The following is a 288358-nucleotide window of genomic DNA, read 5'->3' on the forward strand; positions in this document are numbered from 1 at the left end:
GTCTATCCAGCATTTTGTCAGTGATATTTATCCTGGCACTTATGAGTAGTTATAGTTTATTTATTCTCACTGCTCTATAGTATTTCACTGTAAGAATATGCAGTGATATAGTTACCCTTTTACTATTGATGGATACCTGGGCCATTCCCAGTTTGGAACTCTTACAAATAGTGCTGCTATTGTACATTCTTGTACATGTCTTTTGATGCACATGTCTTTTGACCTGTCTCCTTCTTGCTATAATTAGAAGAAAAATTATGAAGTAAGGTGAAAGTACTTACCTAAAAAAGGATAAGACCATGACGCCACTATTATTTGGAACTTGCTATGTGACTAATTGTATTTTGAACACAAACAGTTCCCTCTACCACAGTGCTTTCCCTCAGGAACCCAAACTCATTGAGTAACTTAGCAAAATGGCCCCAAGATACTTCTGTTCTCATTTGAAAATCAATGAGATTTCAGTTAGGGATGAAAGCAAAATTTAGGATAAAAATATGCAAGCTTAAAGCCATATAGAACAGCACAGCCAAAGCACTCATTAAAATTACTCATGGACAAAAGAGATTTGCACTAATTAAAATGCCTAGTCACTGTAGTGTGGGTTAAGAGGGAAGATTGACTTAATACCAAATGGCTTTATTTTATGGCTTTACATCAAACTTTTGAAATATTTTCAGTTAAGGAAATGAAAGGAAAATGAAAAAAAAAAACCTCATAGGGCAGCAGATAAAATACCACAGACCTAAGGAGATCCATTATAATCATTATGGCAGCATTTTCTATCACATTTATGAATTTGGGCAATTTTTATTGCACTTGTTGTTAAGGGACGATTGAGCAGGTGCCATTTTATGAGCTACTAATTCTTCAGTGATTCCCAAGTGGAGGATCCACACACAAGGGTCAATTATTATGAGTCTAATAGAAATGCTGTGATTGGGAAAAATGCAAAGTAACATTAATCTCCCCATTGCTCCCTTGAGCAGAGTTCAGCTGTCAGTTTTAGTCCTGAGGAGCTCAGAGACCACCAACATGGCCAGAAGGGTTTTGGATGTGTTACATCAAGGGCACAGTGAACTGAATATTTTTAATATGACTTTATAAAAACAAATTCTGACTTTTAACATTACAGGAATATTTAAAGGAAAAGAAGACTAAATATGAGTCCTATAATTAAAATATAGACTGTGTGTTTCAGTATATTATCCTGAGATTTTAGCCTTAGATTTCAAAATCAGTCCTAGTTAGACCGAAAGTCCCGATTCTTCTCTGGCTTTTATTTCAGTCTTAACATGACTAAGCATGGAAGATTTTATTCAGGTGACAGAGAATTTATATTTTTATTTCCCATGAAAATTAGAGCAATCACAAATCCTTCTACAACTTGAAACAATCATTGTGGAATACTTAGCACCATCATTACACTTTTGGCACCCAGTAAGGTTAGGCTCCTTCTTGCATATGTTTGTATGATATTGACACATAACTGTCATTTACCACATATGGATAGGGCCATAGAAATAAGAAGAAAAAGAAGGAAGGGTGAAAGGAGATTAATATTTGTTGATAACTTTTTATGTGCAAGGCAACAAGCTCACTATTTTATATGTGGTAGCTGATTTCACCCTTTTGATAATGCTGCAGCTATGACTTATTAGATTAGAAAGTTAAGATTCAGCTAAGTTAAATATCTAAGTATCCCTCCCTAGTGAATGGTGGACTCAGGAATTGGAGCCACACCTACTTGCCCACAACACTATTCACTATACTATGTGGCCTTCTCATTCTAAGAACTGATTCTCAGTAGTTAAGATCCTTAATGTCCTATGGAAGAGTTCAAAGGGAAAATGTCGGTTCACCTGCCAGTGCACCAAAAGGTTCTTCAAGTTCAAAATTATTGGGTCTCAATCAGTTTTGACCTCGGCAGCATTTTTTGAGAAATCTCAAGGGATGCCTACCACTTTCCAGTAATGGGTCCCAGGACAACAAGGAATGTTCAGCTAACAGCTAAAGGCCTCAACAGGGCCATGTTCATGAGGGGACAAGACTGCTACAATTCCTTGTCTCCAGGCTGACCCTGCCTCTCAATTTAGAATGGTCTCTATCTTCCTTTCCTCATTCCTTGTACTCAGTTTTCTGTCTTCCCTGTATCCATTCTCCTCTAACTCCAAACCATTCTCTAAGCTGCTGACAAAGATCTTGAGGCTTATAAAGTGCAAATCGGACCACATCACTCTCCTCCAAAAAAATTATTTCATTCCAATAGCCTTATGATTAGATTAGCAGTGAGGAATTGGGCCTTTCTTCCTTCTCTGCCTGTGTCTCTCCCCTTCTCTCCCTTCACCCTCATTTTTTTTTTTTACCATTCTGAAATACTTAGGGTATTTCAAAATATCCATCAATGTGACAAGCTGCTTCATATCTCCAAGTCTTCGTTCATGCAGTTTTATTGACTTAGAACTTCCTTTCTTCCCTTTCCTTCTAAGAAAATTTGTCTTTCATATTTCAGCTCCAATTTTAATTCATTTAGACCTCCCTGTCCAATTTCCCTGTCCCATTAAGTACTCAAATATGATAGAATTATATTGCTGAATTACAATATTTCACTTGACTGTTTTTCACATTACATGGTAAGCTGCTTGAGGACAGGGCTATGTTCAGGCATGTTATTCTCTATACACAGCATGAGAACCTAGGCTCTGTGTCTTGCCTCTTGAATTAAAATCTAAGCTCTGCCACTTACTGACTGATTCATCACTTTTTAGCCTCACTTTTCTCATCTATGAAACTACCTACTTTGTAGGGCTATTGTTAGGATTAAGTCAGATTAACTTATGTCAAGAAATTACAATGTCTGCCTATGTTAAGTAAGCAATCAATGTTAGCCATTACTATGACGAGAAGAATGGCAACCACTTATTTATGAATAATTACTCTCAGTGTATAATAAAAATCATGAATTCAGTAAATCTTTTAATAGAGTTTTGAAGGACTTCTACCTTTGTCATGCCTATCAGAGGGATTGTTAACAAAAGCTAAAATTTTTGGTGTCTAATAGCGAAAAGGAACTAAGATACCTCCTAATATCCTTGTTACATTTTACAGATGAACTCATTGAGGCTGTGTAACATCAACTGTATCACTTAGGGTTTGATAACAGAAGTAGAGCCATTCTGAATGACATAGAATAAGGCCTTTATTAAATGGATTAGATCATGGGCAGCTTCCCAGATGTCTTGGTGGTAAAATCTGCCTGCCAATTAAAGAGATGCAAGAAACACAGGTTCGATCCCTGGCAGGGAAGATTCCCTGGAGGAGGAAATGGCAACCCACTCCAGTATTCTTGCCTGGGAAATCCCATGGACAGAGGAGCCTGGTGGGTTACAGTCCATGGGGTTGCAAAGAGTTGGACACAACAGTGCATGCATGCACAAGATCACGGACAATTTTGATAGGTGGTAGAGGAGTCTATATAAAGCTTTTGCTTTCATGTCTGATGGTGAGTCTGAAGTCACAGTAGGTCAGCAGAACCAGCAGTCAGAGAGCAAAGCTTGACCTGAGGTAAAGGAGCATGAGGACAAACTGGAACCTTCAAAAACAAACTGTGACAGACTGGAACCCATGTTTGTCTCACCACCTGCAACCTTGATGATACAGGTAACCTGAAAAAGGAGACATGTGCCCTTGAGCTGCACATATTCTGGCCTAAAACCTGGAAAAACTGAAGGGCAAGATGTCGCAGGAGCCAAAGGAGCTGGGAGCTAGTGGCTATTGGTGCCAACCGGGTGTGTATGCACTGCAAGAGAGCTCGGGCCCTGCGTTCACCTCCAGAGCACCCTGCCTGCTGCCTCTCTTTCACCTCCTACATCTCATGCAAATTTCTCTTGTGGCCAACTGTAACCTGAAGAAACAAATGACTGGAAATGCAATTCCAGCTCAGATAAACTGGCACAGTTTAAAGCTACTACATTGAGTAACAAGTCTAGAAATAGGCAATTGTAGAACTGCTCCCCCACTAGAAGCCAATGTTCTTTTCATTAGATTACTCTCCCACCTGTAACAAATAGCATCAGTTGCAAGCTTAAGAACATACATTTTACTTTCGAAGGAATAAGTGTTAAATTTTTAAAAATAGACCTCAAGTCACTGGATTTTCATCTAAAGCAATGTCCATCTTTCCAGTGATTCTCAGAAAATTTGCCTTTGTAATATCAGATGGTTTGTAAAGTCATTTAGGTCCAACTCTGTCACTCAATATGATGTCCACAGTAGAAATTAGTTGGCTTAACACCAGTACACACAGTGTTTCATTTCTTGACAATATAGGGAAGATTTATGGAGTTCTGGTCCTGGTCAGGAAATTCTGAATTGTTTGGTTTTGGTTAAAATCACACAAACTTATTTATCCATGGAGACTTTTGGTCTCCCAGAGATGGCCTAATCTAAGACCACAAAACCAGAAGCAGCCAACTGCTATTTTTTGTCTGATTTTGTGAAAACCTAATACTCCAAACTCTCCTACCTAGGAGAGAGGGAAATTCTACCTGTAAGAAAATATGAATTTCTATGAAAGTTTGGTTTAAGTAGCTTCGTCCAACTAATTACGTATGGCTTACAAAGTTATGTGAAAAATAGAATGAGCAGAATACTCAACCGACAGCTGAAAGACTTTTGAAAAACCACCTCTAGGTGGCGTTAGAGCTCTGTTTCTGCTCTGACATCTTTGGGTTCCTATTTAAACAGTCTCCGCTAACGATTTGTGATAATTATTAACCCGATGACTATCCGTATTCCCTTACCTCTCGCAGTTCCACTTACCTTAATGATAATTTCTTTATAGTGCTCTGTTTAGAAAACACATTTCTTCGAGTCTTCCCACAGATCTTGTTTTGCATTTCTTGTCAGTGACTTGGCTCAAAAATATGAAGCAGTAGAGTCTCATAATATCCTATACTGTATATACTGTATAAGGCATCTTTAAAATATACTGTTTTTTTTAAACTGTCATTTGCTTTGAGAAGGACAGTAAGAGCCCTTTAAGTGTGCCTGGAAGCGAGTTTTTCCCCATGATAAGCGGCAGATTCCAAGAATTTTATTTCTTTTCTGTGGCTGAACTTTCACTTCAAAGTCTTTGCTTATGCAACCTAGGTTCTCCATGGTAAAAGCAGGGTTGACCCACAGGGCATGTTCACTTTGTTGAAATAGCTCAGTCTCCATGGGTGAACTGAGATGTCAGAAAATGCAGTATGAGAATAGGAACTGGCTTCAGAGTCCAGTTTTAGGGCAATGGCTTTTTTGAACTGAGTAATCAGAGTTCAGCATCTTCAGAGGACCTCCTGGATGGAAGCCAGTGTCAGGAACGTCTCTATACAAAACTCAACTCACCTCCTCCCTTGTACCCATTTTTTTTCCCCTTCTACGTCCAATGCTGCCCACCATTCTTGTTAATCCTTTTCATTCTATTAAGTGAAACAAGGATATTTACTGATAATAGTCTAATACAAGCAAAGATGTTTTCATCTAACAAGATATTCTTTACTATTGGGATAAAGCAGTGGTTAAGACCTTGGAATTTAGAGTAAGAGATGTAGGCAGACTTTAGCTTTGCCACTTACTAGCTATGCGGCCATGGGAAAATCAATTCATGTCTCCAAGCTTGGTTTCCTGAACAGTACAGTAAAAACAAGACCTCAGCGCCTCACTGTGAGGATCAAATGAAATGTCAGTGGGTATAGTGATTAGCACTGACAGAGCATGTCATAAGTGGCAGCTCTTACTATTTTTAATATTATGTATACAGAAGTGAAACTATAATGGCACCTGATAGGAGTGATCTTAAAGCATGGACTTGGATAATAGTTTATAGAGAATTTTACCATTTTCTTTATGCTTTCTGGTGCTTTCAAGATTTTGTATTAACTACATAATTGGGAATTTTTAAATATGATATTTTTAAGATAAAAAAGTCAATATATATTTATTGCAGTGATTAGTAAACTCATTTGCCAAGACAACTGTGGTGGGCAAAGTAATGCCCCTCCCTCCAAAGTTGTCCATGTTCTGATGCCCAGAAAATAAATGTGTTACCTTAAATGGTGAAAAGGGACTTTGAAGATGTGGTTAAGGGTTTGCTAAAGACCTTGTGATGAAAAGATTTTTACTGGATTCTCCAGTGGACTCAATCTAATCAAACGAGCCCTTCAAAACAGAAAACTTTCGTGGGCTGTGGTCAGAGAGAAATGTAATGACAGAAAGATGCAAGAGATGTGATGTGAGGAGAATTCAGTCTGCCTTTGCTGACTTCAAAGGTGAAGGCAGAGAGCCACAAGACTAGAACTGCCAGCAGTCTCTAAAGCTAGAAAAGACAAGTTAACAAATTCTTCCCTAGAGAGAAGTACAGTTCCTGCCAACACCTCACGCTTAACCCATTGAAATCTGTGTTAAATGTCCAAACTACAGAACTGGAAGATAATACATTTGTGATGTTTTCAACCACTAAGTTGATAGTACTTTGTTACAGCAGCAATATGAAACTAATAACAAAAAAAGCTAAATATTTACCAGTGTTTAAGTTTTTTGCTCATATATAGACCCTCTGCCATGATCAGCAACCACATTGCTGCCCTTGGGGACAGTGTCATTAAAATCATAAATGCTAATAGTGGGAACAACTTCAGCAATCATCTAATTCAAGTCTTATATTTTATGCATGAAGAAACTATAAGGCCTGGAGAGGTATGTGACTTAGCTTGGAAACATTATAATGCTTCAAATGGCCAATAACAGAAAAGCTTCAATCACCCTGATTTTTAAAAATATGTTTTTTATCTTTTGGCCATGCCATATGCAGGGTCCTAATTTCCCAATCAGGAATGCCCCCTGTATTGACAGCACAGAGTCTTAACCACTGGGTCGCCAGGGAAGTCCCTCACTCACCCTGATTTATACAATAAGGAATTTCATCATCTCATGTAAGAAGAAAAAAGGCAGGCTTCCCCACAGCATATCAGGACTGACTGTTGGAATCTTCCTTGGCTCTGGGTATCAGCAAGATGACTGCACCAACACTAAGCCTCACATCCACATGTGACAATATCCAGAAAAAGAGTGGGAGTGTCTCATCCTGTATCTCCCTCCTAACCATGAAGAATAGTTTCCCTTCCACCCCTCAGTTATATGGGCTGTGAGTCTGAGCATGAAATCTACATCCAGACTGGCTGTGTTCACATAACAATGCTGCTACTTAGCAGCTTCATAACCTGATTTGGGCAAATTATTTAATGCCTTTTTGTCTCGTTGTCCTCACCTGTAAAATGGAATGAATATATTTTGCTTGCCTCACTGAGTTTGGGGAGGACTGAAGCAGTTATTGTGTTGTATGACTTAGAACATTTTCTGGCACGTGGTGAGTATGTACTCATGTGTGCTCAGTCACATCTGACTCTTTGCGACCCTATGGATTATAGCCCGCCAGGCTCCTCAGTCAATGGGATTCTCCAGGCAAGGATACTAGAGTGGGTTGCCATTTCATTTTCCAGAGGATCTTCCCAATCCATGCATTGAGCCCACATCATGTGTCTCCTGCATTGCAGGTGGATTCTTTAGCACTGAGCCCCCATTGAAACCCCCATAGTGAATATAGTAGCTACCAATTTGTTCAAGGGTGTCCCAGGTGATTCTGGGATAAAGAATCTGTGCACCAATGCAGGGGATTCAGGTGACATAGGTTCAATCCCTGGGTCAGGAAGGTCCCCTGGGGAAGGGAGTGGCAACCCACTGCAATATTCTTGCCTGGAAAATCCCATGGACTGGTGGGCTACAGTCCATGGGGTCGCAAAAAGTCAGACATGACCGAGGGACTAAGCACCACTTCGTACAAGCCTCCTTGGATCCAAAACCTTACAGTAGTCTCCTTCCACAGTGACTCTGGGCCCAGCCACATGACTTGCTCTGACTGTTCAAATGATCCTGGGCATGACACTGGCAGAAACTTGAAAGGCACTTGTTGCTCTTGAACACCGCTCTCAGATGAAGCTGCCTAGATAGGGTAGCCCGCTGGAGAAAAGAAATACATTGCTTCTGTAGCCCTGGCCAACAGGTAGATAGATGAGTGAGGCCATCCTAGGTCAATGAGTCACCAATCATCTCCCAGGCTGATCACAGACAACTGTGCAAGCCCACATGAGTTAAGTTGCAGATTAAAGTCACTGAGTTGTAGGGTGGTTTGTTATGTAGCAAAGGCTAACTGATACAGTAAGCACTCAAAAGGAATTAGTTATCATCTGCTATCAATTCTCATTGACCCATCACCAACAATGGAGTGATGTAAATAATCATGACAACAGTTCGCTCAGACCAGAGGCCCTCCTCCTTGCCTGTGTGTCATTAATCGTATGTGAAGTATTAGCAAGTGGCAGAGGTGATTGTGCCATGCAACGAGGGTTGGGAGGAATCATTTGATCAGGAGTAATCACTGAGAAGGAATGGATGTTGGAATGTCAGTCATCAAAATCATTACATGCATGATCACACAGCTGGTCAGTAGCAGCACAGTGAGATTATCTGGCTCTCCTGAGCCCCTGCCTGCTGGTTTTTCTATCGCTGCATGCTGTGGAAGACGGTGATATCCTCAGGCGCTCACAATAAGTTAATTATTGGACATATTGTCCAACAGCAGAGGGAAACTTGTTCACACTGTTTTTCTTTGAGCTGCACATATTCTCAGGCAAAATAGAAAACTTCACATACCATTACTGAGACTTCTTTTCTTTTTTTCCTGCATGTCCAGCAGCTGCTGAGTGTTCAGCATTAGATATGAGAAAGTAAGCCAAATATACTGGAGGAAAACCTATAGAAAGCAAGCTCAGCTTTAAAAAAAAATGCTAAGTTTGCTGACTCAAGAGCCCAGGACAACTTAATAAAATTGAACAGAGAAAAACCAATTAAACACTTTAAACTGCTATTCTGGGGCTCACCAAAACAACACATATCAAAAGAGGAAATATTCAATTATTAATAGCAGCTGGATTTTCCTGAAAGTTTTTTGTTTTGTTTTGTTTTTTAGTTAAGCCAAGTCCCCTCTCTTGCTGCTGCTTCCAGGAGGGCTAAGAGATTTTTCAATCTCTAGAAAGTACTCCACTGTGGATTTGCCCATAGAGGTATTCAAAGAAATCCTAATGGTCTAATGCACATCTCTGAGTGGCCCACTCTCTTCAAAAACTTTCAGGGGCTCCCCATGGCTTGTCAATATCCTTGACCTGGAAGACAAAGCATTTTGCTGTATGATCCCCTGCCCTTAGCTTTCTCTATTACTCTACCTACTTGTGGCCTGAATTCTTAACATATTATGGGGCTTCCCTGGTGGCTTGGGTGGTAAAGAATCCACCTGCAACGTGGTAGACCTGGGTTTGATCCCTGGGTTGGGAAGATCCCCTGAGGAGGGCATGGCAACTCACTCCATTATTTTTGCCTAGAGAATCTCAAGGACAGATGAGCCTGGTGGGCTACAGCCCAAGGGGTTGCAAAGAGTCAGACAGGATTGAGCAACCAAACACAGCATACTATCACTTAATGAATCCTGTCCTCTACTCTCATTGTCTGTGTCTGTGCCCCACTCCATTCCCAGTTCTTCCATATATCCTCATTGACTAGCACATATTTAAACAACCTCAAATGCAAACTTCATGAAGCCTTTCCTTATCTTTAGTTGCAACTCACCAGCCATGGACCACCTGCCATACTTAACTTGTTGTAGCTCAGAAGAGCACATACCAGGAGAGCCAGGAGGAATCTGCCTTGTGCTGGGTGATTCTAAGGAGGTTTCAGAGAGGCGAGGCCATTTCTGGACCGGATGCCGTCAGAAAGTGGGAATGCTTGGTAACTTGGTATTATGGTAACTTTTATCTAAGAGGCAGGAAAATTAAAGCCATGCTAGAGCTCTTGGTGCAGAAGCACATATTAAACAGAAGAGCGGATTGTTTTGTGACTTTACTGTTGCAGAGTGTCCTTCCCTCTATGGCTCTGTTTGATCATTGTTTATGTACACTGCATGTATATATTCTGTTTATAAACGCTGTATGTTATGTTTAGTTGGGACATCTCAGCTGTCAGGACTGTTCCTCCTTTTCTTCTGTGCGATTGGTTTGATTCATCTTCTCAGGATCTCCATAGCACAGAGATGAGGGAAATGCCCCACAGATACATCAACAGGGGCCCTCATAGATTGTTCTTTTGTTTCTAGTTGACACTTAAATCTGTCATATATCCCATTAAAAGCACAACTGGTTCATGTCAATGTATGGCAAAACCACTACAATATTGTAAAGTAATTAGCCTTCAATTAAAATAAATAAATTTAAATTAAAAAAAAACTTGTTTTTAAAATGTAACATGTTTTGTGAAAGAGGAAAATTTGGCATGACTTGTAAGTCTGCATGGAAGAAGCTGAATAGCAAGTATCACTTTTGGATAGACGGACGTGCTCCCTCCAGTTGCCCATAGCCCCAGCTTCTCACACTGTGTAGGCTTGTCCATTTACACTAGACTCATATTCCTTACCAGCTTCCCTAGGGCTATCTGAGACTATGGTCTCATTTCATCCATGCTTCAGAGTTAAATAAGGGACTGTATAGAACAGTAAGAAGGATGGAATCGTGCTTGTAAAGGACCAGATACTAAACATTTTAGGCTTTGTGGGCCAGGCAGTCTCTACAACAGCTATTCAACTGTGGCATTAGAGCGAGACAATACATAAACCAATGACATGGGACCAAAGAAACTATTGCCAAAAACAAGTGGTAGACAGGCTTTAACCCACAGGACTAGTGCTAACTTTGAGGCCCATTTCTGCCATTTGATCACAAGCCAATGACCATGTCTGAGTTTCACATCATCATCTGTAAAATGGTGATACTACTATTTGCCTTACATGTGAGAATCCAGATGGGATATTGTGATGTGAAAAATCTTTTTAAAATATGAAGCACTGTATATTTAAAAGATACTCTCAGCTTGTATAGCCATCTATTTAGGGAACAGAACTGTTCATCTTTCTGCAGCAAGATTGTGGTAGGCCTGGAAATGTGCCACGTAAATCTCCCTTCAATAAGAGACTGTGAAGAGTGTACTCAGATGCCGAGGGCAACCTCACCCAAAGCAGACATCACTGTGAGTAAGCAAGATGGGAATATGAAGTCTCTGCCACTTTGGCCTCAGTTCTCATAGGCAGTATTCATTGCAGAGCATTGCTGGATTGGCCAAGGCTTTGTGGAATCTGCACAATGTCAGTCCAACTGTTCCTTCTGCTCAATCATGCTTCCCCCACCCTTTCCTTCACGAGTGGATCATTAGTAAATATCTTGTACCCTGACCTCTGCCTGGGGTATGCTTCTGGAGAGAACAACCTGTAACAATGATAATTTACTGAGCTCCTACTATGTGTGTTGTTCTTTTGGCATATTTCCTTTTCTTCATTCCAAGAACATACCCAGACCTTGCCTTGGGACCATTTGTGTTCTTTGAAGATAATCCTCCCTTTGGGCCAAAGTCTCTGATGCAAATATACTTGAGCTTGAAGGGTTTGGATGGAGGGATGGCCTGACAGGGAAGTAAACAACCCTGGGGGAATGGGATTAGTCTGAACCAGGAAGGGATCAGTGGTTTGAGCTCTGTCTTCTGTAAGCATCAAGACCTGCCTACCATATATGTACAGCACCCCAGCAGAATTACATAACTCAGAGTCTCGAACTGAGAAATTAGGGTACTGATACTAGCAAAACTTCTGGATCCAGAGGACCTCTTCAGGTCAGGCTTGGACCATAGATCAGCAGCCAGATGGGAGCTGATAATCAAATTTATTTTATTTTATTTATTTTAGTTGGAGGCTAATTACATTATAGTGGTTTTTGCCATACATTGATACGAATCAGCCATGGGTTTACATGTGTTCCGCATCCTGAGCCCCCCCTCCAACCTCCCTCCCCATCCCATCCCTCAGGGTCATCCCAGTGCACTAGCCCTGAGCACCCTGTCTCATGCATCCAACCTGGACTGGCGATCTGTTTCATATATGATAATATACATGTTTCAATGCTATTCTCTCAGATCTTCCCACCCTTGCCTTCTCCCACAGAGTCCAGAAGACTGTTCTATACATCTGTGTCTCTTTTGCTGTCTTGCATATAAGGTTATTGTTACCATCTTTCTAAATTCCATATATATGTGTTAGTATACTGTATTGGTGTTTTTCTTTCTGACTTACTTCACTCTGTATAATAGGCTCCAGTTTCATCCACCTCATTAGAACTGATTCAAATGAATTCTTTTTAATGGCTGAGTAATATTCCATGGTGTATATGTACCACTGCTTTCTTATCCATTCGTCTGCTGATGGGCATCTAGGTTGCTTCCATGTCCTGGCTATTATAAACAGTGCTGCGATGAACATTGGGGTGCACGTGTCTCTTTCAATTCTGGTTTCCTCGGTGTGTATGCCCAGAAGTGGGATTGCTGGGTCATATGGCAGTTCTACTTCTATTTTTTTTAAGGAATCTCCACACTGTTTTCCACAGTGGCAGTACTAGTTTGCATTCCCACCAACAGTGTATCAAATTTATTTTAAATTTTGCAAAGAAAAGTAATGTGATACATTTTGCATAGTGTAGTTATTAAACAAAATCCAGCCAGCTGCAGTTATATCCCTTCAAGAAACATTTTCTGAACAAATATGCTCAATTATTTTCGAGAAAATCTACAACAAATGTTCAGTTACTCATTGGATTCATGGAGGTATATGAAGTACCTACTGTACCCCTGGCCTTCTGCCAGGCACCTAGTGATAAACAAGATAGATGTGATCAGTAAAGAGGTTGCAGCTACCCTTTCTTCTGCTACTGCCGGCAGTGTGTCAGGGTCAGGCAGCTGGAATTATAGGAAGCTGACAGGGCCTTCTTATCTTGAAGGGGTCGATGCAGCCTCCTGCCACTTCCTGGGAGATTCTGATTCACTTCAGTGTGGACAGAGTACCTCAGAGGATGCCAGGATCTTTGACTCTCTTCTTGAGTGCTTTCTCTGATTGCATAAACAAGACAGGCCTGAAGTGCGTGGGCAGGGGGAGAGGAGGGTGTGGATTTTATGTCTTTGGGAACAGCCTTTAACCACTGAAGACAGGAGCTGGACGATAAATACCCCTGCTCGCTTGCCCCTGGGGTGGGAGAACCTGCAGATGTGCTCTGCAGCATCTCCGGAGGTCCCCAGTGGGATTCAGCCATGCTTGCCCACAGCAGTAATATGCTCACTAACACAACCTGTCTTGGCTTCCTTCCTTCCCTTCCCTGTCTCATTTTCCCAGTCCTGTTCCAGGATCACCTAGCAGACTACAAGCACTTATATCCTCATCTTGTCATCATTTCCTGGGGAACCTAAACTAAGATCCTACCACCTTCAGGCATGCATCAGTCTAGGGCAAAGGGACGCGGTGACCACTCCCATGTCTACTCCAGTACTATGTATGCATGAAAGCTTCATCTCTGGGTCCATGTTGATAAAAGTGCACTTACAGAGTGTTGTTCAGTGACCAAATCATGTCCAACTCTTCACAACCCCATGGACTGCACCACACCAGGCTTCCCTGTCCTTCACCACCTCCTCGAGTTTGCCCAAGTTCATGTCCATTGAATCGGTGATGCCGTCCAACCATCTCATCCTCTGTTGCTCTCTTCTTCTGCCTTCAATTTTTCCCAGCATCACAGTCTTTTCCAATGAGTCGGCTGTTCCTCTCAGGTGGCCACAGTATTGAAACCTCAGCATCAGTCCTTCCAATGAGTATTCAGGGTTGATTTCCTTTAAAATTGACTGATCTGACCTCCTTGCTGCCCAAAGGACTCTCAAAAGTCTTCTCCAACACCACAGTTCAAAAGCATCAATTCTTCAGCACTCGGCCTTCTTTACGGTCCAGTTCTCACGACTACTGGAAAGACCATAGACTTGACTACATGGACCTTTGTTGGGAAAGTGACGTCTTTGCTTTTTAACACACTTTCTAGGTTTGTCATAGCTTTCCTGCCAAGAAGCAATCATCTTCTAATTTCATGGCTGTGGTCACCATTAGCAGTGATTTTAGAGTCCAAGAAGAGAAAAATCCATCACTGCTTCTACCATTTTCCCTTCTATTTGCCATGAAGTGATGAGACCGGATACCGTGATCTTAGTTTTACTGATATTGAATTTTAAGCCGACTTTTTCACTCTCCTCCTCCACCCTCATCAAGAGACTCTTTAGCTCTTCTTCACTTTCTGCCATTACAGAAGTATCATCCACACATCTGAGGTTGTTAACATGCTTACAGAGTAGCATATCTCTAAGCACTCTGATTGTCATAGGCTGAAAACTGTAGGCAAACAATTTGTTCTGCATTCCTAATGAACAGAAAATGCACTGGGGGCAGATTTGGGTTACTCCTGCTTCCCTCTACACTAAGCATGATGTTAGGGACAAAGTAAGTGCTCATGATGGAACTGAGTTTCTTCACCAGGGAGTTGACCTCTGCTAGTAGCTAAGCAGACGTTTAAGGAGTCAAGTAGTTCCCTTAATCCATATTTCTAGTTACTCTTTGGAGTCTGAAGGAATGATCTTGTGGCTTCTTGAGCGAAAGAATTGAATGCCTCTGCATTTCTGTGGAGTCTTTGAGCATTTATATGCAAAGTAAACAGACATGATTAAAAGCAGATATCAACAAACATGATCTAAAAAGGGCCATATACTAAACATTTTAGGCTTTGTAGTTGGTCTCCATCACAACTACCCAATTGTGCCATTCTAGCACAAAAGGAGCCAGAGGTAATGTGTAAATGAATGTTTAAAAAAAAAAAAAAACCTTTATTTACAAAAGCAGGTGGCAGACTAGATTTAGCCCATGAGACTTAGTTTTCTTACCTTTGGTCTAAGGCAGCATTGTCAAACAGAACTCCCTGCAAGATAAAAATATTCTGTAATCTGAGATATCCAGTATGGTAACTAAAATGTGGCTACTGCTACTGAGATTTACATAGGCACATGTGGCTAGTGACTACCATACTGGACACCACATGGTGGTGGTGGGCCAATCTTGGCAAACCCCTGACCACTTAATCATGTTTTTGTCAACATTTCTGCCCCAACTGCTTATTCACTGGGAAACAGTGCTGGAAATAATGAAAGTGAGAATGACATGTTCTTTCTTTCCAGTGAACCTGACAGCCTCCCTTTTGCTTTCTGTTTGGTTGGCTGAACATCAAACATATGGAGGAGACAAGCCATGATTTCTCCATGGGCATGCTAAGGCATGGGTAAAGCTCTTAGGTGTGTAGTTCATGAGCTTCAGTGTCTCTGCCAATAATTCAGACATCTTCAGGTGGTCTGAGGTATGAGTACAGGCCTCATCAAGATTGGGGCTTAAGTTTTTCTTCTCAATAGGCTTCTTTACTTTACTAGTACTGTCAGCTCCAAAATTCTGACCTATGAGCTGTTGATGACTCAATTTTGGCAAGCTCAGTTTCCATGCCACCCCCCTCTCCTTTTTAAAGTGTGCTTTTCAAAACCAGTCTAACAGGGATCATTTCAGTGCACGATGGAGTGGGCACTTATTGAGCAATAAACTTGTGAATTTATGCTTATGGGTTTCCAGAAGCAACTTTGCCACAATCCTGTGAAATCTTACTCACAGTTCATTGAGCTCTGACTGGATCTTGAATTATAGTTGATGCTCCAAACAGAAAGTAATATTTGTCACATTCTATAACTATATGTTCTACAGCTTTAGAAAACTATGAATTGCTTTGACAAATTCACTCTGCTTGAGCTGAAGTAACTCTTTACACCCTGGACCACACACTTCTAGGTGCTACTGTGTTTTACAAATAATTTTTATGTGGGAAAGTATACATACTGAAATTTGATGCATTTTCACAAGCTCAACACAGACATGGAACCAGCATGTGGAATTGACATCTTTACTTGTAACTGTATAGCTCAGGTTTTTTTTTCTGTTATTTATTTAGTTAGTTTTTATTTTTTTAATTTCACATAAACTGAATCAATCATGTATGCACTATATCTGGATTCTTTTACATGTGAGATTCATCTATTCCATTTTGCTATATACAGTTATAGATTGTTCATTTTCATGTACTATGATATTCCATTGTATGAATGTTCCACAATTCATTTATCCACTCAACTCTAGATTAATATTTCTGATTTCTAAACAATTCTAAACAAAAGTTTATAATAAACAGAGTTGTTATGAACATGCTGGTACATGTCTTTGGTGCACATATGCAGAATTTCTGGACCACTGGGTACGCGTATACTCACTTTAGGAGATCTTGCTAAGCAGTTTTGTAAAATGGTTGAATGATTTCACACTCCCACCTATAATGTGTGAGAATTCCACTTGAAATCCTTACCAACACTTTATTTTTCTTATTTTCTATAATTTATTTTATTGAAGTATAGTTGATTCACGATGTTGTTAATTTCTTCTGTACAGCAAAGTGATTCAGTTATATTTTTTCCATTAAGGTTTGTTATAGAATATCAAATATATTAATATTTGCCTGTGCTATCCAGGAGAACCTTGTTATTTATTCATCCTATATTTAATAGTTTGCATCTGCTACTCCCAAACTCCCAATCCATCCCTCTCCTACTCCACCTACCCTCTGGCAACCACAAGTCTGTTTCCCATGCCTGTGAGTCTGTTTCTTTTTTCTTGGAAGTTCATTTGTGTCATTTTGTACATTCCACATAAAAGTGATACTATATGGCATTTGTCTTTTTCTGACTTACTTCACTTAGTATAATAATCTCTAGGTCCTTCCATGTTGCTGCAAATTACATCATTTATTCTTTTTTATGATTGAGCAATATTCCATTTTGTGTGTGTTAGTGTGTGTGTGTGTGTGTATCACATCTTCTTCATTCATCTGTCTATAGACATTTAGATGATTTCCATGTCTTGGCTACTGAAAATAGTGCTGCTATGAACACAGGGGTGCCTGTATCTTTCTGATTTATAGTTTTGTCCAGATACATGCCCAGGAGTGGGATTGCTGAATCATATGGCACCTCTGTTTTTAGTTTTATAAGCTACCTCCATACTGTGTTCCATAGTGGCTGCACCAATTTACATTCCCACTAACAGTGTAGGAGGGTTCTACACACCCTTTTCTCCACACCCTCTCTACCATTTGTTATCTGTAGACTTTTTAATGACGGCCATTCTGACCAGTGTGAGGTAGAACCTCATTGTAGTTTTGATTTACTTTTCTCTAATAATTAGCAATGGTGAGCATTTTTTTTATGCCTATTAGCCATCTGGGTGTCTTCTTTGAAGAAATGTCTATTTAGGTCTTCTGCCCATTTTTTGATTAGGTTGTTTATCTTTTGATACTGAGTCGTATGAGCTATTTTTATATTTTAGAAATTAATCCCTTGTTGGTCACATCATTTGCAAATATTTTCTCTCAGTGAGTAGGTTGTCTTTTTATTTTGTTTATGGTTTTCTTATCAGCAGAAGGTGATAAGTCTAAGTCCTATTTGTTTGTTTTTGCTTTTATTTCTGTAGCCTTGGGAGACTGACCTAAGAAAACATTGCTATAATTTATATCAGAAAATGTTTTGCCTATGTTCTCTTATGGTATCATATCTTCTACATAAATCTTTTAAGCCATTTTGAGTTTATTTTTGTGTACGATGCCAGGGTATGTTCTAATTTTATTGATATACATGTGACTGTGCAGCTTTCCCAATCACCACTTGCTGAAGAAACTGTCCTTCCTCCATTGTATATTCTTGCCTCCTTTATCAAAGATTAATTGACTGTGGATGTGTGGCTTTATTTCTGGACTCTATGTGGTTTCATTGATCCATGTGTCTGTTTTTGTGCCAGTGTCATGCAATTTGATTACTGTAGCTTTGTAGTACTGTCTGAAATTTAGGAGAATTATGCCTCCTGCTTTGTGCTTTTTTCCTTAGGATTACTTTGGCAATTCTGGGCCTTTTATGATTCCATATAAATTTTAGGATTATTTCTCCTAGTTCTTTGAAAAATGTCAGGGATAATTTGATAGGGATCACATTAAATCTGTAGATTGCTTTAGGTAGTATGGCCATTTTAACAATATTAATTCTTCCAATCCAAGAGCATGGGATACCTTTCCATTTCTTTGAATCATCTTCAGTTTCCTATATTAGTGTTTTATAGTTCTCAGCATATAAATGTCTAACTTCCTTGATCAGTTTTATTTCTAAGTATTTTCTGATGTGATTTTAAAAGGGATTGTTTTTTACATACTCTTTCTTATATTTCATTGTCAGTGTAAAGAAAACAATTGATTTCTGTTTATAAATCTTATATTCTGCTCCCTTACTGCATTTGTTTATTCTAATATTTTTTGTGTGTGGAGTCTATAAGATTTTCAATATAGAGTATCACATCTGCATATAATGACAATTTTACCTCTTCACTTTGGATAGATTTTATTTCTTTCTCTTATCTAACTGTTGTCACTAGAACTTCCAATACTATGTTGAATAGAAGTGGTGAGAGTGGGTATCCTTGTCTTCTTCCAGATTTTAGTGGGAAATCTTTCAGTTTTTCACTATTAAATACTATATTGGCTGTGGGTTTATCCCATAATTTTTATTATGTTGAGATATGTTCCCTCTATACCCACTTTTGTAAGAGCTTTTTTTTTTTAATCATAAATTAATGTGCTGTTTTTGCACCTATGGAGAAGACCGTGTGGTTTTTGTCTTTTGTTGATTTGGTATATCACATTGATTTGCATAGTTGAGCCATTCTTGTGACCCTTGGTTGAATCACATTTGGTTGTGGTGTGTGGTCTTTTTTATGTGTTGTTGGATTCAGTACCCTAATATTTTGTTGAGAATTTTTGCATCTATATTCATCAAAGACATTGGCCTGTAATTTTGTTGGTGGTAGTGTTGTCCAGTTTTGGTATCAGGGTGATGATGGCTTCATAGAATATCTTTGGGAGTATCCCCTCCTCTTCAATTTTTAGAAGAATTTGAGAAGAATTGGTATAAGTTCTTTTTTGTATGTTTGGTAGAATTCCCCTCTGATGCCATCTGGTCCTGGGCTTTTGTTTGTAGGGAATTTTTTATTCTATTTCACATCTACTGATCCAACTCTTTGTGACCCCATGGACTGTAGTCCGTGGAATTCTCCAGGCTAGAATACTGGAGTGGGTAGCCTTTCCCTTCTCCAGGGGATCTTCCCAATGCAGGGATCAAACTCAGGTCTGCTGCATTGCAGGCGGATTCTTTACCAGCTGAGCCACAAGGGAAGACCCACCTACTGATCAGTTTATTCAAATTATCAACTTCTTGATTCAGTTTTAGTGGGCTGTATGTTTCTAGAAATTTGTCTATTTCTTCTAAGTTGTATGATTTGTTGGCATATAATTATTGCTAGTATTCTATTACAAATTTTTTTTGTATTTCTGAATTATCAGTTGTTATTTTTCCTTTTTAATTTCTTATTTTGTTTTTTTGGGTCCTCTCTCTTCTTCTTGGTGAGCCTGGCCAGAAGTTTGTCAATTTCATTTACCCTTTCAAAAAACCAGCTCTTGATTTTATTGATTTTTTTCTCTTTTAAAAGACATTTCTATTTGAATTATTTCTTCTGTGATCTTTACTATTTTCTTCCTCCTGCTTATACCTGACTTTGTTCTTATTTTTCTAATTCTTTTAAGTGGTAGGTTAGGTTATTTGAGATTTTTCATGTTTTTGAAGAGGATCAACTGCTTTTCTTTGTTTAGTTTTTTAATTTAGTTTTTGATATATATAATACAGTTACAAGTTCAAAAACAAATATTTTTGAAAGTATACCAATTATATCCTTTCCACTGTTGTGTTAAGTTCAGCCAGGTCCCACTGTTCCTCTCTTCATGAAGAACCTATTTTTATTACTTTTATTTAGGTTTAGTATTTTATTATTTTCCTATGACTTCAGGGCTTCTTTATGCAGTGTGCTCCAATTTAAATGTGCAACAACTCTTCCATGGAAAGTAGCAGAAAATCAAGACAATGGCCCCACTTTGAATAATGCAGGAGGTGGGCTTTTAAAGTAATTATTAATTAATTTTTATTTACCCCAGGACTTTTTTTCGTGCTGTCAACACTATATCAACAACAGTTGAGATGATAGCCATTATGTTCAATCATAGGGCAAGAAACAGAAGCCTAATTTGCAAATTATTCCACATCTGAAAGACGAGATTTGTACATGCTATCTAGTGCAGCTATTTTGTCAGGACTACAGAAATGCGTATTTTAAGAATAAATCTTGAAAAGCAAATAACTAAGACGTAAGTCATTCTGTTCATCCTCTAAGCTGTGAATTCTCTGAACAAAAGGACTCATAGGCATTACAGGAGTTACATAAGCAAGCATGTATGATTTGCTGCAGATATGCTGACTTGATTGGGCTGGCTGATATTGGGCTCTTTAATCCCCCAGTTCTGAGCACCTCGCTAGTAGTTAAGTTGGACCCTTCAGAAGGTGTATTAGCTCTTTGGATCCACCTGGGCAACATTATCACAAAAAAAAAATTTGCATAAAGAGGATTGCTTTCTCTGTAAATGTTCCTTTTTGCAAGCTTGCTGAGGTGCTTAAGTTCCACTTTGAAGAAGAATCAAATAACATATTCATGAAACTTTGGACTTCTCTGTGTACCCTGTGCCACAGTGATCACATGTTAGACTTCAGGAGGAAAGTCCCATGTACTCTGCAAGTTATTTACCAAAGGTGAAATGCTGTCAAAAGTAGCAGAGAGATAAACACTTACGATCACAAGTGGTCACAAGTGTATGTTTCATGCAATTAGAAAACTGTCTTTTAGCACAAAATGATCCTGATTTTCCCTCAGTGATAGTAGACATGTGGGAAAGCCTTTGAAATTTCCTGAGGGTTGTATCTGAGAGAACTCCATGTATGGCTGTGCACAGGTGGGGAATATTGGTTGGACTCTGGGAATTGAGCTTCTACCTTGGAGTATTTTAGGGTCATATTTTCCCAGGAAGGGCCTCCATACACCTTTTATCTCTCCCAAAGAGAAAAAAAAATCCACCTATAGCAACTGCTTAGTCAGAGAAGCAACTGAATATAGGTACAGTCATGCGGGACCAATGCCAACAAATATAATGCATAAACAGGAGAACAGTTCAGCTAATGCCAGGTACCATATAACTGAAGGAAAATCTCTTGGTAGTTTTTTGGGCAAAAGAACTAGGCACCAAGGTGGTTGAAGTATTTCTGATGGAATTTTAAATAAACATTGTTATTAATTTTAAGGAAAGATTAAGTGTGCTAACCATCACAGTTATTTTGATTTATAAAGAGTTATGTATTATATATTGACACATTTATGTAATAAGTACATTAAATACTTTGCAGCAACTAGAAAGACTTCTAAGTTCTATATAAAATTATATAATAAATATAAGTACAATACCTTTAGAACATTCCACAGTTTCAAATTGTAAATCAATCCACCAAGTTACTTTAACTCCCTTTATTAAATAAGGCAATCTGATAGGCTAAGCCATATCTAAAGTTTGTGGGTTCCAGAGAAAGCTGTAAATTAAGCTAGCAGAAAAATAATGTATGTTCTGTCCTCATAGCTTGTACAGTAAAGAAACGACTAGTCTCCATCCCAACCCCCTTTCGCTCTTCTCACCTTGGCTCTGTTCCAAAAGGGGTCACATACGTAGTCACGTGAACACTCAACCCACATGTCCAATCTCCATCCACCGACCTCCTCTGCAAACAGCCACTTCTTAGCCAATTCTCAGACCCAGGGGTGCACACACCAGCAGCATTTCCACCCTAAAATGCGTATAACCAATTAAAAAAAAAACCCATATACACCTTGGATGGAGAAGGAAATGGCAACTCACTCCAGTATTCTTGCCTGGAAAATCCCATGGATAGGGGAGCCTGGTGGGCAACAGTCCACAAGTTAAAAGAGTTGGACACGACTGAGCAACCAACACACAGACCTTGGGAGCTGAAAGCGTGGTCTAGAATGAGTTGAGAAAGACTTGAGCTCCAACTGGACTGCTCACCCTTGGCAGGGTCATAGTCAGAAGAGGACTAAAGCAGGCCCTGAAAGGTATAGGAGACAAGGCAGGAGCTCTTCTTAGCCCTTTCTAACAGTGGTCCTTCTGCCCAAGTGGTTGCTTGGGCCAGTGGAAAATAACAACAGTAACAAGGATTCCAGCTGTCACACAGCTTGCAATTTAATTGATGGAATAAATTTCTTCTTATAAGAATGAGTACATTCTTACTCTTATAAGAATGAGTACAACTCTCAGATCTTACCAGGAACTTAAAAGGAGTTCTTAAGGCAACCTCTTTCAATACACAATAACAGTGCTTCCTTTTAGGAAATGCTGGGAGGAAGAAACTTCCCTGTTGCTCACATCCCTTCATTAACATCTCCAATAACAAACTCTTGAAAGGTATTCTTATCACCTACATCAGGAGTCATTACTTTTGTCTGTAAAGGACTACATGGTAAATACTTCTGGTTTTACAGGCCATATCTTATTGCATCTGCTGCAAACATTCAGCTGTGTCTCTGGAGTGCAAAAGCACATCTAGATAATACATAAACACATCAGGAATGGCCAGGCTCCAATAAAACCTTATTCACAAAAGCAGGCAGTGGACTGGATTAGGCCCCTAGGCCATAGTTTACATGATTTATATTATGACCAAATAAGGAAGAAAGATAGGAGTTAGAGGTAGGAAAAAAGAAGAAAAACTCTGGGAAATAGAGCCAAATATACATACTCAAAGAAAGATATTTTTAAAAAGACACGAAAGAAGCTGTGTCATAAAATCATATACTCAAGGGATGATTTCAGGTGTGTGTGCATACACGCACATGGGACATACACAGAGAACAGCAATAGAAAGCGTGATAGATAGAAGTACACAAATGCCAACATCTGATCCTATTCTTTGTGTTTACATATTTAAATATGAATTTATGGAAGAATATTGCAGTAAGTTATTTTAAATATTAAGCCAATTTCTAACATTTACTAACTGAACCTTTTCAAATCCTCTCTGCCTCATCTTAACTCCAATTTCATATTCTTAAAAAAAGATGTTATATTTTATTGCATAGAAAAGTAGCTACATTTTAAAATAGCACCTATTTATCACCTGTGAGATATCTGTTATCAAAAACTTGCATTGCCTTTTTTAAACTTCAAAATGTGGTTCTGGTAGAAATTATCTTGGGCACTTGGTCTAATTTAATGGAAGGCCAGTTTGAGCCTGAGGAGCATAACATTCTCACCAGTGACCTGAACATCAAGGAAAATTTTATTTCCTCTCTTGATTCAGGGGAAGAATTACTGGAAAAACACATAATTTGATTGAGGAAAACTTTACTGAAACTGGAATGATTTAAGTTTAGGATGCTTTCAATAATATTATGAACTTCAGCCATTGTTTGCTTTGCATTGGTTGCCTCTCTGCAGTCAGCCACAGCCAAGGCTTTCAAGGACATCTGGATTGTGGAAAACTTTAGCACATTTATCCTTGACATTTCAGTTGGGGTGGGGGGATGATATTTGCTAATGTGAGAGCTTATTACATATTACATTTTACCTTGAGAGAGTGTTGATTCTTTGTGATATGCGGATAGTCTTGAAAGTTACATTTGATAATAAAAGTTATATTTTAAGTTTGCCTGTTACTGGAAAAATGTACTTTTCTGTAACTGGGGGAAGAGTGTATTGCCTTTCTACACTGCTTCCCTAAAGAACTGATAGGATTTTGCGGATTGTCTCCACCAAGTGTTTGTATGGTTGCTTTCCCTTGGCCACACTCCTTCAATATTTGAGAATTACACATCAGAGCATTTTGCTATTCCCAGTGTAAAATATCAACTTCATTTGCTACAGGTTGGACGGATGGAATGTTTGGGTCCTAAGACAGGAGAAAATACTGCTGTAGGAAAGAAAAGCTTAAAAAATAAATAGAAAAATCTAAGCCTAAGCCCAGGGTCCATCTTAATATCCAGTGATGTTAAACCCATTGTTAGGATTCCAGATTGTCAAAGTTGAAAGGAACTTTAAAAATCATCTCATCCAAATGCTTCTTTTAACAGAGAAAAAAGGGAGGTGACTTATAAAAGGTCCTATGACTAATAATTTATAGAAGAAGACAAACAAATGTTACCACCCCAGGATCCTTTCTACTTTGCTGTTAACACTGCCTCCATTTTCCATAGTCTTTTCACAGTTCAATCTGTTCATTCCTTTAAAAAAACATTTAGTGTGGTGAAACATCACCTCATGTTTATTAGGATGACTCTTACGAAAAAAACATGTAAGTGTTGGTGAAGATGTGGAGAAAAGAGAAACTTATACACTGTTGATTGGAATGTAAATTGGTACAGCCACTACAAAAAAACAGTATAGAGGTCAAAAAATTATGAAAAATAGGTCTACTGTATTATCCAGCAATCCCACTTCTAGGTATATATCCCAAGAAATTGAAGTTAGGATCTTGATGAGGGACTTGCACTCACATGTTCATGGAAACATTAGTCCTGACAGCCAAGACATGGAAGCAACCTAAGTATCTGTCAGTGGACAAATGGGTAAAAACAGTGTGGTATATACATGCAATGGAATATTATTTAATAGTCTTTCAAAAGAAGGAAATCCTGCCACTTGTGACACCATGAATTAATCTGGAGGACATTATACTAAATAAAGAAGGCAGACACAGGAGGACAAATACTACATTAATACATTAACAACTACACTAATATGAGAAATTTAAAATAGTCAAATTCATAGAATCAGAGAGTCGAATGATGGTTTCCAGGGTCTAGGGGGAGGAATTAATAAGGATTTATTAGTCATGGGGTGCAAAGTTTCAGTTATGCAAGATGAGTAAGTCCTAGACATCTACTGTATAGCATAGAGCTTATAGTTAACAGTACTGCATCATCTAGTTAAAAATTTACTGAGAGAGTAGATCTTATGTTAACTGTTCTTATCACTAATAAAAAATAATAATAAATTAAGCGAGTGGAAGGAAGGTTTGGCAGGTGATATGTTTATGGGATGGGCTTCCTGATAGCTCAGTAGGTAAAGAATCTGCCTGCAGTGCAGGAGACCCCAGTTCAATTCCTGGAATGGTAAGATCCACTGGAGAAGATATAGGCTACCCACTCCAATATTCTTGGGCTTCCCTTGTGGCTCAGCTGGTAAAGAATCCACCTGCAATGTGGGAGAGCTGGGTTCAATCCCTGGGTTGGGAAGATCCCCTAGAGAAGGGAAAGGCTACCCACTCCAGTATTCTGGCCTGGAGAATCCCATAGACTGTATGTCCATGGAGCCGCAAAAAGTCAGACACAACTGAGCAACTTTCACTTCACGTGTTTATGGCATAGATTATGGAGATGGTTTTAAGTATGTATGCATGCACGTGTGCTAAGTCGCTCCAGTCGTGTCTGACTCTTTGTGACTCTATGGACTGTAGCTCATCAGGCTCCTCGGTCCATGGGATTCTCCTGGGTAGAGTTATCTCCAAACTCATCTACATTGAATAGGTACAGCTTTTTGTCTGTAAATCTTAGCTCAGTAAAGTAGTTTCAAAACAGAAGTATTTACTGAATACCTATAATAGGGAAAATGTCCCTAGACACTACAGATATGAGGACATATAAGATAGGTAAGAAGTCACAGACTCAAGAAAGACAGTCATAAAAACTAATATGGTGATTTTTATAAAGCAGAATGGACTGGATGTTCTGGGAACATAAATGAAGGGATAACCCATTTTTCCAGGATTCAAGGTGATACATTTCCTCAAACTGACTCAATTTAGCCACAAAGGATCAGCTTCATTAGTTTACTTGGTGTCAGAATGATGAGTATGCAGTCCCTGTTCTTTGTAATATTCATACATTCAACCTATATTTATTATGTACAATTTATACACAAAGTGATGGAGTTCAAGCCACAGACTTTGCATAGCCTTCACACTTAGGCAGCTTACAACTAAAAAGAAGATAGATTTTAATGGACCTTAACACAGTCTGTAACAAACATAATCAAATAAAGTAGAGTGTGGAGGGGAAGAGAATGCTTCATGAAAAAAAAAATGAATAATGAATATAGTAGAAATTCCCTGAAATGAGAAATATAATATAAATAATATTTAAAGAAAATTTGATATAGACATAATTGAATGAAAGAGAACGTTTAAAAAACCCCATAGCCCTACTAGCTAGAGATAAATGGTAACATTTTGGCATCCAGTTGTTTTCATAGATTTTTCTTAGGTACACAAAATGCAATTTTTTTCTCAAATTTGGTTTATATTGTAGGTATTATTTTATAATCCAAAAATTATACTTGATAATATAGTTAGGCATGTTTCACTCTAGTTAATACTCTTCTAAAATGTGGTTTTTATACTAGTGTATATCATAGAAATAATTTATTGATGTTTTAGGTTTATTCCCTATGTTAATCATTTAAAGTTATTTCCAATTTTTTCCTTTTTTTTGCTCTTATAAGTAGCACCATAATGAACACACTTGTCCATAAATCTTGATTTGATTCTTCGATTCTTTCAGATTCCTAGAACTTGAATCATTAGGTCCCACTTTAAGCTTTTAACACACACAGACCAGTTACTTCCCAGAAAAGTATAGCCATTTTAATCCCATAAATGATTCACCCCAGATAATAGAGTTACCAATTAAAAAAAAAACCTTTCAGAGGCACAAATTAGGTATCATTTTTACAACTTGTGTTCCTTTGATTTAATAATGTATTATCATGACCTACTTGTATTCTTTTTCCACTGTGAGTTGTTTACGGATATCCAAAGACCGGTAGACCAGTAACCAATTTTTATAAGCAGTGTGTTTTTCTTTTCTTCCCCCACCTCCAAAAAATCAAACCTGTGTACCTTAAGGTAGTTAAAAGTATTGCAAAATTTTTTAGCTTTCTTTTCCTGTTAAATTTGTTTATGGTGCTTCCTGATGTAGGATATAGAATTCTTTTTTATCTTCTCCCCCTAAATTTTAACCAGTGTCTCAGAATAATTTAGAAATAGCAGTCCATTCCTTCACTGAATATTTTTACTGGAAATTTTACATGTTTCACATACTAATTTTATATTGAGTTTGTTGCTGAGCTCTTTATCTTATTTCAATTAACTGATTGCATTTGAATTCATTTCTCTGGTAAATTACTATGAATTTTAAATGTTACATTTGTAGCATTAATTTCACCATCTATCAGCACAAGTGTCTTTTTTTTCAGAGTTATCTTGGCCATTCATTCATTCATTCTAAAACACTCATTCAGCTCTACCTATTTGCTATGCTGTGTTTCAGGCTCTTGCTGCTGACTTGGTTTTTTTTGTAACATTATAATAACATATTATTTTATCATAAACTGTTTTCACTAGAGACATTTTAGAAAATTTGAACATATGAAAATTATGAAATAAAAATACCTGCAATCTAATCACCAGCCTTATTACTTTGGACTGTAAGTTTAGTTCAGTTCAGTCGCTCAGTCGTGTCTGACTCTTTGCGACCCCATGAATCGCAGCATGCCAGGCCTCCCTGTCCATCACCAACTCCCGGAGTTTACTCAAACCCAGGTTCATTGAGGCAGTGATGCCATCCAATCATCTCATCCTCTGTCGTCCCCTTCTCCTCCTGCCCCCAATCCCTCCCAGCATCGGGATCTTTTCCAATGAGTCAACACTTCGCATGAGGTGGCCAAAGTGATCACCATTGTGATCATCTGGGTCATGAAGATCTTTTTTGTACAGTTCTGTGTATTCTTGCCACCTCTTCTTAATATCTTCTGCTTCTGTTAGGTCCATACCATTTCTGTCCTTTATCGAACCCATCTTTGTGTGAAGTGTTCACTTGATATCTCTAATTTTCCTGAAGAGATCTCTAGTCTTTCCCATTCTGTTGTTTTCCTCTATTTCTTTGCATTGATTGCCGAGGAAGGCTTTCTTTTCTTTTTTTTTTTTTTTTTTTAACTCTTTACTTTGTATTGGGATATAGCCAATTAACAGACAATGTCGTGACAGTTTCAGGTGAACAACAAAGGGACTCAGCCATATAGATACATGTATCCATTCTCCCTTAAACTCCCCTCCCATCCAGGCTACCACATAGCATTGAACAGAGTTCCATGTGCTATACAGTAGGTGTTGGTTATCCACTTAAAATATAGCAATGTGTACATGTCCATCCCAGACTCCCTAACTATCTGCTCTCCCCATTTCCCCCACTGGGAACCATAAATTCTCTAAGTCTGTTTGTTTCTGTTTGCCACTAAGTTCATTTGTATAATTTAGTTTTAGACTCTACATATAAGGAATCTCATATGATATTTCTTCTCTGATTTACTTCACTCAGTATGACAATCTCTAGGTCCATCTATGTTGCTGTAAATGACATTATTTAATTCTTTCTAATAGCTGAGTAATATTCCATTGTATGTATGTACCACATCTTCTTAATCCATTCCTTTGTCAATGGACATATGGTTTGCTTTCATGTCTTGAGTGTTGTAAAGAGTGCTGCAGTCAACACTGGGGTGCATGTATCCATTCAGATCATATTATTCTCTTAGATATAAACCCAGGAGTGGGATGGAAGGGTCATATGGTAGCTCTGTTTTTAGTTCAGGAGCCTCCATACTATTCTCCATAGTGGCTGTACCAGCTTACATTCCCACCAACTGTGTAGGCAGATTCCCTTTCCTCCATATCCTTTCCAGCATTTCTTGTTTGTGGTTGTTGTTTTTTTTTCACATTTATTTTTATTAGTTGGAGGCTAATTACTTTACAAGATTGTAGTGGTTTTTGCCATACATTGACATGAATAAGCCATGGATTTACATGTATTCCCCATCCCGATCCCCCCTCCCACCTTCCTCTCCAGCACAGTGCTGATGCACAATGGAAAAAAAGACAACCTCTTTAACAAGTGGTGCTGGGAAACCTGGTCAACCACCTGTAAAAGAATGAAACTAGAACACTCTCTAACACCATACACAAAAATAAACTCAAAATGGATTAAATATCTAAATGTAAGACCAGAAACTATAAAACTCCTAGAGGAGAACATAGGCAAAACACTCTCCGACATAAATCACAGCAGGATCCTCTATGACCCACATCCCAGAATATTAGAAACAAAAGCAAAAATAAACAAATGGGACCTAATGAAACTTAAAAGCTTTTGCACAACAAAGGAAACTATAAGCAAGGTGAAAAGACTGCCCTCAGACTGGGAGAAAATAATAGCAAACGAAGCAACAGACAAAGGATTAATCTCAAAAATATACAAGCAACTCCTCCAGCTCAACTCCAGAAAAATAAATGACCCAATCCAAAAATGGGCCAAAGAACTAAACAGACATTTCTCCAAGGAAGACATACAGATGGCTAACAAACACATGAAAAGATGCTCAACATCACTCATTATCAGAGAAATGCAAATCAAAACCACAATGAGGTACCATTACATGCCAGTCAGGATGGCTGCTATCCAAAAGTCTACAAGCAATAAATGCTGGAGAGGGTGTGAAGAAAAGGGAACCCTCTTATACTGTTGGTGGGAATGCCAACTAGTACAGCCGCTATGGAGAACAGTGTGGAGATTCCTTAAAAAACTGGAAATAGAACTGCCATGTGACCCAGCAATCCCACTTCTGGGCATACACACCGAGGAAACCAGATCTGAAAGAGACACGTGCACTCCAATGTTCATCGAAGCACTGTTTATAATAGCCAGGACATGGAAGGCTTTCTTATCGCTCCTGGCTATTCTTTGGAACTCTGCATTCAAATGGGAATATCTTTCCTTTTCTCCTTTGCTTTTTGCTTCTCTTTTCACAGCTATTTGTAAGGCCTCCTCAGACAACCATTTTGTCTTTTTGCATTTCTTTTCCATGGGGATACTTGAGTGATAAATATTCCCAATAAATGGATAGTTTTTTAATGTGTACTTTGTATATAAACCTCTTTAATTTTAATTTTAAATATGTTATTAAAATTTTCCAATGTAACCGAATATTTTTTATAGCATTGTAATATCTTAGTTATGTCCCTTAATATGGATATACCATAATCTATTTGCACATTTAGATATTTTCAGATTTTACTATTATAAAGTATGTCATGATTAATATCCCCATGCATCTGTCTTGTATCTGAGTGTTTCTTTAATATATATTCCTGGGAGTAGCTCATCTATTAGAACTTTTCAGAGGAAATTGAAAACAGTTTTGTCTCATTTCTAAATATCCCATTGATATTTTGATTAAAATTGCATTTTAAAGTCATAAATTAATTTCTGTCCAGTTGACATCTTTGAATATTGAACTTTCTCTGCTTTGATATATAATTCTCCATTTGTTCAATTATTCTTGAATATAAAGTATGGTCATTTTCTTTAAATAGATCTTTTATTGGTAGACATTTTACTTGGTGTTTAATATTTTGTGTTGCTATTGCAAGTGGTCTCTATGTTTGGCAATATCAGGTTGTAAGACATGGTTCTACAGTCAGAATACCTTCTGTTTTTAGTTCTATTTACATATATTCCCAGCTTTTCCAATCAGGCCTTCTAGAAACAGGCTACTGACCAAATAGAATGGCAAGGCAGCTCTACCAGTGTACTATATAAGTGACCCAGCTCCTCCAATTCACCTTCTCTGCTTGAGTCTTCATTTCTGCTTTTCCTCTCCCTTTCTGCCTTTTGGCATATACAAATTTCCTTCTTTCTGTTGTGTGTCTCAGCTCCTGAGATGTTCTAGTGACTGTATCCCTACGTATATTCACATTAATAGAGAGAATCTAGTTGGTTCAGAGATTACAAATAAAGATCACCTCATTTCGGCAGGCCAAGGCTTTGGATGCTTGCTTAAGAAGGTGGTTGTGGATACAGTGGGTAGGTACTCAGACCATATTGTTAATAAAGGAACTTGTTTATTATATTTTAAATAATTTTTATTGTTTTCTAGAAATTGTATTAATTTTATGCCATTATTTTGTAGTCAGATGCTTTGTTGAGATTTATTGTTATTCTAAGAGTTTGAGAAGTTTCTTCTCTTAAATTTCTACACAGATATTTTCTTCAAATAGTAATTCTGTCCCCACCTTTCTAGTACTTATACCTCATTTTTTTCTTTTAATGTATTAACAGTGGATAAATATTCTGGAAGAAAATTACAATACAGTGGAGACAGAAGACATCCTTAATCTTGTTTCTGACTTTAGTGGGATTGGGGCTGTGTTCAATATTTAATATGTTGTTAGCTCTTGGTTTGAGACATATAAACTTTATCATGCTGTGGTGGGATCTTTCTAGTCTTAATTTACTAATAGTCATTATCAAAAACAGATGTTGAATTTAGTACATGTTTTTTGAACATCTAATGAGTTGATCATTTATCTTTGGTCCCCACTGCCTAATTGGTATGATAAAATATGTTCTGTTTTATGTGATTCTATAGAATTTTTTTGCCAACATTTGCACAACAGAGGTTTACTAGTCCCTGTAATCCTTCTGACTTTGTTTTTCCCTTGTCATTCTATAGAAAATACATAGTTGCGTTTTTCATCCAAAGTATTATTTTTCAGTAGAGGAGAGTTTGATTTTAGGATTCTTTACCGCCTGCAATGCAGGAGGCCTGGGTTCCATCCCTGGGTTGGGAAGATCCCCTGGAGAAGGGAAAGGCTACCCACTCCAATATTCTATCCTGGAGAATTCCATGGATTGTATAGTCCATGGGGTTGCAAAGAGTCGGACACGCCTGAGCGACTTTCACTTTCACTTTTCTTCTTGTTTCATTATGCAAGCCTTCAATCATTCTTGCATTTATTTTTGCCAAATGTTATGGATTTACCAATTTTCTCTCCCTGTCTATTAGAGGAATATACATCCCTGCCCATTCCCATGAGGTTTTCAGAAATGTCCCATGAGAAAGGTATATGTCCTTTCCCCATGGATGTAAGGTTTAGTCACATACCTTGATTTGCCCATTTGACATTATATTAATGTCAATGAACTGGTTATACATTACAAGTAGAAGCAGAAAGAAAACTTTTGTGTGTTTCAGTCCTTTCTCTTCCTCTCTGAAATGAGAAATACATGTTCTATATAGATGCTGAGCCTTCAGAAGGGATCCTAGGATGAAGAAGACACATGGAGCAGAGTCTCTGCACCACAGCCCAAGTGTAACGTAAGTGAAAAGCAAACATTAGACATAAGACACTGAGAATTAGGGGATGATTTTTACCACAATGTAACCAAATGAAAGCTGAAAAGATCAAGAACCTGTCTTTTGAAAAAAAAAATCTGTGTACTTAGACAGTTTTCCCAAATGACTCCTAATTTAACCAGAGTAATGAAGCTAAGTATTTTATACTGTTTTCTGACCTCTTCACAGACTAGCCTAATTGAGCAGAACACTTAAACAATGATCCAAGGCCTCTTTGTTTGAAATAGAGGACAAAGAAGAAAGTTACCCACATGGCTAATTCCCTCTAATTGTGTTACTGAGCAAATCTTTTTAATATCTTGATGTTCTTCCATTAGATACATATAGTACCCAAGGGATGCATATTATGTTAGTTATGCATCTCAAGCCACTATTTATTTGCTGTTGCCAGCTTCTCAGTTGGTTGATGGATTAACAAGAATGACTTCATTGTCAAGTTCTGGATTAAAGCCTCATCCAAAATATATGAGCTGAACTACAATAGTAAAAGGCTTTTACAACCAAAAGAAGGACTTTTTTGTTTCATTAACTTATTCATAAATCATGCCAAGATAAGCAAGATTACAATTGTTGTTGCCCCTTTCATTTTAGTTTATGCAGGGAATCAAAGTTTATACTTAAAAATGAAGACATTTTTATCATTAGGTGTTACCAACCAATGAATGTTTGCTTTGGCTCCAATTCATACATAACAATACATACTAGATCAAAACATAATAGCTAAAATGAAATGCAGTCAATATTATTTTATTTCTTTTCCAAGTTGTGACAATCATATATTTTAGGAAATTTTCCAAGCATTTATATTGTTCTCATTTTTATCTAAAACTCCAAGTCTTTGTTTTGATAGGAAAAGTTTTCTCTTATTACATCTTTTGTTTCTGATTCTGTTCCATTTCTTCTGATATGCTCTTCAAAAATATGATTATCTTCATTGCTCAATCTCTTCTCTCTGGCCTCCACATTTATAATTTCTCATAATTTTTTTTATCTCTTTACATTTCCTCTCTACTTAATAGAAAATACTCAAGTTTTCTTCCACCTTAATGATTTTTCAGTCAAGTTTCCTTGTTACTGTTTCCAGTAAAGGTTTTTAATACACTAAATAATTTCATTTCTCTGCTAAGCTTTATATCTAACATTCTTTTGATTTCCACTTCCTTTCTTTCTTACCATATCTTGTGTCCTGGCTCTTACTTCGGGTAGTCATGTTTTCTTAAACAGTACTCTGAACAAATATCACATGCTTTCTCTTTGCTTCTGTTTTTCTGTAACTAATGCTCCCAAAATTTTGTTCTCCCATTGCATCTTTTCATGTGCCGTCTCTTTTCCTTCATTCAGTGTTAGAGTTTTATTGATACCTCTCCATGCAATTCCAATTGGTTCTCCCTAGCCAGGTGGGCGGATCCCTCCTACATCACCTCTTTGACCCGTGGAGACCAGTAGATTGCAATGAGTTGCCATGAGAAGCCAAGTAGCATGTTAGGGGAAGGGTAGATAACAGACATTTCAATGCTTTGACAGCCAGAGAGAAGAAGAAAATAAGAGTTGTGAGGAATGTTGTCCCTAAATAGATTCTTCTGTGTGTGTGATGATTTATGAGAGCCCTCCACTTTTTGTAGCAAATATCCCTGCCCCTATGCCAAATAACTGATGCAGTCACACCTACCCCTGGCCCTCATGCTTTTTTCAGGCGATGACTTCCAGGATTTGACTAGGAACATTTTGATTGCTATTGAACTCAGCAGCAAAACTCATTCCCAGAGCTCCCCCTCACCTTTAGAACTTACCCTTCATTATTAAGGAGGTGTTTTTGAATTTCTGCCAGATCTCATCTACTTAACTTCTGGCAGTGCTCAACTGCCTTCCTAGGAAAATTCATTTCTGCAAACATTTTGTAACTTCTGTTGGGCTGGCCAAAATGTTCACTCAGGTTTTTCTCTAAGATGTTATGGAAAAACCCAAATGAACATTTTGGCCAACTTAATATTTGTGTGGTTCCAGACCACTGAATCCATGTAAATATTTTAATGTTTGGCATGTGTGTGCCATTCTTCCCTGGATGGTGGCCTCATTATAGCAGAGAAAGAAAATTCTTATCATATTTTCCTTTACCCCAGTGTTTCTCCTAAAATCCACTTAGAATTTTCAAAAGAATGGAGAGAGAGATGGTTTTCTGCATGATACGACAAGGATTTTCCTTGATGAAGAATTTACTTTCACCTTTGGAGTCAGAAACACATTGGCCAGGAATTTTTGTTTTCTTTTTTTTTTTTTTTGAATAATTTTATTTATGTATTTATTTTTGGTTGCACTGTGTCTTCGTTGCTGCAAGCAGGCTTTTCTCTAGTTGCAGCAAGCAGGGTCTACTCTCTAGTTTTGGTGTGCGGGTTTCTAACTTCAGTGGCTTCTCTTGTTGCAGAGCACAGGCTCTAGTGCACAAGGGCTTCAGTAGTTGCAGCACATAGGTTCAATAGTTGCAACTTCCAGGCTCTAGAGCACAGGCTCAGTAGTTGCAGCTCATGAGCTTAGTTGCTCAGTGGCATGTGGGATCTTCCCAGATCAGAAATCTAATCTGTGTCTCCTGCATTGGCAGGCGGATTCTTTACCAATGAGCCAACATAGAAGCCTTGGCCAGGAATTTTCCAAAGTTTGTCCATCCTTATTTTCAAATGTAATTTCCAACTTTTTATACTTTACTAAACTTACCACCTCACTGTGATCGTCTTCAATGTCAGGAGTTAAATTTACCTCTCTCTTCATGTCAAACCCAAGAATTTTGGAATAGGGACACCTTCCTGTCTCAAAACCTACAAATTTACCACTATCCTCACCATTCTTTGTCCTTTTTCCTTGAAATGGAAATGGTGTCTGTTTCCCTGCACTACCGTTTGTCTCCAAAACTGTCTAGAATCCAGCTAATCTACCCCCACGCAAATAATTCAATGATATTTTATGCCAAGAGCTACTTTTTCAGTCTTCCTCATTCCTCTTATCTAATCCAACACTTTGTCCTCTCAACCTTCTGCCATCAGCCTACATGAAACAATCATCATCTATAGGCTGGATCACTGTGGTTGCCTCTCAGAGATCTGCCCAGATCCATTATTACATCCTCCAGTTTTCACTATATTATAGCCAGAGTGATCTTCCACGTCTATTAGAAATGCATATCTGATCACTTCCCTCTGCCAAATTTCAGTGCTTCCTACAGAAGAAAGCAAAATCCTTCACATGTTTCTACCAACCTTTCCGGCCTAAATCTATGACACTTGCTCCTCATGATGCAAAGTGATTCTGCATGCATTCCCTGTGCATAAAATGTTCTTTGCTTTTCTCATTGCCTGATCAATTCCTTTTTACTCTTTCGTGCTTGTATTAAGTCGCGTCCAACTCTTTGCAACCCCACAGACTGTAGCCTGCCAGGCTCCTCTGTCCATGGAATTTTCTAGGCAAGAATACTTGAGTGGGTTGCCACTTACTACTTCAGGGGATCTTCCTGACCCAGGGATCAAACCCTCATTTCCTGTGTCTCCTGCATTGACTTGCAAATTCTTTACCACTGTGCCACCTGGGTAGCCCTTTAGATTTCAGTTAAATTATCATTCTCTTAGAGAAGTGTTCCCTGACTTCTTGACTCATTGGGCCTTTCCCTGTTAGAATGTAAATTCCAGGAGAGTAGAGACAACATATGTTTTAATTACAATTTTATTCCAGCACCTAGTATAATACAAAGAACAGAGTATGGCTCAATAAATATCTGTCAAATTAATGAGGACCAGACACAGAAAAAGGGATCTACAGTGGAAGCTGAGAAAAAATAAGCATGAAAGTTAGAAGAAACTGAGCTTTACGAGCCTTGGCTTCACAAGCTAGGGGCAGGGGTGGGTGGAGAGCATTTTACAAAGAAAGGGAGCCATAAACCCATCAAATGCTCCTGGGAAGTCAAACGGGCCCATTGTTGTTGTTGTTCAGTCACTCAGTCCTGTCCGACTCTTTGCAACCCCATGGACTGCATCACGCCAGGCTTCCCTGTCCTTCACCATCTCCCAGAGCTTGCTCAAGCTCATTTCCATTAAGTCAGTGATACCATCCAACCATCTCATCCTCTGTCATCCCCTTCTCCTCTTGCCTTCAATCTTGTCCAGCATCAGGATCTTTTCTAATGAGTCGGCTCTTTGCATCAGGTGGCCCAAGTATTAGAGCTTCAGCTTCAGTATCAGTCCTTCCAGTGATGTACTTAACTAATATGTGGGTAATTTTTAGTACTTTCAGTAGAGTGATGAGGGCTGAATTGGAACTATAGTGGACTGAGGCGTATAACAGAGAAGCAGAGATAAGTGCGTATAGACACATCTTTAAACATGCTTGTCTCTGGAGAAAAGGAAAGTAGAGTGGTATATGTAATAACATGTAGGTTAAAATGAGTCTTTTATTTTAAATTATGGGGAGAAGATTGTTGTTGTTATTGTTTATTCACTAGGTCATGTCCGACTCGTTTCAACCCCATGGACTGTAGCCCACCAGGCTCCTCTGTCCATGGGATTTCCCAGGCAAGAATACTGGAGTGGGTTGTCCTGCCCTCCTCCAGGGGATCTTCCCGACCTAGGACTGAATCTGCACCTCTGCATTGGCAAGTGGATTCTCTACCACTAAGGCCATGGGAAGAAGATGCTTAGGTTTAAGTACTGCTAGAAAAGAAGCAGTTGAGAGAAAGATTGAAGATACAGAAATTAAAATATCTGTGGAATAAAATGGATATTATTTTTGTTAAGAGAAAAGAAGCAGATTCCCTTGAAAAGAGTTTTACTTCCAGCCACCCAGGATAGACCTATAAAATCAAGAAAAGTAATTCATATTTTAATATGAAGCATGAGAGTGAAAATAAGGTAATCACAAAAATGATTTAGGTTTAATCTCTAAAGGGTATGATCTGTACCCCCTCATTACCCTCCCACCTGGGATGTCACCATAGATTTAGGAAACATTGGAAATGTATGTCTTGAGAGCTTTGAAAGTGAAATGAAAGCTGAATGCTTATATCCCCGACTTCAAAATTGATTTTAATAGGTTTAGTTCTTAAATCATGCTAATTTTTTCCTATTGGAAATTTCTGAAGCATATTCCTAGTTGTTGTTGTTGTTTCTTTCTAGTTTACAAATTGATTACTCTTGAGTAGCATGATAATGATAAAAGAGAAAAGAGGACAGGGGATCAGAAGGACTCAGTGACGGCTCTAGTTCTGTTGCTAATGAGCCATGGGACCTTGCCTTGCTGTTTAATCTTTCCTGCCTTACTTTCCCCATCGACAAAATAAGGATAATAAGGTCTATCATACTTTTCTCACAGGGCATATATCATGAGGATCAAACATGTTCATGAGTATGAAAGCCTTTGTACTCATATAAAACACTGTACAAAGCAGCTAGATAAGAAGATACGAAACCTCAGTGCAAAATGTTCCATCACTCTCCAGGCATGTGACTTTGGGCAGACTCCTTAACACTTCTGTTCCTCATTCTCCTCTCCCAGGAAATGGGGGTAATATTCCCTAGCCCTGGAAGTTTTTACTACAATTAAATGAGTTGTAAATGAAAGGTGAGAGCATATTTGTTAAATGTGCCTTGGTTTGGGACTTATTCAGCCTATGATTTTGTTTTTTAATTTTCAGTATAAGGAGGGCAGATGCTATACTGAATGGTTTGACATTAGATAGGATTCAGACTCTGGGACTTTTCCTGGTGGCTCAGTGATAAAGAATCTGCCTCCAGTGTGGGAGACCCAGGTTTGATCCCTGGATTGGGAAGATCCTCTGGAGAAGGGAATGGCAACCCACTCCAGTATTCTTGCTGGAAAATCCCATGGACAGAGGAGCCTGGTGGGGTTACAGTCCTTGGGGCCACAAAGAGTCAGACACAACTGAGTGGCTAACACATACACCGGATTCAGACTCTAATGGGTTGAAGTCCTTTATAGCTTTGCTATTTGAAAGGCAATCCCAGGGAAGCAGCAGCACTTGGGCACTTACTAGGAATGCAGAATCTCAGGCCCCACTCCAGTCTCATAGCATCAGAATGTACATTTTACCAGCACCTCCAGATGATGTGTGCACAGTTAATTTTGGAAATCAGTTTAAGAAGCCATCCACTTGCAAGAAGTGCATTCAAAGAGAGCAGTGTACACACTGTTACCTATGATGCCATTGCCTCCCATTCATTTTTCCTTTTGTCTTCAGTCCCCCAACTCTCTAAACTGTGAAAATAAAATGAACCATGGAAGAGAAAAATGGAGCAAGAAGCTGAACAGTCTTCTAACATATTCGTTCAGTGGTTTTATACTAGGGCAAGAAATAGCTCCAGAGCTGCCATGTACCTTTCTATTGTCACTCCTTAGATGTCTCTGTCTGGAAAAACACTGTCAAAGTGGGGACCTTCTTCTCCTCCTTACTGATGGATTCTATAATTCACCACCACCATCAAAAGCACTATCAAATGTGCTGTTCTAAGAAGAGTGTCCAAGTTGCTGCTCATTAACAACCAAGACAACTATGGAGCTACAGATTTTCCTGGTAGCTTCTCGAAGGTGAAGGTGAAATATAGAAAAATATTTAAGCAATAAGTTTGTAACTTTTTAATAGGCATTATAGGTAGGCCACTTTTTTAAAAAGTAGGCAGAAAATAAAATCGAGTCTGTTGCAGTAAATTTCAGTAGTAATCATACCACAAAGTCTGAGTCTATCATAGACAAAAGTTTGGTTGTTTCTTTTTTTTTTTTTTTACTTTGTTAAATGATCAGTTTGAAGATGAGTAAAGCTTGTTATGGTAGACAGTGATGATATTTCAGCAATGAAGTAAGTTTGCACATTGCTGATAAAGGTAAAGTAAGTCCACCCCAGTTCAATCCCTGATCTATTGCCTTTTGCTAATTATCAAGAAAGTCATCTTGCTAGTGCTCCAAAGGAAAGAGATTTACAAAGTATCCCTAATAGGTTAGCATATCCTAGGCTGAAAAGATATGCCATAAGAATAAACATTAGGATGTTATCAGGGGAGTGTTTCCGCATGAAGCCCACAATTTTTAAAATCACCCTATTTCCTTCATTAAGGTTTTCCTTTTAAAAGGCAAATGGTCCTTTAAACATAGTGTCTAAGGTTTTGATTTATAGAAAACCAGATGTTAGTGCAGTTTGATTTAAGTGTCTTTGGGGATGGCTGTGACTTTTGAAGCAGCATATATTGTATTTATGTGGCGGCCTCTCACACAACATTTAAAGATTTGTGTGTCCCTTGGAGATACAGGTGAGGGAATTGTTGCTTTTTACTTCATGCTAACAGGCTCAAATTTTCCATTTGTAATTAAATAGCCCATAGTCATCTTGAGGGGCTGTTAGAACTGGTGCTATTTAAGCAAACCTCGAGGAAGTTATGGCAAGTAAAGGCTCAGAAGATGGTCACCTGAGAAATCACAATGATTAAAAGAGACCCACCAGGGCTCTTAGAATGCAGTTAGCAGTGATTGTGAGCCTTTGAAAGAAACACGGATCCAGTCATTGCTAAATACAGTCAAGAGTGAATAATGGATTCTGCTCTTGTGATCTGGCTGCAAAATGCATTTATTTTTTTTAATTATTTGTTTATTTATTTTTCTATGACTGCGCTGTCTTCATTGCTGCTCTGGCCTTCTCTAGTTGAAGAGAGCAGGGGCTTCTCTCTAGTTGCAGTGTGAGGGCTTCTCATTGCAGTGACTTCTCTTGTTGCAGAACTTGGGCTCCAGGGCATGAGGGTTTCAGTAGCTGTGACTCCCAGGCTCTAGACCACTGGCTCGGTAGTTGTGACGCAAGGGCTTAGTTGCTCTGAGGCATGTGAGATCTTCCCCAATCAGGGGCTGGACCCATGTCTCCTGCATTGGCAAATGGATTCTTTACTACTGAGCCACCAGGGAAACTCCTAGTTGCAAAATCTAGAAGGAAAATATATGAATGTATATTTGCAAAATGTCTGAAAGGCAGGGAAAAAATAGAATTTCAACCAAGGAAGCAATTTTGCTGTAAATGCAAATTAGCTTGGATATTATCTGATTCATTTCCCATGTTAGGTTTGGTCTTGTTCTAGGTATAACTATGGACTTTTCACAGGTGTTCAGGTTCAAGGGAAAATAGACCTGCTGATAATTTTTTTAAGTTCTCAGTTTGCTCACCTTTCCACTTCTAGCTGTTGGGAGAACAAAACCCCAGTGAATGAGACTCTTGTGCTTTACATTTTTTCAGAAACAACAAGAAAATGTAAAAGAAACAAGAAGGTGTTAGATAGTTTTTTTCTTTTAAAAAGGAAGGAAAGAAGGAAGGAACATGGGTGGGAAGGCAGGAAAGCAGGGAGGCAGGCAACCTGTGTAATCTGATATGGTTCGCTACAAATTCATACCTTCCAGAGTATCATGTCCAGTTAAGGGCAGTTTATGATTAGGTACTGTTCATAGGGTTCTCAAGGCAAGAATACTGAAGTGGTTTGCCATTCCCTTCTCCAGTGGACCACATTTTGTCCAAAATCACTGCAGATGGTGACTGTAGCCATGAAATTAAAAGACACCTTCTTCTTGGAAGAAAAGTTATAACCAACTTAGCATATTAAAAAGCAGAGACATTACTTTGCCTACAAAGGTCCGTCTAGTCAAAGCTATGGTTTTTCCAGTACTCATGTGTGGATTTGAGAGATGGACCATAAAGAAAGCTGAGTGCCGAAGAACTGATGCTTTTGAACTGTGGTGTTGGAGAAGACTCTTGAGAGTCCCTTGGACTGCAAAGAGAACCAATCAGTCCATCCTAAAGGAAATCAGTCCTGAATATTCATTGGAAGGACTGATGCTGAAGCTGAAACTCCACTACTTTGACCACCTGATGCGAAGAACTGACTCCTTTGATGCGAAGAACTGACTCCTTTGAAAAGACCCTGATGCTGGGAAAAATTGAAGGCGGAAGAAGGGGACAACAGGGGATGAGATGGTTGGATGGCATCACTGACTCAGTGGACATGAGTTTGAGTAAACTCCAGGAGTTGGTGATGGACAGGGAGGCCTGGCATGCTGCAGTCCATGGGGTCGCAAAGATTCAGACATGACTCCGTGACTGAACTGAACTGATGATTAGATACTGTGAGCAGCTATCTTGTTAATCTGATTTGATTGGAACTGCAAATTGATATCCTTGCATCAAAGCAGCTTCCTCTGGTCATATTTTTGGGAAATTACCTTTCAAGTTATGGTTTTAAAAGGCAATAACATAACATTGTATTATTACTATAAAAGCAGTGCACCATTCTTGCAGAATTTTTTAAGATATAGTCAAACAAAGCAAAAAAATATCGTTTTGACTTCACCACCTAAAGAGAGTACTATTTACATTTGCCCATAAAGTTTTGTTTTTCAGTATATACACACACTTTATAAAAAATAATGTTATATAACATTATATGGGAAACGTCTTCTTCATCACTGCATATTCTCTGTAAATTATTTTTTAAAGACTGAATAGTCTGCCATTTTGTGAATTTGTAATAATTTGTTAATCCATTTCTGTTGGGGAATGTTTATATTATTTTTAATTTTTAGAAACAGTGCTGAAATCAACATTATTATAGTTTGGTGGTTCTCAGCTAGGGGTGGTTTTGTCCCTTGTGGACACCCAACAATATCTGGGAACATTTTTTGTTGTCATAATGGAGAGGAAGTGGGAGATGGCATTGCCATGTACTGAACAGAAAAATACATTTCACAAAGTTGTTGAAACCCAAATGAGATCATTGGTTGTGCTTGTGAAATCAAAATATTAGTTTCCACTTATTGACCATAATACTGTTTTAAATTCTATCTACCATTTAGTCATAGTTTCTGCTGAAAAATTTTAAAGCATGGAGATATGAATATTTTTATAGGTAACTTAATTGTAAGCAACCCCCCACATGTATCAAAGGGAATATTTTCCAAATATTCATTATCAAAATAATCTCTCCATACCATATTTTTTTTCTCAAAAAAATAGTTGTTTTCTTACATATTGTTAATACTTTGCCTTTATCTTGAAGGGATAATGTGTGATTTGGATAGATATTTTTGCCTGATCTCTTGTTTCCTTGGTCAAGCTTTCCAGAGCTTTGTCAGTTTAAGAACCAAACTTTAATTTCACTGATACTGTGTTTTGTGTGTGTTTTCTGTTTTATAATTTTATTTTCTTTTCCTCTTTTTTCATGTTTTCTTTGAGTTCATTTTGCTGTTCTCTAAATTCTTTGTATATATGTCTCATTCATTAATAATCTTTTATAATACATTTAAAATTGTATCTTTCCCATCTTCAGTTCATCTTGCCTGGTTTGGTTTAAACTGTTAATTATTGTTACCTCAAAATATTTTCTAAATTTTCTTCTTGGAATAGTGGATTTAGAACATATGGCAATATTTTGGTTTTGTTGCGGTAACTGTTATTAAAGATCTCTTGTTTAATTGCATGCCTTGTGTGGTGTCAAACCTTTAAAACTGATGAAAAAAATTAGGGAACAAAATGGTCAGTCTTTCAAAAATGTTTTTTATTTGTGCTTGAAAAGAATGAATGTTCTGCAGCTATTGAATATAAGTGCTATATATTTCCATTAGTTCAAATTTGTTATTCATAATTGTCTATGTTCTTGGTGTTTTTCTCTTTATGATTTTTTGACAAATACATTTTAAAATTTTTCACTGTGATTGTGTTCTTGCTTATTTTCTCTCGCCTGTTGATTTTTGCTTTATATGTTTTGAATCTATATTATTAAGTATATACAAATTATTTTTATAATTTTGTCATGAATACTTCTTTTAATATAAAGATGTGACCCTTAATGGAATATGACTTTACTTTAAAAATCTTTCATGCAATATTAATGCAGATAATAGGGTTTCTTGAATTTGGTATTCACATGCTAATTTATTTTTTATTATTTTATTTTCAACCTTTCAAAAACTTGTTTAGATGAATTATTTTAAGAAACATATAATTGAGTTCAGTTACTTTTTCTTGTCTGATAATCTTTGTCTTTTTAAGTAGTGCAGCTAGTATATCTAATTCAATGTAAATTTTGGTAGATAGGATTGGATATATCTATCTTTTTTGTACCTTATATCTTTCCCACCTATTTTTCATTTATTTCTCTCTCATTATCTTTTGGGGATGTGTGTTGATATCTTTATTTTTTCCTTCCTTTTCATTAACTCACTTGAGAATTATGCAGTGTGCTTCTGTTCTGTTGTTTGTTACCCTAGAAATGACAGTGATATGCCAATTGCATCAAACTGTGAAACAGATCATTGCTTTTTACCTTCCTTCTAGAAAATTTATGTAGTATAAAACAACTTAGTTACACTAATACCCTTCCTAACATGTTATTTGCCTGTATTTTAGTTCTAATTTGTATTTATATGAGACACAGACATAGTTATTTATTATGACTTTATTTAGTCACCATTTATTATTTAACCACACATTTACCACATTTTGCAGTTTTCATTATTTTTATATCTTAAAATTTATCTCTATGGTTACATTTCTATCCTTTGAAGTAATTTTCTTAGAATCTATCTAGGAAATTAGGATCTGCTGTTGATAAACTCTCCCATGTGTATTTATTTATTTGTTTTATTGTTTTAGTTTGAAAATGCCTTTATTTAACCCTCATTCTTAAAAGTTATTTTCTCTGGATATAATTCTCTTAATACTGAAAATATTTTCTTGTCTCTGTTTTCTCTATAGAAATCATTCTTTTGGGCCATTTGATGGTCCTTTTAATATGTTGGGGCGTCGCTGTGGCTTCAGCTGGTAAAGAATTCACCTGCAACACAGGAGACCTGGGTTCAATCCTGGGTTGGGAAGATCCCTTGGAGAAGGGAAAGGCTACTCAGTCCAGTATTCTGGCCTGGAGAATTCCATGGACCTCGGACACAACTGAGTAACTTTCACTTTTAATATGTTGCTCTTAATATTTCCCCTTTGTCTTTATAGTTCTGCATTTCTACTCTGATGTGTCTAATTATGAATTTCAGTATTTATCCCTTGAGAAATTCATCTGTCTTAAGTCTGTGGAATGATGTCTTCATTCTGTTCTGGAATTTTTTTGTCTTTAAATTTTCATGTAATGCCTATGCCACATTCTTTTCCTTCTCCTTGTCATTGTGATTAAATAGATGTTAAACTTACACACACAACCTTCCATGCCCTTCTTTTTTCATATTTTACACATAAATAGAAACTCTGTCCTGCAAATGGATCCTGCGTCTATAATTTCTTCTGAATTACTAACAGTTTGCTAATTTTCTCTTTGGTCGTGTGTGCTGGGAACTTGTTCATGCACTTCTTAAACTTGGTTATACTATTTTTCTTTACTAGGACGCATACTTGATTATTATCTGTTACCTGTTAGGTTTTTTCTTTTTTAATAGGTTATCTGTTCCTTGTTGATATTTTAAAAATTATGAGTTTTAAGAAAATATAATAAGTATATTTAAGCTTATGCTTATGGGCAATTTACCCTCCCTACTTCAACATCTAAATTACTGAACAAATATGTCAAACAACAGTTTTCAGACATTGTGGTACGGAAAGCTCAGCAAGGCAATCTCTGAGGGAAGGGAAATAAATGAGATAGTCCAAACTCACTGCCTCGAGAAAGTTTCAAGGACTCAGTGTGGAGAGGTGCAACCCAAACAGAGCCTCTGTTCTTTATTAGTTGAGAAGACAATGTTTTTGTTTTTGTTTTTTTAATTTTTTAAAAAATGAATTTATTTATTTTAATTGGATGTTAATTACTTTACAGTATTGTGGTGGTTTTTGCCATACATCGACATGAATCAGCCATGGGTACACATGTGTCCCCCAATCCTGAAACCCCCTCCTACCTTCCTCCCCACCCCATCCCTCTGGGTTGTCCCAGAGCACCAGCTTTGAGTGCCCTGCAAATGTAGGGAGGTCAAGGTGTTTAGAGTTTGCAGGGTTGAGTAATAGGAGATAACTGCTGAAAAGAGCTCCAGAGACCTACAGAGGGTCAGACATACAGACGACCTCTAGTCATCACCTGAACACAGGTGCACATATATGTGTGTGAGAAAATACCTAAGGCCAGGGAAAGGGCCATCAGGGCCCAGAATAGTTCATGTGCCACCAGAACAGTGGAAAAACCTTACTTCTAAGAGGCATCAGGTAGAGTGTTCAAGATTAATTAGTACCTTTTTAGGGGAGGAAAATTAGCCCCAGAATTAACAGTTGTCTGGTTTTACCTAACAAAGTTTTGAAATAAAATTTAATAAAACCCTTTTGATGTAATTTAACTATGCCCCAGAAAAAAACAATCCTCAAGAATATTTACCTTCTTCCAGCTCACAAAAAGGTAAAATTACACTGTCTGTATCCAATAAAAAAAAATTATTAGACTTGCAAAAAATCAAAAAAAAAGTATCTCATAATGAGAAAAATCAACCATTGGAAACAGAAAACAGAAATTACAATGATGACAGAATTGTTAGACAAGGACATTTAAAATGATGATAACTATATTGCATATGTTAAGGTAGAGCAGAACTTTAGCATGTTAAGGAGAGAAATGGAATATATTTTAAAAACTCTAAAATTGAACATCTAGAGATGAAAAAATGATTTTTAGGTGAAAAATACATTAGATGGAATTAATAGCAGATTAAGCACTTGATGCAGGAGAATAGATCAGTAATCTTGAAGATTTAGCAGTAGACACTATCCAAAATTAAACACATAGAGGAAAAGAGCTGAAAAGAAATACACAGAGCATCAGTGAGCTATGAACAACTACAAGTGGCCAAATATGTGTGTAACTGGAGTCCACAAAGATGAGGGAAATGTATGGGAGAAACATTTTAAAAAGCAACACACAAAATTCTTCCAAATTTGAGCTGTGGTACATACACACCATGGAATATTACTCAGCTGTTAAAAAGAATTCATTTGAATCAGTTCTAATGAGATGGATGAAACTGGAGCCCATTATACAGAGTGAAGTAAGCCAGAAAGATAAAGACCATTACAGTACACTAACACATATATATAGAATTTAGAAAGATGGTAACGATAACCCTATATGCAAAACAGAAAAAGAGACACAGATGTACAGAACAGATTTTTGGACTCTGTTGGAGAAGGCAAGGGTGGGATGTTTCGAAAGAACAGCATGTATATTATCTATAGTGAAACAGATCACCAGCCCAGGTGGGATGCATGAGACAAGTGCTCGGGCCTGGTGCACTGGGAAGACCCAGAGGAATCGGGTGGAGAGGGAGGTGGGATGGGGGATCGGGATGGGAAATGCATGTAACTCCATGGCTGATTCATGTCAATGTATGACAAAACCCACTGCAATGTTGTGAAGTAATTAGCCTCCAACTAATAAGAATAAATGAAAAAAAAAATTCTTCCAAATTTGATTAACAGCAGAAAAGCTATAAACCACAGATCGAAGGATCTCAATGAACCTCAAGGATGAGAAATATTAAACACCAGTGTACTTCATAGTGAAATTATTCAAAATTAGAAATCATGATAAGATCTTGAAAGCAGCCAGAGAAAAAGTACAGGTGAACAAATATATAAATGACAGCTGACTGCTCATAAAAAAGCACAAGCCAGAAGATAGTGAAATCATGTCCTTAAAATTCTGAAGTGAGGGGTGGGGGAGTCAACAGTTGTGGGACTGGCATGAGGGAAGCAGATTTACTCTTACCCTGAGTAAAATGGTCCCAGTTCAATATAGAAAGATTGTTCACTGTAATTCCCAGCAAAGATGGGCACCAGAATTTGTGGTTTCTACCCCATTTTCCCTATTGAGTCATTTAAAGAAAACTCAAGTTAGCTGGTACTGATAAATGCCTTGAATAAAAGAAAATTCAGTGTTGTGTCTGTCATTCTGGATTCCTGTGTACCCTTAGATTTTTGTTTAGTAATTTTGTATTCTCTTAACAACACTTTGACATCTTTAGTTTGTTTTCATTCAGAGGATGGTCCGAACAACCTGTACTGTGCTTAGTCACTCAGTCCTGTCCAACTCTTTGCCACCCCCGTGGGCTGTAGCCTGCCAGGCTCCTTTGTTGTTGGGGATTCTCTAGGCAAGAATACTGGAGTGGACTGCCATGCCCTCCTCCAAGGGATTTTCCCAGGGGATTTTCTATCAGGGATAGAACCCAGGTCTCATGCATTGCTTGTGGATTCTTTACGGTCTGAGACACCAGGGAAGCCCCTAAATATTCCTGAAAATGTCACTAGTAAATTTCATGGTCATTTTCCACCTCACTACAAAAGTATTGTAAATGTTTTGTTATTTAAAGACAATAGTTTAGGTAATTAATCACATTGGTAATATACAATAACATGAAAAGTTGAATACATCACTGAAAGGCACAAGGTGTAGAAAGGAAACAAAGTAATGTAATTGCCTCTCTCCACTTTTCTACAATGTAGAACTACAACTCATCCCTCAGGGACCTCACTTTCTGGGCAGGACACTCTGACTTGCAAGAAGGTCATGTTATCAATAAAAAAATAAAAACTTCATAAAGCCGAATTCACTCATTTTAAGTTATGAAGACCTACAAGACCTTTTAGAACTGACACCCAAAAAAAGATGTCCTTTTCATTATAGGGGACTGGAATGCAAAAGTAGGAAGTCAAGAAACACCTGAAGTAACAGGCAAATTTGGCCTTGGAGTACAGAATGAAGCAGGGCAAAGGCTAATAGAGTTTTGCCAAGAGAACTCACTGGTCATAGCAAACACCCTCTTCCAACAACACAAGAGAAGACTCTACACATGGACATCACCAGATGGTCAACACCGAAATCAGATTGATTATATTCTTTGCAGACAAAGATGGGGAAGCTCTATACAGTCAGCAAAAACAAGACCAAGGAGCTGACTGTGGCTCAGATCATGAACTCCTTATTGCCAAATTCAGACTTAAACTGAAGAAAGTAGGGTAAACCACTAGACCATTCAGGTATGACCTAAATCAAATTCCTTATGACTGTACAGTGGAAGTGAGAAATAGACTTAAGGTACTAGATCTGATAGACAGAGAGCCTGATGAACTATGGACGGAGGTTCGTGACATTGTACAGGAGACAAGGATCGAGACCATCCCTTTGGAAAAGAAATGCAAAAAGGCAAAATGATTGTCTGAGGAGGCCTTACAAATAGCTGTGAAAAGAAGAGAAGTGAAAAGCAAAGGAGAAAAGGAAAGATATTCCCATTTGAATGCAGAGTTCCAAAGAATAGCCAGGAGAGATAAGAAAGCCTTCCTCAGCGATCAATGCAAAGAAATAGAGGAAAACAACAGAATGGGAAAGACTAGAGATCTCTTCAAAAAAATTAGGGATACCAAGGGAACATTTCAGGCAAAGATGGGTTCGATAAAGGACAGAAATGGTATGGACCTAACAGAAGCAGAAGATATTAAGAAGAGGTGGCAAGAATACACAAGAAGAACTGTACAAAACAGATCTTCACGACCCAGATAATCACAATGGTGTGATCACTGACCTAGAGCCAGATATTCTGGAATGTGAAGTCAAGTGGGCCTTAGAAAGCATCACTACGAACAAAGCTAGTGGATGTGATGGAATTCCAGTTGAGCTATTTCAAATCCTGAAAGATGATGCTGTGAAAGTGCCAGCAAATATGCCAGCAAATTTGGAAAACTCAGCAGTGGCCACAGGACTGGAAAGGGTCAATTTTCATTCCAATCCCTAAGAAAGGCAATCCCAAAGAACGCTCAAACTATCACACAATTGCACTCATCTCACACGCTAGTAAAGTAATGCTCAAAATTCTCCAAGCCAGGCTTCAGCAATATGTGAACCGAGAACTTCCAGATGTTCAGGCTGGTTTTAGAAAAGGCAGAGGAACCAGAGATCAAATTGCCAATATCCGCTGGATCATCAAAAACGCAAGAGAGTTCCAGAAAAACATCTATTTCTGCTTTATTGACTATGCCAAAGCCTTTGACTGTGTGGATCACAAGAAACTGTGGAAAATTCTGAAAAGAGATGGGAATACCAGACCACATGACCTGCCTCTTGAGAAACCTATATGCAGGTCAGGAAGCAACAGTTAGAACTGGACATGGAACAACAGACTGGTTCCAAATAGGGAAAGGAGTACCTCAAGGCTGTATATTGTCACCCTGCTTATTTAACTTATATGCAGAGTACATCATGAGAAACACTGGGCTGGAAGAAGCACAGGCTGGAATCAAGATTGCTGGGAGAAATATCAATAATCTCAGATATGCAGATGACACCATCCTTATGGCAGAGAGTGAAGAAGAACTGAAGAGCCTCTTGATGAAAGCGAAAGAGGAGAGTGAAAAAGTTGGCTTAAAGCTTAGCATTCAGAAAACTGAGATCATGGCATCTGGTCCCATCACCTCATGGGAAATAGATAGGGAAACAGTGCAAACAGTGTCAGACTTTATTTTTTGGGGCTCCAAAATCACTGCGGATGGTGACTGCAGCCATGAAATTAAAAGGCGCTTACTCCTTGGAAGGAAAGTTATGACCAACCTAGACAGCATATTAAAAAGCAGAGACATTACTTTGGCAACAAAGGTCCGTCTGGTCAAGGCTATGGTTTTTCCAGTGGTCAGGTGTGGATGTGAGCTGAGCGCTGAAAAATTGATGCTTTTGAACTGTGGTATTGGAGAAGACTCTTGAGAGTTCCTTGGACTGCAAGGAGATCCAACCAGTCCATCCTAAAGGAGATCAGTCCTGGGTGTTCATTGGAAGGACTGATGCTGAAGCTGAAACTCCAATACTTTGACCACCTCATGTGAAGTTTTGACTCATTGGAAAAGACCCTGATGCTGGGAGGGATTGGGGGCAGGAGGAGAAGGGGATGACAGAGGATGAGATGGCTGGATGGCATCACCGACTTGATGGGCATGAGTTTGAGTGAACTCCGGGAGTTGGTGATGGACAGGGAGGCCTGGCGTGCTGCGATTCATGGGGTCACAAAGAGTTGGACCCCACTGAGCGACTAAACTGAACTGAACTGAAGTTAGAAGTGGACATTAATAGGATTTCTAATATTGTGTCTCTGCTGGTCTCCATGGATCATGTTGTTGAAAGCAGAACCATATGAACTTGTGGTTTTGAAGTAAAAATTAACAAATATTGGTGTCTTCTTATGGTTTAACTCACCCAATTTCAGAAACTACTGATATAAGCAAAATGGCACAGAACTGGGAGACAGAACTTTGATTCGACCATTTGGCTATCCCAGAGCTCTTGAGATGTTACTTTGCATCTCTGAACCTCTGGAATATTGTGAGGCTTAAACAACATAACTTTCTTAAAATGTTTACCAAATTCTGGCACAGCGGGGAATCAATTTAGCGTAATAGTTGAGATGGTGATCCAGGTATCAGTCAACTGTGAAATAAAACTAGTTCTGTCATCTACTAGATGAGTCACCTTGGTAAAACTCCATAAACTTTCTATACCTCAGTTTCCTTGTCCATAAAACAGGGATAAAAATAATGCTCATACCACAGTGTTGCAATTAAGATTAAATACCTATGTTTATAATATATTTAGAAAACTGCCTGGCACATAGTAAGCAAATAGATATTCTTTTTATTATAGTAGAATATCATTAAAATTGACAGCTTCCTTCCACCCTCTTCAAGTGTCACAATCAAGAAATACAAACATAAGAAAACTAATGCAAATAAGCATCATTACTCATATAGAAACTAACAACATTATTGAAAATAAGAGATATCTGTAATTCCAGTCATGATGAACAGAAGGTTCATGCTTATCAGAAGGCAAAAAACTAGAAATGCAATCATTATTTCTTAGTGTAGGAAATGGTCATGCAGACTCTCTCCTCTCTCTCTTCTTGTATCAGATGGGAAGACGAACAGCTGCTTTGGTTATTTGCAGTTTTTCAGTAATGCGCTTCACTTTGCCAATGTAGAAAATCAGTGCATTGAATTGTTGACATCCTCTATATTCCTTCTCCACATGGCTTCTGCTCCAAGGAAAATGTGACATAAGGGGCTCACAGCTAGAGTTACTATCAAAAGCTAGGCAAGCAGAGAAATATTCATGCCCCTATAGGATGCTGCAATTATGGAATACAATAGCAACTTTAGGCCAAATGTTGAATCCCACAAGGATCAGTTTGAAATGTTCACCCTAACTTTGTCTTATACCACACATATTTTGCAGTTTTGTAGCCTTTTTAAAATTTTCCGTTGGTTTTTATTTTGTGCAAGGCATTTCTATAAAAGTCCAAAAGAGTCTGAAGTGAGTTATATTTATCTCCAGAAATGGGTACACTCATTGCTCTCACTTCCTTATTAGAAAGTTGAAAGCCTTTGTAAAGAGAGGTTCCTAACTTTTCTTGGCTCATGGCACCCTTAGTTTCTCAGTAATTTTTCATGGCTCCCTAGCCCTCCCACCCCCAAAAACTTAATTCCATTTACTAAGCAGTTGGTTCAAAGAACTTAATAAGTATTAATATCCTAACAACTTAGTAGCTGTTTGGAATAATATTTATACTTTATAATACAAATTTAAAAAATAACTTCAAATAATCACAATTATTTACCAATGGGATATATGTATTTGTTGGTCACTGTACAACTTCTCAAACCTTGGAATCCAGTCAGACACTACAATGGGCATCTCCTGTTTCACCTTGATTTTTGCACAGCCCTTGCTTTTTATCACAGTTACCAGAATGCCAGCTTTGCAAAGATATAACATTGTCAAAATGAATGTAGTCTGCCTGGTAGTCCACAGGTGTTACTGAGTTTACCTTGAAATTTTAAACTATACTGTGGCATACCTGTAAGTTTACTGTGTTGCCCTGTGACACCTTGACACACAATTTGGGAACCACAGGTCTATGCCATTTCATATACATTTGAAATTATTTCAAATAGGTATCCATTATGGAAACATTGCTTTATGGAGCTAAATATCACTTTCTACTTTTCAGAGTATTTTTATTGAGAAGGAAGCTGGATGGCGGTATTTGAATAAGTAAACATAAGGAGTTACATCATCATAAAATATTTATTGAGACTTTATTGAACATAAAGGGTGGTGGGGAAGGCAAACAGAATTTATGTCCCTTAAGAAGTTTAGTGTATTTGACTAAATAGTTTATATGTATGAGACCTGATTATTTCATTTTCTCAGTGAACTTTGTTAATACCTCCCCTATGTCTCTGCTATATAGTTCTTCAAAATTTGATTTACCTTTTTTTCTGCTCATCCCCTCCCTCTCTCTTTCTACTATCATATCTCTCCCTCTGCTTCCCAGCAACCCACACTCAAATATTATTATCTCATCATCACCCTAATAAGCTCTATGATTCCCAACTTTGTGTTTTTATCAATGGTATTTCCTGTCTGATAGAATCAATTTCTCCCTAGTTTTCACTTAACAAACTCCCATTCATTCTTCTACTGCTGCTGCTGCTAAGTCACTTCAGTCGTGTCTGACTCTGTGCGACCCCATAGATGGCAGCCCACCAGGCTCCGCCATCCCTGGGATTCTCCAGACAAGAACACTGGAGTGGGTTGCTATTTCCTTCTCCAATGCATGAAGGTGAAAAGTGAAAGTGAAGTCGCTCAGTCACGTCTGACTCTTCATGACCCCATGGACTGCACTTAGCCCACCTCAAATATTTTTCTTAATGAAATCTTCCCATTCCCTTACCCTGACTATTCTTCCCTTTTCAGGAAAAATTACTCATTCACCTCTGTTTCTTCTTATACTTCTCAGTATATATGCCTGTGTTTCTATCAGTGTTTAATAAGATCAGAAACCCCAGAAGGGAGAGCAGAGAAAAACAGAAAGGTGGGAATAGTCAGATGACAAGGGATTTCACAAAGAGATTCTGCTTTCCATGATTTTAGTGGGGAGCAGATTAAACAGTCTGTGTATTTTTCTGTCTGGAGCTTGAAGTCTGCAGAGAAGTCAGTCAAAAGTGAAGATATTGGAGAAGCAAGGAGAAAGTGGAATCTGCAAAACTGAGCTTGAGCTAATGAGAACTTACTAGAACCTAAGGTGATTTCTCACTGCCTCAAGATTCCAACTTTGAAAATGGGGCTGCCCTGCAGGAGAAGCTGCTACTCACCATCAAGCAGCTAAACATTCCTCTGGCCTAAGAGTCAGAGAAGTTGAAGGAGAAGCTGGAAGAACTCTTGCCCCATACCCATCCTTGGAGCTCACGGAGAAGCTGAACTGAGCTGTAGCAGAGCCTCCTGTCCTACATGAACCTTTCAAGGAAAAATGAAGATGCCGGCTCCTTTAATTCTGCCTTCTAAATTTCAAACAATATGTATCTCTTTTTTGGCCTATGTTATTTTATTTGAGCTTCATAACAGCTCTCTAGAGAGCATGTAATATTTTTTAACTGAAGTATAGTTAATCATTGACTCTATGCGACCCCATAGACACTAGCCCACCAGGCTCCCCCATCCCGGGGATTCTCCAGGCAAGAACACTGGAGTGGGTTGCCATTTCCTTCTCCGAGAGAACACACTAGTCATAGCAAATACCCTCTTCCAACAAAACAAGAGAAGACACTACACATGCACATTACCAGATGGTCAATATCGAAATCAGATTGATTATATTCTTTCCAGCCAAAGATAGAGAAGCTCTATACAGGCAGCAAAAACAAGACTGGGAGCTGCCTGTGGCTCAGATTATGAACTCCTTACTGCAAAATTCAGACTTAAATTGAAGAAAGTAGGGAAAACCACTAGACAATTCAGGTATGACCTAAATCAGATCCCTTATGGTTATACAGTGGAAGTGAGAAATAGATTTAAGGGATTAGATCTGATAGAGTGCCTGATGAGCTATGGGCAGAGGTTCATAACACTGTACAGGAGAAAGGGTTCAAGACTATCCCCAAGAAAAAGAAATGCAAAAGAGCAAAATGGCTGTCTGAGGAGGCCTTAGAAATAGCTTTGAAAGGAAGAGAAGGAAAAAGCAAAGGACAAAAGGAAAGATATGCCTATTTGAATGCAGAGTTCCAAAGAATAGCAAGGAGAGATAAGAAAGCCTTCCTTAGTGACCAGTGCAAAGAAATAGAGGAAAACAATAAAATGGGAAAGACTAGAAATCTCTTCAAGAAAATTAGAGATACCAAGGGAACATTTCCTGAGAAGATGGGCACAATAAAGGACAGAAATGGTATGGACCTAACAGAAGCTGAAGATACTAAGAAGAGGTGGCAAGACTACACAGAACTATACAAAAGAGATCTTCATGACCCAGATAATCACGATGGTGTGATCACTTACCTAGAGCCAGACATTCTGGAATGTGAAGTCAAGTGGGCCTTAGGAAGCATCACTATGAACAAAGCTAGTGGAGGTGATGGAATTCCAGTTGAGCTATTTCAAATCCTAAAAGATGATGCTGTGAAAGTGCTACACTCAATATGTCAGCAAATTTGGAAAACTCAGCAGTGGCCACAGGACTGGAAAAGGTCAGTTTTCATTCCAACCCCAAAGAAAGGCAATGCCAAAGAATGTTCAAACTACCACACAATTGCACTCATCTCACACACTAGCAAATTAATGCTCAAAATTCTCCAAGCCAGGCCTCAACAGTACCTGAACCATGAACTTCCAAATGTTCAAGCTGGATTTAGAAAAGGCAGAGGAACCAGAGATCAAATTGTCAACATCTGTTGAATCATAGAAAACACAAGAGAGTTCCAGAAAAACATCTATTTCTGCTTTATTGACTATGCTAAAGCCTTTGACTGTGTGGATCACAATAAACTGTTCAAAATTCTTCAAGAGATGACAATACCAGACTGCCTGACCTGCCTCTTGAGAAACCTGTATGCAGGAAGCAAAGCAACAGTTAGAACTGAACATGGAACAACAGACTTGTTCCAAATAGGGAAAGGAGTACATCAAGGCTGTATATTGTCACCCTGCTTATTTAACTTATATGCAGAGTACATTCATGAGAAATGCTGGGCTGGGTGAAGCACAAGCTGGAATCAAGATTGCTGGGAGAAATATCAATAACCTCAGATATTCAGATGACACCACCCTTATGGCAGAAAGCAAAGAAGAGCTGAAGAGCCTCTTGATGAAAGTGAAAGAGGAGAGTGAAAAAGTGAAAATGTTGGCTTAAAGCTCAACATTCAGAAAATGAAGATCATGGCATCTTGTCCCATCACTTCATGGAAAATAGATGGGGAAACAGTGGAAACAGTGATAGACTTTATTTTTGGGGGCTCGAAAATCACTGCAGATGGTGACTGCAGCCTTGAAATTACACTTACTCCTTGGAAGAAAAGTTATGACCAACCAAGTCAACATCTTAAAAAGCAGAGACATTACTTTGCCAACAAAGATCCATCTGGTCAAGACTATGGTTTTTCCAGTGGTCATGTATGGATGTGAGAGTTGAACTATAAGGAAAGCTGAGCGCCGAAGAATTGATGCTTTTGAACTGTGGTGTTGGAGAAGACTCTTGAGAGTCCCTTGGACTGCAAGGAGTTCCAACCAGTCCATCCTAAAAGAAATCAGTCCTGAATATCCATTGGAAGGGCTGAAGTTGAAGCTGAAACTCCAATACTTTGGCTACCTGATGCAAAGAACTGACTCATTTGATAAGACCCTGATGCTGGGAAAGATTGAAGATGGGAGGAAAAGGGAATGACAGAGGATGAGATGGTTGGCTGGCATCACTGACTCAATGGACATGAGTTTGAGTAAACTCTGGGAGTTGGTGATGGACAGGGAGGCCTAGCATGCTACAGTCCATGGGGTCACAAAGAGTCAGACATAACTGAGCAACTGAACTGAACTTAGGTGTCCAGCAATGTTATTCAGTCATATATATATTCTTTTTCAGATTCTTTTCCATTATAGGTTATCATAAGTTATCGGATATAGTTCCCTGTGCTATACAGTAGGTCCTTCTTGATTATCTATTTTATATATAGTACTGTGTATCTGTTAATTACAAGGTCCCAATTTATCCTTCCCCCCTTCTCTATACCCTTTTGTAAACATAAGTTTCTTTTCTATGTCTCTGAGTCTTTCTGTTTTTTAAATAAGTTCGTGTCATTTTTACAATTAGATTGTACATATGAGCGATATCATATGGTATTTGTCTTTCTCTGTCTGACTTACTTCACTTAGTGTGCTCTCTAGGTCCATCCATGTTGCTGCAAATGGCAATATTTCATTCTTTTTATTGCTAATAGTCCAGTGAGTATGTGTGTATGTGTGTGTGTGTGTGTGTGTGTGTGTGTGTGTAGTAAATAGTGCTTCAATAAACATTTGGGTGCATGTATCTTTTCTAATTGGAGATTTCATCTTTTCCATATATATACTCAGGAGTGGGATTGCTGGATCATATGGTAGCTCTGTTTTTAGTTTTTTAAGGAACCTTCATACTGTTCTCCAAAATGGCTACACCAACTTACATTCCCGCCAACACAACAGTGTAGGAGGATTCCCTTTTCTTTACACCCTCTCTGACATTTGTTACTTGTAGAGTTTCTTTTATATATATAAACTTTTTATTTTATATTAGAATGTAGCTGATTAACAATGTTGTGATAGTTTCAGGTGAACAGCAAATGGGGACTCAGTCACACATATACATGTATCCATTCTCCCCCAAACTCATCTCTCATCCAGGCTGTCAGGTAACATTGAGCAAAGTTCCCTGGGCTATACAATAGGTCCCTGTGGCTGTCCGTTTTAAATATAGCAGTGTGTACATGTCTATCCCAAATTCCCTAACTATCCTTTCCCCTCATCCTTCCCCTGGCAACCATAAGTTTGTTCTCTAAGTCTGTGAGTCTCTTTCTGTTTTGTAAGCAAGCTCATTTGTATCTTCACATTCCACATATAAGGGATGTCATACAATATTTCTCTTTCTCTGTCTGACCTACTTCACTTGGTATGACAATATCTAGATCCATTATTAGTATTTCATTCTTTTTAATGGCTGAGTAATATTCCATTGTCTATATGTACCATATCTTCTTTATCCATTCCTCTGTCAATGGACACTAAGGTTGCTTCCATGTCGTATCTATTGTAAACAGTGCTTCAGTGAACATTGGGGTGCATGTATCCTTTTGGATCATGTTTTTCTCCAGATATATGCCAAGGAGTGGGATTGCAGGATGATATGATAGCTCTGTGCTAGTTTTTAATGAACCTCCATATTGTTCTCCATAGTGGCTGTACCAATTTACATTCCCACCAACAGTGTAGGAGGGTTCGCTTCTCTCCATACCCTCTCCAGCATTTATTGTTTGTGGATTTTTTGATGATAGCCATTCTGATTGGTGTGAGGTGATACCTAATTGTAGTTTTCATTTGCATTTATCTAATAAAGATGTTGAACATCCTTTCATGTGTCTCTTGACCATCTGTATGTCTTCTTTGGAGAAATGTCTGTTTGGGTTTTCTGCCCATTTTTTGACTGGGTTTTTTTTTTAATATATATTAGCTGTATCAGCTGTTTGTATATTCTGGAAATTAATCCTTTGTTGGTCGCATCATTTGCAAGTATTTTCTCCCTGTCTGTAGGTTGTCTTTTCATTTTGTTTATGGTTTCCTACAATATGTACTTTGTAGTCCACACTAGTCTGGACCTCTGAAGAGAAGGAAATTCCGAGAAACATAGTTTTGACTTGGCTAAGTTGACATAGTGCAAATACACCACAGCCTTTAAGTGCACTTGCTCAGGTGTCTGCCTCTGCCCCTAGAAGGTGGCTACTGGAGAGCAGGGACCATGTCTGACATAATGTATCTCCAGTTCTTCATGCAAAACCTGACACATAATAGGCACTCACAGATTTTTGTTGAGTGATGAATGAATGAAGAGACAAATGAATGAATAGGAAAAGATGTTGAACATCATGAGCCATTATACAGGTAGTAAATATCTGGTCATATAGCAAGAGAATTGACTTGTTACCAAAAGCAAATACTTAACATAGCTTACCCAGTCTAATCCCTTTAGGATGAGATGAATATATTTAAGCCTATCAAAATTTTATCATGTATATAGAACTTCCAAATTTATAGATTATGTTTATAGAGGCTCACTTGGTAACTTATTATTTAGTTAAATATAACTGAATCACCACTTTTCTGGACATATATGACAACAAAAATATTCTTTAAGACAAGCCACAATTAAGTTATAAAAATAAGAATAAATGTTGACTTACTAGTTAAATACCAATTTTTATTTAATTTCTTTTCATTTATATACCTCATATTTCAGAATCCACTAGCACGAAAATCACTGAAGATAAATATTGCCAACCTATCTCTGTCTGCATTTCTATTTATCACAACTTCTCCTGGCATCAATTCAATCCCAAGTCCTATTTTTCAGAGTGTTTTGGCCTGTTTTAAGCTCCAGAGCATCACTACCATGATCATTCCTTAATTTTCGATCTTCAAAGGCATCATCATATATAGCCTATACTCATCTGTAATCACGTGATTAATAGGCTACAGCAAGACAGAATGCCAGCTCTACATAGAACTGTATCCTTCATAGAAAGGCTTTAAGAAGAAGCATAGAAGTTAAACTTACTCTGATCCTTATGGAAGCAAAATCCAAACCTTGCCTTGCTGTCATTATGGGTAGGATGCACAAACATGTCTCACTAATACTCCCCAGAATATAAGTAATCTTTCACTTTTGCTATTGGCTCATTACAAAATAATAAAAATTTATATGGAATTTAGAAAGATGGTAACGATAACCCTATATGCAAAAAAAAAAGAAAAAGAGACTCAGATGTATAGAACAGACTTGTGGACTCTGTGGGAGAAGGCGAGGGTGGGATGTTTCAGAGAACATCATCGAAACATGTATATCTAGGGTGAAACAGATCACCAGCCCAGGTTGGATGCATGAGACAAGTGCTCAGGCCTGGTGCACTGGGAAGACCCAGAGGGATGGGGTGGAGAGGGAGGTGGGAGGGGGGACCGGGATGGGGAATACATGTAAATCCATGGCTAATTCATTTCAATGTATGACAAAAACCACTGCAATGCTGTAAAGTAATTAGCCTCCAACTAATAAAAATAAATGGAAAAGAAAAAAAAAACAATAAAAAAATCTTCTAATCGCTTTAAAAAAATAATAAAATAAAATAATAATAAAACTTGTTAAAATAAAATAAAAACTTGATCCTTGACTTTTGTTTATATCTTAAGGTATGTGAAAACTTTTACAGATATGACAAACATATAAGAAATTCTATTTTACTAACAACAGCCTAACTCTAATCTTGGTTATGATGGAATCCTCTTTTTTTTTTCATTTCTCTAAAAGCCTATTGTATTTTTAATTTAATGAATCAGTTGTTCTAACCCCTGGACAACTTTTCAAAATCCTTAGCAAGTAAACTTCTTTCCTAAAAGTTTGTCTCTGCATCTTCAAATAGCAAGAGGGAATAAAATTTATGAGTGACAATTCTGTGCTATAAATAGGTTATGAGGCAGTCATTCTTACTCTCATTTACAAGTGAGAACATTTATGATTAGAAATGTTAAAAATTTCCTTAAAAGTAAACAGGTAATAAATTTCAATTTCAGGATTTTAACTTAGGATTTTAACCAGTTGAAGAGGACAAAGCTTTAATTCCCTCCATTATGTCATAATGCTTCCCTACCCACCATTACTATACAGTGATTTCCAGAATTGAGAGTTTTAAGGAAGCATAGCATTTCCTTTACTAATGTTTCACATTATCCTTGGGCACAGTCATTATTCATTAATTCTTTGATTCAACAAATATTCATTGAGTACCTTATATATACCAGTCACTTCTCAACATGCTAGAGACATGTTGATGAACAAGACAAAATCCCCCGTCTTAATTGAGTTTCTGTTCTAGTGAGGAATACACATATAACCACAGAAATAAATATAGTGTCAAGTAACTAAAGAAAAACATCACAGGGTTAAGGGATGAAAGATGATAGAAGTTAGGGTGACAAAATGGGCTTTATAAATAAGGGGCAATGGGGTGCCTATAAATATCAACACAAGTATAATAATGTAGCTTCTCCAGTTATACAGAAATAAGATGAAAAGGTTATTCCAAATAAGATTTTCATCTATGCTTAATTGCTTTAAAAATAGGGATTAATTATTGTTACCATGAAATAATCAAGCTAGACTAGAAAAGTATGAGATTTCAGAGTAATAATAATGAAAAGTCTTTCAAGACTTTTATTGACCTGTCAGTATTCTGCCTCCAGTATCATCTTAGATCATATTTAAGTGTAAGAACTCTGGCCTTCCAAGTTCAGATATCCTCACTCTCCAACTTTTACAGCCATCTTCCCCATTGATCCTGTCCTGAAATATGATTCCCTTTAAAAAATTTAAGGACACTTTCTTTCTACTTCTGTTACAAATGACAGATCCCTAAAAGTCAGACACATTTTTTATTTTCCTTTTTTCTTTCCATAACATTCTAAATATTAGCACAGAGAACCACATATGAATTAAACATTATTTTCATCATGACTTGGCTTAAAAGAGATCAGGAATAAAAAGAAAAATGTAACCTGACACTGTAGAGGAAAGAAGATTGAAAACAATTCTTATTTTAATGTTGTTTACCAAGAAGGCAATAGAGCAAAGTGATCAAAAGTCAAGTGAGTCCTAAACAGATTGCTGCTGCTGCTGCTGCTAAGTCGCTTCAGTCGTGTCCGACTCTGTGTGACCCCATAGACGGCAGCCCACCAGGCTCCCCCGTCCCTGGGATTGTCCAGGCAAGAGCACTGGAGTGGGTTGCCATTTCCTTCTCCAATGCAGGAAAGTGAAAGCGAAGTCACTCAGTTGTGCCCGACTCATAGCAACCCCATGGACCACAGCCTACCAGCCTCCTCCATCCATGGGATTTTCCAGGCAAGAGTACTGGAGTGGGGTGTCATTGCTTTTTACCTGTGTTCAAATCCAAGGTCTGGAGTTGACTTCTTAAATAATTTGAACAAATTACTACACCTTTTAGATTTCTCATTTCTCATCACAATTATGTATAGGCTCCATATGTTCATTGTAATGAATGAGTAAGGCAAAAATGTAATATTTTTTTTAAAAAACATATTCAGTATAATATTTATTTTCTTTTAATTTTTACTCACTTTTGTTAAACTGGGGTATACTTACTTTAAAGCATTGTGTTGATTTCTGCTGTACAACAAAGACAATCACTATACGTTCACATAAAGATGTAATATTCCTACTGCAGTACTAGGAACTTAATACCACACTACAAACAGATATTGTGCTGTGCTTAGTTGCTCAGTTGTGTCCAACTCTTTGTGACCCCATGGACCGTAGCCCACAAGGCTCCTCTGTCCATGGGATTCTCCAGGCAAGAACAATAGCGTGGGTTGCCATGCCCTCCTCCAGGGGATCTTCCCAACCCAGGGATCGAACCTAGGTCTCCCACATTGCAGGCAGATTCTTTACCATCTGAGCCACCACAGAAGCCCACAAATATAATAGTTAATAGTATTTTCACCATTGATAAATGGATGGATTTAAAGACAAAATATATCTTTCCCCTCTCATCTGGAAAACTCCTTTGTACATTTCAAAACTGTTTTTAACATCACCTTCCCTATCAAGTCCTCTGGGGTTCCCCAGGAAGACTTCGGTGTCCTTTTCTTGTGCTCCCATCATATTTTATTCCTAATTCTATGTTCGAATTCTAAAGAGATAAAGGTCCGTCGAGTTAAGGCTATGGTTTTTCCACTGGTCATGTGTGGATGTGAGAGTTGAACTATAAAGAAAGCTGAGCACAGAAGAATTGATGCTTTTGAACTGTGGTGTTGGAGGAGACTCTTGAGAGTCCCTTGGACTGCAAGGAGATCCAACTAGTCCATCCTAAAGGAAATCTACCCTGAATATTCATTGGAAGAACTGATGCTGAAGCTGAAACTCCAATACTTTGGCCACCTGATGGGAAGAGCTGACTCGTTTGAAAAGACCCTGATGCTGGGAAAGATTGAGGGCAGGAGGAGAAGGGGACGACAGAGGATGAGATGCTTGGATGGCATCATCTACTCAGTGGACATGAGTTTGGGTAAACTCTGGGAGTTGGCGATGGACAGGGAGGCCTGGAGTGCTGCGGTTCACGGGGTCGCAAAGAGTCGGACATGACTGAGCGACTAAACTGAACTGAACTGAACAGGAAACTCTCTTTCCAGTGGCTATAAAATCAATTTTGTGAAGTTTCCTAAATGTAAACCCTAAGATAAAGATTTCAGTGCAGCTGGTTTATTTAGGGAGTGGTCCTGAGAGAAACTCAAAAAGGGCATGGAGAGATCAGAAGAGTTGAAGCCAAACAAAGGTGTGATTTCAGGTGATGTGTCCCACTCAGTCTGATCCCATAGCAAGCTCTGGAGCTTGCATCATAACTCAAGAGTTCAACATCCCGTAACATGAGAAAGCTGGGCTTTCATGCCACCCTATCAGTCCGTCATTGGCTCAGGGGTTGGTATGGGTCATAAGCTCAAAGGTACTTCTGGCTTTCTGCGAATGTCTCAGGTGAGAACCATCAAAAACAAAGCACACAGCAATGGGACATAGAGGCACACAAGTTAAGGAGGGAAGGAGTCTGGGTGTAGGACCAGTAGTATCCTGACTCACAGTCCTTTCTTAATGAACTCCCACTATTTTCATGACTTAGCTCCCCTATACCACCATATTATTTTTGGTTCCTGTCTCAGTGCCAAGAGGGATTGGCTTTAGCAGCCCCTTTGTATAATAAATAGCATTCTGACTTAGGGTAGTAACAAGAATGCCTGTGTCCTCAGCCTTACAATAAAGCTGACACATCACACAGGAGTCTCTGATGGCTGGCTTCACTGGTGCTGTTGATACTGAGCAGCAGCTGTGGCCTGATATTATTGCCCAAGTGTCACAATCCTTAGACAGGCTCCACCTCCTTTCCAACCTCTATATCTGAGTCTATGGCAACCACTGCCTCTTTTAATCTACAGTAGCTTACACAAGTTTTAAAGTCTTATTTCCTTCCAACTTTACTAACCACATACACCGAGAGAGCCACTTAACCTCATCTTTGTTTGAAGACTTGCTGCCCAGTACTTCTTCCTAAATCAGTCTATCCATTTCACTTTAGCAGTTCCACTGGGGAAAGAGAAATTGCCTTTGTCCCTTCCAATTAAAAATTTAAAAGCTCTGTCTCCTTTTCTGATGTTCTTGCCATTCCACATGGGGTTGCGTCATCAATTTCTCAGGGTACCAAACTCTGTCACCCATGTCTTCCATGTCACAGTTGGAATCTTTCTTATAAATAGAATATTCTTATAGTTAGACAATGTTTTAAGATTGAAAATTTGTGTTCATAATTCCACAGTACTGTTTTCATATATATATATATATTATATCCATATTCAAATGTTTTTGTCAATACTATTCAAGATTCAATGACATTTTCCCACTATGTCATGATTCTTTATTATAAAATTAGAGGCTCTCCTTAATAGTTTGTAAGAAAGAAGAGCTGTTAAATGACAGAAATTTAGTGTATAATTTTAAAATACCAAAAGGAGAAATCTTATGTGATACTTCTGCTTGAATTCAGATTCTCTAGTCAGACATAGGTAACTTCCATAGTGGCTCAGACAGTAAAGAATCCGGCTGCAATGCGGGAGACCCGGGTTCAGTCACTGGGTTGAGAAGATCCCCTGGAGGAGGGCACGGCAACACACTCCGGTATTCTTACCTGGAGAATCCCCGTGGACAGAGGAGCCTGACAGGCTATAGTCCATGGAGTCGCAGAGTCAGACACGACTAATCAACTAAGCACAGCACAGGTAGAAGGGTAGATTAGATAGATTGATGATTTACAGGCTAGATTATGATAATTTCTTTCTACTTTGTTGTTCATTTGTTCTTTAATATTTATTGATTTCCTACTACAATGATAGGCCCTGGGAATAAAAGATGATAAAGAAACCATAACTGCCCTTAAGACATCTAGTGGGAAAAACAGACATGAAAAGAAATAATTATCTTACAGTGCTAATGAAAACAAAAAAAAAGCAAAGACAAGAGGTAGGAATGCCAAACATTTTCCAAAACACCTTTGTCTTGAATTTGTACCATACTCTGTTCAGTTACTGAACTAATGATTGATTCTGAATCAGATCAACCCACCCCAGCCAAGTTAGATTCTCCCTCTTTGTGACTCCCTTAGAATTCATCACATAATGCTCTATTTTTTGCTTGTCTACCTCCTTAACTAGACTCTGAGCATCTTTTTTTTTTTTCATATGGATGAACTTAAATTTATTTATATGGAGATTTTGGTAATTTCTTTTTTTTAAAATTTTTTTTCCATTTATTTTTATTAGTTGGAGGCTAATTACTTTACATCATTGCAGTGGTTTTTGTCATACATTGAAATTATCTTTGTATTCAAAGCATCGGTTATATTTTTGGCACATGGTTGCTCCTCAATAAATGCTTGTAAATGGAATGAATGAATGAATGGATAAACTAAACAAAAGATAGGGAGGGAAGAATTTCTTTGAAGTCTTTGTATATAAATTGATATTTAAACTAATAAGGATCTCATATTGTGCAGCTAAAATTCTGAAACTGCAGGTGAGTTTGAGAGGATTATCTAATGTCATGTGCCAGTCTCAATTTTGTTTTATTGTCTGAAACTCCAGACTTCGCAAATAAGATAGTTGTCTTCATCCACCACGCTGAAGCTCTATAGGGACAAAAAACAGCTGCACATTCCAGAGCAGCTTGTGAAATGTACTGAAAAGAGCTGAATATTTTTTATATCAAGAACATGGGCTTTTAAATACTTATTGGATCTAATTCAGTAATGTTTGTTGTTGTTTTTTTCTTTAAATCTTCTAGATGGTTATTATTTGCTGTCTCTGTAGTGCCATTACATGGCTGCTGCCTCAGCCTTTTGCAAGCAATTATGGTGAGTTTTAAAATCAAGTAGCAGTGCAGAGGTACAGTTCTCCTGGTTCTCTAATGTAGTTCAACTTCATGTCTTAGTATTTTTTAAACCCATTGTTATGTGATCCTTTTTTGGCTTTTGAAATAATGTCTAGGAATAAGAGTCTTCTGCTGTTGACTTTCAACATTTGAATATTTACCCCCATTTTTTGAAATGCCATCTAAAAATTCAGACTCCTCATTAGAATTAACTCTATTAACTTCAATATTCCCTTTGCAGATGCTTATACAGATAAGCATCTGGTCCCACTAGTTCCATAAACTATATTTGCCCCGGATGCCTCTTTAGAAGGTTCTAGAAAAGTGTTACTTTGAAAGATAGACACCTTCCTGAAATTTTTTCTTAATGACTCTAAAGGGGAAATTAAGTTTGAGAACAACCAGATAACTCTTCTTTCCTTTTCCTCCAAGATAATCAGGATGTGGATTCCAAAAACCTGGAGGTTTAGTACTCTCAACTAGAGACAAAGCTGCCTCGCGTTCTTTCTGGGGCAGCCGCTTCTGGGAAACCCACATGTGCAGTATCAAATGGAGCAGAACTCCAGCTAGCTTGTCCTCGACTCATTCTCCTGTCACTTCTGGGTGCTTCATCTCCTCTCTTTCTCTGTACTCTTGAGCACCTTCATTTGAACCTACCACTCTCCTGCTACTAAGCTCTACCTTTCTGTGAAGAAGTCAGTTTGACTTCTTTCAATTCTTGTTTGGCAGAAGAACTTCCAAATGTTCAAAAGAAACAATGGTCTAACTTTCCTAAGAAGTTCAATTGGATCATTCCCCTGGTGCAAGTGACCTGCTGTTATTGTATTCCAAGTTGCTAGGTTTTCTCCTTGTTTTATAAAAAATAAAAATGAGTAGAAAACAAGGTAAGACCTAAAAGTTAAACACAGACTAAAATGTTATTTAGGAACAGCTGGTGTTCACATGGGGATTATAACGCAATTAGCACCTGTCTTCTAAATGTTTGGTAAGCATAAATTGAAATATGTATCTCATAATCTGTAAAATGGTCCATTGCTTTTTGTGAGAAGAAACTTAAGGATAAAATTAGGAATACAAATAGAAAAGAATTACTTCAGTGATAATGTTCTTTATTGGCATTTTAAGTAGAAATATAACATGTAACAGGTTTAACTAAAAGGGACCTAAAAGATAATTTAGACTCATGCCTTTAAGGAAGGTCATAGTATTTTTTCATGATAACATAGTCGAGCTGAGAGAAGTGAAACTAGGACTCAGGACTCCTCATCCTATTATGCTCTTCTCAATTTAAGTGTCAGGTCAAGGAATTCACAGGCTGTTTGCTACATTAGGGCTTCTTACACTGGGCTCTTTGGAAGGGATTTGTAGATCTTCCCTAATTTCATGTAAGTTTCATTGTCAATGTGCACTTTCCTCTGGGTGGCTGGCGGTTGGGGAGCATAGCTTTCAAAAGACTTAGAACAGCCCATACTATACTCGCCCTGAAAAAAAAAATGAGGTATAAAAACCTTTGAACTAAATAAATATTTGTCTTCTCAGTGTAAAAATCATGAATAAATGTTTTAGTGCTATATCTTCCTTCTCTTAGTTCTCCACATATGAAGTTAGTATAGTTTCAGTTCTGGTTCAGTCGTCCATGGAGAAGGCAAAGGACCGTGGAGTGGAAAAAAAAAAATGAATCTTATACCTAGACCTTACATAATCCATCTATTCAGAGATCTTTCATTTACACACTCTGTCTATATATGTGGTTTCCATTTCCTCACCACTTATCCCACTAACCTCCCCCCCCCCAACTCCTTCCTGGGGAAACTATCAAAATATCTAACTTACAAATGTAATATATAACAGTAAGGCAGCTCTCTTAGGCAACCTAAGACCTGTTGGAAAAAAATAGTAAAGGGGTTTGTTTGCCACTTTTAAGTTACCCATCTAGATTCGTCATTATATGTTGTTTATCAGTGTAGTAGTATGGTTTCCTTTTTGACAATTTTCTTTTCTCAGCTAATATAACACTATTTTCTCTTTGGCTGACTCAGATTCCACCTTCTTCTCCCATCTGCTGACTCCAGATATCCTAAAAATCTTTAGTTTTTGATCTTCATATACATAATATGTTATACACATTTCCTCAGGGGACTCATTCATTCTGAAGATTTAAATCTGTTCTCTCTACCTAGGAATCCCCAATCTGCATCTCCAGCTCTTTTCCTAACATCTTATGTTTCGAACCAGTTAGTTTTTTTTTAATTTATTTATTTTAATTAGAGGCTAATTACTTTACAATATTGTAGTGATTTTTGCCATACATTGACATGAATCCACCACGGGTGTACATGTGTTCCCCATCCTGAAGCCCCCTCACACCTCCCTCCCCATCCTATCCATCTGGATCATCCCAGTGCACCAGCCCTGAGTGCCCTGTCTCATCCATTGAACCTGGACTGGCAATCTATTTCACATATGGTAATATAGATGTTTCAATGCTATTCTCTCAATCATCCCACCCTTGCCTTCTCCCAAAGAGTCCAAAAGTCTGTTCTTTACGTGTGTGTCTCTTCTTCTGTCTCGCATATCGGGTCATCATTACCATCTTCCTAAATTCCATATACATGCATTAATATACTGTGTTGTTGTTTTTCTTTCTGACTTACTTTACTCTGTATAATAGGCTCCAGTTTCATCCACCTCATTAGAACTGATTCAAATGTATCCTTTTTAAAGCTGAGTAATATTCCATTGTGTATATGTACCACAGCTTTCTTATCCATTCATCTCATCCATCCATCAACATCTAGGTTGCTTCCATGTCCTGGCTATTGTAAACAGTGCTGCGATGAACATTGGTGTACACATGTCTCTTTCAATTCTGGTTTCCTCGGTGTGTATGCCCAGCAGCAGGATTACTGGGTCGTATGGCAGTTCTATTGTCAGTTTTTTAAGGAATCTCCACACTGCTCTCCATAGCAGCTGTACTAGTTTGCATTCCCACCAACAGTGTAAGAGGGTTCCCTTTTCTCCACACCCTCTCCAGCATTTATTGCTTGTAGACTTTTTGATAGCAGCCATTCTGACTGGCATGAGATGGTACCTCATTGTGGTTTTGATTTGCATTTCTCTGATAACGAGTGATGTTGAGCATCTTTTCATGTGTTTGTTAGACATCTGTATGTCTTCTTTGGAGAAATGTCTATTTAGTTCTTTGGCCCATTTTTTTATTGGGTCGTTTATTTTTCTGGAGTTGAGCTGGAGGAGTTGCTTGTATATTTTTGAGATTAATCCTTTGCCTGTTGCTTCATTTGCTATTATTTTCTCCCATTCTGCAGGCTGCTCTTTTCACCTGGCTTATAGTTTCCTTCATTGTGCAAAAGCTTTTAAGTTTAGTTAGGTCCAATTTATTTATTTTTGCTTTTATTTCCATTACTCTGGGAGGTGGGTCATAGAGGATCCTGCTGTGATTTATGTCAGAGAGTGTTTTGCCTATGTTTTCCTCTAGGAGTTTTATAGTGTCTGGTCTTATGTTTAGATCTTTAATCCATTTTGAGTTTATTTTTGTGTATGGTGTTAGAAAGTGTTCTAGTCGAACCAGTTAGATTTAAGCCCAGTTTATTTATATTCCTCCTTCAAATGTGGACCATCCCCATATATTCTCAAAGGAGTTGAATCTCTCATACACAAATTGAATCTCCTTTCTGCATTCCAAGCATCTGACAAAAGCACCAACTTTTTCATAAACTCTAAATTGAGACATTTAAACTAGTTTTTTACATCCATTTGACATTCTTTTTTTATTGACAGCATCCAAGAACTACCTACATTCTATTTGTTTTTTTCCACTGGATGGCGTTCACTTTCAGTTTATTTAATAAATAAATGGTTTTTGAGAATCCACTAGGTGCTAGATGAATTGCTACAGTGCTATGGGGGAGCCAAGATGAGTGAGATTCTGTTTTAGTCTCTAAGGAGTTGCTAACAAGGAGTACAAAGCATATTTACAAATAGCTTCAATGCAAGGCCTTTATAGCACTGGCAGTGGCTACCCTTGATTCTAATCATACTGTGCTGTTATTGACTTTTGTCTGAATCCATACCCATCTATAGGATTTATTTCAGACTTTTCCATTCTACACACCCGACTTCATTTTTACTCTCTTACTTTTCCACCCATGGTCATTCCAACTACATGACTTTTGATTTTTTTTCTCTCTTCTGGGCCTATGTGTAGAAGAATATGACTCCATAATCCTCCTGTTGATCCAGTGAAAATTTGGGGGGCTGTGCCCTTTGGCTCTCGGCATCAACCAGAGGATAACCTAGACATTCACATTCCTACCTGAAAAGCTGATTTTAATTAACTGGAGCTCCCTTTCTCCAAGTCTCATTGCCTTTGGAAAGCTGAGATCATTTGCTGCTTCAGTTCCAGCCACATTTCTCTCACTGCAGGAGACCTGCCTTTTGTAGTTATGCTAAGGATGACCTTCTAGGCCTTGTAAGACACCTAAATCACTTCCGAGTATCCTTCTTTTCCCACGTGAACACTTTGATATGCTACAAGCTATGATAGAGTGATCCCTAGGCCCAAATTAATGAAAGGGGACACGACCGCCCAATAAACAAAATACTGGGCCCAGCATTTGGATGCCCAGGGTGAAAACTACCAAAGTCTTAACACCCATGCCCATTCATTTCCTGATCTTTAGATATTCATATTCTACTTCAGGTAATGTAACTGAGCACTCGCTCCCCTGAAATTCCTATACTGCTCTCATGAATGTTTTATACAGCTTCCCAGCCTGGATGCTAACTGCTGTGTCACACAGTTGTGTGCAAAGAGGACAACAAATCACTCATGCCTAGTTTTTGAGCTTTGGCCAGTTCCAGTTTTCAGGCAAAAGCTGCCAAAGCAAAAATACCTATTCTTAAAACTAGGCATCTTTTAAAAAGAAATATTTCTTGTGTCATTAATTAATCCACAAAAGCATCATTTTCACATTCTTTAAAAAAAAACAAGAAATCCATTTTATTCAACTCCTCTAAGATCTGATGAGAGAACAGTTGTAGAAACATGATTTTGTTTATTTTTAGGCTAAGATTTTATAGCTCATTTGTAAATAGCGAAGAAAAGAGAAGTAATAGTCACATTCCTGCTTTGATCTTGTTTCTAACCTGAAAGGTTATTCAAGTGATTAATGAAACATAGGTGGTAAATATAATTTTCTACCGTTGAAAGCACTCTTTTTGGTGTATGCGTGTGTGTGCATGTATGTGTACATTTGTCTGTCTGTCTGCTGTCTGTCTGTTTCTCTGAGATTGCTTGATTTGCAATTTTGTGTTTTACATTCCAAGAAACCTCACCTTTCAATGCTCTGTTTAGAAAACAGAAATTCAACATCTCTTCAAATATTCATTCCTGTAACTCTGAGGTGGGGGATATGGAGGAGGAATAGGTCACTGCACTGAGAAGAATTATGAGGACATAGTGACATCTACAGGTGGCATGGATGTTGTTAACTAGCATGTGTTCACCGTCTGCTGAAGAAAGGACTGTTCTAACAAGCCTCTCTTTGCCTGAAGTTTGTCCAAACATGCCTTGCCCAAGGTGATCAGCAGGAAAGGTTAGAACAATTAATCTGGAATAGCTGATGTAAGGGGATTTTGCTAAAATTAAAATCTCTGTACTAAAGGGGCCTTATTTTACCTACTTTCTTAAACCTAGTTTATCTTCATTTTTGGCTCTCAATGACAAAAAAGCCAAAATAAAACCTTTCTGTTCCAGTAGTAACAACTCAGGTTAACATGATGTCAGAAATTATTCTTACATTTTCTTAAGAAAGGAGCGAGAAGAACAGTAACAGTAGGGGTGTGGCTAATAATAAATTATCATTGAATTAGGCTCATTAGTATCAATTGTTTTACTATCTGTGGAAAAACAGAACAAATCAGGAAAAGGGAAAGATAAAATTTAAGCTCCTTGTAGGGTGACATTATGTTACAATTTTGTTTTTCTCATGGTGGTTAGACATACACCGTGAACAGCTGCTCAACTGAGAAAAAAATAAAAAGATGTAAAATTGTTAGTTTCTCAGTCATGTCTGACTCTTTGGACTCCATGGACCATAGCCCACCAGGCTCCTCTGTCCATGGGATTTCCCAGACAAGAATACTGGAGTGGGTTACCATTTCCTTCTCTAGAGAATCTTCCTGACCGAGGGATCAAACCCTTGTCTCCTGCTTTGCAGACGGATTCCTTACCACTGAGCCACCAGGGATGCCCCCAAAAGATGTAATGCTTCTTTCAAAGCTCTTTATTCTAATGTCTATTAATTGGAATTTAGCAGTCATGTTGCTAAAACATCTTTTCACTATCCACTCTGTGCAAAGTGCTACACAAACCTGCTTAAAGGTTTAAAACCCCAACTGCTTAATAAGTTCCTTGTCACTCCTTCATGCTTTCTTTTTATTTCTGTATCTTTCTATTTCCAGTATTTACTTTAACGTGAAAGTGGGATATGCTATATATATAGAAAGAGAGATAGATATAGATAGATAGAGATATAGATTTAAGTTATATATATATAATCTATGTATCTCTTTCCCCCAACAATTTCAAATGTTTTTTTCCATTTCAGTGCTTTTCTTTGTATGTTTTTGTTTTATAATCTAAAATATCTTTTCTTTTTTTGAATATACAACTCCTACCCAGTTCAAATGTCCTGTTGTCTAAGTCTTTCCTGGATAAATCAAAATAGAGTTATTTATTCCTTTTTGAATTTTCTTAACACTCTCTTCACCTCTCCTACCATCTTGCGGGGGCAATTCCTTTGCCATTGGACATGGGGTATCTTTTTTTGGTGGTATCCAACATTCTTCTGTCGATGCTTGTTCAGTAGCTAGTTCCAATTTTGGAGTTCTTGCAGAGAAGATGAGCACATGTCCTTCTATTCCACCATCTTAATCACAGCAAAAACAGTCAGCAAAAACAAGACAAGGAGCGGACTGTGGCTCAGATCATGAACTCCTTATTGCAAACTTCAGACTTAAATTGAAGAAAGTAGGGAAAATCACTAGATTATTCAGGTATGACCTAAATCAAATCCCTTATGATTATACAGTGTAAGTGGCAAATAGATTCAAGGGTTTAGATCTGATAGACAGAGTGCCAGAAAAACTATGGTCAGAAGTTTTTGACATTGTACAGTAGGCAGTGATCAAGACCATCCCCAAGAAAAAGAAATGCAAAAAGGCAAAATGGTTGTCTGAGGAGGACTTACAAATAGCTGAGAAAAGAAGAGAAGTGAAAGGCAAAGGAGAAAAGGAAAGGTATACCCATTTGAATGCAGAGTTCCAAAGAATAGCAAGGAGAGATAAGAAAGGTTTCCTCAGTGATCAGTGCAAAGAAATAGAGGAAAACAATAGAATGGGAAAGACTAGAGATCTCTTCAAGAAAATTAGAGATACAAAGGGAACATTTCATGCAAAGATGGGCACAGTAAAGGACAGAAACGGTATGGACCTAGAGAAACAGAAGATATTATGAAGAGGTGGCAAGAATACACAGAAGAACTATCCAGAAAAGATCTTCATGACCCAGATAACCACGATGGTGTGATCAATCACCTAGAGCCAGACATCCTGGAATGCGAAGTCAAGTGGGCCTTAGGAAACATCACTATGAACAAAGCCAGTGGAGGTGATGGAATTCCAGTTGAGCTGTTTCAAATCCTAAAAGCTGATACTGTGAAAGTGCTGCACTCAATATGCTAGCAAATTTGAAAAAGTCAGCAGTGGCCTCAGGACTGGAAAAGGTCAGTTTTCATTCCAATCCCAAAGAAAGGCAATGCCAAAGGATGTTCAAACACAATTGCACTCATCTCACACACTAGCAAAGTAATGCTCAAAATTCTCCAAGCCAGGCTTCAACAGTACATGAACCGTGAACTTTCAGATGTTCAAGCTGGATTTAGAAAAGTCAGAGGAACCAGAGATCAAATTGCCAACATGCATTGGATCATCAAAAAAGCAAGAGAATTCCAGAAAAACATCTACTCTGCTTTATTGATTACACCAAAGTCTTTGACTGTGTAGATCACAACAAACTGAAAAATTCTGCAAGAGATGGTGATACCAGACCACATGACCTGCCCCCTGAGAAATCTGTATGCAGGACAAGAAGCAACAGTTAGAACTGAGCATGTAACAACAGACTGGTTACAAATTGGAAGAGGAGTACATCAAGGCTGTATATTGTTGCCCTGCTTATTTAACTTATATGCAGAGTACATCATGGAAAATGCCAGGCTGGATGAAGCACAATTGGAATCAAGATTGCCGGGTGAAATATCAATAACCTTAGATATGCAGATGACACAACCCTTATGGCAGAAAGCAAAGAAGAACTAAAGAGCCTCTTGGTGAAAGTGAAAGAGGAGAGTGAAAAAACTGACTTAAAACTCAACATGCAAAAAATGAACATCATGGCATCTGGTCCCATCACTTCATGGCAAATAGATGGGGAAACAATGAAAACACTGAGAGACTTTATTTTTGGGGACTCCAAAATCACTGCAGATGGTGACTATAGTCATGGAGTTAAAAGACGCTTGCTCCTTGGAGGAAAAGTTATGACCAACCTAGACAGCATATTAAAAAGCAGAGACATTACTTTGCCAACAAAGGTCCATCTAGTCAAAGCTATGGTTTTTCCAGTAGTCATGTATGGATGTGAGAGTTGGACTATAAAGAAGGCTGAGCGCCAAATAATTGATGGTTTTGAACTGTGGTGTTGGAGAAGACTCTTAAGAGTCCCTTGGACTGCAAGGAGTTCCAACCAGTCCATCCTAAAGGAAATGTACCCTGAATATTCATTGGAAGGACTGATGCTGAAGCTGAAACTCCAATACTTTGGCCACCTGATGCAAAGAGCTGATTCATTTGAAAAGACCCTGTTGCTGGGAAAGATTGAAGGCAGGAGGAGAAGGGGATGACAGAGAATGAGATGGTTGGATGGCATCACCGAACTCAATGGACATGAGTTTGAGTGAACTCCAGAAGTTGGTGATGGACAGGGAGGCCTGGAGTGCTGCGGTTCATGGGGTCGCAAAGTCGAACACGACTGAGCGACTCAACTGAACTGAACTGAACTGAACAGGAATCTCTCTTTCCAGTGGCTATAAAATCAATTTTCTGAACTGAATATTCTCTTCACCTATCATCTTTTCCCTTGAGATTAAAAGTATTTATATATCTGTTTTAGCTCTCCTTAGATACATTTTTAAAAATAATTTAACTTATTTATTTTTGACTGTGTTAGGTTTTTGTTGCTGTGTGAGCTTTTCTCTAGTTGTGACAAGCAGGGGCTACTCTTCATTGTGGTGCACAGGCTTCTCATTGCAGTGGCTTCCCTTACTGCAGAGCATAGTCTTTAGGCATATGGGCTTGGTAGTTGTGGCTCCCAGCATCTACAGCACAGGCCTCATAGTTGTGGCCCACAGACTTAGCTGCTCAGTGGCATGTGAGATCCTCCGGGACTGGGGAATGAACCTGTGTCTCCTGCATTGGCAGGCAGATTCTTCACCACTGAGCTACCAGGGAAGCCCCTCCTTAGATATCTTGAAAGTAGGAACAGTCTTGGACATTTTTATTTATGTGCCTTGCGCACCTTGGGTGCTCAGAAAATATTTATTGAATGAAGCAAAAGATTTATCCTGTGGGTGTTGAATAATGATTTAAGAGTTAGAGGATAAGGTAATATTAACAAAAATGAGTCCTCTAGGTCATTAATTGGTCTCCATTTTAAGGAGTCTTCATTATTCCTAAAGATTTCTTTGAGTATAGATTAAAATCTTAAACATAGTGTCGAGTTTCATTTGTGTGCTTATGTTAGAAGGAAGAAGAGGGTTAAACACAGATGGATGGCTGAAGAGAGGGAGGCAATTGAGTGGCCTGAATCCCCTCCTTTTGGCATGGGGAAATGTAGGAATTTCCAGTGGTCATGGCCAGGATTACCTGGCTAAAGCAATTTTGCTAATAGCCCAATCAAGGAGGCTGGCTGTCAGATGAGGCACCTTAGCAACAAGAGGCGACAGGATGTTCTGCTACATGGGGGCCTCTTTTGTCAGAGAGCAGCAGAGGAATAAGGCTTCTTGGAGACTCATGAAGAACCTCAATGTATGTCCAACAAACAGATCAGTACTTAGGCATTGTCACACAGAGGGCATCTTCAGCCTGTCAACATGAGAGAAACTGGAATAGCCACAGTGAGGACTAAGCTTTAAAGACAGAAGAAGGGGACTTCCCTAGTGGTCCAGTGGTTAAGATCCCATGGTTTCAATGCAGGGGATCCAGGTTTGATCCCTGGTCAAGGAACTAAGATCCCACATGTGGCGTGGTGTGGCCAAAAATAATTATTTTTTTAAAAAAGGAAGGAGGTGTCTCAGAGCCAGACCCTGCCAACACCTTTCATCTCAAACCCCATAGTCAGGACCACCACTCAAGCCTCACCTGAAGATAAGAAAAGATGATGAGATTTTTTTTTTTAAACTTGGAAGTTAATGCTTTAATTCAAACCAAATTTTAACACTCCAACATGGCCACAAAACTAGGGAATCTTCATGAGATCATATTGCTGTACTGGAAAGGGAGATTCAACAATCCCCTAGAGAAGACAGTACAGTAACTGGCAACACTGCAGCCACTTTATTTTCAGATTCCACCAAGCTGAAACTTCTCAGTAAAGCCAGTTACATTAGTCAACAAAGGACTGTCTTGGTCTTCTAGGGCCATATACTGGGTGACTTAAATAACAGATATTTATTTTCTCACAGTTTTTGGAGGCTGGGAAGTCCATGATCAAAGTTCTGGCAGGTTCGGTGTCTAGTGAGGGCTCTTTCTGTCTTGCAGAAGGCCACCTTCTTGCTGGTGGGGTGGGTGGGGGTATGGGATGAGATGAGATGAGGTGAATCTCTAGAATTTTTTCCTTTTTTTTTTAAGTCACCAGTTCTATCAGATTAGAGCTCCAACCTGATGACCTCATTTGACCTTTCTCACCTCTTTAAAGGCCTTATCTCCAATGCAGGCTCATGGTGGGTTGTAGTGCTTCAACATATGACTTTAGGGGTACACAATTCATTCCACAGCAAAGACCTCTTACCATGAGGCAGAAACTATTTACCAAGACAACAGAACAGAGCAAACCAGGCTAAAAAATGATTTCCCATTCTATCCCAAATGCCTGTGTGCTAAGTTGCTCCAGTCGTGTCTGACTCTCTGCAACCCCATGGACTGTAGCCCACCACACTCCTCTGTCCATGGGATTTCCCAGGCAAGAATACTGGAGTGGGTTGCCATTTCCTCCTCCAGGGGATCTTCCCGATTCAGGGATTGAACCTATATCTCCTTTGTCTCCTGCATTGCAGGTGGATTCTTTACCTGCTGACCTATCTGGGAAGCCCCAAATATCCAAATGCCTGGATATTGCAATTTCAAATGGAAGCAAGAGCTTTCAGACCTTCATTAAATAAATCTTGGATATATGGTCATGATTAAGACCAAAGGAACTAAAAAGCTGATTGGAAATTCAGAGGCTCAGTCATTTGTCTCCAATGCCAAGGTAGTTGATGCTGCCAAATACTGGGGGACTTAAGGGAGTGAATTTTCAGAATAATTTATCATGGCTTAAAAGTCAAAATATGTTCTTCAAAAATTAACATGTGCCATTGGCAATCTAGAACTCAACAGCAGCAAGCCAAAACCTACAATCAGCAATACACTGGAGAATACAGATAGTAGGAGTTAAATTGAAAATTTAAGGCAAAGTGCCCTCCCACCTAAAAAGGTTGCAACTGAAATCCACTTGTTAAGTCAGAATAGAAAGTCTGCTCTTAAGAGATGTTTCTGACTTCCAGTTTTAGGTCTGACATGTAAAGAGCTTAGAAGTACTCACAACAAGAAAACAACTGTTCTCAAGGAAAAAATCAACAATTTTTGTATTCATCAGAGAATGGAGCTCCTTAGCAAACTCCTGCCCTCCAAACTGGAGAGACAGAGAAAAAGCCATAACACTAGGGGAAATTTTAGCCTCTGACATCACAAATACAGCAAAAAGTGTACACAGCCTACCCCTTCCTAGTCAGATAAATTTAAACCTCACACTCCCTCGTATCCTTTTACCCAATACATCATGTTTGGCTTTCAATTTTTAAAAATCACAAGTCATACAAAAAGACAAAAAGCACAATCTGAATGAACAAAGGAAGCATCAGAACCAGTCTCAGATATAGCAGAGAGTTTGGAATTATCAGACTGAGAATTTAAAATAACTACGATTAATATGCTAAGCATTCTCAAGGGAACAGTAGACAAATGCAAGAAAAGATAGGGAAGGTAAGAGACATGGAACTTTAAGAAAGAATCAAAAGAAAATGCTAGAAATCAAAAACATTGTAACAGAAATGATGAGTGTGTTTGATGGATTCATAAAGAAAAGACTCAGTTAACTTAAGGCTATATCAATAGAAACTTTCAAAACTGAGAAACAAACAGAAAAGAATGAAAAAAAACTGAGCAGAATGTTCAAGGACTGTGGGACAGTTACAAAAAGGTACATATATGTAATATCAATACTGAAAGCAGAAAGAGAGAAAGGAACAGAAGAAATATTTGAAGTTTTAAAGGCTGAGAATTTTCCAAAAATAAAGACAGACACTAATCCACAGATCCAGGAAGCTCAGAGCACAACAAACAGGATAAATAACCCCCAAAATCGATATGTAAGCATATCATATTCAAACTGCAAAAAATCAAAGGTAAAAAGAAAATCATGAAAGAAGTCAGAGAAAATAATGCTTGCCTATAGAGGAATAAGAACAATTCAACTGGACTTACCTTCAGAAACCATCCAAACAAAAAGAGAATAAGGTAAAATGTTTAAAGCATTGCTGACTGTGAGGATGGTGGGGAGGGGAAAGCTAATGGCAGTAATGGGAGATGAGGGCACCATGACTGGCTTCCTGCTGGGTGGCATAGGGGTGCTTAACAAGAACTGCCACCCAAATTTCCTAGTGATGGACTTCCTTGGTGGCTCAGACGGTAAAAGCATCTGTCTACAATGCGGGAGACCCAGGTTCAGTCCCTGGGTCGGGAAGATCTCCTGGAGAAGGAAATGACAACCCACTCCAGTGTTCTTGTCTGGAAAATTCCATAGATGGAGGAGCCTGGTAGGCTACAGTGCACTGGGGTTGCAGAGAATTGGACACGACTGAGCAACTTCACTAGTGAAATTGAAGACACAGATACTTTCCAGCAGTTTCTAAACTGGGATGACATCAGCATTATCCTTGTCAACCAGTACATTGCAAAGATGGTGCAGGCACGCACTTGATGCCCTCTGGCACTGCATTCCAGCCATACTGGAGATCCCATCCAAGGAGCACCTCTGTGATGCTGCCAATGTCTCCATCCTGCACAGGGCCAGGGGCATGTTCATGGCTGAAAACCTGCACTAAGGGACTCTCTGCAGCCATGTAGCCTCTCCCTAGGCTTGCCCTTGTCTAAGATGTGAGCCTCTGAGTTCCAATTCCCTGCCCTTTCCCACTCCACTGAGAGGCTAGGTGAGGTACTTCCAGGTACCAGGGCTCTGCCATTAAAATCAAGGCTGGTTAGGGTAAAAATAAATAAATAAATGAAAATAAAGAGGGGAGACACAAATTACTGGTGTCAGAAATGAAAGAAAAACCAGCACTACTGATTCCATGGACAGTAAAATGATAATTAAAAAATACAGTTGACTCTTGAATGACACTGGTTTGAACCATGAAAATTTTTTTCCAAAAAGTACAACAGCACTACATGATTCACAGTTGATTGAATCTTGGATGCAGAACCATGAATGTGGAGGGCCTACTATAAAGTTGTGCATGAATTTCTTACTGCACAATGAATCAGTGTCCCTAACCCCCATGTTGCTCAACGGTCAACTATGTTTTGAACAACTCTACAACCACTAATTTGCTAGAAGATGAAATGGACCAATACTTTGAAAGACAAAATCTGCCAAAACTCATACAAGGGGAAATAGATAGTCTGAGTATATTTATAACCGTTAAAGAAATTGAAATCAGTAATTAATAACCTTCCAAAACAGAAAACACCAGGCCCAAATGGTTTCACCATTTTTTTTAATAAAAAAATTTTAACATCAAAAACATTTTGTATTGGGGTATAGCCAATTAACAATGTTGTGATAGTTTCAGGTGAACAGTGAAGGGACTCAGCCATGCATATACATTGTATCCATCCTCCCCTCTCCCATCCAGACTGGCATTTAACATTGGGCAGAGTTCCATGTGCTATACAATAGTTCCTTGTTGGTTATCCATTTTAAATATACCAGTGTGTACATGACCTTCCCAAAATCCTTCATTATCCCTCCCCCCCTGCCACTATGAGTTTGTTTTCAAAAGTCTGTGAGTCTCTTTCTGTTTTTTAAGTAAGTTCATTTGTATCATTTCTTTTTAGATTCCACATATGAGGGATGTCATATGATGTTTCTCCTTCTCTAACTTACTTCGCTTGGTCTGACACTCTCTAGGTCCATCCATGTTGCTGCAAATGGCCTTATTTCATTCCTTTTAATGGCTGAGTAATATTCCATTGTATATATGTACCACATCATCTTTATCCATTCCTCTGTCCATGAACATTTAGATTGTTTCCATGTCTTGGCCATTGTAAACAGTGCTGCAATGAGCATTGGGGGTACATGTATATTTGGGGGCCATGTTTTTCTCTGTATATATGCCCAGGAGTGGGATTGCAGGGTCATATAGTAGTTCTAACTGTAGTGTTTTAAGGAACCTCCATATTGTTCTGTGGCTGTACCAATTTACATTCCCACCAACAGTGCAGGTAGGTTCCCTTTTCTCCACACCCTCTCCAGCATTCGTTATTTGTGGATTTTTTGATGATAGCCATTCTGACTGGTGTGAGGTGATATCTCATTGTGGTTTTGATTTGCATTGTTCTAATAGCAATTTTGAACATCTTTTCATGTGCCTATTGGCCATGAAATGGCCATGTATGTCCTCTTTAGAGAAATGTATATTCAGATGTCTGCCCATTTTTTGAGTGGGTTGTTTGATGCTATTAAATGTCATAAGCTGTTCATAAATTTTGGAGGCTAATCCCTTATCAGTTACATCATTTGCAAATATTTTTGCCCAATCTGTGGGTTATCTTTTTGTTTTGTTTATTGTTTCCTTTGCTGTGCAAAAACTTTTGAGTTTAAGTAGGTCCCATTTGTATTTTTGCTTTTATTTCCATTATTCGGGGAGCTGGATTAAAAAAGATGCTGCTGTGATTTATATCAGAGAGTGTTCTGCCTATGTTTTCCTCCAAGAGTTTTACAGTATCCGGACTAACATTTAGGTCTTTAATCTATTTTGAGCCCATTTCTGTGTATGGAGTTAAGGAATGATCTAATTTCATTCTTCTACATGTGACTGTCCAGTTTTCCCAGCACCATCCATCAAAGAGACTGTCTTTCCAACATTGTGTAGCCCTGACTCCTTTGTCAAAAATTAAGTGACCATAGATGCATGGGCTTATTTCTGGGTTTTCTATCCTGTTCCATTGATCTATATCTCTATTCTTGTGCGAGTATCATACTGTTTTGATGATTGTGGCTTTGTAGCATAGTCTGAAGTCAGGGAACCTGATTCCTCTAGCTCTGTTTTTCTTTTTCAAGATTGCTTTGGTTATTTGGGTTCTTTTGTGTCTCCATACCAAATGGTTTCACTATTGAATTTCATCAAACATCTAAGAAACAAATGATATCAATTCTCTACAGTCTGTTCCAAAAGATAGATGCAGAGTGAACACTTCCTAACGCATTTTATGAGAGTCAGCATTATCTAATACCAAAACCAGGCACAGACACTACAAGAAAGGAAAACCACCAATCAATATCTCTCATGGAAATAGATTCAAAAATCCTCAGCAAAATATTAGGAAATCAAATCCAACAATGTATAAAAAGGATATGACCCCACAACTCAGTGTGTATTCTAGATATTCAAGGGAAGTTCAAAATTTTAAAGTCAATTAATGTAATCCATTACATTAATAGGTAAAGAAAAATCACATGATCACAGTAATAGATGCAATAAAAGCATTCAGCAAGATACTACACCCTTTCATAGTAAACTCTAAGTCAACTAGAAAGAGAGGAAATTTCTTCAACTTGATAAAAGAAATCTGCAAAATGACTACAATTAACATAATTCTTAATGATGAGAAATTATAAATAGATACTTTCCCCCATAAGATGGACAACAAAGCAGGTATGTGCCCTCTCACTGCTCTTTATCCAAATTATACTGTAAGTCCTATCTAATGTAATAAAGATAAAAAGAGTAAGGAAATGTGTACAGATTGACAAGAAGGGAATAAACTCTCTTTGTTTGTAGGTGATATTATTGTCCATATACAAAATGTCAAAAAAACTAACAAAAAAACCCTTTCTGGAACTAACAAGCAATTGTTGCAAGGGCGCAAAGTCCAAGGTTAATATATGAGAGTCTGTTACTTTCCTATATGTCAGCAGTATACATTTGGAATTTAACAATAAAAAGCATAATATCATTTATGTTAGCAGCAAAAAATTAAAATCAGTCAGTCAGTTAATACTTAGGTATAAATCTAATAAAATTTTATAAGGTCTACATAAGGAAAACTGATGAGAGAAATCAAAGGTCTAAATAAATGGAGAGATATTCCATGTTCTTGTACAGGATGACTTGATACTGTTAAGGTGTTAGTTATCCCTAATGTAATCTATAGATTCAACCCAATCCCAGTAAAAATCCCAGAAATTTACTTTGTGGATATCAACAAACTGGTTGTAAAGTTTATATGGAAAGTCAAAAGATCCAGAACAACCAATTCAACACTCTAAAGAACACAATTGGGGGACTGAAAATCCTCTAATTCAAGACTTACTCTAAAGCCACAGTAATCATGACAGTGTGGTATTGTTAAAAGAATAGACAAATCAATTTAATGGACCAAAGAGCCCAGAAATAGACCCATACAAATATAAGCAACTAATTGTTGACAAAGGAGCAAAGGCAATCCAGTAGAAAAGAATAGTCTTTTCAACAAATGGGGCTTAACAGCTGCAGATTCACATTCAGGAAAATGAATCTAGACACTGACCTTGAATCTTTTGTGAAAATTGACTCAAAATTAACCATAGACCAAAATGTAAAATGCAAAAATATAAAACTTCTAGGAGATGATAGAAGAGAAAATCTAGGTGACCCTGAGTTTGGCAATGAGTCTTTAGATACAATGCTAATTCTTTCTATGAAAGAAAAAATAGCTAGGTTGGATATCATTAAAGTGAAAAACTTTTGCTCTGCAAAAGATACTCTCTTAAGATAATGCAAAGACAAGCCATACCCAGGGAGAAACTATTTTCAAAAGCACATCTGATAAAGGACCTGTATCCACAACATATAAAGAACCCTTAAACCTCAACAACAACAACAAATGGACAACCCAATTTAAAAGCTGGTGGACAGTTTATCAAAGTAAATATACAGATGGCAAATATGGCACATATGAAAAGATGCTCCACATCATCTGTTATTAGAGAGTTATAAATTAAAATATTAGTGATATACTACTACATACCTACTAGCATGGCCAACATCCAAACCTCTAACGACATCTAATCCTGGTGAGGATATGAAGCAACAAGAATTCTCCTTCATTGCTGGTGGAAATGTAAAATGGTATAGCCACTTTGGAAGACAGTTTGGAAATTTCTTACAAAGCTAAACATAGTCCTGCCATATTTTAGCGTTCATGCTCTTTGGGACTTATCCAAATGCATTGTTAATTATGTTCACATAAAAACCTGCACAGGAGTATTTATGGAAGATTTACTTATAAATGTCAAAATTGGAGGCAACCAAGATGTTTTTCAGTAGGTGAATGGAAAAACAAATTGTTATGCAGTCATGAAATAGAATATTATTCTGTGATAACAAGAAATGAGGTATGAAGCCATGAAAAAAACATGGTGGAACCTTACAAGCATAGTGTCACCTGAAAGAAGCCAATCTGAGAGAATTCCCCAGTGATCCAGTGGTTAAGACTGTACTTCCACTGCATGTGGTCTGGCTTTGATCCCTGGTCAGGGAACTAAGATCCCACATGCTGTGTGGTGGGGCCAAAAAAATTATTTTTAATTAAAAAAGAAGAAACCAATCTGAAAAGGCTATATACTATGTAATTACAACTATATGACATTTTGGAAAAGACAAAACTATGGAAACAATAGAAAGATCAGTGGTTGCCTAGTGTTGAAGAAAGGGGAAAGGATGAATAGTTGGAGCATAGGGAATTTTTTAGAGCAATGAAATGCTTCTGTATCAGAGACAGAGGAACAAGAGGGAGGGAGGAAGGAAGTGGGGAGGGGAAAGGGGAAACAATTCATGCAGATCAACATTTTCTACATAAATGGACATGTTCTATATCTGTGCTGTCCAATATGAGAGCCCTATATAACTACTGCCCCTGGAGAAGGGATAGGCTGCCCACTCCAGTATTCTTGGGCTTCCCTTTTGGCTTAGCTGGTAAAGAATCCACTTGTAATGTGGGAGATCTGGGTTTGATCCCTGGGTTGGGAAGATCCCCTGGAGAAGGGAAAGGCTACCCACTCCAGTATTCTGGCCTGAAGAATTCCATGGAATCTATAGTCCATGGGTTTGCAAAGAGTCAGACATGACTGAGTGACTTTCACTTGTAACTACTGAATACTTCAAACGTGGATAGCTAAAGAACTGAATTTAAACTTTTATTTAATTTTCATTCATTTAAATTTAAATAGTCCCATGTGACTAATGGTTAGTATATTGAATAGTACATGTATATATGCTTTTCTCAACTGAGAATATTCAGTGTTTAAAAAAACTCATTGGGTAAGTCATTTTGAGAGTGTACTACACTTAAAATATTAACTTTAAATATTTTGGATATTAAAAAAAAGTAGATTTATGTTCCATCTCCTGGAAATTTATTTGAGGGAAAAATGCATGAACAATGAAATTACAACTGAAATGCAACCTATGAAATGTATCCTATACACATAAACTACAGACACTACTTTCAGCTCTGTGAGGATATAAAGACAATTATAAAGATAAAAGTAAAAAGAGGTTAATGAATATTTTTGTTGTTGTTCACTTGCTAAGTTGTGCCCACCTTTTGTGACCCCAAGGACTGCAGCACACCAGGCCTCCCTGTCCTTCACTATCTCCCAGAGTTTGCTCAAACTCATGTCCATTGAGGGTTGCATATGTAAATATATGGAGAAGTCTTAAAAAGGAATGGAAAAAGAATATTTTATGTGACCTAAAACCTGTTTTTATTCTTACCTACAAAAAATTCTAAATATTAATAGTGCCCTAGGAAGGTTTCAAGTAACATTTTGAGCCATTCTCATTTTATTCATCCTGTCACAATTTGGACAGTTTGAGGCTTGTATTTTAATAAATGTCCATAGCTAGCTAGAAAATATTCATTACTGAAGGAAAACTCAGCAGTTGAAAATGATCACCAAAAATGTTCATAGAAGTTCCAGGATAGCTATGGACTTCCAATTATTATATTTGAATTTAAGTGAAAAACACCTTATCTTCTGGGAAAGCCTTATCCTCTAAAAGTTTAACACTTCACTGAAACATGTATATTATCATATGTGAAAGAGATCACCAATCCAGGTTTGATGCATGAGGCAGGGTGCTTGGGCCTGCTGCACTGGGATGACCCTGAGGGATGGGATGGGGAGGGAGGTGGGACATGTACACCTACAGCTGATTCACGTGAGTGTATGGCAAAAACCATCACAATATTGTAAAGTAATTAGCCTCCAATTAAAAATAAATAAACAAAATAAAAAAATAAATGAAGTGCTAACAAGACATCAATGTGGGGAACAGTGTGGCTTCTCCTCAGAATCACTTGAGACTTATTTTAAAATCAAGATTCCAAGGTTGCTCTTGATTCAGTGGTTATAGTGGGCCTGGAAATGTGTATTCTGAATCAACTTCCCAAGTGATTTTGATTAAGGCAGAAATGGAACCCATTCTTTTTAAGAACTCGCAATTTCTGTTGCCCACTGCTTATCCTCAACTAATGCTGAGAGACTGGGAAGAACCCACCACTGCCCCAGTGTCTGGTCATTTTGTTTACTTCCAATGTTCTCACTTCCCATCCTACTCGCTCCAGCACACAAACTGCTTTCCCTACATGATTTGTGTGAGTCTCTGCAGCATGACTGTGCATTCTAGACATGTGAACAGACTGAATTCAACAAAATTCTCCTTTAATTTAAACAGAGCCCTAATTAAAACAGTGCTGCTTTAATTTCAACACCTATTTATGTATATTGGTGGCTCAACAGTATAGAATCCACCTGCCAATGCAGGAGACGCAAGGGACGTGGGTTTGATCTCTGGGTAGGGAAGATCCCCTGGAGGAGGAAACGGCAACCCACCCCAGTATTCTTGCCTGGAGAATCCCATGGACAGAGGAGCCCGGAAGGGTTATTTTCCATAGTCCATGATGTCACAAAAGAATTGGACACAACTGAGTGACTAAAACAGCAATATCTTTGTATCCTTCATTGATCATTGGATATTGTTCTAAATGTTGACTACTTAGTGTTTTTTGTCATTACTCTTCATGTGGACTCCATTTTGTTCTTTAAATAGCTTACCTGTGTGTTCTTCTTCAGCAAAGAGCTGAAAGCCAGGGAAGTCTCAGTTCTATCAATTTGGACTTGAATGCACATTTGATAAAATCTAGAACTTAAGGCCCTACCTCTTTGGATCACAGACACTTGATCTAGATCTCTTGCTTTCAGTCACAAATGTCACATTCAATCCAACTCATTAAATAAATCTAACAAATATAGGCCCCTTGGTCATTGAGTGTTTAGTAGATATTAAAGTCTGAAGAAAAATTACATTCTGCATTCTATATTACATTCCTCACATCCATCACTGACAAAGCCTGAAGTTCAAATCCTGATACTGGATTTTTGTTTTCCTTTATTGTTGCTCTCTGAATAGCATAGGCAACTTTCAAGTTATTGTCTCTGTAGGATTCTTCTTTTCAAAGAAAAATTATTGTCTACGGTTTAAGGAAAACCCTGCCGTAATCAAAGCAGTCAAAAAAATAGGGAGGAATAATTTGAAGTGCAGCAATCTTTTTCTGGGAGCTGAGTTTCTTTAGCCATCTGCAAACTGAAAGGAACTAACTAGGTGGTAGAATTCCACTATTGTTCACTAGGTGGTTTGTGTATGCCAAGCTGAGATATTTTCAGAGTCTTTCAAAACTGCCTGATAACAAATAGAAAGAATAGTTTGATGACAGCTGATGTCTCTGAGTAGTGGAGATTATACTGTTGTTTTCCTTTGTGCTGTTCCTATTTCCCTCCCTCTCTATTAATGATCAACTGAAACATTAATATTCTGGGATAGATTTTTATAATGAGATGGAAAAATCAACAGAAACTTAAGAATGATTTTTTTAAAACTAAACTGGGATTTTGAAAACCTGATAATCCACTTAAACATTGATGGGGATGTTTTTATTTTGATCTGGGTTGCTTGCTCTATAATGAAAGAATGGTATATGGTAGCACATAATAATAAAACTGGAAGTTGTCTCCCAGTATCAGTGGATACCTAAAGATGTGCTTTCAAATGAAGAGAACTTTAGTAAAGTCACAAATCCTTGTTTCAGTTCATTGATGAATGATTTTATAATATTATAAAATCATATATACATCCAAATGTCATAGAGGGAAATATTAAAACACTAAAATCCTATTGAAGAGGCTTTGCTAAAATATAGGCCGGAGGCACAGATTTCAGAAATGGTTCTATTTAATATCTTTATTAATTAGGTAGTACATGACTAAAACAATATATTAACAACAGGCATGAGTATTGTTCCACTGAAAGAAGACGCTAATGAATACTAAAATTACCCAGGAGATGCATTATGCATTAATATAGCTCTAAATATGTTACTCATATTTTTTTTTAATGTCAGCTATCTTGAACCCCCACCTTGTTTGAAATCCTTTGAAATGCAGCATTTAAGAAAGTAACTTGATCAAATCAATGCATTTCTAATTACCTGGCTAGCCTAAGTCCAGATCACAAGATAAAGACTGGGTTTGTGTTATAGCTTTGCCTAGGAAACTACTTTCATTTTTAAATTTATTGGGACTGTAAAGAGGAAGTGGATAAGTGCTTTCAGCTGTACTCTACACTTCTACAGGCATCTCTGGGTCATGGCTCTGAAACCCTGTCTCTACTCTCAGTCTTTGCCCTTCCCAGATCTACTATGTGTGTCTTTTGCAGTAACTTGGCCTGCTCCAGTTTCTGAACTGGTCATTGTAAGAATAGCAGAGACGATACGAGTAACTTCAACCCTAACATCTGGAGAAGTCCAGAATCAGGTCTTTTGAAGGACACAGTACACTGTACCACTTGGATGAATCACAGACATTCGTATAACATCCTTATTACCACATTCCATTGCCACTCCCACTATGCAAAACTGGTTCCTAATATGGAATTTCTCTCTTGTGGTTTCCAAACATTCCCATTACCCACTGAACCTGAATGCCTACCCTGGATTCACACCTTTTTTGAGTAGGTCCCCTACAACTGGGCTGACTCGAGCATATTATCCCCCTTAGAGCTTTGGATGCTTACAAAATATGCATCTACTCTCCTTTGAGTAGCCATAATATAGTATTGTTCTTTGGTGAATTTGGGATGATCTATAGGTAACATGGGCTTCCCAGGTGGTTCAGTGGCCCGCTTGCCAATGAAAGAGACAAAGGTTCGATTCCTGGGTCAGGAAGATCCCCTGGAGGAGGAAATGGCAACCCACTCCAGTATTCTTGACTGGGAAATCCCATGGACAGAGCCTGGTGAGCTATAGTCCATGGGGTTGCAGTCGGACACGACTGAACAACTGAGCATAGTTAACATATGACCCTTAGAATATGTCTCTCAGTGATCAAATATGTCAAGCAAGTTTTGGATGTGGTTTGGAATTCTGGAAAATATAGAGAGTTAATATTTCATGTCACTTATTAAGCTCCTTGTGTCTTAAATATCATCTTTATTGGCACTAAAGCAGCTATTTTGTTTTGAAAATGTCCCTGGCCTGGATTTCTTGCCCCATCCAAGGGCCACTACACTGTCACTGAAAATAGCAGAAAAACATAAACTGAAGATCTGCCAGGAACATTGCAGACAGCACCTCCAAAATGTTCAGTGCCGAAGTCCTGAGAATCAGTGTGAAAAAAAAATGGCAGGAGGACATGTTTTGATAGTCAAATATGTTAAGAAAACTCATCACGCTATATTATCCTTCTTGGAGTTTCTCAGTACATATTGGCATATTGAGAGGTTTGGGAAGTCTTGCAGTGAAAACAAAAATAGAACTTAACTTTGTTTAAATGATTTGCTGTTTTATGAATAGCACCTAATACTATTTAACAGGCCCTGTTTTTGAAAATACTGATGTCAGCACCACTCCAGCACTGTTTAGGGGATACATTTGATTCCCTGTAACAATGTCTCAGCAAGACAGGCTGGCACAGTATGATGTTCCACCCCTCATTGGTGTCATTCCCTCCCCAATAGGTCCCTGGTACATCCTCAAACCTGCTTTGCACCGCGTACCATGATTTCTCCAAATATCTCCCATATGAACTGAGAATAATATAGCTCCAGAAGGGAGGAACTTCAGAGGTCTGCTCCAGCCCTGCTGTGAGACCTGGGAGGCCCAGGCAGAGTTTCAAGCTAATGACCCTCACTTCTCCCACAGGTCGATTTGCCAGACATCCTGTTAATGAAAAAACAGGTCCTATATTTCTTTGTCCAGTGTTATTTACTCCTCAGACAACTCAAGGAAGTGAAGTCTGAAGGGGATGACCCTGTTAGGCAGAGGGAGGAATTCCATACTCTGTCAGGAGTCAGGGTGAGCAACCAGCATGAGCAGTGAAGGGACTGCTGCTGCTGCTACTGCTAAGTCGCTTCAGTCGTGTCCGACTCTGTGCGACCCCATAGACGGCAGCCCACCAGGCTCCCCTGTCCCTGGGATTCTCCAGGCAAGAACACTGGAGTGGGTTGCCATTTCCTTCTCCAGTGCATGAAAGTGAAAAGTGAAAGTGAAGTCGCTCAATCATGTCTGACTCTTCATGACCCCATGGACTGCAGCCTACCAGGCTCCTCCATCCATGGAATTTTCCAGGCAAGAATACTGGAGTGGGGTGCCATTGCCTACCCCCAAAAAGAGGGTGTCTCCCAGAGTCAAGGCCATGCCTTCAACCTTGGGAGGACCCAGATGGAGGTGACCATAAGAGGTGCCTTCATCACTTCCTTGTTAGAGTTTCAAAAAGATGAAGGCCTTTGTCTGAAGGGAGATGGCCTCGGGTCAGTACAGTGTCCCAGTAACTGCTAGGAGTCACAGGCAGGACCCTGAGTGAGAACCGAGGGGACCACCCACTATAATACAGGTGCACTTAATAGAACCCAATTCTGCCCACCTTACTGTGAGCCCTGAAAGTGAAAGAAAGAGTTAGCCCCTCAGTCGTGTCCAATTTTTTGTGATCCCATGGACTGTAGCCCATCAGGCTCCTCTGTCCATGGAATTCTCCAGGCAAGAATACTGGAGTGAGTTGCCATTCCATTCTCCAGGGAATCTTCCCAACCCAGGGATTATACCCAGGTCTCCTTCATTGCAGACAGATTCTTTACCATCTGAGCCATCAGAGAAGCCCACTATGAGCCCTGAGAAGTCTCCAGTTGGGTTATCTGGTGGAGCTGTGAAATGCCTTCTCAGTTTCTTCAAGTGCTTATGGGACAAACATGCCAGGAGACCCATGAGGCCCTAGAACACCACACTTAGAAAAAGTCTGGTGGAGTTGGCCTTCATCAGAGCAAGCAAAGTTAGTTTACCAGCTGGCACCACTTCCACCTTCCCCCTCTTCCTTAGCCTGTGGTGTCCCATTGCCATGCCTCCTACCCACACTCTTGCTTACTGGTACCAATAAGAGCCATCATGCCTCAGTATGAGAACCAATGGTGCAGCACATATGAGCAGTGCTTTTAGGACCACAAGGAGACCCAACGACTCAGCATCAGGAGTGTTCATAGGCACCTCATCAAGCATATCAGCTGAGGATTCCGGTGGTCAAGCAGAGAACAAAGTCAGAGAACCACGCAGCTTTGCCAGACACTGAGAAGTTACCCAAACATACTTTCAATTAGAAAGTGGTTTTATTGGTGATTTTCCTGGGGCTCAGTTATCAAATGAAAGAGCCCCTCAGAAACTCAGACATGGTGAATGTCAGAAAAAATGATAAGGAGCACTTCACTTACTCGTATCCCTAGGAGAGCCTCTGAGCATATGGAGCTGGTCTTTGGGGTGGATGTGAAGGAAGTGGGCAACTCCTGTGTCCTTCTCAGAAAACTGGACCTCACCTAATATGCGAGGCTGAGTTATGTAAAGGGAATGCATGCATAAGATCAACCCCCTGGTGACTGTTCTGAGCCTAATATTCATGAGTGTATCACAGTGGGAGGGATGGGACGTGTCCTGTGCTCTTGTCCCAGAGCAGGTGAACACAGTATGCAAATTAGAAATTTCATTCACATCATTTCCAGGGAGTTTCTGAGAAATAAGTGTGATTCTCCTTCGAGGCAGGATGGTAAGAAGCCACTGGGCACCTTTGCACTGGGCGGGGAGGGTCAGAGCCCTCAACATCAGACTGGCATTTAAATTTGTTATTGTGTATAATTTGCCAAAACCTGTATGTTCTAGGTTTTAGGTGGTGATTAAATGAATGAAAACAAGGGTAGATTAGATGGAAGGACTTTTCATAGGGAGGGGAGTTGGTGATCCTTTACACAGATTTAGGGGATTTGTGTTGCATCTAACTGGGGATATGTATCTTATACCCATATTGAATAATTTATCATGTGATAGGGAAATATTACATAGTGTTTCTTGCTAATCAGCATTTTGAGTGATTGGATTTTATTTATTTTTAAAAACATAATCATTTATTATTTATTTATTTGGCTGTGCTGGATCTTACTTGTGGCATTTGGTAGCTTCAATCTTCATTGCACCATGCAGTATCTTTAGTTTCAGCATGCAAACTCTTAGTTGCGGCATGTGGGATCTCGTTCCCTGACCAGGGTTTGAACCCAGGTCCCCTGCATTGGGAGCATGGAGTCTTTGTCACTGGACTACCAGGGAAGCCCCTAGATTTTCTTGGTTCTAGGATGCTATGTATTTTCTAGCTTCTGCTGGAGTTAAAAAAAAAACAACAGACTGAATTATATCATCAGGGTCCAAATTAATCACAGTAATAAATGCCATGTTGAAGTCTCAACACAGGCCAGTCAATGTGCCAGAAACTTAACACATTTTAACTACATCCTACCAGTTCTACAAGACAGAGCTTTTATCAAACTTACTTCACAGATGCAGAGCCTGGTGCTCACAGAGTTGTCATGTGCCCTAATTTATGTGACTGTTAAGGGACAAATTTGAAACTTGATCCAGGTTGGAATTAGTCAAGGGCCCAGTCAAGAGCCCACATTACTCCAGTTCTTCCAGTCTGAGGTCCACCTTGTGTTTCTTATATTCATTTTTTTTTCCTTCCTAAAAATGCAACTCAGGTAATTTAAAAAAAAAATCTGTGCTTATACTACTGGATTGGAATACTTTCCCAGAGCAATGTGAGTACCAAAATAAATGACAGGCATGAATAAAGAAAAGAAAGCTAGTACTCAGTAACAAAATGATCATCTACATATGCAATGTCAGCTAACTCAAAAAATCAGAGGCTCAGATAATCATGCTGGACAGTCCCTTCCCCATAAATATATAAATCTCTCAGAAAAGAATTTACATCAGAATCTAAGTCTGGCTGGTGAAGAGAAGGAAAATATGAGTGTATTTTTCCCACATGACAGAATACCACCTGTATGGAACTCCTGCCTTATGCTTCAGCTTCTCCATCTCACATCACTCCTAAGACAGGGACCAAGGTTTGTGGTAAGGACACTGCTCCGTGTTTGTAGGAATGAGGCATTTCTCAGGAAACCTTTAACCCAAGAGGAAAGAGCCAAGAGGAGGGTCTCAATGTTAGAGGGCATGGAAGACCAAGACCCCAGAATACAGGGGAGTCACACCTAGACAGTTTTCCATCTGCTATCGGACTTAGCCCCAGGGAGAGCTGGCAGGCTGAGCACATCCTCATGTATTCTTCAGGTTTCTCAGGGACTTAACAGCCTTGGCCTAAGAACAACAGAAAGAGGTAAGTAAAAAGAGTGCCAGTCTTTGATAGATATGAAGGTGGGGACCCTGAATGAGGAATGACGAAAGGACCCAGTCAGAAGAGTGGGGTTTCTGTGAAGTCTGGCTCAGGCCATCAACCCTTAGAAGTCCAAAACAGTTCTGGTTCGATGTGGCTAATCCTGGCTTCCAGTTGGAGGGTCCCAGAAGGGGAGTATCTTGATTCAATGGGAGAAGCTTCAAGTTAGCAGAGAGTAGAGTCCCTTGCCTGGTCAGGTATCTGACCAGAATCTGAACAAGAATAATGGAAGCACTTACCCCAGAGCAGAGAAGCCCCACAAATTCTCCAATGCTGTCAGCCCTGAGATGCCCAGGACAGATGTTTGAGGTAGAGGAACCCCCCTCAGTCTCCCTAGACAGTATTATGGAGATGAGGACCCTGGACTGGTGGGACAGTTACAGATCTGCAGAGAGAAAACCCAGGCCTTAACAAGAGTCAAAGAAAGTATTAACAGGAGACCTGCAAAACCAGAGGGAGACAAATAGAATTCAGTAAATTCTTAGCCCTGAGAGACCCAAAAGAGCTACTTGTGAGTGGTCCCCTCATTCCACCAGTGTGATCTCAGGGAGGGCAAGGCCTTCTCTAGCAAGATCAGACCCCAGTTCTGCAGAGTGGGTAATCTTGACCATAACCGGCCTTAAGGTGAGGACCATCAGTATAATGAGAGGATCTCTCCACCAAAGAGGGAGGCTCACAGAGTGGTGCCCCTCCTGACAAGCAGAGATGCTCAGAGCAGCGCCCTGACTCCCCCCACTAGGGACTCAGGGAGGCAAAGGCTTTGGGGGCTGGAGAACTCAGGTTCATAGGTGTACGCGTCCCGGGCTCTGCACAAGGAGGACTCAGAGACCGATGAATATTGAGCTACCAGGGTTCCCGTAGCACGCTGCCCCTGCCGTTATCCCTGGGAGACCTCACGTATGACCTTACGCAGCTCCCCTCCACTTCCGCTTTGAAGGCGAGAAGCTCAACCGACAGCCGCAGCGACCGTTTGGCGGAGAGTTAGTGTCCAGGACTCGTTCGGAACCAAGGTGAGGACCTGAATGTAGCTGAAAGGACTTTCCCAACCCTCCCAGTAATAAAAGTGACCCATCCACATCCCACCCCTGTGATATGGCTCTTGTGGGCCCCTCAGAGCTATCGGCTGAATGCGGTCTAGCGTGTCTCAGGCGAAGGCGTTGGTCTGTGGGGGTAGGCCCGGACCTACCCGCGCAGGAGCTCTAGGTCCTAGATAACAGCCCTGAGGGCCAATGAGCAGACTTTGACACCGCAAGGGGCCCGCAGTGAGCGGCTCCCCTATACTGGGCTCTAGGAGGCCCCGGGTAGAGCTGGCCAACTGTGGTGCCCTGTGGTGTCCTCTGGAGGTGGTATCGGGGAGGTGAGAGCCTTGCTCTAATGGAAAACCCAGTTTAACAGAGGGACCTAGTTCCCAACAAGATTCATGGTTGTGACACTGAGTGAGGATGGGGGCCCCTCCCATAAGAAACGGGGCCGCATAAAGCGCCAGCCCGGTTTTCAGGCCTGGGAGAATCGGACATTTTGACACTTCCCAGGTCATTTCAGGGAAGTGACAGACCAGGTCAAAGGGGGCAGCCTCAGGTTGGCAAGCGAGGGTTTCGGGTTTACCAGGTGTCATTGTGAGAAACTCGGAGGCTATGGGAATGTTCCACACCACGTCATTCTGACACATCCTCCGTGTTGTCATCCCTGACAGACCTCAGGGATACATGTCAGTTCCCACTGCAGGCTAATGGGGAATTAAGGGTCTTGGCCTGAGGGGAGTGGCCAGCAGAGGGAGAAATCTTAGCCTCTGTCATGAGTCAAATGTAGACCATGGTTGCTTCTATGTCCTGGCTATTATAAATAGTGCTGCAATGAACACTAGAGTACAAGTGTCTTTTTCAGTTACTGTTTCCTCAGGGTATATGCCCAGTAGTGGAATTGTTGACTCATGTGGTAGTTTTATTCCTAGTTTTTTATGCAAAGTGAATTAAGTCAGAAAAAGGAAAGCCAATATCATATATTAATGAATATATATGGAATCCAGAAAGATGGTACTGATGAACCAATTTTCAGGGCAGCCTGGAAATGCAGACATAGAGAACAGACTCATGGGCACAGTGCGGGAAGGAGAGGGAGGGGCAGATTGAAAGAGTAACATTGAAAACACACACATTACCATATGTAAAATAAATAACCAGTGGAAATTAGTTTTACGACTCAGGGAGCTCAAAGCCAGTACTCTGACAGCTTAAGAGGGGTGGGATGGGGTGGGAGGTTGGGAGAGAGTTTCAAGAGGGAGGGGACATACAGTATACCTATGGCTGATTCATATTGATGTGCAGCAGAAAATGACACAATATTGTAAATAAATTTATTTTTAAAAAGACATATAGAAGAAAAGAGAAGCAAAAAAACATATTTTAGACTTTGAATTGGGATCTTGTGTGGGACCACAGGAACATCAACCTGCCTGCAACAGCTTCCATTCTTAGGAAACGGTGTTTGGTAAGATGAGGTCATCTTCACTTCCTCCTGTTGGGACACAGGGTGGTTGGCTTTTACTATCACACAGGCATCAGTTCAGGAGAAAGTAGAGGTTCTCTACCAGGAGCCCAATTGAGGAACCTGAATGAGGACTCAGAGCATCTGTCCCAACCCTTGCATTTCAGCCCAGGAAATCTCAGGGAAGGGCTGTGAGGCTGAGCATCTACTTCACTGCTTTATACCAAGTCTAGGGGAAGGGAAATATCTAGTCTGAAGGTGCAGCCATCAGTTAGCAAATGGATAATAGTGCCCAACGTTTTTTTTTTTTTTTTTTTCATTTATTTTTATTAGTTGGAGGCTAATTTCTTTACAATATTGTAGTGGTTTTTGTCATACATTGACATGAATTAGCCATGGATTTACATGTGTCCCCCCTCCCACCTCCCTCTCCACCCAATTCCTCTGGGTCTTCCCAGTGCACCAGGTCTGAGCACTTGTCTCATGCATCCAACCTGGGCTGGTGATCTGTTTCACCCTAGATAATATACATGTTTCGATGCTGTTCTCTCAAAACATCCCACCCTCGCCTTCTCCCACAGAGTCCAAAAGTCTGCTTTATACATCTGAGTCTCTTTTTCTGTTTTGCATATAGGGTTATCATTACCATCTTTCTAAATTCCATATATATGTGTTAGTATACTGTAATGGTCTATATCTTTCTGGCTTACTTCACTCTGTATAATGGGCTCCAGTTTTATCCATCTCATTAGAACTGATTCAAATGAATTCTTTTTAATGGCTGAGTAATATTCCATGGTGTATATGTACCACAGCTTCCTTATCCATTCGTCTGCTGATGGGTATCTAGGTTGCTTCCATGTCCTGGCTATTATAAACAGTGCTGCGATGAACATTGGGGTGCACCTGTCTCTTTCAGATCTGGTTTCCTTGGTGTGTATGGCCAGAAGTGGGATTGCTGGGTCATATGGCAGTTCTATTTCCAGTTTTTTAAGAAATCTCCACACTGCTTTCCATAGCAGCTGTACTAGTTTGCATTCCCACCAACAGTGTAAGAGGGTTCCCTTTTCTCCACACCCTTTCCAGCATTTATTGCTTGTAGACTTTTGGATAGCAGCCATCCTGACTGGCGTGTAATGGTACCTCATTGTGGTTTTGATTTGCATTTCTCTGATAATGAGTGATGTTGAGCATCTTTTCATGTGTTTATTAGCCATCTGTATGTCTTCCTTGGAGAAATGTCTGTTTAGATCTTTGGCCCATTTTTTGATTGGGTCATTTATTTTTCTGGAGTTGAGCTGGAGGAGTTGCTTGTATATTTTTGAGATTAATCCTTTGTTGCTTCGTTTGCTATTATTTTCTCCCAATCTGAGGGCTGTCTTTTCACCTTGCTTATAGTTTCCTTTGTTGTGCAAAAGCTTTTAAGTTTCATTAGGTCCCATTTGTTTATTTTTGCTTTTGTTTCTAATATTCTGGGATGTGGGTCATAGAGGATCCTGCTGTGATTTATGTCAGAGAGTGTTTTGCCTATGTTCTCCTCTAGGAGTTTTATAGTTTCTAGTCTTACGTTTAGATCTTTAATCCATTTTGAGTTTATTTTTGTGTATGGTGTTAGCAAGTGTTCTAGTTTCATTCTTTTACAGGTGGTTGACCAGTTTTCCCAGCAACACTTGTTAAAGAGGTTGTCTTTTTTCCATTGTATATCCTTGCCTCCTTTGTCGAAGATAAGGTGACCATAGGTTCGTGGATTTATCTCTGGGCTTTCTATTCTGTTCCATTGATCTATATTTCTGTCTTTGTGCCAGTACCATACTGTCTTGATGACTGTGGCTTTGTAGTATAGTCTGAAGTCAGGCAGGTTGATTCCTCCAGTTCCATTCTTCTTTCTCAAGATTACTTTGGCTATTCAAGGTTTTTTTTTATTTCCATATAAATTGTGAAATTATTTGTTCTAGTTCTGTGAAAAATACTGTTGGTAGCTTGATAGGGATTGCATTGAATCTATAGATTGCTTTGGGTAGTATTGCCATTTTGACAATATTGATTCTTCAAATCCATGAACACAGTATATTTCTCCATCTGTTTGTGTCCTCTTTGATTTCTTTCATCAGTGATTTATAGTTTTCTATGTATAAGTCTTTTGTTTCTTTAGGTAGATAGACTTCTAAGTATTTTATTCTTTTTGTTGCAATGGTGAATGGTATTGTTTCCTTAATTTCTCTTTCTGTTTTCTCATTGTTAGTGTATAGGAATGCAGGAGATTTCTGTGTGTTAATTTCATATCCTGCAACTTTACTATATTCGTTGATTAGCTCTAGTAATTTTCTGGTAGAGTCTTTAGGGTTTTCTATGTAGAGGATCATGTCATCTGCAAACAGAGTTTCACTTCATCTTTTCCTATCTGGATTCCTTTTACTTCTTTTTCTGCCCTCAGTGCTGTGGCCATCACTTCCAAAACTATGTTGAATAGTAGTGGTGAGAGTGGGCACCCTTGTCTTGTTCCAGATTTCAGGGGAAATGCTTTCAGTTTTTCACCATTGAGGGTGATGCTTGCTGTGGGTTTGTCATATATAGCTTTTATTATGTTGAGGTATGTTCCTTCTATTCCTGCTTTCTGGAGAGTTTTAATCATAAATGGATGTTGAATTTTGTCAAAGGCTTTCTCTGCATCTATTGAGATAATCATATGGTTTTTATCTTTCAATTTGTTAATGTGGTGTATTACACTGATTGATTTTCAGATATTAAAGAATCCTTGCATTCCTGGGATAAAGCCCATTTGGTCATGGTGTATGATTTTTTTAATATGTTGTTGGATTCTGTTTGCTAGAATGTTGTTAAAGATTTTTGCATCTATGTTTATCAGTGATACTGGCCTGTAGTTTTCTTTTTTTGTGGCATCTTTGTCTGGTTTTGGAATTAGGGTGATGGTAGCCTCATAGAATGAGTTTGGAAGTTTACCTTCTGCAATTTTCTGGAAGAGTTTGAGTAAGATAGGTGTTAGCTCTTCTCTAAATTTTTGGTAGAATTCAGCTGTGAAGCCATCTGGTCCTGGGCTTTTGTTTGCTGGAAGATTTCTGATTACAGTTTCGATTGCTGTGCTTGTGATGGGTCTGTTAAGATCTTCTATTTCTTCCTGGTTCAGTTTTGGAAAGTTATACTTTTCTAAGAATTTGTCCATTTCATCCAAGTTGTCCATTTTATTGGCATAGAGCTGCTGGTAGTAGTCTCTTATGATCCTTTGTAATTCAGTGTTGTCTGTTGTGATCTCTCCATTTTCATTTCTAATTTTGTTAATTTGGTTCTTCTCCCTTTGTTTCTTAATGAGTCTTGCTAATGGTTTGTCAATTTTGTTTATTTTTTCAAAAAACCAGCTTTTAGCTTTGTTGATTTTTACTATGGTCTCTTTAGTTTCTTTTGTATTTATTTCTGCCCTAATTTTTAAGGTTTCTTTCCTTCTACTAACCCTGGGGTTCTTCATTTCTTCCTTCTCTAGTTGCTTTAGGTGTAGAGTTAGGTTATTTATTTGACTTTTTTCTTGTTTCTTGAGGTAGGCCTGTAATGCTATGAATCTTCCCCTTAGCACTGCTTTTACAGTGTCCCATAGGTTTTGGGTTGTTGTGTTTTCATTTTCATTCATTTCTATGCATATTTTGATTTCTTTTTTGATTTCTTCTATGATTTGTTGGTTATTCAAAACCGTGTTGTTTAGCCTCCATATGTTTCAATTTTTAATAATTTTTTTTCCTGTAATTGAGATCTAATCTTACTGCACTGTGGTCAGAAAAGATGACTGGAATGATTTCAATTTCTTTGAAATTACCAAGACTAGATTTATGGCCCAGGATGTGATCTATTCTGGAGAAGGTCCCGTGTGCACTTGAGAAAAAGGTGAAGTTGATTGTTTTGGGGTGAAACGTCCTATAGATGTCAGTTAGATCTAGCTGGTCCATTGTGTCCTTTAAAGTTTGTGTTTCCTTGTTAATTTTCTGTTTAGTTGATCTATCCATAGTTGTGAGTGGGGTATTAAAGTCTCCCACTATTATTGTGTTACTATTAATTTCCTCTTTCATACTCATTAGCGTTTGCCATACATATTGTGGTGCTCCTATGTTGGGTGCATATATATTTATAATTTTTATATCTTCTTCTTGGGTTGATCCTTTGATCATTATGTAGTGTCCTTCTTTGTCTCTTTTCACAGCCTTTATTTTAAAGTCTATTTTATCTGATATGAGTATTGCGACTCCTGCTTTCTTTTGGTCTCCGTTTGCATGAAATATTTTTTCCAGCCCTTCACTTTTAGTCTGTATGTGTCCCTTGTTTTGAGGTGGGTCTCTTGTAGACAGCATATATAGGAGTCTTGTTTTCGTATCCATTCAGCCAGCCTTTGTCTTTTGGTTGGGGCATTCAACCCATTTGCATTTAAGGTAATTATTGATAGGTATGGTCCCGTTGCCATTTACTTTGTTGTTTGGGGTTCGCGTTTATACAACCTTTCTGTGTTTCCTGTCTAGAGAAGATCCTTTAGCATTTGTTGAAGAGCTGGTTTGGTGGTTCTGAATTCTCTCAGCTTTTGCTTGTCTGTAAAGCTTTTGAGTTCTCCTTCATATCTGAATGAGATCCTTGCTGGGTACAGTAATCTAGGTTGTAGGTTATTCTCTTTCATTACTCTAAGTATGTCCTGCCATTCCCTTCTGGCCTGAAGGGTTTCTATTGATAGATCAGCTGTTATCCTTATGGGAATCCCTTTGTGTGTTATTTGTTGTTTCTCCCTGCTGCTTTTAATGTTTGTTCTTTGTGTTTGATCTTTGTTAATTTGATTAATATGTGTCTTGGGGTGTTTCGCCTTGGGTTTATCCTGTTTGGGACTCTCTGGGTTTCTTGGACTTGGGTGGCTATTTCCTTCCTCATTTTAGGGAAGTTTTCAGCTATTATCTCCTCGAGTAACTTCTCATGGCCTTTCTTTTTGTCTTCTTCTTCTGGGACTCCTATAATTCGAATGTTGGGGCGTTTCACATTGTCCCAGAGGTCCCTGAGGTTGTCCTCATTTCTTTTGATTCTTTTTTCTTTTTTCCTCTCTGCTTCATTTATTTCCACCATTTTATCTTCTACTTCACTTATCCTATCTTCTGTCTCCGTTATTCTACTCATGGTTCCCTGCAGAGTGTTTTTGATCTCATTTATTGCATTATTCATTTTTAATTGACTCTTTTTTATTTCTTCTAGGTCCTTGTTAAACATTTCTTGCATCTTCTCAGTCTTTGTCTCTAGGCTCTATTTGTAACTCCATTTTGTTTTCAAGATTTTGGATCATTTTTATTATCATTATTCTAAATTCTTTTTCAGGTAGATTCCCTATCTCCTCCTCTTTTGTTTGACTTGGTGGGCATTTTTCATGTTCCTTTACCTGCTGGGTATTTCTCTGCCTTTTCATCTTATTTAGATTGCTGTGTCTGGAGTGGGCTTTCTGTATTCTGGTGGTCTGTGGTTCCTTTTTATTGTGGAGGTTTCACCCAGTGGGTGGGGTTGGACAATTGGTTTGTCAAGGTTTCCTGGTTAGGGAAGCTTGTGTCAGTGTTCTGATGCATGGAATTGGATTTCTTCTCTCTGGAGTGCAATGGAGTGTCCAGTAATGAGTTTTACAATGGGTCTATGTGTTAGGTGTGACTTTGGGCAGCCTGTATGTTGACACTCAGGTCTATGTTCCTGCGTTGCTAAAGAATTTGTGTGGTATGTCTTGTTCTGGAGCTTATTGGCTCTTGGGTGGTGGTTGGTTTTGGTGTTGGTATGGAGGCTTTTGGATGGTCTCTTATTCCTTAATGTTCCGTGTAGTCAGGAGTTTTCTGGTTTTCTCAGGTTTTGGGCTTAAGTGTCCTGCCTCTGGATTTCAGTTTTATTTTTCCAATAGTCTCAAGACTTCTCCAACTATACAGCACTGATGATAAAACTTCTAGGTTAATGGTGAAAAGATTCTCCACTGTGAGGGACAACCAGAGAGGTCCACAGAGTTACATGAAGAATAGGAGAGGGAGGAAGGAGATAGAGGTGAGCAGGAGGAGAAAAAGGGGGACTCAAGAGGAGAGAGACAGGTCTACGCAGTTATCTGTTCCCAAAGTGTTCTCCGTAGCCCAGACACCCACAAAGATTCACAGAATTGGATTGGGAAGAGAAGGGGAAAGGAGGAAATAGAGGTGTTCTGAGGTAGAAAACAGAGAGACAAAAGTGGGAGAGAGTATCAACACACTCCTGAATAGAAATGGGAACTGAATATTGGATTCTTAAATGTCCAAAATTTATATCACATACTGAAAAATAAAGATTAAAAATCTGGCATAGAGGTTAGACTCTTTGAAATACAATATTTAAAAACAAAAACATTAAAAAAATTTAGAAATATATATGAAGTTCGGTTTAAAAATAGGGCTCTCTTTTTTTTTTTTGCAAGGTTATAGTGAAGTGAAAACGAAAACTAAGGAATAATAGAGGAGTATTAGAGGACTTTAAAAGGAAATGGGAGAGAAAAACAAGAAAAAGAAAAAAAAGAAAAAAGAAAAAAAAAGTTTTTTTTTCCCTGATTAAAAAAATTGTAAAAATATATGAAAATGAAAGTTGAGGAGTAATGGGGAAGTAAAAGGAATTTTAAAAGAAAATAAAAGAGAAAAAATTAAAAAAGAAAGAAAAAAAATTTTTTTAATTAAAAAAAATATATACATATATATCTAGGAATTTCTCTGGCGCTATTGTGGTCAGTGTAGGTTCGGTTCAATTTCAGATAGCTCCTCTTTCCAGCTTACACTTCTCAATATCTATAGGCCCCTTCCGGTGTTACCTTCAGGGATTTTAATCTGTTGCACTGGTCCTTTCTGAAGCGGTTCCCTTTGTTTATTTGGCTTCTGTTTGCCGTCTCTTCAGTGTCTAATTTCTGCCCTGACACAGGCGGGTGGAGGTGATCTCTTATTTAGGTTCGCTAGTTCAGTTCAGTCCTGCTACGGGGAGGGTGGGGCGCTGCAGACAGATACCGCTCTGTGTGGATAGCACTCACCGTGTTCCAGCCACACTGGGTTTGCCCCGCTCGCGGGTGTCTGTGCTTTCCCCATCTACACTGCTCAGGCTCCTGGCTGCTCTATATGGAGCAGGCCCTGCTTTGAGTGCGGTTCCAGTTTTCGGGTACTCCACAAAAGCACGGATTCGGTTGCGCCTGCGTTTTGTGCCTTCCCTGGCCTGAGCAGCTCAAGCAGCCAGAGGCTTGGGCACACTCTTCCCCGGATGCGGCGCACCTTTTCCTCCGGGCCCCAGCGTGCGCCGGTCAGATGCCTGCGGCTTGTGTTTGTTCTCAGGTGCTGGCCTCTAGCCGTGACCCTCCCGGCGGCAGATGTACACCATCCAGAATCTCAGGAAGTCTTTAGACAGAAACCGGAGGCCTGTTTGCAGTGTGGGAGGGGGTGGCTTCTCTGGGGCTGAATTTGCCCCTTTCCCTTCCCCCCTGCCTCCTACCTCCAGCGGGGATGGGCCGGCTCTTCTCTGGAGTTTCTCAGTCCCTCTGTTTCGCGAACAGCCAGCAGTGTGTTCCGGCCGGTTAATTTTCTCCCTTGCTATCCCACAGTTTAAAAGAGCTCCCTCCGATTGCTCTCAGGGCCTTTGGGCCCGGTCCTTACCCTAAGCAATGCCCCCCGCTCCTCTCCGTTCCGCCCCCACTTGTTGGTGGCCGGTGTGGGCGTCTGGGGTACTTTTCTGCTGGGAGTTGCTTTTAGGCACATAATCTGTGGGCCTTATTTAATTTTTCCTCCCAGTTAGGTTGCCCTCTGAGATTCGAAAACTTCCCCCAGACCCGCCAGCGCGAGGGTTTCGTGGTGATTGGAAACTTCCTCTATTAAGACTCCCTTCCCGGGACGGCTCTCCGTCCCTAGCTCTTTTGTCTCCCTTTTTATCTTTTATATTTTGTCCTACCTCCCTTCAAAGACAATGGGTTGCTTTTCTGGGTGGCTGATGTCCTCTGCTAGCGATCAGAAGTTGTTTTATGAAATTTACTCAGCGTTCAATTGTTCTTTCGATGAATTTGTAGGGGAGAAAGTGGTCTCCCCATCCTATTCCTCTGCCATCTTGGCTCCTCCCCAGTGCCCAACGTTTTAAGGAGCCAAGGTAAGACCATGAATGATGATCCCAGTGAGCTCAGGATAGGAAAGACCCTACTGAGCTCTCAGCACTGGGTATCCCCTCAGAAGGAGGTGGACTGAGGCATCCCTTCACTTGCTTCTGGATAATGTGGAGGTCTAAAGTGTCTGCATCAGAGTAGCAGAGGGAAGGGTGCCCAGGCTCCGCCAGGACTTGATGTAATAATACTGGAAATGAGCTGAGAGGACCCCACTGCCAGCACCTGCTGTCACCTCAGTAAATCCAAAGCAGGGCTGAGAGGATGCAGAGGAAAAATCTAAGGCCTCTGTTCTTCCTCTGTGGGATTCTCAGGGGACACGCTGACCAGGAAAACAGGAGCCTTGTGGGTTCCTAGGGCAGTGTCCTCAAGGACGCCTGCAGAGGCGGCCTTTGATTAAGCCAAGGTAGAATCTCCCTGTTTTAAGGTGCTCATGTCACCTCATTCTCCATCCTTCAGGTGCCCCAATCACCTGTCTATTGGCCCAGACTCCTGCCTACAGTCCCTGAGCACGGCCGTCATGCCTCGTGGGCAGAAGAGTAAGAACCGTGCTCGTGAGAAACGTCACCAGGCCCGGGCTGATACCCAGGGTCTTCATGATCAGGCCACCACATCTGGGGGAGGAGAGCCCACCTGCTCCTCTCCTCCTGATTCAGAGAGCGCTCCCTCAAGCTCATCTGCTGCTGGCACCCCCAAAGGGCCTCAGGGAGCCCAAGGCACCACCAGTGCTGCTACAGGTGCTATACGCAAAAGATCTGGTGTCGGTGGCAAAGCACGCTCAAGAGCTGGTGCACGTGGCAAAGCATGCTCAAGATCTGGTGTAGATGCCGAGGGCCAAGTTCAGGAAGGTGAAAATTCCTCCCAGGCCTCAGCTGCTGCTAAGAGCTCTCAAACAGATCTTCTGACCAGGAAAGCAGGGATGTTGGTGCAGTACATGCTGTATAAGTATAAGTTGAGGGAGCTCATTAAGAGGTCAGAAATGCTGAAGGCAATCAATAAAAGGTACAGGGAGCAATTCCCTGAGATCCTCAGCAGGGCCTCTGAGCGCATGGAGCTGGTGTTTGGCCTGGTGCTGAAGGAAGTCAGGCCCAACAGTCACTCCTATACCCTGGTGAGCAACGTAGATCTCAGCGACAGTGAGTCTATGAGAGGTGACCGGGGGCTGCCGAAGAATGGTATTCTGATGCCTCTGCTGGGTGTCATCTACCTGAATGGCCGCCGCCTCTCTGAGGAGGAGGTCTGGAAGATCCTGAATTTTCTGGGCATCTATGATGGAAGAAGGCACTTCATCTTTGGAGACCCCCGGAAGCTCATCACAGAAGATCTGGTGCGGGAAGAGTACCTGGAGTACCACCAGGTGCCCGGCAGCGATCCCCCTCGCTATGAGTTCCTGTGGGGTCCTAAAGCACTCACAGAAAACTGCAAGATGAAAGTCCTGGAGTTTTTGAGCAAGGTCAATGATTTGGTCCCTGATGCCTCACTGCCGCATTGTGAGGAGGCTTGGAGAGAGGAAGTACAGAGCACTGGAGCCAGAGCTGCAGCCAGTATTGGCCTTTCTGCCTCAGCCAGTCATGGCACTTGTGCCTCAGCCAGTGCTGGCCCTTCTGCCTCGGCCAGTGCTGGCCCTTCTGTCTCGGCCAGTGCTGGCCCTTCTGCCTCGGCCAGTGCTGGCCCTTCTGTCTCGGCCAGTTCTGGCCCTTCTGCCTTGGCCAGTGCTGGCCCTTCTGTCTCGGCCAGTTCTGGCCCTTCTGCCTTGGCCAGTGCTGGCCCTTCTGTCTCGGCCAGTTCTGGCCCTTCTGCCTTGGCCAGTGCTGGCCCTTCGGCCTCGGCCAGACCTGGCACTTCTGCTGCAGCGAGGGCTGGCACTTCGGTCTCGGCCAGGGCTGACATGTCTGCCTCTGCCAATGCTGGCCCTTCTCCCTTGGCCAGTGCTGGCACTTCTGCCTCAGCCAGTGCCCACTCCAGGGCCACATCCAGCCGCTCATCTTGCCCCTAGTGTGGTCTGAAGCCCATTCTTCACTTTGTGGTTGGAAAAGCCTGTCAACCTGTGTTCCTGATATGCATCAATTACTTGTTGACTTTTTATTCCTCAATTTTTTATTGTTACTTTTTTCAACAAAGTTTATTTTAGGTTCATGATAGAAGTATATGAATTAAATGGGTCACATGCAGTTTGCTGTTTGTCAGATTTAGGATTAAGAGTTCTGTTTTTTGAAATACATATTGGAAATCCTGAAATCATTTTGTGATCCAGGATGAGAACAACTACACTTTAGGATAAGGATATGCTTGGAAATGTGAAAGACACCACACTAATAGAGGCTCAGAACATTGATACATTAGTAGAGAGCTGAAAGTGTGTCATTTTTCAGTTTGCTTTACTCTGTTTAGTTTGCCTTTATGTAAATGTGAAAGATATATACTTTGATCAGATTATATTTTTCAAGAATGTTTGAGAATATAAATTATAGCAATTGATTTATACGTGGTTCTTCTTTTACACAAACATTAATTGAGCATCTGCTCTTAAAACTTCATGCTTGTACTGGCAATGTTTAGTCAAAAAAAAAAAAAAAAACATTGCATGCCTCTGCCCATGCAGTTATAGTTTCTCAGAGAAGCTGTAATTATTTGGAAGAGGCTGAGTTACTCTCTAAATCAGGAAGAACAAGAAAGAAGCAAGGTAAAGGGGGGGTGGCGAGAACATATTACTTTGGTTTCATTGCTAAGCAGAAGTTTGGCTGATTGGGGAAGTTGGATCATTTTTTGTTTTGTATTTTCTTCAGTTGGAACACTGCATAGTCCATGACATCTCTTAGATGCCAAAAAAAAAAAAAAAATCCCAGCTGATGTAACATCTGAGGTCAAGATAATCATAGTAATAGCTGCCATTGCCCCTGATGTCTCAACAGAGACAGGTGTCGTGCCCGATGCTTTCCAAAGGTATATATATTCTACCAGTCCGACCAGACAGAGCTTATCCAACTCACTTCACAGTGGAGAGCCCGAGGCTCATAGTTAAGAGTTTGGTTTTGTGCTGAAATACTTAAGGCTGGTAAATAACAGAGCTGGGACTAGACTCCTGCCCTAAACTACTTTAGCACTCATACTATTCTCTCCCCACCCTGAGACATACCTTTGTCTTTTTCTTAAACAAGTACTTTTAACATTTGACATTTCATTTCCTTTTCCTTATTTATGACTATTTATTTGGCTGTGCTGGATCTTACTTGCAGCACGTGGGGTCTACTTACCTGACCAAGGGTCGAACCTGGGGCCCCTGCAGTGGGAGCCTGGGTTACTAGCTACTGGACCACCAGGAAAGTCCCCACCCTGTATCTTTTATTTCAGTGTTTTTCTCAGTACTTCAAAATTTGTCCTAAGTGATAAAAAAAGAATGCCCTTGTGCTCAAGCTACTGGATTGGAATGTGTAGCCAGAGGAGTAAGGATACCAAATATATTTAACAAAAAGTACAAATACCTTATTCATTACTCACAGATAAATGAAAGAGACAGTATTCGGTGCCAGTATAATCATGTACATTGGCCATGTTAGATAACCTCTGAAGACCAGGGGCTCTCCATATCATGCCTGCAGTCTCTTGTCTGTAGAAAGTAAATCTATCAGAACAGAAATGACGTGAGAACCTTCACCTGGCTGATGAGGAAGTAGAGTGGTGTACTTTTTTTTCCCCTGATGGGCTACCACCTCTCTTGGGACTCCTTGGGCTATAGCTTGTCCATCTCCCATCACTCCTGGAACAGGGACCCATTCATTCTCTGTAGCATTGCAGAGCAAACATGGCTCAAGAGTTTGCAGAGATGTGGAATTTCCCCAGAACCCTTTGATCCAAGACACAGAAAGCAAGATGAGGACCCCATGTAGGAGGATTGAGGAGAGCAAGACCCAAGAATATGGGGGGAGTCACTGGGACAGCACTCTCGTCTGCTCTCAGACACAGAGGATCTCAGAACTGTTAGGCTAAGCATGCCTTGTTTATTCTTCACGCTTCTCAGAAACCTAAGAAACTTGGTCTTGGGGCAGAGTTCTGAGGTTGGATAGGCGAAAGGGTCAGTCTCTCAGAAATGATGGTGATTAACCTGAATGAGGGTGATAGAAAGACCCAGCCACAACAGTAGCAACCTGTAAAGACCCATCGTCCTTGGCGATCTCATGAAGTCAGAACAATCCAGGCTGCTGTGGCTAACATTCTCAACTCAGGTTCCAGGAAGGTGGGGACATTGGGAATCAGCAGAGTCCTCAGCCTCAGATCATCAGAGAATAGAACCCCAGGAAGGGTGCAGAGTCAAATTGAAGACCCAGGGTGTGGGTATGGAAGCCCCTCAACCCCAGCTGGCAGGGCTGTACTTAGTCCCTCCTCTCCAGTTAGCCCTGGGAAGTATAGGTAAATACTGGCCAGCTCAAGGGCCCCCTGACTTCTGCATGGAGGGTGTCAAGGAGATGTGGTCATTGATTTATAGGCTGGCTCTTCATCAGAGCGTGGAAATCCCAGGCATGACATTTGCACAGTCCTGTATGAGGAGTGGAGCAGCCAACTACCCCGTTACAGATAAATTCTTAGAAAGTCTTGCAAATGTAATGGGGCCTGGGAGGGAACAGGCAGGACTTTCAGACTAGTTTATCCCTCATTTTCTGAAGGTGAATGGCTTCAGGGCCTTACAGTCCTTGGACTAGTGCAGGAGGCCCCATTCAGTTGAGGTCGGGTACCCAGTTCCGAACAGGAGTCAACTGACGGCACTGGCTGACAATGAAGGATCCCTCCCAGAAGGAAGGGGGCCACGGAGGGCACTGTCCCTGTCAGGCCTGAGACTCTGCCACTTAGGCCTGGTGACGTGGTGAGTCCTACTCACTTCCTCCCAGAGTGTCTCGTGGAGGGAAGGAACCTCAACCTGGTCAAAGGGAGCAGCCACAGCTCAGCAGAAGGACGATTTCCAGATTGTACCAGAAAGTAAGGACCCTGATGACTGAAAAGACCATCCGTCTCAAAACAATAGGGGCAAAACATACTCCTTCCACTGCTGTTAGCCTCGGAAGACCACAGTCTATGGTGGCCCGATGAGGCAAATTTCACCTCTTCCTCGAGGGTCAGGGAATTAGGGGCTTGAGGGGAGAAGCCTTAAGATAAGTCAGTGAATATTTCCAGGTTGTAAATATTTCAAGGTTATTTCTAAGTCAGGGTGAGGATGGTAAAGAATGTGGGAACACACATACCAGGATGGCCACATAGAATCCTCCCTACTATCAGGTTAGAAGTTCCCAGGCAGAGTTGTCAGCCCAGGGACCCTTCACTTCTGACCAAGGAGTAGCAGGAAAGTTGGGATTTTGGTCTGATGGTGGTGGTCCTATGTCAACAGAGCAGGGGATCTTGGGCTTGGCTGAGAGTCACATTTGGGACCCTGATTTGGGACCCTGAGAGGAATTGTCTTTCATCCTCAACCAGCTTCCAGATCTTTGATCCTTGTGAGACTATGGGCAGGGGTAGCTAGATAAGGCTACCCTTATTTCGTCCTCCAGGCTCACAGGAAGGTATCAGTCTTACTATGAGGAGATAGGCCTCAGGTCCAGAAGGAGGGGATTCCCCAGCCCCACCAGCAGTCAAATTGTGAAGCCCGAGTGGAGACTGAGGGGTCTACCCATCCTTGAATAGAGACAAAGAATGTCATGCTGTACCCTTTGATGTCAGTTCTAGAAAGCTCAGGCAAGGCTCTCCCTCACTTCTTTATATCAGGCCTTCTTTTTGTCATTGAATCACTGAGTCATGCCTGACTTTTTTTTTTAATGTTAGCTCATATCTTTATTAACCAATATACAATTATTTGTCTTCTGGTTTGTTGAAACAATAGGTCAGACAACATTTGCCACAATAATGTCTGTCGAAGTGACTGGCCATAAAAACTCCAGCACCACATTCATCTGAGGGACACTCCCGGCGAAGATGGCTGATTTTGCCATTCTCATCCACCTTATAGTATTTCAGAACAGCCAATTTAACCTTCTTTCTCTTATGCTTGTTCTTCTTGAGAGTGCTGTAAGACTTCTTCCTTTTCTTAGCACCACCATGAAGTCTCAACACTAGATGAAGAGTGGACTCCTTTTGAATGTTGTAGTCAGACAAAGTACATCCATCTTCCAGTTGCTTGCCAGAAAAGATCAGTCTTTGCTGGTCAGGAGGAATTCCTTCCTTATCCTGGATCTTGGCCTTTACATTTTCTATTGTTTCTGAGGGCTCGACCTCGAGAGTGATGGTCTTCCCAGTCAGGGTCTTCACGAAAATCTGCATCTTGATGGCTCCACTGCAGATGGTGGATCTGAAAGCTGTGCCTGACTCTTTTTTTTTTTTTTTAAATGCTGGAACTTTATTTCTTTTTTTTTTTCTTCCATTTATTTTTATTTGTTGGAGGCTAATTACTTTACAACATTGCAGTGGTTTTTGTCATACATTGAAATGAATTAGCCATGGATTTACATGTATTCCCCAGATGGTGGATCTGAAAGCTGTGCCTGACTCTTTTTTGACCCCATGGACTGTAGTCCCCCAGGCTCCTCTGTCCATGGGATTCTCCAGGGAAGAACTGGAGTGGGTTGCCATTTCCTCCTCCAGGGAATCTTCCCAACCCAGGGACTGATTTAGGTCTCCTGCATCTCCTGTATGTGCCACAGGCAGATACTTTACTGCTGAGCCACCAGAGTGGCCCTATATCAGGCCTAAGGGAGGTCAGATCTTTGCTGGAAAGTGCAGCCACTAGTCATGAGAAAGGAGGGATATGGTGCCTGCCAGGCACTGCAGTAGATGCTTTACAGTTACCACCACATGCCATCAGTCCTTCCAGACGGGGTTTGTCAAACTCACTTCACAGATAAAGAGCCTGAGGCTCTCTCAGAGAGTTTAATGACGTGACAAACTTCCCATGGCTGGTAAGTGACAAGGATGGTCGTAGGCCCTTGAGTTGAGTTAGTCTAAAGCTCACCCTCTCACACCTGCAAGCCTGAGCTGACCTTGTGCCCTTAATTCCCTTTTTATTTTCATTACTGTGAAATGAATCGGAAGCAATAAGAAGGACTCTCATGTCAAACTATTATATTGTAATACATAGCTAGAGCAATAATAATAATAAAACTAAATGTGACATATGAAGAGAGGAAACAAAGCAATAATGTTTGCTGACAATAGGATCATCTGTCCATATATATGAGGTCTCGGATAAGCTTAAAAGATCCGAAAGCTTTAAAGTTACACATAAGCTCAAAAGATCAGGATTCAAAATCTAGAGTCTTATCTTACATCATACTCAAAAAAATGGATTCAAGACTTTAAAATGAGGCCAGAAATCATTTTAGAATTCTTAGAAGAAAATACGGGGGAAAGCTCCTTGTCATTGGTCATGGCAATGTTTTGAGTTTTTTTGTTTTTAATTTGACGACAGAAACACAGACAAGAAAAAGAAAAATCAGTGGGGCTACATCAAATTAAAAAGATTCTGTATAGCAATAGAAACAATCAACAAAATGAAAAGGGGAAATAGAAAAAATTTGCAAGCCATATATCTGATAAGTTTATATCTAAATTATAAAAGGAACTCATACAACTCAATTACAGACTAATTAATTAAAAATAACTAAAAAATGAGCAAAGAACCTAAATATTTTCTAAGGAAGACATAGAAATAGCCAACAGCTATGTGAAAAGGGGCTCAGCATCACTAATCATCAACGAGATGGTAATCCAGATCACAATAACAGATCACTTCATATCTGTTGGGAGAGCTATTATCAAAAAGCCAAGTGATAGCAAGTGTTGGCAAGGGTGTTGAGAAAAGGGAACATTTGCACACAGTTGCTGGGAATATAAATTGGCACAGCCACTGTGGAAAACAGTATGGAGGTTCCTCAGAAAATTACAACTGTAACTATCGTATGACTCAGCATTTCTACTTCTGAGTATGCAGTTGACCCTTGAACAACACAAGATTGAACTGTGCAGGTCCACTTATAGATGAATATTATTTCAATAAATACATTGGGAAACTATTCTGAGATTTGAGATAACCTGAAAAAACTCACAGGTGACTCGCATAGCCTAGAAATATAAAAAATTAAGAAAAGGGTGTCATGAATGCATAAAATTTATGTAGATACTAGTCTATTTTATCACTTACTGCCATAAAATATACACAAATATGAAAAGGTTAAATTTATCAAAAGTTGTGCACACAAACACAGACACACACACACACTTATGGACCATTGAATAGCACTATTCATCTCTGATGAGCAGTTTCTGTAGTAAACTGTGATCTCAAAAAAAGTGATCACCAATGATTCTCAGGTATTTCTCACTGTGTTTAGTACGATACCATAAACCTTGAATAACACCATTGGGCTCATATGAAGTGCTGCTAGTGGTACTGGAAGTGCTCTCAAGAAACAGAAGTCATGATATTATATGAAAAATTTGAATTAACTTGTCTGCAGTCATGGTTGCCACCATTCCAAGATGACATACTCCTTTCCCTATTTGGAACCAGTCTGTTGTTCCATGTCCCGTTCTAAGTGTTGCTTCCTGACCTGCATACAGATTTCTCAAGAGGCAAATCAGGTGGTCTGGTATTCCCATCTGGGTGATTCACATAGTCAGAGGCTTTGGCATAATCAATAAAGCAGAAATAGAAGTTTTTCTGGAACTCCCTTGCTTTTTTGATAATCCAGTGGATGTTGGCAATTTGATCTCTGATTCCTCTGCCTTTTCTAAAACCAGCTTGAACATCTGGAAGTTCATGGTTCACGTATGGTTGAAGCCTGGCTTGGATAATTTTGAGCATTACTTTACTAGTGTGTGAGATGAGTGCAATTGTGTGCAGTAGTTTGAGCATTCTTTGGCATTGCCTTTCTTTGGGATTTGGAATGAAAACTGACCATTTCAGTCATGTGGCTGTCTAGGTTGATCAAAGCTTTTCTTCCAAGTGTCTTTTAATTTCATGGCTGCAGTCACCATCTGCAGTGATTTTGGAGGCCAAAAGAAAATAAACTCACCGTTTCCATCGTTTCCCCATCTATTTGTCATAATGTGACTGTGTCATGTCATCTGCAAACGATGCCAGTTTTACTTCTTTTTCAACTTGGATTCCTTTTATATCTTCTCTACTCTGCCACACCTAGGGCTTCTAAAATCATGTTGAGTAAAAGTGGAGACAATGGACATTCTTGAGATTTTCATGTTAAGTGAAGTCAGACAAATATCACTCATGTGGAAATATAATTTTAAAAAATGATACAAAGGAACTTATTTAAAAAATAGACTAAACAGATACAAAAAAATGAACTTATAGTTACCAAAGAGCAAATAGGGCAGGGAGCAATAAACCAGAAGCTTGAGGTGAACATATACACATACTGTATATAAGGTAGATAGCCAACAAGTATCTACACTATAGAGCAGGAAACTCAATATTCTGTGATAACTTATATGAGAAAAGATTCTTTAAAAGAATGGATATATGTATATGTATAACTGAATCACTCTTCAGTACACCTGAAACTTATACAACATTGTAAATCAACTGTACTCCCAGAAAATTTTTAAAAAGAAAATTACTGGAGAGAAAGGAGATCTGTCTGGACATGTTTTAAGGCAGATGAAAGTGCCCTATTCTGGGGGAAATGCCACAAAGTACATGCATTGGTAAGGAAGGGAAGTGAGAGCCAAGATTTGAGACAGAAATAGATAGGCAAATTCTATGATTTTGTGCAAATGCTGTCAGGGTTTTGTGCAAATGATCAGGACTCCCCTAACCTATAGAGCTGCTAACCCCGAGCCTTCAAGGGAAATGATAAACACCATCTGCCAGTGTTTCAGTTGTACAACAAGAAGGCCGGACAGCAGGAACCTTTGGGGAGATTGGTTTCATCAGTGCTTCGTCCCTGAATTCAGGAAGTACCTTGCCAGTAAGGGACTGCCTTTTAAAATTCTTTTGATATTGGACAATGCCCTTGGCCATCCAGAACCCTGTGAGTTCAACACTGAAGGCGTCAAAGTGGTCTCCTTTCCCCTAAACACAACATCTCTAAGTCAGTCTATAGATCAGAGGATCAGAGGGACCTTTAAGGCTCAGTACACATGGCACTCTATTTAAATGTTTGTCAATGCTGTGGAAGAGAACCCTGATAGAACATCATGAAGTCTGGAAGCACGACTGAAGATGTGATTGTTGTCACACACACACACACACAAAGCCCATGAAAGCCCAAACAATAAATTCCTGCTAAAGAAAACTGTCCAGGTGTTGTACTTGCCTTCATAGAATTTGTGACAGGGTCAGTTAAGGAAATCATAAAAGAGACTGTGGATATGACATGAAAGGGTGGGAGGGGGTGAAGAGTCCCAAAATACAGATCTTGGAAAAATCCAAGAGCTAACAGACACTACAGCAGAGGAATTAACAAAATATGACTTGATGGAGATGAGTGGTTCTGAACCAGAGCTGGATGATGAAGAATAAGACATAGAAGAAGCAGTGCGAGAAACCAAATTGACATTAGACAATCTGGCAGAAGTGTTCAGAGTACTCAAGACTGGTTTTGACTTCTTGTATGGCATGGACCCTTCTATGATAAGGGCACTGAAACAAAAGCAAATGATGGAAGGAGGACTGATAATACACAGAAACATTTTTTAGACAAATGATAAAGCAGTATCTTCGGAGAGAAATTACAATGTATTTCCATAAAGGTACACTGAGTGTGCCTGCTTCTCCTATCTCCCCTTCCACCTCCTCCGCTCTTCCATCTCTGCCCCTCATCAAGGTCATCCCCTCCTCTTCCTCCTCCTCCTCAGCCTACTCAGCATGAAGGTGATGGGAATGACGACCTTCATGATGATCCACTTCCACTCAATGAGTAGTAAATAATCATCATGCCATACAGGTAATAATCTTACCTGTTAAGTATGTGTTTGAGTATCTTTGTGCTAAGTGCTAATAACTGTATGGCAAGGACTGATGAGATGATCTTCATCATCACCACCAGCTAAGTATTCATCATCTAGAACATTGCGTGCAAGACTTGTATTGAAATGGATAGCCTACAATTGCATAGGCAAAAGGTGAGTGATATTTAATATAAAATTAATAATGTTTTCATTTTATTATTGTTTTATAACTTTAGTTTCAAAGAATTATATTACTGCACACCATCCCACCTCTCTCTTGTGAGTGAATAAACTCCACATCAGCCTGTCATCACAGGTAAGTGTTTTCTCTTAAAGTAACAATGTTTTCAGTACTGTATTATAAATATTGCCATAATAGTATATGCCATAAAAATTTTTAGCGATTCATTCCTTACTGTATATGCTTGGCTACCATGAAGCAATCCTATTGATTGCACTGAAGTCGTTCAGTCATGTCCGACTCTTTGAGACCCCCAAGGGCTGTAGCCTACCATGCTCCTCCATCCATGGGGTTTTCCAAGCAAGAGTACTGGAGGGGGTTGCCATTTCCTTCTCCAGAGGATCTTCCTTACCCAGGGATTCAGCCCAGGTCTCCCACATTGTAGTCAGACGCTTTACCGTCTGAGCCACCAGGGAAGTCTTGATTACACTAGGCTACTATAAAGCAGTCATATTGCTGTTGCTTCATTATCAAAGCTTGAATCATTATACCTGTAAATAAATATGAATTTATTTTCATATTATTTTTTCATGTTTGATATTTAGTGTCTTATATGTATAGTCTTTTTTTTCATTTATTTTTATTAGTTGGAGGCTAATTACTTTACAACATTGCAGTGGTTTTTGTCATACATTGAAATGAATTAGCCATGGATTTACATGTATTCCCCCATCCCGGTCCCCCCTCCCACCTCCCTCTCCACCTGATCCCTCTGGGTCTTCCCAGTGCACCAGGCCTGAGCATTTGTCTCATGCATCCAACCTGGGCTGGTGATCTGTTTCACCCTAGATAATATACATGTTTTGATGCTGTTCTCTTGAAACTGTGTCATATAAGACAATATAGATGTTGGTACTTACAGCCAATTTTTCTTATAAATGGATGCTGTAAACTTACAGTGTTGATAAATACAGTACTGTGAATATATGTTCTCTTATGATTTTCTTAATGACATTTTTTCTTTGGCTTACTTTATTGTAAGAATACAGTAGAAAATACAGCATACAAAATATGCATTGACTGTTTATCAGTAAGGATGCCAGTCAACAGTAGGTTATTATTAAGTTTGGGCATAGTCAAAATTTTACAGGGATTTTGACTGCATGGGAGTTGCATGGTTCTAAACTCCACATGGTTCAAGGGTCAATTGTATATCCAAAGGAAGTGAAGTCAGTATCTTGAAGAGACATCTTCACTCCTGTGTTCATTGCGCCATTATTTACAATAGCAAAGATATGGTAACAACCCAAAATCTACCAACAGATAAATGGATAAAGAACATGTGGTAGATACAGACAATTGGATATGATTTCACCTTAAAAATTAAAGAAATCTTGTCATATGGAACAACATGGATAAACAACAGGGACATTATTCTAAATGAAATAAGCTAGTCTCAGAAGGACAAATGCTGCATGGTTTCACTTATATGAGGCATCTAAAGTTTTTAAACACATAGAAAGACAGAGGGGCCATGGGAGGGAGAAATGGGCAGTTGCTTTTCACTTGATACAATGTTTCAGTTATTCATTGAATAAATTCCAGAAATCTGCTGTGCAACCTCCTGCCTGTATTTAGCAGTACTATATTGTGTGCCTAAAATTTTGAGAGTAGATTTGATGTTAAATGTTTTTACCACAACAATAATTTGACAAGTTGATTGTTTTGCTCTCTCTCCAGTAGAGAGTATGCTGATTAAATGCAAGAATTTAGAAAACAGAACTCTTTTATACTGTTAATGAGAATGTCAATGGGTGAAACCACTGTGGAAAACAGTATTGAGGTTTCTCAAAAAATTAAAAATCAAATTATGATATGATTCAGCAAACCCACTTCTGGGTATCTATTCAAAGGAATTAAAATTAGACTCTCTGAGAGATAGCATTCCCATATTTGTTGCATCATCATTCACAATAATCAAGACAGGGAAACAGCTTAAATGTCTTTTGATGAATAAATAGATAAATATATGCTATATATATATGTATATATATACATATAAATATATACATATATATATATATATAATGGAGTGGTGTGTGTGTGTCCTCAGTCACTCAGTTGTGTCTGATTCTTTTTCGACCCCATGGAATGTAGCCTGCCAAGCTCCTCTGACCATGGGCTTCTCCAGGCAAAAATACTAGAGTGGGTTGCTATTTCCTCCTCCAGAGGATCTTCCCAATCCAGGGGTCGAACCCAAGTCTCCTGTGTGTCCTGCATTGGCAGGTGGATTATTTACCACTGAGCTACCTGGGAAGCCCATAATGGAGTATTATTCAACCTTAAAAAGAAGGAAACTTTGTCATTTGCAATAACAGAGATGACCTAGAAGACATTGTGCTAAGTGAAATAAGCCAGACACAGAATGACAAATACATGCTACCACTTAAATGAGGAATCTAAAACAGGCAAACTGATAGAAGCAGGGTAGGATGGTGATTGCCAGGGCCTGGGAGAAGGAGTAATGAGGAAGTAATTGTCAAAGGACACAGATTTTCAGTTATATAAGATGAATAATTTCTAGAATTATAATGTGTAGCATAGAGCCTATAGTTAACAATTCCATATTGGATACTTAAAGTTTTGCTAAAAGGGTAGATATTATGTTAATTGTCCTTGGTCCTCCTCACCTCCACAAAAATAAATGAGTAAATCAATAAAGAGTGTAGGAGGAAACTTTTGGAGGTAATGGACACATTTATGGCATAGATTGTAGCGATGGTTCAGAAGTGCATATTTATTTCCAAACATCGAGTTGTATACATTAAATGAGTACAGCTCTTTTATATGATAATCATATCTCAATAAAGTTTTTTTTAAAAAAAGAGCAGATATTTGGTCTTATTTGGGGTTGTAGTCTGAGCATAGTGCAAAGTGTACAGTAGGCACTTTATATTTAATCAATAAAGGCTGAAAGAAAGAGTATAAATAAGGAAAAGATTCTTAATTTTTGGTTTACCTAACTCCTTCTTGTGCTTTCTTTTTTTCTAAAAATTAAAGTTATATGCTTGTATTTGCTTATATTATTTAGGAATGTAAGATAAATTCTAATGGATTAGGCCACATACTTATTCTCTTGTTTATTTCCCAATTATTATTTGAGAAGGAGCTCTTTTTTTTCTTTTGGCTGTGAAGCATGCTGGACCACCCCCAACCAGGAATCAAACCCACCCATGCCCTGTGCATTGGGAGCAGGGAGTCTTAAACACTGGACCAAAAGGGAGGTTCTGAGAATGAGCTTTTTGGTAGGCTGACTAGTACTGTGGATGCTTTTTTAAAAACTGGAACAATAGCAACCTCCAAAACAAGATCTAGCCCCTGTCCATTGAATTTTAGAGTCTAGGAGGTACTATAATATGAAAAGATAGTGAGATATTCTCTATGACCAAAAGCAGGGGTCCCCAAACTTCAGGCCTCCAACCAGTACGTCCTGTGAGATCAGCAGCAGCATTTAGATTAGAAATAAATTTACAATAAATGTAATGTGCTTAAATTATCCCAAAACCATCCCCCACTCCCAGTCTATGGAAAAATTGTCTTCTAAAAAATCAGTCACTGGTGCCAAAAAGGTTGGGGACTGCTGAAAGAACAAGTAAAAAGCAGGGTAAAGAGGGCAGGCAGTTGGAGTTGAAAGCAAGTGTAAATGGCCTGTTGTGAGGCAGTTTGGAGCCTTGTTGTTGTTCAGTCATTAAGTCATGTCCCACTCTTTGTGACCCCATGGACCGCAGCTCACTAGGCATCCCTACCCTTCACTATCTCCCAGAGTTTTCTGAAACTCAAGTGCATTGTCAGTGATGCCATTGAACCATCTCATCCTCTGCTGCCCCCTTCTCCTCCTACCCCAAATCTCTCAGGGTCTTTTCCAATGAATTGGCTCTTTGCATCAGGTGGCCAAAGTATTGGAGCTTCAACTTCAGCATCAGTCCTTCCAATGAATATTCAGGGTTGATTCCTTGAGGATGGACTGGCTTGATCTCCTTGCTGTCCAAGAGACTCTCAAGAGTCTTGTCCAAGACCACAGTTAGAAAGCATCAATTCTTCGACACAGCTTTCTTTATAGTCCATCTCTCACATTTGTACATGACTACTGGAAAAACCATAGATTTGACTATAGGGACCTTTGTCGGCAAAATGATGTCTCTGTTTTTTAATACAATGTCTAGGTTTGGAGCCTTAGGAAAATGCAAAGCCTTCAGTGAGAAGTCATTTTACATGAAGTTGCCTGGTTGGCTAGAGAGACAGTGGGAATGGTGGGCATGGCCAGATTCTCAGATGGAGGGCCCCATAGAGTCCAAAGTCTCCTGCACTGGTGACATTTACCCTGGGTTGAGAGAGCCAGAGACCTTTCCATCAAGAAGGTACTCGATTATTTTATCTTGTGTGTAATTGGGAAAATTCTAGGCAAGTTCTAGATTTTTAGTTGGTACTTAAATACATGGAAATACTGGTTATTTAGATGAAATGGTAGCTAGGAGGGAAGATATTGATCAATGATAAAAATTTTGAGTTGTTTCCAACTGGGAAAGATTCTATCTCAAACACATTCTATGTTATATTCTCTGGTGTGACTGTTACATGATTGTCCTTGCTAGGCAACATTTTAGTTCAATGTGATTTTCTTTGTCTTGGAGTTTGGTTAATGTGCTGGAGTTCAGGAGGCTAGAAACAGCATGTGAAACAATTGACCAGCTTAAACTGTTTTTGCCTCCTCAAAGAGATTGTTTATTAATCACACCTTGAGTCATTTTGCAAAGAAAGAACTGCATGTGTCCAAGAAGGAATGCATGACCTCAGGATGACCCCGGAGCCAAGATCTTCAATCTGGGCTTCAATCAAGATCTTCAATCAGAGAATACAAATGTTGCTCCAAGGACCATTGCAAAATGAGAAGTCCTTCAATAAGGAAAGCCTGGCTTCCTGTAACCTGAATAGCTGATATGGACTAATTTAAGACTAGCCAATTAGCCTCCAAGTTAGAAATTCCCATTACCCCTTAGATTTCACCCAGGCTGCTGGATTCAAGAGAGATTTGAAACCTTACCTCCTGCACTGGTTGGCCTTGCAGTAAAGCTCTTTTCTCAAAAGCTCTTGCCATAAGTATTGGCTTCTGTGTGCATCTGTCAGTGAGCCCATGTTCAGTGAGTTTGGGCAGCCTAGTTGAGATTTAGGACTTGTGACCATCTGCTTGATGCACTCTATCCCCTGGTGGCTTCTCAGCATCAACCCTGAGTGGCCATCTCGACTGAGTTTGTCTAGAAAGTCGGCTCTCAGGTTCCTGTTTCCTAGCCATGGCACTCTGGGCTCCTTGGGCTTCTTTGGCTCCTTTCACTTTTAAGAAAAGAAATAGCTCCTAGATCATATATCTTTGGGGTGAGTAACCTCATCATAATGTTCCTATAGCCAAATGTGCTATATGTATTTAGAATGTGTCTGTAGTCTAATAATCTCATCAGGACTGTGGGTTAGAGAGGATTGGACTGTTGGATGGCATCACCGACTCAACAGAAACAAGTTTGAGCAAACCCCAAGAGATAGTGAAGGACAGGGAAGCCTGGCATGTTATAGTCTATGGGGTGGCCAAGAGTCAGACACACCTGAGCAACTGAACAATGACAACAACACTGTGGGTTAGGGTCCCGCCTAGGGGAGTTCCTTCCGTCTGGATAAAATCCAAAGGCTAGAATGAGGGGTTGGTTAGGGACCCTCCTAAGGGGACAGTGCAAGAGGTTAGAGCTGCTGAGATAATCAACAATTGGGTTAGAGCCCCAAATGGCTACGTTAAGGTCGCAGGTCTTTGGATTTATTTGCCTATGTTTAACTATGTCTGACTGTTATATATGTTGGAATTGGCTAATAGGAAGTTGGCTATTGGATGACTGTGACAAAATTTTATTAAACTGATATTAATGAGGGTCCTCTGAATTGGGAGGTAAACACCTTGCTCCTGGACTGGAAACCTTGCTTTATGGAGGTGATGGAGTGTTTTACTCATCCCTTTGGCCACCTGATGCAAAGAGCTGGCTCATTTGAAAAGACCCTGATGCTGAGAAAGACTGAGGGCAGGAGGAGAAGGGGACGATAGAGGATAAGATGGTTGGATGGCATCACCAACTCAATGGACATGGGTTTGGGTGGACTCCAGGAGTTGGTGATGGACAGGGAGGCCTGGCATGCTGTGGTTCATGGGGTCGCAAAGAGTTGGACATGACTGAGCGACTGAACTGAAGGTGATTGCCTGTAGGTATTATTATAGATGGATATCCTTTTTAAAAAAAAACAAAAAACTTTTACTGGAGAATTGTTGATTTACAATCTTGTGTTAGTTTCAGGTGCACAGCAAAGTGATTCAGTTACATATATATTCAATCTTTTCCAGATTCTTTCCCATATAGGTTATTACAGATTATTGAGTAGAGTTGCCTATGCTATATAGGAGGTCCTTTTCAGTTATCTATTTTATATATTGCTGGTTTGTGTATGTTCATCCCAATTTCTAATGCATCCATCCCCCCATGTTTCCCCTTTAGTAATCATAAGTCTGTTTTCAAAATGTGAGAGTGTGTTTCTGTATTTTAAATAAGTACATTTGTGTCATTTTAAAAAATTAGATAGTACCTATGAGTGATATAATATGATATTTGTCTTTGTCTGACTTACTTCATTCATTGTGAAAATCTCTTTAAGTCCATCCAGTGCTGCAAATGACATTATTTCATTCTTTTTTATGGCTGAGTATGATTCCATTATATGTATGTATCACATTTTTATTCATGGACCTGTAGGTGGTTTCCATGTCTTAGCTATTGTAAACAGTGCTGCAGTGAACATGGGTGTGCTTGTACCTACTCAAATTATGGTTTTCTTCAGATATATGCCCAGGTAGTCTATTTTTTAAATTTTATTGGAGTACAGTTGATTTACAATGTTGTGTTAATTTCAGGTATATAGCAAAGTGATTCAGTTATACATATATGTACATTCATTAATTTTCAGTTTCTTTTTTCATACAGAATATTCATTAGAGTTTCCTGTGCTATGTAGGAGGTCCTTGTTGGTTATCTTTCATATATAGTGGTATGTTTATGTTCATCCCAAGCTCCTGATTTATCCCTCCCTCACTATGTTTCCCCTTTAGTGTCCATCAGTTTGTTTTCATCATCTGTCTTTCTGTTTTGTAAATAAGTTCATTTTATCATTTTTTAAAATTAGATTCCACATATGAGGGATATATTTTTATTTGTCTGACTTAATTTGCTTAGTGTTACAATCCCTAGGTACATCCATGTTGCTGCAAATGGCGTTCTTTCATTCTTTGTTATGGCTGAGTAATACTCCTTTGTATTTACAGACCACATCTTTATCTACTCCTCTGTTGATGGACATTTAGGTTGCTTCTGTGTCATAAGTATTGTAAATAATGCTGCAATGAACATTGGGTGCTGTACCTTTTTTGAATTATGATTTTCTCTGGATATATTCACAGGAGTGGGCTTGTTGGATATTATGGTGGTATTATTTTTTTGTTTTATTTTCTTGGAGTATACCTGATTTACAGTGTTGTGTTAGTTTCAGGTGTATAACAAAGTGACTCAGTTATACATACACATGTATTCCTTCATTTTCAGATTCTTTTCTCATACAGTTTATTACAGAATATTGAATAGAGTTCTCTCTGCTATACAGTAGGTCCTTTTTGGTTATCTCTATTATATATAGTTGTGTATGTGGACTTCCCAGGTGGTGCAGTGGTAAAGAATCCACCTGCCAGTGGAGGAGACACAAGAGAAGCAGGTTCGGTCCCTTGATCAGGAAGATCCCCTAGAGCAGGAAATGGAAACTCACTCCAGTATTCTGGCCTGGAAATTCCATGGACAGAGGAGCCTGTTGGACTACAGTCCATGGAGTCACAAAGAGTCCGACATGACAGTTGTTATATGTTTATCTCAAGCTCCTAATGTATCTCTCCCACAACATTTCTCCAGTGGTAACCACAAGCTTGTTTTTGGTATCCAAAAGTCTCTTTCTATGTTGTAAATAAGTTCATTTGTGTAATTTTTAAAAATTAGATTCCACATATGAATGTTGTCATATGATATTTGTGTTTCTGTGTCTTACTTTACTTAGTATGACATTCCCTAGGTCCATCCATGTTGCTGCACATGGCATTATTTCTTTTTTATGGCTGAGTAATATTCCATTGTACCACATCTACATTATTCATTTCTCTGTAGATGGATGTTTAAGTTACTTCCATGTCTTGGCTAATGTAAATAGTGCTATAATGAAGATTGGGTGCATGTGTATCTATGAATCATAGGTTTCTCTGGATATGTGCCAGGAGTGGGATTGCTGGATCATATGGTAACTCTCTTTTTAGTTTTTCATGGAACTTCCATAATGTTCTCCATAGTGGCTGTGTCAATTTGCATTCCCACTGAGAGTGCAAAAGTGTTCCCTTTTTCCACACTCCATCATTTATTGTTTGTAGATTTGGGGATGATGACCATTCTGACTGGTGTGAGGTGATACCTCATTGTAGTTTTGATTTGCATTTCTCTGATAATTAGCGATGTTGAGTATCTTTTCATGTGCTTTTTGGCCATCTGTATGTCTTCTTTGAAGGAATATCTATTTATGTCCTCAACCCATTTTTTTTATTAGGTCGTTTATTTGACATAGAGGTGCATGAACTATTCATATATTTTGGAGATTAATCCCAGTTATTTGCTTTATCTGCAAACATTTCCTCTCATTATGAGTTGTGTTTTTGTTTATGGTTTATTTTGCTGTGCAGAAGCTTTTAACTTTAATTAGATGCCACCTGTTTGTTTTTATTTTCATTACTCTCGGAGGTGGATCAAAAACCATTTTACTAAAAGAAAAAAATACTGCTGCAACTTATGTCTAAGAGTGTTCTGCCTAGGTTTTCCTCTGAGAGTTTTATACTGTCTGGCCTTCCATGTCGGTCTTTGATCCATTTTGAGTTTATTTTTGTGTATGGTGTTAGAGAATGTTCTAATTTCATTCTTTTCCATGTAACTGTCCAATTTTCACAGCACCACTTATTGAAGAGACTGTCATTTTTGGTTTGCGAGTATTCTGTTCAGGATTTTTGCATCTGTGTTCTTCAGTGACATTGGCCTGTAATTTCCTTTTTTGGCGAATCTTTGTCTGATTTTGCTATCAGGGTGATGGTGGCCTCATAGAACGAGCTTGGGAGTGTTCCTTCCTCTGAAATTTTTTGGAAATTTGAGATCAATAGGTAATAACTCTTCTCTGTTTGATAGAATTCACCTGTGAAACCATCTGGTCCTGGACTTTTGGATATTGGGAATTTTTAAATCACTATTTCAATTTCAGTACTTGTGATAGGTCTGCTTACATTCTCTATTTCTTCCTTGTTCAGTCTTGGAAGGTTGTACCTCTCTAAGAATCTGTCCATTTCTTCTAGGTTATCCATTTTATTTGCATATAGTTGTCTGTAGTAGTTTCTTATGATACTTTGAATGTCACACGAGTGCATTCTTAATGAAATCAGCCCTGATTACCTTGGTATGGTGAGAGCATAGAGGTAAAATGAGGGAGTATAAAGCAGGAAAATCTGGCCCCCCTGTCATAATAACATACCCTGATCCCTGGTTAAAGGAATTTCATACAATTGGACACATTCTGGTGTTTCCTCATTGAAAAATCTAGTCCTCTTCTGTATGAGTCAGAATAGCAGGGAGGTAGCATTGAACTGCTTATAAGTGTGTGTGCGTGATGTTAAAAATGAAATTTTACCAGGAGAAATAACCATCGGTTGTGGTCTTAAAGGTAATGGGCTACATAGAGGCCTGGAAATTGCCAAGGCATCTAGATTTGCTTGTCTGTGTGTGATCTCTGCTGGAGTGGTGAAATGTTTTGGTCATCTACCAGAAAGATTAAACCCCAGCATGCTCAGAAAGGAAGTGAGGAAATCAGTGTTTAAACATGTGTGCTCCTGAGTTGTTCTCTCAAACTCAGCTCTGGCTGAGTTTAAGACAGCTTCCTCTTTCAATTTCTTCAACATGATGCAATCACTCTTTCACCTTCCTCCTCACTAGGTAAGTTTTTCAAGGTAGAGAGTGAGACAGAGTCTAAATTTCCATATGCCCCTCTTCAGTAGACAAGCATGCCCTCAGCACGTGGCAGAGTGGAAATATTAGGAGCTTCTGACCAAATGGGCTCCAGTCTTGGAACTGGTGGGACAGATTCCTTGGAAGCTGGGTAGCACGTGTGCCTTTCAAGCTACAGTTTGATAACCACATGTAATGGAAAACTTTTCAGGGTTCTTTAAGGGAACCCTCAGATCCGAGCTGGTCACCTTGAGACTGTCCATTCTTCTCAGTGGTTTCTCCAGGAAATTCATACAGCCAACTCTTCCCAGAAACCAACCTAGGAGATGGAATTTGGTCCTAAATTAAGGGACGATGGCTCTTAGTTTTCCCATTTTCTTCCTAGAAGGGAACAAAGCACTCTGAGCCACAGATAGATAAGTCCTGATGGCTTTTCTACAGCTCCCATGAATGCAGGGGTTTTCCAGGGGAAGCCAACCATAAGAGTGCTGGTTGATGTTGGCTACAATCCATGAAGGCTGGGAAGAGGCAGCAAGCATTGGTTAAAGGCAGTTGGTCGAGGATCTGTTTGCTGGCCAAGATGTAAACTATTTTGAGCACTACAGTGAAAGAAATCAGTCAGTCAACGGCAGAGTTCAGTTTGGGCTGATGAGTGGCCAGGAAAAGCCAGGACATCTGACCCAATAGTAATAAAAGTCCATCCGGGCACCAAAACTCCAAACTTAAAGCAATAGCCTATAAAGAGACATGTGAAGGAAGTTAAACCTGATAATTACCTTTCTTAAATACCAATTAATCCAACCTTGTCAGTGCTTATATCATACTCCAGTCTGGTTGGTACACAGATTTGAGACCTGGGATTATCATTTTGTACAGAATTTGAGAATCATTAACCAAATTGAGGATGATTTCCCACAAGATTGAAGAATGTACAAAGAGAGATGGGGGGGGATTGAAACATAAAACATCAACCAATTTAAACTTGTTTTGCTTCCTTAAAACAGGTTGTTGGTTAATGATACCTTGAGTTATTTTTAGAGACAGCACCAGGCATGTACAAAAAGGAGCCCGTTTCCAGGATGATCCCTGAACCAAGAGGGTTCAGTCTGTGGAACTCTCAGAGTAGGAATGTTGCCATGGGAGAACTGTATGAAGTCCTTCAATAGGACAATCTGGCTTCTAGCAGCATGAATAGCTTACATGAACTAATTCAAGACTAGCCAATTAGCTTCCAAGTTTGCAGTTCCCCTAAACCCTTTAATTTTACCTCAAACTCTGGATTGAGACAGGTTTGAGAGCCCTGCCTCGTGTCTTCTTGCCACTCCACCTTGGAATAAAATTTTTCTCTCAGAAGCCCATTCCATAGTATTGGCTTCTATGTGCATCAGGCAGCGAGCCCTTGCTGGGGAACACTAGTGACTGATAGGCCTGGAATTAGATTCTTCTCTGAATTCCTCTAGATTCCACACTGTTAGACTCCCCTTGACCTAAAGCAGAGCTTGTGTTCCTTAACACTCAAATGTATCTTGGGATAAAAGTAAGGACTCTGGATATATTCCAATGCACTTCTTTAGGCACAAAACCTTGAAGACTACCTCAGGAAATGAGAGCAATGAGGAGGAGAAACAGATGATAATGACAATAAGATCGTCTCTCTATGCAGTGTCAGATAACCTCAATCATAATAGCACAAAGCCATCTTAGACGGCTCCTCTCCTTTAGAAGTGTGCGCATATCTCAGATATGGTGAGTTGGGTTCTAGATCACTGCAATAAAGTGAATATTGCCATAAATTAAATCACAGGAATTTGGGGGATTCCCATGCTTATAAATGTTCTTAATCCTGTTGTATACACTTAACTAGAAAATCTCTAAAAAATGTACATAGCCTAATTAACATATATAAGACAGTTATAGTAGTAACAAATAAAACTGATCAGAGCACCATAAGAAATAAAATAAGGAAAGAATTTAATATTTAAAGAATTAACAATATGTGAAACAGGAACCCCACATAAACACTCGGTTTTGGAAAAACGGTGCCATAGATATGTTCAATGCAGGGTCATGTAAACTTAAAGTTTGTAATGAAGCATGATTAAGTGAAGTACAATGTTTTAAAGGTATGCATGTAAATCAATTAAAACAAGTCACAAAAGAGACTGACTATGGCTTTTGAAAAGGATGGGTCAGCATTTTTCTCTGGGAGCACACCCAATCCTGCCCCCTGCCTTCTGTGTTATTTTCCCCATCTCAGGTCCAGTCTGGGACATGAAACTGTAAGGTTTGCATTAGGGACACTGCTCAAGATTTTACAGGCATGTGGTTTTTCCCAGGAATCATTTAATCCAAGAGGTAAACAAAATGAGGGCCCCCATGAGTGAGGACTGGAGAGACAAACAACCCTAAAATACAGGTCATTCAGAGGCCTGCCCAAACTTGCTCTTGGACTTAGAGTGCCCAGAGTGGACGTTGTCTCTTATAAGCCTTGTAGTTCTCTGTGAGGTCAAAGTCTCCGGCTAAGAAGAATGGCGTCAGTTCAGTGGAGGGAGAATCTCAGGTTGGAGGGTCAGGTCCCAGGACTGTGCAGGATCATGGTGAGGTCACTTACTGGATAGAGAAGTATCAGTAGACCCACAAATGAGGAGACTTTACAGACCCCTGCCCCATTCTTAACCCCAGAGGCTCCAGGGAGAGTTACAAGGGTGAGAAGCCTCTTCATTTTTGTCTGGTCTCAGGGAGAGAAGGTCTTGTCTGTCAGGATCAAACCCCAGTTCTGCAGAGGTGGGCGTCTTGGCCATCACCAGAGTGAAGGTGAGGACCATCAGTGCTAATGAGAGGGTCTGTCCCCCAAGGACGGAGTCTGGCAGAGTGGCGCCCCTCATGTCAGGGAGAGATGCTCAGAGCAGTGCCCTGACACCCCACTAGGGACTCCAGGAGGTGAGGGCTTTGGGGGCAGGAGGACTCAAGTCCGTAGAGCAAGGGTTCCCGGGCTCAGATAAATGGTACGGGGAGGACCCTAAAGGATGACCCACGGACAGCTGAACACTGAACGATGGGGTCCCCACAGAGCCCCGTCCCTGGAATCATCCCTCAGAGATCCCACACAGGGCAGCCTTAGCTGCAAATGGCTCCCCCAACAATCCGTGCTGGTGGCAGGGAGCTCTGACTGTTGTTCAGGGTGTTCATTTGGACGAGAGTGGATTCCCAGGACTGACCTGAAGGCATGGTGAGGACCTGAATGTGGTCTAAAGGGACCATTCACCCTCCTGCAACAAAGATAACCCCACAAAGTCTCGCCTCTGTGGTCGGCAGGGGACGGTTCCTACAACACTGTTAGGCTTACTTCTTGGGTAAATCTTGATCTAAGAGATTTTTTAAGATCTAAGAGATTTCTTCATTCTGTAAATGAAGGAAACCTAGGCCCTAACTCCAGTCACGGGGAGAACCCCAAGTGCTAATGGGTAACTGGGTAGTTAAGATGGTGACACAAAGTGGTACTGATGTGCTTAACTCCGGGACTTCTCCCCTGCCGAACTCTAGGAGGTGAAGCTTTGTTTGGAGGCTTGTGGACACAGTTTAGGTAAAGGAGGAGTGTCGGGTCTGAAGAAGAAGGGGACTCCAAATGAGGACCATAGAAACAAAAACCCCCACCGTGCCCCTCGGCCTTCACACACCTCCCCTGCTATCAGCTATCTGAGACCCTGAGCATCATGGCCAGATATGAGTCATCCTCACTTGCTATCTACAGTTTCTAGGAAGTAAGGACTTAAGTTTGAGGGCCTGGCCTCTGGCTGGCAGAGGGTGGATTCCCAGCATTGGTCCAGAGTGGAGGTGAAGACTTAGCTCGGACTGCGGCAGGGGCCACTCAGCCCATAACAAAGAGGGCCACACCAAGTCTCACTGCTGCTGTAAGCCCTGGGAAGCCCTGACAGAGCCATCAAACTGAGTTCTGCCCAGGAAGTCTCAGGGATGGGAGGGCTTTGGTCAGGAGTAGCCCCTGCTTGCAGGTGGAGGATACCTCTGTCCTAACTGCAGTGAAGTGAGTGCCCTAAGTACTAATTGGGGGCCCCTCCCCATTTAGGGGTGGTATCACAAAGCAGAGTGCCTACATATCTGGGAGGCTCCAGTGAAGGGTAGTCACATATGTAGTACCCTGACTTTGCCCCTCCAGGGACTCGGGGAATTGAGGACTTTGCTCTGAGGCTGAACAACCCAGGTTATTGGTGGGAGGAGTCCTGAGTTCTACCCAGACCTGAGTGAGGACTAAGGTGAACACCAGCTCTAAACTTAAGTTCTCATAAATTTTGGCCCTTTTCCATGTAGAAACCTAGAGTATCTGTAAAGATGAGAGAGTTCAGAGAAGTGAGAATGTTGGACTAAGTGAATGACCTCAATTCTGCCAAGGTGGGAGGCCCAGGGCTTCAGAGGAGTCCGGGTGAGGACCCTGAAAGAACTGATGTTTGCACTCACCCACCAACAGGGGATCAAGAGAGAGTACCCTCCGCACCACCCCCTTCCTGGCTCACAGCACTGAGCCAGGCATGAAGTCAGGTGTATGTGAACCCTCCTTTCCTTCTGATGGTATGGGATTGGAGAGAGCCATTGTCTGAGAGGAGGTGCACCAGGGCAGCAGACACAGGTGTCCCAGGAGCCAAGGCAAGACCGTGAAAGAGGACGGAGAACCCCAGTGAGCCCAGGACAGAGTTCCCTAGAGCTGACTGCTGTGGGTGCCCCCCGCCAGGGACACTGGGCTGAAATGCCCCTTCACCTCTTAAGGTATCATAGGAAGATGAAGACTGGGCTTTGGGGTATAAGCTTAGACCACACAGAGGAGGGGGCCCTGCGCCTGCCAAAAGTTGATACGATTGTCCTGAATATGAACCGAGAGGACCCCACCCTCCAAAATGGAGGGGGGTGTCCACGAGGACTAGACTGGCCCATTGCTCCTCAGCCTCAGGAGGCAACTGGCAGGGCTGGCAGGCTGAAACCTGAGTCTCACCTTAATTATTTCACCAGAGTTTTCAGAGGACAGGGCGATCAGAACAGTAGTCCTTTGGGTTCGCAGAGCAGGGCAGGCGTGGAAACCTGCAGAGTGGGCCTTCTTAAAGGCAGAGTGTGCCTCCCTGCCACAGGCGCTTCATCCTCTCTTCCTCTCTCCTCTCTGCCCAGATCACGTGCTGTTCTACCTGCGCTCCTGCCTGTTGTCCCTGACCACAGTCACCATGCCTCGGCGTAAGAAGGGTAAGCGCCGCACCTCTGCAAAACGCCGCCAGGCTCAGCATGGCACCCAGGATCTGAGGGGCGCTCAGGTCACTGCCACCACGACGGAAGCACACACTTCTTCCTCCAGCCCTGGTCCCGGGGTTGATGCTAAGGGAAAGCCGGGTGCTAGGTCTGGTAAGCGTCTCAAGCGTCCTCGGGGGGCGCTGGCCGCCACCACTGTGCCTGCAGGTGTTTCTCCCACAAAATCATCCAAAAGAGCCACTGGGGAAATTGGGAAAACAGATAATTCCTCTCAAGCCACTGAGGAAATTGGGAAAACAGATAATCCCTCTCAAGTCACTGAGGAAATTGGGAAAACAGATAATCCCTCTCAGGCCCCTCTCTCCAAGGTGCGGTCTGGAAAACGCTCACTAACCAGGCCGACGTATCAGTTGGTGCAATTCCTGTTACGCATGTATAAGACGAAAAAGCCCATTAGGAAAGTGCATATGCTGAAGGTCATCGATAAAAAGTACCAAAATCGATTCCTCAGGATCCTCAAAAGAGCTTCTGAGAGCATGGAGGTGTTATTTGGTATTGACGTGAAGAAAGACAACACTGCCAAGAATTCTTATGTCCTTGTCAGCAAGATGAATCTCCCCCGCAACGGGATCGTGCACCGTGGCAGGGGTTTTCCCAAGACCGGTCTCCTGATGAATATCCTGGGTGTGATCTTCATGAAGGGCAACTGCGCCACAGAGGAAGACATCTGGAATTTTCTGGGTAAGATGAAAATCTATGCTGGGAAGAGGCACTTCTTATTTGGGGATTCCAAGAAGCTCATCACCCAAGATTTGGTGCAGCTGAAGTATTTGGAATATCGGCAAGTGCCCGGCAGCAGTCCAGCATGCTATGAGTTCCTGTGGGGTCCAAGAGCGCATGCTGAAACGAGCAAGATGAGAGTCCTGGAGTTCCTGGCCAGGATTAACCATTTGGAACCCAGTGCCTTCCACTTTTGGTATGACGAGGCTTTGAAAGATGAGGAAGAGAGGGCCCAAGCTAGCGGATGACCCAGCATTCCTCCAGCAGTTCCTTCCACACCTAGTGAAGCTGAGGCAAATTCTGCCCTTTGTGGCTGAAGAGAGTATTCACAGTGCTCCAAGTACTATAGGACTGGACGTCACCGAGGGTTCACAGTGTAAAATACCCTGGTGTTCCTGTTCTATGTGGGGAATTGAGAGTTAAATCTGTGTTTTTATGTTCTTGCTGCTTTTCAAATGTTGCTCCTAAATGAAAGCTTATTTAGCATATATGTGTACAAACTCATCAGTCACACTTAACCATTTTTTGTTGTTCTTAAGGATAAGAGTTTTTCTGTTGTGTAAAGCAAATGGGGAAGCTTCCATCTTATTTAGTAAGCCAGTGAAAGATAACATGGCATTGCAATACGTTATTTCCTTGAAAATACAAAAAAGTTAAGCAGTAAAATATGTGGGATCAAGAAATAGAGGAAAAGGAAGATGATCGGTATTTGGTTTCCTCATCCCTTGTACTCTGTGTTTTACAAAATTATAAACAACAGTATATGCCTGGTTAGTTCAAAATATTGAAATAAATTCTAATAATTTCAACCTCATGCTCACAGGCTCATTTATTCCCCAAACATGAACTGAGCCTCTGCTCATAGTAGGCTCCATGCTAGTACTTGGAGAGCTGAGGAAAAGATCTAGCCACTGACTATAAAATTATAGAGTTGAGAAGCAGCTGTCATGTAAAGAAAATGGTGACATGACAGCAGTCAAATGTGAATTCCCTGATGCAAGGTAGTGGTGGGCCTTGGGAAAATATAAGTCCTTCAGTGGGAAGTAATTATCAGTTGAGGGCATGGCAGGCTGGATGAGGCTGTGGTAATCCTGACCAGGGACCAGGTTCTCGCATGGTGGGCCCCGTAGTTTAAAGACAAAGCCTGGGATGGGAAACTGCCCTTGACAGTTATAGGCACACTTCACTCTGTTGCACTTTGCTTTATTGTATTTCACGGGTACTGCTTTTCTTTTCTTTGTTCTTTTTCTTTAACAAATTAAAAGTTTGTCAGCCAACCTTGCTTGCAGCAAGTCTTCCGGCTCCATGTTTCCAACACCATTTGCTCACTTCATGTCTGTCACATTTTGATAACTCTTGCAATGTTCACACCCTCAGCAACAAAAAAGATGGACTCACTGAAGGCTCAGATAATGATTAGCATTTTTTTAAGCAAATGGGTGTTTTTAATTAAGATACCTATATTGTTCTGAGGCATAATGCTATTGCCCACTTAATAGCCTACAGTATAATGTAAACATAAATTTTATGAAAACACTGGGAAACCAAAAATTTCTTGTGACTCAATTGTGATATGGACTTTCCTTTGGGGGTTGAGAACCAAACTTGTAGTATTTTCGGAGTCTGCCTGTGCTTTGGGATTGTGAGTAAATCAGAGAGAAATCATGTGAGACTGGCATGGAATGTACCCTGTGCTCTTGTTCCAGTACAGGTAAACACTGTGCAGATGAGATGGTTTATTCACATTGCCTTATCTCCACGAAGTTTCTGAGAAATCAGGGTGGCACTCCCCTGAGGTGGGATGATGCCTTGAAGCCACTGGATTGCCACACTCTGCCCTCGCTGGGGGAGCCAGAGCCCACACCACTAAAAAAAAAATAATAATTCAAATCAAGTTATCTTGACTGTAATTTGGCAAACAATAGGCAAGGATAGATACTTGTGGGTAGTTAAATGAATGAGAGCAGGAGTGGTTTATAAAAAAGGGCAAGTGAGAGAGAGGTAAGTTTGGGCCCCTTGAAACATTTTGGAACTTTGTGTTACATCCACTGAGGATGTCTGCCTCATGGTGACCTTCAGTGACTTACTCTTCACGGGAAAAAACTAGTTTACCTTGCTAACCAGGATTTTTCTTATAGAGGGTTCTTTGCCCTAGACCCCTGCTTATTCTTTGACATCACCTGGGTCGAAAATTGAACCACAGTGTAGTGGGTTGAATCTCCGGGGGACAAATTGATCACAGTAAGGACTGGCATCCTTGACAGTCTCAGGACAGGCCAGGCAATGGGCCAGGCATTTTACGGGTATTATTCTCAGTCCCTGAGACAGAACTTCTGAAACCCATGTCACCGATGAAGAGATTGAGGCTCGCAGAGTTTGGTAAGGTATTCAGTTTCACACAGTTCCTAAATGACAGAGTTGGAAGTAGACTCCTGGCCTAAATAAGTCTGATGCCCACATTTTGCCATTCCTCCTAGCTGGAGGCCAGCTTTGTGTTCCTTCATTCACCTTCTTATCGACTGGTCCAACGTGTATGTCAGATGATAAAAAGAATTCTGTGCCCAAAACACTGGATGGAAATATGTAACCACATCAATAAGCATATCAAAATAATTGAGAAGTCTGAATAAAGCAAAGAAAGGTAATATTTAGTGACATAATCATCTGTATATCCAAAGTCACAGAACCCAAATGATCAGGGGCCCAGAAAATCATCCTGGACAGCCCCTTGCTTTTGGAAGTTTAAACTGTTCAAAGAGAAGTTCCATAAAAGGTGAAGCGTGGCTAGTAAAGAGAAGGGATAGATGAAGGTGTTTTATCCTTTGTCAGCACATCCATCCTGCCTTGCCTTACAACTTCCCTACGTCACATCACTCCTGGGATGGGAACCTGGTCTCTGAAGGGTTTTCAGTAGGGAAATGGGTCGAGAGGTTGCCAGGATGTGGCCTTGCCCAGGAAGACTTTTAATAAAGAAATAGGAGCCAGGAGGAAGAGGCCCTTACAGGTGGGCTGGGGAGGGCAACATGCCCCAGGCAAAGTTCTCAGCCTGAGCAATCACTCACTTAACTTTCAGGTTCTCAGGGACTTGTGACTCCCGCCTAGGAGGGTGCCCAGGTCAGCAGACCTATATCTGAGATTGGCCGGCTCAGGTCAGTAGAGAGAAATATTTCTAAGGTGTGCCAGGAGGAAGGAGGGCAGCCCTGCCAAGCCCATATCAGCAGAGACCTCACAGAATCCTCCCTGTTGCCATGGCAGATCCTTGCAAATGTCAGAAAGAGATGGCTTCATATCCTTCTCAGGGTAACAGAAAAGTGATGAGCTTGCTTTGAGGCAGAGGTCTCAGGTCAGCAGAGGGGGAACTCTTAGGCCTTCACCTGAGTCAGATTTAGGGTATAGAGTCAGCACCCCCAGTGGGATCACCATCATATGCATTCTCAACCTGCCTGATGCAGTTGTCACTCATGGCATGGCAGGTGTGGTCAAGCGATGCCACCGTCACATCCTTTTGGATCTGAGGAAGTGTTCTCAGATCCAAATAGAGGGGAGCCTCGGGCTCTGCCAGCATGCAAATCAAGCAAACGGAATGAGGATTGAGAGGCCCACCCACTTTTGGATAGAGGGGAAGGAGGGCCTGGCCCTTCACTCAAGACTGAAATCCTGAGAGAAGGATGTGGGACTGAGCCACCACCCCAGGCCCAAAAGTTTTTTAAGTTTACTTTTTTAAAGCAGTTTTAGATTCACAGCAAAATGGAGGAGAAAGTACAGAGAGTTCCCATATGTCTTCTTCCTGGACATGTGTACAGCCTCCGCTACTGTCAATGTTCCCCAGCAGAGTGGGCTGTTTGCTACAATCTAGGAAGCTACTTTAGCAAACAAAGTCCTGACCTAGCACACTTACTTGCATTACCTTCATTCTTGGTATTGTACCCTCTGTGAGTATAGACAAATGGATGATGACTTGTATCCAACCTTATGAGCTTCTCTGGTGGGTCAGTGGTAAAGAATCCACATGCCCATGCAGGAGACTTGGGTTCCAACCCTGGATGGGAAGATCCCCTGGAGAAGACAAAGACAACTCACCCCAGTGTTCCTGCCTGAGAAATCCCATAAACAGAGGAGCCTGGCAGGCTACAATCTGTGAGGTCACAAAGAATCGGACATGACTGAGCAACTAAACAACAGCATCCACCCCTATAAGGTCATACAGAGCAGTTTCACAACAGTAAAGCCTCTCTGTGCCCTGTTCGTCCCTCCCTCTGCCCACCCCCCACTCCCATACCCCCACCCAGTCCCAGGCAGCCATTGGTCTTTTTACTGTTTCTGTAGTTCTGCTTTTTTCCAGGAGTCATGTGGTTGGAATCATGCAGTGTGTAGGCTTTTCGCATTAGTTTCTTTACTTAGTAATACACATCTAAGGTTCCTCCATGTCTCTTCAGGGTTTGGAAACTTATTCATTTTTAGCACTGAACAGTATTCCATTACTTATCCTGTTACCTACTAAAGGACACCATTGTTGCCTTTTAAGTTTTTGAAAATATGAGTTAAGCTGTTATAAACAACTGCATGCAGGTTTTTGTGTGGATGTAAGTTTCCAGCTCGTCTGGCTAAACACCAAGGAGCATTACAACTAGATTGTAGGGTAAGAGTATGTTTGTTGTTTAGTTGCTCAGTCATGTCCTACTCTTTGTGACGTCATGGACTATAGCCCACCAGGCTCCTCTATCCATGGGATTTCTCAGGCACAGATACTGGAGTGGGTTACCATTTCCTTTTCCAGGGAATCTTCCCAACTCAGGGATCGAACCCATGTCTCCTGCAATGCAGATGGATTCTTTACCATTGAGCCATCTTGGAAGCCCAAGAATATGTTTAGTCTGTTAAAAAATTATTAAAATATGATTGACATATAATAACCTGTACATATTTAATGTATACAAATTGATGAGTTTGGAGTTAAGTCTACTGTGAAACTACCACTGCAGTTTATGCCATAAACATATCCATTACCAGCAAAATTTCCCTCTCACCCTTTTTTAAGTTTATTTTTAATTGGAGTATAGTTGTTTTACAATATTGTGTTGGTTTCTGCCATACATCAACACGAATCAGTCATAGGTATACATATTTCCCCTTCTACTTGAACCTCCCTCCCACCTGCCACTCCTTCCCACCCCTCTTGGTTATCACAGACCAGTGGTTTGAGCTCTACGTTTGAGTCTCCATTCCTGACCTGCAAATACATTCATCAGTACCATCTCTCAAGATTCTGTAAGTATGCGTGAGTATACGATATTTATATTTCTCCTTCTGACTTACTTCACTCTGTATAATAGGCTCTAGGTTCATCCAGCACATTAGAACTGACTCAAATATGTTCCTTTTTATTGTTTAGTAGTATTCTGTTGTATAAATATGTACCACGGCTTCTTTAGCCATTCATCTGTCAATGGACATTTAAGTTGCTTCCATGTCCTAGCTTTTGTAAATAGTGCTGCAATTAACATTGGAGTACATGTGTCTTATTTAGTTATAGCTTCTTAAGGGTATATGCCCAATAATGGGATTGTTGGGTCATGTAGTAGCTTTATTCCTAATTTTTAAGGAATCTCCATACTCTTCTCCATAGTGGCTATTTCAATTTACATTCCCACCAACAATGCAAGAATGTTCCTTTTTCTCTACACCCTCTCCAGCATTTATTGTTTGTAGGTTTTTTGATCTATTCTAACAGTTGCCTTCTCACCCTTTATGTTTTCTGTGTGTGATAAGAACATTTACCATAGTGTTTGCCCTCTTAGAAAGTGTTCAATATAGTATTAATTGTAAGCTCTATATTATATAGTAGTTTCCTAGAACTTATTCATTTTGTAAAATTAAACTTCGTAACTTTTGATTAATAATGAGAATTGGAATACTGCCTGCCATATCAGTGAATAAACATTGTCATTTATCAACAGTTGCAGCCCCCACAGATGGTAAGCCTTGAGGGAACACAAGATGTAAAACTACAGGATACAGATATGTGAAGTTCATATCAAAGGAATGATTTCAGTGAGCCCCGATTCTTGCATCTTCCCATACAAGGAAAAGCACTAAATTCCTTAACTTGGGTTATCTGGTTTTCCTTCATTTATGATAATCTTTTGATATTCAGACTACCTGCCCTTTGTTACAAAACTTCTATATAACCTGGCTCCTTCCCTCCCTTCCCCAGAGCAGTTCTCTCAGGGTTATTCAAGATGCTGCCTCTTGGGTAGAAGTCCTAAACGTTTGTACCAAATAGAACATAACTGTCAACTTTGAGGTTGTGAATGTTTTTTAAGTCTAGAGTTCCTTCTCATCCACCCTCCCATAACCTCTGGCAACCACCACTCTATTCTCTGCTTCTTTGACTTTGACCATTTTAGATTCCTCATATAAATGACATGCAGTATTTGTCCTTCTTTGTCTGGCTTATTTCACTGTAGCATAAATTCCTCTAGTTATATCCATGCTCTCATAACTGGAGAGGTTAGCTTCTTTTTAAGGCTGAATGACATTCCATTGTATGTATATTTTACATCATCTTTATCCATTCATCTGTCCCTGGACACTTAAGCTACCTCCCTCTCTTGGCTATTGTGAATAGTGCTGCAATGAACATGGGAGTGCAGAATTCTCTTCAAGGTCCTGATTTCAATTCCTTTGGATAGTAGTGAAATTGTAGACAATATTATGTATTATTTTTTATTTTTTGAGGAACCTCGATACTATTTTCCATAGTGGGTGTACCAATTTACATTCCTACCAGCAGTGTTGAATATGTATAATTTAATAAGAAACTTGCAGACTGTCCTCCAAAGTAGCTCTACCATTTTGCATCACCACCACCAAGGAATGAGAATTCTTGTTGATTCACATCCTTACCAGCATTTGTTGTTGTCAGTCCTTTGGATGCTGGCCATTCAGAAAGGCATGTTGTGGTATCTGCTTGTTTTTTCAATTTTCAGTCCCCTAATTAAAAGACACTTACTCCTTGGAAGGAAAGTTATGACCAACATAGATAGCATATTAAAAAGCAGAGACATTACTTTGCCAACAAAGGTCCATCTAGTCAAGGCTATGGTTTTTCCAGTGGTTGTGTATGGATGTGAGATTTGGACTGGGAAGAAAGCTGAGTGCCAAAAAATTGATGCTTTTGAACTGTGGTGTTTGAGAAAACTCTTGAGAGTCCCTTGGAATGCAAGGAGATCCAACCAGTCCATCCTAAAGGAGATCAGTCCTGGATGTTCATTGGAAGGACTGATGCTGAAGCTGAAACTCCAGTACTTTGGCCACCTCATGTGAAGAGTTGACTCACTGGAAAAGACCCTGATGCTGGGAGGGATTGGGGGCAGGAGGAGAAGGGGATGGCAGAGGATGAGATGGCTGGATGGCATCACTGACTCGATGGACATGAGTTTGAGTAAGCTCCTGGAGTTGGTGATGGACAGGGAGGCCTGGTGTGCTGCGATTCATGGGGTCGCAAAGAGTTGGAGAAGACTGAGTGACTGAACTGAACTGAACTGAATGGTATATGGTGCGGAGCATCTTTTCATATGCTTGTTGCCATCTGTGTATCTTCCTTGGGGAAGTATCTATTCATATCTTTTGTCCATTTTTTATTAGATGTTAGTTTTCTTCTTATTACTTTTAAGAGTTCTTTGTATATTTTAGGTTAGAGTCTTCATTAGATACATCTATGGCTAATATTTTCTCCCAGACTATGGCTCATCTTCTTGTTCTCTTGATGGTATATTTTTACAGAGCAGAAGTTTAAGGGGAATGAAATCTAGCTTATCAATTATTTCTTTCATGGATCCCCATCACTTTTTTCTATGATGGTATTTCATTGATTGATTGATTGCTATGTGAAACATGGAATCTTTTTTTTAATATAAATTTATTTATTTTAATTGGAGGCTAATTACTTTACAATATTGTAGTGGTTTTGCCATACATTGAAATGAATCCACCATGGGTGTACATGTGTTCCCCATCCTGAACCCCCCTCCCACCTCCCTCCCTATCCTATCCCTCTGGGTCATCCCAGTGCACCAGCCCTGAGCACCCTGTCTCATGCATCAAACCTGGACTGGCGATTCGTTTCACATGTATTTCACATGCTGCAGTTCATGGGGTCGCAAAGAGTCAGACACGACTGAGCGATTGAACTGAACTTTGTCAGTTGCTTCGTTTGCTATTATTTTCTCCCATTCTGAAGGCTGTCTTTTCACCTTGCTTACAGTTTCCTTTGTTGTGCAAAAGCTTATAAGTTTAATTAGGGCCCATTTGTTTATTTTTGCTTTTATTTCCAATACTCTGGGAGGTGGTGCATAGAGGATCCTGCTGTGATTTATGTCAGAGAGTGTTTTGCCTATGTTTTCCTCTAGGAGTTTTATAGTTTATGGTCTTACGTTTAGACCTTTAATCCACTTTGAGTTTATTTTTGTGTATGGTGTTAGAAAGTTTTCTAGTTTCATTCTTTTACAAGTGGTTGACCAGTTTTCCCACCACCACTTGTTAAAGAGATTGTCTTTTCTCCATTGTATATTCTTGCCTCCTTTGTCAAAGATAAGGTGCCCATAGCTGCATGGATTTATCTCTGGGCTTTCTATTTTGTTCCATTTATCTATATTTCTCTCTTTGTGACAGTACCATACTGTCTTGATGACTGTAGCTTTGTAGTAGAGCCTGAAGTCAGGCAGGTTGATTCCTCCAGTTCCATTCTTCTTTCTCAAGATTGCATTGGCTATTCGAGGTTTTTTGTATTTCCCTACAAATTGTGAAATTATTTGTTCTAGTTCTGTGAAAAATACCATTGGTGGCTTGATAGGGATTGCATTGAGCCTATAGATTGTTTTGTGTAGTATACTCATTTTCACTATATTGATGCTTCCAATCCATGATCATGGTATCTTTGTCCATCTATTTGTGTCTTCTTTGATTTCTTCCACCAGTGTTTTGTAGTTTTCTATATATAGGTCTTTTGTATCTTTAGGTAGATATATTCCTAGGTATTTTATTCTTTTCGTTGCAGTGGTGAATAGGATTGTTTCCTTAATTTCTCTTTCTGTTTTCTCATTGTTAGTGTATAGGAATGCAAGGGATTTCTGTGTGTTAATTTTATATCCTGCAAATTTACTGTCTTCATTGATTAGCTCTAGTAATTTTCTGGTAGAGTCTTTAGGGTTTTCTATGTAGAGGATCATGTCATCTGCAAACAGCAAGAGTTTCACTTCTTCTTTTCCTATCTGGATTCCTTTTATTTCTTTTTCTGCTTTGATTGCTGTGGTCAAAACTTCCAAAACTATATTGAATAGTAGTGGTGAGAGTGAGCACCCTTGTCTTGTTCCTGACTTTAGGGGAAATGCTTTCAATTTTTCACCATTGAGGATAATGTTTGCTGTGGGTTTGTCATATATAGCTTTTATTATGTTGAGGTATGTTCCTTCTATGCCTGCTTTCTGGGTTTTTTTTTTAATCATAAATGGATGTTGAATTTTGTCAAAGGCTTTCTCTGCATCTACTGAGATAATCATATGGTTTTTAAAATTCAATTTGTCAATGTGGTGTATTATGTTGATTGATTTGCAGATATTGAGGAATCCTTGCATCCCTGGGATAAAGCCCACTTGGTCATGATGCATGATCTTTTTATATGTTGTTGGATTCTGTTTGCTAGAATTTTGTTAAGCATTTTTGCATCTATGTTCATCAGTGATATTGCCTTGTAGTTTTCTTTTTTGTGGCATCTTTATCTGGTTTTGGTTTTAGAGTGTTGGTGGCCTCATAGAATGAGTTTGGAAGTTTACCTTCCTCTGCAATTTTCTGGAAGAGTTTGAATAAGATAGGTGTTAGCTCTTCTCTAAATTTTTGGTAGAATTCAGCTGTGAAACCATCTGGTCCTGGGCTTTTGTTTGCTGGAAGATTTCTGATTACAGTTTCGATTGCTGTGCTTGTGATGGGTCTGTTAAGATCTTCTATTTCTTCCTGGTTCAGTTTTGGAAAGTTGTACTTTTCTAAGAATTTGTCCATTTCTTCAAAGCTGTCCATTTTATTGGCATATAGTTGCTGATAGTAGTCTCTTATGATCCTTTGTATTTCAGTGTTGTCTGTTGTGATCTCTCCATTTTCATTTCTAATTTTGTTGATTTGATTCTTCTCCCATTGTTTCTTGATGAGTGTGGCTAATTGTTTGTCAGTTTTATTTCTCTTCTCAAAGAACCAGCTTTTGGCTATGTTGATTTTTGCTATGGTCTCTTTTGTTTCTTTGGCATTTATTTCTGCCCTAATTTTTAAGATTTCTTTCCTTCTATTAACCATGGGGTTCTTCATTTCTTCCTTTTCTAGTTGCTTTTGGTGTTCAGGTCAGTTGCTCAGTCATGTCTGACTCTTTGCAACCCCATGAATCGCAGCACGCCAGGCCTCCCTGTCCATCACCAACTCCCAGAGCTTACTCAAACTCATGTCCATCGAGTCGGTGATACCATCCAGCCATCTCATCCTCTGTCGTCCCCTTCTCCTCCTGTCCCCAATCCCTCCCAGCATCAAGGACTTTTCCAATGAGTCAACTCTTTGCATGAGGTGGCCAAAGTATTGGCGTTTCAGCTTCAGCATCAGTCCTTCCAATGAACACCCAGGACTGATCTCCTTTAGGATGGACTGGTTGGATCTCCTTGTAGTCCAAGGGACTCTCAGGAGTCTTCTCCAGCACAGCAATTCAAAAGCATCAATTTTTCAGTGCTCAGCTTTCTTCACAATCCAACTCTCACATCCTACATGACCACTGGAAAAACTATAGCCTTGACTAGACGGACCTTTGTTGGCAATGTAATGTCTCTGCTTTTTAATATGCTGTCTAGGTTGGTCATAAATTTCCTTCCAAGGATTAAGCATTTTTTAATTTCATGGCTGCAATCACCATCTGCAGTGATTATGGATGGATATTTCCCATGAGGTGATGGGACCAGATTGCCATGATCTTCATTTTCTGAATGTTGAGCTTTAAGCCAAGTTTTTCAACTCTCCTCTTTTACTTTTGGTGTAGAGTTAGGTTATTTGTTTGACTTTTTTCTTATTTAAGTAAGCCTGTATTGCTATGAACCTTCCCCTTAGCACTGCTTTTACAGTGTCCCATGGGTTTGGGGTTGTTGTGTTTTCATTTCCATTCATTCCTATGCATATTTTGATTTCTTTTTTGATTTCTTCTGTTATTTGTTGGTTATTCAGCAGCGTGTTGTTCAGCCTCCATATGTTGGAATTTTTAATAGTTTTTCTCCTGTAACTGACATCTAATCTTACTGCATTGTGGTCAGAAAAGATGCTTGGAATGATTTCAATTTTCTTGAAATTACCAAGGCTAAATTTATGGCCCAGGATGTGATCTATCCTGGAGAAGGTTCCGTGTGCACTTGAGAAAAAGGTGAAATTCATTTTTGGGGGGTGAAATGCCCTATAGATATCAATTAGGTCTAACTGGTCTATTGTATCATTTAAAGTTTGTATTTCCTTGTTAATTTTCTGTTTAGTTGATCTATCCATAGGTGTGAGTGGGATATTAAAATCTCCCACTATTATTGTGTTATTGTTAATTTCCCCTTTCATACTTTTTAGCATTTGTCTTACATATTGTGGTGCTCCCATGTTGGGTGCATATATATTTATAATTGTTATATCTTCTTGTTGGGTTGATCCTTTGATCATTATGTAGTGTCCTTCTTTGTCTCTCTTCACAGCCTTTATTTGAAAGTCTATTTTATCTGATATGAGTATCGCTACTCCTGCTTTCTTTTGGTCTCTATTTGAATGGAATATCTTTTCCAGCCCTTCACTTTCAGTCTGTATGTGTCCCTTGTTTCGAGGTGGGCCTCTTGTAGACAACATATATAGGGGTCTTGTTTTGTATCCATTCAGCCAGTCTTTGTCTTTTGGTTGGGGCATTCAACCCAATAATTACATTTAAGGTAATTATTGATAAGTATGGTCCCATCACCATTTACTTTGTTGTTTGGGGTTCGAGTTTATACACCCTTTCTGTGTTTCCTGTCTAGAGAAGATTCTTTAGCATTTGTTGAAGAGCTGGTTTGGTGGTGCTGAATTCTCTGAGGTTTTGCTTGCCTGTAAAGCTTTTGGTTTCTCCTTAATATCTGAATGAGCTCCTTGCTGGGTACAGTAATCTGGGTTGTAGGTTATTCTCTTTCATTACTTTAAGTATGTCCTGCCATTCCCTTCTGGCCTGAAGAGTTTCTATTGAAAGATCAGCTGTTATCCTTAATGGAGTCCCCTTGTGTGTTATTTGTTGTTTTACCCTTGCTGCTTTTAATATTTGTTCTTTGTGTTTGATCTTTGTTAATTTGATTAATATGTGTCTTGTGATGTTTCACCTTGGGTTTATCCTGTTTGGGACTCTCTGGGTTTCTTGGACTTGGGTGACTATTTCCTTCCCCATTTTAGGGAAGTTTTCAACTATTATCTCTCAAGTATTTTCTCATGGTCTTTCTTTTTGTCTTCTTCTGGGACTCCTATGATTCGAATGTTGGGGTGTTTAACATTGTCCCAGAGGTCTCTGAGGTTGTCCTCATTTCTTTTAATTCTTTTTCTTTTTTCCTCTCTGCTTCATTTATTTCTACCATTCTATCTTCTGCCTCACTTATCCTATCGTCTGCCTCTGTTATTCTACTGTTGGTTCCCTCCAGAGTGTTTTTTATCTCATTTATTGCATTATTCATTATATATTGACTCTTTTTATTTCTTCTTGGTCCTTGTTAAACATTTCTTGAATCTTCTCAATTCTTGTCTCCAGGCTATTGATTTGTAACTCTGTTTTTTTTTTTTTTTTCAAGATTTTGGATCATTTTCACTATCACTATTTGGAATTTTTTATCAGGTAGATTCCCTATCTCTTCCTCTTTTGTTTGGTTTGGTGGGCATTTATCCTGTTCATTTAGCTGCTGAGTATTTCTCTGCCTTTTCATCTTGTTTATATTGCTGTGTTTGGTGTGGCCTTTCTGTATTCTGGCAGTTTGTGGTTCCTCTTTATTTGGGAGGTTCCTCTCTGTGGGTGGGGTTGGATGGGTGGCTTGTTACGGTTTCCTGGTTAGGGAAGCTTGTGTCAGTGTTCTAGTGGGTGAAGCTGGATTTCTTCTCTCTGGAGTGCAAGTGTCCAGTAGTGCGTTTCGAGATGTTAGTGAGTTTGGTGTGACTTGGGGCAGCCTGTATATTGAAGCTCAGGGCTATGTTCCTGTGTTGCTTGAGAATACACATGGTATATCTTGCTCTGGAACTTGCTGGCCCTTGGGTGGTGCTTGGTTTCAGTGTAGGTATGGAGGCTTTTGATGAGCTCCTATCAATTAATGTTCCCTGGAGTCAGGAGTTCTCTGGTGTTCTCAGGATTTGGACTTAAGCCTCCTGCCTCTGGTTTTCAGTCTTATTCTTACAGTAGCCTCAAGACTCCTCCATCTATACAGAACCGATCATAAAACATCTAGGTTAATGACGGAAAGTTTCTCCACAGTGAGGGACACCTGGAGAGGTTCACAGAGTTACATGGAGAAGAGAAGAGGGAGTGAGGGAGATAGAGGTGACCAGGAGGAGCAGAGGGGATTTCAAAAGGGGAGAGAGCAAGCTAGCCAGTAACCACTTCCCTATGTGCTCTCCACAGTCTGGGTCCCTCAGAGATGTTAATGGAGTTACACAGAGAAGAAAAGAGGGAGAAAGGAGACAGAGGTGGCCAGGAGGATAAAAGGGGGAATCAAAAGGAGAGAGACAGTTCCAGCCAGTAATCAGTTCCCTAAGTGTTCTCTACAGCCTGGAACACACAAAGAGATTCACAGAGTTGGGTAGGGAAGAGAAGAGGGAGGGAGGAGATAGAGGCAACTTGGTGGAGAAAAAGGAGAGTCAAAAGGAATAGAGAGCAATCAAGCCAGTAATCTCGCTCCCAGGTAAAAATGGGTACTGAAGATTGGGTTCTTAAAGATACAAAATTGATAACAAATACCAAAAAGCAAAGATTAAAAATCTAGAGTAAAGATTAGATTCTCCAAAATGCAATATTTTTAAAAAGTCACAAAAATTATAATATGAAGTTTGCTTTAAAAATAGGGGGGTTTTTTTGCAAGGTAATAGTAGGTTATAAAAATGAAAATTAAAGGAGTAATAGAGGACTTAAAATTTTTTAAAAATCAATTTAAAAATTATAATAGTAACAATATATCTAGGACTTTCTCTGGAGCTGTTGTGGACAGTGTGAGGTCAGTTCATTTTCAGATAGTTCCTTGATCCGGCTTATACTTCTCAAGATCTATAGGCCCCTTCCTAAGTAGTCGGTTCTAACTGCAGGGTTTTAATCGATTGCACCTGTCACTTCCAAAGCGGTTCCCTCTGTTTATTTTAGCTTCTTCTGTTTGCTGGTCTCTTCAGTGTCTAATTTCCACCCTGACACAAGGGGGCGAAGGTGGTCACTTTTTTAGGCTCACTTGTTCAGCTGTGCTGTGGGGAGGGAGGAGCACTGCAAACAAACATGACTGGTATGTGTGGGGCGTGCTCGCAGGGTCTGGGCCACACTAGGTTTGCCCCTGTTCACGGCATGTGTGCTTTCCCAGTCTACACTGCTCAGGCTCTAGGTTGCTCTGCTGGGAACTGTCTGGGGCAGGCCCTGGGTTGCGTGCACTTCCCAGGTCTAAGCTGCTCAGGTTCAGGTTCTCAGGTACTCCACAAAGGCGCAGACTTGGTTGGACCTGCGTTTTGTGCCCTTCCCAGGTCCGAGCAGCTCAAGTGACCAGGTGCTTGGTGAGCTGCAGTCACCCCCAGTTGGAGGTTGCGTCTTATCGCCTCCCCTGTACCAGCTGCTTGGTTTTCTGGGTATACAATGGGCACACCTTCTCAGGTGTGCCATGTGTCTCTTCTGGGGAGCTGATCTCTGGCTGTGACCCTCCCGGCGGGTGTCAACCATCCATAATCCCAAGAAGTCTTGGTTAGCAACGAAGCCTGCTTGCAGTTTCATAGAGGATGACTCTCTGGGGCCACGATTGCCCCCTTCCGGCTCTGGTTGCCCTCGCCTGCCTGTCTCCGGCAGAGGATGGGCCAGTCTGCAGCCGGCTAGCTCTGCTCAGTCCTTTGTTCTGTGAGCGGGCCTGGCGGTGTCTTAGGTTAAGGCTTTTTAAGGGATAGCTATCCCACAGTCTGCGTTGCTATTTCAAGTTAGTTCCCTCAGATTGGCCTCAGGGCACTCAGGCTTGATCCTTACCCTAAGCAATGCAGCCCATGCCTCCCTGCCCAGCCCTTGCTTGCTAGTGGCAGATGCGAGTGTCTGGGCTGCTTCTCCACTGGGAGTTGCCCTTAGGCATGTAATCTGTGGGTTTTATTTATTTATTTATTTATTTATTTATTTATTTATTTTTCCTCCTAGTTATGTTGCCCTCTGAGATTCCAAGGCTCACCACAGACCCACTGGTGAGAGTATTTCCTGGTGTTTGGAAACTTCTCTCTTTTTTAAGACTCCCTTCCCAGGATGGATCTCCATCCCTACCTCTTTTGTCTCCCTTTTTATCTTTTATATTTTGTCCTACCTCCTTTCGAAGACAATGGGCTGCCTTTCTAGGTGCCTGATGTCCTCTGCCAGCATTCAGAAGTTGTTTTGTGGAATTTGCTCAGCATTCAAATATTCTCTCAATGAATTTGTGGGGGAGAAAGTGGTCTCCCCATCCTATTACTCCACCATCTTAGGACCACCCCTCGAAACATGGGATCTTAATTCCACAACCAGGATTTGAACTCACACCCCTTGCATTGGAAGCACAGTTTTGGTTTTTTATAATTTGAACTTTTATTTTTTGCGTGGGGATAGCCGATTAACAATATTGTGACAGTTTCAGATGAAAAGTGAAGGGACTCATCCATACATATACATGTATATACTCTCCCCCAAACTCTACTACCATCAATATTGCCACATAACACATAACCAAAATAATTAAGAGAGATAAAGGAGAGAAAGAGATAATGCTCAGTAACCATATGATCATCTGCATGTGCAAATTCAGACACCCTCAAGTCATCAAGGGCTTACAAGATTATCAGGTGCTATCCTTCTATGTAGAAAGTAAATACTTTATTCTTTTTAATTAAAATATTTATTTTTATTTATTTTTGGCTGCTCTGGGTCTTAGATGTGACATTCAGGATCTTTGTTGCCACATACAGGCTCTTTAGTTGTGGCATATGAAAGTTTTAGTTGTGGCACTTGAACTCTTAGTTCTGGTATGTGGGATCCAGTTACCTGACCAGGGATCGAACCTGGGCCCCCTGCACTGGGAGCACAGAGTCTTAACCACTGGACCAATAGGAGGGTCCTGAAAGTAAACATTTTAGAACTACCCTAAATGTGGTGGCTCAGAAAGTAAAGAATTCACCTGCAATGTGGAAGTCCTGGATTCGATCTCTGGGTTTGGTACATCCCCTGGAGGAGAGCAACCCACTCCAGGATTCTTGCCTGGAGAATCCCCATGGACAGAGGAGCCTGTCAGGCTACAGTCCATGGGGTTGCAAAAAATAGGACATGACTGAGTGACTAAGCACACACCCAAAATCTGGTTGAAGAGAATGAATATATCAGCTCTTTTTCTCTGACAGCATAACATCTGTCCTGAGTTCCTTGGTTTCTGCTGCATTTTCCTAATCTTACATCACTTTTGGGACTGAGTCCCGTTTTCTCCCAGATTTGCTAGAGGGTAACCGCTCAAGTGTTCGTAGGAATATACATTTCCCAGGAAGTCTTTAATCAAGCGACAGAAGCTGATATCGGAACTCCATGAAGGAGGACTGTGGAGACAGTGACTCCTGATTATGGTGGTCACCCAAAGAGGTATCTTACATCAGTAGAAAGAGCCGTCCCAGGCTGTGGTAAATGTAGTGGGGATGCTGAGAAAGAGGAATCCAGAAGGACTCGAGTTGCATCCCCACTGCCTGTTTTTGGAGGCCTTTATGGACTACAATCACATGAGGGTCACCCTGACTTCCAACTTGGAATTCTCAAGGAGACTAGGACCTTGATGTAAGACAAGCAGCTTCATAAAGCAGACAGTGGAGTTACAGGATTCATTATGTGTCAATGTGAGGACATGAAAGTGGACTCACAGTAGCACACACTGCATCAAAGGAGGCCCTGGAAAATCTCTGTCACTGTGGTCCCCAGGAAGCTCTGGGCACAGATGGCAGGTTGATTTCAGTCTGGAAATTCTCAGTGAGGTGAGGCCTCTGTCTAATAGGATCAGCCTAGTTTAGTGGGTTGATGAACCTGAGCCCAAGCAGGACCTCAGATGACAATGCTGAGTGTTAGAGGGGACCCCTGGAGAGGGAGCCAAACAGCATTCTGTAAATTCTTAGCTCTGAGAGACCCAGAAGAGCTACTTCTGAGTGGTCCCCTCATTCCACCTGTGTGATCTCAGGGACGGCAAGGCCTTCTCTAGCAGGATAGGGCTGCAGAGGGGTGTCATCTTGACCATAACCAGACTTAAGGTGAGGACAATCAGTGCTAATGAGAGGATCTCTCCCCGAAAGAGGGAGGCTTACAGAGTGGCGCCTCTCCTGACAAGCAGAGATGCTCAGAGCAGTGCCCTGATTCCCTCCACTAGGGACTTGGGAAGGTGAGGGCTTTGTTTGGGGGCTGGAGGACTTGGGTTCATAGAAGGAGGCGTTCAGGGCTCTGATAAACTGCACGCGGAGGACCCTGAGAGAGAATCCCGGGACGGATGAATATTGAGCTACTGGGGTTCCCGTAGCACGCTGCCCCTGTCGTCGTCCCTGGGAGACCTCACGTAGGACCTTACGCAGCTCCCCTCCACTTCCGCTTTGAAGGCGAGAAGCTCGACCGATAGCCGCAGCGACCGTTTGGCGGAGAGTTAGTGTCCAGGACTCGTTCGGAACCAAGGTGAGGACCTGAATGTAGCTGAAGGAGCTTTCCCAACCCTCCCAGTAATAAAAGTGACCCATCCACATCCCACCCCTGTGATATGGCTCTTGTGGGCCCCTCAGAGCTATCGGCTGAATGCGGTCTAGCGTCTCAGGTGAAGGCGTTGGTCTGTGGGGGTAGGCCCGGATTCTACCCTCGAAGGAGCTCTAGGTCCTAGATAACGGCCCTGAGGGTCGAAGAGCAGACTTCGACACTGCAAGGGGGCCACACTGAGCGGCCCCCCTGCACTCAGCTCTAAGAGGCCCCAGGTGGAGCTGGCCGATTGTGGTGCCCCCTGTTGTCCACAGGAGGTGGTCCTGGGGAATTGAGAGCCTTGCCCTAACAGAATAAAACCAGTTCAACAAAGGGAGCTAGTCCCCAACATGATTCATGGTTGTGACGCTGAGTGAGGTTGGGGGCTACCTCCTTAAGAAACGGGGCCGCATAAAGCACCAGGCCTGGGAGAATCAGGCATTTTGACATGACACTTCCCGGGACATCTCAGGGAAGTGAGTGACCAAGTCAAAGGAGGCAGCCTCAGGTTGACAGGGGAGGGTTTCAGATTTGCGAGGAGTCATGGTGAGAACCTCGGAGGCTGTGGGGATGTTCCACACCACATCATTCAGACCAAATCCTCCCTGTCGTCATCCCTGGCAGACCTCAAGAATACATGTCGGTCCCCACTGTGGTCATCTAAGGAAGTGGTCAGCAGAGGGAGAAATCTTAGACCCTGTCATGAGTCAAAAGTAGACCTTGGTTACTTCTATGTCCCGGCTATTGTAAATAGTGCTGCAGTGAACATTTGAGTACAAGTGTGTTTCAGTTAGTTTCCTCAGGATATATGCCTAGTAGTGGTACTGTTGGCTCATGTGATAGTTTTATTCCTAGTTTTTTATGCAGAGTGAATTAAGTCAGAAAAAGGAAAGCCAATATTGTATATTAACACATATACATGGATTTCAGAAAGCTGGTACTGATGAACCTATTTGCAGGGCAGCAGTGGAGTTGCAGACATAGAGAACAGACTCGTGGACACTGGGGGAAAGAGAGGGAGGGACAGACTGAGGGAGTAACATTGAAAACACACACATTACCATATGTAAAATAGATAACCAGTGGAATTAGTCGTATGACACAGAGAGCTCAAACCGAGTGCTCTGTGATAGCTTAGAGGAGTAGGATGGGCTGGGAGTTGGGAGGGAACTTCAAGAGGGAGGGGACATACAGTATACCTATGGCTGATTCATATTGATGTGTGGCTGAAACAAACACAATACTGTAAAGCAATTATCCTCCCATTAATAGTAAATAAATTTAATTATGAAAAGAGATAGAGAAGCAAAAAGATATTATAGACCTTGAAATGGATCTTGTGTGGGACCACAGGGACATCAACCTGCCTGTAATAGCACCTGTTCTTAAAAGACTGTTTGGTAAGATAAGGTCATCTTACTTCCTCCTGTTGGGACACAGGCTGATTGGGTTTTACTATCTCACAGGCATCAATTCAGGAGAAAGGGGAGCTTCTCTGCCAGGAGCCCAATTGAGGAACCTGAGTGAGTACTCAGTGCATTTATCCCATCCCTTGAATTTCAGCCCAGGAAATCTCAGGGAAGGGCTGTGAGGTTGAGCATCTACTTCACTGCTTTATACCAAGTCTAGGGGAGGGGAAATGTCTAGTCTGAAGGTGCAGCCACCAGTCAGCAAATGGAGAATAATGCCCAACATTTTAAGGAGCCAAGGTAAGGACCATGAATGATGATCCCAGTGAACTCAGGGTAGAAAAGACCCTACTAAGCTCTCAGCACTGGGTATCCCCTGGGAGGGAGGTAGACTGAGGCATCCCTTCACTTGCTTCTGGATCATGTGGTGGTCTAAACTGTCAACATCAGGGTAGCAGAGGGAAGGATGCCCAGGCTCCGCCAGGATTTGATGTGATAATACTAAAGATGAGCTGAGAGGACCGCAATGCCGGTAAATCCAAAGCAGGGCTGAGAGAATGCAGAGGGAAAATCTAAGGCCTCTGATCCTCCTCTGGGGGATTTTGTGGGGACAGCTGAGCACGAAACAGGAGCCTTGTGGGTTCCTCAGGCAGTGTCCTCAAGGACACCTGCAGAGGCGGCCTTTGATAAAGTCAAGTTGGAATGTCCCCATTTTAAGTTGCTCACATCGACTCATTCTCCATCCTCCAGGTGCACCAATCTCCTGTCCTTTGACCCAGACTCCTGCCTGTAGTTCCTGTCCACGGCCATCATGCCCCGTAGGCAGAAGAGTAAGGTCCGTGGTCATGAGACACGTCACCAGGCCCGGGCTGAGACCCAGGGTCTTCATGATCAAGCCACCACATCTAGGGGAGAAGAGACCACCTCCTCCTCCCCGCCTGATTTAGAGAGCGTTCCCTCAAGCTCCTCAGCTGCTGGCACCCCGAAGGTGCCTCAGGGAGTGCAAGGCACCACCAGTGCTGCTGCAGGTGCTATACCCAAAAGATCTGGTGTCGGTGGCAAAGCACGCTCAAGAGCTGGTGCACGTGGCAAAGCACGCTCAAGATCTGGTGTAGATGCCGAGGGCCAAGTTCAGGAAGGTGAAAATTCCTCCCAGGCCTTAGCTGCTGCTGAGAGCTCTCAAACAGATCTTCTGACCAGAAAGGCAGACATGTTGGTACAGTACATGCTGTTTAAGTATAAGGTGAGGGAGCTCATTAAGAGGTCTGAAATGCTGAAGGTTATCCACAGAAGGTACAGGGAGCAATTCCCTGAGATCCTTAGCAGGGCCTCTGAGTACATAGAGATGGTGTTTGGCCTGGTGCTGAAGGAAGTCAGGCCCAACAGTCACTCCTATACCCTGGTGAGCAATGTAGATATCATCGACAGTGAGTCTATGAGAGGTGATTGGGGGCTGCCGAAGAATGGTCTTCTGATGCCTCTGCTGGGTATCATCTACCTCAATGGCCACCGCGCCTCTGAGCAGGATGTCTGGAAGTTCCTGAGTATTCTGGGCATCTATGATGAAAGAAGGCACTTCATTTTTGGAGACACCAGGAAGTTATCACAGAAGATCTGGTGCGGGAAGGGTACCTGGAGTACCACCAGGTGCCAGGCAGTGATCCCCCTCGCTATGAGTTCCTGTGGGGTCCTAAAGCACTCACAGAAAACTGCAAGATGAAAGTCCTGGAGTTTTTGACGAAGGTCAATGATTTGATCCCCAATGCCTTACTGCCGCATTATGAGGAGGCTTGGAGAGAGGAGGTAGAGAGCGCCAGAGCCAGAGCTGCAGCCACTGCTGGCCCTTCTGCCTCAGCCAGTGCTGGCCCTCCTGCCTCAGCCAGACCTGGCACTTCTGCTGCAGCCAGGGCTGGCACTTCGGCCTTGGCTAGGGCTGACATGTCTGCCAGGGCCAGGCCTGGTCCTTCTGTCTCAGCCAGTGCTGGCCCTTTGGCCTCAGCCAGTGCTGGCCCTCCTGCCTCAGCCAGACCTGGCACTTCTGCTGCAGCCAGGGCTGCCACTTCGGCTGCAGCCAGGGCTGACGTGTCTGCCACGGCCAGGCCTGGCCCTTCTGCCTCAGCCCATGCTGGCCATCCTGCGTCGGCCAGGCCTGGCCCTTATGCCTCTGCCAGGCCTGACCCTTCTGCCTCGGCCAGTTCTGGCCCTTCTGCCTCAGCCAAACCTGGCACTTCTGGTGCAGCCAGGGCTGGCAGTTTGGCCTCAGCCAGGGATGAGATGTCTGCCAGGACCAAGCCTGGCCCTTCTGCCTCAGCCAGGCCTGGCCCTTCTGCCTCAGCCAGGCCTGGCCCTTCTATCTCAGCCAGTGCTGGCCCTTCTGCCTTGGCCAGACCTGGCACTTCTGATGCAGCCAGGGCTGGCACTTCGGCCTCGGCCAGGGCTGACATGTCTGCCAGGGCCAGGCCTGGCCCTTCTGCCTCGGCCAGACCTGGCACTTCTGATGCAGCCAGGGCTGGCACTTCGGCCTCGGCTAGGGCTGACATGTCTGCCAGGGCCAGGCCTGGTCCTTCTGTCTCAGCCAGTGCTGGCCCTTCTGCCTCAGCCAGTGCTGGCCCTTCTGCCTCAGCCAGTGCTGGCCCTTCTGCCTTGGCCAGTGCTGGCCCTTCTGCCTCAGCCAGACCTGGCACTTCTGGTGCAGCCAGGGCTGGCACTTCACCCTCGGCCAGGGCTGACATGTCTGCCAGGGCCAGGCGTGGCCCTTCTGCCTCGGCCAGACCTGGCACTTCTGATGCAGCCAGGGCTGGCACTTCGGCCTCAGCCAAGGCTGACATGTCTGCCAGGGCCAGGCCTGGCCCTTCTGCCTCGGCCAGACCTGGCACTTCTGATGCAGCCAGGGCTGGCACTTCGGCCTCGGCTAGGGCTGACATGTCTGCCAGGGCCAGGCCTGGTCCTTCTGTCTCAGCCAGTGCTGGCCCTTCTGCCTCAGCCAGTGCTGGCCCTTCTGCCTCAGCCAGTGCTGGCCCTTCTGCCTTGGCCAGTGCTGGCCCTTCTGCCTCAGCCAGACCTGGCACTTCTGGTGCAGCCAGGGCTGGCACTTCACCCTCGGCCAGGGCTGACATGTCTGCCAGGGCCAGGCCTGGCCCTTCTGCCTCGGCCAGACCTGGCACTTCTGATGCAGCCAGGGCTGGCACTTCGGCCTCGGCTAGGGCTGACATGTCTGCCAGGGCCAGGCCTGGTCCTTCTGTCTCAGCCAGTGCTGGCCCTTTGGCCTCAGCCAGTGCTGGCCCTTCTGCCTTGGCCAGTGCTGGCCCTTCTGCCTCAGCCAGACCTGGCACTTCAGCCTCAGCCAGGGCTGAGATGTCTGCCAGGACCAAGCCTGGCCCTTCTGCCTCAGCCAGGCCTGGCCCTTCAGCCTCAGCCAGTGCTGGCACTTCTGGTGCAGCCAGGGCTGGCACTTCGGCTTCAGCCAGGGCTGACATGTCTGCCTCAGCCAGGCCTGGCCCTTCTGTCTCAGCCAGTGCTGCCCCTTCTGCCTCAGCCAGTGCTGCCCCTTCTGGTGCAGGCACGGCTGGCACTTCTGGTGCAGGCAGGGCTGACACTTCGGCCTCGGCCAGGGCTGACATGTCTGCCAGGGCCAGGCCTGGCCCTTCTGCCTCAGCCAGTGCTAGCACTTCTGCCTCGGTCCACTCCAGGACCACATCCAACCGCTCATCTCACCCCTAGTATAGTCTGAAGCCCGCTCTTCACTTTGTGGTTGTAAAAGCCTGTCAACCTGTGTTCCTAATATGCATCAATAACTTGTTGACTTTCCCCCATAATTTTCAGTATTACTTTTTTCAACAGAAACTTTATTTAGTTTAATGATAGAAGTATATTAATTACATGGGTACACACTGTTTGCTGTTTGTTAAATTTAGGAGTAAGAGTTTTGTTTTTTGAAATACATATTGGAAATCCTTAAATCACTTGTGATCCAGGATGAGAATAACATCACTTTAGGATAAGAATATGCTTAGAAATGTGAAAGACACCACACTAAGAGAGGCTCAGAACATTGATACATAAATAGAGATATAGCTGAAAGTTAGTCAGTTTTTGGTTTGCTTTACTCTCTGTTTAGTCTCCCTTTTTGTAAAGGTATAAGATATATACTTGGATCTGCTTATGGTTTTCAAGAATGTTTGAGAATATAAATTATAGCAAATGATTTATTTGTGGCTCTTCTTTTACACAAACATTAATTGAGCATGTGCTTCAAAGAAGTCTTTCAGGCCTGTACTGACGCGGTTTAGTCAAGTAAACTCCCAGTCTGCCCATTCAATTATAGTTTCCAGGGAAGCTGTCATTCTGTGGAAGAGGCTGAGATGCTCTCTACCTCAAGAAGAACAAGAAAGAAGCAGGGTAAAGAGGGGGTGGAGAGAATATATTACTTTGGTGTCATTGCTAAGCAGAATTTTGGCTGATTGCAGAGGTGGGGTCATTTTTGTTTTTCTTTCAGTTAGAACGCTGCATAGTACCTGATACCTGTTAGATACAAAAAGAAAAAAAAGAATACCAGCTGATGTAATCCCAGCTGATTATCTGAGGTCAAGATAATCATAGTAATAACAGCCATTGCCCTTAATGTCTCAGTAGAGTCAAGCACCATGACAGATGCTTTCTGTAAATACATATATTCCATCAGTCCAGCAAGACAGGGCTCACCAAACACAGTTCACAATGGAGAGCCTCAGGCTTATAGAGATAGTGTTTGATTTTTGTCGAAATACTTCAGGCTGGTCAATGACAGAGCTAGGACTAGACTCCTGCTCTACACTACTGTAGCATACATACTGTTCTTCTCCCACGACCCTGAGACACACCCTTGTCTTTTCTTTTAAACCAGTATATTTAATATTTGACATTTCATTTTCTTTTTCTTATTTATTTATTTGGCTGTGGTGGATCTTATTTGCGGCATGTGGGGTCTACTTCCCTGACCAGGGATCAAACCTGGGCCCCCTGCATTGGGAGCCTGGGGTACTAGCCACTGGACCACTAGGAAAGTCCCCACCCTGTATGTTTTATTTCAGTGTTTTTCCCAATACTTCAAAATTTGTCCTAGGTGATAAAAAAAGAATGCCCTTGTGCTCAAGCTCCTGGATCAGAATGTGTAGCCAGAGCGGTAAGAATACCAAATGCATTTAACCAGAAATATGTATCCCTTATTCATTACTCATAGATAAATGAGACAATATTCGGTGCCAGCATAAGCATGTACGTTGGCCATAGTAGATAACTTCTGAAGACCAAGGGCTCTCCATATCATGCTTACAGTCTCTTGCTGGTAGAAAGTATATCTATCAGAAGAGAAATAACATGATAACCTTCACCTGACTGATAAGGAGATAGATTGATGTAGTTTTTTTACCTGATGGGTGACCACCTGTCCTGGGACTCCTGCTATGGGCTATAGCTTCTCCACCTCCCAGCACTCCTAGGAGAGAGACCCATTCTCTGTAGCACTGCAGAGCAAACACAGCTCAAGAGTTTGCAGAGATGTATAATTTCCCCAGGAGCCTTTAGTGCAAGATACAGAAAGCAAGATGAGGACCCCATGTAGGAGGATTGAGGAGAGCAACACCCCAGAATATGAGGGGGGGGAGGTCACTGGAACAGCATTCCCGACTCCTCTCAGACACACAGAATCTCAGAACTGTTAAGCAAAGCACAGCCTCGCTTATTCCTCAGGCTTCTCAGAGATCTAAGAAACTTGGTGTTGGGGCAGAGTTCTGAGGTCGGATAGGAGTGAGTATCAGTCTCTCAGAATTGACGGTGATTAACCTGAATGAGGGTGATAGAAAGACCCAGCCACAACAGTAGCAACCTGTAAAGACCTGTCCTCATTGGCAAGCCCATAAAGTCCAGAAAAATCCAGGCTGCTGTAGCTAATGCTTTCAGCTCAGGTCCTGGGAAGGTGAGGACATTGGGAATCAGCAGAGTCCTCAGCCTCAGATCAGCAGAGAATAGAACCCCAGGAAGGGTGCAAAGTGAGGACCCAGGATGTGGACATGGAAGCCCCTCAACTCACAGCCAACAGGGCTACACTTAGTCCCTCCTCTCCAGTGAGCCCTGGGAAGCATAGGTAAGTGCTGGCCAGCTCAAGGGCCCCCTGACTTCTGCATGGAGGGTGTCAAGGAGATGTGGACATTGATTTATAGGCTGGCTCTTCATCAGAGCGTGGAAATCCCAGGCATGACATTTGCACAGTCCTGTATGAGGAGTGGAGCAGCCACCTACCCCGTTACAGATAAATTCTTAGAGAGTCTTGCAAATGTAATGGGCCCTGGGAGGGAACAGGCAGGGCTTTCAGACTAGGTTTATCCCTCATTTTCTGAAGGCGAATGGCTTCAGGGCCTTACAAGTCCTTGGACTAGTGCAGGAGGCCCCATTCAGTTGAGGTCAGGTACCCAGTTCCGAACAGGAGTCAACTGATGGCACTGGCTGACAATGAAGGATTCCCTCCCAGAAGGAAGGGGGCCACAGAGGGCCCTGTTAGGCCTGAGATTCTGCCACTTAGGCCTGGTTATGTGGTGAGTCCTACTCACTTCCTCGCAGAGGATCACATGGACATAACGAACCTCATCCTGATCAAAGGGAGCAGCCACAGCTCAGCAGAAGGATGATTTCCAGGTTGTGCCAGAAGTCAAGGTAAGGAACCTGAAGACTGAAAAGACCACCTGCCTCAAAACAGTGGGGGCAGAACATATTCCTTCCACTACCGTTAGCCTTGGAAGACCACGGGCTGGGTGGGCCGTGAGGCAAATTCCACTTCTACCTTAAGAGTCTCAGGGAATTGGGGGCCTGATTGGAGAAGCATTAAGGCAATTCAGGGAATATTACCAGGTTATTTTCAAGTCAGATTGAGGATGGTAAAGAATGTGGGAGCACACATACCAGGATGTCCACATACAATCCTCCCTACTGTCAGGCTAGAAGGCTCCAGGCAGAGTTGTCAGGCCAAGGGGCCCTTCAGTTCTGACCAAGGAGTAGCAGGAAAATTAGGGTTTTGTTCTCGTGGTGGTGATCCCATGTTAACAAGGGGGAATCTTGGGCTTGGCTGAGAGTCAAAATTTGGGACCCTGATTTGGGACCGTGAGAGGAATCATCTGTCATCCTCAACCAGCTTCCAGAGCTTCCATTCTTGTGAGACTATTGGCAGGCATGGCTAGTTCAGGCCACCCTTATTTCTTCCTCCAAGCTCACAGGAAGGTATGGGTCTTACTATGATGAGATAGGCCTGAGATCAAGAAGGAGGGGATTCCCCAGGCCCCACCAGAATTCAAATTGTGGAGCCGGAGTAGAGACTGAGGGGTCTACCCATCCCTGAACAGGGGGGACAAAAGAGAGTCATGCCCTACCCTTTGATGTCAGTTCTAGAAGATCAGGGCATGGCTGTAAGTGCTCTCCCTAACTTCTTTATATCACGCCTTTTTGTTATTATTGAATTGCTAAGTCGTGTCTGACACATTTGTGACCCCATGGACTGTAGCCCACGAGGCCCCTCTGTCCATGAGATTTTCCAGGGAAGAATTCTGAAGTGGGTTGCCATTTCCTCCTCCAGGGGATCTTCCCGACCCAGGGATCAAATCTATGTCTCCTGCGGTTTCTGTACCACAGGCCGTACCATTGAGCCACCAGGGAAGCCCTGTATCAGGCGTAAGGAAGGTCAGATCTTTGTTGGAAAGTGCAGCCACCAGTCATGAGAAAGGAGGGATATGGTGCTTGCCAGGCACTGCAGTAGATACTTTACAGTTAGCACCAAGGCCACCAGTCCTTCCAGACCAGGCTTGGCACACTCCATTCACAGTTAAAAAGCTGAGGCACTCTTCAGTTTAATAATGTGACAAATTTCCCATGGCTGGTAAGTGACAGTGATGGTTGTAGGCCATTGATTTGAGTTCATCTAAAGTTCACCCTTTCACTCCTGCAAGCCTGAGCTGACCTTATGCCCTTAATTCCCTTTTTATTCTCATTACTGTGAAATGTATCTGAAGCAATAAGAAGAGGGACTCTCATGTCCAACTATTATACTGTAATACATAGCCAGAGCAATAATAATAATAATAAAAGCAAAATATATGTGACATATGAAGAGAGGAAAAAGATACTATTCACTGACAATAGGATCATCTATCCATACACACTAGGTCTCGGATAAGCTTAAAAGATCTGAAAGCTTTAAAGATTCAGATAAGCTCAAAAGATCAGGATTCAAAAAAAAAAATCATCTCAGTCATTTCTTTGTATAAAGACATATCTATTAGATCTAAAATATAAAGTTTATTTATTAGAACAGAGGTTGCCTGAGAAGTCTGGCTGAAGGAGAGAAAGGACAGGTTACCATGTTTTGTTTCTCTCACAGGTCTCTACCTGGACCCCGTTACTTATGCCATGGATTTCCCATCTCTTATCACTCCTAGGACAGGGACTCCTTCTCTGCAAGGTTTGGAGTAGGGAAACTGCTCAGGGCTTTTCAGGGAGGCAGCATTTCCCAAGTCTCTAAGGGACAAGGGCCTATAGGAGGACACCGTGCACCTGGACTGAGGAAAGCAACACCCCAGATTATTAGGTGTAAGAAGGCTCCAGGCAGAGCCCTCAAGCTGAACATCTCCTATACTGTGTTGTCACAGTATAGTTGTCAGGGTTTGAGACCTTAGGTCTAAGGAGGGCAATCTCAGGTCACAGAAGGAATTGTCAGATATATATGTGAAGCCCCTTGAACGGAAAGAAATAGCCACCCAGAATCACTGGGGTTCTGTAGCATCCAGTTCATGATATCAGCCCTTGGAGGTCCTGAATTCCATCATAGGATGAGGGAGAGAGAGCACTACTGCCATGGGTAGGACACATTCCAGAACCAAGTCCACCAGCTCCCCCCACATAGTGACATCCAGGGCAGATCTTTCATCTTGTGATTGAAAAGAGAAATAAGTATTCCAAGTAGCTGAGTGCCAAGGTAGAGCTGAAGGGAACACATTTTATGTCTTTTTTTGTTCTTGCTTGACCTCAGTAACTGGGAGATGTATCTTTTTCTGTTTAGGGCTTTCTTTCTGATACTCTTAAAATACTATTCCTTATAATTGAAGGTTTATTTGACATCCATATCTGTGTTATGAACAAAGTATATCCCATTTATTGCCGTATTTCAGTATAGGTATAAAGGTTTTGGTATTTTGTATAATGAATCAGAGATCCTTCGATCTCCTTTTATGGTTCAGAACAAGACATGTCAAGAGAGTTGGGATTTTCTTGCCAATGTGGAAGAACACTGAGTAAAATTGTTGGTATCAGAAAATAAAAGGATCTTGACTGAATGGCATCTGCAATACAGTGGAACAGGAATTCCCAGCCCCTTTCCCTACAGCAACCCAGATTTTAAAATTGTATAAGTAACAAAATACCTTTATAGAAGGTCCAGAATGCAATTAAGAAATTGAAGTATCACAGGTAAGCATACCACTTAGATCAGCTGCACTTGAAATGGGTAAGAACAGCAATTTGACTTTATTGTCATTAGGCCCTGTCTCAGGCTGGCAGAGCTTAGTAACAAGAGAGATTGTGACCTTACTTGTTGAGGGAAAGTGAGAGTGAGGTGAATGTTCCGAGTGTCCAGGAAAATGTTAGAACTATGAAATGAATTCAAGAAAGCTGCAGGACACAAAATAACACACAAAACTGAGTTGTGTTTGTAAACACTAACAACAAACTATTTGAAAAAGAAATTAAGAAAACAGTTCTATTTTAAAAACGTCAAAAAGAGTAAAATACTTAGGAATAAATTTAACGAAGGAAGTGAGAGGGCTATACACTAAAAGCAACAAGACATTGATGGAAGAAAGTAGAAAAGACACAAATAAAAAGATGTCCCAAGTATATGGACTGGAAGAATTCACACTGTTAAAATATTCATACTACCCGAAGTGATCTACAGATTTAATGTAATGTGTGTCATAATTCCAGTGGAATTTTCCAGAGAAACATAAATGCTAAAATTCATATGAAACCACAGAAGACCTTGAATAGACAAAGTAATCTTGACAAAGAGGAGCAAAGGTGGAAGCATGGCACATCTTGACTTGAACTATAGTACGAGACGGTGTGATACCAGCATAAACATAGACACACAGACCAATGGAGCAGAATAGAGCCTAGAAATAAACACATGCATATATAGGCATGTAATCTTTGACAAAGGCACTAAGAATACACAACAGAAAAAACATACATTCTCAATCAACAAATAGGTTGAGAAAATTGGATATTTGCATGAAAAGAGTAAAACTGGAGTCTTATCTTACATCATACTAAAAAAAATACAAAATGGATTCAAGACTTAAAAATGAGACCAGAAACCATAAAACTCTTAGAAGAAAACATGGGGGGAAGCTCCTTGTCATTGGTCTTGGCAATATTCTGGGTGTGTGTGGGTTTTGGTTTTTTTTTTTTTGTATTTTGTTTATTTGTTTTTAATCTGACAGCAGAAACCCAAGCAAGAAAAACAAAAATAAGTTGGACTACATCAAATTAAAAGATTCTGTATAGCAATGGATATGATCAACAAAATGAAAAGGTGAAATAGGAGAAAATATTTTCAAGCCATATATCTGATAAATTAATATCTAAATCATAAAAGAAGTCATACAACTCAATAACAGAATAATTAATTAAAAATAACTTTAAAAAATGAGCAAAGAACCTAAATATTTTCCAAAGAAGACATACAAATAGCCAACAGCTATGTGAAAAGGGGCTCAGCATCACTAATCATCAGGGAGATGATAATCCACACCACAATAAGAGGTCACCTCATACCTGTTGGGAGAGCTATTATCAAAAAGCCAAGTGATAACAAGTGTTTGCAAGGGTGTTGAGAAAAGGGAACTTTTGTACACAGTTGCTGGGAATATAAATTGGCACAGCCACTATGGAAAACAGTGTGGAGGTTCCTCAGAAAATTACAACTGTAACTATCATGACTCAGCATTTCCACGTCTGAGTATGCAGTTGACCCTTGAACAATACATGATTAAACTGTGCAGGCCCACTTATAGATGAATTTTTTTCAATAAATACATTGGAAAACTATCCAGAGATTTGAGATGATTTGAAAAAATTCACAGGGGGCTTGCATAGCCTAGAAATACAAAAAATTAAGAAAAAGGTATCATGAATGCATAAAATTTATGTAGATAGTAGTCTATTTTATCACTTAATACACACAAATATACACAAATATATACATAAATATAAAAGGATTAAATTTATCAAAAGTTATGCACAAACACACACGCACATACACACTTATAGACCATGAATAGCACTATACATCCCTGATGAGCAATTTCTATAGTAAACTGTAATCTCAAAGTGATCACTGATGGTCCATGGGTATTTCTCATTGTGTTCAGTACAATACCGTAAGCCTTGAATAACACCATAGGACTCAAATGAAGTGCCCGTAGTGGTGCTGGAAGTGCTCACAAGAAACAGAGAGAAGTCATGACTTTATACAAAAAGTTGCTTGTTATGTACCACAGTTTGGGTCTGCAGTTGTGGTTGCCACCATTTCAAGATGAATGAATCCATCATAAGGATCACTGTAAGAAAAAGAAAAGGAAATTTATGAAGCCATCACTGCAGCTACACCAGCAGGTGTGAAAATCTTGTGCTTTTTGTGAAATACCTTATCTTATATTGAAAATATAGCTTGTATGTGGGTGCAGGATTGCTATAAGCAAGGCATATCTATAGACTCTAATATGATTGAAGAAAAATCAAAGTCGTCATGGCAATCTAAAGCAAAAGGGGGGGGGGGGTGAAGGACCTAAAGCTGGAAAATTCTATGCCAGCAAAGGATGGTCAGATAACTTTAGAGAGAGGTTTGACTTAAAATATCAAAATAATAGTAGAAACAAATTTTGAGAAATCAAGAGGCAACAGATGCATCCCCAGGTGCCATTAAAATCACTGGGTATTAATCTTGTATCCTGCGACTTTACTAATTCATTGATGAGCTCTAGTAGTTTTCTGGTAGCATCTGTAGGCTTTTCTATGTCTAGTATCATGTCATCTGCAAACTGTGCCAGTTTTAGTGGTTTTCCAACTTGGATTCTTTTTATTTCTTCTCTTCTCTGATTACCACAGCTAGGACTTCTGAAATCATGTTGAATAAAAGTGGAGACAGCCGCCGCCCGCACGCCGGCCCCGCCTCTCGCTGCCCACGCCGGGCCCAGCTGCCCGGAGCCCCGCGGCCGGAGGGCGCGGCGGGGGCGCCGGCGGCGGCTGCGGCGACTCGGGGCGCGGCGTTTGGTCGCACTCGCCGGCAGGCCGCGGTCGGGCAACCGAGCCCGGCCTCGGCTTGGCCGCCGCCGCGCCGCCGCGCCTCGCGTAGGGAGGAAGAGGAAACGCCCGGGCGCCGGCCCGCGCGGCCCCCAGCCCGGCCAGGGGCCTACCCGGAACCGGGCCCTAGGCGCTCCGCCGTTGGGCCGGGCCGACCGCAGCGGCAGGTGCTTCCCGGCTACGAGCTGGGACCGCAGGAGGCTCCTGCCTTCGGGCGCTTGGCCGCCGGGCCGACCGCGGGAAGCCCCCTGGTGCCCTCAACCCCGACGGGAGGCTGCGCACCGGCCGGGGACACGTGTTTGTGTTGCTTTTTAAGCCAGCGGCCCGGCAGGAAAGGCGGCTAACCTCCGGGAGTTATCCTGCGTTGCCCGGCCCGGTGACTCGCGGTCGGGGAGGGCGTGGGCACGGCAGGCGGCTGGGCTTGGCTGCTGTACCCCACGGCCGGCTGGCTCCTTGGGAACCATCCCGGTGGAAGATTGCGCTCCCGGGTGTCCGGCGGCCCCCGCGCAAAGTTTGTTCCAGCATCTTGGCTCAGCCTGAGTGCTCTGCTCTGAAAACTATTGGGGCATTATTCATCGAATATTTATGCATCCCCTTACCACGTGTTTGTTGGCAGCGTGGTTTGGTAGAAAGAAGCCGCAGTTTGGAATCAAGACAGATCTGCCATGGATTCTGGATCTGATATCCTGTGTATAACCTTGGACAAGTTCATTGATCTTGCTGAGTCCCCGTTTCTTTTGTCTTTTATTTGATTTTTGACTGTTATTTTAATTTACCCTTTTATATTTGAAATTCCTTTGTGTGTGTGCCTGTGTGCAAAAACCAGAACTGTGTCCTTTAGCTAAGTCTACCTAAATTGGATTCTAAAGTACTCCTTGCTTTGGGATTATTGTTATTCCTTTCCACCATTAGTAGCTGTGTTACCTGGAGAAAATGAGAGCCTTCTTGTGCTTTTCCCATCTTTAAAATGGGCTTAAAAAAAAAAAAGGGCGTGATTACAGATGATGATAATAATAACAGCAAGTATTTGGTGAATTAAGAGCTAAAGTGTATGTAAACTAGCAGGGGACACAGTAAAAGCAGTTTGTTACCGTATTTCTTAAATCTGATTTAAGAGGCGTCTTCATTTCAAAAATATAAAAAGCTCATCTTAAAGTCAAGGAAATAAATATTAGGTCACTCAGCTCTACTCAAAGGCTTGTGTGTGTTTGGTGGTAATTAATGATCAGCCAAACTAAGGTTTAAACAAACAGGGCTTTAAATGAGGACTTTGTCACCAGAAATATTTCCAATGCATGTATGGAGCTTTTGCCTCAGTCCAGTCCTGCACAGCTTGAAGAGGTTCATCAAGGCCATAACGGGGTTTGGTGGGATAGAAAGAATAGGGCTTCCAGGGATTTCCTGGTGGTCCAGTGGTTAAGACCCTGTGCTTCCAAGCCAGGGGGCTATGGTTCAATCCCTGGTTGGGGAACTAATTTCCCACATGCCCTGTGGCATGGGGAAAAAAAAATGGGCTTAGTTATCAAGGCTAAGATTAACTGACGATCGTCTCCTGCCAGTGACTTTCTATGCACTTTAGGGTATTGTGTGTGTGATCCAAGGTACCAAACTCTTAGTACCCTTGGCCTATAAAAGGAAAAACAGCAACACCCCATAATCCTGTGATAAGTAAATGATTTCTGTAAATATATTAAGTGATAGAGATTAAGGCATTATCAATAATATAGTCAGACAAAATGCTGGAGCAGGTAGGGGAGCTGACAGAAATATAACTGAACTCCAGGAAGGAGTAAGAGTTTGTTTCGGCTTGGGAAATTTTTAGCTAATCCTATTAAGGAGTGCATACAGATGACTGTCTAAACCTGAAAGGGCTATCAGCTGTTTGACAGTTATTGTTTTCAGTCAGGCAAGAGTAAGAAAATGAAGAATCTGATTAAAATAATATATTTTTTTCTCTTTGTTAAGAGTAAGCAAGAATATTATGATTATTTAATTAATTGATTATTAATTATTATTAATTGATTAATAATCAATTCAGGGTTTTCATAACTGGACGAAACATTTCCTCAGTTCAACTAGAGTCAGCCCTTCAATTAAAACAACCTGCTTGCTCTCCTACCATGTAGGAGACTCCATTTGCCAAAGGATTAATGTTAACGTTCTTACCAAGTTGTTCATTAAATGATGTTTGTTCTTCAAAAAAAAAAAAAAAGTGGAGACAATGCACATCCTTGAGATTTTCATATTAAGTGAAGTCAGACAAAGACAAATATCACATCACTCATATGTGGAAATATAATTTTAAAAAATTGATACAAAGGAACTTATTTACAAAATAGAAACAGACTGAACAGATCTCAAAAATTAACTTATGTTTGCCAAAGAGGAAACATCATAGGGAGGGATAAATCCTGAGTTTGGGATATACACACTACTGTATATAAGGTAGATAACCAACAAGGACCTACTGTATAGAGGAGGAAACTCAATATTCTGTGATAACTTCTATGAGAAAAGATTCTTTAAAAGAATGGATATATGTATATATATCACTGAATCACTTTGCAGTACACCTGAAACTTATACAACATTGTAAATCAACTATACTCCAAGAGAATTTTAAAAAAGAAAATCACTGAGGAGAAAACATCTGTCTGGACAGGTTTTAATGCAGATGAAAGTGCCCTATTCTGGGGGAAATGCCACAAAGTACATGCATTGGTAAGGAAGGGAAGTGAACTCCAGGAATTGAGACAGAATGAGATAGGCTAATTCTATGATTTTGTGCTAATGCCGTCAGGGTTCTGTGCAAAAGATCAGGACTCCCCTAACCTATAGAGCTACTAACACTGAGCCTTCAAGGGAAACAATAAACACCATCTGCCAGTGTTTCCGTTGTACAACAAGAAGGCCAGACAGCAGGAACGTTTGGGGGGATTAGTTTCATCAGTGCTTCGTCCCTGAATTCAGGAAGTACCTTGCCAGTAAGGGACTGCCTTTTAAAATTCTTTTGATATTGGACAATGCCCTTGGCCATCCAGAACCCCGTGAGTTCAACACTGAAGGCGTCAAAGTGGTCTCCTTTCCCCTAAACACAACATCTCTAAGTCAGCCTATAGATCAGAGGGTCAGAGGGACCTTTAGGGCTCAGTACACATGGCACTCTATGGAAATGTTTGTCAATACTATGGAAGAGAACCCTGATAGAACATCATGAAGTCTGGAAGGATTGCACGACTGAAGATGTGATTGTTGTCACACACACACACACACACAAAAAGCCCATGAAAGCCCAAACAATAAATTCCTGCTAAAGAAAACTGTCCAGGTGTTGTACTTGCCTTCATAGAATTTGTGACAGAGTCAGTCAAGGAAATCATGAAAGACATTGTGGATATAGCATGAAAGGGTCGGAGGCAGTGAAGAGTCCCAAAATATGGATCTTGAAACAATCCAAGGGCTAACAGAAATTACAGCATAGAAATTAACAGAATACAACTTGATGGACATGATTGGTTCCAAACAAGAGCTGGATGATCAAGAATAAGATATAGAAGAAGCAGTGTCAGAAACCAAATTGACATTAGACAATCTGGCAGAAGTGTTCAGAGTACTCAAGACTGCGTTTGACTCTTGTGTGGCATGGACACTTCTATGATAAGGGCACTGAAATGAAAGCAAATAGTGGAAGGAGGGCTGATAATACACAGAAACATTTTTAGAGAAGTGAAAAAGCAATATCTTTGGAGAGAAATTACAATGTATTTCCATAAAGGTACACTGAGTGTGCCTGCTTCTGCCTCCCCTTCCGCCTCCTCTGCCCTTCCATCTCTGCCACTCATCAACGTCAACCCCTCTTCCTCCTCCACCTTAGCCTACTCAGCATGATGGTGATGGGAATAAAGACCTTCATGATGACCCACTTCCACTCAATGAGCAGTAAATAATCATCATGCCATACAGGTAATAAACTTATCTCTTGAGTATGTGTGTGAGTGTCTTTGTCCTAAGAGCTAATAACTGTATGGCAAGGACTGTATGTGATGCTTCTGTGTCATCATCACCTTCATCATCACCACCAGCTAAGTATTAATCATGTAGAACATTGCATACAAGACTTGTATTGAAGTGGATGGTCTACCATTACATAGGCAGAAGGTGAGGATATTTAATATGAAACTAATAATGGCTTCGTTTTCCTACTGTTTTATAACTTTACTTTCAAAGAATTACATTACTGCACAGGGTCCCACTTCTCTCTTATCAATGGATAAGCTGCACATCAGACTGTCATCACAGGTAAGTGTTTTCTTTTAAAGTAACAATGTTTTCAGTACTGTATTATAAGTATTACCATAATAGTGTATGCTATAAAAATTTTTAGTGATTCATTCATTACTGTATATGCTTGGCAACCATGAAGCAATCCTATTGATTACACTAGGCTACTACAGAGCAGTCATATTACTACTTCTTCATTATCGAAGTTTGAATCATTCATTATACCTGTAACTAAATATGAATTTCTTTTTATATTTTCTTTTTTTATATTTAGTGTTTTGTATCTATAGTCTTTTGTGTCACGTAAGATAATATAGATATAGGTAGTGACAGATAATTCTTATAAATGGATGCTATAAACTTACAGTATTGCTAAATACAGTACTGTGAATATATTTTCTCTTATGATTTTCTTTTTTGTTGTTGTTAGTGAAAATAAGCTTTATTACATCAAGTAATAAATACAAAGACGCAAACAGTTCCATTTTCTTCCAGATGTTTGGGTCAACCCTCAGAAAAGGCAGAACTGAAATCTACATACAGTCTTAGGAAAAATTTCAGGGGTCCTTGTTAGGTTTGATTTGGGAGGTTGCTCTTTCTTCTGTATTTATAACTTGTGCATTTTAGAATGGACTTCAAAGCACTAATAATCATGCAAATATGCTTAAGCAAAAAAGAAGTTACATTAAGCAGAATCTATACCGTATGGCAAACGAGGGGACTGACTACTAGGTTAAGTGTGCTGTCAAGTCCGTACTACTGAAAAAAAAAAAAACCTTCAAGTTGTATCAGCTTGTGAAAAGGAACACAGAACAATCTGGATTAACATAAATGTATTCAAAAGAAAACCAGACATTGGTATCTCAGAGTCAAAACTAGTTTGCTGTAAGACAGGTATCTTCTACGTGCATCTTTTGAATCAATGCTTTTAAACAAAGAAAACAAAACCACAAACACCTGGAAAGTTCCTAACTATTTCCAATGTAACTCCTAATCAATTGCAAAATCTTTCCTCAATCTTAAAGAGACTGTAGATTCGGAGCCTAATTGAACCACGGGAGGGGCAGGGGGACGAGAAACTGAACTGGTTAACCATCTTGAAAACAAAAGTGTCATCTCAATAAGGGAGGTGAACCGTAACTTCTCCTCTGGGAAGAAGCTGGAAAACCTTCCAGGCTCACAGGGCAGCTAGGGCCTGGCGTTTCGTTCCGTTTCAGCCAGGCACTCCCGCACCAATCCTCGGGCATGAATGATGCTCCTTTTAGTCTCTCCATCGCACTCTTGCTGCCCGCGTAGGTGGGTCAAATCTCCTTCCCCAGCTCTTCGACGATGGCCAGCAGCTCGGCATATTTGCTCTGGGGCACCTGGCTGTGACCAGTGCCCTGGGTGTAGCCTAGAGATGGTGGCCCGTAGTCTCTCAGCAGCTGGCGGTGCTGTGAAGACGTGGCCATGCTGGTGGAGGGCGGGTGGACGCTCCCAGCGGCGGTGACGGAGGCGGCGGGCATGTGTGCGGTCAAGTTCGGTTTGTAAGACAGCCCCCCGAGCGGCGGGGCGCGCCGGGGCGCAGCGGGGCCCGACCCGCTAGGACGGCGGCGACTGCGAGGCGGTCCCGGCGTCCGTGCGGCCGCCGAGCTCCCGCGCGCTTTTTGTTGTTGACGGCTCGGGCCACACCGGCAGACATGGCCATCCCTCACCCTGACACCCGCTGCAGTATATCACCCATACATCGGGCGGGCGCGCGGGCGCAGGGGCGGCCGCAAACTTTGAGCGGAGCCAGCGGGGCCGGCCGGGGCCGGGAGGGGGCGCGCCGCGGCCGGGCGTCCTCTTATGAGTTTCTTAATAACATTTTAGTTTCTCTACCTTACTTTATTGTAAGAATACAGTAGAAAATACTTATAGCATACAAAATATGCAATCACTGGTTATCAGTACGGCTTCCAGTCAACAGTAGGTTATTAGTAGTTAAGCTCGGGCAGAGGGAAAAGTATACCGTTATTTTTGACTGCATGGGGGATTGGTGCCTCTAACCTCCACATGGTTCAAGGGTCAATTGTACATCCAAAGGAAGTGAAATCAGTATCTCGAAGAGACATCTTCACTCCTGTGTTCATTGCACCATTATTTACAATAGCCAGTATATGGTAACAACCCAAATATCTACCAACAGATAAATGGATAAAAAAATGTGGTAGACACAGACAATGGGATATAATTTCACCTTAAAAATGAAAGAAATCTTGTTATATGCGACAACATGGAGAAACCACAGGGGCATTATTCTAAATGAGTAAACCAGTCAGAGAAAGACAAATGCTGCATGGTTCCACTTATATGAGGTATCTAAAATTTTTAAACACATAGAAATCATGTGAATGTATGGTAAAACCCACTACAATATTGTAAAGTAATTAGCCTCCAACTAATAAAAATAAATGAAAAAAATAAAAAATAAAAAACACATAGAAACACAGAAGGCCCGGGGCAGGTAGAAATGGGCAGTTGCTTTTCACTTGGTATAATGTTTCAGTTATGCAAGATGAATAAATTCCAGAGATCTGCTGTGTAACATTGTGCCTGTATTTAACAGTACTGTATTGTGTGTCTAAAAATTTAAGAGAGTAGATCTGATGTTAAGTGTTTTTACCACAACAATAATTTGAAAAGTTGATTTTCTTGCTCTCTCTCTGGTAGAGAGTAAGCTGATTAAGTGAACGCATTTAGAAAACTCTTTTATACTGTTTGAGAGTGAGAATGTCAATGGGTGAAGCCACTGTGGAAAACAGTATTGAGGTTCCTCAAAAAATTAAAATTAAAATTGAATTACCATATGATTCAGCAAACCACTTCTGGGTATCTATCCAAAGGAGTTAAAATTAGACTCTCTAAGAGATATCAGTATTCCCATATTTGTTGCAGCATTATTCACAATAACCGAGACAGGGAAGCAGCCTAAATGTCCTTTAATGGATGAATGGATACATATATGGTGTATACATATCATGGAGTGTTGTGTGTGTGCGTCCTCAGTCGCTCAGTTGTGTCCAACTATTTTCCAACCCCATGGAATCCAAGCTCCTCTGTCCATGGGATTTTCCACGCAAGAATACTAGAGGGGGTTGCTGTTTCCTCCTCCAGGGGAGGATGCCATTTCCTTCTCCAATGGGTTACCTCTTACAAGTGGGTTGCCATTTCCTCCTCCAGGGGATCATTCCAATCCAGGGACTGAACCCGAGTTTCCTGTGTGTCCTGCACTGGCAGGTGGATTATTTACCACTGAGCTACCTGGGAAGCCCATAATGGAGTATTATTCAGCCTTAAAGAGAAGGAAACTTTGTCATTTGCAATAATAGAGATGATCTAGATGACATTATGCTAAGTGAAATGAGCCAGACACAGAAGGACAAATACATGATACCACTTAAATGAGGAATCTAAAACAGGCAAACTGATAGAAGCAGGGTACGATGGTGATTGCCACGGCCTGGGAAGAGGCACAGTGAGAAAGTGATTGCCAAAGGACACAGATTTTCTGTTATATAAGATGAATAATTTCTAGAAATATACTGTATAGCATAGAGCTTATAGTTAACAATTCTATATTGGATACTTAAAGATTTTCTGAAAGGGTGGATGTTACATTAATTGTTCTTGTTCCTCCCCACCTCCAAAAAAATAAATGAGTAAATAAATAATGAGGGTAGGAGGAAGCTTTGGAGATAATGGACATGTTGTAGGCATATATTGTAAATATGGATCACAAGCAGGGGTGCCCACCATCCAGGCCTTGGATCAGCACCTCCTGTGAGAGCAGTAGGGGCATTTAGATTAGAAATAAAGTTCATAATAAATGTAATGTGCTTGAATTATCCCAAAACCATCCCCCACTCCCAGTCTGTGGAAAAATTGTCTTCTACAAAACCAGTCTCTGGTGCCAAAAAGGTTGGGCACTGCTGAAAGAAGATGGCAAAAGCAGGGGTAAAGAGGGCAGGCAGTTGGAGTTGAAAGCAAGTGTAAAAGGCCTGTGGTGAGGCAGTTTGGAGCCTTGTTGTTTTCAGTCATTGTCATGTTCCACTCTTTGTGACCCCATGGACTGCAGCTCACCAGGCCCCCCTGCCCTTCACTATATTCCAGAGTTCTCTCAAACTCATGTGCATGGAGTCAGTGATGCCATCCAACTATCTCATTCTCTACACCTCCTTCTTCTCCTGCTCTCAATCTTTCCTTCCTAGCATCAGGGTGTTTTCCAACAAGTCGGCTCTTTGCATCAAGTGGTTAAAGTATTGGAGCTTCAGCTTCAGCATCAGTCCTTCCAATGAATATTCAGGGTTGATTTCCTTTAGGATGGACTGACTTGATATCCTTGCTATCCAAGGGAGTCTCAAGAGTCTTCTCCAAGACCACAGTTCGAAAGCATCAATTATTTGGCGCTCAGCCTGCTTTATGGTCCAACTCTCAAATCTGTACATGACTACTGGAAAAACCATACCTTTGACTATAGTGACCTTTGTTGGCAAAGTGATGTCTGTTTTTTAATACACTTTCTAGGTTTGGAGCCTTAGGAAAATGCAAAGCCGTCAGTGAGAGGTCATTTTAAGTGAAGTAGCCGTGGGGTAGACAGACAGTGGGAGTGGTGGGCATGACCAGATCCTCAGATGGAGGGCCTCAGAGAGTCCAAAGTCTCCAGGACTTGTGACCTTTACCCTGGGTTGAGGGAGCCACAGACCTCTCCATTAAGAAGGTACTCAATTATTTTATCTTGTGTTTAACTGGGAAAATTCTAGGCAAGTTCTATTTTTTTTGTTGCTACTTAAATACGTGGAAATATTGGTTATTTAGATGAAATGGTAGCTAGGAGGGAAGATATTGGTCAACGACAAAAATTCTAAAAACTTTGAGTTGTTTCCAACTGGGAAAGATTCTACCTCAAGCACAGTCTATGTTAAATCCTCTGGTGTGAATGTTACATCATCGTCCTTGGTAGGCAACATTTTAGTTCACTGTGATTTTCTTTGTCTTGGAGTTTGGGTAATGTGCTGGAGTTCATGGGGCTAGTGAAAGAGCATGTGAAACAATTGACTAGCTTAAACTGCTTTTGCCTCCCCAAATAGATTGTTGATTAATCACACCTTGAGTCATTTTACAAAGAAAGAAGTGCATGTGTCCAAGAAGGAACACATGACCTCAGGATGACCCCGGAGCAAGCTCTTCAGACTGCAGAATTCAGAGAAGAGAAATGTTGCCCTGAGGGCCCTCTACAAAGTGAGTAGTCCTTCAATGAAGAAAATCTGGCTTCCAGTAACCTGAGTAGCTGAAATGGACTAATTGAAGACTAGCCAATTAGCTTCCAAGTTAGAAATTCTCCTAACCCCTTCGATTTCAGGGGCTTCCATTGTGGCTCAGCTGGTAAAGAATCCACCTGCAATGCAGACCTGGTTCGATCCCTGGGTTTGGAAGATCCCCTGGAGAAGGGAAAGGCTACCCACTCCAGTATTCTGGCCTGGAGAATTCCATGGGCTGTATAGTCCATGGGGTCGCAAAGAGTTGGACACGACTGAAAAACTTTCACTTCACTTCACTTAGATTTCACCCAGGCTGCTGAATTGAAGAGAGATTTGAAACCTTGTCTTCTGCATTGGTCGGCCTTGCAGTAAATCTCTCTTCTCAAAAACTCTTGCCTTAAGTATTGGCTTCTGTGCACATCAGGCAGTGAGCCCATGTTCAGTGAATTTGGGCAGCCCAGTTGAGATTTAGGACTTGTGACCATCTGCTTGAGGCACTGTAGCCCCTGGCAGACTGTGGGCCCTCAGCACCCACCCTGAGTGGCCACCTCGACTGAGTTTGTCTAGAGAATCCTGTTTCCTCACCATGGCACTCCAGGATCCTCAGGCCCCTCTCACTTTTAAGGGACAGCTCCAGGATAATACATTTTCGGGGTGAGTAAACTCGTTAAAATATGCCAGTAGTTAAATGTGCTAAATGTAGTTAAAATGTGCCTGTAGTCTAGTAATCTCGTCAGGACTGTGGGTTAGAATGGATGAGACGGTTGGATGGCATCACCAATTCAATGGACTTGACTTTGAGCAAACCCCAGAATACAGTGAAGGACAGGGAAGCCTGGTGTTCTGTAGTCCATGGGGTCACAAAGAGTCGGACATGACAGGACGACTGAAGAATGACAACAACACTGTGGGATAGACTCCTACCTAGGGGAGTTTATTACATTTGGTTAGAATCCTAAGGCTATAACCATGGGTTAGAGACCCACCCTCAGAGGACAATGCAAGAGGTTAGAGCTGCTAAGGTACTCAAAGGATTGGGTTAGAGCTCCGACTACTGTGTTAAGGTCCCAGGCCTTTGGATTTACTTGCTTGTTTGTCTATGTCTGACTCTTACATGCGTTGGGATTTGGCTAATAGGAGTTGGCTTTTGGTTGACTGTGACAAAACTTTATTAAACCTGATATTAATGAGGGTTCTCTGAATCAGGAGATAAAACACCTTGCTCCTGGACTGGAAACATTGCTTTATGGAGATGATGGGGTTTTTCCCCCATGCCTAAGTGATGATCCAGAGGTATTGTTACAGATGGATATTCTTTTTTTTTTAATTATTGGAGATTGTTGATTTACATTCTTGTGTTAGTTTCAGGTGTACAGCAAAGTGATTCAGTTACACATATATTCAATCTTTTCCAGATTCATTTCCCATATAGGTTATCACAGAATATTGAGTAGAGTTGCCTATGCTATATAGGAGGTCCTGTTCGGTTATCTATTTTCTTTTCTTTTTTTTTTTTATTTATTTTTATTAGTTGGAGGCTAATTACTTCACAACATTGCAGTGGGTTTTGTCATACATTGACATGAATCAGCCATGGAGTTACATGTATTCACCATCCCGATCCCCCCTCCCACCTCCCTCTCCACCCGATTCCTCTGGGTCTTCCCAGTGCACCAGGCCCAAGCACTTGTCTCATGCATCCCACCTGGGCTGGTGATCTGTTTCACTATAGATAATATACATGCTGTTCTTTCGAAACATCCCACCCATTTTCTATATTGGTGGTGTGTGTATGTTCATCTCAAGCTTCTAATGTATCCCTCCCCACAAAGTTTCCCCTTTGGTAATCATAAGTCTGTTTTCAAATTGTGTGAGTGTATTTCTGTTTTGTAAATAAGTCCATCTGTGTCATTTTAAAAAATTAGATTGCACCTATGAGCAATATACTATGGTATTTGTCTTTGTCTGACTTCACTCAGTATGACAATCTCTATGTCCATCCATGTTGCTGAAAATGACATTATTTCATTCCTTTTTATGGCTGAGTATTCTTCCATTGTATTTATGTATCACATCTTATTCATATGTTGACAGACCTTTAGGTTCTTTCCATGTCTTGGCTATTGCAAACAGTGCTGCAATGAACATGGGGGTGCTTGTTCCTATTCAAATTATGGTTTTCTTCAGATATATGCTCAGATAGTCTATTTTTTAAAATTTTATTGGAGTAAAGTTGATTTACAATGTTGTATTAGTTTCAGGTGTATAGAAAAGTGATTCAGTTATATATATACATATATTCATTCATTTTCAGCTTATCATATAGGTTATCAAAGAAAATTGATTAGAGTTCCCTGTGTTATGCAGGGCATCCTTATTGGTTACCTATTATATATATAGTGGTGTAAGTTTATCCCAAGCTCCTGTTTTATCCTTCCCTCACTGCGTTTCCCCTTTAGTAACCAAAATTTTGTTTTCAATGTCCGTAATTCTTTCTGTTCGGTAAATAAGTACATTTTATCACTTTTTAAAATTAGATTCCACATATAAGGGCTATATTTGTCTTTGTCTGACTTACTTCACTTAGTATAACAATCCCTAGGTCCATCCATGTTGCTGCAAATGGCATTCTTTCATTCTTTGTTATGGCTGAGTAATGTTCCTTTGTGTTTATGGACCACATATTTATCTACTCCTCTGTTGGTAGACCTTTAGGTTGCTTCCATATCTTGTCTATTGTAAATAAGGCTGCAGTGAACATTGGGGTGCTTGTACCTTTTTGGAATTATGGTTTTCTCTGGATATATGCCCTGGATTCAGATTGCTGGATATTATGGTAAAATTACTTTTCTGTTTTATTTTATTGTAGTACAATTGATTTATAATGTGTTAGTTTCAGGTGTATAATAAAGTGATTTAGTTATACCTACACATATATTCATTCATTTTCAGATTCTTTTCTCATACAGGTTATTACAGAATATTGAGTAGAGTTCCCTCTGTTATACAGTGGGTACTTTTTGGTTATTCTGAAGCGACTTAGCAACAGCAGCATTATACATAATAATTGTGTATGGGGACTTCCCAGTGGTAAAGAATCCATCTACCAATGGAGGAGACACAAGAGAAGTGGGTGCAATCCTGGGATCGGAAAGATCCCCTAGAGCAGTAAATGTCAACTCACTCCAGTATTTTGACCTGGAAAATTCCATGGACAGAAGAGTCTAGTGAGCTACAATCTATGGAGTCATGAGGAGTCAGACACGAGAGTTGTGTATGTCTATCTCTAGCTCCTAAAGTATCCCTCCCCCAACATTTTTCCAGTGGTAACCACAAGCTTGTTTTTGATATCCAGAAGTCTATCTCTGTTTTGTAAACAAGTCCATTTATGTCATTTAAAAAAATTAGATTCCACGTTTGAGTGATATTATATGATATGTCTTTCTCTGTCTTACTTAGTATGACATTCCCTAGGTCTATCCATGTTGCTGCAAATGGCATTATTTAATTCTTTTTTATGGCCGAATAATATTCCATTGTATGTATGTACCACATCTGCTTTATTCACTCCTCTGTCGATGGACATTTAAGTTACTTCCATGTCTTGGCTAATGTAAATAGTGCTGTAATGAAGATTGGGTGCATGTATATTTATGAATCATAGTTTTCTCTGGATATGTGCCAGGAGTGGGATTACTGGATCATATGGTAACTCTATTTTTAGTTTTTCAAGGAACTTCCATAATGTTCTCTATAGTGGCCATGTCAATTCGCATTCCCACCAAGAGTGCAAGAGTGTTCCCTTTTCTCCACACTCTCCATCATTTATTATTTGTAGATTTGGGGATCGGAGAAGGCAGTGGCAACCCACTCCAGTACTCTTGCCTGGAAAATCCCATGGACGGAGGAGCCTGGTAGGCTGCAGTCCATGGGGTTACAAAGAGTCAGACACGACTGAGCGACTTCACTTTCACTTTTCACTTGTATGCATTGGAGAAGGAAATGGCAACCCACTCCAGTGTTCTTGCCTGGAGAATCCCAGGGACAGGGGAGCCTGGTGGGCTGCTGTCTATGGGGTCGCACAGAGTCAGACACGACTGAAGTGACTTAGCAGCAGCAGCAGGTTTGGGGATGATGACCTTTCTGGCTGGTGTGAGGTGATACCTCATGGTAGTTTTGATTTGCATTTTTCTGATAATTAGTGATGTTGAACATCTTTTCATGTGTTATTTGGCCATCTGTATTTCTTCTTTGAAGGAGTGTTTATTTATATCTGCTGCCCATTAATGATTGAACTGTTTATTTGATAGAGTGTGTGAACCTTTTATATATTTTGCAGATTAATCCCTTGTTTGCTTTATTGCAAAAATTTTCTCTCATTCTGTGAGCTTTATTTTTGTTTATGGTTTCTTTTGCTTTGTGGAAGCTTTTAATTTTAATTAGATGCCACCTATTTATTTTTCTTTTTATTTTGATGCGAGGTAGATCAAAAATCATTGCTAAAAGAAAAAAAAATACTCCAATTGATGTCAAAGAGTGTTCTTCCTAGGTTTACCCCTGAGAGTTTTATAGTGTCTGGCTTTACATTTCGGCCTTTGATCCATTTTGAGTTTATTTTTGTGTATGCTGTTAGAGAATGTTCTAAATTCATTCTTTTCCATGTAGCTATCCAGTTTTCACAGTACCACTTATTGAAGAGACTGTCTTTTTTGGTTTGTTAGTATTTTGTTGAGGATTTTTGCATCTATTTTCCTCAGTGATATTGGCCTGTAATTTTCTTTCTTTTTTTTTTGGTGGTTTTCTCACTTTTCTACCAGGGTGATGGTGGCCCCATAGAATGAGCTTGGGAGTAATCCTTCCTCTGCAATTTTTTGGAAGAGTCTGAGATGGATAGGTACTAACTCTTCTCTAACTATTTGATAGAATTCACCTGTGAAAGCATCTGGTCCTGGACTTTTTATTGGAAATGTTTAAATCACTGTTTCAATTTCAATACTTGTGATCCGTCTGTTCATGTTCTCTATTTCTTCCTTGTTCAGTCTTGGAAGGTTGTACCTCTAAGAATCTGTCCATTTCTTCTAGTTTTTCCATTTTATTTGCATACAGTTGTCTGTAGTAGTCAATTATGATCCTTTGAATTTTACATGAGTGTTTTCTTAATGAAACCAGCCCTGAGTACCTTGTTGTGGTGAGGGCATAAAGGTAAAATGAGGGAGTGTACCCACCCCCAAAAGAGTGTACCTTGAGCCTGGGTTAAAGAATTTTATACAGTTGGACACATTACGGTATTTCCTCACTAAAAATTCTAGTCCTCTTCTGTATCAACCACAATAGCAGAGAGTTAGCTTGAACTGCTTTTATGTTTGTGTGTGTGTGTGTGTGTGTGTGTGTGTGTGATGTTAAAAATGAAATTTTACCAGGAGAAACAGCCACTGGTTGTGATGTTAAGGCCACGGGCTACATAGAGGCTTGAGGTGAATGTATTCCACCTGGAAATTGCTCAGACATCTAGATTTGCTTGTCTGTGATCTCTGCTGGAGGGATAAAATATTTTGGTCATCTATCAGAAAGATTAAACCACAACATGCTCAGAAAGGAGGTGAAGAAATTGGCGTTAAATGTGTGTGCGCCTGAATTGCTCTCTGAAACTCAGCTCTGACTGAGTTTAAGACAGCTTCCTCTTTCACTTTCTTCAATGTGATGCAATTCATCTCCCACTGTCCTCCTCATGGCATATGTTTTTCAAGGTGGAGAGTGAGACAGAGCCTAAAATTCCATAGGACCTTTTCAGTAGACAAGCTTGTCCTCAGCACATGGAGGGGCAGAAATATTAGGAGCCTCTGACCAAATGGGCTCCAGTCTTGGAACTGGTGGGACAGATTCCTTCGAATTTGGGTAGCATGTGTAACTCTCAAGCTAAAGTTGGAAAGCCACCTCTAATACAAAACTTTTCAGGGTTCTTTAAGTGAATGCTCAGATCCAAGCTGGTCACCTTTGAGACTGTCTATTCCTTTTAGTGGCTTCTCCAGAGAATTCATACAGCCAAGGCTTCCCAGAAACCGAACTAGAAGATGGAATTTGGTTCTAAATTAAAGGAGATGTCTCTAGTTTGCTGTTTTCTTCCTAGAAAGGAACAAAGTGCTCTGAGCCACAGATAGACAAGCCCTGATGACTTTCCTACAGCTCCTATGAATGCAAGGGTTTTCCAGGGGAAGCCAACATTTCTGCCTCATCCAAGACCTCAAGTTCCTGATAAGAGTGCTGGTTGATGTCAGCTGCAATCTATGAAGGCTGGGAAGAGGCAGCAAGCATTGGTTAAGTCAGTTGGTCCTAGCTCTGTTTGCTAGCCAAAATGTAAACTATTTTGAGCGCTACAGTGGAGGAAGTTGGTCAGTCAACTGCAGAGCTCAGTTTGGGCTGATGAGTGGCCAGGAAGAGCCAAGACAGCTGACCCAATAGTAATAAAAGTCCATCCAGGCACCAAAACTCCAAACTTAAAGCAATAGCCTATAAAGAGACATGTGAAGGAAGTTAAATCTCTGATAATTACCTTTCTTAAATACCAATTAATCCAACCTTGTCAGTGCTTATATCATACTCCAGTCTGGTTGGTACACAGATTTGAGACCTGGGATTATCATTTTGTACAGAATTTGAGAATCATTAACCGAATTGAGGATGATTTCCCACAAGATTGAAGAATGTACAAAGAGAGATGGTGGGGATTGAACCATAAAACATCAACCAATTTAAACTTGTTTTGCTTCCTTAAAACAGGTTGTTGGTTAATGAAACCTTAAGTTATTTTTAGAGACAGCACCAGGCATGTACAAAAAGGAGCCCGTTTCCAGGATGATCCCTGAACCAAGAGGGTTCAGTCTGTGGAACTCTCAGAATAGGAATTTTGCCATGGAGAACTGTATGAAGTCCTTCAATATGGAAAATCTGGCTTCTAGCAGCATGAATAGCTTAAATGAACTAATTTAAGACTAGCCAATTAGCTTCCAAGTTTGCAGTTCCCCTAAACCCTTTAATTTTACCTCAAACCCTGGATTGAGGAGACAGATTTGAGAGCCCTGCCTCGTGTCTTCTTGCCACTCCACATTGGAATAAAATTTTTCTCTCAAAAGCCCGTTCCATAGTATTGGCTTCTATGTGCATCAGGCAGCGAGCCCTTGCTAGGGAACACTAGTGACTGATAGGCCTGGAATTAGATTCTTCTCTGAATTCCTCTAGATTCCACACTGTTAGACTCCCCTTGACCTAAAGCAGAGCTAGTGTTCCTTAACACTCAAATGTATCTTGGGATAAAAGTAAGGACTCTGGATATATTCCAATGCACTTCTTTAGGCACAAAGCCTTGAAGGCTACCTCAGGAAATGAGAGCAATGAGGAGTAGAAACAGATGATAGTGACAATAAGATCATCTCTCTATGCAGTGTCAGATAACCTCAATCATAATAGCACAAAGCCATCTTGGATGGCTTTTTTCCTTTAGAATTGTACTCATATCTCAGATATGGTGAGTTGGGTTCTAGATCACTGCAATAAAGTGAATATTGCCATAAATTAAATCACAGGGATTTCAGGGTTTCCCAGTGCTTATAAGAGTTGTTAACCCTATTGTATACCTACTGGAAAATGTCTAAAAATTATACATACCTTAATTTTAAATTATAATACAGTTACAATGTAACAAAGAGAATGGATCAGAGCACCATAAGAAATAAAATAAGGAAAAAGTTTAAAATATTTAAAGAAGTAACAAAATGTGGCCCAGGGATCCCAAGTGAACACACGGTTTTGGGAAAATGGTACCATAGACATGTTCAATGCAGGGTTACTGTAAACATTCATTTTGTAATGAAACACAGTATTTGTGAAGTATGATTAAGTGAAGTACAATGTTTAAAGGTATGCCTATTAATCAATTAAAATGATTCACATAAGAGTGTGACTCTTGCTTTTTAAAGATATTAGTTTGTTTTAATTGGAGGCTTATTACTTTACAATAATTTGGTCGTTTTTGCCATATATTGACATGAATCAGCCACAGGTGTACATATGTCCCCCCCATCCTGAATCCCCCTCCCACCTCCCAGAAAGGACGGTTCAGCATTTTTCTCTGAGTGTACCCCATTCTGCCCCCTGCCTTCTCTGGCAATTCCCCATCTCACCTCAAGTCTGGGACATGAGACTGTAAGTTTTACATTAGGGACACTTCTCAAGATTTTACAGGCATGTGGTTTTTCCCAGGAATCATTTAATCCAAGAGGTAAACAAAATGAGGGCCCCCATGAGTGAGGACTGGAGAGACAACCACCTTAAAATATAGGTCATTCGGAGACCTGCCCAAACTTGCTCTTGGACTCAGAGTGCCCAGAGCGGGCATTGTCTCTTATAAGCCTTGTAGTTCTCTGTGAGGTCAAAGTCTTTGGCTAAGAAGAATGGCCTCAGTTCAGTGGAGGGAGAATCTCAGGTTGGAGGGTCAGGTCCCAGGACTGTGCAGGATCATGGTGAGGTCACTTACTGGATAGAGAAGTATCAGTAGACCCACAAATGAGGAGACTTTACAGACCCCTGCCCCTATTCTTAACCCCAGAGGCTCCAGGCAGTTATAAAGATGAGAAGCCTCTCAATTTTTGTCTGATCTCAGCGAGGGAAGGGCTTTGTCAGGATCAAACCCCAGTTCTGCAGAGCAGGGCACCTTGGTCATCACCACAGTGAAGATGAGGACCATCGGTGATAATGAGAGGGTCCCTCCCACCAAGGAGGAAGGCTCACAGAGTGGCACCTCTCCTGTCAGGGAGAGATGCTCAGAGAAGCACCCTGACTCCCCACTAGGGACCCAGGGTGGTGAAGGCTTTGATTGGGGGCAGGAGGACTCAAGTCCATAGAGCAAGGGGTCCCGGGCTCTGACACACGGCACACAGAGGACCCTAGGGGTTGACCCAGAGACTGCTGAACACTAAACGATGGGATCCCCACAAGCCCCGCCCCTGGAATCATCCCTCAGAGATCCCACACAGGGCAGCCTTAGCTGGAAGTGTCTCCCCCCTCCCCCAACTTCCATGCTGGAGGTGAAGAGCTCTGACTGCTATTCAGGGCGTTCATTTAGACGAGAGTAGATTCCCAGGACTGATCTGAAGGCATGGTGAGGACCTGAATGTGGACTCAAGGGACCATTGCCCCCTCCTGTAACAAAGCAAAACCGACAAAGTCTCGCCTCTGTGGTTGACAGGGAACAGTTCCTACAATGCTGTTAGGCTTCCTTTTTTGGTAATTCTTGATCTAAGAGATTCTTTAAAATCTAAGAGATTTCTTGATTCTGGAAATGAAGGAAATCTAGGCTCTAACTCCAGTCACAGGGAGAGCCCCGAGGGCTAAAAGGGCACAGGCAGTAAAGATGGTGACAGAAAGCAGCCCCCTTGCACTCAATTCCTGGACTTCCCTGCTGAACTCTAGGAGGTGAAGCTTTGTTTGGATGCTTGTGGACACAGTTCAGTAAAGGAAGGTGTGTTATTCCCTGATAGATAGGAAGATGGGGATGCCGGATGAGAACCATAGAACAACCACCCCCCCGCCCTGAATTCTCCCCCACCCCTATAGTACTATCTGAGACCCTGAGCATCATGGTGGGATACGAGTCATCCTCACTTCTGATCTACAGTTTCTAGGAAGTAAGGACTTTTTTGAGGGCCTGGCCTCTGGCCGGCGGAGGGTGGATTCCCAACACTGGCCCAGATTTGAGGTGAAGACTGAGTTGGGACTGAGGCAGGGGGCCACTCAGCCCATAACAAAGAGGGCCACACCAAGTCTCACTGCTGCTGTAAGCCCTGGGAAGCCCTAACAGAGCCATCAAACTGAGTTCTTCCCGGGAAGTCTCAGGGATGGGAGGGCTTTGGTCTCAGGAATAGCTCCTGCTTGCAGATGGAGGATACCTCTGTCCTAACTGCAGTGAAGTGAGCGCCCTAAGTACTGATTGGGGGCCCCTCCCCATTTAGGGATGGTATCACAAAGCAGAGTGCCTACATATCTGGGAGGCTCCAGTGAAGGGTAGTCACGTATGTAGTACCCTGACTTTGCCCCTCCAGGGACTCAGGGAATTGAGGACTTTGCTCTGAGGCTGAACAACCCAGGTTATTGGTGGGAGGAGTCCTGAGTTCTACCCAGACCTGAGTGAGGACTAAGGTGAACACCAGCTCTAAACTTAAGTTCTCATAAATTTTGGCCCTTTTCCATGTAGAAACCTAGAGTATCTGTAAAGATGAGAGAGTTCAGAGAAGTGAGAATGTTGGACTAAGTGAATGACCTCAATTCTGCCAAGGTGGGAGGCCCAGGGCTTCAGAGGAGTCCGGGTGAGGACCCTGAAAGAACTGATGTTTGCACTCACCCACCAACAGGGGATCAAGAGAGAGTACCCTCCGCACCACCCCCTTCCTGGCTCACAGCACTGAGCCAGGCATGAAGTCAGGTGTATGTGAACCCTCCTTTCCTTCTGATGGTATGGGATTGGAGAGAGCCATTGTCTGAGAGGAGGTGCACCAGGGCAGCAGACACAGGTGTCCCAGGAGCCAAGGCAAGACCGTGAAAGAGGACGGAGAACCCCAGTGAGCCCAGGACAGAGTTCCCTAGAGCTGACTGCTGTGGGTGCCCCCCGCCAGGGACACTGGGCTGAAATGCCCCTTCACCTCTTAAGGTATCATAGGAAGATGAAGACTGGGCTTTGGGGTATAAGCTTAGACCACACAGAGGAGGGGGCCCTGCGCCTGCCAAAAGTTGATACGATTGTCCTGAATATGAACCGAGAGGACCCCACCCTCCAGAATGGAGGGGGGTGTCCACGAGGACTAGACTGGCCCATTGCTCCTCAGCCTCAGGAGGCAGCTGGCAGGGCTGGCAGGCTGAAACCTGAGTCTCACCTTAATTATTTCACCAGAGTTTTCAGAGGACAGGGCGATCAGAACAGTAGTCCTTTGGGTTCGCAGAGCAGGGCAGGCGTGGAAACCTGCAGAGTGGGCCTTCTTAAAGGCAGAGTGTGCCTCCCTGCCACAGGCGCTTCATCCTCTCTTCCTCTCTCCTCTCTGCCCAGATCACGTGCTGTTCTACCTGCGCTCCTGCCTGTTGTCCCTGACCACAGTCACCATGCCTCGGCGTAAGAAGGGTAAGCGCCACACCTCTGCAAAACGCCGCCAGGCTCAGCATGGCACCCAGGATCTGAGGGGCGCTCAGGTCACTGCCACCACGACGGAAGCACACACTTCTTCCTCCAGCCCTGGTCCCGGGGTTGATGCTAAGGGAAAGCCGGGTGCTAGGTCTGGTAAGCGTCTCAAGCGTCCTCGGGGGGCGCTGGCCGCCACCACTGTGCCTGCAGGTGTTTCTCCCACAAAATCATCCAAAAGAGCCACTGGGGAAATTGGGAAAACAGATAATTCCTCTCAAGCCACTGAGGAAATTAGGAAAACAGATAATCCCTCTCAAGCCACTGAGGAAATTGGGAAAACAGATAATCCCTCTCAGGCCCCTCTCTCCAACGTGCGGTCTGGAAAACGCTCACTAACCAGGCCGACGTATCAGTTGGTGTAGTTCCTGTTACGCATGTATAAGACGAAAAAGCCCATTAGGAAAGTGCATATGCTGAAGATCATTGATAAAAAGTACCAAAATCGATTCCCCAGGATCCTCAAAAGAGCTTCTGAGAGCATGGAGGTGTTATTTGGTATTGACGTGAAGAAAGACAACACTGCCAAGCATTCTTATGTCCTTGTCAGCAAGATGAATCTCCCCCGCAACGGGATCGTGCACCGTGGCAGGGATTTTCCCAAGACCAGTCTCCTGATGAATCTCCTGGGTGTGATCTTCATGAAGGGCAACTGCGCCACAGAGGAAGACATCTGGGATTTTCTGGGTAAGATGAAAATCTATGCTGGGAAGAGGCACTTCTTATTTGGGGAGCCCAAGAAGCTCATCACCCAAGATTTGGTGTAGTGGTGGGCCTTGGGAAAATATAAGTCCTTCAGTGGGAAGTAATTATCAGTTGAGGGCATGGCAGGCTGGATGAGGCTGTGGTAATCCTGACCAGGGACCAGGTTCTCACATGGTGGGCCCCATAGTTTAAAGACAAAGCCTGGGATGGGAAACTGCCCTTAACAGTTATAGGCACTTTGCTCTGTTGCACTTTGATTTATTGTATTTCACGGGTACTGCTTTTCTTTTCTTTGTTCTTTTTCTTTAACAAATTAAAAGTTTGTCTGCCAACCTTGCTTCCAGCAAGTGTTTTGGCTCCATGTTTCCAACACTGTTTGGTTACTTCATGTCTGTGTCACATTTTGATAACTCTTGCAATGTTCACACCCTCAGCAGAAAAAAAAAAAAAATGGACTCGGTGAAGGCTCAGAAAATGGTTAGCATTTGTTTTAGCAAAGAGGTGTTTTTAATTAAGATATCTATATTGTTCTGAAGCATAATGCTATTGTGCATTTAATAGCCTATAATATAGTATAATCATAAATTTTATGAAAGCACCGGGAAACCAAAAATTTGTGACTGCATTGTGATATGGACTTTTCTTTGGGGGTTGAGAACCAAACCTGCAGTATTTTCTGAGTCTGCCTGTGCTTTGGGATTGTGAGTAAATCAGACAGAAATCACATGAAGCTGGCATGGAATGTGTCCTGTGCACTTGTTTGGGTGCATGTAAACACTGTGCAGATGAGATGTTTTATTCACATTACCTTCTCTCCACAGAGTTTCTGAGAAATCAGGGTGGCACTCCCCTGAGGTGGGATGATGCCCAGAAGCTGCTAGACTGGCATACTCTGTGCTGTCTGTGCATAACTGTCAACTCTTAGGTTCTGAATGTTTTTTCCGTCTACAGTTCATTCTCATCTACCCTCCCATAGCCCATGGCAACCACCACTCTTCTCTCTGCTTTTTTGTTTTTGACCATTTTATGTTGCTCATATAAATGACATCACACAGTATTTCTCCTTCTGTGTCTGGCTTATTTCACTATAGCATAATGTCCTCTAGATTTTACATGCTGTCATTAACTAGAGAGGTTAGCTTCTTTTAAAGGCTGAATGATATTCCATTGTATGTATATTTTACATCTTCTTTATCCCTTCATCTGTCACTGAACACCTAGGCTGCTTCCCTCTCTTAGCTATTGTGAGCAGTGCTGCAATGAACATGGGAGTGCAGAGCTCTCTTCGAGGTCCTGATTTCAATTCCTTTCGATAGTAGTGGAACTGCAGAGAATATTGTGTTATTTTTGCTTTTTCCGGTACCTGGATACTGCTTTCCATAGTGGCTGTACCAATTTACATTTCTACTAGCAGTGTTGAATATGTATAGTTTACTAAGAAAATTGCAAACTGTCTTCCAAGGTGGCTCTCCCGTTTTGCATCACCACCACCAAGGAATGAGAGTTCTTGTTGATTCATATCCTTACCAGCATTTGGTGGTGTCAGTCCTTTGGATGCTGACCATTCTGAAAGGCACGTTGTGGTATCTTGTTTATTTTAATTTGCAGTTCCCTAATGGTATATGATGCTGAGCATCTTTTCATATGCTTGTTTGCCATCTGTGTATTTTCCTTGGTGAGGTATCTAATCATATGTTTTGCCCACTTTTATTAGATGTTAGTTTTCTTATTAATTTTTAAGAGTTCTTTGTATATTTTAGATTAGAGCCTTCATCAGATATGCCTTTTGCAAATATTTTTTCCCAGATTATGACTCATCTTCTTGTTCTCTTGGTGTATTTTTATAGAGCAGAAGTTTAAAGGGAATGAAATCTAGCTTATCAATTATTTCTTTCATAGAGCCCTATCACTTTATTCTATGATCTTTTATTGATTGATTGATTGGTATGTGGCACATGGGGTCTTAGTTCCCCAACCAGGGTTTGAACTCTCACTCCTTGCACTGGAAGCACCATTTTTCTCTAATTTTAAATTTTTATTTTGTGTTAGAGTATAGCAAATTAACAATATTGTGACAGGTTCAGGTGAACGGTGAAGGGACTCAGCCATCCATATACATGTATCCATTGGCTCCCAAACTCCCGTCTCATCAATACTGCCATATAATATATAACCAAAATAATTAAGAGTGATAAATAAAGGAGACAAAGAGATAATGCTCAGTAACAATATGATCATCTGCTTGTGCAAAATTAAACACCCTCAAGTTATCAAGGCTTGCAAGATTATCTGCCACTATCCCTCTCTGTAGAATGTAAATATTTATTTAATTAAAACATTTATTTTTATTTATTTTTTGACTGCTCTGGGTCTTAGTTATGACACTCAGAATCTTTGTTGCCTTGGGCGAAAAATTTGTGGCACATGAGATTTTTAGTTGTGGCATATGAACCCTTAGTTGTGGCATGTGGGATCCAGGTACCTGACCAGGGATCAAACCCAGGCAGGGAGCACAGAGTCTTAACCACTGGATCAACAGAGCAGTCCCAAAATAAAGATTTTAGAACTAACCTAAATCTGATGGCTCAGATGATAAAGAATGCCCCTGCGATGCAGGAGACCTGGATTCGATCCCTGGGTTGGGAACATCCCCTGGAGGAGGCAACCCACTCCAGGATTCTTGCCTGGAGAACCCACATGGACAGAGGAGCCTGGCAGGCTACAGTCCATGGGGTTGTAAAGAGTTGGACATGACTGAGCGACTAAACACACACCCTAAATCTGACTGAAGAGAAGGAATATATCAACTCTTTTTCTCTGACAGCATAACATCTATCTTGAATTCCTTGATTCATGCTGCATTTTCCTAATCTTATATCATTTTTGGGACTGAGACCCATTTTCCCCAATATTTGCTAGACGTTAGCTGCTGAAATGTTTGTAGGAACATGCATTTCAAGGAAGCCTTTAATCAAGCAACAGAAGCTAATATAGGAACCTTCATGAAGGAGGACCGAGGAGACAGTGACCCCTGAATATAAGGGTCACCCAAAGACTGAGAAGAATCTTCGATCAGTAGAGAGAGCAGTCCCAGGCTGTGGTAGACATAGTGAGGATGATGCTGAGTAAGAGGAGTCCAGAAGGACTCGAGTTGCATCCCCACTCTGTTCTCAGAGGCTCCAATAGACTACAATGGAACGAGGATCACCCTGACTTCCTACTTGGAATTCTCAGGAGACTAGGACTTTGATGTAAGACAAGCAACTTCATAAAGCAGAGAGTGGAGTTACAGGATTCGTCACGTGTCTATGTAAGGACCTGAAAGTGGACTCACAGTAGCACACACTGCATCAAAGGAGGCCCTGGAAAATCTCTGTCGCTGTGGTCCCCAGGAAGCTCTGGGCACAGATGTCAGGTTGATTTCAGTCTGGAAAGGCTCAGCGAGGTGAGACCTCTGTCTAATATGATCAGCCTCATTTTCACAAAGGGAGGGACCTGAATCCAAGGAGGACCTCACGTAATAATGCTGAGTGTTAGAGGGGACCCCTAGAAAGGGAACCAAACAGAATTCTGTAAATTCTTAGCCCTAAGAGACCCAAAAGAGCTACTTCTGAGTGGTCCCCTATTTCACCTGTGTGATCTCAGGGAGGGCAGGGCCTCCTCTAGCGGAATTGGACCCCAGATCTGCAGAAGGAGGCATCTTGACCATAACCGGGCTTAAAGTGAGGACCGTCGGTACTAGTGAGAGGGCCTCCCCCAAAAGAGGGAGGCTCACAGAGTGGCGCCCCTCCTGACAAGCAGAGATGCTCAGAGCAGTGCCCTGACTCTCCCCACTAGGGACTTTGGGAAGCAAGGGCTTTGTTTGGAGGCTGGAGGACTCGAATTCATAGACAGAGGCGTCCCGAGTTCTGACAGGCTGCACAGGGTTGACTGTGAGAGAGGATCCAGGGACAGATGAATATTGAGCTACGAGGGTTTCTGTAGGTCCTTGACCCTGCCGTCGTCCCTGGGAGACCTCACGTAGGACCGTATGCCCCGCCTCTCCACTTCTGCTTCTGAAGCGAGGCGCCCCACCGCTTGCTGTGGCATCTGTTCTGCAGAGATTGATTGTCCAGGACTCGTCTGGAGCTGAGGTGAGGACCTGAGTATAGTTGAAGGGAATTTCCCAACCTCTCCCAGTAATAAAAGTGACCCAGCCTCATCCCACCCCTGCAATCTGCAGTTTCTCTGGCCCTGTCCTGAATTACAGGGCCAAGCAGCCATCTTGTCGTTGCCACATGGAGGACCGCGGCAGGTCGGGCGGCTTTGTTTAAAGAGGGTGGCCTCTTTAGGCTAAGGGAGTAGTCTTATTCTCAAAAGGTGAAAAGATGGGGCCTTCAGAGCTCACGGGGGTATCTCCTTCCAAAGAGGTGACTGCACAGAGGCCCCTCCTGCCGCCATTGCTGCCGGGACCTGGAGTAGCGGCCCTCAGTCTTTTTGGCACTGGGGACCGGTTTTTTAGAAGACAGTTTTTGCATGGGGTGGGGTGCGCTGGTGGGATGGGGCGCGATGGGGTGGACGACAGAGGGTGGGGTGGCATGGGGGTAGGGTGGGTTAGGGTAAAGGGATGGTTTCAGGATGCTTCAAGCATATTACATGGTTACTTTCTGTTATTATTACATCCACTCCAGTTTAGATCATTAGGCATTAGATCGGGAAGGTTTGGACTCCTACCATAGGGGTCCAAATTACCATAGAGTAATTCAGGCTGAGAGAACCCATCGTTTTTGTGTTGGGGGTCATGGCGGGCATTGGGGGTAAGGGACGTTCAGGTAGAGAAAGGCATTTATATAAAAGGGTATGGACTAGAGAGTATTACGTATGCTAAGTGAAGCAAGTTAGAGAAAAACAAACTATATGATTTCATTTGTATGAGGAATCTGTAAAACAGAAACAGTTGTTGATGCAGAAAAAAAGGAGGTGGTCATTGATGGGAGTTAAGGTTGGGAGTGTGGGGGAGACAAATAGATGAGGAAGATTAAGATATACTAACTACCAGTTACATAAAAAAAGCAATGGGTGTGAAAAGTAAATAAAGAGATAGAAAGATAGATAAGGTAACCCCGATAGGCATAGGGAGGAGTCTAAGCCTTAGAGAAGTCTAACTAGGACTGTCAGTGCTAGTCAGCAGGCCCGGCATGCAAGTGGATTGCTGCACTGAGGAGCAGCCCCACTCTCAGATCTGGGCATCCAAAACAAGGTAGCTGGGTGTGGAGCCCCCAGCATCTCCTCTAGCCACTCAGGGAGGTGAGAGCTTTGCTCTGGGGAATGTAGACTTAGGTCAGCAGAGGGAGGGCTCCCAAACCATACCCAAACTGGAGGCCAGAATCCTGAGTGAGGACAGAGGGAGCCCCTGACTCCAGAACTGCGGGGGGTTGAGAGACCCACCCTTGTGGTTAGCAGCACAGCCCCAAATCAGTTTTGGCAGGATGTGGCTCACTCTGTCAGCTCTGGTCCCAGAAAAGTGAAGACCTTTTTGCAGGGTTTTGAGCTCAGATTGACAGGGCAGAGTCCCAGGAAGGAGGCAGAGTTGAGGGAAAGATCCATACATGGTAGAGAGAGCCACATCTGATGCTGCCTCTGCTATCAGCCCCGGGGATCCCAGGACAGAGCTGGCCAGTTCTGGTGCCCCTGACTTCTGCCTGTGGGGTCTGAGGGAGATGAGAGCCTTGGTTTCAGGTCCGGCTGCCCAGGTCAGCAGAAAACGAGGAGTCCTGGGCCATGACAGATGTTGAGGCACCAATTCTATGTGAGGAAGGAGACAACTGACTCCCGCAGAACAGCAGAGCCCACGCAGAGTGCCACCTCTTTCGTCGCCCTGGGAAGCCGGGTTAGAGCTCTCAGGCTGAGGTGCCCTCTCATTTCCTCCAAGGATGGTCTCAGGGACATCAGGGTTTGGGTCTGATAGGTGAGGCCTCATTCAACATAGGGAGGAAGCCCCGTTCCTAAAAGGAGTCACAGTAGAACACTGAATGAACATGCGAGAACCCCACCCAGAAGGAAGTGAACCACATAGTCGCATCACTCCTCTCAGACCTGGGAGACCCAGGTGTGGGGACCAGATGACCCACATTCGCTTCTTCCCAGAGCCTCACAAGGAGGTGAGGAACCTCACTGATGGGGATTTGGGTTCAGGTCCACCGCTGGAGCATTTGCAGCTAGCAGCAGGAGCACAGGAGAGGACCTAAGAATTGAGGGGACCACCCACCTACCCCACGACAACAGAGGGCAGTGCAGAATCTCTTCCTGACTGTCCACATCAGGAGTCCACACACAGCTATAGCTAGAGAGATCATGGAGATGGGGGCCTTAGTAGGACAGGAGAGATCTCAAGTCAAGACAGAGATTTCCTGGTCCTGCCAGGAGTCACGGTAAGGACCCAGAGAGATCACTTAGATGAGAACCTACCCAAAGCAGTGGGGGCCCACAAAGTCCCAGCCCCTGTCAGTCCTGAGACACCCCAGGCAGAGGTCACCAGATGTCATCCCTCACTTCCAGCCCCAGGAACTCAGGGAGATGTGGGCCTTGATCTGAGGCCAGAAGACTCAGGGTGGACTAAGAGAGGAGCATAGGTCCCATCCAAGTGAGGACAAAAGGGGCCAGTGATGACAGTAAGAGTCCCATAGAGTCCAGCCCCTGCTGCCATCCCAGGGAGGTCAGGGACAGGGGTGACTGGAGGTGGCTCAAAATTTCTTTCACCTTTGGAACCTCAGCATGCTCAGGTCAGCAGAGGGAGAATTTCTAGCATTTGCCAGGACTCATGGAGAAGATGCTGAGGACTGTGGGAAACTCCCAGAATTCCTCTCACTGTCACTCCCTGGCACCCCCAGGCATACATGGCGGGCAGCAGTGTGTCTCACTCACAGCTAACAGGAAAGTGAGCACCTTAGTCTAATGGGTCAGCAGAGGAAGGAATCTTAGACTCTCCCCTAAGTAAAATCTGGGCACCTTACATGAGGACCACACATTACAGGGCCTCAACCCCCAGCTACACCTTTTCAGGCCCCAGAGACCGTGGGCAGTAGGGCCAGGTAAGGCCACCCTGGCTTCCCCCATTCGATCTCAGGGAGCTGTTGGCCTTGCTGTGAGGAAAGGTCCTCAAGTCAGGAGAGAAAGGAGCCCCCAGATCCTCCCAGGAGTCAAAGTGGGGACTGTGAATGAAGACTGAAGGTAGCACGCTCCCCCTTCCAGCTAATCAAATGAACACTAAAGAGTCTTGCCTGATCCTCCACTGAGGCCCCTCATTTCTTTGTGTCATTTCTAAGGGAAATGAGGTTCTTCACCTGAAGGGGCGGCACCAGAGGCAGGAGGGAGGGGACCACACCCTCAGTGTTGACAGGATAAGGACCCTGAATGGAGAAGCAATGAGTTCAGGACAGAGCAGGCCCCCAGAACTGCCAGTGCCATCCTCCCCGACAGTGTCCATGACTCAGTTCTTTCTCTTAGGTCCCACGGAGCTTTGAGGCATCACTGTTCAAGTGGCATATGGCAGGGGTCCCGGCTCTACTAAGAGCTGATGTGCCAGTTGTGTGTGTGAACAAAGTGGCCCAGAGAGGGCCCTGCTCCCAGGATCTGCTGTCACTGCAGGCAGCCACAGGCAGGCTGTAGCCTGAAGCTGGCTCACTCTCACTTCTTACACCAGGTTCTCAGGGGATAGGCTGACCAAGAACAAGAGGCCAGTGGTTCCTGGAGCAGGGCTCTCAAGGAAATGGGCAGATCAGTCTTCTTCCTTCCCTGCTGAAGAAGCTCATCCACTCATCTTCCCTTCTCCAGGTTGCAGCATCACCTACTTGCCTGCCTGGTCCCCTGTCCGCTGTGCCTGCTGATAGTCATGCCTCGGGGACAGAAGAGCAAGCTCCGTGCACGTGAGAAACGCTGCCAAGCACGCATGGAGACCAAGGATCTCGGGGATGCTCAGGCTGCTGCCTCCCCCACCCCTACTTCTGGGAGTACACCCCCGGGCTCCCCCACTGCTGGTGCGGGCCAGAATCCTCAGGGAGCTGCAGCCACTAGCTCTCCTGTTGCAGGGGCTTCACGCCCAAGATCTAAAGCACATGCCAGGCACCAAGCTATGCAACGTAAAAATTCTTCCCAGGCCTCGACCTCTGCTAAGCCCACTCCCCCAGATCCTCTGACCAAGAAGGCAGGGGTGTTTATACATTTCCTGCTTCAGAAGTTTAAGATGAAACAGCCCATTAGGAAGATAGATATGCTGAATTTTTTTCACAAAAGGTTCAAGACATGCTTCCCCGAGATCCTCAGGAGAGCAGCTGAGTGCATGGAGCTAGCCTTTGGTCTTGACTTGAAGGAAGTCAAACAAATGGTCACTCCTATACCCTGGTCAGCAAGCTAGGCCTCACCAATGATAGCGTGCTGAGCAGCAGCTGGGGGCTGCCGAAGAATGGGCTTCTGATGCCTCTGCTGAGTGTGATCTTCCTGAATGGCAACTGCGCCTCTGAGGCTGATGTCTGGGAGTTCCTGAATATTCTAGGCATCTAGAAAAGCAGCATGTAATCTTTGGGGATCCCAGGAAGCTCATCACGGAAGAGTTGGTGCAGCAGAATTACCTGGTGTATCATCAGATTCCCGACAGTGATCCCCTGAGTTATGAGTTCCTGTGGGGCCCAAGAGCCCATGCTGAAACCAACAAGATGAAGGTGCTGGAGTTTTTGGCCAAGATGGATAGTACCATCCCTAGTGCTTTCCCGTTCCATTATGCGGAAGCTTTGAGAGAAGAGGAAGAGAGATCCCGAGGTAGATCTCTAGTTAGGTCTCGTCCTGCTGCCAAGGCCAACCAACCCAAGGTCCCACCCAGCAATCCGCCCAGTGCCCAGTGAGTTCTCAGGCAGCTTCTTCACTTTGTTTGACCAATACTGCCAACCTTTTAAGTAGTAAGAGGCTAAAGTGGGGCTGGAAAGGTCATAATAGGTATCTTCTTGTGTTCCTGTTTTACACTATTACCTTTCAAATGTTGTTTCTTTTCCTAGAATGTTTATTTAGATTCAGAATCCAAGTTTATGAATGACATGGATCACAGATTTGTTGTTGTCTGTTAGATCTAAGAGTAAGAGTTTTGGCACTGTGTAGTGTAATTCAGAAAATCCTGCATCTTTTTGGGATCCAGAACAAGATAACATAGCTTTGGAATAGGAATTTTCTTGGAAATGTGAAAGAATGCTGTGGTTTTAAAACAGATGAAATAAGCTGTAGTCAAGTTTTTATTTATCTTATTCATATTTGTCTTTCTCTTTGTAACATTCAACAATACCCACTTAGATGTTCTTAGCTTATTCAAGAATGCCGATAAAATTAAACAATAAGAAACTACGTTCCTTGCTTGGTGGCTCCTTTATTCCCATCTTTACTTGAGCATCTGCTCTTCAGAAGGTTCTGTGCTGGTGGGGGTGATGCGAAGATAAAGGAGAACCTGCACCTGCCTGTGGATGTCTTGAGTATATGAGCAGTGATTCCATAAGGAAGGTGGTGTGATGATCTCAGACAAGTGACAAAAAGGACGCAGGATGCTGGTGAGGGAGTTGGGATGAGAGCAGTGAGGTCTAAATTCTCTCAGCCTTTATTCTCTCAAACCAAAACTTTGAGGTTTGGTATTTTGGCCAAGGTCAATGGTAACGTCCCCAGTGCCTTCCTGCCCCATTATGAAGAGGCTCTGAGAGATGACGAGAGATCCCGAGCTGCACTTAGGGTTTGTAGTCCTGCCAAGGCCAGCGTGTGCTCCAAGGTCATGCCTAGCAGTCCCTCCAGCCCCCAGTGTGGTCTGAGGCAACTTCTTCACTTTGTGTTTGACCAACACTCCCAACCTTTTTAAGTTGTGAGAGGCTAAGGTGGGGCTGGAAAGCTAATCATAATATATATCTTTGCATTCCTGTTCCTTCTTGGGAGGTCATTTTAAGTTGGCTGCGTGGTGGGCTGGATGAGCCTGTGATAATGGTGAGCTGGGGCCAAATCCCTAGATGGTGGACCTCAGAGTTGTGAGGCTGAGACTGAAATGAGAAGCTGCCCTGAACAGTTACCCTGAGATTGTGAGTCAACTGGAGGGAATCTCCACCTGGGGAAAAAATGGAAGGTGTCCACCTGCCCCAATGCAGGTGAACACAGTCCACAGACCAGCTGTTTGATGCCTATTGTTGTCTCCTTTCTGATGGGATGTTGAGAAGTCACTGTGCTGGCATTCTGGTCCCTGAATGGAAGGAGCCCCAGCACACTCCAAACATGAGGGTATCTCAAGTGTAATCTAGTAGACCTCCTGAGAGGGGCTAGATTTTATTGGTGGTGAAATACATGAAAATCGGGGTGTTTTGTCGGGAGGTCTTTGGGAGGCAGGGGAATTACTGGTCCTTGACATAAGTTCTATAACGTTTTGAGTTGCATCATGGTAAAATGCTTGCCTCTAAATTCAATAACATATTCTATGATAGAGAAAATTTACTTAGGGTTACTTGTTTAGTTGCTAAGTCGTGTCTGACTCATTATGGCCCCATGGACAGTAGCCTGCCAGGCTCCTCTGTCCATGAAACTTTCCAAGAAAGAATACTGGAGTGGATTGCCAATTCCTTCTCCAGGGGATCTTCACAACCTAGGGACTGAACTGGCATCTCCTGGTTGTCAGGTGGATTTTTTACCACTGAGCCACCGGGGAAGCCCTAGGGTTTCTTGCTAAGCAGCAGTTTGATTGACTTAGCTTTCTTTGTTTAGAAGACCACATGGTCTCTAGTTTCTCCTGGATAAAGAAAAATTCCCATAGATGAAGGTAGACATTCCCATAGATTTTCTTCTAGTATGAAAATAAGCGTTATAAAACCTAAACATTGCCAGCTGCAGTGCCAGGTGCTTTACACAAGCTACATATGTTCCAATAATTCTATAAGACAAGTCTTACCAAACTCACTTAGCAGACAAAGAACTTCTATTCTCCAGGCTGATAAAGTGACAGAACTGAGTGTAAAGCCTGGTCTGAATTGCTCTAGAGTCCATAATGTTTCACTCCTCCCAGTCCGAGGCTGATATTTTGTCAATTCATTTCTCTTCACACTGCCTGGCTGTGATCCCCCTCGCTATGGGGGATCCGAGAGTGCTCCTGTGGGGTCTGAGAGCAGTTATGGAAACCAGCAAGGTGAAAGTCTTGGAGTTTTTGGCCAAGGTCAATGATACTGTCCCCACTGCATTCCTGACCCATTATGAGGCGACTTAGAGAGAGGAAGTTGAGAGCACTGGAGCCAGAGCTGCAGCCAGGGCTGGCACCTCTGCCTTGGACAGTGATGCCCCTTCTGTGGCCAGTGCCCACTCCATGGCCACGTCCGGCCACTCACCCCTAGTGTGGTCTGAATCCGTTCTTCACTTTGTGATCACAAAAGCCTGTCAACCTGTGTTCCTGATGTGCGTCAATAACTTTTTGACATCCTTTTCTTGTGGGGGGTGAGGCGGTAATTTTCAAGTGATTTTCCTTTCAGTAGAAAGTTTATTTAGAGTCAGAACATAAACTTATGAATGACACGGATCACACACTTATTGCTGTTTATCAGATTTAGAAATAAGAATTTTGCTTTCTGAAATACAAACTGAAAAAATTTTAAATCATCTGTGTGACCCAGAGCAAGATTACATGGCATTTGAACAGGGGTATCCTTGGTAATGTGAAAAACCCCACACTAAGATAGGATAAGAAGAGAAAAAAAGTTAAAGTGGTTCAGTTATGGATCTAGCTTACTGTATTCAGTCTCTCATTCCTAAATTTCAAAGATATACACCTTTTAAATTTAGAAACATATATAACTTTTGCATTTAGGGTATACTTAAATTATTAAAGAAAATGTGAGTTTATGAAACTGTAAATTGATGCAGCCACTATGGAAAACAGTATAGATGCTCATAAAAAAATTGAAAATAGAACTACCATGTGATCTGGCAACTCTACTCCTGGAAATTTAGCTGAAAGAAATGAAGCCAACACTTGGAAAAGATATCTGCACCCTCCATGTTCGTTGAAACATTATTTACCATAACCAAATTATGAAAACAACATAACTGTCCATTAATGGATGAATGGATAAAGATAATGTCACACAGACACACACAGACACACACACAGACACATACACACACACACACACACATCCTCACTCAGATATTATTTAGCCAATAAAAGAAAAAAAGGAAATCTGACCATTTGCAGTAACACAGATGCACCTTGAGGGCATTATGCTAAGTGAAATAAGTCAGATAAAGACAAATATTATATAGTCTCACTTATATGTGAAAATTTTTGAAAAATGAACTCACAGAGAATAGATTGGTGGTTGCCGCAAGTGGGGGTTGGAGGATGGATGAAATGGGTGTAAGTGGTCAAACGGCATAAACTTTCACAACTTTCATGTACAAAATAAGGAAGTCCTGGGGACATAATATACAAGCATAGCGACTGTAGTTAATAATTCTTGTTAAGGTGCTAAGTGGTTTCATACTCTGCAACCCCGTGGATTGTAGCTCGCCAGGCTCCTGTGTCTATGGAATTTTCCATGCAAGGATACTGGATTCAGTTGCCATGTCCTCTTTCTCCAGGGGACCTTCCTGACCCAGGAATCAAACCCTCATCTCCTGCATCAACAGGCATATTCTTTACTGCTGAGCCACCAGAGAACTCCATAGTTAATGATATTGTATTGCATATGTGAAAGTTCCTGAGAGAATAGATTTTTTTAAAGTGAGGTATAGTTGATGTGGGCTTCCCTGGTGGCTCAGATGGCAAAGAATCTGCCTGCAAGGCAGGCAGGAGACCTGGCTTCAATCCCTGGGTCAGGAAGATCCCCTGGAGAAGGGACTGGTTACCCACTCCAGTATTCTTCCCTGGAGAATTCCATGGACAAAGGAGCCTGGCGGGCTACAGTCTATGTGGTCAACAAGAGTTGGACAAGACTGAGCAACTAATACTTTCACTTCATTTTCATAGTTGATGTACAATATTTTATAGATTACAGGTGAACAACAAAGTGATTCACAGTTTTTAAAGGTTATGTTCCATTTACAGTTATTATAAAATATTAGCTATATTCCCTTTGTTGTACAATATATCCTTGTTGTTTATTTTATACATATTAGTTTGCACCTCTTTATCTTCTGTCCCTGCCCTTCCCCTCCTGCTTGCCACTCCCCACTGGTAACCACTAGCTTGTTCTCTATATCTGTGAGTCTGCTTCATTTCCCTAGTCTGTTTTATTTTTAAAATTCTCCATGTCAGTGGCATCATACAGCGTTTGTCTTCCTCTAGCTCACTTATTTCATTAATATGGTCCAACTATTTACTAATTAATAGCATAATACCCTCAAACTCAATACATGTTGTTGAAAAATGGCAAAAGTTCATTCTTCTTAATGACTAATATTCCACTATGCGTGTGTGTGCGCGCGCGCGTGTGTGTGTGTGTGTGTATAGGTTGTATACATATAGATTACTTTTGTACCTTGGCAAATGTCAGTAATGCTTCTATGAACATTGGAGTGCATGGAATTTTTTAATTAGTGGATTTTTTTCATTTTAAACAGTAAAGTTTATTCAAGCTTTAATGCAGGTTATTCTGTTCTGACTTTAAGGTAGCATTGCATGGCATACTTCTGAGTACATTCCTGAAAAATTCTTTCGTACTTATTTCTCTTTTATAGATCTCTGTGACCTCTGGCACTGGGGAGGCTATCATCTAGGTTTGGATCACATAGTAGGGAACAAATGGATACCAGAACTTTAGAAATCATGAAAGCAAGAGACCACCGTGATCTTAGAATATTGAACCAAGTGCTGCCATTAGTGTTCATGTCTGGATGATAAATTCTGTTGCAAATGCAACCTTAGGTAGTGTGAATGGGTAGTCTTTTTTAGGGAAATGAATTGTCACAGAGAATACACCGCCTTGATATGGGCTGCCGTTCTTTTTCATAATTGTGGTCTGCCAATGAAATGTATCCTCCCCAACTGGACCTGCAGGATATTGTGCTGGAGGGTCACTGGCCACATCGCTAAGTTCCTTACTAATCCATTTCAGCACCATAGTCTGTGCTTTTTGTCTGACTCCTCACGGTCTCAGTGTGTGCTCAAAGGTCCGGCCAAAACTCCTGATTATCTGGTGGCTGGGAAGGGCTCTCTCTTCATCTCACACTGGCTCTGCAGACACAGGTGCCTCTTAGTGAACAGGGAGGTTGGACTGGGGCGGGGTCACCTACGGAGAGTACATGGGGGGAGGGGAGATGAGCAGTGGAGACCCTCAGACTCGGACAAGCGCCGAGTACCATCCAAATGGATGAAGGAGACCATCCAAATGAACGGGCCATTTTTCTTTAAATATACACCCAGGAATGGGATGGCTGGGTCATTTGCTAGTTCTCTTTCTAGATTTGGAGGAGCCTCCTTACTGTTATCCATGGGGGCTGCACCAGTTGACATTTCCACCAACAGTGTACAGATCTTCTCCACATGCTCACCAACATTTGTTACTTCTGTTCCTTTTGGATGAGAGTCCTTCTGATGGGTATAAGATAATACCTCATTGTGGTTTTAATTTGCATTCATATGATGATAATGATGTTGAATATCTTTTCATGTGCCTCTCGGCCATTTGTATGTCTTCTTTGGAAAAATGTCTATTTAAGTTGTCTGCCCATCTTTTTCTTGATTTTTTTAAACTATTGTATAAACTGTTTATATATTTCAGACATTAATCCCTTATTGGTTATATCATTGGCAAATATTTTCTCCCATATAGTATGTTGTCTTTTCATTTTGTTGATAGTTTCCTTTGCTGTGCAAAAGTTTTAACTTTAATTACAACCAATTTATTTCTTTTTGCTTTTATTTCCCTAGCTTTAAGAGACAGATCCAATATTGTTATGAGCAGAACACTCTTTGACATAAATAATATTATCTTCTAAGAGTCTTATTTTTTCCACTCTTATATCTAGGTCTTTAATCCCTTTTCAGTTTACTTTTGTATATAGTGTTAGAGAATGTACTGATCTCATTCTTTGACAGCTACATATCAAAGAATGAGATTAGAGCATAAATACAATTTGGTAATGTCAGAAAATTAAATATGCTTTTACATTTGAGCCAGTAATTCAGTGTTTTCAGAAATTTACCTGAAGAGACATCCAGAACTATATGAAAATATGTAAATGCCCATGCACATGTTAATTGAGGGAACATGATATATCCACTGAGTGGAGCACTACACAGCTATAAAAAGGTATGAGTACAATTTTGTAAACTAATAAGGAATGCTTCTGTGATAGATATAGATATATAAAAGAATGTTGGAGTTTGGGGCTAATGTTAGTGATACTAAGTCCAGGGCCTTCGCATCCTGGTATGAAGAGGCTTTGAGAGCTGAAGAGAGAGCCAGAGCCAGAGCTGCAGCCAGGGTTCCTACGGTGCCAGGGCCAGTGCACTTTGCGAAGCAGGACCAAAGCTCCTCCCACCCCTAGTGAAGTCTGAGCAGATACTTCACATTGCATTTCAAGAAAGCAGGCAGTCTTCCATCTAGCAGAGGGCCAAGGTGGGGCTCATGGAAATTTGGCACATAACATACTTGTGTTCCTATACAATATGCACAAATTGGAGATTTTTCTTTTTTTCTGTTTTTAAATGTTGTTCCTTTTAATTAAAGATGTGTTTAGCTTCAGAGTCTAAGTATACTAATGGCACAGCTGCCACATGTACTACAGATTATCCAGTTGAAAAGTAAGAATTTTCGTATTACATAGCACAGACTGAAATCCTTGGATCATTTCTTGTCAATCAGAACAAGACAACATGATACTGGAATATGGATTGTTTTGTGAAAATGGAAATATTTCCACAGTGAAGTCTGTGTGATTATAAGATACAGAAAAAGAAATCTTGAGAGGTATTCACTTTTTGGTTTGTTTTATTCGTTTTAGTCTTTCTTTGTAAAATTGAAGTTTATTTACCTGGATTGGCTTCGCTTATTTAAAAATGTAGGAGAGTGTTTTGCCTATGTTCTCCTCTAGGAGTTTTATAGTTTCTGGTCTTACATTTAGATCTTTAATCCATTTTGAGTTTATTTTTGTGTATGGTGTTAGAAAGTGTTCTAGTTTCATTCTTTTACAGGTGGTTGACCAGTTTTCCCAGCACCACTTGTTAAAGAGGTTGTCTTTTTTCCATTGTATATCCTTGCCTCCTTTGTCGAAGATAAGGTGACCATAGGTTCGTGGATTTATCTCTGGGCTTTCTATTCTGTTCCATTGATCTATACTTCTGTCTTTGTGCCAGTACCATACTGTCTTGATGACTGTGGCTTTGTAGTATAGTCTGAAGTCAGGCAGATTGATTCCTCCAGTTCCATTCTTCTTTCTCAAGGTTACTTTGGCTATTCGAGGTTTCTTGTATTTCCATACAAATTGTGAGATTATTTGTTCTAGTTCTGAAACTGGAGCCCATTATACAGAGCGAAGTAAGCCAGAAAGATAAAGACCATTACAGTATACTAACACATATATATGGAATTTAGAAAGATGGTAACGATAACCCTATATGCAAAAAAAGAAAAAGAGACTCAGATGTATAGAACAGACTTGTGGACTCTATGGGAGAACCCGAGGGTGGGATGTTTCAAGAGAACAGCATCGAAACATGTATATCTAGGGTGAAACAGATCACCAGCCCAGGTTGGATGCATGAGACAAGTGCTCAGGCCTGGTGCACTGGGAGGACCCAAAGGGATGGGGTGGAGAGGGAGGTGGGAGGGGGGACCGGGATGGGGAATACATGTAAATCCATGGCTAATTCAATGTATGACAAAAACCACTGCAATGCTGTAAAGTAATTAGCCTCCAACTAATAAAAATAAATGGAAAAAAAATAAAAAAAATAAAAATGTAGGAGAAGTGAAATCCCAGTAAAATTTACTTCTTGCACACTTGCACTATAATTGTTCAAATATCAATTTAGCATCTGCTCTTTGGAAGGCTTCTGGGTGGTTTTGGGGATGCTAAGAGAAATAAACTCAACCCCTTCTTATAGAATTTTAGAGTCTAGGAGCAGTATTCATATAAAGTAGCTGGTGAACTAAGATCTAGGGGCCCAATAAAAATGAGGTATAAGGAGGTGAGGGGATTGAGGACTTTTCATGAGGAGTCTAGTGTAAATACACTGAGGCAAGGCACTTGGAGACTTTAGGACAATAAATGTCTGTGGGAGGTAATTTTAAGGTAGGCTACATGTTGAGCCCACCTGGGAGGCTGTAGAAACACTAAATAGAAGCCAGACCCTCAGATGGTGGGTCTCAAAGTTGAGAGACTTAAGCCTGGAATGGAAAACTACCCTGAAAAATTACTTTTCAATTATCAGGGTTCCCAGGCAGCTCAGTGGTCAAGAATCCACCTGCCAATGCAGGATATGTGGGTTCATTCCCTGGGTCAGGAAGATCCGCTGGAGGAGGAAATGGCTACCCAATCCAGTAGTTTTGCCTGGAGAATCCCATGGACAGAGAAATCTGTTCAGTCCATGGGGTAGAAAAGGGTCAGACATGACTGAGTGACTAAACAGCAACATGAATAAACCAGAGAGAAATCCCCCGTGGGGTGGGGCTGGATTGTGCCGTGTGCTCCTGTCCCAGTGCACATGAACACAGTGCTCAACCTAGACCTTTCATGCTCATCATCTCCAAGGAGATTATGTGAAATAAAAGTAATAGTCGAATGAAACTGGAAACTCAGAAGCCAGTCGGAATGACACTCTTTGCTGTGAGTCGTGGAGACAGAGCTCGTGTTATTGAAAGGGCATTCCATTCAGCATTTTTGGCTGTGTTGATAATTCCACAAAGTGTATGAGATGAGTATATTTTAGGTGATGGTGAAATTGATGAAGATAGGGTCTTATTTTATTTGGTTACTTATTTATTTGGCTGTGTTTGGTCTTATCGTTGCCATCCAGGATCCTCGAAATTCTTTGCAGCCTGAGAGCTCTTTAGTTCCAGCATGAGGAATGTAATAGTTGTGGCATATAGGATCTTTTACTTGTGGTGTGTGGGGTGGGGTCTAGTTCCCTGATCAGGGATGGAACCCAGTCCCACTGCATTTGGAGCACAGATTCTTAGCCACTTAGCTACTGGGCCACTAGGCAAGTCTCTTCTGCTGCTGCTAAGTTGCTTTACTCGTGTCCAACTCTGTGCGACCCCATAGACAGCAGCCCATCAGGCTCTGCCGTCCCTGGGATTCTCCAGGAAAGAACACTGGAGTGGGTTGCAATTTCCTTCTCCAAGGCAAGTCTCTAGGAGTTGTTTAAATGAAAGAGAAGCTTGGAAGGAAGGAGTTAGTCTCAGAACCAAATTCTAGATTATGTGAATTTCATTCAGTTAAAAAAACTACCCTCACCCTCAAAATATGATTTAGTACTGGAAATGAAAGATTATTTCTAAACAGCATTTTGGACTGATTTGGTGTTCTATGTCCAAGAATGCCACAGATTCTCCTACATCTCCTAGTTTTAAAAAATTCATCAGGGTAGGTGGTATCCTCTGGAAACAAAATAATAACAATCATAGTAAAAACAGATATTGTGTAAAGTCTCAGTGTGGTCCAGGCACTGTGCCTGGTGCTTTAGCTACATGCCACTAGCCCTACAAAAGCCACTTCACCTGAGGCCCCCAGAGTTTGGGGATGGACCCAAGTCCACACAACTGATAAGAGACAGAGCTGGGACTAGAGCGCTGGTCTGAACTTGTCCAGAGCACATACCCTTCCATTTGTCCCGGCCTGAGGTGCTCATGAGGCAGTTAATTCACTGTCTTCTAGTACTCCAAAATGTATCTTGAGTGATAGAAAGAAGGACTCTGTGACCAAAACACTGGGTTGGGATACATAGCCAAGGCAATACACACACCAAAATAATTAAGAGGTATGAATAAAGGAGAGAAGGAGATAATGCTCAGTAACCACATGATCATCTGCATGTGCAAATTCAGACACCCTCAACTGATCGAGGGCTTACAAGATTATCTGGCACTATCCTTCTATGTAGAAAGTAAACATTTTATTTTTTAATTAAAAATAGTTATTTTTTGGCTGTGCTGCATCTTAGTTGTGACACTCAGAATCTTTGATGCCACATGCAGGCTCTTTAGCTGCAGCATGTGACTTTTTTTTTGTTGTGGCACGTGAACTTTTAGTTCTGGCATGTTTAATCCAGTTATCTGACCAGGGATCGAACCCAGGCCCTGTGCATTGGGACTGCAGAGTCTTAACCACTGGAACAACAGGGAGGTGCCGAGAGTAAATATTTCAGAACTACCCTAAATCTCGTGGCTCAGAAAGTAAAGAATCCACCTGCAATGTGGGAGTCCTGGGTTTGATTCCTGAATTTGGTAAATCCCCTGGAGGAGGGTATGGCCACATACTTCAGTATTCTTGCCTGGAGAATCCTCATGGACAGAAGAGCCTGGTGGGCTACAGTCCATGGGGTCACAAAGAGTCAGACACGACTGAGCGACTAAGCGGCCCCTAAATCTGGCTGAAGAGAAGGAAAATATCAGCTCTTTTTCTCTGACAGCATAATATCTGTCCTGAGTTCCTTGATTTCTGGTCCGTTTTCCTAATCTAACATCACTTTTGGGACCGAGTCCCCTTTTCTCCAAGATTTTCTAGAGGGTATCTGCTCAATGTGTGTAGGAATATGCATTTCCCAGGAAGCCTTAATCAAGGGACAGAGGCTGATATGGGAACCTCCATGAAGGAGGGCTGAGGAGACAATCACCCCTGAATACAGGGGTCACCCAAAGACTAAGAAGAGGAATCTTAGATCAGTAGAAGGAGCAGTCCCTGGCTGTGGTAGATGTAGTGAGGATGCTGAGCAGGAAGAATCTGGAAGGACTCAAGTTGCATCCCCACTGTCTATTCTCAGAGGCCCTGATGGACTAGGATCACAAGAGGATCACCCTGACTTCCAACGTGGAATTCTCAGGAGACTAGGACCTTGATGTAAGACAAGAAGCTTCATAAAGTAGAGAGTGGAGTTACAGGATTTATCATGTGTCAATATGAGGACCTGAAAGTGGACTCATGGTAGCACACACCATAAAAGGAGGCCCTGGAAATTATCTGATGCTGGGCTCCCTGGGAAGCTCTGGGGACAGATGTCAGGTTGATTTCAGTCTGGCAAGTCTCAGTGAGGTGAGATCTCTGTCTAATAGGATCAGCCTCCGTTTCACAGAGGAATGGACCTGAGCCCAAGCAGGACCTCAGATGACAATGCTGACTGTTAGAGGGGACCCCTGGAGAGGGAGCCAAACAGAATTCTGTAAATTCTTAGCCCTGAAATACGAGAAGAGCTACTTCTGAGTGGTCCCCTCATTCTACCTGTGTGATCTTGGGGAGGGCAGGGCCTCCTCTAGCAGGATTAGGCCCCAGATCTGCAGAGGGGGACGTCTTGACCATAACCGGACTTAAAGTGAGGAACATCAGTGCTAGTGAGAGGGTCTCCTCCAACGAGGGAGGCTCACATAGTGGCGCCCCTCCTGACAAGCAGAGATGCTCAGAGCAGTGCCCTGACTCCTCCCACTAGGGACTCAGGGAGGCGAGGGCTTTGTTTGGGGGCTGGAGGACTTGGATTCATAGCTGGAGACGTCCCGGGCTCTAACACACTGCGCAAGGAGGACCCAGGGACGGATGAATATTGAGCTACTGGGGTTCCCGTAGTGCCTTGCCCCTGCCGTCATCCCCGGGAGACCCCACGTAGGACCGTACGCAGCTCCCGTCCACTTCCGCTTCAAAGGCGAGGAGATTGACCGGGAGTCGTGGCGTCTCTTCGGTGGCGTTTCAGAGTCCAGGACTTGTCCGGAACCAAGGTGAGGACCGGAATGTAACTGAAGGGACTTTGCGAACCCACTATTAAGAAAAGTGACCCAGCCACATCCCACCCCTGTGATCTGGCTCTTTTGAGTCCCTCACAGCTATCGGCTGAATGCGGTCTAGCGTGTCTCAGGTGAGGGCGTTGGTCTGTGGGGGTAGGCCCGGATTCTACCCTCGAAGGAGCTCTCGGTCCTAGATAACGGCCCTGAGGGCCAATTTCAGACTTCGAAACCGCATGGGGGCCACACTGAGCGGCCTCCCTGCACTCAGCTCTAGGAGGCCCCACGTGGAGCTGGCCGACAGTGGTGCCCCCTATCGTTTGCTGGAGTTGGGATCAGGGAGGTGAGAAGCTTGCTCTAAAGGAATAAACCTAGTTCAACAAAGGGACCTAGTCCCCAACACGATTCATGGTTGTGACGCTGAGTGAGGATGGGGGCTCCTCCCATAAGAAACGGAGTCGCAATCGGGCATTTTGACATGACACTTCCCAGATCATCTCAGGGAAGTGAGAGACCAGGTCAAAGCGGGGAGTGTCAGGCTGGGAAGGGAGAGTTTCGGGTTCCCTGGTGGGATGGTGAGAACCTCGGGGGCTGTGGGGGTGTTCCACACCACATCATTCAGACCACATCCTCCCTGTCATCATCCCTTTGAGACCTCAAGAATACATGGCGGTTCCCACTGCAGCCTAAAGGGGAAGCAAGTCCCCTCTGACCCCTCTGCCCTGGTCTGAGGGGCGTGGTCAGCACACTGAGATATTGTAGATCCTCTCAAAAATCAAATGTAGGCCTTGGTTGCTTCTGTCCTGGCTATCAACGAACTTTGGAGTACAAGTGTTTTTTAAGTTACTGTTTCCTCAGGGGATATGCCAAGTATGAGATTGTTGGCTCATGTGGTAATTTATTTTTTAATGTTTTTTTCATTTATTTTTATTAGTTGGAGGCTAATTACTTTAGCCATACGTTGTTTTTTGCCATACGTTGACATGAATCAGCCATGGATTTACATGTGTTCCCCATCCTGAACCTCCCTCCCCATCCCATCCCTCTGGGTCATCCCAGTGCACCAGCCCCGAGCACTTGTCTCATGCATCCAACCTGGACTGGCAATCTGTTTCACAATTGATAATATACATGTTTTGATGCCATTGTCTTGGATAATCCCACCCTCGCCTTCTCCCATACAGTCCAAAATTCTGTTCTATACATCTGTGTCTCCTTTTCTGTCTTGCACATAGGGTTATCGTTACCATCTTTCTAAATTCTATATATATGCATTAGTATACTGTATTGGTGTTTTTCTTTCTGGCTTACTTCACTCTGAATAATGGGCTCCAGTTTCATCCACCTCATTAGAACTGATTCAAATGAATTCTTTTTAATGGCTGAGTAATATTCCATTGTGTATATGTACCACAGCTTCCTTATCCATTCATCTGCTGGTGGGCATCTGGGTTGCTTCCATGTGCTGGCTATTATAAACAGTGCTGCGATGAACGTTGAGGTACACGTGTCTCTTTCAGTTCTGCTTTCCTCGGTGTGTGTGCCTAGGAGTGGGATTGCTGGGTCATATGGGAGTTCTATTTCCATTTTTTTAAGGAATCTCCACACTGTACTAGTGGCTATACTAGTTTGCATTCCCACCAACAGTGTAAGAGGGCTCCCTTTTCTCCACACCCTCTCCAGCATTTATTGCTTGTAGATTTTGGATAGCAGTCATTCTGACTGGCGTGTAATGTTATCTCATTGTGGTTTTGATTTGCATTTCTCTGATAATGAGTGATGTTGAGCATCTTTTCATGTGTTTGTTATCCATCTGTGTCTTCTTTGGAGAAATGTCTGTTTAGATTTTTGGCCCATTTTTTGATTGGGTCATTTATTTTTCTGGAATTGAGCTGCAGGAGTTGCTTGCATATTTTTGAGATTAATCCTTTGTTTTTTCATTTGCTATTATTTTCTCCCATTCTGAAGGCTGTCTTTTAACCTTGTTTATAGTATCCTTTGTTGTGCAAAAGCTTTTAAGTTTAATTAGGTCCCATTTGTTTATTTTTGCTTTTATTTCCAAGATTCTGGGAGGTGGGTCATGCAGTGGTTTATGTCAGAGAATGTTTTGCCTATGTTCTCCTCTAGGAGTTTTATAGTTTCTGGTCTTACATTTAGATCTTTAATCCATTTGGAGTTTATTTTTGTGTATGGTGTTAGATAGTGTTCTAGTTTCATTCATTTACAAGTGGTTGACCAGTTTTCCCAGCACCACTTGTTAAAGAGGTCGTCTTTTTTCCATTGTATATTCTTGCCTCCTTTGTCAAAGATAAGGTGTCCATATGTACATGGATTAATCTCTGGGCTTTCTATTTTGTTCCATTGATCTATATTTCTGTTTTTGTGCCAGTACCATACTGTCTTGATGACTGTGGCTTTGTAGTAGAGCCTGAAATCAGGCAGGTTGATCCTCCAGTTCCATTCTTCTTTCTCAAGATTGCTTTGGCTATTCGAGGTTTTTTGTATTTCCATACAAATTGTGAAATTATTTATTCTAGTTCTGTGAAGAATACCGTTGGTAGCTTGATAGGGATTATCTTGAATCTATAGAATGCTTTCGGTTCAGTTCAGTTCAGTTCATTGCTCAGTCATGTCCGACTCTTTGTGACCCCATGAATCACAGCACACCAGGCCTCTCTGTCCATCACCAACTCCCAGAGTCTACTCAAACTCATGTCCATCGAGTCAGTGATGCCATCCAGCCATCTCATCCTCTGTTGTCCCCTTCTCCTCCTGCCCCCAATCCCTCCCAGCGTCAGGGTCTTTTCCTATGAGGCAACTCTTCCCATGAGGTGGCCAAAGAATTGGATTTTCAGCTTCAGCATCAGTCCATCCAATGAACACCCAGGACTGATCTCCTTTAGGATGGACTGGTTGGACCTCCTTGCAGTCCAAGGGACTCTCAAGATTCTTCTCCAACACCACAGTTCAAAAGCATCAATTTTTCGGTGCTCAGCTTAACAAAAGGAGTGCATAACCAAAAGGACCAACAGGGAGGTGCCAACAGTAAATATTTTAGAACTACCCTAAATCTGGTGGCTCAGATGGTAAAGAATGTGCCTGCAGTGCAGGAGACTTGGGTTCAGTCTCTGGGTTGGGCACAACCCCTGGTGGAGGGCATGTAACACTTCAGTATTCTTGCCTGGAGAATCTGCATGGACAGAGGAGCCTGGCAGGCTACAGTCCATGGGGTCACAAAGGGTGGGACATGACTGAGCGATTAAGCACATACCATAAATCTGGCTGAAGAGCAGGAATATATCACCTATATCTCTCTGACATCATAACATCTGTCCTGAGTTCCTTCATTTCTGCTGCATTTTCCTAATCTTGTATCACTTTTTGGACTGAGACCCGTTTTCTCCAAGATTTGCTAGAGGGTAACTGCTTACTGTTTATAGGAATATGCATTTCCCAGGAAGCCTTAATCAAGGGACAGAGGCTGATATGGGAACCTCCATGAAGGAGGGCTGAGGAGACAATCATCCCTGAATATAGGGGTCACCCAAAGACTAAGAAGAGGAATCTTAGATCAGTAGAAGTAGCAGTCCCTGAGTGTGGTAGATATAATGAGGATGCTGAGCAGGAGGAATCCAGAAGGACTCAAGCTTCATCCCCACTGTCTATTCCCAGAGGCCGTGATAGACTAGGATCACATTAGAATCACACAAGGATCACCCTGACTTCCCACTTGGAATTCTTAGGAGACTAGGACCTTGATGTAAGACAAGAAGCTTCATAAAACAGAGAGTGAAGTTACAGGATTCGTCACGTGTCAATGTGAGGACCAGAAAGTGAACTCATGGTAGCACACACTATAAAAGGAGGCCCTGGAAAATCACTGATGCTGTGCTCCCCATGAAGCTCTGGGCACAGATGTCAGGTTGATTTCAGTCTAGAAGGTCTTAGTGAGGTGAGACCTCGGTCTAATACAGTCAGCCACATTTTTGCAGAGGGGCGGACCTGAGCCCAACGTGGATCTCACATGCGATGCTGAGTGTTAGAGGGGACTCCTGCAGAGGGAGCCAAACAATTCTATAAATTCTTAGCCCTGAGAGACCCAGAAGAGCTACTTCTGAATTGTTCCCTCATTTAACCTGTGTGATCTTAGTGAGGGCTGAGTCTCCTCTAGCCAGATCAGAACCCAGATCTGCAGGTGGTGGTATCTTGATCATAACCGGACTTAAGGAGAGAACCATCAGTGCTAGTGAGAGGATCTCTCTGCCAACGAGGGAGGCTCACAGAATGGCGATGCACCTGACAAGCAGAGATGCTCAGAGCAGAGCTGGACTCCTGCTACTAGGGACTTGGGAAGGCGAGGGCTTTGTTTGGGAGCTGGAAGACTCGGGTTCATAGAAGGAGGCCTCCTGGGCTCTGATACACTGCAAAAGGAGGACCCAAGGACAGATGAATATTGAACTAGTGGGTTCCCGTAGCATGCCGCCCCTGACGTCATCCCTGGGAGACCCCACATAGGGCCTTACGCAGCTCCCCTCCACTTCCGCTTTGGAAGCGAGCGGATCGACCGGTAGCTGTGGCGTCTGTTTGGCGTCTGTTCAGTGTCAGGACTCATTGGGAGCCAAGGTGAGGACCTGAATGTAGTTTAAAGGACTTTCCCAACTCTCCCAGTAATAAAAGTGACCCATCCACATCCCACCCCTCTAATATGGCTCTTATGAGTCCCTCAGAGCTATCGGCTGAATGCGGTCTAGCGTGTCTCAGGCGAAGGCGTTGGTCTGGGGGGGTAGGCCTGGATTCTACCCACGCAGGAGCTCTAGGTCCTAGATAACGGCCCTGAGGGCCGATGAGCAGACTGACACAAGTGCGCCACACTGAGCGGCTCCTCTATACTGGGTTTTGGGAGGCTCCGGGTAGAGCTGGCCGACTGTGGTGCCCCCTGGTGTCCTCTGGAGGTGGTATCAGGGAGGTGAGAGCCTTGCTCTAATGGAATAACAGTTCAACAAAGGGACCTAGTCCCCAACAATATTAATGGCTGTGACGCCATTAATGGCCGTGAGGATGGGGGCTCCTCCCGTTAAAATGGAGTCACATAAAGCGCCAGTCTTATTTTTCAGGACTAGGAGAATTGGAAGTTTTGACATGACAGTTCCCAGGACATCTCAGGGAAGTGAGAGACCAGATCAATGGGGGCAGCCTCAGGTTGGCAAGGGAGGGTTTCAGGTTTCCTGGTGGATGGTGAGAACCTTGAGGGCTGTGGATGTCCCACACCACGTCGTTCAGACCACATCTCTGTGTCGTCATCCCTGGGAGACTTCAAGGATACATGTCAGTTCCCACTGTGGGCTAATGGGGAAGGGGAAGTAAGGATCTTGGTCTGAATGGAGTGGTCAGCAGAGGGAGAAATCTTAGACCCTGTCATGAGTTAAATGTAGACCTTGATTACTTTTATGTCCTGGCTATTGTAAATAGTGCTGCAGTGAACATGAGTATAAGTGTCTTTTTCCCTTACTGTTTTCTCAGGGTATATGTCCAGTAGTGGGATTGTTGGCTCATGTGGTAGTTTTATTCCTAGTTTTTTTTTATGCAGAATGAATTAAGTTATAAAGAGGAAAGCCAATATCATATATTAATGCATATATATGAAATCTAGAAAGATGGTACTGATGAACCTATTTGCAGGGCAGCAGTGGAGATGCAGACAGAGAACACTCGTGGACACAGTGGGGGAAGGGCAGAGGGAGGGCCAGACTGAAAGAGTAATATTGAAAACATACACATTGTAAAATAGAGGAAATTAGTCATATGACACAGAGAGCACAAACCCAGTGCTCTGTGATAACTTAAGAGGGGTGTGACGTGGGAGGGAGTTTCAAGATGGAGGAGACATAAGATATACCTATGGCTGATTCATATTGATGTGTGGCAGAAACTGGTAGAATATTATAAATTAATTTTGTGGTATTGTAAAAAATAAATTTATTTTCTAAAAGACATATAGAAAAAAACAGAAACAAAATAATACTTTAGACCTTGAATTGAGATCTTGTGAGAGTCCACAGGGACATCAACCTGCCTGCAACAGATTTTGTTCTCAGGAGACTGTGTTTGGTAAGATAAGGTCATCTTCACTTCCTACTTTTGGGACATAGGGTGGTTGGCTCTTACTGTCAAGCAGTCATCACTTCAGGAGAAAGTTGAGCTTCTCTACCAGGAGCTCAATTGAGGAATGTGAGTGAGGACTCAGTGCATCCATTCCAACCCTCAGATTTCAGCCCAGGAAATGTCAGGGATGGGCTGTGAGGTTGAGCAACTTCTTTACTGTTTTATACGAAGTCTAGGGGAGGGGAAATGTCAGTCTGAAGGTGCAGCCACCAGTCAGCAAATGGAGAATGGTGCCAAACATTTTAAGGAGCCAAGGTAAGGACCATGGATGATGATCCCAGTGAACTCAGGATTGAAAAGACCCTACTGAGCTCTCAGCACTGGGTATCTATCTCCTGACAGGGAGGTGGACTGAGGCATCCCTTCACTTGCTTCTGGATGATGTGGAGGTCTAAAGTGTCTACCTCAGAGTAGCAGAGGGAAGGGTGCCCAGGCTCCGCCAGGACTTGACGTGATAATACTGAAGTAAAACGTAGAAAACCCCACTGCTAGCACCTGCTGTCACCTGAGTAAATCCAAAGCAGGGCTGAGCGGATGCAGAGGAAAACTAAGGCCTCTGTTCTTCCTCTGTGGGATTCTGTGGGGACAGGCTAAGCAGGAAAACAGGAGCCTTGTGGGTTCCTTGGGCAGTGTCCTCAAGGACACCTGCAGAGGCGGCCTTTGATTAAGCCAAGGTAGAATCTCCCTGTTTTAAGGTGCTCATGTCACCTCATTTTTCATCCTCTAGGTGCCCCAATCCCCTGTTGGCCCAGACTCCTTCCTGCGGTTTCTGTCCACGGCCGTCATGCCCCGTGGGCAGAAGAGTAAGAACCGTGCTCGTGAGAAACGTCACCAGGCCCGGGCTGAGACCCAGAGTCTTCATGATCAGGCCACCACATCTGGGGGAGAGGAGACCGCCTCCACCTCCCCTCCTGATGCAGAGAGCGCTCCCTCAAGCTCATCTGCTGCTGGCACCCCCAAAGGGCCTCAGGGAGCCCAAGGCACCACCAGTGCTGCTACAGGTGCTATACTCAAAAGATCTGGTGTCGGTGGCAAAGCACGCTCAAGAGCTGGTGCACGTGGCAAAGCACGCTCAAAATCTGGTGTAGATGCCGAGGGCCAAGTTCAGGAAGGTGAAAATTCCTCCCAGGCCTCAGCTGCTGCTGAGAGTGCTCGCACAGATCTTCTGGCCAGAAAGGCAGAGATGTTAGTGCAGTACATGCTCTATAAGTATAAAGTGAAGGAGTTCATTAAGAGGTCTGAAATGCTGAAGACAGTCAATAAAAGGTACAGGGAGCAATTCCCTGAGATCCTCAGCAGGGCCTCTGAGCGCATGGAGCTGGTGTTTGGCCTGGTGCTGAAGGAAGTCAAGCCCAACAGTCACTCCTATACTCTGGTGAGCAACCTAGATCTCTGCTACAGTGACTCTATGAGAGGTGATTGGGGGCTGCCGAAGAATGGTCTTCTGATGCCTCTGCTAGGTGTCATCTACCTGAATGACAACCATGCCCCTGAAGAGAAGATCTGGAAGTTCCTGAATATGCTGGGCATCTATGATGGAAGAAATCACTTCATCTTTGGAGAGCCCAGGAAGCTCATCACAGAAGATCTGGTGCGGGAAGAGTTCCTGGAGTACCGCCAGGTGCCCGGCAGCGATCCCCCTCGCTATGAGTTCCTGTGGGGTCCTAAAGTGCTCACAGAATCCGGCAAGACGAAAGTCCTGGAGTTTTTGGCCAAGGTCCACCGTTCCGCCAATACTGCCCTCCAGCTGAATTATGAGGAGGCTTGGAGAGAGGAAGGAGAGAGCACCAGAGCCAGAGCTGCAGCCAGTGCTGGCCCTTCTGCCTCAGCCAGTGCTGGCCCTTCTGCCTCAACTGGGCCTGGCACTACCGCCTCAGCCACTGCTGGCCCTTCTTCCTCGGCTACTGTGCACCCCAGGGCCGCATCCAGCCGCTCATCTCGCCCCTAGTGTGGTCTGAAACCCGTTGTTCACTCTGTGGCCGGAGAAGCCTGTCAACCTGTGTTCCTGATATGCATCAATAATTTGTTGACTTTATGTCCCCCAATTTCCAGTTCTTAAAATTTTTCAGCAGAAAGTTTATTCAGGTTCATGACATAAGTATATGAATAACATGTGTCACCACAGTTTGCTGTTTGTCTAATTTAGGAGTAAGAATTTTGTTTTCTAAAATAAATATTGGAAATCCTCAAATCACTTTTGTGATCTCGGATGAGAATAACATCACTTTAGGATAAGAATATCCTTAGAAATGTGAAAGATGCCACACTAATAGAAGCTCAGAACATCGATACATAGAGAGATAGCTGAAAGTTCTTCAATTTTTGGTTTGCTTTACTCTCTGTTATAGTCTCCTTTTTTGTAAATGTATAAGATATATACTTGGATCTGCTTATGGTTTTCAAGAATGTTTGAGAATATAAATTATAGCAAATGATTTATTTGTGGCTCTTCTTTTACACAAACATTAATTGAGCATGTGCTTCAAAGAAGTCTCAGGCCTGTAGTGACACTGTTTAGTCAAGGAAACTCCCAGTCTGCCCATTCAATTATAGTTTCCAGGGAAGCTGTCATTCTGTGGAAGAGGCTGAGATGCTCTCTACCTCAAGAAGAACAAGAAAGAAGCAGGGTAAAGAGGGGGTGGAGAGAATATATTACTTTGGTTTCATTACTAAGCAGAATTTTGGCTGATTTGGGAGGTTGGGTCTTTTTTTTTTTTTTTTTTTTTGCATTTATGCACTGCGTAGTTTCTGACATCTGATAAATGAAAAAAAAATCCAGCTGATGTAACATCTGAGGTCAAGATAATCATAGTAATAACTGCCATTGCTTCTAATGTCTCAATAGAGACAGGTGCCATGACAGAAGCTTTCCATAAATACTTACATTCCACCAATCTGACAAGAAAGGGCTTATCAAACTTACTTCACAGTGGAGAGCCCAAGGCTCATAGAGTTTGGTTTTGTGCCAAAATACATGAGGCTGGTAAATGACATCAGGGAATAAATACCTGCTCTAAACTACTTGAGTACTCCTACTGTTCTCCCTCCAACTTGAGACATACCCTTGCCTTTTTTTTTAACAAGTACTTTTAACATTTGACATTTCCTTTTCCTTATTTACTATTTATTCATTCATTTATTTGGCTGTGCTGGATCTTAATTGCTGCACGTGTGGTCTAGTTCCCTGACCAGGGATCAAACCTGGGCCCCCTGCATTGGAGCCTGGAGTCCTAGCCGCTGGACCACCAAGAAAGTCCCCACCCTGTTTCTTTTATTTCAGTGCTTTTCTCAGTACTCCAAAATTTGTCCTAGGTGATAGAAAAGAATGCCCTTGTGCTCAAGATACTGGATCAAAGTGTGTAGCCAGAACAGTAAGAATACCAAATATACTTAACCAGAGATATGTACCCCTTATTCATTACTCATAGATAAGTGAAAGAAACAATATTCAGAGACAGTATAAGCATATACATTGGCCAACCGTTAGATAACCTTTGAAGATCAAGGAGTCTCCATATCATCCTTACAGTTTCTTCCCTGTAGAAAGTAAACCTATCAGAAGAGAAATGACATGAGAACCTTTACCTGGCTGATGAGATAGATTGATCTACTTTTTTCTCCCTAAAGGACTAGCACCTGTCCTAGGACTCCTATCTTGGACTATAGCTTCTCCATCTCCTATCACTCCTGGGAAAAGGACCCATGCATTCTCTGTAGCACTGCAGAGCAAGCACGGCTCCAGAGTTTGCAGAGATGTGGAATTTCCCCAGAAGCCTTTAATGCAAGACCCAGAAAGCAAGATGAGGACCCCATGTAGGAGGATTGAGGAGAGCAACACCCCAGAATATGGGGGTTGATCACTGAAACAGCACTCCCAACTGCTCTCAGTCACAGGGGATCTCAGACCTGTTAGGCTAAGCATAGCCTTGCTTATTTTTCAGGCCTCTGAGACCTAAGAAACTTGGTCTCGGAGCAGCATTCTGAGGTTGGTAAGGGAGAGAAGATCAGTCTCTCAGAAATGACAGTGATAAACCTGAATGAGGGTGATGGAAAGATGCAGCGACATAGTAGGAACATGTAAAGATATACCTGTCCTTTTTGGCAAGCCCATGGAGTCCAGAGCTATCTGGGCTGCTGTGGTCAACACTTTTCAACTCAGGTCCCGGGAAAGTAGGGACTTTGGGAATCAGCAGAGGATAGAGCAGCCCCAGGAAGGGTGCAGAGTCAAAGTGAAGACCCAGGGTATGGACATGGAAGCCCCTCAACTCACAGCCAACAGGGCTACACTTAGCCCATCTTCTCCAGTGAACCCTGGGAGGCAGAGAATGAAGTGCTGGCCAGCTCACAGTCCCCGTGACTTCTGCATGGAGGATGTCAAGGAGATGACCTTGGTTTATAGGCTGGCTCTTCATCAGAGAGTGGAAGTGTCAGGCATGACATTTGCACAGTCCTGTATGAGGAGTGTGGCAGCCAACTACCCTGTTACACATTAATTCTTAAAGTCCTGCAAATGTAATGGGCCTTGGGAGGGAACAGGCAGGGATTTCAGAGTAAGTGTATCCCTTATTTCCTGAAGGAAAATGACTTCAGGGCATTAAAGTCCTTGGACTAATGGAGGAAGCCTCTATCAGCTGAGGAAGGGTACACAGTTCCTAACAGGAGTCAACTGGTGATACTGACCAACAACAAATGATCCTTCCCAGAAAGAAGGGAGCTACAGAGGGCACTGTCCCTGCTATTGGGCCTTAGATTGTGCCTTGTAGGCCTGGTGACATGGTGAGTCCTACTCACTTCCTCCCAGAGGATCACATGGACATAACGAACCTCATCCTGATCAAAGGGAGCAGCCACAGCTCAGCAGAAGGATGATTTCCAGGTTGTGCCAGAAGTCAAGGTAAGGAACCTGAAGACTTGAAAAGACCATCTGCCTCAAAACAGTGGGGGCAGAACATATTCCTTCCACTGCTGTTAGCCTCAGAAGACCATGGCCTGTGGTGGCCCATGAGGCAAACTGCTCTTCTTCCTCAGGGATCAGGGAATTAGTGGCCTGGGTGGAGAAACTTTAAGGAAAGTCAGGGAATGTTTCCAGTTAGTGAATATTTCAAGCTTATCCAAGACAGGATGAGGACAGTAAAGAACGATGAAACACACATACCAGGGTGGCCACACAGTATGTTCCCTACTCTCAGCCTAGAAGGCCTCAGGCAGAGTTGTCAAGCAAAGAGGCCCTTCAGTTCTGACCGAGGAGTAGCAGGAAAGTTAGAACTTTGGTCTGATGGTGGTGTTCCCATGTCAACAGAGGAGGGATTCCTGGGCTTGGCTGAGAGTCAAACTTTGGACCCTGACTTGGGACCCTGAGAGGAACTGTCTGTCATCCTCAAGGAGCTTGCCACAGCTTTCATTCTTGTGAGACTATGGGCAGGGGTGGCTAGATAAGGCCACCCTATTTCCTCCTCCAGGCTCACAGGGAGGTATGGGTCTTACTATGAGGAGATGGGCCTCAGGTCAAGAAGGAGGGGATTCCCCAGGCCCCACCAGAAGTCAAATTGTGAAGCCTGAGTGAAGATTGAGGGGTCTACTCATCCATGAATAGAGGGACAAAAGAGAGTCATGCCCTACCCTTCGATATCAGTTCTAGAAAGCTCAGGGGAAGACTGTCAGGCAAGGCTCTCCCTCATTTATTTATACCAGGCCTCCTTCTTCTTCTTGTTGAATTGCTAAGCCATGTCGGGCTGTCTTGTGACTCCATGGACTATAGCCCGCCAGGCTCCTCTGTCCATGGGATAATCCAAGGAAGAATTCTGGGGTGGGTTGCCATTTCCTCCTCCAGGGGATCTTCCTGACCCAGACACTGAGTCTGCGTCTCCTGCTGCTGCTGTATCACAGGCGGACACTTTACTGGTGAGGCACCAGGGAAGCCCTGTATCAGGCCTAAGGGAGGCCAGATCTTTGTTGGAAAGTACAGCCACCAGTCATGAGAAAGGAGGGATATGGTGCCTGCCAGGCACTGTGGCAGATGCTTTACAGTTACCACCACATGCCACCAGTCCTTCCAGGCAGGGCTTGCCAAACTCCCTTCAGAGTTAAAGAGCCCAAGGCACTCTCAGAGAGTTTAATGATGTGACAAACTTCCCATAGCTGCTTACGTGACAGGGATGGGTGTAGGCCCTTGATCTGAGTTAGTCTAAAGCTCACCCTCTCACTCCTGCAAGCCTGAGCTGACCTTGTACCCTTAATTCCCTTTTTATTCTCATTACTGTGAAATATATTGCAAGTAATAAGAAGAAAAACTCTAAGTTTGAACTATTACATTGTAATACATAGCCAGAGCAATAATAAAGCCAAAACAAATGTGACATATGAAGAGAGGAAAAAAGAGAGTATTTGCTGACAGTAGGATCATCTATCCATACATATGAGGTTTCAAACATCTTAAAAGATCTGAAAGTTTTAAGTTTCAGATAAGCTTATAAGATCAGTAAGGGATCAAAAAAATCATCTCACAGCCATTTCTTTGTGTAAAGACATATCTATTAGATCTAAAATATAAAGTTTACTTATTAGAACAGAGGTTGCCTGAGAAGTCTGGCTGAAGGAGAGAAGGGACAGGTTATCACGTTTTGTTTCTCTCATGGGTCTCTACTGGGCCCCCTTACTTCCGCCATGGATTTCCCATCTCTTATCATTCCTGGGACAGGGATTCCTTCTCTGCAAGGTCTGCAGTAGAGAAAGTACTCAGGGCCTTTCAGGGATGTGGCATTTCCCAAGAAAGCTTTAATCAAAGGGGCAAGGGCCTTTAGAAAAACACCCATACGGGAAGGAGCCAAGATGGCGGAGGAATAGGACGGGGAGACCACTTTCTCTCCTACAAATTCATCGAAAGAACATTTGAACGCTGAGCAAATTTCACAAAACAACTTCTGATCGCTAGCAGAGGACATCAGGCGCCCAGAAAAGCAGTCCATTGTCTTCGAAGGGAGGTAGGACAAAATATAAACGATAATAAGGGAGTCAAAAGAGCTATGGATGGAGACCCGTCCAGGGAAGGGAGTCTTAATAGAGGAAGTTTCCAATCACCAGGAAACCGTCGCACTGGCGGGACTGGGGGAAGTTTTCGGCAATCTAACTGGGAGGAAAAATTAAACAAGGCCCACAGATTACGTGCCTAAAAGCAACTCCCAGCAGAAAAGTACCCCAGACGCCCGTACCCGCCAGCAACAAGCGGGGCGGAACGGAGAGGAGCGGGCGGCATTGCTTAGGGTAAGGACCGGCCGAAGACCCTGAGAGCAATCGGAGGGAGCTTTTTTAAACTGTGGGATAGCAAGGGTCAACATTAACTGGCCCGAACACACTGCCGGTGGTTCGCAAAACAAAGGGACTGAGAAACTCCAGAGAAGAGCCGGCCCATCCCCGCTGGAGGTAGGAGGCAGGGGGGAGGGGAAAAGGGCAAACTCAGCCCCTGAGAAGCCACCCCCTCCCACACTGCAAACAGGCCCCCGGTTCCTATCTAAAGACTTCCTGAGACCCGACTGGCGGCGCGCGCTGGGGCCGCGGAGGGGAAAAGCGCGCCGTACCCGGGGAGATTGCGCCCAAGCCTCTGGCTGCCTGGGCCGCTCGACGCGGAGGGAAAAGGCGTGCTGCACCCGGGAGAGAATGCCCAAGCCTCTGGCTGCCTGAACCGCTCAGGCCGGGGAAGGCACAAAACGCAGGAGCAACCGAATCCGCGCTTTTGTGGAGTACCCGAAAACTGGAACCGCACTCAACGCAGGGCCCGCTCCATGTAGAGCAGCCGGGAGCCTGAGCAGTGTAGACGGGGAAAGCACAGACACCCGTGAGCGGGGCAAACCCAGTGTGGCCGGAACACGGTGAGTGCTATCCACACAGAGCGGTATCTGTCTGCAGCGCCCCGCCCTCCCCGTAGCAGGACTGAACTGAACTAGCGAACCTAAATAAGAGATCACCTCCGCCCGCCTGTGTCAGGGTGGAAATTAGACACCAAAGAGACGGCAGACAGAAGCCAAATAAACAAAGGGAACCGCTTCAGAAAGGACCGGTGCAACAGATTAAAATCCCTGAAGGTAACACCGACTACACGGGAAGGGGCCTACAGATATCGAGAAGTGTAAGCTGGAAAGAGGAGCTATCTAAAATTGAACTGATCCTACGCTGACCGCAACAACTCCAGAGAAATTCCTAGATATATATGTACATATATTTTTTTTTAATTTAAAAAAAAATTTTTTTTCTTTCTTTTTTTTTATTTTTTATTTTTTATCTTCTTTTATAATTCCCTATTACTCCCCCATTACTCCTCAACTTTCATTTTCATATATTTTTACGATTTTTTTAATTAGGGGGAAAAATTTTTTTTTCTTTTTCTTGTTTTTCTCTCCTATTTCCTTTTAAAGTCCTCTAATACTCCTCTATTATTCCTTGATTTTCATTTTCATTTCACTATAACCTTGCCAAAAAAAAAAAAAAGAGAGAGAGAGAGAAACCCTATTTTTAAACTGAACTTCATATACATTTCTAAATTTTTGTGTGTTTTTGCTTTTGTTTTTAAATATTGTATTTCAAAGAGCCTAACATCTACACTAGATTTTTAATCTTTGTTTTTCAGTAGTATGTGATATAAATTTTGGTCATTTAAGAATCCAATATTCAGTTCCCATTTCTATTCAGGAGTGTGGTGATACTCTCCCACTTTTGACTCTCTGTTTTCTACCTCAGATCACCTCTATTTCCTCCATTCCCCTTCTCTTCCCAATCCAACTCTGTGAATCTTTGTGGGTGTCTGGGCTACGGAGAACACTTTGGGAACAGATAACTGCGTAGATCTGTCTCTCTCCTCTTGAGTCCCCTTTTTCTCCTCCTGCTCACCTCTATCTCCTTCCTCCCTCTCCTATTCTTCATGTAACTCTGTGAACCTCTCTGGTTGTCTCTCACGGTGGAGAATCTTTTCACCATTAACCTAGAAGTTTTATTATCAGTGCTGTATAGTTGGAGAAGTCTTGAGACTATTGGAAGAATAAAACTAAAATCCAGAGGCAGGAGACTTGAGCCCAGATCCTGAGAAAACCAGAAAACTCCTGACTACACGGAACATTAAGGAATAAGAGACCATCCGAAAAACACCCATACATCTGGACTGAGGAATGCAACACCCCAGAATATTAGGTGTAAGAAGGCTCCAGGCAGAACTCTCAAGCTGAACATCTATTTTCTCTGTTGTGTCAGTACAGTTGTCAGGGACTTGAGACCTTTGGTCTAAGGAGGGCAATCTCAGGTCAGAGGAGGAATTGTCTGATATATATGTAAAGCCCCTTAAAAAGAAGTGAAAGAAATAGCCACCCAAAACCACTGGGGTTCTGTAGTGTCCAGTTACTGATATCAGCCCTGGGAGGTCCTGAATTCCATCATAGGATGAGGAACAGAGAGGCTTTGAGAGCTGAGAAAGAGAGAGCGCTACTGCCATGGGCAGGGCACATTCCAGATCTAAGTCCTCTAGCTCCTCCACATAGTGACATCCAGGACAGATTCTTCATCTTGAGGTTGAAAAGAGAAGGAAGTATTTGAAGTATTTGTGTGCCAAGATGGGGCTTAAGGGAACACATTTTATGTCTTTTTTTGTTCTTGCTTGACTTCAGTAACTGGGAGATGTATCTTTTTCTGTTTAGGGCTTTCTTTTTGGCACCACCGAAATAGTCTTCTTGTAATTGAAGGTTAATTTGACTTCTGTATTTGTGTTTATAAACAAAGTATATCCCATTTATTGCTGTATTTCAGTATAAGTACAAAGGTTTTTATATTTTGTATAATGAGTCAGAAATCCTTGAATCTCCTTTTGTGGTTCAGAACAAGGTGACATGTCGAGAGAATTGGGAGTTTCTTGCCAGTGATAATGGACAGTGAGTAAAATTGTTCATATCAGGAAATTTAAAAAAGGGTCTTGTCTGTGTGGCATCTGCAATACAGTGGAACAGGAATTCCCAGCCCCTGTTTCCCCACAGCAACCCAGATTTTAAAATTATATAAGTAGCAAAATAACCTTTATAGAAGGTCCAGAATCCAATTAAGAAATTGAAGTACCACAGGTAAGCATAAAATTTAGATCAGCTGCACTTGAAATGGGTAAAAACAACACACACACACACACACACACACACACACACACACACACACTTATGGACCATGAATAGCACTATTCATCTCTGATGAACAGTTTCTATACTAAACTGTTATCTCAAAAAATGTGATCACAAATGGTTCACAGCTACTTCTTACTCTGTTTAGTACGATACCATAAGCTTTGAGTAACACAATAGGACTCATGTGAAGTGCTGCTAGTAGTGCTGGAAGTGCTCTCAAGAAGCAGAGAGAAGTCATGACATTATACAAAAAAGTTGAATTGCTCGTTGTATACTAGTTTGGACCTGCAGTCGTGGTTGCCACCATTTCAAGATGAATGAATCCAGCATAAGGACTACTGTAAGAAAAAGAAAAGGAAATTTATGAAGCCATCACTGTAGCTACACCAGCAGGTGTGAAAATCTTGTGATTTTTGTGAAATACGTTTTTATCTTCTATTGAAAATATATCTTGTATGTGGGTGCAGGATTGTTATAAGCAAGGCATATCTATAGACTCTAATATGATTGAAGAAAAAGCAAAGTCATTATGACAACCTAAAGCAAAAGTGGGTGAAGGATCTAAAGCTGGAAAATTTAATGCCAGTGAAGGATGATCTGATAATTTCAGAAAGAGGTTTGACTTTAAAATATCAAAATAATAGGGGAAGCAGGTTTTACAAACAAGAGGCAACAGTGGTTTCCCAGGTGCCATTAAGAAAATCACTGGGTATTAATTTTGTATCCTGCAAATTTACCAATTCATTGATGAGCTCTAGTTGTTTTCTCACAGCAACTTTAGGCTTTTCTATGTCTAGTATCATGTCATCTGCAACCAGTGCCAGTTTCACTTCTTTTCCAACTTGGATTCCTTTTATTTTTTTTTTTGTTGTTGTTCTCTGATTGCCACAGCTAGGACTTCTGAAATCATGTTGAGTAAAAGTGGAGAAAATGGACAACTTTGAAATTTTCATATTAAGTGAAGTCAGACAAAGACAAATATCACATCACTCAAATATGGAAATATAATTTTTAAAATGATAGAAATAAACTTATTTACAAAATAGAAAAAGAGTGAACAGATATCAAAAATGAACCTATGGTTACCAAGGAGGAAACATGGCAGGGAGGGTTAAATCAGGAGTTTGGGATGAACATATAAACAGTACTGTATTTAAGATAGATAGCCAGCAAGGATCTATTGTATAGAACAGGAAAGTCAATGTTCTGTGATAACTTATATGACCAAAGATTCTCTAAAAGAATGCATATATGGATATGAATGACTGAATCACTTTGCAGTACACCTGAAACTAACACAACATTGTAAATCAAATATACTCCAATAAAATTTAAAAAAGAAAATCATTGAGGAGAAAGGAGATCTGTCTGGACAGGTTTTAAGGCAGATGAAAGTGCCCTATTCTGGACGAAATGCCACAAAGTGCATTCATTGGTAAGGAAGGGAAATGGGCTCCAGGATTTGAGACAGAAAGAGACAGGCTAATTCTATGATTTTGTGCAAATGTCATCAGGGTTTTGTGCAAATGATCAGGACTCCCCTAACCTCTGGAGATGCTAACCCTGAGCCTTAAAGGGAAACAATAAATACCATCTGCCACTGTTTCAGTTGTACAACAAGAAGTCTGGACAGCATGAACACTTGAGAGGGATTGGTTCTGTCAGTGCTTTGTCCCTGAATTCAGGAAGTACCTTGCCAGTAAGGGACTGCCTCTTAAAATTCTTTTGATATTGTATAATGCCCTTGGCCACCAAGAACCCCGTGAGCTCAACACCAAAAGAAGCAAAGTGGTCTCCTTCCTCTAAACACAATACGTCTAAGTCAGAGGACTTAGAGATCCATCTCTATAGATCAGAGGATCAAATGGACCTTTCAGGCTTCTTCCACAGGGTACTCTATTGTCAGTGGTTTAGAAGAGAACCCTGACAGAACATCATGAAGTCTGGAAGGATTACACGACTGAAGATGCGATTGTTGTGACCAAAAAAAGAAAAAACATGAAAGCCCAAAACAATAAATTCCTGCTAAAGAAAACAGTCCAGGTGTTGTGCATGCCTTCACAGGATTTGTGACAGAGTCAGTCAAGGAAATCGTGAAAGAGACTGTGGATCTAGCATGAAAAGGTGGGAGGGGGTGAAGAGTCCCCAAAATATGGATCTTGGAACTATCCAAGAGTTAGCAGACCCTACAGCAGAGGACTTAACAGAATACGACTTGATGGAGATGAGTGGTTCTGAACCAGAGCTGGATGATGAGGAAGAAGATATAGAAGAAGCAGTGCCAGAAAACAAATTGACATTAGACAATCTGGCAAAAGCGTTCTGAGTACCAAAGACTGCTTTTGACTCTTGTATGGCATGGACCCATCTATGATAAGGGCACTGAAACAAAAGCAAATGGTGGAAGGAGGACTGATAACACACAGAAACATTTTTAGAGAAATGAAAAAGCAATATCTTCAGACAGAAATTACAATGTATTTCCATAAAGGTACACTGAGTGTGCCTGCTTCTCCTGCCTCCCCTTCCACCTCCTCCGCTCTTCCATCTCTGCCCCTCATCAAGGTCATCCCCTCCTCTTCCTCCTCCTCCTCAGCCTACTCAGCATGAAGGTGATGGGAATGACGACCTTCATGATGATCCACTTCCACTCAATGAGTAGTAAATAATCATCATGCCATACAGGTAATAATCTTATCTGTTGATGATGTGTTTGAGTGTCTTTTTGCTAAGAGCTAATAACTGTATGGCAAGGACTGTATGAGATGCTTCTGTGTCATCATCACCTTCATCATCACCACCAGCTAAGTAATCGTCCTGTAGAACATAGCATGCAAGACTTGTATTGAAGTGGATAGCCTACCATTACATAGGCAGAAGATGAGTGACATTTAATATAAGATTAATAATGTTTATATTCTCTGTTTTATAGTGTTGCTTTCAAAGAATTATATTACTATACACTGCCCCATCTCTCTCTTGTGAATGGATAAACTGCACATCAGCCTGTCATCACAGGTAAGTGTTTTCTCTTATAGTAACAATGTTTTCAGTACTTTATTAAAAATATGACTGAAATAGTATAGGATATAAAAATTTTTAGTGATCCATTCATTACTATATATGCTTGGCTACCATGAAGCAATCCTATCAATTACACTAGGTTACTGTAAAGCAATCATATTGCTGCTGCTTCTTTATCAATGTTTGAATCATTATACCTGTAACTACATATGAATTGCTTTTCACATTATTTTTCATTTTTGATATTTAATGTTTTGTATCTGTAGTCTTTCATGCCATATAAGGCAATATAGATGTATGTACTGACATATAATTCTTGCAAATGCATGCAGTAAACTTACAATATTGATAAATACAGTACTCTGAATATATTTTCTCAAGATTTTCTTAACATTTTTTTTCTCTAGCTTACATTATTGTAAGAATATAGTAGCTAATACTTATAGCTACATCAACTACAAAGAAGGGAATGCATCAAGGTTGTATATTATCACCCTGCTTGTTTAACTTATATGCAGAGTACATCTTGCAAAATGCTGGGTTGGATGAAGCACAAGCTGGAATCAAGATTGCAGGGAGAAACATCAGTAACCTCATATTCACAGATGATACCATCTTTATGGCAGAAAGCAAAGAAGAATTAAAGAGCCTCTTGATGAAAGTGAAAGAGGAGAGAGAAAGGTGGCTTAAAACTCAACATTCAAAAAACGAAGATCATGGCATCCAGTCCCATCACTTCATGGCAAATAGATGTAAAAACAATGGAAATGGTGAGAGACTTTATTTTGGGGGACTCCAAAAATCATTGCAGATGGTGACTGCAGTCATGAAACTAAAAGACTCTTGCTCATTGGAAGAAAAGCTATGACCAACCTAGACAGCATATTAAAAGGCAGAGACATTACTTTACTGACAATGGTCTGTCTAGTCAAAGTTATGGTTTTTCCAGAAGTCATGTATGGATATGAGTGTTGGACCATAAAGAAAGCTGAGCACAGAAGAACTGACGCTTTTGAACTGTGGTGTTGGAGAAGAATCTTGAGAGTCCCTTGGACTGCAAGGAGATCCAACCAGCCCATCCTAAAGGAAATCAGTCCTGAATATTCATTGGAAGGACTGATGCTGAAGCTTCCAATACTTTGGCCACCTGATGTGAAGGGCAGACTCACTGGAAAAGCCCCTGCTGCTGGGAAAGACTGAGGGCAGGAGGAGAAGGGGATGACAGAGGAAGAGATGGTTGGATGGCATCACTGACTCGATGGACTAGCATTTGAGCAAGGTCAGGAGTTAATGATGGATGGGGAAGCCTGGTGCACTGCAGTCCTTGGGGTCGCGAACAGTCGGACACAACTGAGTGACTGAACCAAATACTTATAGCATACAAAATATGCATTGACTGTTTATCAGTAAGGCTTCCAGTTAACAGTAGGTTATTATTAGTTAAGTTTGGGCAGAGTCAAAAGTATACAGGGATTTATGACTCCATGGGGGGGGGGTGGTGCCTCTAACCTCCACATGGTTCAAGGGTCAATTGTACATCCAAAGGAAGTGAAATCAGTATCTCGAAGAGACATTTTCACTCCTGTGTTCATTGCACCATTATTTACAATAGCCAAGATATGGTAGCAACCTAAATGTCTACCAACAGATAAATGTATAAAGAAAATGTGGTGGACACAGACAGTGGGATATAATTTCACCTTAAAAATGAAAGAAATCTTGTTATATGGGACAACATGGAGAAACCACAGGGGCATTATTCTAAATGAAAAAGCCAGTCACAGAAAGACAGATGCTGCATGGTTCCACTTATATGAGGTATCTAAAGTCTTTATATACATAGAAACACAGAGGGCCCAGGGCAGGGAGAAATGAGCAGTTGCTTTTCACTTGGTATAATGTTTCAGTTAATTCTAGAGATCTGCTGTGTAACATTGTGCCTGTATTTAACAGTACTGTATTGTGTGCCAAAATATTTAAGTGAGTAGATCTGATGTTAAGTGTTTTTACCATAACAATAATTTGAAAAGTTGATTGTCTTGCTCTGTCTCCAGGACAGAATAAGATGATTAAGTGCAAGCATTTAGAGAACTCTTTTATAATGTTAGTAAGAATGTCAATGGGTGCAACCATTGTGGAAAACAATATTGAGGTTCCTGAAAAAATTAAAAATTGAATTACCATATGATTCAGCAAGCCCACTTCTGGGTTTTAATCCAAAGGAATTAAACTTAGATTCTCCAAGAGATATTTTCATTCTCATTTTTGTTGCAGCAATATTCACAATAACCAATACAGGGAAGCAACCTAAACGTCCTTTGATGTATCAATGGATAAATATATGATATATACATATCACGGGGTGTTGTGTGTGTGTGTGTCCTCAGTCACTCAGTTGTGTCTGATTCTTTGAGACCCCATGGACTGCAGCTTACCAGGCCTCCCTGCCCTTCACTCTCTCCCAGAGTTTTCTCAAACTCATGTCCAGTGAGTCAGTGATGCCATCCAACCATCTCATCCTCTGCCGCCCCCTTCTCCTCCTGCCCTCAATCTTTCATTCCTAGCATCAGGGTCTTTTCCAGTGAGTCGGCTCTTCACATCAGGTGGCCAAAGTATTGGAGTCAGATTCAGCATCAGTCCTTCCAATAAATATTCAGGATTGATTTCCTTTAGGATGGACTGGCTTGATCTCCTTGCTGTGAGACTCTCAAGAGTCTTCTCCAAGACCACAGTTCTAAAGCATCAGTTCTTCAGCACTCAGTCTTCTTTATGGTCCAACTATCACATCCATAGATGACTACTGGAAAAACCATAGCTTTGACTATAGGGACCTTTGTCAGCAAACTGCTGTCTCAATTTTTTAATACACTGTCTAGGTTTGGAGCCTTAGGAAAACGCAGAGCCTTCAGTGAGAGGTCATTTCAAGTGAAGTTGCCTGGTAGGCTAGAGAGACAGTGGGAGTGATGAGCACGGTCAGATCCTCAGATGGAGGGCCTCAGAGAATACACAGTCTCCTGGAAAGGTGAACTTTACACTGAGTTGAGGAAGCAAGAGACCTCTCCTTAAGGAGGTACTTGATTATTTTACCTTATGTGTAATTGGGAAAATTCTAGGCAAGTTCTAGATTTTTTGTTGGTAGTTAAATTATGTGGAAATATTTGTTATTTAGATGAAAGGGTAGCTGGGAGGGAAGATACTGGTCAGTGACAAAAATTCTAAGAACTTTGAGTTGTTTCCAACTGGGAAAGATTCTACCTCAAGCACATTCTATGTTACATCCTCTGGTGTGAATGTTACATGATTGTCCTTGGTAGGCAACATTTTAGTCCACTGTGATTTTCTTTGTCTTGGAGCTTGGGTAATGTGCTGGAGTTCAGGGGGCTAGTGAAACAGCCTGTGAAACAATTGACCAGCTTAAACTGGTTTTACCTTCTCAAAATAGATTGTTGAGGTTGTTGATTAATCACACCTTGGGTCATTATACAAAGAAAGAACTGCAAGTGTCCAAGAAGGAACACATGACCTCGGGATGGCCCCAGAGCCAAGATCTTCAGCCTGCAAAACTCAAAGAGAAATGTTGCCCTGAAGGCCATTTACAAAGTGAGAAGTCCTTCAATAAGGAAAACCTGGCTTCCAGTAACCTGAGTCGCTGATATGGACTAATTTAAGACTAGCCAATTAGCTTCTAAGTTAGAAATTCCCATGACCCCTTAGATTGCACCCAGGCTGCTCGACTGAAGAGAGATTTGAAACCTTGCCTCCTGCACTGGTCGGCCTTGCAGTAAAGCTCTTTCTCAAAAGCTCTTGCCATAAGTATTGGCTTCTCTGTGCATCTGTCAGTGAGCCCATGTTCAGTGAGTTAGAGCAGCCCGGTTGAGATTTAGGGCTTGTGACCATCTGCCCGAGGCACTGTAGCCCCTGGTGGGCCCTCAGCACCCACCCTGAGTGGCCACCTCCATTGAGTTTTGTCTAGAGAGTCATCTTTCGGGTTCCTGCTTCCTCACCATGGCACTCCGGGATCCTCAGGATCCTTTCCCTTTTAAGAAAAGAAACAGCTCCTAGAGCAGACATCTTTGGGGTGAGTAAACTCATTATAATGTCCCTGTAGCTAAATGTGCTAAATGTAGTTAAAATGTGTCTGTGGTCTAATAATCTCATCAGGACTGTGGGTTAGACAGGATGAGACAGTTGTCTGGCATCACCGACTCAGTAGACATGAATTTGAGCAAACCCCAGGAGATAGTGAAGGACAGGGAAGCCTGGTATGCTGCAGTCCATGGGGTGGCACAGTCAGATATGAGAGAGTGACTGAAGAACGACAACACTGTGGGTTAGAGTCCCACCTAGGGGATTTTCTTCTGTCTGATTAGAATCCTAAGGCTACAGTCGTGGGTTAGAGACCCACCCTAAGAGGACAATGCCAGAGGTTAAATCTGCTGAGGTACTCAAAGGATTGGGTTAGAGTTCTGAACACTGGGTTAAGGTCTCAGGCCTTTTGATTTGCTTGCCTATGTTGTCTATGTCTGGCTGTTATATGTGTTGGGATTGCCTAATAGGAGTTGGCTATTGGACCACTGTGGCAAAACTTTATTAAACCTTATATTAGTGAGGGTCCTCTGAATCAGGAGATAAAACACCTTGCTCTTGGACTGGAAACCTTGCTTTATGGAGGTGACAGTTTTTCACCCATGCCTTAGGTGATTGCCCAGAGGTATTGTTACAGATGTATAGTCCTTTCAAAAAAAGAATATTGGAGATTGTTGATTTACAGTCTTTTGTTGGTTTCAGGTGCACAGCAAAGTGATTCAGTTACACATATATTCAATCTTTTCCAGATTCTTTTCCCGTATAGGTTATTACAGAATATTGAGTAGAGTTCCCTTTGTTATATAGGAGGTCCTGTTTGGTTATCTATTTTCTATATTGGTGGTGTGCATATGTTCATCTCAAGCTTCTAATGTTTCCCTCCCCCCAGATTTTCCCCTTTGGTAACCATAAGTCTGTTTTCAAACTGTGTGAGTCTGTTTATGTTTTGTAAATAAGTCCATCTGTGTCATTTTAAAAAATTAGATTGTACCTATGAACAATATACTATGGTATTTGTCTTTGTCTGACTTCACTTAGTATGACAATCTCTAGATCCATCCATGTTGCTAAAAATGGCATTATTTCATTCTTTTCTATGGCTGAGTATTCTTCCATTGTATTTATGTATCACATCTTGTTCATATGTTGACAGACCTTTAGGTTCTTTCCATGTCTTGACTATTGCAAACAGTGCTGCAATGAACATGGGGGTGCTTGTTCCTATTTAAATTATGGTTTTCTTCAGATATATGCCCAGATAGTCTATTTTTGAAAATTTACTGGACTATAGTTGTTTTATAATGTTGTGTTAGTTTCAGGTGTATAGCAAAATGATTCAGTTATACATATAAATATATTCATTCATTTTCAGTTTCTATTCTCATATAGGTTATCACAGAATATTGATTACAGTTCCCTGTGCTATGCAGGAGGTCCTTATTGGTTATCTGTTTTATATATAATGCTTATCTATTTTATATATAATGGTGTGTGTAAGTCCATCCCAAGCTCCTGTTTTATCCCTCCCTCACTACACTTCCCCTTTAGTAACCGTAAGATTGTTTTAAATATCTGTAACTCTTTCTGTTTTGTAAATAAGTACACTTTATCACTTTTTAAAATTAGATTACACATAAGAGGGATATATTTGTCTTTGTCTGACTTACTTCACTTAGTATGACAATCCCTAGGTCCATTCATGTTGCTGAAAATGGCAATCTTTCATTCTTTCATATAGTTGAGTAATATTCCTTTGTATTTCTGGACCAAATATTTATCTATTCCTCTGTTGATGGACATTTAGGTTGCTTTCATGTCTTGGGTATTGTAAATAATGCTGCAATGAACATTGGGGTGCTTGTACATTTTTCAAATTATGATTTTCTCTGGATATATTCCCAGGAAGGGGATTACTAGATATTATGGTAATATTATTTTTCTGTTTTATTTTATTGGAGTATAATTGATTTACAATGTTGTGTTAGTTTCAGGTGTATAATAAAGTGATTCAGTTATACATGCGTATGTATTCATTCATTTGCAGATTCTTTTCTCATTCAGGTTATTACAGAATATTGAGTAATGTTCCCTGTGCTATCCAGTAGGTTCTTTTTGGTTATCACTGTTATACATAGTAGTTGTGTATGTGGGCTTCCCAGGTAGTGCAGTGGTAAGTGGTAAAGAATCCACCTGCCAATGGAGGAGACACAAGAGAAGCAGGTTCGATCCCTGGGTTGGGAAGATCCCCTAGAGCAGGAAATGGCAACTCAATCCAATATTTTGGCCTGGAAAATTCCGTGGACAGAGGATCCTGGTGGTCTACAATCCATGGAATCAAAAAGAGTCAGACGGGACAGTCGTGTATGTTTATCAAGCACCTAATGTATCCCTCCCCCAACATTTCTCCAATGGTAACCATAAGCTTGTTTTTGATATCCTGAAGTCTGTTTCTGTTTTGTAAATAAGTTTATTTGTGTCATTTTAAAAATTAGATTCACACATGATATCATATGATATTTGTGTTTCTGTGTCTTACTTTACTTAGTATGACATTCCCTAGGTCCATCCATGTTGCTGTACATGGCATTATTTAATTTGTTTTTATGAGTGAATAGCATTTCACTTTACATATGTACCACATCTGCTTTATTCTTTCCTCTGTTGATGGACATTTGGGTCACTTCCATATCTTGGCTAATATAAACAGTGCCGCAATGAAGATTGAAGTGCATGTATATTTATGAATCATGGTGTTCTCTGGATATGTGCCAGGAGTGGAATTGCTGGATCATATGGTAACTCTATTTTTAGTTTTTCAAGAAACTTCCATAATGTTCTCCATAGTGACTGTATCAATTTTCATTCCCACTGACAGTGCAAGAGAGTTCCCTTTGTTCTACACTCTCTCCATCATTTATTGTTTGTAGATTTGGGGATGATGATGATTCTGGCTGGTGTGAGGTGATACCTCATTGTAGTTTTGATTTGCATTTCTCTGATAATTAGTGATGTTGAGCATCTTTTCATGTGCTCTTTGGATATCAGTATGTCTTCTTTGAAGGTGTGTTTCTATCCTCTGCCCATTTCTGTTTGGATTGTTTATTTGACATAGAGTGTATGAGCCTTTTATATATTTTGGAGATTAATCCCTTGTTTGCTTTATTTGCAAATATTTCCTCTCATTCTGTGAATTGTCTTTTTCTTTATGGTTTCTTTTGCTCTATGGAAGCTTTTAAGTTTAATTAGATGCCACCCAGTTATTTTTGTTTTTATTTTCATTGTCTGAGAGGTGAATCAGAAACCATTTTGCTAAAAGAGAAAAGTACTTCTGGAGAGAACAAGATGGCAGAGGAGTAGGTGGACATGGAGTACATCTCCCTCCACGGATACATCAGGAATACACCTTCAGACACAGAAGTGCATGCAGTACACCAGCTGAGAGTGAACAGGAGTACCTGACTGGTAGAAAAGAAGATATAGACCCATGCAGAACTCGGTAGGACAAAGGAACTAGGGAGAAAAACAGGAGTGTTAATAGGACAGGACCTCCCTTTGATGGGTGGGGGAACTGAAGCAGGGGTCTGATACCCAAATCAGGACAATTGTCTGAGTCAGAGGAGAAACATTTAAGGCTGAGAGTGAAACAGCTGATCTGTGGCAGCCTAAATGAATGAGAATCAGACAGTCCTTGTCGCAGCCATACATACCCTGGACAGGGACATAGATCCCCTGGAAGGTGCAGCAGCTGGGAGCTGGAGTTTAGGGATTGTGGAGCAATCTCAGGGAGAGGGCTGCTGTTGATGGTGGAGAGACGGATCAAGGGGATGTGAGGGAGGAAACTGTGTTGGGAAATGCCTGTGGAGGAAAGTTGGGCAGCCATGGGAGCAAGGCGATACTGCTGAGTCATGTATAGGAGGTGGACCCATCACCATAGCCTCTCTCCCCCCACATGCCAGCATTGGCACCTGAATAGAGAGGCTGGCACATTAAACACTTGATGCTCTGAACTACAGAGTAGGACCCCACCCAGGGTGCTCCTTGAAGTGACTGATGCCCTGAACAACAGGGAAGGACCCCAGGCAATGGCACCCTCTTAAGTGCCTGAACGGGCGGAGCTATGGAGAAAGACTGGCCAAAGAGGCCTTCTGATCGCCAGCTACAAGAGGCTCAAAAAAAGACTCTGATAGGGCCATAACTCCTGTGGCAGAGGCAGTCCGTGTCCCTGCACACTTGGCACTGCCAGGGTCCCTGCAAGCCAAGCAGCTGTGCCACCTTCATGCTCAACCCTCACTGGGGCAGAGCTGCCACAGGCAAAAAAATCTTGCATCTGCATGCAAGGTGGCTTTGGTAGTGTCAGACTCTTTGCAACCCTGTAGACTGTGGCCTGCCAGGCTTCTCTGTCAGGGAGGGGGGTTCTCCAGGCAAGAATACTGGAGCATATTGGCCAATACTGGTTGCCATACCCTTCTAGAGCACTATATTTCCTGCTGCCCTAGCCGCCAACTCCCCTGAGTCCTTGGTGCTGCCAGAACCCCTGCGACCCAAGGAGCTGCACCACCTCCACACCTGGCCTTCATTGGGGCAGACCTCAGTCCTCCAGGGCAGCCTCAGGAGTACACCCCAGTGGACGACCCACATGCAGAGGTGGAAATAAAACCACTGGTGAAACTCAGGGGCAGTGTGGCTAAGGAAGAAGACCCAAAAATCTTCCCACCAGCTGTACAAGCTGCAGATGTATCTCTGGAATGTATAAAAGGTCACTGAGAGCTCCTACAAAAGAAAACGCACTAGTTCTGATAGCTGTGGGCTTTGGACGCAAGAACACAGAGGAGCAGGACCAGATTAGAATCTGAGCTGCCCCCAGAGCAGGTCCAGAGACCAGCGTAGTGTTGGAGGGCATCCTAGGAAGGTGAGGTGGACTGTGACTACCAGCAAGGTAAGGGACTCTGACAGCAGTGACTCAAGAAAACATTCATTATTCTTATGTTTTGACTTGTTCTGTAGATTCTTTTGGATTTTTTTTTTTCTTTTTCCTCCCACCACCACCCCCCACCCCCCTTTGTAGTTGTCGATTTTAGTGGCACAATGAAATCTAATTAAGGTTTTGAGCTTTTTTTTTCTTTTCACAGTCACATTTTTTATTGTTGTTATAAACCCCCTGCCTCTACATTGAGCTTTTGCAGTTATGGGGAGTTTTCCTTGTTTTTTCTACTTTCTCTTTTTTTAATTTTAATTTTTACTTTTTTAAACCTATGATTATTTTTTATAAATTTATTTCTTTGTTTTCCTACTGTTCTTTCTACCTTGCAGTTAATCTTTCATGTATATAAATCTTCTTCATCTACCTCTATTTAACTTTGCATATCTATTCTTTCTTTCCTTTCCTCTCAATGTATGTTAGTTTTATTTTCATTGCTTTATTCCCCAGTTGGCACCTTGCTTTAGTTTTGTTTTCAAGTTTGTGCTTTAGTTAGTTTTGTTCTGCTAGACATAATACAGTGTGTTCTATGGAGTGTTCCTTCCTCTGCAATTTTTCAGAAGAGGTTGAGATGGATAGGCATTATTAACTCTTCTCTGTTTGATAGATTCACCTGTGAAACCATCTAGTCCTGGGCTTTTTATTGGAAATTTGTAAATCACTGTTTTAATTACAGTACTTCCCTTGGTCTCTTCACATTCTCTGTTTCTTCTTTGTTCAATCTTGGAAGGTTATACCTCTAAGAATCTGTCCATCTCCTCCAGGTTGTCCATTTTATTTGCATATAGTTGTTTTTAGTAGTCTCTTATGATACTTGGCGTTCCACACGAGTGTATTCTTAATGAAACCAGCCCTGATTACCTTGTTGTGGTGCCAGCATAAATGTAAAATGAGGGAGTGTAATGCAGGAAAAATCTCCCCCCACAGAAGAACATACCACGAGCCCAGGTTAAAGGAATTTTATACAATTGGATACATTCTGGTGTTTCCTTACTAAAAAGTCTAGTCCTATTCTGTATCAGCCAGAATAGCAGGGAGGTAGTACTGAGCTACTTTTATATATTTGTGCATGTGTGGTGTTAAAAATGAAATTTTACCAGGAAAATAGCCATTGGTTGTGGTCCTAAAGGCCATGGGCTGCATAGAGGCCTTGGGGTGAATGTATTTCCCCTGGAAATTGCCCAGACATCTAGATTTGCTTGTCGGTGATCCCTGCTGGAGGGATAAAATATTTTGGTCATCTACCAGAAAGATTAAACCCCAGCATGGGCAGAAAGGAAGTGAGGAAATCGGTGTTTAAACGTGTGTGCTCCTGAGTTGCTCTATGAAAGTCAGCTCTGCCTGAGTCTAAGACAGCTTGCTCTTTCACTTTCTTCAACATGATGCAATCAGTCTTTCACCCTCCTCCTCACTAGGTAAGATTTTCAAGGTGGAGAGTGAGACAGAGCCTGAAATTCCATGGGCCTCTCTTCAGTAGACAAGTTCAACCTCAGCACATGGCGGGGTGGAAATATTAGGAGCCTCTGACCAAATGGGCTCCAGTCATGGAAATGGACAAATTCCTTAGAAGTTGGGTAGCACATGTGACTCTCAAGCTATGCTGTGACAACCACCTCTAATGCAAAAATTTTCAGGGTTCTTTAAGTGAACCCTCAGATCCAAATTGGTCACCTTTGAGACTGTCTATTCTTCTCAGTGGCTTCTCCAGGGAATTCATACAGCCAAGTCTTCCCAGAAAACAAACGAGATGGAATTGGGTTCTAAATTAAGGGACAATGCCTCTAGTTTGCCCCTTTTTCTTCCTAGAAAGGAACAAAGCACTCTGAGCCACAGAAAGACAAGCCCTGAAGGCCTCCCTACAGCTCCCATGAATGCAAGGGTTTTCCAGGGGAAGCCAACATTTTTGCTTCATCCAGAGACCTCAAGTTCCTGATAAGAGTGCTGGTTGATGTTGACTGCAATCCATTAAAGCTGGGAAAAGGCAGCAAGCATTGGTTAAAGGCAGCTGATCCAGGCTCTCTGCTGGCCAAGATGTAATCTATTTTGAGCACTACAGTGGAAGAAATCGGTCAGTCAACTGCAGAGCTCAGTTAGGACTGATGAGTGGCCAGGAAGAGCCAAGACACCTGACCCAATAGTAATAAATTCCATCCAGGCACCAAAATGCCAAATTTAAAGCAATATCCTGTAAAGACACATGTGAAGGAAACAAAGCCTCTGATGATCACCTTTCTTAAATACCAATTAATCCAGCCTTGTCAATGCTTATATAACACTCCAGTCCTGTTGGTACAAAAATCTGGGACCTGGGATTATCATTTTCTACAGAATTTGAGAATCATTAACCAAATTGAGGATGATTTCCCACAAGTTTGAAGAATGTACAAAGAGAAATGGGGGGATTGAAACATAAAGCATTGACCCGTTTAAACTGGTTTTGCCTCCTTAAAACAGGTTATTGATTAATCAAACCTTGAGGTTTTTTTTCTTTTTTGAGTTATTTTTAGAGGCAGCACTATGCAAATGCAAAAAAAGAGCCCCCGTTTCCAGGATGACCCCCAAACCAAGAGGGTTCAGTCTGTGGAACTCTCAAGAGTTCCATGGAAGAACTGTATGGAGTCCTTCAATATGGAAAATCTGGCTTCTAGAAGCATGAATAGCTTACATGAACTAATTCAAGACTAGCCAATTAGCTTCCAAGTTTGCAGTTCCCCTAAACCCTTTAATTTTACCCCAAACTCTGGGTTGAGGAGACAGATTTGAGAGCCCTGCCTCGTGTCTTCTTGCCACTTCACCTTGGAATAAAGTTTTTCTCTCAAAAGCCCATTCTATAGTCTTGGCTTCCATATGCATCAGGCAGCAAGCCCTTGCTGGGGAACACTCGTGACTGATAGGCCTGGAATTAGGCTCCTCTCTGAATTCCTCTAGATCCTACGCTGTTGTACTCCTCTTGTCCTAAAGCAGAACTTGTGTTCCTTACCACTCAAATGTGTCTTGGGATAAAAGTAAGGACTCTGGATATATTCCAATACACTTCTTCAGGCATAAAGCCTTGAAGTTTACCTCAGGAAATAACAGCAATGAGGAGGAGAAATAGATGATAGTGACAATAAATCATCTCTCTATGCAGTGTCAGAGGACAAATAGCAGAAAACCATCTTGGACTGCTCCTTTCCTTTAGAAACGTGTGCATGTCTCAGATATGGTGGGTTGGGTTCCAGATCACTGCAATAAAGTGAATATTGCCATAAAGTAAATCACAGGAATTTGGGGGATTCTCAGTGCTTATAAAAGTTGTTAATACTATTGTACACTTACTAGAAGATGTCTAAAAAAATGTAATAGCTTAATTCAAAATTAGAATACAGCTACAATAGTAACAGAGACCTGATCAGATCACCATAAGGAATAAAATATGGGAATAGTTTAAAATATTTCACAAATTTACAAAATGTGGCACAGGGACCCCAAGTGAACACATGGTTTTTGGGAAATGGTGCTATAGTCATATTCAATGCATGGTTACTGTAAACTTTCAGTTTGTAATGAAACACAATATATGTGAAGCATGGTTAAGTGAAGTACAATTTTTTAGAGGTATGCCTATAACTAATTAAAACAATTCACATAAGAGACTGACTCTGGCTAAGGTTTTTTTTTTCCTTTAAAATTAATTTAATTGGAGATTAATTACAATACTGTGGTGGTTTTTGCCATACATTGACATGAATCAGCCATGGGTGTACATGTGTCCCCCCATCCTAAATCCTCTCCCCCTCCAGAAACAGAGAGATCAACATTTTTCTCTGGGAGCGTACCCCATCCTGCCCCCTGCCTTCTGTGGCATTTTCCCCATCTCACGTCAAGTCTGGGACATGAAACTGTAAGGTTTACTTTAGGAAGACTTCTAAAGATTTTTCAGGGATGTGGTGTAGTCCAAGAACCTATTAATCCAAGAGATAGACAAAATGAGGGCCCACATGAGTGAGGACTGGAGGGACAATCACCCTAAAATATAGGTCATTCAGAGACCTGCACAAACTTGCTCTCAAACCTAGAAACCCAAACAGGGCATTCCCTACTACAAGCCTTAGAGTTCTCTGTGAGGTCAAAGTCTTACTCTAAGAAAAATGGCCTCAGTTCAGTAGAGGGAGAATATCAGGTTGGAGGGTCAGGTCCCAGGACTGGCCAGGATCATGGTGGGGTCCCTGAGTGAAGAAATAACTATCACTAGACCCACAAATGAGGAGACTTTACTGACCCCTGCCTCTATTCCTAACCCCAGAGGCTCCAGGCAGAGTTATAAGGATGAGAAGCCTCTTCATTTCTGTCTGGTCTCAGCAAGGGAAGGGCTTTTCCTATCAGGATCAAACCTCAGTTCTGAGGAGGGGGGCATCTTGGCCATCACCACAGTAAAGGTGACCACCATCGGTGCTAATGAGAGGGTCTCTCCCACCAAGGAGGAAGGCTCACAGAGTGGCGTACCTCCTGTCAGGGAGAGATGCTCAGAGAAGCGCCCTGACTCCCCACTACGGATTTGGGGAGGCTAAAGCTTTGTTTCGGAGAAGACAATGGCACTCCACTCCAGTACTCTTGCCTGGAAAATCCCATGGACTGAGGAGCCTGGTAGGCTGCAGTCTGTGGGGTCGCTAAGAGTCGGATACGACTGAACGACTTCACTTTCATTTTTCACTTTCATGCATTGGGGAAGGAAATGGCAACCCACTCCAGTGTTCTTGCCTGGAGAATCCCAGGGACAGGGGAGCCTGGTGGGCTGCCATCTATGGGGTCGCACAGAGTCAGACACGACTGAAGTGACTTAGCAATAGCAGTAGTAGCAGGGCTTTGTTTGTGGGCAGAAGGACTCAAGTCCATAGAGTAAGGGGACTTGGGCTCTGACAGACGGTGCAGGGAGGACCCTAGGGGATGACCCAGGGACTGCTCAACACTGAACGATGGGGTCCCCACAAAGCCCCGCCCCTGCCATCATCACTCAGAGACCCCACACAGGGTAGCCATTGCCAGAATTGGCTCCCCCCAACTTCCGTGCTGGTGGCAATGAGCTCTGACTGCTGTTCAGGGTGTTCGTTTGAACAAGAGTGGATTCCCAGGACTGATCTGAAGGTAAGATGAGGACTTGAATGTGCAGTCAAGGGACCACTGCCCCCTCCTTTAACAAAACTAACCCACAAAGTTTTGCCTCTGTGGTCGGAAGGGGATGTTTCCTACAACACTGTTAGGCTGAATTATTGGTAAATCTTGATCTGTAAGAGATTCTGTAAGATCGAAGAGATTACTTGATTCTGTAATAGAAAGAAACTTAGGACCCAACTCCAGCCATGGGGAGAGGCCCGAGTGCTAATGCAGCACTGGCAGTAAAGATGGCGACACAAAGCAGCACACACGCGCTCAATTCCCGGACTTCTCCCCCGCTGAACTCTAAGAGGTGAAGCTTTGGAGGCTTGTGGACACAGTTCAGGTAAGGGAGGAGTGTCAGACTCTAATAGACATGAAGATGGGGACTCCGAATGAGGACCATAGGACACCCTCCCACGGGTTTCCTCCACCATACCCCACCCTGCATGCCCCTGTGCCCCCATGCCCCTGTGAGCTATCTGACACCCTGAGCATCATGGCCAGAAATGAGTCATCATGACTTCCGTTTTACAGCTTCCCGGAAGTAAAGACTTCAGTCCGGCGGTCAGACCTCTGGCCGGCGGAGGGTGGATTCCCAGCGGTGGCCCAGATTTGAGGTGAAGACTGAGTTGGGACTGAGGCAGGGGGCCACTTAGCCCATAACAAAGAGGGCCGCACCAAGTCTCACTGCTGTTGTAAGCCCTGGGAAGCCCCGGCAGAGCCATCAAACTGAATTTGGCCCAGGAAGTCTCAGGGATGGGAGGGCCATGGTCAGTAGTAGCCCCTGCTTGCAGAGATGGAGGATACCTCTGTCCTAACTGCAGTAAAGTGAGCGCCCTAAGTACTGATTGGGGTCCCCTCCCCACTTAGGGGTGGTATCACAAAGCAGAGTGCCTACGTATCTGGGAGGCTCCAGTGAAGGGTAGTCAAGTAGTAGTACCCTGACTTTGCCCCTCCAGGGACTCGGGGAATTGAGGACTTCGCTCTGAGGCTGAACTACCCAGGTTATTGGTGGGAGGAGTCCTGAGTTCTACCCAGACCGGAACAAGGTCTAAGGCGAACACCAACTCTAAATGTAAGTTGTTATAAATTTTGGCTCTTTTCCAAGTGGAAACTTAAGAGTATCTGTGAAGCTGAGTGAGTCTTCTCACTTCTGTCTGGAGAGTTCAGAGATGTGAGGATGTTAGAATACGTGAATGGCCTCAATTCTGCCAAGGTAGGAGGCCCAGGGCTTCAGAGGAGTCAGCGTGAGGACCCTGAAAGAACTGACGATTGCACTCACCCTGCAACAGGGAAAACAATAGAGAGCACCACCTCCCACCCCTCACCCCCTTCCTGGCTCACAGCACTGAAAAGCCCAGGGATGGAAGTCAGGTGTATGTGAACCCTCCTTTCTTTCTGATGGTATGGGATTGGAGAGAGCCTTTGCCTGAGAGGAGGTACACCAGTGCAGCAGACACAGGTGTCCCAGGCTCTACCTAGAGCCAAGGCAAGGCCGTGAAAGACAGAACCCTAGTGAACCCAGAACAGAGTTCCCTAGAGCTGACTGCTATGGGTGCCCCCTGCCAGGGACACTGGGCTGAGGTACCTCTTCACTTTTTCAGGTATCACAGGAAGATGAGGACCAGGCTTTGGGGTATAACCTTAGAACTACAAAGAGGATAGGACCCAGGCCATGCCAAAAGTTGATATGATTGTCCTGAATGTGAACCAAGAGGACCCCCACCCTCAAGAATGGAGGGGGGCGTCCACAAGGACTGGACTGGCCCATTGCTCCTCAGCCTCAGGAAGCAGGCAGCAGGGCTGGCAGGCTGCAGCCTGAGTCTCACCTTAATTATTTCCACAGAATTCTCAGGGGACAGGGTGATCACTCACAGTCCTCTGAGTTTGTAGAGCAGTGCCCACATGGAAACCTTCAGAGTGGGCCTTCTTAAAGGCAGAGTGTGCCTCCCTGCCACAGGCGCTTCATCCTCTCTTCCTCTCTCCTCTCTGCCCAGATCACGTGCTGTTCTACCTGCGCTCCTGCCTGTTGTCCCTGACCACAGTCACCATGCCTCGGCGTAAGAAGGGTAAGCGCCGCACCTCTGCAAAACGCCGCCAGGCTCAGCATGGCACCCAGGATCTGAGGGGCGCTCAGGTCACTGCCACCACGACGGAAGCACACACTTCTTCCTCCAGCCCTGGTCCCGGGGTTGATGCTAAGGGAAAGCCGGGTGCTAGGTCTGGTAAGCGTCTCAAGCGTCCTCGGGGGGCGCTGGCCGCCACCACTGTGCCTGCAGGTGTTTCTCCCACAAGATCATCCAAAAGAGCCACTGGGGAAATTGGGAAAACACATAATCCCTCTCAAGCCACTGAGGAAATTAGGAAAACAGATAATCCCTCTCAAGTCACTGAGGAAATTGGGAAAACAGATAATCCCTCTCAGGCCCCTCTCTCCAACGTGCGGTCTGGAAAACGCTCACTAACCAGGCCGACGTATCAGTTGGTGCAATTCCTGTTACACATGTATAAGACGAAAAAGCCCATTAGGAAAGTGCATATGCTGAAGGTCATCGATAAAAAGTACCAAAATCGATTCCTCAGGATCCTCAAAAGAGCTTCTGAGAGCATGGAGGTGTTATTTGGTATTGACGTGAAGAAAGACAACACTGCCAAGCATTCTTATGTCCTTGTCAGCAAGATGAATCTCCCCCGCAACGGGATCGTGCACCGTGGCAGGGGTTTTCCCAAGACCGGTCTCCTGATGAATCTCCTGGGTGTGATCTTCATGAAGGGCAACTGCGCCACAGAGGAAGACATCTGGGATTTTCTGGGTAAGATGAAAATCTATGCTGGGAAGAGGCACTTCTTATTTGGGGAGCCCAAGAAGCTCATCACCCAAGATTTGGTGCAGCTGAAGTATTTGGAATATCGGCAAGTGCCCGGCAGCAGTCCAGCATGCTATGAGTTCCTGTGGGGTCCAAGAGCGCATGCTGAAACGAGCAAGATGAGAGTCCTGGAGTTCCTGGCCAGGATTAACCATTTGGAACCCAGTGCCTTCCACTTTTGGTATGACGAGGCTTTGAAAGATGAGGAAGAGAGGGCCCAAGCTAGCGGATGACCCAGCGTTCCTCCAGCAGTTCCTTCCACACCTAGTGAAGCTGAGGCAAATTCTGCCCTTTGTGGCTGAAGAGAGTATTCACAGTGCTCCAAGTACTATAGGACTGGACGTCACCGAGGGTTCACAGTGTAAAATAGCCCGGTGTTCCTGTTCTGTTTCGGAAATTGAGAGATAAACCTGTGTTTTTATGTTCTTGCTGCTTTTAATGAAATGAAAGCTTATCTAGCTTATAATCTAAGTGTATGAATGACATCAGTCACACTTACTGTTATTTATTGGTCTTAAGGATAAGATTTTTTCTCTTGTATAAAACAAATGGGGAAGCTTCCATCTTATTTAGTAAGCCAGTTCAAGACAAAATGGCATTGCAATATGTTATTTCCTTGAAAATAAGAAAAAGTTAAGCAGTAAAATATGTGGGATCAAGAAGCATAGGAAAAGTAAGATGGCCAGTATTTGGATTCCTCATCCCTTGTACTCTGTGTTTTACAAAATTATAAACAACAGTGTATGCTTGGTTAATTCAAAAATGTAGAATTAAATTCTAATAATTTGAACCTCATGTTCACAGGCTCATTTATTCCCCAAACATTAATTGAGTGTCTGCTCTTACAAGGCTCCATGCTTGTACTTGGAGAGCTGAGAAAAAGATCTAGCCACTGGCTATAAAATTATAGAGTTGAAAAGCAGTTATTTATAAGGAAAATGGTGACATGACAGCAGTCAAATGTAAATTCCCTGATTTTGGGGGGCTCCAAAATCACTGCAGATGGTGACTGCAGCATGAAATTAAAAGACGATTGCTGCTTGGAAGGAAAACTATGATTAACCTAGACAGCATATTAAAAATCAGAGACATTACTTTGCCAACAAGTTCCATCTAGTCAAAGCTATAGTTTTTCCAGTAGTCATGTATGGATTTGAGATTTGGAGTATAAAGAAAGCTGAGAGCCGAAGAATTGATGCTTTTGAGCTGTGGTGTTGGAGAAGACTCTTGAAAGTCCCTTGGACTGCAAGGAGATCCAACCAGTCCATCCTCAAGGAAATTAGTCCTGAATATTCATTGGAAGGACTGAAGCTGAAACTCCAATACTTTGGCCACCTGATGTGAAGAACTGACTCTGGAAAAGATGCTGATGCTGGGAGAAGTTGAAGGCAGGAGGAGAAGGGGATGACAGAGGATGAGATGGTTGGATGGCATCACTGACTCAATGGGCGTGAATTTGAGTAAGCTCTGGGAGTTGGTGATGGACAGGGAAGTCTGGCGTGCTGCAGTCCATGGGGTCGTAAAGAGTTGGACACGACTGAGTGACAGAACTGACTGACTAAAGGTAGTGGTGGGCCTTGGGAAAATATAAGTCTTTATGTGGGAAGTAACTATAAGTTGAGTGTGTTGTGGGTTTGATGAGGCTGTGGTTAATCATGACCAGGGACCAAGTTCTCACATGGTGGGCCCCATAGTTTAAAGACAAAGCCTGGGATGGGAAACTGCCCTTTACAGTTACAGGCATACTTCACTCTGTTGCATTTTGCTTTATTATATTTCACAGGAACTGATTTTCTTTTCTTTGTTCTTTTTCTTTACCAAATTGAAGGTTTGTGTCAACCTTGCGTCCAGCAAGTCTTTTGGCACCATGTTTCCAACACCGTTTGGTCACTTCATGTCTGCGTGTCACATTTTGATAACTCTTGCAATGTTCACACCCTCAGCAACAAAAAGATAGACTCACTGAAGGCTCAGATAATGGTTAACAATTTTTTTTTAGCAAACAGGTGTTTTTATTTAAGATATCTATATTTTCCTTAGGCATAATGTTATTGCCCATAATGCCTACAGTATAGTGTAAACATAAATTTTATGAAAGCACTGGGAAACCAAAAATTTCTTGTGACTCAATTGTGATATTGACTGTCCTTCAGGGGTTGGGAACCAAACTTGCAGTATTTTCTGGGTCTGCCTGTGCTTTGGGATTGTGAGTAAATCAGACAGAAATCGCGTGAAGCTGGCATGGAATGTATCCTGTAGCTCTTGTTCCAATGCAGGTAAGCAATGTGCAGATTAGATGTTTTATTCACATTGCCTTCTATCCACAGAGTTTCTCAGAAATCAGGGTGACACTCCCCTGAGGTGGGATGATGCCCAGAAGCTGCTAGAATGGCACACTTTGCCCTCGCTGGGCATAACTGTCAGCTTTTAGCCTGTGAATATTTTTTAAGTCTGCAGTTTCTTCTCATTCACCCTCCCATAGCCCCTGACAACCACCACTCTACTCTCTGCTTCTTTGACTTAGACCATTTTATTTTTATTTTTTTGACTTAGACCATTTTAGATTCCTCATGTAAAGGATATGCAGTATTTGTCCTTCTGTCTGGCTTATTTCACTGTAGCATGATGTCCGCCAGATTTATCCACGCTGTCATGACTGGAGAAGTTAGCTTCTTTTTAAGACTGAATGATATTCCATTGTATGTATATTTTACTTATTTATCCATTCATCTGTCACTGGACAGGTAGGCAACTTCCCTGTCATGACTATTGTGAGCAGTGCTGCAATGAACATGGGAGTGCAGAGCTCTCTTGGAGGTTCTGATTTCAATTCCTTTGGATAGTAGTGGCATTGCGGAAAGTGTTACGTGTTACTTTTTATTTTTTGAGGAACCCATATACTGTTTTCCATACTGGCTGTACCAATTTACATTCCTACCAGCAGTGTTGAATATGTTTAGTTTACTAAGAAACTTGCAAGCTGTCTTCCAAAGTGGCTCTCCCATTTTCCATCATCACCACCAAGGAATAAGAAGAGTTCTTGTTAATTCACGTCCTTACTAGCATTTGGTGTTTTCAGTCCTTTGGATGTTGGTCATTCTGAGAGGCATGTCATGGTATCTGCTTGTTTTTTAATTTGCAGTTCCCTAATGGTATATGATGTGGAGCATCTTTCCATATGCTTGTCTGACATCTGTGTTTCTTCCTTGGTGAGGTATCTATTCATATCTTTTGTCCATTTCTTATTAGATGTTAGTTTTCTTCTTATGAATTTTAAGAACTCTTTGTATATTTTAGATTAGAGCTTTCATCAGATATGTCTTTTGCAAATATTTTCTCCCAGACTATGGCTCATCTTGTTCTCTTGATGGTGTATTTTTACAGAGCAGAAGTTTAAAGGGAATGGAATCTAGCTTATCAATTATTTCTTTCATGAATCCCCATCACTTTTTTCTTTGATGATCTTTTATTGATTGATTGATTTTCTATGCAGCACATGGGATCTTAATTGAACTGACACCCCTTGCACTGGAAGCACAGTTTTTTGTTCGTTTGATTGTTTTATTTTGTGTTGAGGAATAGCAAATTAACAATATTGTGACAGTTTCAGGTGAACGGTGAAGGGACTCAGTCATACATATACACATATCCACTCTCCCCCAAACTTCCCTCCCATCAATACTGCCACATAACACATAACCAAAATAATTAATAGTGATAAATAAAGGATACAAATAGATAATGCTTAGTAACCATGTGATCATCTGCATGTGCAAAATCAGATACCCTCAAGTGATCAAGGGCTTACAAGATTATCTGGTGCTATCCTTCTATGTAGAAAGTAAATATTTTATTATTTGTACTAAAAATATATTTTTCAATTTATTTTTTGGCTGTGCTGGGTCTTAGTTGTGACACTCAGGATCTTTGTTGCCATGTCTGCAGGCTCTTTAGTTGTGGCATGTGAGATTTTTAGTTGTGGCACATAAACTCTTAGTTGTGACATGTGGGATCCAGTTACCTGACCAGGGATTGAACCCAGGCCCCCTGCATTGGGAGCACAGAGTCTTAACCACTGGATCAACAACAGGAGGGTACTGAAAGTAAAGATTTTAAAACTACCCTAAATCTGGTAGCTCAGATGGTAAAGAATCTGCCTGCAATGCGGAAGACCTGGATTCAATCACTGGGTTGGGAAGATCCCCTGGAGGAGGGCAACCCACTCCAGTATTCTTGCCTGGAGAATCCCCATGGACACAGGAACCTGGCAGGCTATAGTCCATAGGGTCGCAAAGTGTCACATATGACTGAGCAACTAAGCAGATACCCTAAATCTGGCTGAAGAGAAGGAATATATCAGCTCTTTTTCTGACAGCATAACATCTTTCCTGAGTTCCTTGATTTCTGCTGCGTTTTCCTAATCTTAGATCACTTTTGGGACCAAGACCTGTTTTCTCCAACATATGCTAGAGGTTAACTGTTCAGTATCTGTAGGAATATGCATTTCCCAGGAAGCCTTTAATCAAGTGACAGAGGCTGATATGGGAACCTCCATGAAGGAGGACTGAGGAGACAATCACCACTGAATATAATGGTCATCCAAAGACTAAGAAGAGGAATCTTAGATCAGTAGAATGTGGAGACCCAGGTTGTGGTAGATGTAGTGAGGATGCTGAGCAAAAGGAATCCAAAAGGACTAGAGTTGCATCCCCACTGTCTGTTCTCAGAGGCCCCAGTGAACTATGATCATATGAGGATCACCCTGACTTCCCACTTGGAATTCTCAGGAGACTAGGACCTTGATGTAAGACAAGAAGATTCATAAAGCAGAGTATGGAGTTACAGGATTTATCATGTATCAATATGAGGACCTGAAAGAGGATTCATGGTAGCACACACTATAAAAGGAGGCCCTGGAAAATATCTGATGCTGTGGTCCCCAGGAAGCGCTGGGCACAGATGTCAGGTTGATTTCAGTCTGGAAAGTCTCAGCAAGATGAGGCCTTTGTCTAATAGGATCAGCCTCAGTTTCGCAGAGGGACAGACCTGAACCCAAGGAGGACCTCACATGCGATGTTGAGTGTTAGAGGGGACCCCTGGAGAGGGAACCAAACAGAATTCTGTAAATTCTTAGCCCTGAGAGACCCAGAAGAGCTACTTATGAGTGGTCCCTTCATTCAACCTGTGTGATCTTAGGGAGGGCAGGGCCTCCTCTAGCAGAATCGGAACCCAGATCTGCAGAGGGGGGCATCTTGACCATAACCGGACTTAAGGTGAGGACCGTCAGTGCTAGTGAGAGGGTCTCTCCCCCTACGAAGGAGGCTCACAGAGTGGCGCCCCTCCTGACAAGCAGAGATGCTCAGAGCAGTGCCCTGATTCCCTCCACTACGGACTTGGGAAGGCGAGGGCTTTGGGAGCTGGAGGATTCGGGTTCATAGAAGGAGGCACCCTGGCTCTGATACATGGCACAAGGAGGACCCAGGGACTGATGAATATTGAGCTACCGGGTTCCCGTAGCATGTTGCCCCTGCCCCCGCCCCCCTGACCCTCTGCCCTTGCCCCTCCCCTGGGAGGCCGCACGTATGAACGTATGCAGCGCCCCTCCTTTTCCGCTTCCGCTTCCGCGGCGAGGAGCACAGTTGGTAGCTGCAGCGTCTGTTCAACGGAGGTCGAGTGTACCGGACTTGTACAGAGCCAAGGTGAGGTTCTGAATGTAGCTGAAGTGAATTTCCCAACCCCTCCCTGTAAGAAGTAACCCAACCGCATCCCACCCCTGCAATCTGTAGTGTAACATGCCCTGTCCTGAGTTGCAGGCCCAGGAGCCATCTTGTATTTGCCACGTGGAGGGTCGGTGGCGGGTCGGGCGGCTTTGTTTAAAGAGGATGGACTCTATGCGTTGGGAGTGGTCTTGTCCTCAACAGGTGAAAAGATGGGGCTTTCAGCGCTCACAGGGTGGTGGCTCACCAAAGTGGTGGCTGCACAGAAGCCCGTCCTGCCACCAATGCTGCGGTGCCCTGGAGTAGCGGCCCCCAATCTTTTCGGCACCGGGGGGCCCGTTTCTTGGAAGACAATTTTTGCATGGGGTGGGGTGCGTTGTGCGGTGGGGCATGATGCAGTGGACAAAGGAGGGTGGGGTGGCGTGAGGGGTGGGTGGGGTAGGCCGGGGGATTGTTTCAGGATGTTTCAAGTGCGTTACATTGTTACTTAAGGCAATTTTTGCATGGGGTGGGGTGCATTGTGCGGTGGGGCATGATGCAGTGGACAAAGGAGGGTGGGGTGGCGTGAGGGGTGGGTGGGGTAGGCCAGGGGATTGTTTCAGGATGTTTCAAGTGCGTTACATTGTTACTTTATTTCTGTTGTTATTACACCCCGTCCAGCTCAGATCATTAGGCTTTAGAATGGGAAGGTTTGGACCCCTACCATACTGGTTCAAATTATCATAGAGTAATTGAGGCTGAGGCCGTCATTTTTGCGTGGTGTGCGGGGGGTGGCGGACGTTAGGGATAAGGGACGTTCAAGTAGAGAAAGGCCTTTATATAAAAGGATATGGACCTAGAGGGTATTATGTATGCTAAGTGGAATGAGTCAGAAAAAGAATTACTATATGATTTCACTTCTACGAGGAATCTGAAAAACAGAAACAGTTGTAAACATAAGAGAAAACAGGTGGTTGATGGAGGTTAGGGTTGGGGGTGTGGGGGAGAAGAGAAATAGGTGAGGAAGGTTAAAATGTAGACACTACCAGTTACATAATAAAAGCAATGGGTGTGATAGGTACATAAATAAAGATATAGAGTGATAGATAAGGTAACCCCATTAGGCATAGAGAGGAGTCTCAGTCTTAGAAGAAGTCAAACTAGGACTGTCAGTGCTAGTCAGCAGGCCCGGCATGCACGTGGATTGCTGCACTGAGGAACAGCCCCGCTCTCAGATCTGGGCATCCAAAACAAGGTAGCTGGGTGTGGAGCCCCCAGCATCTCCTCTAGCCCTCAGGGAGGTGAGAGCTTTGCTCTGGGCAATGTAGACTCAGGTCAGCAGACGGAGGGCTCCCAAACCCTACCCAAACTGGAGGCCAGAATCTGGAGTGAGGACAGAGGGAGCCCCTGACTCCAGAACTGGGCGGGGGGGGGGGGGGCATTGAGAGTCCCACCCTTGTGGTTAGCAGCACAGCCCCAAATCAGCTTTGGCAGGATGTGGCTCACTCTGTCAGCTTGGGTCCAGGAAACGTGAGGACATTTTCACAGGGTCTTGGGCTCAGGTCGGCAGAAGGCAGAGTCCCAGGAAGGAGGTGGAGTCGAGGGAAAGATCCATACATGGTAGAGAGAACCACATCTGATGCCACCTCTGGGGTCAGCCCTGGGAATCCCGGGCAGAGCTGGCCAGCTCTGGTGCCCCTGACTTCTGCCTGTGGGGTCTGAGGGAGATGAGAGCCTTGGTTTCAGGTCCGGCTGCCCAGGTCAGCAGAAAACGAGGAGTCCCGGGCCATGACAGATGTTGAGGCACCAATTCTATGTGAGGAAGGAGACAACTGACTCCCGCAGAACAGCTGAGCCCACGCAGAGTGCCACCTCTTTCGTCGCCCTGGGAAGCCGGGTTAGAGCTCTCAGGCTGAGGTGCCCTCTCATTTCCTCCAAGGATGGTCTCAGGGACATCAGGGTTTGGGTCTGATAGGTGAGGCCTCATTCAACATAGGGAGGAAGCCCCATTCCTAAAAGGAGTCACAGTAGAACACTGAATGAACATGCGAGAACCCCACCCAGAAGGAAGTGAACCACATAGTCGCATCACTCCTCTCAGACCTGGGAGACCCAGGCGTGGGGACCAGATGACCCACATTTGCTTCTTCCCAGAGCCTCACAAGGAGGTGAGGAACCTCACTGATGGGGATTTGGGTTCAGGTCCACCGCTGGAACATTTGCAGCTAGTAGCAGGAGCACAGGAGAGGACCTAAGAATTGAGGGGACCACCCACCTACCCCACGACAACAGAGGGCAGTGCAGAATCTCTTCCTGACTGTCCACATCAGGAGTCCACACACAGCTATAGCTAGAGAGATCAGAAAAATGCCGCTGCTTTCTAGTGGGTCTCAGGGAGATGTGGGCCTTAGTGGGAGGGGAGAGACCTCAAGTTGAGACAGAGATTTCCTGGTCCTGCCAGGAGTCACAGAGTCATGGTAAGGACCCAGAGAGGTGTCTTAGATGAGCACCTACCCAAAGCAGTGGGGGCCCACAAAGTCCCAGCCCCTGTCAGTCCTGAGACACCCCAAGCAGAGGTCACCAGATGTCACCCCTCACTTCCAGCCCCAGGAACTCAGGGAGATGTGGGCCTTGATCTGAGGCTGGAAGACTCAGGCTGGACTAAGAGAGGAGCATAAGTCCCATCCAAGTGAGGACAAAAGGGGCCAGTGATGACAGAACAGTAAGAGTCCCACAGAGTCCAGCCCCTGCTGCCATCCCAGGGAGGTCAGGGACAGGGGTGACTGGCGGTGGCTCAAAATTTCTTTCACCTTGGGAACCTCAGCATGCTCAGGTCAGCAGAGGGAGAATTTCTAGCATTTACCAGGACTCATGGAGAAGATGCTGAGGACTGTGGGAAACTCCCAGAATTCCTCTCACTGTCACTCCTTGGCACCCCCAGGCATACATGGTGGGCAGCAGTGTGTCTCACTCACAGCTAACAGGAAAGTGAGCACCTTAGTCTAATGGGTCAGCAGAGGAAGGAATCTTAGACTCTCCCCTAAGTAAAATCTGGGGACCTTACATGAGGACCACACATTACAGGGCCTCAACCCCCAGCTACACCTTTTCAGGCCCCAGAGACCGTGGGCAGTAGGGCCAGGTAAGGCCACCCTGGCTTCCCCCATTCGATCTCAGGGAGCTGTTGGCCTTGCTGTGAGGAAAGGTCCTCAAGTCAGGAGAGAAAGGAGCCCCCAGATCCTCCCAGGAGTCAAAGTGGGGACTGTGAATGAAGACTGAAGGTAGCACGCTCCCCCTTCCAGCTAATCAAACGAACACTGAAGAGTCTTGCCTGATCCTCCACTGAGGCCCCTCATTTCTTTGTGTCATTTCTAAGGGAAATGAGGTTCTTCACCTGAAGGGGCGGCACCAGAGGCAGGAGGGAGGGGACCACACCCTCAGTGTTGACAGGATGAGGACCCTGAATGGAGAAGCAATGAGTTCAGGACAGAGCAGGCCCCCAGAACTGCCAGTGCCATCTTCCCCGACAGCGTCCATGACTTGGTTCCTTCTCTTAGGTCCCAGGGAGCTTTGAGGCATCACTGTTCAAGTGGCATATGGCAGGGGTCCCGGCTCTACTAAGAGCTGATGTGACAGTTGTGTGTGTAAACGAAGGGGCCCAGAGAGGGCCCCCACTCCCAGGATCTGCTGTCACTGCAGGCAGCCACAGGCAGGCTGTAGCCTGAAGCTGGCTCACTCTCACTTCTTACACCAGGTTCTCAGGGGATAGGCTGACCAAGAACAAGAGGCCAGTGGTTCCTGGAGCAGGGCTCTCAAGGAAACGGGCAGATCAGTCTTCTTCCCTCCCTGCTGAAGAAGCTCATCCACTCATCTTCCCTTCTCCAGGTTGCAGCATCACCTACTTGCCTGCCTGGTCCCCTGCCCGCTGTGCCTGCTGATAGTCATGCCTCGGGGACAGAAGAGCAAGCTCCGTGCACGTGAGAAACGCCGCCAAGCACGCATGGAGACCAAGGATCTCGGGGATGCTCAGGCTGCTGCCTCCCCCACCCCTACTTCTGGGAGTACACCCCCGGGCTCCCCCACTGCTGGTGCGGGCCAGAATCCTCAGGGAGCTGCAGCCACTAGCTCTCCTGTTGCAGGGGCTTCATGCCCAAGATCTAAAGCACATGCCAGGCGCCAAGCTAAGCAACGTAGAAATTCTTCCCAGGTCTCAATCTTTTCTAAGCCCGCTCCCCCAGATCCTCTGACCAAGAAGGCAGGGGTGTTGATGCATTTCATGCTAGAGAAGTTTAAGATGCAAGAGCCCATTAAGAAGATAGATATGCTGAAGGTTGTCCACAAAATGTTCAAGGCACACTTCCCCGAGATCCTGAAGAAAGCTGCTGAGCGCATCGAGCTGATATTTGGCCTTGAATTGAAGGAAGTCAAGCCGAATGGTCACTCCTATACCCTGGTCTGCAAGGAGGACCTTGCCAAAGATGGGGTGCTGGGCAGTACCTTGGAGGTGCCGAAGAATGGGCTTCTGATGCCTCTGCTGAGTGTGATCTTCCTGAATGGCAATTCCGCCTCTGAGGCAGAGGTCTGGGAGTTCCTGAATATTCTTGGCATCTATGATGGGAATGCCCACATAATCTTTGGGGAGCCCAGGAAGTTCATCACTGAAGAGTTGGTGCAGGAGAAGTACCTGATATATCGTCAGATTCCTGACAGCGATCCCCCGAGCTGTGAGTTTGTGTGGGGCCCAAGAGCCCACGCCGAAACAACCAAGATGAAGGTGCTGGAGTTTGTGGCCAAGATCAATAATACCGTCCCCAGTGCTTTCCCATTCCATTATGAAGAGGCTTTGAGAGATGAGGAAGAGAGAGCCAAAGCCAGATCTGCAGCCAGGGCTCGTGGTGCTGCTAAGGCCATTGCCCACTCCAAGGCCCCACCCAGCAATCCGTCCAGCCCCCAGTGAGGTCTCAGGCAGCGTCTTCGCTTTGTTTGACCAATACTGCCAACCTTTTTAGTAGTGAGAGGATAAAGTGGGGCTGGAAAGGTCATAATATATTTTTTGTGCTCCTGTTTTACCGTTACCTTTCAAATGTTGTTTCTTTTCCTAGAATGTTTGTTTAGATTCAGAATCCAAGTTTACAAATGACACAGATCACACATTTGTTGTCTGTCAGATCTAAGAGTAAGAGTTTTGGCACTGTGTAGTACAATTCAAAAAATCCTTGCATCTTTTGGGGATCCAGAACAAGATAACATAGCTTTGTAATAGGAATTTTCTTAGAAATGTGAAAGAATGCTGTGGTTTTAAAACAGATGAAAACGATGTAAGCTGTAGTCAAGTTTTGATCTTTGTTATTCACCTTTGTCTTTCTAACATTTGGCAGTACCCTTAGTGATACACTTAGCTGTTCTTAGCTTATTCAAGAATGTTGATAAAGTTAATAAGAAACTACGTTCCTTGCTTGGTGGCTCCTTTATTCCCATCTTTACTTGAGCATCTGCTCTTCAGAAGGTTCTGTGCTGGTGGGGGTGATGCGAAGATAAGGGAACCTGCACCTGCCTGTAGATGTCTTGAGTATATGAGCAGTGATTCCATAAGGAAGGTGGTGTGATGATCTCAGACAAGTGACAAAAAGGACGCAGGATGCTGGTGAGGGAGATGGGATGAGAGCAGTGAGGTATAAATTCTCTCAGCCTTTATTCTCTCAAACCAAAACTAAGGTTTGGTATTTTGGCCAGGGTCAATGGTAACATCCCCAGTGCCTTCCTGCCCCATTATGAAGAGGCTCTGAGAGATGACGAGAGATCCCGAGCTGCACTTAGGGTTTGTAGTCCTGCCAAGGCCAGCGTGTGCTCCAAGGTCACGCCTAGCAGTCCCTCCAGCCCCTAGTGAGGTCTGAGGCAACTTCTTCACTCTGCGTTCGACCAACACTCCCAACCTTTTTAAGTTGTGAGAGGCTAAGGTGGGGCTGGAAAGCTAATCATAATATACATCTTTGCGTTCCTGTTCCTTCTTGGGAGGTCATTTTAAGTTGGCTGCGTTCGGCGGAGGGGCGAGTGAGGGGGAAGGTGGTGGTGGTGGTGGTGGCCGGGAAGCGACCCCGGGGCCGGGAGAAGCGGAGGTCCCACGGGCGCGGCCCTTTGGGGGACGGCTACGACCGGCGCACCCCTCGCCCGCCCCGCAGCCGGCCCGGCTCCCCCGCCCCTTCCTGATCCCGCCGCTGCCCTCCACGCCTCCTCCTCTCCCCCACCGCCACCCCCTCTCCTTTCTCTCGGCTCTTCCTCTCCCTCGTCGTCGTCGTCCTCCCTTCCAGCCGCTGGGATCCGCGGGTCGGACGAGCCGCCGCCTCCTTCTCTGCGTCCATGTATGAGGGGAAGAAGACGAAGAACATGTTCCTGACCCGGGCCCTGGAGAAGATTTTGGCCGACAAGGAAGTGAAGAAGGCGCATCACTCCCAGCTGCGCAAAGCGTGCGAGGTGGCGTTAGTGTCGAGAAAGGATTTGCAGAGGTGCAGCCTGTGCTGACATCTCTCCGCCTCCGCCACGGGAAAAACAGAGAGTAATGTTGTATCCGACTGGGCTGACCTGGAAGAACAAGACCTGAGGTTAAGGGGTGGGGGTGGCGAGATAAAAGCGGGGAAGGAAAGGACCTTTAGATAAGCTGGCTTTAGTGACAAGGGAGGGAGGCTTTGAACCGGGGGAAATGAACAAGACAATGACACCCACCAGCCACATGTCTGGACCGTGACAGCTGCTCGCAAGCTTGAATTGTGATTTACAGTTCAGACGAGAGAGATCTAGTGTCTGAAGTCCAAAGCAGGGTAAATGCAAACAATACCTACAAGCGAGGACTGGCAGATGAGGAATTGTTAAGGGGGACCACTGATGGATCTTTTGCATTCATCAGGAATGAAATCCTTTAAGGAAGGACCAGGACATTAAACGCAAAGATGAATTCCTAATGCTTGGCTTTAGTTTAAAGCGCTGGAAACAGACTAGATTAAGTTGATGAGAAATGGAAGCATGTTAAGTGGGCTTGGAAAAAAGCATTCATAAAAGGGGCAAAAATCCAGAATAACTCGGGTGTATGCTAAAGGGTCAAGATAGCTCAAAAGCAGCTTTGCCTTTTAATTATTAAAATAAAAAGACTTTTAAACTTACTGTAAGTTGGCTGCGTGGTGGGCTGGATGAGCCTGTGATAATGGTGAGCTGGGACCAAATCCCCAGATGGTGGACCTCAGAGTTGGGAGGCTGAGACTGAAATGAGAAGCTGCCCTGAACAGTTACTCTGAGATTGTGAGTCAATTGGGGAAGGAACGGAAGGTGTCCAGCGCTCCTTCCCCAGTGCAGGTGAACACAGTCCATAAACCAGCTGTTTGATGCATATTATTGTCTCCTTTCTGATGGGATGTTGAGAAGTCACTGTGCTGGCACTCTGGGCCCTGAACAGAAGGAGCCCCAGCACACTCCAAACATGAGGGTATCTCAAGTGTAATCTAGTAGACCTCCTGAGAGGGGCTAGATTTTAGTGGTGGTGAAATACATGAAAATCGGGGTGTTTTGTTGGGAGGGCTTTGGGAGGCAGGGGAATACTGGTCCTTGACACAAATTCTATAATGTTTTGAGCTGCATCCTGGTAAAATGCTTGCCTCTAAATTCAATAACACATTACCTGATAGAGAAAATTTACTTAGGGTTACTTGTTTAGTTGCTAAGTTATGTCTTGACTCTTTGTTGCCCCATGATCTATAGTCCACAAGGCTCCTGTGTCCATGGAACTTTCCTGGTGAGAATCCTAGAGTGGGTTGCCATTTCCTTCTCCAGGGGATCTTCACAACCCAGGGATTGAACTCGCATCTCCTGCTTGGCATCCGGATTCTTTACTACTGAGCCACCTGGGGAAGCCCAATGATTACTTGCTAAGCAGCAGTTTGATTGACTCAGCTTTCTTTGTTTAGAAGACTACATAGTCTCTAGCTTCTGCTGGATAAAGAAAAATTTCCATAGATAAGGGTGGTTTATTATGCAATGAAAATAATCATCATCATAACTACCAGGCATGAAAGACCTAAACATTGCCAGCTGCAGTGCCACGTGCTTTATATGTTACATACATTTGGATACTTCTGTAAGACAAAGCTTATCAAACTTAGTAGGACACAAAGAACTTGCAGTGTTCTCCAGGCTGATAAAAGTGACAGAACTGAGTGTACAGCCTGGTCTGAATTGCTCTAGAGTCCATAGTATTTCAGTCCTCCCAGTCTGAGGCTGACCTTGTGTCTGTTCATTTCTCTTCACACTACTCCATGGTATCTCTCAGGCGATAGGCAAGAGGAACTTGTAGCCACAGTACTAAAAGCAGCCTGAAGGTGAAAATGAGAATGAAACTCAATTTAGGGGGTGTCTGGGGGCTTGTTTCCCTGGAATTCTCCCACCCCTGGCGCCAGAGTTCCTGGAGAGCTGACCGCCCGGGTCCCAGCACGGGTGTGCGGTCCCGCCCGTTGCCGGTGACAGCGCCCTTCGCTGGGTCTTGCCCGGCGAGCCCTGTGCCCTCGTCTCCAGACTGGAACCTGACCTGCCAGCCAGCTGTTCTCTGCATCCTCCTCTGGACGCTGCGCTCTGCTCGCAGAGGAACGGCCCACTCAGATGCCCCGCGCTGCCTGACTCGGAGCATCCCGACTCTGCAGGTTCCTCACCCGGGACCCCGGGGCCGCAGCTGCCCTTTCCCCGTGAGGCGTCACTTCCGGCAGGGAGGTTCAGACACCTCCTCATCCCCACTGGCTGCCCCCACCACGTTCTCGGTGTTTTCCAATCTGCTGGTGACCAGGGTCTGATTTGGCACAGAAACTATTGTTCGTTGGGCTTCCCCGGTGGCTCAGCTGAAAGTGCACCTGTTACTACATCACTAGTTTTTTTAGACCTCGGTGGTTCAGATAGTAAAGAATCCACCTGCAATGCAGGAGACCCTTGTTCAATCCCTGGGTTGGGAAGATTCACTGGAGAAGGGAATGGCAACCCACTGAAGTATTCTTCCCTGGAGAATTCCATGGACAGAGGAGCCTGGGGTGATCCAGTCCATGGAGTTGCAAAGAGTCAGACACAAGTGAGCGACTAACACTAACATTTACTAGTGGTGTGATCCTGGGTAACCTCCTTAACCCCTTTGTGCCTCTTTTCTTACCTGTAAAATTTCCATGGATAATACCTCACTATAATATATTTCGAGAATTGTATGTAAGGTATTCAGTATAGTGCCTGTGAATTCATAAACATTTTATGTATGTGTTAACTATTATTTTATTATCAAAGCATTCTGTTGAGATTTCATTTTGCATGTTGAAGAATTAATTGACATTTAATACAGCAAGAATGTGGGCCCTATAGATAACACTTAAAAACTAAAATGTAGAAATAATAACTTTCTGAGAGGGAATATGTCACATTGGTAGTCCCTAAAGCACTATAGGATGATTAATATTAAGTCAATAAAAAATGTTAATGTTTAAATATTAGCCATAGTTATCAGAAAAATTTATTAGCCTTAACACTTCATTCCCCATTTGTATAGGATGTGCTCAAATGCTCAGTCGTGTCCAACTCTTTGCAACCCCATGAATTGTAGCCCTCCAGGCTCATCTGTCTATGGGATTCCCCAGGCAAGAATACTGGAGTGGAGTGCCGTTTCCTCCTCCAGGAGATCTGCCTGACTCAGGGATCAAACCCATGCCTCTTATGTCTCCTGCACCGACAGGTGGATTCTTTACCACTAGTGCCACCTGAGAAGCACCTTGTATAGGGTAAATGAGGTAATTAAACAGAGAGATTTTATTTTGTTTCATTAGTAAATAACTAAGCTGTGATGGACTGAGGAACTCAGCTTTGACTACATCTTGGACTAAGTGAAATTTAAGGATTGTTTGGTATCGAAAAGTGAAAGTCACTCAGTTGTGTCTGACTCTTTGTGACCCCTTGGACTGTCCATGGAATTATCTAGGCCAGAATACTGGAGTGGGTAGCCTTTCCCTTCTCCAGTGGATCTTCCCAACCCAGGGATTGAACCCAGGTCTCCCGCATTGCAGGTGAATTCTTTACCAGCTGAGCTACAAGGGAAACCCAAGAACACTGGAGTGGGTAGCCTATCCCTTCTCCAGCAGATCTTCCCAACACAGAAATTGAACTGGGGTCTCCTGCATTGCAGGCAGATTCTTTACCAACTTAGCTATCAGGGAAGCCCTTGGTATCAAAGGATGCCTCTTAATATAATTTTTTTTAATTTAAGAAGAAAAGAGATTGTGATGATCTCTTTCGAGAGTAACATGTGGAAGAAGGACTGGAATACATTGGAAATGCTGCATAATCAAAGCATTGTTTTCATGTATACTTTATAATTTTTAAGTGATTTTTAAAAATAATTATTTACTTTATTTATTTATTTGACTGCACTTTTTAGTTATAGCATGCAGGATCTAGTTCCCTGATCAGTGACTGAACCCGGGCCCTCTGCATTTGGAGCACTGAGTCTTAGCCACTGGACCACCAGAGAAATTCCTTTAAGTGGTTTTTTAAATCAATTTTTTCTAGCTGGAAGATCTTATGTCATAATAACTAGCTTCATAATAAATTAAATTTTTATTTATACAAATATTTAGAATTTATGATTAGATGTGTGCACTTGAACCAGATGGACTTACTTTATTTTACATTAATAGTTTGGAATTTGGTACTTTTGGATATGCATTATCTTTTTCCAAGTATTGGGCTGGCCAAAAATTTCATTCAGGTTTTTCTGTAATTGTGTAATTATATTGTAACTGTGTGGAAAAACCCGAATGAATATTTTTGGCCAACCCAGTATAATGTATATCTGGCACAGCTTCCTGCTTGACTCTATTGTTGTATATTTTGTAAAATGACATTTAGTTTGCTTCCCATTGATTAGAATCAATGACATAAGTTGTAATTATGTCCTGGAATCATATGTATTTCTAGTCTGCCTATATTGTAAGTTAAATAGGCAATGAGAACTGGCCTAGAAAGGTAAATATCCTCTATCATTTCTTTCCACTTGAGAAAGGGCACCCAGAACTCTAAAATCAACTTCATAACTATATACATATAAACAAAATAAAAGTTGTTTGTAAATTGGGGCCTCTTGTACTAAGGGGAGATACTAAGATCACCCTTTTTGGAAAATATAGAGAACTAAGGCAAAGATAATTCAATCAGAATTTATAACATCACCTCAAGATATCAAGCCAGACTACAAGAATAGTACACTGTAATATATATATGTGTTGTGATGTCAATTCCAATTTAAGTTAATTGTGCATTTTATTGATCTGATGAGTGCATTTGTTAGCTAAAGCCAAAAGAAAATGCAGATTTTCTGTTCGACAGTTATGATTGAGATACCCCCTAAATTGTTTGGACTTAGTGGCTTAATAATTCCACATTTGGGAAACTGTGGGAAGGTCTCTTTTTAGAACACTGGGTGCGTATTCTATCCTTTGTGAAATGTTCTACAGCCTTGGCTTCTGCATTAGTCTAGATAAGCTAGATTATGTTATTGTTCAGTCATTAAGTCATGTCTGACTCTTTGTAACCCCATGGACTGCAGCATGCCAGGCTTCCCTGTCCTTCACTGTCTCCTGGAGTTTACTCAAACTCATGTCCATTGAGTCAGTGATGCTGTCTAATCATTTTATCATCTGTCACCCACTTTTCTTCCTTCTTTCAGTCTTTCCCAGAATCAGGGTCTTTTCCAATGAGTTGGCTCTTTGCATCAGTTGTCCAAAATATTGGAGCTTCAACTTTTTTTAAAAATTTTTTAAATTTTTTTAATTTTCATTTATTTTTATTAGTTGCAACTTTTATTGGAGAAGCGAAAGGCAAACCACTTCAGTATTCTGGCCTCAGGAACCCCATGGACAGTATTAAAAGGTTATTTTGGAGTGTCAAATTAGTCCTGAAATCTCAGTGTTTTACCACAACAAAGCTTTCTTTCCCAACAACACTACATGTTCAGTGGGCATGGGGTAGGGAGGGGCATTTGGAGATTTTCTCTGGGACTTCCCTGTTCATTGAGGCAGAGGAGAGTGGCCAGGGAGTCTTTAAAGGGCTTTTCTCTGACTCAGCAAAACCCATCACTTCTCCCATTTCATTGGCTAAAGCTAGTCATATATCCTCGATTAGTTTCAAGGGGTCTGAAAATTGTGGCTTTCCATGTGTCTAAGAGGAAAGAGTATAGGATTGGGTTTGGTGAGCATAGCACTGTCTCTGCTACAGTTTTTAAGACACTGACCTATCCTGGCTCTTCTACCTCTCAATCTATTGTTTTCTCCAACTCTTCAATGGACTTATCCTTTTCCATGTCACCTCTTGGGAAACTAGTGTTCCCCAAGTTACCATATCTAGTCCACTATTTTTTTTTTCTCCTTACAACTATCCCTAGGTAACTTTCTCTGTTCCTCCAGTTCTAACTATGAACTATCTGTTGCTAGCTTCCAGATCTATTATCCAAAGCTCTGACCTACCCACAAAGCCTGAAACAGAAATCCAGCTCTGATTGATTCAAGGGTATTTCCAACTCAGTGTGAAAAAGTATAAACACTTGATTGTTTTCCAAACCACATTCCTCTTCCTGTTTCCTTTGTCCCAGTTAGTGGCAGCATCATATTTCCAAGTCTAGATTCCTCCTTATCATTCCCACCTCTTTAATTTTGTATGCCATTTAGCTAGGCTAGGGTGCTCAGTTGTTTAGTCAAGTATCAGTCTAGATATCCACTGTGAAGATCTTTCATAGATGTGATTGATAGTTAAATCTGTAGGCAGATTACCATCCATAGTGACTGGACCCCATGCAATCAGTTGAGGGCTCCAAGAACAAGAACTGAGTTTCCTGAAGGAATTAAAAAAAATTATATGTGTGTGTGTGTGTGTATATATATATATATATATATATATATATATATATATCTGTGTATATACACACATATATCTGTATATATATGTATAATTATGTTTATATAAAATTGTATATATATATGTATAATTGACTATACATACACACGTGTGTGTGTGTGTGTGTTTGTGTGTGTGTATATATTCTATTGGTCTATTTCTTTGGAGAACCCTAACTAATATACCACCATCAGTTCAGTTCAATCACTCAATCATGTCCAACTCTTTGCAACCCCATGGACTGTAGCACGCCAGGCTTCCCTGTCCATCACCAACTCCTGGAGCCTATTCAAACTCATGTCCATCATGTCGGTGATGCCACCCAACCATCTCATCCTCTGTCATCCCCTTCTCCTCCCGTCTTTCCCAGCATCAGGGTCTTTTCCAATGTACCACCATCCACAAATGGAAGAGTCCCACCAAATATGCTTCCTAAATACTTCTTCATCCTATCCATCCCTATTGCCAGTGCTCTTATTTGGAGCTCTTGCCATTTCCATCCTCATTAACTGAGCTAACAACTCTGATATTAACCAGAAACAGTATCTTGAAATTATTCATTATTTTCCCGGTAGTCATAGTTTCTTTGTCCCCTCATTTATTGTTTAGCTTTATGTTTCTCACAGTTATATCCATTCCTTCCTGTTTGCTGCTTCTAAGTGATCAGCAAATATTTTTTAGATATCTAATTTTTTTAAGAAGCATATTGAGTTAAAATCAAGAGTTTTCTTATGAATGACCTGAATGGTTGTCCTGTGAGTTGAGTGCATTTGTTTCAATACAGGGTCACTGGCTACTCGAAGGCAATGCCTAATTACCTGCTCTACTGAGACATTCCAGCTGGAATGTTTGGGATGTTGTTATGTTTACTCTTGATCACACCACCAAATTTTTAAAGTTTGTCTTTGACCGGCAAGCTGAGTTACCTTAAATCGGTGGTCCACAACTCCTTCATTTTTACTTCTGAACACATCTGTCGATCTTTCTTACTTTTCTACTGAAACACCCTTCACTATCAGCACTAGGTATCTGCTGCGTAATAAATTCATCGGGCACTTTAAAATATAGTGTTTATTTTTTCAGCTTTATTAAGGTATAATTGACACATAGGAATTGCATATATTTAAGATGTACAATGATGTTTTGATATAGACTGTGAAATAATAATCACAATCAATCTAATTAACATATTTATCACCTCACATAGTTACCATTTTCTATTTTTAACACGTGTCCACTACAGTACAGTGGATATTTTTTAAAAGTTTGATACAGATACTGAACTATCACCTATAATTCCATCCCCTGAAGATAACAATGAACAGTTCAATTGAATCATTGTTAATAACATGATGCATTTTCTTTCAGAAATACATACATTTATGACAATAATATATATTATAGGGTTGCAGTAAAGTGCCATAAATTAGATAGGTATCTTTCTTTTTTAAAAGTAATAATATAATATATATATTAATATATATATATATTAATATAATAATATTTAAAATCATAATAATACATACATTACCATGTATTATTTTTCTAATATCAGTGAATACTCTGTACATTGAATTATGCATTTTATATGAAACTATGAGTGCAGCTATTTCTCTACCTTAATATTTTTGCATCTATGAGAACCTTTTTATTTGTATGTCTATTATGACACTAAGATAGTGCTGTTTTAATGATTAAATATTTAAAATACATTTCAAAATGCAGTAGGTAAAGTTCCTTCTAAATGCCCTTCTTTTCAATGTTTTTCAGCTATTTGCTAAATTTATTCTTTCAGGTGGCTTTTAAAATTGCTTTGTCAAATTCCAAGTGAAAATTCATTTGGATTTAGAGTGGGTTTAAGTTAATCCTATGTACTTAAAAAATAGCTTCTTTATGCTATTTAAAAGTGTTTTTAACTCCAAGCACATTTTGAGATTTATCCTACTTTAGAGCATTTGACATGGTTGGCTATTCGTCTGTGCCTGAAATATTCTTCCAGGTTGCTTTTGGAATCCTATTCGTCATCAGTTTTATTCTCATCATTTTGGATCTTTCTTCTCATTCTTCTTGTGGTCTTCCATTTTGAAGTCTCATCCTTAAGCATTAATGTCTTTATCTCTCCTCTGTTTTCATCATATAAACACTCCTGCAAGTTCTCATTCTTTTCCTATGGCTTCAACCACTGTTTGGATGCTAATATCTCTTAACTCAAAATTTCCAGACTTTATAGACTTCATGTCCTGTCAACTAGTCCTGTAATACTGGGACATTGGTTGCTTAAATGCTTTGCATAATTATTTCCTCGACTGAGATGTTCTAGGTAGAATCCTATAAGACATATTGATTTAGATGTCTGTCAGATACTTAAAATGAAATCTGTCCCCAAGTCTACAATCACAATCTTATCTTCACCAACCAGTTCTTCCTCTTCTCTTTTCTTTTACCTATGAGAATCCCATCACCACACTATGTTACCCATTCCAGAAAGCTGGCAATCACCAATAATCCTCTCCATCTCCTTCAGACTTTTAGTCTTTCACTGAGATCTCACATATCTATTAATATAGATGTCATAGTAATCTACCACCAAACTAAAGTTGCACAGTAAACCACCCCAAAATGTATTGGCATCCAACAATAAACATATTCTCGGAAGCACAGGTCTGTGGGGTTTGGGGACAACTATGCTTCAGGCTGGGATCTTCAGATTTGATTGAGGTCTTCCCCAGTGTGTTCATTCTGAGGTCCAGGATGAAGGGACAGCCACACCCCACAGGTAGTTTTTCTCATGGCAGATCACTGGAGCCCAGGAGGGTCAAGCCAAAAACAGCAAGTATTGCCTTGGCAAAATAGTTCATTTGGGTTTTTCATAACATCTTACAGAAAAACCTGAACAAACTTTTTGGCCAATGCAATCTATATCAAGGCTCTGCTTACATAATATTCAGTAATATTATATTGGCCAAAGCAAGTCACATGCCAAGCCTAACGTCAAAGTGGCACCTAAGTACACAGTGCCCAACACAAAGCCATAGGATGGATGTATATATGTAGTTATGTGGGGGAAGTAGAGAATTAAGGGCTTCCCAGATGGCTGAGTGGCAAACAATATGCCTGCCAAGCAGAAGACACAAGTTCGATCCCTGGGTCAGGAAGATCCCCTGGAGATGGAAATAGCAACCTACTCCAGTATTCTTGCCTGCAGAATTCCATGGACAGAGGAGCCTGGTGGGCTACAGTCAATGGGGTCGCCAAAGAGTTGGACATGACTTAGTGACTAAACAACAACAGAAGAATTGAGATCAATTATTCAACCTACCACAACCTGATAATATTGGCCAAATTCATCCCATCCTCCACATTCTACTGCTAATGCCTTAATTTGTATCTCTTAATTTCTCCCCCACATTACTGAATACCTTCAACTATTATCTATGATTCCATCTTTGCCTCCATTCAATGCATATTTCAGACACATGTCAGAATCATCTTTATACAGCACAAGTTAGATTGTGACTCTAATGCTTAAAATCACTGTGAATCAGGACAATGTATATGTTCCTTTGCATGTCATGTAAGACCGCTGTTCTCCTGACCCTAGGCTAGGCTCCTTTCCACAACTCTGAACCCACACACCATCTGGTTATAATGAACTACTTGCCATTCACTAAACAAATTCGAGAGAGAATTCTGCACTTGGAAGATCATACTGCCAGTGGCCCAAAATGTATGACATAAAATTGATGCTAAAATAAATATTTGATAATAATAAAAGACAACGTCATTTTCTCACTTACTAGACTTTGTTAGCCTAATTAAGTAACAAACTGACCAACTTGGCCTCTGAGCTCTGTCTGAAACCCTGACAAAATAGAATTTTTTCTTTTGTGGCCTTTGCTGTCTCTATGTCACATTTCTTCTCATTTTGTTATCTTAATTCTAATATCTTGCATCATTTATATTCAGCTTATTATCCTGAAAATATCATCTCAGATGACCTGTTAAATTAGAACAAATTCAAAGGGAATGAAAATGGATGTTTCTATCATCACATAGTAATGAACATATATACTTTGGGGGAGTAACAGTTTAAAAGCCCCAAAGTAGCATTGGGAGGCAACTATTCACTAGGGAATTTATGGAAATAAAACACTACAGTGTTTATCTGTGGCTCTGCATGGTAGAATGGAAAGCACATCATCTCTGGAGACAGTCTGGAATCTATGTACCAGCTTTGGCACTTTCATTCATCTAATAAATAGTTTGGAGGTACCTCCTACATGCCAGTCAGTATACTAGTAGATACCAAGGTGAACAAAAAGTACATACTCTTATAATCCAATGGGGAAATTGAATATGGTAGATTTGCCAGTATTCATTTTCTCTGTGCTGTGTGCTCAGTTGCTTCAGTCATGCCTGACTCTGTGATCCCATGGACTGTAGCCCACCAGGCTCCTCTGTCCATGGGGATTCTCAAGGCAAGAATACTGGAGTGGGTTGTGATGCCCTCCTCCAGGGGATCTTCCCAACCAGGATAGAACTGGCATCTCTTATGTTTCCTGTTCATTTTCTCTACCTTATGCAAATAGAAAAAGTTCACTTTCCTTCTCCTTTTAAAGTTAGATTTTGCCCTGTGACTTGCTTTGTTTAGATGAAATATGGATATGTGTCACCTACATGGAGAGGCATTTAGTTGTCAGTGCTCAAGTCTCAAGCCATAACTTCCCCCAGTTTAGCAATCGTAGAAATACATACTGATTGAGAAAGCAACAGTATTGGAACTGCTGTTAGCAGGAATCCATCAGTAATTTCCATGAGCAGGACCTTCTTGCTAGTCTACTTTGAATACATATAGTGTGAGGGAAAAAAATCAGTTTAAAGCCTCTACTATTTGGGGAATGTTTGTTACAACACTGTAACAAATACTAACCTGACAGATACAGAAAGTCAGTCAGTTCAGTCACCCTGTCATGTCCAACTCTTTGTGACCCCATAGACTGCAGCACGCCAGTCTTCTCTATCCATCACCAACTCCTGAAACTTACTCAAACTCATGTCCATAGAGTTGTTGATAGCAACAGCTTAATAAATACTAGTTTCTTTTTCTCATAATCTCCTAATTGGTTTCTGACAAACTATTTCTTTGGCATTTCCCAGACAGTTCCTAGATGTCTGTCCATCCTTCTCAATCTCTTCCAGCGGCCACCCTTAGCCTTGGGTCAGAAGATGATGCATTGTCCTTTCAATGAGCTACAGGAAAATAAGTCACTTCTACCCATTGCTGAAAACTGAACTTAACTACTTTTAAACTGATCATTTTTAAGATCTTTTAGACAGATTTTCAAAGAACAATCTCCTCGAATCACTGTAGGCTCTTGAAACTCAATATGTCAAAACAACTTATGGGCTCCCCCACAAAGCAGTGTGTCCTTTGGTCTCATTTCAGTAAGTGGCCCTACTATCTACCCTGTTGCTAATTTCACTAAACTAGGCATCATCCCTCTTCCTCATTATTCCCCAGACTATAACCAAGAATCAAGATCTGTTGATTCTATTGTTAAATGTTATTTAAAATCTTCCCAGTTCTCTTAAATTTCACTAAACTGTCCTCACCATCATCTCTCTTTGGTTTCTTCATAAGTCTTGTGGTTAATGATTTCCCTGCATTTGCTTTTATGTACCCTTTCCAATCTTTTCTTCCTCAATTCTTTTAAAGATTTATGTATTTACTTATTTATGACTACACTGGGTCTTCACTGCTGAGCATGGACTTTTCCCTAGTTGTGGTGAACAAGGGCTACTCTTTGTTGCAGTGTGCAAGCTTCTCATGGCAGTGGCTTCTCTTGTTGCGGGGCACAGGTTCTAGGTGTGCAGCTTCACTAGTTGTGTACATGGTTTCTAGAGTGCAGGTCAGTAGTGGCACACAGGCTTAGTTGTCTTGCGGCATATGGGCTCCTCCCAGACCAGGGATTGAACCCCTGTCCTCTACATTGTCAGGCGGATTCTCAACCACTAGACCACCAGGGAAGCCCCTTTCTCAACGTTTGAGGCTTATATTACAGCACTAACATTTTGATTCAATTTTGAGTTTTTATTTCATGGATTTTATTTTTTTTCTTTTGCAGTTCTTTTTTTATTTGGAAACAAAATATTTATGTTTTTTCTTGTGTCCTTAAATCTACTTAGTCAAAAATCCGCCTCCATTATATCCTTCCAAGTGTCTACTCACTGACCACGTGTCTACTTGAATTTTAAATGGGACAGAGGATGAGATGGTTGGATGGAATCACCAACTTGATAGACATGGATTTGAGCAAGTTCCAGGAGTTGGTGATGGACAGGGAAGCCTCGCGTGCTACAGCCCATAGAGTTGCAAAGTTTGATACGACTGAGTGACTGAACTGAAAAACTGAAAATTACATAGTCCTTGAGATATTTTCCAATGATCCCATTCTGATTTTTGCTCTAGCACTTTGGGTTCTTGGGGTTAGTGTAGGAATCTTCCACAGTTCTACTTAGAGAATCCTGAAGTAGATTCAATGTCTGGAGGATTTGGGTAGAAAAGGAAAACACCAGCATCATTTCTTGGTTTTACACAGCCAGGTGGCAGTGTTGCTTCTTGGAAGACAGTCATCAGAGGTTTGTAGGTTTGTAGGTTTGTAGGTTTGTAGGTTTAGGGCTTGAGCCTTAGCATTTATTTTCTTATTCTGTTGAATCCAATCTCCTGGCTTCTTATTCCTTCCCAGTCATGTCACTGGAGCAACAACATGAGCCTGATTCCTTAACTTTTTCAAATAGCTTTATTTCGTTTAACACCTCTGATAGCCTCGATGAAAAATATTTCTCTGAAAGAAAGATTGTAGGAGGAGGAATTAAAATATAGTTCCTGGCTGTTCTTCCTATGGAAACGCTCATTTTCAGGGAAGCAATTGCAGTGTCATTGCAAGAGATTCTGTGAAAACTGCAGCACAAGATACTTTAAACACTTCAGTCCATTCCATGTGACTGCAGGGCAATTAATGAAATCCAAATTAATCAGAAACTTGCTAGGCAGCAGTGTGATTTGACTAACAGCCTGGGAAGGGACAAAATAACTGGGTAATGAAGTGGATCCAACTATAATGTGGAAGACTGCTCCTGGGATTGTAGAGAAACCCATAATCTAGACAGATGCTGTATCTTGTGGACAAGAGATCTTTACAACTGGAAATATATTGTATCTTTCCTATCTGATTCCGTTTCATGCCCCCTGTGGACTAAAGATTGAAAGGCAGCATTACAGAGGGAAATGTTTTAGGAAATTCTTTCTAGGTCCAATCTGATATCCATCATCAGAGGTGGAGGAGGTGCTCTGTGTTACTCTAGGGCTTCATCACATATTATCTTATCTGACCCTCATAAAAAGGAAATCCTGTCTCAAGCAGGAAGAATAGTTCTCACTCTCACTTTTTCATAGGTGATGAACTTGAAGCTCCAAAATGTGAAATGTGAGATTGGAATGTAGTTACCCACAGATGGAATGACAAGAATTCTTTTATCAGTGATGCTCTGGGAGTCGCCAGTTATCTATACCCAACCTGCAGCTGCAAAATCCTCTCTCTAGTTTTGCTTGGGGACAGTGGGAAATTCCATGCCCACCTTATTGGGCAGATCATCAGCTTCATGGATGATATGAGCACATTTTTGTCCGGGTGAAGTTCTCAGAGATAAATAAGTGCAAACAGCATCCACTGCTTATGAACTGTGACAAGAGTTAGCCTTAGGCATGAGGGAAGTCGGTGTCTACCTATGTGGCAAGATTCAGGAAGCAGTCAGATGTCTTCTTGTCCTTCTCTGATTCAAATAGATCTCTGTCCCTATCATTGTAATTTTCCCAAGAGGAACTGCATCGACAGAACTAAAGGTAGATGGTATAGTCCTTTTTTTTTTATTTTAAGGAGACTTAAAAAAATTTTTATCCATTTATTTGTCTGCACCGGATCTCAGTTCTGGCATGACCAAGAATCAAACCCAGGCCCCCTTCATTGGGAGTGTGATGGCATAGCCACTGAAGCACCAGGGAAGCCCCAGTAGATGGTATAGTCCTTATAGGGCAACATGAGGATGCTAGACCTAATGAATGGCTGAGACATTTGGCAAAAGAAGAAACATAGAGACAGAAAGCAAATTTCTAGGCTTTGAGACATAAGCAAAGTTTAGTTCAACTTCCCCATGAGGAATTACCAAGTAGAAAAAAATCAAAAGCAATAGCAATAATAATAAAATGTATTCCTTAGGAATTGCAAGGCATTATACTGGGTGACAGGAGCAATAGAAATGGGGAAAAAATAACACTGTTGTATCCTCAAGAAGTTTAGAATTTACCTTGAAAGATAACACGTGTGTTTGTGTAAAACCACACCTAACTGTCTGAAGTGACACAGTGCAGGTGTGAAATGTCTGATGACAGAGCAGAGATGTGCTTGAGCCCAGCAATACAAGAGACTGTTCTTTGCCTTTTTTTCCTTAATGTTTATTTTGTGATTTGGGTCACATGGGCATTGTTCTGAGGTTAGAATTTAATATTTCAAAAGAGGATGGATAAAAGTTGAAAACCGTTATCTATTTCTTAACACCAAAACAAAGATATAAAGATAATGTGACGCCACTCTCATCTCTCCAATCCTAACTATAAACCATATAATGCAGTCAGGGAGAAGTGATTGAATGCCAGTCATGTGGGAGATGCCCTGTATTTGTGTAGCATTTAAGAGGTTACAAAATACACATGCATGTTTATATTCTCTATGCATCCTCATAATTTCTCCACAAGATAAGTGGAGCAGAAATTACTCTGGCAATTTATGGCAGAAACTATTAAGCATACTGCCAAACTCAAGCATTGATTTAACCACACTGATGCTCAATGGATGGTTCTGCCATCAAAGGCCTTGGCCTCATAGGAGTGGAGACAATGTCATACATGTGAGGAGAAAAAAAGCTACAGAGAGACAATAAAATTAAAGGGCACTAGACTATGAATCAGAATATTTTGTTTTACACCTTGATCTGAGAGAAGTTACTTGATGTCCTGGGAACCTTTATTTTCATTCATAAAACTAGACAATAGCTTGCTTCAAGGAGTTACTCATCTATGGATCGGCTTTAAAAACAATAATGTATTAGTCACTCAGTCATGTCCAACTCTTTGCAACCCCATGGACTGTAGCCCACCAGGCTCCTCTGTCCATGAACTTTTGCATAAATATATGGTATTAAAGTCGTGTCTGACTCTTTGCGACCTCATGGACTGTATAATCCATGGAATTCTCCAGGCCAGAATACTGGAGTGGGTAGCCTTTCCCTCCTCTAGGGAATCTTTCCAACCCAGGGATTAAACCCAGGTCTCCAGCATTGCTGGCGGATTCTTTGCCAGCTGAGCCACCAGGGAAGCCCATTTCACACCATGGGACATCCAGTGCCAACCCACCAGGGCGGGCTCAGACACCCCACAGGCGTCTGGGGGATTCCCACCCCCCCCCCAGGGAGTGCACACACTGCACACGGCCAAGGCCCACGTGACGACCACTGGGTAGCCCCTACTGATGGCCGCGGCGGCAGCGACCGTGGCACGCCATGCCGCGTGCCACCCCGCCCCCTCGGGGGACGGCGGAGTCTGGGGGAGACGGAAGGCACCTCCCGACTCCCCACGGGCCCAAGCACCCCGACCCCAAGGTGGATGCACCACCCTGGCCCCCCCCCCCAGGGATCTTTAAACCTCTGCGCCAGAACACACTAGGAAAAAAGAATGAAGAACTATGAAGAGAAGTGCTAAATGAAATGCTAATCATAATAAAATATTACATATTTATATTGTACATATATATCATGTATAAATTTATTAAAATATAAAATTTTGATTAATTGCTATAAGAACTTTTGAAGTTGGGATTATCCCATTTTGCAGATAGGGAAAACTGAGTTTTGAAGATTTTTTTTTTAATTTATTTTAACTGGAGGCTAATTACTTTACAATATTGTAGTGGCGTTTGCCATACATCAACATGAATCAGCCATGGATATACATGTGCTCCCCATCCTGAAACCCCCTCCCACCTCCCTCCCCATCCCATCCCTCAGGGTCATCCCAGTGCCCCCAGCCCTGAGCACCCTGTCTCATGCATTGAACCTGGGCTGGAGATCTGTTTCACACTTGATAATATACATGTTTCAATGCTGTTGTCTCAGATCATCCCACCCTCGCCTTCTCCCACAGAGTCCAAAAAGACTGTTCTAAACATCTGTGTCTCTTTTGCTGTCTCACATATAGGGTATTCATTACCATCTTTCTAAATTCCATATATATGTTTTAGTATACTGTATTGGTGCTTTTCTTTCTGACTTACTTCACTCTGTATAATAGGCTCCAGTTTCATCCACCTCATTAGAACTGATTCAAATGTATTCTTTTTAATGGCTCAGTAATATTCCATTGTATATATGTACCACAGCTTTCTTATCCATTCATCTGCAAATGGACATCTAGGTTGCTTCCATGTCCTGGCTATTATAAACAGTGCTGCAGTGAACATTGGGGTACATGTGTCTCTTTCAATTCTGTGTTTCTTGGTGTGTATGCTCAGCAGTGGGATTGCTGGGTCATATGGCAGTTCTATTTCTAGTTTTTTAAGGAATCTCCACACTTTTCTCCATAGTGGCTGTACTAGTTTGCATTCCCACCAACAGTGTAAGAGAGTTCCCTTTTCTGTACACCCTCTCCAGCATTTATTGTTTGTAGATTTTTGGATAGCAGCCATTCTGACCGCCGTGAGATGGTACCTCATTGTGGTTTTGATTTGCATTTCTCTGATAATGAGTGAGGTTGAGCATCTTTTCATGTGTTTGTTAGCCATCTGTATTTCTTCTTTGGAGAAATGTCTGTTTAGTTCTTTGGCCCATTTTTTGATTGGGTCATTTATTTTTCTGGAATTGAGCTGCAGGAGTTGCTTGTATATTTTTGAGATTAATTCTGTCAGTTGCTTCGTTTGCTATTATTTTCTCCCATTCTGAAGGCTGTCTTTTCACTTTATGTATAGTTTCCTTTGTTGTGCAAAAGCTTTTAAGTTTAATTAGGTTCCACTTGTTTATTTTTGCTTTTATTTCCATTATTCTGGGAGGTGGGTCATAGAGGATACTGCTGTGATTTATGTTGGAGAGTGTTTTGCCTCTAGGAGTTGTATAGTTTCCTCTAGGAGTTTTATAGTGTCTGGTCTTATGTTTAGATCTTTAATCCATTTTGAGTTAATTTTTTGTATGGTGTTAGAAAGTGTTCTAATTTCATTCTTTTACAAGTGCTTGACCAGTTTTACCAGCAACACTTGTTAAAGAGATTGTCTTTTCTCCATTGTATATTCTTGCCTCCTTTGTCAAAGATAAGGTGTCAATAGGTACATGGATTTATCTCTGGGCTTTCTATTCTGTTCCATTGATTTATATTTCTGTCTTTGTGCCAGTACCATACTGTCTTGATGACTGTGGCTTTGTAGTAGAGCCTGAAATCAGGCAGGTTGATTCCTCCAGTTCCATTCTTCTTTCTCAAGATTGCTTTGGCTATTTGAGGTTTTTTTTATTTCCATATAAATTGTGAAATTATTTGTTCTAGTTCTGTGAAAAATACCATTGGTAGCTTGATAGGGATTGCATTGAATCTATAGGTTGACTTGGGTAGACTGGTCATTTTCACTACATTGATTCTTCCAATCCATGAGCATGGTGTATTTCTCCATCTATTTGTGTCCTCTTTGATTTTTTTTCATCAGTGTTGTATAGTTTTCTATCTATAGGTCTTTTGGTTCTTTAGGTAGATATATTCCTAAGTATTTTATTCTCTTCATTGCAATGGTGACTGGAATTGTTTCCTTAATTTCTCTTTCTGTTTTCTCATTGTTAGTGTATAGGAATGCAAGGGATTTCTGTGTGTTAAGGAGGAAGGAGATAGAGGTGAGCAGGAGAAGAAAAGGGGGAGTCAAAAGGAGAGAGAGAGATCTAGGCAGTACTATATTCCCTAAGTGTTCTCCACAGCCCAGAACAGACACAGAGATTCACAGAGTTGGGTAGAGAAGAGAAGGGGGAGGGAGGAGATAGAGGTGACCTGGGGGAGAAAAAGGAGAGTCAAAAGGGGGAGAGAGTAATCAAGCCAGTGATCAAACTCCTAAGTAAAAATGGGTACTGAAGATTGGATTCTTAAAGGTACAAAATTGATAACAAATACCAAAAAGCAAAGATTAAAAATCTAGAGTAGAGGTTAGACTCTAAAAATACAATATTAAAAAAAATCACAAAAGTATAAGAAATATATGTGAAGTTTGCTTTAAAAATAGGGTCTTTTTTTTGCAAGGTAATAGTAGGTTATAAAAATGAATTTTAATAGAGGACTTAAAAAAAGAAAAAAAATTTTAATTTTAAAAAATTATAATAGTAAAAATATATCTAGGAATTTCTCTGGAGCTGTTGTGGGCAGTGTGAGGTCAGTTCAGTTTCAGATAGTTCCTTGTTCCAGCTTATACTTCTCAAGGTCTATAGGCCCCTTACAATGTAGTCATTGTTAACTATAGGGTTTTAATCTGTTGCACCTGTCACTTCCAAAGCGGTTCCCTCTGTCTATTTGGCTTCTTCTGCTTGCAGGTCTCTTCAGTGTCTAATTTCTGCCCTGACACAAGGGGGTGAAGGTGGTCACTTTTTTAGGCTCATTTGTTCAGTCGTGCTGTGGGGAGGGAGGAACACTGCGAACAAATATCACTGGCATATGTGGAGAGCGCTCGCAGTGTCTCGGCCACACTGGGTTTACCCCCGCTCACAGCATGTGTGCTTTCCCAGTCTACACTGCTCAGGCTCCAGGTTTCTCTGCAGGTTGCGTGCACTTCCCAGGTCTAAGCCACCCAGGTTCAGGTTCTCAGGTACTCCACAAAGGTGCAGACTCGGTAGCCCACCAGGCTCCTCTGTCCATGAAGTTTTGCATAAATCTATGGTATTAAAAGGGAAAAAAGAATGAAGAAGTATGAAGAAAAGTGCTAAATGAAATGCTAATTGTAATAAAACATTATAATATATAATTGTATTGTGCATATATATCATGTATAAACTTATTAAATATATAAAATTTTGATTAATTGCTACAAGAACTTTTGAAGTTGGGATTATCCCATTTTGCAGATAGGGAAAACTGAGGTTTGAAGATTTTTAATCAGTTGCTCATGTTTACATACTTGTAAATTTCAGGGCTTGGATTTGAACTGAGACATTTTTACTCACAAGTCTTTGTATTTTCTTATGCACCTATGCCTCTATTTAAAGTGAAAGAAAAAATAGTCAGGACATGGAAGCAACCTAGATGCCCATCATCAGATGAATGGATAAGAAAGCTGTGGTACATATACACGATGGAATATTACTCAGCCATTAAAAAGAATACATTTGAATCAGTTCTAATGAGATGGATAAACTGGAGCCCATTATACAGAGTGAAGTAAGTCAGAAAGAAAAACACCAATACAGTACACTAACACATATATATGGAATTTAGAAAGATGGTAATGATAACCCTATATGCAAGACAGAAAAAGAGACATAGATGTTTAGAACAGACTTTTGGACTCTATGGAAGAAGTTGAGGGTGGGATGATCTGAGACAACAGCATCGAAACATGTATATTATCAAGTGTGAAACAGATCTCCAGTCCAGGTTGGATGCATGAGACAAGTGCTCAGGGCTGGTGCCCTAGGAAGACCCAGAGGGATGGGATAGGGAGGGAGGTGGGAGGGGGTTCAGGATGGGGAACACATGTAAATCCATGGCTGATTCATGTCAATGTATGACAAGAACCACTACAATATTGTAAAGTAATTAGCCTCCAACTAATAAAAATAATTGGGGGAAAAAACAAAGTTGAATAAATAAGTTAATTTTAAAAAATAAAATAAAGTGAAAGAAAAGTAGTGAAAGTGTTAGTCTCTCAGTCATGTCCAAATCTTGGTGACCCCAAGGACTGTAGCCTGCCAGGCCCCTCTATTCATGGAATTCTCTGGGCAAAAATACTGAAGTGGGTAGCCATTCCCTTCTCCAGAGGATCTTCTCGACCCAGGGATCAAACTTGCATCTCCTGCATTTTCAGGTGAATTCTTTACCACTGCTGTGGTTGTTGTTCATTTGCTAAATCCTGTCTGACTTTTTTTGACCCCATGGACTGCAGCCCACCAGGCTTCCCTGTCCTTCACTATCTCCTGGAGTTTGCTCAAATTCATGTCCATTGAGTCAATGATGCCATCCAACCATCTCATCTGTCACTCCCTTCTCCCCCTGCCCTCAATCTTCCCCAGCATCAGGGTCTTTTCCAGTGAATTGGCTCTCTGCATCAGGTGGCCAAATTATTGGAGCTTCAGCATCAGTCCTCCCAATGAATATTCGGGGTTGATTTCCTTTATGATTGACTGATTGGATCTCCTTTCTGTCCAAGGGACTCTCAAACACCACAGTTCAGAAGTGTTAGTTTTTCAGTGCTCAGCCTTCTTTATGGTCCAGCACTCACATCCATACATGACTACTGGAAAAGCCATAGCTTTGACTATATGGACCTTTGTCAGGAAAGTGATATCTCTGCTTTTTAATACGCTGTCTAGGTTTGTCATAGCTTTCCTTCCAAGGAGCAAACGTCTTTAATTTCATGGCTGCAGTCACCATGCACAGTGATTTCAGAGCCCAAGAAAATAAAATCTGTCACTGTTTCCACATTTCCCCATCTATTTGCTATGAAGTGATGGGACCAGATGCCTTGATCTTTGTTTTTTGAATATTGCATTTAAGTCAGCTTTTTTACTCTCCTCTTTAACCCTCATCAAGAGGTTCTTCAGTTCCTCTTCACTTTCTGCCATAAGGGTTGTATCATCTGCATATCTGAGGTTATTGATATTTCTCCCAGAAACCTTGATTCCAGCTTGTGATTCCCCCATCCTGGCATTCCGTATGATGTACTCTGCGTATAAGGGAAGTTTTCACTTCCCTGCAGATTGGGCAGTATTTAAATAGGCAGAAAATGAATTATTCCCATCAGAATAGATGTAAGACTGACAATGTATAGAGGAAACTATTAACCAGTCATACTGGACAAAAGGATGTAAGATAACATAGGAAACCCAATTGGCAAAGGACCATTTTGTAGGGAATTAAACATCAAAATTTTGACTCCATGTGTATCTTGATGTAGAGTTTGCATACATCTAAGGATTCTTTGTAAGAACAGTGATGATAATAGCAAATATTTGTTGAGTGCTTACTGTATACCAAGTACTAAGCTAAACCCTTAACATACATCCTCACTTTTCATGCTCCTTACAAGTCTACACAGCAGTACAATTATTACCTCAATTTTTATGATGAAAAAGATAAGGATTATAGAGTTTAAGGGAACTGCTAAAGCTTATACAGATAGTATGAGGCAGGGATAGGATATGAACTCTGTTCATTTCAGGAAATGCCCTTATTTCTATTTTGCCCATATTTATTCTCTCATCCAATATCTGCATTTTCCTATTATACTTGCTTAAATCATAAGCACTCCTGAACATATTTATTTCTAAAATAGTAACAATTTAGCAATTTTTAAAATTTATTGAGCCAAGCACAGTCCTGTGGCAATTTGTGGCAACATGAATTGGAGTTTGGGAATATCTCAAAACTGCCCGCCACATGAGCCTCTGGCAGGGTCACCGCCAGCCACTGCCTACCACTTGCAATGGACAGTACCCTACTGTGCTCTCCCTGGTTCTCCTAACTTCTCTATCTAAAACCAAAGAAGAGATGATTTTCCTGGTTTAAAAAATTATAGAATATTTAAGGTATAATTTTATGATTCTCTATCTTTGTCCAGGAAATAAATGATCAAGAGACCAATGTGTCTTTTCCTGAGTGTTAGTGATAACCTACAGAATCAAGAAGATGGCCATATTTAGGGGCTATGATAAAGTTATAAAACATGACAGAGAAAAAAAGGAATGTAATTCAGTTCAAATATTAATTCAAACATTTGTCTTCCTGGAAAAGGGACTTTGATTCCATTTCAAATAGAGAAAAAACTTTTATAAAAGGATGCTGTTTAATTTCACAATGGTAGGGTAATATATGAAGAAGTTTCAAATAAATGTGATAATCATAATGAGGCTTAAATTATTTTTCCCTATAGCGACATTAGCTTAAGGAAGTTAGATATTTAAAAGTAGGCCATATTTTATATGTCATAATCTTTTTGGATTATGACATATTAATTATTAATGACATGTTAACATACATTAAAATTTTTTTTCTCTCTACTAATCACTCGTGGAGAGATGATAATGTAAAATAATTGATGGGTTGAAGTCATTCTATTCTACCTTTAAGTATATCTGATACTAAAAGAGGGGGAAAATAACTACACATTGGAGCAATTTGCAAAAAAATAAATCTATGCCCTTATGATAAGCAGTATTATGGAATCCACTGTGGCAATGAAATAATGTGCTTCAGTAGCTGAATTCCTTTCTGTCAGTTACATTTAGTTCACATAGAAATATTGAAGTGATGGAATTAATTTTAGCCATTTATGCTGAAGATAGTTACAATTAAAAATGTACTTTATTTTTGAGGTCAGGCTCTGGCTTTTTATTTAGAAGTTTAAATTTCTCTTAGAAATGTTAGCTTTAAAAATCCAGCTTCTGTCACCAAAGTAGGTTAGGTAAAAACTACAAAAATCTAGTGTCTCATCCTTGAACTTTAGGGTATACATTCTTTGGAATTTCTGTGAGATTTATGGCCCCTATGCCCCATCAACACGTTCCTCTCTGTTCATCACCTTTCATGGCTTCTAGCCAGTTTCAACCTGGCTTCTGCTTGGATTGCTATACACAGAAATTTAGCTTTTGCCTTTTGACATGAGCCCCGCACCTCCAGAATATTCTGCTCCCACTTTCTAAGGTCTCCTGTCACATGGCCCCCTCACCCCCCCTCATTGCTCTTCCCCCATAGCTTCTGCTTAATCTCAGCCACTTTTGTGAGCCTTTAATTTTGGAGTTGACGAATTCCATTTGTTTCCTGGTTTTACCACAAATGTTTCTGTTATTGTCTTGTGTGATTTCAAGGAAAAAAAAAATAGAAGATGTGGAAGTATGGTACTGTGGTTTTTTATTAAAGATACCTATTTAGTTATTTAATGTGGAATGTGGTTGAATAGACTGATTATCATGATAAAATTATTGATAAAAATAATGTGATAAATATAATAAAATTTTAGCCCTATAAAAACTGATATTTTTGAAATAATATTATATTGCTAATAAGAAATGGATTAGCTAGAACATGTTGATAAAATACTCTATTTACTAAGACAGATGATTATAACTAAAAAAAAAATCATGTAGTTTCTTGAATGAGTTGGATTTAATGGGGTGAAATTATGAAATAACTTCATTTTTCCCATGTATGAGTCGTTCACATACCCTGTATTATATCATTCTTGCTTGAATTTCAGGGGTTTTCCCACTTGAGCACATCTGAAAGGTTTTTTTTTTAAGTTACTCTTAGTTATGAACTGGAGAAGGAAATGGCAACCCACTCCAGTGTTCTTGCCTGGAGAATCCCAGGGACAGGGGAGCCTGGTGGGCTGCCGTCTATGGGGTCGCACAGAGTCGGACACGGCTGAAGCAACTTAGCAGCAGCAGCAGTTATGAACAGTCTCAACTTCAGGCATTAAAAATCCGCTCCAATCTAAAACAAAAACCTGAGCCTTTCAGTTTTTAGGTTCCTCTGTTCTCCAGGTTGGGCTGAAAAGAGAAGCTGGGGGAGATAGGAGGGAAGGAAGGGAGAGTGAGGAGGGGGAGGGAGGCAAAGTAACAGTATCAGAACCACCTGTAGCAGCATGTCAGGGGTCTTAATGCCTAGGCTTGAAACTGACACGCTGTCACTTACACTGCATTCTCTTGGCAAATAATTAGGCCAGCTGTATTCAAGGGCTGAGAAAGCCAATGCTTCTCTACTGCAGCAATACTATTTGCAAATGGATTGGATACTTGGAAGATAAGGAATTGGAGACATGATTGCAATCAGTCTACTACAATTGCTTTTGCTTCTTCTTTGCAGACGACTCTCCCAAATCCACTGCCATATTTCTTAGTATGGGAGATGTCCCTTCCAGCTGTCTCCTCGGCTCTTGCTTCTAGTAGTATCTTGAACTTAGCCATAGCAGCCAGACCCCTGAGGCACACACCTTTCAGAATATCTCAAGTTCAGCTCAGTGCTGTGTGTCTCGTCTGGTCCATGGGACACTTTGCCTTTTTGCGTCACCATCAGTGGAAATATAGTTTTACTCCCTGGAGTCCTCTCTCCCCAACCAGAAACAGATACATGCAGTCTCTTATTTCTGTACTTTCTCAGATAAAATTTTTTGTTCTGACCCCAAGGAAAACACTTCAAGCTTCTCTGTGTGGTCCCTAACAACTCTCTCCCTTCCTTGGCTTCAGTTGTGGGGTTGAAAATAGCAGAAATGCCAGTGGCAGTAGAGAAATGCTTAGTACCCTAACAACCCTCTCCAAAGAAATCACAACTAATCATCTTTCTCTCTTGTCCCTCCCACTTCTCAGATGTCCTTGAGGTGAGCTATCAGCTATAGGACCATTCAACCATCTTTTGCTCCCACTTCTGTTGCAAGTCTAATATAGATAGTCTGCTCTCACATGCAAAGTATTACAGCAGGAAACTCTCCATTTAACAGTTTTACATTAAATTTTTAATTAGACTAGAAATTTAATTGTGCAAATTTAGAAATTAAGTGATGAGTGTTATAAAGAATCTTAATGTGGTTCAGGGACCTGGAGAGCTTTGATTTATAGAGCAGAATCAAAGGAGAGTAAAATTTATCTTCTGGAATTTGAATAGCTGTCAAGTCAGAAGAGAGAGGTAAAAAAAGAATGTGTCTTATGCATTGTTGTATGCCAACACCTACCTCAGTTCCTGGCAGAGCTATCCTATGATATTTATTAATTGAACTGATTTACATTAAACTGTGCCTTTGAAGCTTCAGAGAATAAAACTTGAATTAAAAATAAAAGTCACAGGGAGGTAAATTTCAGTTAAACAGGAGGTAAAGCTTCCCATGAATTACAGCTGTACAAAATAGACTTCTAAGGGAAACAGTGAGATAGTACACCTGTCCAAGCAGTAACTGTCTGGCCATTTGTGAATGATACTATAAAGACAATGTTTACATTGGTTAGGATTAAGGACTAATCCATTAATTTTCATCTCTGCTATTTCTAAGTTGCCAAAACTATTTTATATGGATTCTAGTAATACTTTTAAATATCAGTAAATTTTTCTGTTGGGTTGTTTGGTTGTCATTATTGTAGGTCACATATGTTATATAAAATATACCATTGTATTTGTAATTTTCCATTATATAATTTCTAAAATTTTAAATCATAAACAGTCATAGAAACCTACTCATATTCCTCATTTTCTCATGATTATTAGGGAAGTACGTCTCCAAAACAGTGGTAGTATATGTGTCTTGAAGTATTAGGTTGGTGCAAACATAATTATGGTTTCAGACCGTGAATTTTAAATCATTACAACTAGGCTTAAACCTGGAGAATCCCAGGGATGGGGGAGCCTAGTGGGCTGCCATCTATGGGGTTGCACAGAGTCAGTCATGAAGTGACTTAGCAGCAGCAGCAGCAGGCTCAAGCATATCTTTATTCATCAAAGTAGGAACCATTACAATCAACATATTTTTGCCAATAAGAAATAAGTTTGTTTATTCCTGTAGCATAAAAATCCTTGCTTTGGGATTCAATGAACTCGTGGAAAGCGTTTTCTGCCTCCTGCTGATTGTGGAAGCATTTTCCCTGCAAAAAGTTGTTGAGTTGCTTGAAGAAGTGGTACTTGGTTGGTGAGAGGTCAGGTGAATATGGTGGGTGAAGCAAAATTTCACAGCCTGATTCATTCAACTTTTGAAGTGTTGGTTGTGCAACATGTGGTCGGGTATTGTCATGGAGAAGAACTGGGCCCTTTCTGTTGACCAATGTCGGCTGCAGGCATTGCAGTTTTTGGTGCATCTCATTGATTTGCTGAGTATACTTCTCAGAGGTAATGCTCTCGCAAGGATTCAGAAAGCTGTAGTGGATCAGACCAGCAGCGAGCTACCAAACAGTGACCATGACCTTTTTTTGTTGCAAGTTTGGCTTTGGGAAGTGCTTTGGAGTTTCTTCTTGGTCCAACCACTGAGCTGGTCATCACCAGCTGTTGTATAAAATCCACTTTTCAGCACATGTCACAAACAAATCAAGAAATGGTTCATTGATGCGTAGAATCAGAGAAGACAACACTTCAAAACGATATTTTTTTTTATTTGTGGTCAGCTCATGAGGCACCCACTTATTGAGCTTTATCACCTTTCCAATTTGCTTCAAATGCCAAATGATCATAGAATGGTTGATGTTGAGTTCTTCAGCAACTTCTCGTGTAGTTGTAAGAGGATCAGCTCCGGTGATTGATCTCAGTTGGTCAATTGTTAACATCCAATGGCCTGGCCACTGTGCTCCTCATCTTCACGGTTCTCATCTCCTTTGCAAAACTTCTTGAACCACCACTGCACTGTATGTTCATTAGCAGTTCCTGGGCCAAATGCATTGTTGATATTGTGAGTTGTCTCTGCTGCTTTACAACCCATTTTGAACTCAAATAAGAAAATTGCTTAAATTTGCTTTTTGTCTAACATTATTTCCATAGTCTAAAAATAAATATAAGCTAAATAGCAATTAATAAGTCATTAGCAAAAGAATATAGAGCAAGAAATGCACCTTTAAATGATGTATAGCATAACCACATTTATTTAGAATATATTCCAATGTCAAACAACAAATTTCAATAATGCAAATACCACAGTTACTTTTGTACTAACTTAATACTTTGAATTGCCTCATACTCAGTTTATACTAGCACATCAAAATGGTAAATGTGATTTCTATGGGCTATAGCATTTTTCAAAGTATTTATTTATTATTTTATTTATTTGTTTTGCTGCATCATCTCTTAGTTGTGGCATGTGGAATCTAGATCCCTGACCAGGAATTGACCCAGGTCCCCTGCATTGGGAGCATGAAGCCTTAACCACTGGGCCACCAGGGAAGTTGCCGGGCTATTGTCATTTTACAAATTTCTGTCAAACTATTGTAACTATTTCTTTTGCCCTTATACTGCTTTTATTTTTTTTCCTGCCACTTTCACTTTTGAGTATTTACATACTTAATGCATTACCTCAAAGACCATAAGATAAACTATATTTTATTGTTTGTGCTTAGCCAAGTTTTGTATCAAAATCTAGATAAATATAATATACAACTTTAGCTAATCTTTGTTTTTAATCCAAAAGCAGATGTGTCAAATAAGAAGTTCCAGGGAAATGTAATAATTAGTTGTAGTGCCTGAGATATTATGATTAAATTATGTGAAGATTAAAAGATGCCTCCAACATGCTCCAGAAAACTCTCCTCCTTTTCAGTACTAGTCAAAATTTACAAGTTTATGAATGGTGTGTATAGAATTCCAGATGCAAATCGCACTCAGAATGATTAGTGGAATTCTAGTATGTTCGCCTTTCCTTCCCATATTTATATATTCTGCAGCATCTTCAAGTCCCTCACCAAGGTCTACATTTTCTCTAATGCCATCCCTGATGGGCCAAGATCTCATACATGAAGACTGTACTCTAAAATAAACTGTTCTGATAGTTTTCAAACAGTTAGCAATTATTGAATAATTATTTAATCATAACTAAATACAAGTCATTAATAAATAACACCTTGGTGCTTCCCTGGTATCTCAGTGGTAAAAAATCCACCTGCCAATGCAGGAGACCTAGGTATGATCCCTGATCTGGAAAGATCCCACATGCCACAGAGCAACTAAGCCCATGTGCCATAACTATTGAGCATAACTATTGAGCTCTCAGGTCTAGAGCCTAAGAGCAGAAACTACTGAAGCCCACGTGCCCTAGAGCCTGTGTTCCAAAACAAGAGAAACCACTGCAGTGAGAAGCCTGCAAACTGCGATTAGAGAGTAGCTCACCACAACTAGAAAAAGCCCACATACAACAATGTAGACCCAGTGCAACCAAAATTAAATAAATAAATAAAATTAAAATAAATCTATAGCATCCTGTACTCTCACTAAACTATATAATGTATTATGTTATTCTCTCATTGTTTCATATATCTCATCAGTGTATGAAGGTGGGGTGGGTAAGATTCATGGATCATCCTGAGAATTAAAGTATAAGAAAAACCTAGATGTTCTACGTCAGCATATATCATTTCAGCATTTTTTAAAAATTGTTAATATAACAGGAACACATTTTCTCTCTGACTGAGCATTCAAAAGAACTGGGAGCCATTTCCAGGCAGAGATTTGATCTAGAGATCCAATGAGACAAGTGCCAGCACTGAATTATGCAATCATTCATCTTCTTGGTGGAGTTTTGCTTCTCATGTCTCCTAGGCAGCAGCCCTCATTACAGAGCAGGTATCTCAGAGTGAATGAAGTGAAACATTTTCCTTCAGTACAGAATTCTGTGTATTTACTCTTCGTGGGTAACTCTGGTCCCCAGGATTCTGCATCTCAGTGCTCACAGTTGTCATATATTCACCATGTGTGCGTACTAAGTTGCTCCAGTCGTGTCCAACTCTTTGCAACCCTATGAACTGTCGCCCACCAGGCTCCTCTGTCCATGGCGTTTCCAGGTAAGAATACTGGAGTGCATTACCATTTCCTCCTCCAGGGGATGTTCCTGATCCAGGGATCAAACCAGCATCTCCGGCATTTCCTGCATTGACAGGCAGATTCTTTACCACTGAGCCACCTGGGAAGTTTGATCTCTATTGATGATGGCCTATTAATTATTGATATTTGTTGGACTCTTTTACTTTTATCTAATTCTTTGTGATCTTTTTTTCCTTAGTGCTTTTTGCCCATCTCTGTTTTCACAGAGTTTATTTTCAGCTCATGGTTTATTAGATTTCTCTTTTCATATATCCTTCAAAATTTGTTCTTAGGCTTCACAGAATCCTTATACCAAGTTCAATCTTTGTTATGTTTCTTGAAACTTGTCAACCTTTAAGTAAATAAATATCCAAGAACTTATATAAATTGCTTGATTAAGTTAATATACTAAATTATACTCAATCCATATGAATAATAGCCACCTCTCATTTATAAAGGTCATTGTTTTATGTCATCATTATATGATTAGCTGGAGGGTGCCCATGAAAACTAACCCTAGCTGCACCTGGGGGAAGACTCTAGTGTTTTATATAAGGGTACCAAGATGGTTCTTTTTTTAAATTTATTTATTTTAATTGGAGGATAATTACAGTACTGTGATGGTTTTGCCATACATTGACATGAATCAGCCACGGGTTCTTTTGAGATAATAATCTTTTCTGCACATTTTTTTCTTCCTTCATTTCAAACAATTGGTCAGGTTTTATAATTTCCTGATAGATGTTTACAGAACACATAGAGATTGTTTGGTTAAAAATCATTGGTTCTGCCTTCACTTTGTGTTTGGGGGTTTAAAAATATTTATTTATTTGGCTGCACCAGGTCTTCATTGTGGCACGCGGGGTCTTTAGTTGTGGCATGTGGGATCTAGCTCCCTGACCAGGGATTGAAACCGGGCCCCCTGCATTGGGAGCATGGAGTCTTAGCCACTGGACCACCAGGGAAGTCCCCTCCTTGCCCCCTTGCCTGCCTTTCCTTTGTTAAATGATAATTTTGTTTGTCCTCCCACAATGCACACGAGAGAGAGAGATGACTTCTGAAGGGGGGAGAAGAAAAAAGAGAAAGGTTGAGATTAGGACTGAATTGGACAGAGACAAGATGTTGAGGGTCCTGGTGAGAGCAGGGACATGGCAGATTTTTGAGGGATGGCTTGTAATGGGTTCAGGGAGTCTGGGCCTCCTGCACAGGGGCTCTCAGACTCACCAAGTAAGTCACAAATGGAACTGGAAGCAGCAGAACTGCCAGACCTGACAAGACTGTGTAGAAGCCTTAATAAAAGTTAGAATTGCATTTTCTAACAGCCTGGTGGGATGGAGCTTAGATTCAGGTTCAATTTTATTTAAATAAGATAGCAAATGAATATTTCTTACACATCTGAGTTGAATAAGTTCCTACCTACTACACAAGGAGACTAATCTGAAACTGCTAAGAACCCTCATGTTGCATATAACTTTGTCCTGGACTGACTATAATCTCCAGCTTCCAAAAGTGGCTTCCAAGACAACTATGCTCATCCGCATCAAGTTGGCAGAGGAGGAAAGGCTTGAAGGACCTCCAGACACCATTTGTATGCATCAGCCTGGAAGTGGCATATATCACTTCTATTCACATCTCATTGGCTAGAACCCCAGCTATATCCACACCTAACTGTAAGGTGAAAAGAAATATTCAAGGACTTCTCTGGTGGTCCAGTGGCTAAGACTCCACAGTCCCAACGTAGGGGGTCTGGGTTTGACCCCTGATCAGAGAACTAAGATCCCATTTGCTGCAACCTAGCATAGCCTGACATAGCCAAATAAATTCATTAAATAAATAAAAAGAATTTATTTATAAATAAATTCATTAAATAAATAAGAAGTTATAGATAAATAAAAAGAATTTATTTATAAATAAATTCATTAAATAAATAAGAATTTATAGATAAATAAAAAGAATTTATTTATAAATAAATTCATTAAATAAATAAGAATTTATAGATAAATAAAAAGAATTTATTTACATTTATTTATTTATAAAGAAAAGAATTTATAAATAAATTTTAAAAGATTTTATTTATAAATAAAAAGAATTTATAAACAAATAAAAAGATTTTATTTATAAACAAAAAGATTTTATTTATAAATAAATAAAAGAATGTATTTAAATTTATTTATAAATAAATAAAAGACTGTTTAAATTTATTTATAAATAAATAAAATAATTTATTTAAATATATTTATAATTTATAAACAAATGTATTTATTTATTATAAATAAAAAGAACTCTCTCTTACTGTCTGTGTGACCTCACAGTAGTTCTTCTGAGCCTTCCTTTTTTGTTGTTTTGATTGAGGTAACGTTGGTTTATAACATAAGTTCCATTTCTACTAATGTATACACTACTGAGTGCTTACCACCAAGAATTTAGTTTCCATCCATCACCATACAGTTGAGCCCCTCTACCCATTTGACACCTCCCACTCCCACCCCTTCCCCTCTGGTAACCATTACTACTCTGATCTCTGAATCTACATGTTTGTTTTTGTTGGGTTTGGTTTGTTTGTTTATTTTGCTGCTATTGTTTAAATCTTCCTTAAAAAAAAAGTCTATACAATGGAGATAATAATACTCACCTTTCAGGGTTAAATTGGATAGTTTGTTGAGAACCTTGCACATGAGCTATATGGGTAGCTATTATTTAATCAACTAATTTTGGATGGCAAATTACTAACCAGCTCATTACCAGCTAAGAAGGTAAACCACAAGATGGGGTTATAAACCAAAGTCAAGTACAACTGAAGCAGGCTGCAACATCAAATGTGCCATAAGGATCATTCACTAGTGGAGTCCCATCAACCACATGTGTGACTTCTGAGCAGTCAGCTCACCAAAATGTCCAGCTAAATGTCCAGAAAATTCTAACTATCTTCAGTCTGGGCTGAGATGGGAGAGTTGAATCTTCTTTCTTGGTCTCTATTCCCTATAGCTTTAACAGTTGGGAACTTCTTGCCACATTGGGTATGGATCCAGTATTTGACAAAAGCTTCCTTTTTTGGAAACATGAACTTGAAGCAAGGGAAAATGGTTTAATCTGGATCTCACCTAAGAAAGAGCAATATAGTCCCATACTACAGGACAAACTAGTGTTGGACTGACTCCCTGTAGTGACAGCAAGACCATGATGATCGCCAAAGAGGTGTCTTCCCTCAGAAATCTTCAAGAGGAACATTTGCTAGAGTTGATTTTCATTCTATGGGCTCATGTTTTAATGTTACCATACTCTTAATATGGTTTCGTTTATTTACTTATGTATCCTGCTCATTTAGGTTCTTCATTTTCTTGAAAGAGCAAAGAAACTTCAGTCATAAAACACTTGGGCCATGTATAGAAAAGCACACTGTCATTCCAACTTCTACATGATAAAGTACATTAATAAGGAATCTGTTCCCAAATTGTTAACTTATGTATTTTCCTCACCTATAAAAGTTTGAAAGGAAATTATCTTTTTACAGTACAACAAATTTTCCAACTAATGGCATAAATTTTATATGGAACAAATTGTTTTGGCCTTCCGTTCAGTGTATGGTTGACGCTCTCCCTGCTGACACTAGTGTTTATTACTGCAAGCAATCTTACCTAAAAGGGGAAAGGAAGAATTCATGTTTTCATCATTTAGTTTGTTTATGCCTGAGGTTTAGAACCACTCCAAAGCACTGTTTGTCAGATCTCTTTGAAGTGAACAAAATATTTTCAAATGCAGCAGACTTTTTTTCTCTGAAGTCTACAAAAGCAAGCGGATTCCTTTATACACACAATGTTGATATATTTGATGCTTAATCTTGTTACATTGTCAGGCAAACTACAGATCAGGTAATAAGAGCTTAATATATTTGAGATACCAGTGTTTATTCTTTGGTTTATTTTTCTGAGTTAGGCCATTATATAATGAAGTTTCTTTGGTTTTAAGCAACCAAAATAATTCCATGTTGCTGAAGTTAAATAGTTTAATGTGGAAAACTATCAGGGGCTAGATTTTCAAATGGGCCGGAACCAGGGCTGTCTTTAAGGCTGCCAAGTGGGAATCGGCAGTTGGGACAGCCATAACACCCCTGCACCCATCTCCCACACCAGGGAGGAATGAAATTAAAAGCACTGCTTTTTGTTTCTTTGTTTGTTTTTGTCCACGCCTCATAGCATGTTGGATCTTAGTTCCCCGACCAGGGATCGAACCCACAGCCTTTCATTGAAAGCATGGAGCCTTAACCACTGGACTGCCAAGGAAGTCACCACAACCACTGTTGATCTTTATTTCTCTGCTCAAGATTTACACTGATTTGGAGTGAGTCATGTGCCCACCCCTTAGCTGGGGGAGGACAGAGCCATTGTTCATAGCCCACCAGACTATATTCAATAAAGAAGAAGTAATTCCTCAAAATAACTATTGGATGATTTTAGGGAGAGGGAATTGAGTCTGGCCTACCAAATCCAATATTCTTTGCAATGCTAGGGACTGTAGCCTGCCAAGCTCCTCTGTCTGTGGAATTTTCCAGGTGAGAATACTGGAGTGGGTTTCCATGCCCTACTCCAGAGGATTTTCTCAAACTAGGGATTGAACCAATGTCTCCTGCATTGGCAGGAGGATTCTTTACCACTGAGCCACCTGGAAAACACTATATGCAGAGTACATCATGTGAAATGCCGAGCTGAGTGAATCATAAATTGGAATTGAGATTTCTGGGAGAAATATCAACAACCTCAGATATGCAGCTGCTGCTGCTGCTGCTAAGTCGCTTCAGTTGTGTCTGACTCTGCGACCCCATAGACGGCAGCCCACCAGGTTTCTCTGTCCCTGGGATTCTCCAGGCAAGAATACTGGAGTGGGTTGCCATTTCCTGCTCCAACGCATGAAAGTGAAAAGTGAAAGTAAAGTCGCTCAGTTGTGTCATGAGCTCACATGTGTCATGTGTCATGGGGTCGCTTCAAGACCCCATGGACATGTAGCCTACCAGGCCCTTCCATCCATGGGATTTTCCAGGCAAGAGTACTGGAGTGGGTTGCCATGTCCTTCTCCAGATATGCAGATGATATCACTCTAATTACAGAAAGTGAAGAGAAACTAGCCTCTTGATGAAGGTGAAAGAGGAGAGTGGCTTCAAGTTGGCTTGAAGCTCAACATTCAAAAAATGAATACCATGACATCTGATCCCATCACTTCATGGCAAATAGAAGGGGGAAAAGTGGAAACAGTAACGGATTTTTATTTTCTTGGGCTCCAAAATCACTGCAGATGGTGACTGCAGCCATGAAATTAAAAGATACTTGCTCCTTGAAAGGAAAGCTATGACAAACCTAGACAGTGTGTTAAAAAACAGAGACATCACTTTGCTAACAAAGGTCTGTATAATCAAAGTGGTGGTTTTTCTGGTAGTC

At 41.7% G+C, this 288358-nt stretch overlaps 6 protein-coding genes and 3 pseudogenes across 7 annotated transcripts; 7 read left to right on the forward strand and 2 right to left on the reverse strand.

Annotated features, from left to right (window-relative positions):
* Positions 1 to 78394: 78394 nt before the first annotated feature.
* LOC110129923 (V-type proton ATPase subunit F pseudogene) lies at positions 78395 to 78949 on the forward strand (annotated as a pseudogene).
* Positions 78950 to 93861: 14912 nt separating this feature from the next.
* Positions 93862 to 152374, forward strand: LOC110123266 (uncharacterized; the record flags this gene model as incomplete). The annotated part of the gene is given in 8 exon segments (XM_070461787.1): positions 93862 to 93941; positions 114751 to 114830; positions 130025 to 131119; positions 145658 to 145784; positions 148345 to 148542; positions 148754 to 148826; positions 151083 to 151887; positions 151890 to 152374. Coding segments are annotated over 6 exon segments (2730 nt in total), but the record flags the coding sequence as incomplete, so codon positions are not given.
* LOC139033136 (melanoma-associated antigen B2-like) lies at positions 93868 to 105858 on the forward strand. The gene is made up of 3 exons (XM_070461845.1): positions 93868 to 93941; positions 104027 to 105305; positions 105492 to 105858. Exons 2-3 carry the CDS (start codon positions 104088 to 104090, stop codon positions 105561 to 105563), a joined length of 1290 nt encoding a protein of 429 aa, XP_070317946.1. The 5' UTR covers positions 93868 to 93941; positions 104027 to 104087; the 3' UTR covers positions 105564 to 105858.
* On the reverse strand, positions 109364 to 109870 carry LOC110123276 (ubiquitin-ribosomal protein eS31 fusion protein-like). The gene has a single exon (XM_070461812.1). It carries the CDS (start codon positions 109868 to 109870, stop codon positions 109403 to 109405), a length of 468 nt encoding a protein of 155 aa, XP_070317913.1. The 3' UTR covers positions 109364 to 109402.
* Positions 148741 to 213598, forward strand: LOC110123275 (melanoma-associated antigen B2-like). 2 transcript variants are annotated; one of them, XM_070461844.1, is made up of 2 exons: positions 148741 to 148826; positions 211949 to 213598. In XM_070461844.1, exon 2 carries the CDS (start codon positions 212006 to 212008, stop codon positions 213167 to 213169), a length of 1164 nt encoding a protein of 387 aa, XP_070317945.1. In that variant the 5' UTR covers positions 148741 to 148826; positions 211949 to 212005; the 3' UTR covers positions 213170 to 213598. The 2 variants fall into 2 exon arrangements, with proteins under 2 accessions (XP_070317945.1, XP_020726708.2); XM_020871049.2 differs by lacking the exon at positions 148741 to 148826 and adding an exon at positions 209593 to 209682.
* On the reverse strand, positions 167379 to 168399 carry LOC139033107 (cyclin-dependent kinase 2-associated protein 1 pseudogene; annotated as a pseudogene).
* On the forward strand, positions 188168 to 193449 carry LOC110123264 (melanoma-associated antigen B1-like; annotated as a pseudogene).
* Positions 213599 to 240593: 26995 nt separating the features above from the next.
* MAGEB3 (MAGE family member B3) lies at positions 240594 to 241693 on the forward strand. The gene has a single exon (XM_020871044.2). It carries the CDS (start codon positions 240644 to 240646, stop codon positions 241691 to 241693), a length of 1050 nt encoding a protein of 349 aa, XP_020726703.2. The 5' UTR covers positions 240594 to 240643.
* Positions 241694 to 247077: 5384 nt separating this feature from the next.
* Positions 247078 to 252538, forward strand: LOC110123274 (melanoma-associated antigen B1-like). The gene is made up of 2 exons (XM_020871048.1): positions 247078 to 247159; positions 251042 to 252538. The coding sequence occupies exon 2, from the start codon at positions 251100 to 251102 to the stop codon at positions 252111 to 252113; it is 1014 nt and encodes a 337-aa protein (XP_020726707.1). The 5' UTR covers positions 247078 to 247159; positions 251042 to 251099; the 3' UTR covers positions 252114 to 252538.
* Positions 252539 to 288358: the final 35820 nt, after the last annotated feature.

The sequence above is a fragment of the Odocoileus virginianus genome, chromosome X, assembly GCF_023699985.2.
Source record: "Odocoileus virginianus isolate 20LAN1187 ecotype Illinois chromosome X, Ovbor_1.2, whole genome shotgun sequence".
Classification (NCBI taxonomy): Eukaryota; Metazoa; Chordata; class Mammalia; order Artiodactyla; family Cervidae; genus Odocoileus; species Odocoileus virginianus.

What these genes read in the sequence shown, in the direction of transcription:
- LOC139033136 (XM_070461845.1), top strand. Translation starts at nt 104,088, where the DNA reads ATGCCTCGTGGGCAGAAGAGTAAGAACCGTGCTCGTGAGAAACGTCAC. An exon ending in GCCCTTCTGTCTCGGCCAGT is followed by an intron (nt 105,306 to 105,491) that starts TCTGGCCCTTCT and finishes CCTTCTCCCTTG; the next exon opens with GCCAGTGCTGGCACTTCTGC.
- LOC110123276 (XM_070461812.1), bottom strand. Translation starts at nt 109,870, where the DNA reads ATGCAGATTTTCGTGAAGACCCTGACTGGGAAGACCATCACTCTCGAG.
- LOC110123275 (XM_070461844.1), top strand. Translation starts at nt 212,006, where the DNA reads ATGCCCCGTGGGCAGAAGAGTAAGAACCGTGCTCGTGAGAAACGTCAC.
- MAGEB3 (XM_020871044.2), top strand. Translation starts at nt 240,644, where the DNA reads ATGCCTCGGCGTAAGAAGGGTAAGCGCCGCACCTCTGCAAAACGCCGC.
- LOC110123274 (XM_020871048.1), top strand. Translation starts at nt 251,100, where the DNA reads ATGCCTCGGGGACAGAAGAGCAAGCTCCGTGCACGTGAGAAACGCCGC.